Source organism: Scleropages formosus, chromosome 14, assembly GCF_900964775.1.
Source record: "Scleropages formosus chromosome 14, fSclFor1.1, whole genome shotgun sequence".
NCBI classification, from domain to species: Eukaryota; Metazoa; Chordata; class Actinopteri; order Osteoglossiformes; family Osteoglossidae; genus Scleropages; species Scleropages formosus.
Window position 1 is genome coordinate 17,994,775 of NC_041819.1, and position 219,314 is coordinate 18,214,088.

A 219,314-nucleotide genomic window follows, 5' to 3' on the forward strand; every position below is an offset into this window, starting at 1 on the left:
CAGCTTTAATGCAACAATTTTTAGGGGTTACCTCTGATGAGCGCATAAGTATTTCTAAGTGCAATATTTTGTTGTTGTTGTTGGTTAATGTGTTGTATCTTATCGAGAGTTAGAGAGCAAGAATTAGCCCAGAGGTTTTGACAATGAGCATTAGTAATATTCATAAGACTCTATGCGGCTTATCTGAAACCCTGACTTACTCCTACTGAATCTCAGGAGAATGAAATACTCACTCATTTACTACACTCCCTTTCAAGTTTTTCATTCATTAGTCCCTTACAGGTATTCATGCAGTTTTTCTTTTTTCTTTTCATTATTTTCCTTTACAGTATACAAAGAAAATTAATAGTAATTAAAGAAAAAATAAGAAGAAAGAATGTAAGTGCTCCCCAAAAAACCTGGAGTTCCATATTAAATCTTTAAGCTTTTCTTCAGCTGTGAAAAAGGAAATGAAAATACTAATTTCTTAAAATTGTGTGAATTTTCTGTTTTTCAACAGAACGACAGATTAACCATTACTATTTGATTGCTTCCATTGCATTGTCAGTTGAAATTCATATCTATATATATATATATATATATATATATATGAAAAAGAAAAATACACATGATGAATATGTGGGCTGTTAAATAAGGATTTAGAAGTTGCTGCGGAATGGACAGGGGCCTGACGTTTCTTTAGCTTCTTAATACAAAATGTTTTCCAAGCACAGATTTTTTAACGATTTATTTTATTTTATTATCAGATCATTTTTATGGTAAATTCATATAGGTAAGTGAAACCTTGAAGGCACGGTATTCAACATTAGAAGTACAATAACACTGAGCCTTTCTCCTCTGAGTGCCATTCATGGATTAAGGAGACAGAGCTTATTCCACTGGGATAAAGGAAGAATTAAGCCAAGATGAAAGGTGTCCTAACCTATGAAATATTTTAATTGAATATTCTACCCTCAAGGTAATGAAAATCCATTAGTTTTAGGTGAACAATGTTATACTGTGACATAATTGTTTTAATTTATTGATGATAGCAAGAATTTGGCTAATTTGATTTTTTTTTCCCCCTCCACATAATTGCATAATTGCAATCTTTAAGCAAGTTTTAGCAAAGATAACTTTATGCAGATACAGGTGTGTTTTCTTCCATAACTTAGACAAAGTCTTTATTGTTCAAGGACACACCATTTCATTCCACACAGGAAAAAAGAAACAGGCTTAAAGATAAAATATAATTTAGGGAATCAATCCTTTCATCAGTGACAATGCACAGGTAATAGAGAATTTTGCTGAATATACTAGGTCCTTAATTTTGCTCCATTGTCAAGAGGGACCATACAGTTACCTTACTCCATTTTTGCAAGATCTCACTTTTACATGCAACCCAAATTTACAGTTGAAATTTGACCTATAGGCCACTTAACCCACATGTATAAAATGTCTTTATCTGCTATATTCCATGTTACAAGACTCACAAACTATGCAAACTAACATAGCTTGTTTATTGAAAGTATTGAATTACGCTTTCACCTTTTTCACATTGTGTAAAAATTTTTAAATATTTTCATAAAGGTTTATGAGTGTTTAGGGGTTATGTTTGCATTATAATATTCCCAGTTTAAATGAATTGCTGCCCTGGTTTTGATTTATGAGCAACTCTCAGGAGCTCATTATGCATTTAAACCAGGGAAAGGGGGGAATTATATTTTAATGATTATTATAGAACTACCATTATATGTAAGTATGTTAATAATTTACACCTTGAATTGCTGAGAAGCTGTAAATGCTTCATATTTTGAGAAGGCATTTTTCTAATCAGTCTGAATGTTTGATGCACTAAACTATCCAAAAGTTGGACAGCTTAGAGCCAGAAATAAAGAGATAAAGATAAATAGATAGCAGTTGTGTCACTGTGCCTTGGTGGTACAAGAGGGCGTGAGTTCGATCCCCGTTCACTCCGTGTGGAATTAGCATTTTCTCCCTGTGTCTGTGTGGGTTTCCTCTGTGTGCTCAGGTTTCCTCCCATGCTGTTGAGGCAGATTGGTGACTCTAAGTCAGCCACAATGTGTGAGTGACAGAGAGTTAGTTTCACTTGTGTATGGTTGACAGACCCATTAGTCTCTAAGTCACCGTGGTGAATAACGTGTGGGCTGATGCCACTACATAGCATTCAGTGGAAGTTGCTTTGGAGAAAAGTGTCTGTTAATTAAATAACAAAGTAACATAGATTGAATAAATAAATAAAAAATTAAAAAGACATACTTGGGAGTGACAAATAATACACAAGAATTTTCTTTTACTGGTTTCACAAAAGGCCATCAATGGGCGATGCTGGACTGTGAGAGTGACCAACATCTTGATTATCCAGGAGGGTTACTGACTCATGCTGGCCTTCAGGAGGGGATTATGGATGCAGGGGCATGCCTTTGATCACACTGAAGTAAATAAGGAATTAGTTGTGGGTTATTAGCTATTAACTAATTAGTTGCACAAAATTTCACAGTCTCTGAGAGATTAAAGTACGGCAGAATGCAAAAATGGCATGTGGGTATGAAGATAAACTGAGTAAAGACCTTTCTGCAGAGTTTGAGCTCTAAGTAGAGGAAAAGCCTGCTGATCATGGATAGACAAAAACACCCTTGTATGTTCAATGTCTGTCATTTGCAAAGCATCTCTCCCAGCATGCACTATCTAGGTAGAAATCACACACACTGTCTGAAACCACCGGTCCCAAGTGGGTTCGCGGCAAACCGGACCCTAACCTGGCAACACAGGGCGTGAGGGGGAGGGGACACACCCAGGATGGGGTGCCAGTCCGTCGTAGGGCACCCCAAGCAGGACTCGAACCCCAGACCCACCAGAGAGCAGGACCCGGCCAAATCCACCACGCTACCGTACCCCCCGGCAGTGTAAATAGCTCTCCATTAAAAAACACCTGTCCAAAAAAGGTTTTGTTTGAACATTTTTTTTTGTTCTTATGCATTATTTTGTTCTTTTCAGTTATCTAGCTTTTATGAGTGCAATCTTGGGAAATTGTAGGGAAAGAGATTTTGCAAATAAGAGGGTGCTGTCCTTTAAGGCCTCGCATGTTAGGAGTGGTAATTTGTAATCAGCCTAGCGCTTAACAGGTGGGTAGATGTGGTATAATCACACATGTTTCATTTCAAACCCATAGAGAACCATTTTGCTACAGTTGCAGACCTTTCTCGTTGACCCAAATGCAATTTTTTTGTCAAAAAAACTGGTATGACTTAACTTCTGCGTGATAAGATTTGAAAACATAATGCAATTGAGCAGGACTTTGCTGTAGAATTAATAATTTTTTACATTTTTTTTCTGGATTTCCACACGTATTGCATTGTGACCAAGAACAGCAACACTCAGTGTTTTATGTCTTCTAATATGATTTTAGCCTGTAAATGTGATTGTAGTCTTGACGTTAGAGGATCTTCCAGCTGGTTTTAAAGGTAAACGGTCTGGTGAAATAAAGAATGCAAGTGAACTGTTTGTTCTTGAAGTAAACCGTGTGGTAAGTACATCTTCATAGTTAAGTATGCACTTTGCAGTGAAAAAAATGTACGCCTTGAGACAGTGTGGATGGACAGCATACTTGACTGCAGATAAGAAAGAAGTGCCATTAATTATTCCTGCGAACGAATGTTTATCAGATGAGTGTCATTCAAATCAGAGCCAAACACTTCCTTTTAGGCTGAAAGTGCCAAAGAGTCTGTTTAAAAAGGACCTGATGATCTTTAGCAGCTCTCAGTTCAAGGGGCACTTGTGCAGGGAGAACTGCTGACATTCCGCTGACAGCCTAAAAATGTGCCGACACCTCTTACCGTGAATACACAGGTAGCGCGCAGCAGGTAGGAAGTGGCAACGTGGTTAAGAAGCTAGACGTGTCTCTGAAAACTTTGGCGGCAAAATCCCTACTGGCACTTAACTTCAATCGCTTTAGTAAAATATTCCAAGAAAAAATTAATTAAATGTCAGAATGGATCTATATTTGGTTTTTTGGAAATAAATACAGCTGCAAAGGGTTCTTATTTGATTTCCTCTGAGAGGTTTATGAAGATGAATGGTTTCATTTTATAGCCCCATAAACTTTTTTTGTCTTTAATTTGATATACCAACTCCACTGGGTGTTTCATAAATGTAAAAATGCAAAACATGCACAGTTTTTGCTGACATCGATTGTTTGTCCTCTTTTTTAATTATATATTTATAAATATTGGATAAGGTGTTTATTTTCAGATTTTAGAAGTCACCCACCTAGCCCATCTGATTAATCATTGGGGCACTGTCTTGTGTTATTCCTGTTTACTAATTTATTTTATTTCCAGCAGTGTGCTTTAGAAAGGCCAAAAGATTTTATTTAGCAGTTGTATAAATGTAGAGAGATGAGTAAAAAAAAAAAGAAAACCCTACTTTATTTTATAGCTAATTAACTTTTAAAACGTTTAAACACTTATTTCGAACATGTATTAGTTATCTGCACGTACATACTAAGTTGTAATAAAAACTAAAACCAATGACTGTTGGGAACAGGCATGACCTGGGAACTGAACTGAGTTAATTTCATGGCTGAAATGCTTGGTTAATAGAAAACAGAAAATTGAAGATTATTTAATTCTGAACAATGACACACAGTTATCAGCAAAACTGTATTTGCTGCAAAGTAGTAGCTCACAACAATATAATGCACAAGAATTTCAATTGCTACCGCAATCTTCATACATCAGCAAAGCTATCCAGAAGTGCTAAACCCTTCATTCTTTGGCTTCTGAACTGAGTTTTTCTCGTTAATAAGGTAGGAATCCAGTGCTTGTATCAGTGTTTTCTGCCAAGGCCAAAAATGCAGTAAGATAGTTAAATCTGTACCAGCAGGTAACATATTAGCCAGAGCCTTCACCTTGGAATCGGAGGACCCACGGTTTGAATCCTACCACTTTGCTGTGACATTAGATGACTTTAATCCTGAAGGAAATTGCATGAGGCTGCAGACCAATACTTACAACACAGTGCCAAAGAGACTGAATCACATCAGAAGCAAAAAAATAATCACATTTACATTTATTTATTAGCAGACGCTTTTCTCCAAAGCAGGGGGCGTGGTGGTGCAGCAGTTTTGGCTGGGGCCCACTGCATTGTGGGTCTGGGGTTCGAGTCCTGCTTGGGGTGCCTTGGGGTTGCCTGGTATCCCATCTCAGGTATGTCCTCTCCCCCCTCAGCCTTGCATCCTGTGTTGCTGGGTAGGCTCTGGTTTGCACAACCCTACTTGGAACTTATGTGTGTTCCAAAGTGATTTTTAATAAACACTATGTAGTGATATTAGCCCACACACCTTATTCACCAAGGTGACTTACACTGCTTGGCAGTATGTAAGTACAAAGAAACAAATTCATGTGTGCGTCTGTGTCAAAACACATTCAGGCACTAATAAGCAATACAAACTCAAGAGTTTACTTAAACAAAACTTTTTGGAATGTGGGGGAAATGGGGACACCTGGAGGAAACTGAATCTTTGTCTACTGTACTGTCATGGTCGCGTCTGAGGGAAGCGGCGGACCCAAGTGCAGAGCGGTAATCGTGGTGTCTTCGGGGAAATCCAAGAGAGGAGGTCAGAGGACGGGCAAAGGGTCTTCGAGGTGCGAACGTCGTAACAGGGAGGATCCAAAAGTCGAGGTCAGTACACAGGCAAGAGGTCGATGATCAGAAAGAGGCAGTAGATCGGGGGAAGAAGGGACGGGTTCGGGGAAGGCGTTCGGGAACAGGAAATGGCTGGAGAAGGTCGCTAACGAGGAGGCAGATCAAGGTTCCTCATCAGCTGGTTGTCTGACGCAGCCTTTTATGCTGCAGTCTGCGTTGCGTCCCAGGTGTTCCATGTTGGCCCGGAGGTGTGGGCGTGGCATGGACGGTGTGCCATAGCTATAAAAGAGATGAAAAAGCACAGGTAGATAGTAATAAAGTTAAAAAAAAGGAATTAACGAAGGGCAAGGGGTGCAGTGGGTTGGACCACAGTCCTGCTCTCCGGTGGGTCTGGGGTTCGAGTCCCGCTTGGGGTGCCTTGCGGCGAACTGGCATCCCGTCCTGGGTGTGTCCCCTCCCCCTCTGGCCTTACGCCCTGTGTTACCGGATAGGCTCCGGTTCCCCGCGACCCCATATGGGACAAGCGGTTCTGAAAATGTGTGTGTGTGTGAATTAACGAAAGGAAACTGCCTTGTTATGGTATGATAACAAATTTTAACTACTGAAGTAACCGTGTCCATTTTAATGGCATTTTGTGATATTATACCACACATGGGTGTAACTTTTAGCTTAGAAAATGAAAAAATTATTTCTGTGAAAACTGCGACAATAATGTCTTGAAGTTATGGGAATTTCTTTTTCCCTTACGCAATACAGTACATGCAGTACTATCTGCAGAATCTTCATAATGAAGCTCAACCTAATATTGCTGAATTGTTTTATGATTTTTAATATCATTTTAGCGTTTCTTCGGTTATTTTATTGTATTTTTATTGACTTCTTGTATAAGTGTCCATGAGCAGGACAGGATTCTATGGGGTTATTTGTATAAGAATGTAAGCAATGCAAATCTGTGTTTTTTATGCCAGTAAATGGTTAAGGATGTCTATGACACAAAATTAGGTGAAAGTGGAGAGAATCAGTGAGGAGGGTCTACTTTTATGCTCTGGAATCAATATAGCTGCAAAAATACAGAATGATGTCTGGTTAAGTTTTACGGGGGTTCTATGTTGAAACATGGCAGTCAACCCCCCCCCCCCCCCCCACCTCCCCAGTCTCACCCCACTGTTGTCCAGTCAACACTGAAATTGTATTTGGTATCAGTGTTTTGGATCATGGTTTTTGATTATATGGATTGCTTTCTCTAACTTAATACATCTTTTTTTTTCTTTTTTTTTTTTCTGCAATCACCATACAAGACAGAATATTAGAGCTGCAGCAAAGCTTAACCCTCTTCCACAATATAACATTCTGGAAAGATTTTCTGTCATGCTTAAATCTTATGTGCAGTAAACATGTACATGTATGACTGTTCATTATTGGATTATGGTAGATACTACAGTGATTTCATTGCATAAGAACAGATGATTTCTCCATGTGGAATTTGTTCCACAACTGCATATGTAATTTGTTAAAAGATTACTACTACTACTACTACTACTAATAATAATAATAAGAAGAAGAAGAATAATAAAAAGAATAATAATAATAATAATAATAAAGAATTCATGTTTTTTTTTACTGTGAAAATGAAAGCCACTGACTTTCTGAATTTTGAAGTGAGCAGCTCAGACAGATATTGCAAACTGAAAGGAAGGGAGCTAGTTTGTACAAGCAGAGCAAGCACAAAATTCAATATATTTTCACAGCTTCCTGGGTACTCAGTTTTATGAGCCAGCCTTTACAGAGTGCCTTGTGCTCACCCGAGTATGTGTATGATTCATAATCAAAACTCATAGAAACTCAAAGAACTCATACAAAGCAACTGAATCATTCATCTCCCCTCCATTCATCCAGAGTGCTAGGAAGATTGAAAGTGTGTACTGTTTTAATGGCGGGGGATACGACTCTCCGTTTTCATCCTACACAAAATAGGCCATTATTTAGAGAGTGGACATAGTACTTTATGATACATCTAAATGGATGATTGGTACAACAATGTATTCTGCCGTGTCCATGTAAGAGCATGTCCCAATGTTCTACCCAAGTACATTAAACAGAGTATCCATGGGACTCCGTGCACATAGATTGACTCATAAGGTCATATTCTTGCAAAGCTATACATGGTTTTTATTCAGCTTTAGTCCAGATCAGTATGTGTAGCTTCCTTGCATCTAATGAAAATGTCATGTCTCTCTCGACCATCCATTAAGTGAGGGCTCATTATGGCTTGCAAATATCTAGACTAACTGACGTATGACATTGCCGACACGTTCAAAGGATGAGCATCAACGTCACTGATTGTCCATCACCAGCCCGTCAAAATAAGATGCACATGACAGTGTAATCTGCTGGACGTGAATATTATACACGCCCTGTGACCTTGTACTGTGTTTACAACACAAGAAAAAAACCACGTTGTTCAAAACCAGCTTGTCAGCAGAACTGAAAATTTTCCTACAGCTGCCTTCACTGTAATTTCCCATGTCTCTGTTATTTAAGAGGACACTTTGCCTCTTTGTGTCAGATGTGACATAAAATAAACGTGAGGCAGTTCACCAGCGACAATCTCAACAAAGACTGTGATGTGGCATAGCACATAAAGTCATGAGATCCTAGTTATCATTGCTGAAAATCATGGTGCGCTCAGGATACCTGAACACAAGGAATATCACACCTCAGACCTTTGCAGGTCGAGCGCAGCACATTACTTGAGCATCCTTTTGTATAAGCAACGCTGCAGTCACAGTCACTTTGGCTTCAGCATTAATCACAACATTACCGGGCAAGTGATCCACAAAATATTCTGGCAGCAGCTAAAAATTTCCAAAAAAGAACATTGGAGACGAGGCAGGAATCCCTTGGTGGATTACTTCATGTGCTCTTATTCTGAGAGTTTCTAAGGTTTTGGGTACATGCCTAATGCCTTCTGCACTGGCAATGCAATCCTGTGCTGAATTACTGTTCTGCACGTATTATACTGATCTTCAGATTTTTAAAGGTGCTGTAAAATGCAGAAATAATTATTTTAGTGTTAAAACAGTTACAGGGTATTACTAGTCATGAAAATTCCATCTCTGGGTATTAACGTGTATAATGAATTATTTTATAACGAATATTTTACTATCCGTCAAGATTATGTTACGTCCCTGTACAGGCTTTCGGTGTGTTTTGTTATTCCTTTATGTTGTCGTGTATTTTTGCTCCCTGTACTGTCTGTTGTCTGTCGGTGGTTGCCCTTTCTATCCAGCATCATCAGGCCTGTTGTCAGTTCCTCTGTTTGACCAGTAACCTCCAGGCTTGCAATCTTAAAAAACCCACCCTTTCTCAAGACTTTTGTTGGTTACTAGGTTAGTTTGGGCATCATAGATGCTGAAGATGTTTTTATTTTGTCCAGTTTCATAGCTAGTGTAGTCTTCCAGATTGAGTTTATTGTGGTTTTCCTAAGTTCTTTGGCACCACCTTCGTTCCTTTCCCCTGAACAGTGTAACCACTTGTACCAAGCAGGGTCACGGCAAACCAGAGCCTAACCCAGCAACACAGGGCACAAGGTTGGAGTGGGAGGGGACACACCCAGGGCAGGACGCCAGTCCATCACAAGGCACTCCCACCCTAGGACTCAAACCCCAGACGCACCAGAGAGCGGGACCTGGCCAATCCCACTGCGTCATCGCACCCCCACGTTGTAAATTGTCACCTGGATACCTGCTCCTATTTGCATAGTAAAAAAGAACTTGCACTTAAGCCCTTCCTTGTTGTACGTGTTCTTATTGGCCCCTTGTTACCACTTGTCACCACTCACCTGATGTTAGTCACCCCTAGACACCTCTAGTCACCTCTAGACACCTGGGGTCGTAACAATTAACATGGGCCGCATGGAATGCATGTTAATGTCACAGATACTGGCAACATAAAAAAGTTTTGTCATTTCAGCTTTTTGGCTTATCATTGTATCATCGTACAGAGAGAGATTGCAGATTAACTGTATTTTTTACTCACATCTTGACCTTTACAGTCATAAGTAGCTGTCATCCAAAAAAAAAAAAAAGACAGGTTTGCTTTCCTTCCAAGATCAACTACAATGAGAAGGAAACAAAAGAGCATTGAGCTTTAGAAAGGTAATGTTTCCTCATTAAAAAATGTCTTTGCAAAACAGGAAAAAGAAATAAAGAAACAATTTTTTTAGAAATGGAATGAATACTTCATGTGATTGGGTTAAATAAGAAGTACCACTGACTGATAATCCGGGTTGCATGTCACCTGTGCTCCGTTGGCTCTACCTCTACTGCTCTGTGTTTTTGTCCTGGTGAATGCCCTTGTTTTTCTTCTCTCCATCCACTGTTACCCTCAACAAAATTTCACCATAGTTTAAATGGACAAGGAATTTACACACCTACGGTAATATTCATTTGTTTCGATGACCTATGTGCCTTGACTGAGTGCTATATGTGTGATTGCACTCTTATCTTAATTACAGTCATGAAACATCATATGTTTATTTAAAAATGGTATTTGTGGGAATAATATACTTTCAATACTTACAATGCATTTGCATGACCTTGTGCTCACAGTTCTTCCTGCCTTCACTACCCACAGTTTAAGAGCAGTGGTGGTGATGATGATGCATTCTTCAGAAACTGCAGGAAAATACACAGCACCTTGATTAAAATAAAGTACTTTCTAAAGTCAAATGTCTTAAAATATGTCTGTCACGCATCTCCTTTATCTTGCTCGATCAATTTCAGGTCCACCCCTGACAGAATATTGCTATGAGCTATTTAATCACTGTCTATTTCCTCGGTTCATGTTTGGTCCTCCCTAAACGCATTGCATTCTAATGTGCACTCCGCTCTAAATATGCCCTCCAGCTGACCTTTGCAACATAATAATTAATAAAGGTAACAGTGCAGTACCAGAGTGCAGCCTCAGAGAGTATGCATCCAGGTTCCATTCCCATCTGGGTTATGCTTTGTGTTGAGGTTTCTTCTTCTGCTTCTGAGATTTCTCTGAGAGCTGTTTTCCTTCTATTATGCAAAGGTATGAATATTAGGTGGACGGGTGATTGTAAATTCCTCATGGAAGGAGCAGGTGTATGTGCCTTGGATGTCTTGGGGTTTGTGCACGATGCTGCCAGGAAAGACTTCAACTGCCCATGATTCTGTTCTGCTCAAATAACTTCTGAAGATGGATGACAGAACATTTGTCTTTTACTTGACAAAAGGCTCTAATTTATGGATGATAAAAATAATTAAATTGGGATTGCTTCCCCAGGCTGTGGTCCCAGTCACAAATCACTGACATGACAAGTTTTGTCCAGTACTTAGATTTGTTATATGTAGGTACCACAACAATGATATGTTGTTAAGATACATAAAAACTGTTAAATTCTTGTAAACGTGACTTGGTTTTCTTAATTCTGGCTAACAATAATAATAAGAATAATAATAATAATAATAATAAGAAGAAGAAGAAGAAGAAGAAGAAGAAGAAGAAGAACGCAATATACAAGATAAAGTGTATCACATCGGTGCATTGCTCTTAGTGTTTTTTTTTCCAACACATTTACATAAAATTTGCTGCAGGGAACGCATTGTAATTATTTCTATGACAAGAAATGGTGTGTTTGTTTAATAATACTTCACGATGAAAAAAAACATCTCCTGCATGTGGCATCTGCTGAGAAGAATGCTTTTTTTTTCTTTTTTTTTTAATTTTACCCGCTACAATACATTTTTGATCAGTAGCGTTTGGATGTTACATGACATAAAGAGTAGGTCAGAATGTACGTATATTACTTCCGTGATGCACAAAAATTCTCAGGGTTTTAAAAATCTTTTCGCGTTGACAAACTGATCAATAAAATGCCAAACGAAGAACAAATCTGAGGTCATAACTTTACTTATAATACCAGGTTGTGTCTGGAATGTAATTAACATCATCTGATGAAGGCAAAAATGCTTTTACTGTGGAATAAAATTATGCTCGAAAGTCTCAAAATATAAAAACAAGTAGGACATTGATAATTAAAGCAGTATCAATACTGTATACTAGAATATGTATGCTTAACAGTCCATTATGAAGCTGAATTTCTTGCTTTATTCTCTGTGCAGTTTAATAAGCCTCAGAACCATTGGCATGTGAGAAATGAACGCCAGTAAAATCAGCAGAAACAGTTATACTCCTCAAATAATAATAAGCTGCCAACAAGTGTACTTTGCCAACAGAAATGCTCACCAAAATGTGCTAAGCTTCTAATTTAACAGATATTATGTCAGAACATGAACTAGACTAGAGCCCATGCCAACTATTAACTTATTAACCTTTAAAGAAAAAAAAAAAAAAAAAAAGTATTAGGATCCAATATCTGCATTCTACACTTAATTACCCAGCCTTACAAATACAAAGTGACTTACCCTACATTAATCCCCCTAGTTGTGTTTAATTTATCTCGGTAATTAAAAGAACTCTCAGGGAGCACATTAAGATGAAAAATACCTTATTTGCTGGGGGGAGAATCAACACAATGAAAATGATAATGCCGAAGGTTAATTAGCTATTTCTAATGCTTCCAGCTATTATACAACAATGGGAACAATGAGTGTTGACTTGATGACTGGTGGATATAGACAGCCGCCATTTGCCACTGTCTGGTTTGGTAACGGTAAACACGCAGTAAAGGACTCGGTGCAAGCAAGACTTTTCTTTTTTTTTCTTTCTAGGTGCAGGTAAGAAAGTGGAACACCATTGAAACAATGAGTTAGCCACTGGCAGTACTGAAAGCAGCAAACAAGGATACACTTTCCCAGGAGTTACCATACAACTAAGAGTAGACTCATTATCCTCACTGCATTCTGGTCCACACAACTAACCGCAAGCACTTAAATAGTTCTGGGAGATGAGAAGGACTACTTTCGTGCTTTTGATTTTTAGGTGTGCTGCTGTATAGCTGAGACAAAAAGAAAAAAAAGAAAGGGGGGGGAATCCAAAAGGAACAGCTCTTTTGCTTCTGCTTCATTCCATTTCCTACATAGTGGAAGGAAATTAATCTTACATTTCTTTTGCTTCAGAAAATGTAAAAATGAAGTTATAAATAAATAAAAACCAAACTAAAAATATTATGCTAAACATATCCAGGTCTCCTGTCACCACGTGAGAATGTCCAGGAGGGGACGGCAGCCAGCAGTACTTGGACAGCCACAGGTGTCACACCCCCGATGACTCCCCCTGACAGGTTCACCCACCGCACCTGCATGCAATCCGGGAAGGAGGAATAGCGGGGGAGAAGTCACCTCGGTAAGGTTGCAGAATGAGCGTCAGTCATCCTCAAGCTTGCTTTCCGAGACACTGCTCCCTAGAACACCTGGGAAATGGTCTTAGGAATCCTTTGTCTTTAATTCCTCTACCCATTTACATTTATTTATTTATTTAGCAGACTCTTTTCTCCAAAGCGACTTCCAACGAACTCTGTGTAGTGTTATCAGGCCACACACCTTATTCACCAAGGTAACTTACACTGCTAGATACACTACTTACAATGGGTCACTCGTCCATACAGCAGTGGGACACACACTCTGTCACTCACACGCTATGAGGGAACCTGAACAGCATGTCTTCGGATTGTGGGAGGAAACCTGAGCGCCCGGAGGAAACCCACGCAGACACGGGGAGAACACGCAAACTCCACACAGACTGAGAGGGGATCGAACCCACGTCTTCTCGCACCACCCAGGCGCTGTGAGACATTCCTATGTTCGTATCTGGGTTTTGATTCTGAACATCACTCGTTCGCAGTTACTAAAGCTCTGCTCCTGGATTCTTCAACCTGATCCTGGGTTCCACACGGCATATGTCTGACGTGTATCCAAAGGTACCTCTGACTGCGGTGAGTCTTTTATCTTCCACAAGGCACCTCTTTGAAGCATCTAGGTGCCTGGGACCTGGTTAGGTACATGTGCACCTGCTTCTCGGGACACATGCTCCATTTGCTGGCAGAGAGCGATCACAATTATCCCCACCCTGCGGATTTGTCAGAGACGCAGACTGCAGGCCGGCCATGCGAAGCCTCTCTCCGCACAGCTATAATAACCAGCATGAAACAGAAATTTCTGGAAATGTGTATATTACACTGCACTTTGGAAAGGTGACTCCATACAATTTGGTCTGCAAGATAGCTGTTCCCAGTCAGTGTATAGTCCACATATTGGACAGCTGCCTGGGGAGTTACTGCAGAGCTGGGCAACTGCTCAGATCTGTCATGATATTCCACCTTAAGATTTAACAGTGCACTGAATAGGAAAGGAAGTGCAAGGTACCTTTGCTTTTATGTTATGTTATGTTATGTTATGTTATGTTATGTTATGTTATGTTTCTATTCCTGCAATCAGTACAACAAAGTCTCCAAGCTTTCTGGCATCAGATTTACTCTGTCATTACTGAGTGAAATTACTCCCTGTGATTTATTCCTGCCTAGCAATTCTTGGCGAAAAATAATCGTATGCAAACATGCCCACATAGACACAAGCACACATTTGACTATGGAGATTCAGGTGTCCAATTTTTTTGTCTTGTCTACACGCTTCGGTTTTTTCGCAGATCCCTAATGCCTGATGTTCAGCACATAATAGTCCCTTTTGCATATATTTTATCTAAACATAACACATCCTTAGAATTTTTGTATTTTTTATGTATTTGAAATGAATAATTAACAGTAATATTTCAGATAGTACTTTAATCCATAATTCATATCCCTGGTTGCCGTTTTTACCTTAGCTTTCAATAACAGAACGCTGTTTTGCAGTTGTAAAATATATTATACATGAATCTTTGAACACTTATAAATACTGTAGCTACAGTGTGAAGGTTTTTTTCTTTTTTTTTCTTTTTTTTTTAACAAGCAGCAGAGTCAGTACAGAGTTGCAGAAAGCAAAATGTATTTAGGTTTTAAGGGCTCAACTGCTCTGTCAAACTGCCATCTGAAACATCCCTTTCCCAACATGTATCAGCTTCCTGAAACTGGCTCATTGATTTGGAAAACAAATTAAAAAAAAAAAAAAAAAAAAAAAATCAAGTGTCCCTGAGTCCTGATTATCCACAGCTGCCTTCCTATTTCCCAGCAGCGCCCGCAGTCCAATTACAGCGATCGGAGAGGCAGCGCCGGGGACCCAGTTGCTCGCTCTTGCCCCGGAGCAAATACTCGTGTGTAAACAGGACACTGTGCTGTAATAGGCCTCTGGGCCCATTTCTCGTTGCCTGTCGTGGTGCTCCGTGCATTTGCTATCCCACCACCCGGGGATGAACTGGCGGGGAGCCATTGCTCCAAGCCCCCCACCGGCATTCCTCCACTGAGGTAGCGGTGTGCCGCCGCAGCCCCAAACGACAAAGACATTCTTTCTGTCTGCGGGGTAGAAGGCTCACAGGTGGGGAAGCCGCATGTCGAAACTGTTCAAGGATTTTTTAGGAGGGGCGTTGCACACATGGGCCAGTAAGGCTGCAGGACACGGCTGGAGCGTGAGACGTGTGACAGATCTGGGATGAGTTTGATGAGCATGAGTCATGTTCCTTCTGCAGGGAGGAGGCTGAGGTTGAATAATTCCTCTAAAAAGGGAATTCCACTCAAAAACGAAATTAAGTTTGTTTTTCCCAGACGACGTCACGGGCATCCAAATGCAACTTCATTACCGGTGCTCCGAAGGGAGCGCGATCAGCCCGCATTTGATCTGCGAACTGCAGAGGAAACTCAGTGGAGGGTACAGTTCTTCAACTGGACACCGCTTTTCTGCATCTCTGCATCGACACCTGTTCACGGTCGTCCCTTGCCGACACATTAACTCCACATCTGCTCGTCATAATATTTACATTAAAAGAGGTCGATAAACTCCAGCGGAGGGACAAGCCAGTGTACTACAGTTTTTGAAATTCCCACAAATTTAATTAGAGGAGGTATAACCAAAATGCTGTTTCTTTGCAGACCTGAATTTGTGATCGTCAGCAATTCCCTACTAGCATTTCCTAGAGGAGATCAGAGAAGTAGCATTAATGGGCAAGGTGAGTACCAATTTTACAAGTATGACATCTAGATACATTAAGCTACATGGCTGTCTGCGATAAGGTCTGATGTCCGCATTTGTAAGGACTGGAACGGGACGTGATATGGAAATCAAGTTGAATCCCCTTCCCTCTGTGGCCTTTTCATTAATTCAGTTCTTTATCGCAGGCCTTTGTGCAGCAAGGTAAAGAAAAGCGAAAGGCTTTCAGGTAATATGCAGTCTTTAATGATTGCACAGGAATCAGGATCACACACCAATCTTCCTTTTCCACCCTCATCCATTTGGTACAAGATGGATAGATTCCTTCCATGATGACAGATTCATTATTATTATTTGGCTTGTGGCATTTCTGTGTGTACTTCTGAACAGCACATACCTTTTTTTCTACAGATCAATCACTGTAAATTGCATTGAGTGCTTTGACTGTTTGCATACTGTGCTGTGGCAAGGAGTGAAAGGAGATGGGCATGTGTTTTCTTTACATACAGTACATATATATTACATATATTACATACATATTATATATATAATACATGAGTATCATATGATCCTGTGATACACATCTTTGCAAAGATATTTTAAACAAAGATGATAGCAATGTGCAATGTAAACATTTTACAGTGGCACTGGCAATGTGCACGAATCTTTTTTTAAAGCTCGGCAGCAGGGCCGCTCAGTCCTTATCCAGAATTGTAACGCTCTTTCGTGGGTTTTTGGTTCTCTTTCTGGCTCACAGATGCACTATTTAATGAGATCTTTACTTAGTTTCCTCACCTGGTGTTTCATGAATTTAGTAAGTCCTAATTGACATCTACTCTCCAAACTATATTGAACTGTGATTCAGACTTGAGCTGCCCTTCCTAGAACACTGCACCACAGTGCCAATGTCTTTAAATCTATTCATTTAGCTGATGTTTTTCTGCGAAGCAACTTACAGCGTCAAGCCACTTAAGATGATTTTCCCATTCATACGACTGGATCATTTTTACTGCAGCGATTCCGTGTAAAGTATCTTGATCAGCAGGAGGAAGGATTCAGACCACTGGTTCACAGTATAGTGGTTTGAGATGTTTTGCAGTCAAAGGATTCAGGTTTGAATCCTTCAGTCAAGTTATTCACTCTCAACTGAAGCAGTAAAAATTACCCAGCTGTTGCTGGGTAACTCTACGTATCTTAGCATGCAAATCTAGAATTGTAAATTGCCTTGGACAAAGGTGCCAGCTAAGAAAGGGTTAATGATATATTAATAAGCTATACAATGATTTATCTATGAAAAAGACACGGCTTCTTTAAGAAGAGGATCTACATTTTTCCGTGTAAAGTTTGTAGCAGGAAGGGGCAAAGTTCAAACTGATGAAAGTAGGCGTTTGAGGATTTCTCATCTTTCTACTGGTTAAGGTATCTACTTTCTTTTGGTGCTGTCTAAAAGCCGTCGTCCGCCGTCACTTACGGGCCGCTGCCACCCCCACTCCTTGTGCATCGGCGCCCTCCATCCGCCACCTCCGTCTTCCAGAGTCATCCCACTCTCCTCCCAAAGGTTTCAGCTTTTCCTTCATTGTCATTAATTGCCAGGGAATATTTTTTCCCTCCTTCATTTTTAATTGCAAATCATATATTGCAGGAAAGTTGCTTGAGGATTTTTAATTTGTTTATTTACACTTCTAATGATGCCTAAATGACAGCTAATGAGCTATGTGCACATGGAGATTATGAATTCAGTTCCAGTTTTATTTTTTATTTATTTTTTATTCTGTGTGTTATCAAAAATCCCAGCCGGCATATTGCTGGTACAGTACTTCTTCCTTCACCACAGCAATTACAAAGGAAGATCCAGTGATATTTTTTTTATTTTATAAATAAGATGGACTATACAGCAACAAAAAAAAAAAACAAAAAAACAAATCTGATGCTATTTTATGTCTGTCAAACATCCACACACTGCTGCAATGGGATTCCCCCCCCCATGTTATAAATGGAAAAACATCTCACCTATGTTCTCCTTTATGGCCGTACCATTGCCACCCAGGTAGCTGGGGTGTCATTCAGTTATCCATTAATCTGCAGCTATATTGTGTTACTTCAGCTTCCAAGGAAAACAATATTGCAGGCCAAAAGGTAACGCAGAAATCGATCAGATTATGAGGAAATTTCAGTGACTTGAAATAAAGGTGTGCCGTTTTAATCTCAGGGTGGCCTGGAGCGCATTGCCAGGCTTTGGTTTCGGGGAGACAGGGTGTCAGTGCTCCTTAGGAATTCCACCATAGAGACATGTAACACAGCAGCACAGAAAAGCAGTATTTCAATGTGACAAACGTGTCAGCAATTTGTAAGATTTTTTTGTTTGTTTAAAATATTAGTAATGTATTCATTAAAACAAAATTTTACTTTTTTTTTTTTTGGGCCACTTATACAGCCCTCGTCGCACAATCCTGGTCATATTCATATCTAGAGGAAACAAAGCTGAACGCTAAATAAGTAAAAAAAAAAAAAAAAACTGATCACGAAGCAGCACCGACACCATGGTAACCAGCGGGTAAGCAGAGTGGAGTTCTTGTCACCAACGTGCAGTAAATCTGAGCAGCAGCCGAAAGTGCCGGCTGACACGCGCGACCACTCCAGGCTGATCGCGCGATCGGCGGCCTATCGCCGCTAACGCTCTTACTTGTTCCTCGTCACCTCCTGCCTCCCACTCCTCTCGATCCCTCCCTCGCACCTGGCCCCTGGGCTATCTGGTCGCTCGCAACGCTCTGTGATTTCCCAGGGAGGGGGTGCTTATAAACCCCACTGTAGTTTGCTACTCCCTCCGCAGCCGCTGCAAGCGCAGTAGGGTATGCTCTGCGGTGCACATATGCTGGAGGTAAATCATCTCAGACTGCATTCCTAGCCCTGCTTTGTTCTTGTAATGGGAGTTAATAACACATTATCTGGGGACGGCAGAGCGTGTAATGATTTGGAATAGCGGCGGTTACCGGAGTCCTCCTGTAGTTAATGCGATGCTGTTGTGATGGGAAATAAGTAGAAGGAAGTCCCAGAAGGTACAGGTGACACTGAGCTCTGACCCTGTAAGTTCCACACAAATATTTTCACTCTGAGTCCGTGATGTGTTTGGATATGACAAATATGTGTGGTATGCTTAGGAGATCCTCGCCTATTTATGAAATTGAAAGAGAAAATATATTGGCTCTGTTTCACGAGAGGCAGACCGGTTATATATTTCATACACATTGGTGTTTAGGTTATTTTCGTCTTTATTAGGGATAATATGAGATGCTCCTATGTGAAGGTTTGAACGTTGGCTGCGGCTGGATCGTTGCGGAGAGGAAACTAACGGAGTGGATTAGGGCCACCCTGTGGATACGCGGTGTAAGGCATATTAGCCAAGAGGACGTTTCCGGAACCAGTCTACGGGAAGAATTACATAAGAATTTTATTTGTTTGTTTGTTTGTTTGTTTGTTTGTCAGGCTGAATAAAACTCAAGTGTTGCACAGATATAAGGTAACGCTTCCTGTGTCTGCTGTTTGTGTGTAAAGTTTACATAGAAAAACTTAACTGTCAGCATATGCATGATGAAGGTAATCCACATGACCCTTTTTCATGCTCAGAACCAACGTCAAGAACCGCTTGTCCCGAGCCTTGCTTGGCAGCGCAGGGCACGGGGTCTTGGGGGCGGGGGACGCACCCAGGACGGGACACCAGTCCATCACAGGGCACTCGAAGCAGGGCTCGAGCCCCAGACCTCCACTCCACCGCGCAACCCCCAAGCTCAGAACATCATGCTCAAATATCGATGTCATTTGGAAATGAAAGGTATACCTATTTTAACCTTTGTCCTGAACATAAATAAGTGAATAGATGACACGTATGGACTCCGATCCCAGAGAGCATCCTTGATTTCTTTCTGTTTATTTTTAAACAGTAATTTTTAACAATTTAGCCTACCTGGCTGACTAAATGGAAATTACAATAAAATGTCTTCTGCCGGTCGCATCACACCTGAACACACAGTGTACCAAGATCTGTTATGGACCTTCTTCGTAGTGGGGGGGGATCCTGGAGTTTCACAGTAGGTTCTTAGAGCTTGAGAGACTGGAGTAATGCACTGTCCAGTGGAAGTGGACTTTCATAGAAGCAAATGTTGATTCATAAACAGACCTTCATAAACCTTAATGGCCATGCCATGCCATGACCTGCCATCTGAAAGCTGTTCAAACTGCTACACCACCTGTTGCCTTTTATATGACATTTTAGTCCGAAACGATACGGACGCGATCAGGTCGAATGAGACTCGTCAAGGGTTAAAAGTGGACCAGGCATAATCAGCGCTACTTGAAAGGGACAGAAGTCGTCCACACCACGTGGTACAGAGCTGCCGGAGAACCGTCTGGTGCCACCCGCCATTAGTAATAATAAGAAGTTGGCTTTGTTTGATGTTCTGCTTCTGCTCTGCTGCCATAGCATCCCTCTCAGCGAAAGTGGACCGAAACAGAGCGATGCTTGTGTAATATTGCCGTGATGAAATGACAAAAAGCCGTTGTGATCTTTCTGTAGAATTCAAAGCAGATGGAGTATGATTTATGATATTCTCTGAATAATTGCACATTGGCATCAAGCTCTATACAAATTCAAAATACAAAATAAGGTTTGTTTTACCCTGCAGCTTCAGCCTTCCATTCCACAAACTCTTCTCATACAATAGCACAGCTGACAGATGGATGAGATGGAAAAACTAGTTGAGTTACTATGGTTGATTTCAAATGTGAATATATTCCCCAGTACACATGATTTTAAAACCCTAGGTAAATACTTAAAGCTTATTACACTAATTCCTGAAAACAAACCTCTTAAAACAATACCCCTGAAATCTATCCTGGAAAACTCATGGCTTTATTCACTGTAGCAGTGGATGTTACAAAATATTGTTTCATTTTTGTTTTAAATATTGACCTTGGGACTTGCCAGACTTTTTGGATGAACATGTAGCGCCTCCTACCGGTGAAAATTTTACTTGCCTGAAAAAAATCTCTAAAGTATAGGTGAGGTTTGCAGATACAGCCTGCAGACAAACAATAGGCCATATTTGCACATAATAAAGTGTGTGTGTGTGTGTGTGTGTGTGTGTGTGTGTGTGTGTGTGTGTGTACGTGTACTAATGAACTTCAGGGCTGCAGATTCACACATCTCTCTATTGTACTGCTGTTATATTTTTATGTAATTTACTAAATCTGACATATGTATATTGTATATAACATATGATTGCATGTTTCTCATAAAATCAAGCATCTTCTAGAGATTCTGTTTATATGGAATACATACTAGGTTATAACTGTATCATTAGTGCACCAGAAACAGGTAGGCTGTTCAGTTTCTTCCCTTCTACCTTATTTAACATTCCTTGCATTGCATTTTGCGGTATTTTACTTTTTAAAAGTACTCACACAGTCATGAGCCTGGAGGATGCAGTTGCCAAAAACTTTGACAAGAAGTTGTTTGCTTCCACCTGCTTAATTATTTTAAAATAAACGGTGTCTCATTTATATGCAGATTGCAGCTACAGGGATTTTTTTGCACCCTCATCTAGGGTGGCAGGTGGTGCAGTGGTTGGAGCTGCCACCTTGCACACCAACCAGCCAGGTTCAAATCCCACCTGCTGCAGTACCCTTGACCAAGCCATTTACCCTACATTTCTCCATTGACAAAAGTGTAGCTGAATAAAAGCAGATGTTCTGGAGGGAAAGATCAGATAACACAAGTAAACTTTATTATTTTTCTTCAAGCAAAAGATGCACAAATACACTTAATATGGATAGTGTAAAAGTGCAGTGATTCGAAATTGAGTTTATTGTCTTTATGTCAAAGGCAGTCACTGTGCTTGGTGAATTCCAGGGGTTGTTAAGATTGTAATAGTGAGGTAAGCAGTTCTGCAGCACAGAAAGTGTATGCTGAAGGTTACACTCTCCCATCACACACTAACCCAGAGAGCGTGGCATACTTTGTCAAAACATCAAAGGGCTGCTGTCTGGGGCCATCGGAGTCGCTAAGACCACCAGCTGACACCAGGCCACGATCCCATCTGCCGTTTTGACAGAGATGAACTGTTCTACTGTAGCGTGGGACAGACCCACCTGCGCTGAGCTGGCCCATCTCCACCGATCACGTGATACAATCAAGCCGAGGAACCAGGTCACTACAGCCAGCTAACACTGGACGGTGTACTGATGGCCACCTGCTGATATATGGGTACTAGGAAAAGGCAAAATAGATGTATCAAATTACTCTTTAAAGCCATACAACACTACCTTTCAAAGAATACAAGAAATATGCCACTGTTATATGCCTAATAATATACATTTACAATGCAACATTTGACCTAAAGAAATGCAGAAAATTGACATTTCATCATGATATGGGTAGCACTTGATTTGTGTATTGGGAAAGGGCACAACAGATGCTGTTACACAAAAAGAACCTGATTAAAGCATATGTGGGATGTTGGCAGTAAGCGTGAGAGTGATCCAGCTGCAGTGTGGGGAAAGTTTTTATAGTCGGATGAGACCATCTTAAAGTGTTTTATCCAAAATTTAATTTGTTATGTATATCACAAACCTAACTCTACCCATGCCTTAATAAACACTATCCCTGCAGTAAAGTATGGTGGTGGCAGTGTCATTCTGTCGGGTTCTTAATGTAGGACATATTGTTAAAACAGAAAAAATAATTGATGCAGCAAAGTAGAGGAAGATACTGCAGGAGATCATGCTCACTTTGCTTAAAAAAGTTTGCAGGTTGGACGAAGTTCAAAATTCAGCGGAACAATGGTCCCAAGCACAAGGCCAAAGAAATAGCGAAAAGGCTGAAGAACAAAAAAAGTGAATGTCCTGCAGTGACCCAGCTAAAAGTCCTGATCTCACTTCATCAAGAATCTGTGGCAGAATCTTTCTTAAAATATCATTCAATATTTATCAGAATATTTCCTAACATAAGTATATATGCATATATATGGTGCCTTCTTCCAAAAAAAAACTTCAAGGAAGCAGTACATTTTCTGAAATATAAATCAGGTTTATAAAATATTAAGATGACACTTTTTTGCTAGTATGGCAATTTTCAAAGCCTTAAAGAAAGAAGATGAGAGAGAAGATGTTGGACTGGGTTATGAACTCCTCTGAAAAGTAATTATTAACATTAGTATAAGTTTATTATTCATCAAAATGGCCTAATGGTGTTAGAACAACTTGTCTGAGTAAATTATACATTGCCATTCATATCACCATGTTCCGTGTCACACTGACAATTACTCATTTATCTGATGGTTTTCTCCAGAGTGACTTACAATGATAAGCAGCCAACTATTATTTACACAGCTGGGTAGTTTTTACTGGTGCAGTTCAGGGTAAGTATCTTAGTTAAAGGTACTACAGCAGTCAGTCAGATTCAAACCATCTCTAGATCCAAAGGCTCCAGTGATTACATTATCAGTTCATCAAATAGTGGAGCACTGTTTGTTTTTAATACTGTACATTTACTGTACATATCTATACTAAATTTATCTAAAAGTATACAGTATGAGTAGCTACATCAATGCAGTATTTTTGTGTATGTAAAACATCCAAAACTGTTAGTTTTTTTAGTGTTGCTATAATTTTATTTAATCGTGTTGCATTGATAGTGGAATAAATTGCAGCAGGATGTACAGTACTGGTATTCTCAAATGGACAGTAAGAATAAGCTGCATTATTTTCCAAAGGTTATTAAGTGCCTATTTATGAACTTATCAGACTGAATGCTACTTTTGACAAAACCCATGACAGAAGGGAATTCCACTGATCCTGAAGGCTGCTCAGATGATAAAACAGAGGCAAAGGTGTTATAGCATTTCAGAGCATTCTCCCTCGTTCAAGGTTTCACACCAATTGCTTTTGTTCTTATATTTTTGGGTTAATGTAAACCTTTTAAAGAGAGCACCTGTTGTCTCTTCACTCACTGACAGCTGCAAGTGATTCTCTAGATCTACATCAGTAAAACTAAGACCTCCTGCAGTGCTTTTCTTTTATTAACGATGAAATGAACCATCTTCTCTCGCTTTGGATGGCATGGTGGCACAGCAGGTGCCACTGGTGCCTCGAAGCTCCTGGGTTCGCAGTTTTGATGATGAATGGAATCCAGCTCAACCTGCGTCGAGTTTGCATTTTCTTCCCATGTTTGCATTGCGCTGGTCTCCTTTGGGTGCCTAATATGTTTCAGGTGAATTAGAAATAGTTGTGTGTCTAAGAGTATGTGTCTGTGTGACAGAGAGGAAGACTGAATGAGCCCTAATTGCCCTGTGAGGGACTGGGATCTCATCCTGAGTTAATTATAACAAAACTTTTCTGTTCTTCCTATTATTTTCTTTCCTGCAGACACAGTTTACCTCTATATCATTAGAACTGCAAGTCTACTTCCTTCACATTTTTTCGTACTATTTAATTGCTTTGGTTTACTTTGCAGGGGGGTGTGGTGGCGCAGTGGCGCAGTGGGTTGGACCAGGTCCTGCTCTCTGGTGGGTCTGGGGTTTGAGTCCCGCTTGGGGTGCCTTGCGGCGGCCTGGCATCCCGTCCTGGGTGTGTCCCTTACGCCCTGTGTTGCCAGGTAGGCTCTGGTTCCCTGCGACCCCGTATGGGACAAGCGGTTCAAAAAGTGTGTGTGTGTGTGTGTGTGGTTTACTTTGCTTTAAGTTGATCCTAACACTGGCAAATGATCTGCATTACATTAAAGCTTAGAATTTGTTATTGTGTGATATAATTTAGGAAAATTTGGTTTGATTTTGAGCCAACAAAATTTAGCAGGAAGTGGCAAGACGAGAACTTATTTGGTGATGCTGCTTTTTTACCTGTGAAAGGGCCAAAAAAAAAAAAAAAAAATCAGATGAAGCATGGGAAACAGATGGCTTCAGAATAAAACTTTCTACCATGGGAAACGGGGAATGCAGTCAACAAGACATGAAGGTGTCTAACAGTCTCACTGCGCGCCTTGATATGCCAAAGTACCCTGATATGCTGAAGTGGAAAGCAGACACATAAATGGCAGTTCAGATGCAAAAGAAGACAGAAAAATTATGGTTATGTCAATTCCAAGTGTGACAAAATGTACAGTACTTTATTATGGTCATGTACTTTATTCCTGATTTCTGTACCACTGGGGAGCAGCCAATACCGTGGAGCCAATATGTGGGCAGCCTAATGATTAGAGCTGGACCTGGGTTCAGATCCCTATTCCGGCTTGCCTTGATCACATTTATTTGCTTAGCTGACACTTGTAACCCACTTCTAATGAGTTACAAGTGATTAAGGCCCCCGTGCTGAATTAATAAGTTTAATTTACCCTGTTGTATGAATAGGTAAGTAATAAGCAGCTTGTTGTAAAAACGTAACACTGAAGGCCACTTTGGTCAAAGGTGCCATGCTGGTGAATAATGGTTGAAAGCAATAAGAAAATTTTCACTCCGTCGTAAATCTTAAGCCTTCATTTTTAAAGCTACGCATATTGTGTATTTTAAAATGCACCTGTTCAGTAGGCAACTGTCCATCTTGCGGTCATAGAACGTGCTTGACGCAACTGTGTCGAGTTGAGTTATTGTTGCTTCTAGAATATATAACCCTCCATTACTCTGTTTGTCATACTCTCCTCCTAGATGCTCCATGAACAAAGCGGACATCTCTGCTTTGTTCACAGATCTCTTCTTTCTTCCTTTGTCTGTTTCTGCATTGATATACTCCATCTCGACGCCGAGACCAGCTCTGACGCCGAGTCGGCCGCACCAGGCGGCGCGGATTTTGTGGCTGCAGTGGTTGTGCCAGAGGGGGTGCAGCAAAAGCGTCCCCGATGCCCCCCCACTGGCAGTTTATGATAATGTGCTCGGAGACGGTGTTCGGCAGCAGGTGGGAGCCATCAAATCAGTTTCTCCCGAATCCCTTCACGCCTTTCGTCAGGAGCGAGGTGGCACCTGCCCATCCGCCTTCGGGTCTCTCAGCCGGGGGATGGCGGCGTTCTGTTCTGCTGCCAGCACGGGTGTGATGGACAGGCAGGGCACTTGAAATCCAATTAGAAATCAAAAAAAAGCAAAAAAGCCCCTTTGTCAAGAAGTGGTGTGTTGTGAGCTCTTTGTTGTTTCATCTTCAGAGCCCAAAACTGCTTTTAAAAGAATGTCTTTTGTCGTTGTTAGTTTTTCTTTTATAGGTGTAATATACACGGATAATGGCCGTGTTATAAATAGGTGTGTTTCTGCATGAAAAACAGTAATTCTTTGTTGGTAAAGAACCTTGATGAAGCTTTGTCACCATGGTGATTTGTAACTTTACTACTGTTATTTAAAAAAAAATAATTGGGAAAAAAAAAAAAAAACTGAACAACAACAAAAAGAGAACTTTTGGAATATTCCCAACAGGCTTCTGCAGCTCTAATTTTTGGGGAAGTATAGCTGGTTTCAGTTATAGCTGACCACTTTATCTGTCTTTATCTGCACAGTTAATGGAGGCTTCGATATGTGTCAGTGTTTTTGGTTAAAAAGAAACTAGAAATTCAGTTCAGTCTCACTTAACCTCCATTTATGGCTAAAAGTTCACCGGTTTCATATAATTTCTTATCAAATGTGTGGCAGAGTACAGCATAACATGGCATAGTGGCACCGCTGGACAGGAGTACATATGTGACTCAGTGTGTCTGGAGTCTCGGTGATGTTCGCAGGCTCATGTGCATGTCCTCCAGATGCTCTGGTTTCTTCCCATAGACTCCTAGCTGCTCTTAGTTGTGTATTTGTGTGTAACTGAATGAGAGTGTGTGATTGCCCTTTGATGGACAAGTGCTCCATCTAGGATGTACCCCGGCTCCTGTGGCTCCGGAATTATATTTAAATGGCATTTGTTTATTCAGATGATGATTCTTCTAAAGAGATTTACAATTTTAAGCTACTTGCGGTGATTTTCCTATTTATGCAGCTGAGTATCATTTACTGGAGCAATTTAGGGAGTATAATTTACTGGAGCAATTAAGTACCTTTTTCAGGGGTGCTACAGGAGGAGGTGGGATTCAAATCTGTTTCCTCTGAATCCAAAACTAGCAGATCTAACCATTAGACTATCTGCTGTGGAAAAGGCTTCCAACCACTATACACACACACACACACACACACACGCACACACACCTATAATAGAGAAATGTACTCATGGAAAGATCGGTCATTTCTATGCTGCATGTATCTGCTGCACTACAGTGAACTACTTTTTGTGCAACTGTTGACTCTCCTCTGTTTCTGAGCTTGTTTGTCCTTGAAGAGAAATTGGATTTATCCAAGGGCTAAAACCGCACTAGAATAGTAACAGGCATTTACTTTTTCTATTCCACTTCTAAATCAATCCTTTTTATTGCTTTTCTCATTTTTTGTCTCACGTTCCTTCCTTGGTGTGGAAGAAAGAACAAGTTGCACTCAGATACACCATCTCTGCTACTGAACCTGCGTGGGTCTCATGTAAAATTCCTTTACTAGTAAGTACTACTGATATTCAGACTTTTTTTGCTTCCCTCCCCTCCCCTGGGTGCCAGTGATTTATTATTAAAATAAAGATTGGACCCCCTTGGTTTTCACATAAGCAATTTAATATAAAAGTTTATTAAATTCATTTTGTTGACAGCATTGCCCGAGGACAGATTAGTGCCTGCTGAGAATGGATGGATAATGTCTGAAAAAAAATGACCTGGTATTGTTATGAAGAAAGGTCAAGCACATTACAAAGATTATCTATCTATCCATCTATCTATCTATCTATCTATCTATCTATCTAAAAATTTTCTCCAAACCAGCTTACAATGTTATGTTTGTATGCCAGGCTACTTAGTTGTTTATCTATTTATAATAGTAATTTGCTCTCCATCAATTTAGGGTGTGTACCATGGTCAAAGGTACTGCAGCAAGGATTTGAATGTGATTCTTCCATCCTTTGAATGTGAGTCTTCTAGACAATAGCTGAAACAACTTTTCCACCTCCTGTTCTAATTCAAGAAAGATGCACTTCTTAGGAGTATTAGGCAGTACAACATAAGGAGTTTGAGTTCTTTTCTTTGACAAATGAACATGAGCTGTGTTGCAAGATGTATTGTGTGTATCTTCTCTTCTCTTCTCTTCTCTTCTCTTCTCTTCTCAGAATGAGCTATCTATTTAATTTGTTGTTAAATATTAATTTCTTGGGTGCGGTGGCACAGTGGGTTGAATCACAGTCCTGCTCTCCGGTGGGTCTGGGGTTCGAGTCCCGCTTGGGGTACCTCGCGACGGACTGGCGTCCCGTCCTGGGCGTGTCCCCTCCCCCTCCGGCCTTACGCCCTGTGTTACCGGGTAGGCTCTGGTTCCCTGCGACCCCGTATGGGACAAGCGGTTCTGAAAATGTGTGTGTATTAATTTCTTCAGTGTGGGGCAGTGGTTGTTAAAGAGAGTGGCAAAATAGTTTCAGTATATTTAATGAAAGATGCAAATTTCGTATGATAAACTTGTTTAATCTCTTCAGTATCAAATTTGCATTGACATTTTAACCAAATTAGGTCATCCACCATTCATGTTTTTACCTGTGTTTACCCTGTTCTAGCAATAGAAGAGAAAAGACATGCCAAAAGCACTGCTGATGACCCAGCTACACTCAGACTGTGATTTAGTCTGAAACAGTAGAGGACAGCAAAGCATCACAAACTGGGAAAGCCTACTGAAATATACTATTGAAATAGAATAAAAAGAAAGGAAAATCTGATGAAGCGGAGTAGGGAAAACCCTAGAATCAGTAGAGAAGTGGAAATGATGATCAATAAAATATTGCTGTGTTGGTATTAAAAACTGGTGTGAATGACAAGAAACCAGGAAATACAGTCAGACAGGTGTGATTAAGTTGTACTATTTCCACAGGTGTCATGTATGCATGGCATTTTCGCGTCAAAAACAGCAACAACTGGTCTCAACAGGCTTCTTCAGTATTGATACAATAAGCATCAAAAGCCAACAAATGGCCTCATTTAAAGAGAGGCAGACACACATAAAAACATATTTACATTTATTTATTTAGCTGATATTCTTATCCCAAGCAACTTACATTCAGCTGCTTAAAATTGTTTCCCCATTCATACAACTGGGTAATTTTACTGGAGTAATTTAGGGTAAGTACTTACTGAGGTGGGAGGAGGGTGCGGTGTCGTGGCGTGGCGGGTTTGACCAGTACCTTGCTATTCAACACATGTGGGGTTTGAGTCATGCTCAGGGTGTGCAGTGATCCCAAATTTCTTCTTGTGTGTTAGAGTTAGGCTTAATAATATTCTATCCCAGTTTAATAACATTCCCGAGATTCCACAACATTAATTTAAATATTACATCTATACATGGACTTGGAAATACAAGTGCTTACTTTCATTATAACTATTTATTATCTATATTTAAATGTAATGGCCAAAGCATTTGTACAGTTGCAAGAATTCGGTGACTTTGATAAAGAAGTGCTGCGCTCTTGTCAACTTTGGGGTCGCAGTTAATTCTGCACTTCGCCACTGGGTGTCGCTCTTCTGCACCCCGCCTTCTCTAATATACAGTAAATGGTCCAAATAACCATAATACCGAGTCTTCAATGAACTGGTCCCCTGAAGGAAAGTAAATTTGTTTCAGTTCCAAGAATATTTTTTCTATTTATTTATGTTTGATTGTTTTCAGCTCGTGTGTGGCTGGTGTGTGGCCTGTCCTCCTCTCACGACCTCTCGATCAAACCGGAAAACTCACTCATTTCACCTAGCTCCTTTGCTAAGAGTCTGGGAGTTACGATTGGTGTGAGTCTGTCATTCTCTCAACATATTAAAGCCACAACCCGGTCCTGCAGATACATCCTGCATAATATTCATAGGATCCGTCCCTACCTCGCTACTGACTCCGTCCAACTGCTTGTCCAGGCCATGGTGACTTCCCGTCTAGACTACTGCAACTCTCTTCTGTGTGGCCTTCCTGCTAATGCCATCAAACCTCTGCAGCTTCTACAGAATGTTGCTGCACGAGTTGTGTTTGCTTTGCCAAAGCGTTCCCATGTCCTCCTCTACTCATCTCTCTGCACTGGCTTCCTATAGTTGCCCGTATCAAATTCAAAACCCTGGTTACCGTGTACAAATGCATCAATAGAACTGCCCCCGGCTATTTACAAGACTTGATCAACCGGTACACCACAGCCAGGCCCCTTCGCTCATCTATTTCTGCTCGCTTGGTGGTCCCCCGCACGAAAGGCAAGGCTGGGAGGTTCTCGGTTCTGTGTCCGTTGTGGTGGAATGACCTTCCCCTGTCACTCAGAACTGCGGAAACTCTGTGTGTTTTCAAGAAAGGTCTGAAAACCCACCTTTTCCAGATCTACTTTGCCCAAGATCTCTTCAGATCGTCTGTGGTGTAAGTGCTCATGCATCGTAACTCCAGAAGCATCCCCAGATACAACCTTTATTCAGCCATTACTCTGCTATTGTACTGCTCGTTTGTGTATCTTATAATATTTAATTTAAAAAAAAAAATGGTCGGAGGGTATCAGGATTTAAGGGGGTGCGGTGGCGCAGTGGGTTGGACCACAGTCCTACTCTCCAGTGGGTCTGGGGTTCGAATCCCGCTTGGGGTGCCTTGCGGCGGACTGGCGTCCCGTCCTGGGTGTGTCCCCTTCCCCCTCCGGCCTTACGCCCTGTGTTGCCGGGTAGGCTCCGGTTCCCCCGTGACCCTGTTTGGGACAAGCGGTTCTGAAAATGTGTGTGTGTGTGTATCAGGATTTACACCTACTTCAACGATGAACCTCGGTGCAGCAAGTGGTAGGTAACGAACTACGTTTGCTTGAGACTTTCATGTCTGCAGCTATGTCTCCGTCTCTTAATGTAATGCATAAATTGTACTTTTGCCGAGATGTAGGTCGCTTTGGACAAAAGCGCCTGCTAAATGAATAAAGTAAATGTAAATGTAAATGTGTACATACATACTATATGTGGTGTGTGTATGTTTATGTAATATATATAATGCATTGTATGCTGCTTGCACCCAAACCCAATTTCCTTGGAAGAGTAATAAAGTTTCATTCATTCATTCATTCATTCACACACACACCTTCAGAGCCGCTTGTCCCATACGGGGTCACGGGGAACCGGAGCCTACCCGGCAACACAGGGCGTAAGGCCGGAGGGGGAGGGGACACACCCAGGATGGGACGCCAGTCCGTCACAAGGTACCCCAAGCGGGACTCGAACCCCAGACCCACCGGACAGCAGGACTGTGGTCCAACCCACTGCGCCACCGCACCCCCCTTCATTCATTCATTCATTCATTCATATTTGTATTTCTGGCAGGTTTCGAGTTTTCCAGGGACCGCCCCCCATAAGGCTGAAAGGGACTGTGTCACATGTGCGCCAGTAGGGGGCAGTGTTAGAAGTCCATAGTCACTAAGGCGACATCAAATTGCGTCAGATTAGAAGCCCTGTGATGCGTTTCAATGTATATTAAACAGAGCATGTTTATAGTGATTCTTCTGGGTACCGCAGTTTACACTGGTTTCCCCACATGAAGAATAAAATACCAGAAAAAAAGAGGAAGCTCTCGTGGGGGCGTCTGGAGGACTACTTAATTTTGTCTTATTCTTGACAGCAGTGGCCACTGGATGGCACTGTTGAGCGTAAGATCAATGACTGGCTTTCCTTACTTTAAACACCTTTTCAGTGTGGGGATGTTTTACTTGTTTTAGATCAGTTTAGGAAAGGATTAAATTATTAATGTTGTCAGTCATCACAGCTGTATGTATATTATAGTAATAGCTGTAACTGGTAATTGCTATATGTATATAATATGGACAAAATTCAGATTGTCTAGTAATTTTTGTTAATATGGAAAATAATAGAAAAATTTTCCCTTCTCAGGGGATGTGGTGGCGTGGTGGAGCAGTGGGTTGGACTGGGTTCTGCTCTCCGGTCGGTCTGGGGTTCAAGTCCCGCTTGAGGTGCCTTGCGATGGACTGGTGTCCTGTCCTGGGTGTGTCCCCTCCCCCTCCAGCCATACACCCTGTGTTGCTGGATTAGGCTCCAGTTCCCCATGACCCCATATGGGACGAGCGGGTCAGAAAGTGTGTGTGTGTTCTCTTCTCCAGAGAGCTAAAGAAATTAATTTCATATTAAGCTACCTGGACACACACAAATGCTTTTTTACTGGCTTTAGTAAAGGATTGGTTCCAGTTCTGAAATAGTTACAGATGTGCCAATGTTTCAAACAGCAATTAAAATTAAAAATCATTTGATGTAGGGTTAATTCAGATTGAGGACTCATCTTCTCCTCCCAAACACACACATTTTCTGAACCGCTTGTCCCATACGGGGTCGCAGGGAACCGGAGCCAATCCAGCAACACAGGGCGTAAGGCCGGAGGGGGAGGGGACACACCCAGGACAGGACACCAGTCCATCGCAAGGCACCCCAAGCAGGACTTGAACCCCAGACCCACGAGAGAGCAGGACCTGGTCCAACCCACTGCACCCCCCCCCACTTTAAAATATCTCATATCCTTAAACAGCTGATAGTGTGTTGACTAAAATTGCAGTGCGCAGGTTCAAATCTCATTTACTGCTGTAGCACCCTTGAGAAAGATACTTCCAACCGCACCCCCCTAGTGAAAAAACAATTTAATAAAAAAAAATATATACTTTATGCTATTTTTTAATTTATACATTTTGTTTGGGAGGAAGGGGGTGCGGTGGCGCAGTGGATTGGACCGTGTCCTCCTCTCCGGGGGGTCTGGGGTTCGAGTCCCGCTTGGGGTGCCTTGTGATGGACTGGCGTCCCGTCCTGGGTGTGTCCCTTACGCCGTGGGTTACCGGGTAGGCTCCGGTTCCCCGTGACCCCGTATGGGACAAGCGGTTCTGACAGTGTGTGTGTATGGATCTGGATTTGTATATGCTGTATACAATAATGGACTTAAAGAACAGGGTAATGCATAGTAATTTACTGAAAGAGTGACAGAGAAGTTGCATTTTGTGGTCTATGTCCTGCAACACTGTGTTCTATTAATGGCAATTATTGTGCGTTAACCTTGTATTTTCCAAATTCTTTAACAGCCCATCCCTGTTGAAAGGCATAATATTTGATTTATATGTAAATGTGCAAGTCACTTATATTTTGTTGTGATTCACTGATTCAATCTCAGACACTTCATTTCCATTTGTGACTCACAGTCATCTTCATTAAATGTTTTATTGCACTGCTTCTTGCTTGTAATTCAATAGCATCTCCAATATTGTGGCCTCACATAGAGATTATGTACAATAATAGATGCCAAACAGGATATCTTATCTCAATATCCTGTTTATCATCACGGTCACATTCTTCTTTCCGTTCTATCATACTACTTAGTCTTACATCAAAATTTAATATCAAAAGATAGTTAAACAGCTGGAAGTATTATTCTGATAAATACCCCACATGTAGCCTAATTAGAAGCAGGGATTAGAGAAACCTGTGTATAAACTGTGGATCTAGATGGCAATGCAGTCTGAGTACTTTGTGCCTTTACCATGGGAATTTTACCTAATCCTCCTCCCCCATCTTCATCTCATTAAGTTATTGCCTGGCATTTGACCCAGAAGTCACCGTTAAACTCATAGCACACTTAAAAACTTTATTTTTCTTGATTTGGTCTTTCAATCAGTTATCACTTTGTTCAATCTGCATCACTTTTCCACGTTTTTATTTATTTGAATTGTCCGGCAGTTTAAACCCTTCACACACACACAGTGCTTTGACCTCCATAATGTACTATGCAGATGATGGCAATTTCTAGTTCTGAGTTTTGGTGGATTTCCTTTTGCCTTTTCTTTTTTTTTTTTTTACAAGCTAATTTTCCCTTTTTAAGGTGAGAAACAAGGACCACCCATGGATTCAAAAAAATGAGTAAATGGATACATGACTTAATCCAAAGGCACACAATAATAATTTTCTCCCCTTATGTGTCTGCCATATCCTAATAAATCTGTATTTTCTCACCAAGGTAATGACCTCCACAAATGGAATTGAGGGGTAAATGTAATGTCAGCGTGTTCTGCAGTGATTACAGCTACTGCCTTGCAACTGACAAGCCCAGCTTCAATTCCCCAATCCTAGTATAGCACTCTTCTTCAAAGTACATTACCCTGAATTGCTCTAGTAAATTATTATTAGTTAGTTAGTATGCAAGCCTATTATTGTTTGTCATTTTAGGAAAAATATGAGCTAAATTAATATGTTGTGGTACATTCATTAAATTCAAAGACTGGCCTTCTTGTGATACTGTTTTGCCACATACACCAATAACTTGCAACCACAACAACAGTCCAACATGATATGATACAATGAGCTCTCTCTGTCCCTCAGAGCTGCTGAATCCCTCCAGCATTCAAAAGTCTCAAAACACAATTCTTTCAGCCTCTCTTCTCTCCGGACCTCCTAACAAGGAAAAACAACAAAAAAATGTCAAGATTGTATTTCCTGGCTGACTCAGCTCCACAGGTAGATAGTCAAGTAATGTGTACCAGCAAACACTGTGGTAACACAAACAAACTGTGCGTCAGCATTCATGCATCCGTATCTAAAACTGTTTTCTGGCGGTGATATGCTCTTCCATTTCCCTTCAGGTGTGCGTTGCTTTGGAGAAAAAGTGTCTGTTAAATGAATAAATGAAAATGTAAACTTGAACAGAATATACGAAACTTTGCTTTTTATATTTTTATATATTCCACTCCACTTAATTTGCAAAGAATTGGCTACGCTGTAAACGGAATTCGAAGTTCCGGCCAGTGAGCGGAGCTGTTCGACGTCTGTCCCCCGTGTTCAGTTACTCAATTCGATACGCTCGGTGCAAGGTCTCCCATCCTCTTGCCCAATTTAAGATCTCTCGCTCGTAACCCGTGCATTACTTCAGCTTCGGACTGGTGGCCTAAAGTGGCAAAAGATTTGATTTGAGATTCTCTCTCTCCAAGATTTGAGATCATCTGCTCAACTTTGAAGTATTTTGAAATTTCTTTGAAGTATCCTTTTTGATTACGGGGTAAAGGGGCAGGTAGGGCGCTGCAATCTCGTGTCGAGCTTGTATGCAGAGGGTTGCTGAGGGTGCATTAGCTTTCATCGTGCAGCTGTAAACTATCACCACAAGCCTTTAGGACTTTTTCTTCTATTAGGAATGTAGTCTCGCTTCATGCCAAGCATTCGGGCCAGACTAAATGCCATCTCATGTTGGAGGTCACACCTACTGAGTGTGATCCAGATTTATTGAATATTTATTTAATATTTTGAACATGAGGAATATATGTCCAGGGTACAGCATGCAAGTACAAATGTAAAGAAAAGGATGTAATACACATTCATTCATTCATTCATTCATTCATTCATGTCAATGGCCAGTTGTCCTATACATATACTGTCTGTGTGTGTGTGTGTATATATATATATACATATATATATATATGCTGTAGAGGGCATGGTGGCTCCAGCTCTCTGGTGGGTCTGGGGTTCGAATCCCACTTGGGGTGCCCTCTAACAGACGGACGTCTCGTCCTGGGTGTGTCCCCTCCCCCCTCCAGCCTTACGCCCCGTGTTGCTGGGCTGGGCTCCGGTATGCCGCAATCCTGCTCGGGACAAGCGGTTTCAGCCAATGTGCGTGCGTATCTAGTGTACTCCACTTCATTTATATACACCTGAAAAGGGGGGTGGGAATTTATACTGGTACTGTAAGCTCAAACAAGTGAACACTTGTCATCTTTTCACCTCCTGCTTCTAGTTAATCTCCTTTTCCATGTTCCCATTCCCAGTTCAAACATTCAGCTCTTTCACTTGGTTTTTACACTAAAATACACAGGCTGTGTGTACGCATAACTACAAGTGAGGGCCAGGATAGGACAGGGTGTTTACATATGACAGTGTGTCCACAGTGACTCACATGGAGGGATTTGTATCCTAGCAACATGTTCAGGAAGCTGTTTCTTGCAAGTATTTTTAAGCAGAACACTGCAAAGAGAGCTTGCTCTCCCTGTGGACTGATAAGCAACTTTCTGTGTATGATCAACGTGTCTTAGTATCAAAAGATGCAAACAAAACCAAAATGTATTGAAGAAATAATGACAAAAGATCTACTATAGCAATTCATATTTAAAGGATCCATCAAAACCGTAAGTTTCATACAGATCCACATAATGATGCATGTGCCACTTTGATACTTTGAGCCAGTGAATCTGTGACTAATCTTTCTAATCAAATCCTGAGCATAGTCCTTCTCTGCTGTATGTAGCGCAACAATAAATTATAATACATAAAGAGACACATTTAGACAACTGTGGGCCCAATACAAATACCACTTACATTTAAATTTACATTTATTCACTTAGCAGGTGCTTTTCTCCAAAGTGACATACATCTCGTAGAAAACACAATGTGTGCATTGCATTAGCAGAAAGAGACACGTAGATGCATGATTCTAAAGTACAGTTAGTTTGTTACTTTCCACCATATGAACTAATGTACATCACACAAGTAGCTGTATAAAACTTTATTTAGGTTTATTCCTAATCACATTCGTAATAAAATATAGTCCGGGAGAGGTGAGTTTAAGATCCTTTTTTGAATTTGAATAACCAGAGTTTTGAATTTGATCTAGGCAGCTATAGGAAGCCAATGCAGAGAGAACGTAAAATTAAGAACTTTACTGCAGGTAAACAAATTGTTATGCTCTTATGGTTGATTTCCTTTATGCAATAAAGTAATAATATGCGTTAAGTATTGCTAGAATTATGGTCTATACAGCTACATATATTAATTAAGCAGATGTCTATAAGGTAACTAATAATGTGAGGTATACCACACTAAGCTACTTACAACTGTTTACCAATTTAATCATCTGGGTAATATTTTTTTTGCTGAAGCAATTTAGGGTAAGGGTCAACAGTGCAAGCAATTATTCAAACCCAATTCCTTCAGTTCCAAGGCAATGACTCTAAGCAATGTGGTACATCCTGCTCCAGACATAACATCAGCAGCAGTCACTGGTGGAAATATATGGAATGCGTTCCATGAAACTTACAAATTGCATGGAACCCATAACTCTGCTTGCTGAATACACATTATGTACGGATATAGTATATTGTTTGTTTAAAAACTCACCTACCTTTTTCCATTCAGTAGCTTTAAGCAGCACTGCATTGTCTAGCAGTTACAATTTTACATAGTTGTGCTACAGTATAATGAGGCTCATTAAGACCAAAATATGTTTGGACTGATAGCAATTCAGTCATTTTAAATCTTCTCCCAACCATCAACGGTGCTCGGCTAGTGATAGAATTTGAACATAACCTGCAGGGCTAATAAAAAGACACATGCAAATCATGTAAGTCTGCTGACGATTCAAATAAAATTTGTGAGAGTGACAGCAGTGTGCAATTTCCCTTCCTCTGCCTGGCGCTTTGTGACATTACAGTAAATGTCATAGTAAGAAAGGGTTTCTTCTGAATGTTTCAAACAGGGTCTCCCTAGTTGCCATTCTTTTGCCTGGCAGGGAATATCCTTTTATTGGATTGGTTTATTCATTCACATGTATTCACTTAGCAGATTCTTTTCTCCATTCATTTCATGGTGTTAGTAAGTGTGTTCAACAACAGGTGAAGAGCTTTGGATACAGATAGCACAGGCACAATAATGAAGGCAGACTTTTTGGTCTGATTCTACTGATTTGCCAGCACACATTAGTCAAGTTGCAGCATGTAGAAATGAGAGTCAGATAGCAAACACATAGATGACTATGACAGATATGGTACAAATTTGTGTAGCTGTTGGATCAAAAGAAAAATGTGTCTGAAACAGAGGGGTTTTCAGACTCTTTTCGAATGCAGAAAAGGAATTCACCAGTTATTTGTGAGAAGGGAACCTCGATCTTCCACATCCAAGGCAAAACTGAGAACCTAGAGACTTCTGATTTTGGACCCTTTGTGAGTGGGAAACAAGCATTCAGCAGTGAAAGAATACAGCATTCTTGTTGAGCTGTAGGGATTGATGAGATCCTCTAAATATCGTGTTGCTGATGACCATAATCAAAGTGTTGATGGGAGGCCACAGGAAGACAAAGGAGAGAGACTGAAGAGGGGAAACACATGGGGCTACTTTGGCAGGTCAAATACAGCTCAGGCCATAGCAGTATTGATTCACTGGCATAAGGTTCACCATTTGCTTGCAAATGTGTTAACGGTATATGTAACTGCTCTGCTAAAAACTATTCAATTGGTCAATTTCCTTCTACGAGTACCAGAGAAGATCGCAGTAATAGCACGCTGAGTAGGCAGGCCAAAATCTTCCTTCCCCCAGCTCCTCCTGGGGTATCCAGTGTCATTTTCAGGTCAGTTTAGAGGCATGATCTCTCCAACATGTACTGAAATCTCCACCAGTGGCCTGTGTTTCATAAAACTCCAGAAGCATGTTGACCACGATATATTCTTACGGCATGCCAGAACTACCTGAAAAGACTCCTCCCTACCTGGAAAAGCAGCAATCGTACTCCAAGGCTGTCTGACACTGCCAAATTCCTGAAGACGATTAAGATTTGTCAAGTAAAGAAAGCCCAGTACTGCCATATAGAAACCTCTTTTCAGCCTCTTTTATCAGCAATATGCTTCTTTTGGTTGCTACCTAGGGAACATGACATAGACAGAATGGTAAATCTAGAGTATCATCCGAAAGCTCAGCTTCCACTTCACCACCAAAAATTGGTATGGTTTTCATAAAGCTGCTTACTCTCCATCTTTCAATCTTCTCTTTCTCTTTCCTGGCAGTTGTGAAGAAGACCCTAGGATTTAATTTTACTTAGAAATTTGAGCTGTCAGCAATTATTTATCCATCTATACAGCTAGGCAGCTTTTAATGGAGCAATTTCAACATGAGTACCTTGCTTAAGGATACTACAGCTTGATGGGGGCTTCAAACTTTGGGTTCAAAGGGAACACCTCTAACTGCTATGATATCAGCTGTCCCATATGTGCCCATATGGAAACTCTAATTTCTCCTCTAGGGACACTTGTTCCCACCCTCACCCAGAGAGAGGAGCCTGCTCTTTTCTGGGAAAGGACCATAACCTGAAATAACTGGTAACTGTCTTTGTTGAGGCCTTTTTATCCCACTGGCACCTCATGGCCAAATCAGGATATCCCCCAAAAGCAATGCTCAGAAAGTCTTTTCAGCCTAACATCTTCCCTCTCCAGTGATATCTGCTAGTGGGTTCTATGCCCTCAAACCATAGCTTTTAGGAGCCATATCCACAACTGTCTTGAACACAGTCAAATACGACTCAATATTTCATTCCTCACTTTGGACAGCAGGAGACTTCTCATTGAGGTGGGAATTGATTTGACCTCAAAGTAAGCTATCTAGTGGTTGTTTCCATGAAAAAAAACCTTACAGAACATTCTGATCTACCAAGTCTATCTGGCTGACACCATGTACATTGAATCCATGGTGATAGCTCTGGCTCTCTTTACCTGGGTGTCCAGAACATACAAGTCAGAAGACAAAGTCATTAAATGACTTTTGCCCAAGGTGCTCTGGTATCAGGTACACTTGTGAGCCTCCTTGCGTTTGAGCATAGTGTTTGTTATGGACAATTCGTGGTTGCCTCAGAAGTTTGGTAACAGTTCACTTCTTCAGTTTACATGTGGCAAGCTGTTTCTCATAATCACACCTTTCCAGGCATCTTCATTATTCCTAATATGAGTGCTGATGTCCTGAAGCAGGAGTAGAGAGCTGGAGAATATACACAAACAAAAGTCTGTCTGTAATTGCAATGAGGGAACCATCTGATGCACTAGTGACAAGTCCAAGTGCTTTGTTTTCACCTGAGGTAAGCATCTTCACACTTCATTGGAGTCATTCAGGAGGACAAACTCCAGAGTAGGAAACAGACCTCTGCCAAATCTTGAATTCTGGTTCCAGAGCCTGTGCTATGTGTAAAGGTGAATCCAACCATTTATAGCCAGCACTTTTCCATATCCTGCACCAGCTGAGGTTTTTTTCCCAGCCGGAGAGGTGACAGTCCATATTCTGAAGGGGGGCTATTTCCAATGGCAGGATATCGTCCCTCTAGGTCCACGTTGCTCATTGGACGTGGTGAGCACAAACAATAAAGCCATACTGTTATTCTGGCCAGAGTCAGACCAAACAGATAGACGGATAGACGGATCAATAGACAGATAGATAGATAGATAGATAGATAGATAGATAGATAGATAGATAGATAGATAGATAGATAGATAGCATTCCCCTACAGCCCAGTGATTCTGGGATAGGCTTCGGGCCTCAATAACCATGACCAGGACATGTTGTTCGTGAAAATGGAAAAAAAAAAAAAAAACGTGCAGAAACTACTATCCTAAAGGTTACAATGAGAGGAAAGGCTGTGGTGAAGATACAGAAACACAGGTGCACTGTTAATTTCTTACAGTTTTATTTAAATTGAGGAAATGTGTTGTTTTCCAGGGAGGTTATATTAAACTAGGACCACCTCATACAAGTCAGTTATCTAATTTTTTTCATGTGAACTCATTAGTGAAAATAGCTTCAAAATGATTGCACTTAATGCTTTTGTTACATAAGGACAGCAGGGAAAGTAATCTTCTAAATCACTACTGGCAATATCACTAAAACAGTGGCTGAAATTAGTGCTCTTAACAATTAGCCATACTACAGCTGCCTAATGTTACTCATTGTAAAAATATGTATGAAAACTATGCTTTTAACCCTCTATTTTGGGAAAATTTGCAGCATTTCTGAATAAAATCACTAAAAATGGCACTATCATGTACAAGTCTATGTACAGAATGAGAAAGCTTACGTTTATATTTTATGGTCTTAAAACTTGTAAAACATGCCAGAGACACACCTTTTTCTTAGTATGACTTGGTGTCTTGTACTTTTGGTGTCCACAGAAACATATGGTTTACTTAATATTTTATATTTATGTTTTTATATTTTCAGGTGCATATGTAATATGTTTATGTATATGTTTATAAAATAATCATAGAGAAAAAAATGTAAATAACTAAGAGTTGTTATGCATTAGATATATTTGTAGGCTGGCCTATTTGATTTGAATTTGATTCAGAATAACAGCTTTAAAAGCCCTCAAGGAAAGAAAAGTGATTGCTTTGCACTTGTTACAGAATCATCTTTATTCAGTTGTGGTAGAATGGTACATTTTCTTCTGAAGTAAAATGATAAGGTAATCAAAGCAGCTTGGATATTTTAGTAGAAGATTGAAGTTCCACCATGGGGACCCTAATATTGACAATAAAAGGTTATTCCTCATAATAAGAGAGGATGTTTATGATTTTCCAACTGAAGATGCTGAATTATAAAGATAGCTACATATAAATTGAGAGAAGCAGTTTTGCATTGCTTTTATTCTTTCTGGCTGTTTTTGATGGTTTTGTCATGTTTAAAAATATGTTCTTTACAGTGTCTTTTCAGTTTTGCGCTTGAAGTGTTCAATATATTTAAACTGTGCTGCAATACCAGATTTTTTTTTCTTATTCTTTTTTTTCTTTGCAGTGCATTGTTTCAGACTTCAGCATCCTGACATAAAGGCACCTCTCTTTAAATTAGCTGCCATGATATGGAGACTATAAGCATTGATTTTGTATGCCCTCTCTACCCAAAAATACATTATTTAGTGTTATTATACATAATTTATTTTCTTTTATTCAACATTCAGTTCCTTATTGTTACACGGTGTAAATGTATTCAGATTTATGGGAATCTATAAGTACAATGGAAGGCATAGGATTTGATTTGGGATTTGTGTAGATGAAAGAATATATATGTTCATTTGCTTTGTATTCCAAATATGACCCAAGCATCAGCATTTGAATTATAGTCTTTTCTTACCTTATGAAGGCAATAAATTCACAAAAAAACCCTTCACAAAATGAATTCTTCTATATCAAAGACATGCAGTGCTTCAAACTAGGTGAATCCTATAGGATCATTATTCTTTTAAAAATATTAAAATACTGTGAGCATAATCGCTGAATCTTAAATCTTAAAATATACTTATAAAATGAACAAATGTTTATCATTTACACACTTAATTCTTCTAACCAGCTTTGGGTTTACTTATTTTTTCACCTCCTTTGCTTCCATTTTTCTAATACACACATGATTTCCTCTAAAGCAATATATGAAACTAGAAATTAAACTCCTATTTTGTCAGATGTGAAAGACTGCTTCTTGTTAAATAACCATTTCATGGTAGAACCAAACGACATAAGGGCTTCACATACTTTCAAGCAGCATTGTAATTTCCCTTAGTTTCCATAAAACTTATGTGCTCCTGAGTCCAAGAAGTGACATATATTTATGATAAAATACCACTAAATCCCATTAAAATGGACACAATTACTTCAGTAGTTAATATTAGTTCATCATATCTAGACATAACAGGCTTTTTTTTATATTGTCAGCTTAGGGACAGCTGGTAGCATAATGGTTAGAGCCACTGTCTTTACCCCCAAAGGCTGTAGGCTGGAACTTCACCTCCAACTGTAGTACCCTTGAGCAAGGTACTTACCGTTAAAGTGCTTCAGTTAAATTACCCAGCTGTATAAATGGGTAAATAATTATAAAATGGCTTAACATTGTCAAAATCCCTTTGGAAAAAAAGCGTCAGCTAAATGAATAAATGCACTGTGTTCATTCAGCTCTTCCATATCAACTTCTGAAATATGCACTTAAATAAGTGGGTTTCTTCTATGTGCCTTAAAATTAAAATACACCAGTATATCCAGAATAACAACACATACAAATTCCCACCCCCATGAATAAATCCTCTTGGCGTCTTCATGTGTTTCCATGAATTCCCCACACATTTTTTTTTGCCTTTCAGGTGTGCTCGTGGCTCTAAATTGCCTAAAGTGTGCATATGTATGTATGCATTCATATGTGCATGTATGTGTTACTTTGCCCTGCTGAATGGGTGAATGATTGTTGGGTGTCTAGTGTAGTATAGTTAATACTGTAAGTCACCTTGGATATAAGTGTCAAATAAATGCTGCATAGTAATTACTATATGTTAGGCTCTGGTTCGCCGCAACCGTGCTCGGGACAAGCACTTTCAGACTGTTTGTGTTGTCCAGCATGGCTGGAGGTGATTGAAAATCAAATTCAGTCATTGTAAATGCACAGAAATGCCTCATAATATAAAGATGAGGTATCGGTCAAATTCCTCGTAAAGGCAATTTTTTGCAGCTCGAATGGGCGTTTCTCGACAAATGACTGTACTTCTCTGTGAATAGTAATTAATTTACTTTAATGCCTAATAAGTAGTGAGACACGAGGATTAATTTGCAGTTAATTTTTGTTTTGTATATGTAATTACCATTTGCTTGAGGGTGAAAATTTGCATAATTTCTACTGCATCCTATATTTAGAATGTCACCGAAAAGCATGTGTTTTGCTGGAAGGAAGCCAGAATACAGAGGACATTACTAAAGTGTATTATCTATAATGTGCCACACTTCTTAATAAAGAACAGCAGTAATTCTGCTAGTTTATCTGTGAAAAAACACGTCTTTGATAACTGCCCGTGTCTACACTTGTGTAGAGCTTCAAAAGAAAAAATATAAAAGTGGACGCAAGTGATCTGCTTAAACTCTTAGGTGTTGCTGTGAAAGGAGATTTGCTTTCATTTGCGAGAAATAAGGGATGCCTTACATCAGCTAGCACTGTGTTGTTTGGAGCAGCAATATATGTGATGGGATACTCATTGACTTTTACGGGAAAAACGTTTCGGCCTTCCACCTCTCCTAACTGAAAAAGTTAAAGCTTTTGAGAGGTGCTGTGGTGTCTTTGCACTATTGAGCAGCAGTCCACTGTCCACTGCTGTCACCGCACGTGTTCTGGCCAGATGAAGTCTGGTTTGTGCACCATCACCCACTGTCAAATCAAGGACTCCCTCAGCAGGGACAGCAGTTTAGACCTTGCTCGGTTCCTTCACGCACTGAAATTACAGTTATTTAATGCTGGGAAGTAATGTTCTGTTCTGTATTTTTAGTGACGTAATGTATGACTTTGTTTCCACAGTCCTATTCTCCTGTACCAGTCTGGATAGAAGAAGATGTTTTTCAGTTAAGGTCAGGCTGGACGAGGGTTGATGTGTTCACCATCTTTGTGTCCCTGCAGTAATTGTGTGGGTTTTTTTTATTTTTTTTCCCCATGTGTTGCCAGACCATCTGAACTGCCAGAGACTTTTTTCTTTTCAAACCACATATACTGGAAGGGTACGTAAAACACAACTGAGCACTGTGCACTTCCTGAAATTGAAATCATCCATATTGATTTCAATTTCATGAGCCTATATCATTGAATTGCTGTATTTTCTAGGAGGGATTTTATATTCATAATTTGTTTGAGAGATGGTGCCCAACCAGCTATGTCCAAGTAACCAGTTTATTTCACAGAGAGTTTTATAGAGTATTACTTTATATTTGTGTAATAGCTGCCTACAGTGTGTTTGTGCTGCATGGTCTTTATTCCCTGCTGTTCCAATCTTTTGCACCACTTCTGGTCCATTTTGCTAACCTAGCCCTGCAGAAATTTCAGCAATCAATGACTTTGTGCTAAACTTATTGTATTATTTATTTATTTATCTGTTTATTTACTTTTTTCATTCATTTTCAAGCAGCTCTCCGAATCTGAAATCTCTGACCTCCTGATATCACACAGAGCCACCCCCTGCTTGCTTGATCCAATCCCATCGTCATTTCTACAGAACATCTACTCGCAACTCTCCACCTTCATCTCTAAGATCATCAACTCCTCGCTCTCCTCTGGCTGTTTCCAAGCTGCCTTCAAAACTGTTCTCATTTCACCTCTGTTAAAGAAACCCTCCCTGGATCCCAACATGGTCCGAAACTACAGACCAGCCTCCCCCCTCTCCTTCCTGTCTAAAACTGTAGAGTGGGCAGCCTGTGATCAACTATCTGAATTCCTCACCCAGAACCATCTCCTCGATGGATATCAGTCTGGTTTCTAAGCTGGTCGCTCCAAGGAGACGGTGCTTCTGTCAGTGTGTGATGTTCTCCAGTCAGCTAGAGCTGCATCCCTCTCTTCGGTCCTCATCCTCCTCAATCTGTCTGCAGCATTCGACACTATGAACCACCGGATTCTACTCTCCTCTCTTAGTCAGCTTGGGATCAAAAGAGCGACACTAAGATGGTTTGAGTCCTACCTATCTGATAGATCCCATTGAGTGGTCTGGTGGAGCTCCCATTCTTTTCCTCTGCCTCTCTCAACCAGTGTCCTGCAGGGCTCGGTACTGGTTCCTCTTCTCTTCTCTATCTACACTTCCTCCCTTGGCCCAGTCATGACCTACCATGGATTCAAATACCACTACTATGCTGATGATATCCAGATCTTTCTCTCCTTTCCACCTGGAGCATCAGATGTTTCTGCACACATTGCTGCCTGCCTGTCAGACATCTCTGCATAGATGTCTGATCACCACCTCCAACTCAACCTCTCAAAAACAGAGATTCTTCACCTCCCAGCTGGCCTGTCCTCTTGTCACGATCTATCAATCAAACTGGCCAACATTTTCCCTACCTCCTTGGCGAAGAGTCTGGGAGTGGTGATTGACTCAAGTCTATCTTTCTCTCAGCACATCGAAGCCACAACTTGGACCTGCAGATACATTTTGCATAATATCCGCAGGATCCGTCCTTTCCTCACAACTGACTCTGCCCAACTACTTGTCCAGGCCACGGTGACATCCTGTCTGTACTATATCAACTCTCTTGTGTGACCTTCCCGCTACTGCCATCAAACTTCTGCAGCTGATACAGAATGCTGCTGCCAAAACATTCCCATGTATCTCCTCTACTCATTTCTCTGCACTGGCTTCCTATAGCTGCCCATATCAAATTTAAGAACCTGGTAATTACCGAAAAATGCATCAATAGAACTGCTCCTAGCTATTTACAAGACTTGATCAGCTGCTACACCTTAACCAGACCGTTTCGCTTGTCTACTTCTGCTCGCTTGGTAGTCCCAAGCAAGAAAGCTAAAGTGCAGAGGTTTTCGGTTCTTGCTCCGTTGTAGTGGAATGACCCCCTCCCACCCCTTTTACTCAGAACTGCTGAAACTCTGTCTACATTCAAGAAGGGTCTGAAAACTTACCTTTTCTCGATTCACTTCGCCCATGATCTCTCAAGCTCATATGTGGTGTAATGTTCCTGCACCGTAACTTTATGATCTTGCCCAGATAAGCCTTTACACAGCCACTACTCCTAGGGAGGTGATGAGGATTCGTCTGTGCTGAGTTTTGTGCACCTACTTGTGCGATGAACATCGGTGCATAAAGTGGAAAGAAACAAACTAGTTTTACTTAAGAATCACAGGTCTGCAACTATGTCTCTCTTTCTCCTAATGTAATGCACAAATTGTATGCTCTCTGAGGTGTATGTCGCTTTGGAGAAAAGTGTCTGCTAAATGAATAAATGTAAATGTAAATCTATCTATCTATCTATCTATCTATCTATCTATCTATCTATCTATCTCATTTTAAATGCTTGAACCTTTCAATTTGAATGGAATGTCTACAAAGCAATGATTAATATCCACTTTTTTTACTCCTGTTTCGAATATACCCCTTTCCAGCCTATTGACACAATCAGTAAACAGAATATTCGAGAGCTTTAGCTGTGGTCATTACATGTAAATATTGACACAGTTGCACTTGACAGTTCATCCTCTGAACCAGTTTTTTTTAGTTTTCACAGTAAATTTGTTTGGAGGTTCAAATCCTTCTTCTTGTCATAGTACCCGAGAACCAGTTTTCCAGAAAGGTGTTGGTGTTTTCCAGAGGTCCATGTTCTCCAAGTTGTGAGTCGCTTGTGTTTTGAGTATCCTTTTAGGTCACATGAAATACTGTTTTGCACTTTCTCTGCTTGTGATGTTGATGCCAGGGCCATTGGCAAAATGAGAGAAGTGCTTCAGTCAGAGTGTGTTTTTGTTTGTAGGTCCCATCTTTCATTTGGGTTGCTATGCTACCTGAAAGTTTTCCCCTGGTGAAAAAACTGTTCATTTCTCCAAAGGGGTCAGTGCATGTTCTTGTTTCTTATTCATTCATTTGGTCGGTTTGTTGCTGAGCAGACCAAAAGAAAATTGTCCACAAGCTGAAGCATTTACCTGGTTATTTTCCTAGTTATTTTAGTTGGAAAGTCAGACTTGTCATTGTAGTTTTATCTCAGTACTCATTTCGTCCAAAACCTTTAACATCTACAAAAATGTAACTGCTTTGAATTTTTTTTTTTTTTTTAAAAAAAAGTAATTTCATTTTATTTGCATGGAGAGTTCAAAGAAATTTCATAGTTGGATGTATTATTAAGAATAAAATGATTCTGTTTAGGGGGTGCGGTGGCGCAGTGGGTTGGACCACAGTCCTGCTGTCCGGTGGGTCTGGGGTTCAAGTCCCGCTTGGGGTGCCTTGTGACGGACTGGCGTCCCGTCCTGGGTGTGTTCCCTCCCCCTCTGGCCTTACGCCCCTGTGTTCCCGGGTAGGCTCCGGTTCCCCGTGACCCCGTATGGGACAAGCGGTTCTGAAAATGTGTGTGTGTGTGTGTGTGTGATTCTGTTTAACCTCCTTTAACCGAGTTTTACAGACTCAAGTGGATTAATACAGCAGGTGGGTGGCTTTTCAGTGTTTTGAAAGGGATTTGGTTTCTGAGATCTGACAAAATAAGATACTGTCTAATTTTTTTGAAGTTTGTAAATCAGGAACTGAAGGACAGACAAAGCCAGGGTTGTTTTGTATTTTCCAAATTAGGTAATTAGAAATCAGGGAATGGAAAGTGGTATATGTTTAAAATCGATTTGAAAAAGAATCTTAACTAAACTGTGTTATTGCCTTCCTAAGAATATCAGGGTTTCTATTGCTTAAGACCCATATGCTCAAAACTGATAATACATAATATGCTTGTATGTTGTTTTTTTTTTTTTTTCTATTGCCATTCCATCTATCAGTTATCTTACTGTTATTTTTTCAGTTTTTAATTTATTGTTTAATTCTAAGAATGTTTGTAATGTTAATGGTTTTCAGTGTTGGTTGTGGCACACAGCGGTAAATATTTATTTGCTTTGCTTTTTAGTGTAACCCATATATCTTTATTTTTTGTAAAGTGCTTTGACAAACTTCCAAAGGTGTTATGTAAAATAAAGATTATTACAGTACTTCTACTGTGTGTACTATGTTATTGTAAGTTACTTCTGTGACAAAAATTATTGATTTTTGTCACATAAGTTTATGAAAACCTGTGGCTCTTGAGAACTGGCGTTTGCCACCCCTGAAATAGTACAGTATATTATTACATTCTGTAAAACCAACAGGTAATACTGATATTTTTCAGTCGTTTGCCTAGGAAATAAGTTGGGCTTATGCAGGTTCCATCAACTAAACTCTCACTGACTTGTCTATATTCAGTTTGTTTGCTTTTCTGCTCCTATGGATTTTATAGATGATAATCTTGGTTCATAGAGGCTTATACATTCTGTCGATATGTTCAAGTGAAGACTGACAAGTTGGCTTCAGATCGAACAGCTGAGAACCATTGAAAGAAGCAAAATTAACAAAGGGTTTCTCTGTGGACTTGTATAACTCACATAAAAGAAACTCGCTGTTAACAGGAATTCTTGTGCAACCTCTGCGCTCCTCTTTAACAGGGCCCAGAGGTGTGTATTTTCCATGGCATGTGCGATCGCCTTTCACATCTCTTTTTTATGCAGATATCATATGCTGAATGTGTACATGCAATAGCAATTTGCTCTGTCAAAATACAGTAAAAGTGTATGCCCGTAGTTTAGAATATGCAAGATTTTTAAAGTCCACTTTCACATCCATAAGTGAATGCATTTAGAAATGTCACAGAGCCGTTGAGTTGCCTGTTTCAGACAGCTGTTACTGTAGTGGTTTAAGCAACTCCCTTCAGCTCCTGAGGTTACAGGTTCAATCCACCCCTCTAGCTGTAGTACTCTTGAGAAGGGTACTTACTCTAAATTGCTCTAGTAAATCTACCCAGTTGTATGAATGAATAACTGGAAGCTGCTTTGAAGAGAAATGTCAACTAAATGTGAGATATGTTTACAAACTTAACTCCTCACTTTTTGGCTTATAAAGTCCAACATCCACAGGAAGATGTTTTTTTTTTTTTTTTTTGCATTTCCAATGCCAGGTACCCACTCTCTCTTCCCTCAAGTTTACCAGTCACCACATCTTTGTGTCTTTTACAGTTATTTATTTAGCAGAGGCTTCTTGCCAAAGCAACTTCCAATGAAGTCTATTTAGTGTTATCAGCCCACAAACCTTATTCAACAAGGCAACTTACACTGCTAGATACACTACTCAAACCCATGTCCTTTTGCACCACCCACACACTGTGATAGAGCAGCACTACTTACTGTGCTACTGTGCCACCCTTTCTTTTTTTTCCAAGTCTTCATATTACCACATCAAAGAGCCTGCATCTAGGACCTAATGCACCTTGACCTTGTAAATAAACTTTAACATATCACACACACACACACACACACACACACACAGTTTCAGAACCGCTCGTCCCATATGGGGTCGCGGGGAACCAGAGCCTACCCAGCAACACAGGGCGTAAGGCCAGAGGGGGAGGGGACACACCCAGGACGGGACGCCAGTCCGCCACAAGGCACCCCAAGCGGGACTTGAACCCCAGACCCACGGGAGAGCAGGACCTGGTCCAACCCACTGCGGCCCCCCCTACTTTAACATATCGCATATCCTTAAACAGCTGATAGTGTGTTGGCTAGAATTGCAGTGCACAGGTTGCAGGTTCAAATCTCATTTACTGCTGTAGCACCCTTGAGAAAGATACTTCACTTTAAGTGAAAATACCCAGCTGTGTAAAGGGGTGAATACTTGTGCTTTGCTTGGGATTTTGAGTTGCTTTTGGAGAAAAGCATCAGCTAAATTAATTAATGTAAATACACTCTGCACTTCAACTGAACAAAGCCCATGTCTCTGCTTTCAGACATCCTTCTTTTGTTTTGTAAAGGACTTTGGGGTGTTACTTGAAAGGTGCTATAAAAGAATTCTTCTTCTTCTTCTTCTTATTATTATTATTATTATTATTATTATTAGTAGTAGTAGTAGTAGTAGTATTATTCACCTTTACTACAGATACTGTTTACTTACCATACAGAACTGGTGACACAGCACTCCTCACTAGCTGTGTAAGGTTAATAGCACAAGTGCTTTCCTGCTTTATGCCTTTGTATTTTTTTTTGTATCCTTACTGCTCCAGCCTTTAGTCTGTGTGTCATACATGGTTTAAGCTGTACAACACTGCAGCTGCTATTTGAGCAACCTGGATTCTCCTTTGTATTTTTTGCACTATACGGTGTGAAGCGCTCTGAGGCAACCTGTTGGGGAGGGTGCGATACACAAATAAATTGAATTGAAATTGAATTGTTGTCTTCGCTCAAGTTCAAGCCGGTGATGATGAGCTCCTGCGGCATGTTTCCCTGGGGCTTTAAAAGTTTCAGAGCTCAATTCAAAGAAGAGTCCCTTGTGCGTTTTTTGGCATGCAAAGGTGAGGCTTGTTTCTGTCTTTACACCACATCTTTCTAGGTGATGTCTAAAACAGCCATTGTTATTCAGTAGCTACAGAATCCACCTTCTGGCACTGAGTAGGAAGATCTTGTTTCGGGGAAGGTTATCTGAGAAATGTGTATGTGAGAGCAGAGCAAATGACAGCAATCATCGATCTGGATGAATGGACATGCTTGAATTTCCATTTAATCATGTTTATCCTGTGGTGTTCAGACTCTTGATGTCTTGCTGACTGGGAGCTGTCACAGAACCTTGGATGAAACAACGCTAAGGCTTTTAAGAGTTCTAGAAGGTAGTCAGTCCTGCGGTGTGTTTTCTGCGGTTTGCCATCACAGGATTGGTCTGTTGCCTATCTGGACTGCTTAGCAATGCCTGGTCTCCTTGTGATTCTATTCATGTAGAGCGTAGTTCAGTTTTTCCCCTTCAGCCCTTCATAATCCCCTTTCAACATCATGTCTCCCACAACTTAACAAAAATAAACGTTTCACAAGCTTTATTCCATAGATACTGATTGTGAACTTTTCAGTAACAAATGACAATTGTGCATAATACATTTCTTGGGTACACACAACAGTCTGTTGGTTTCTATCTCAGCTAGGATGTGTATTGTACTTTCCTTTAAGCCTCTAAAGGAATTCTGTTTTGCAAGAAAATTGACAAATACAAAAACATACAGTTTAAAATGTGTTATTAGCAATCAATAAAGAGGAAATAATACACTGACATTAAAGAAAAAAAAAAACTTTGGTGGTTTCATATACGTTTGTTCTGCTGTTTATTACTTCTGCTTATATGTAAAATAAAATGGTGTCAGGTATTGTAGAACCTTGAATGTTCCTGCACAAACAGGATGCTCTTTTGTCCTGTGGGACTCATAAAAAGAAAGAACATCATCATTTAAAGTGTCATTTTGTGACAGCAGGGGAAATTTGGTGATTTTTGAAAAGGTGCCTGAATTAATCTAAGACATGACTACTATTTCTTTCTGCCTCCCTTAGAGCAGTCTGCAGCACAGACCTCTGTGATTGACACTTGTAAAAGGTACGCTGGTTTTCTCCGCAGTGGAAGGGAAGAATGCACTTTGAAAGGTAGAAGTCGTTATATTCTTCTCTCCAAAACCTATGAAAAATACATATATATGTGTGTGTGTGTGTGTGTGTGTCTGTCTGTGTATATATATATATATATATATATATGTTACAGAAAGAAATAATAAATAATTGCTCTATCTTCCATAGATGTCTTGTGAAAACACACTCTTCCCTATAACAGTCCTACATTAAATGTTCTCCATATTGCCCATGACAGCATTCCTTTTTACATAACCTTTCTTCTAAGGTTTTTTTGGATTCATGGGGGATCAAAGATTAAGTTTCAGTTTTTATCCCCGGTGAACATCATCTGCACAACACTTTTATAACAATATGTTTGTGCAAAGGCTAAACCAGGAATTATCTAACTTCTTAAAAGCTCTGAACAAGTAATCTTTCTGGTATTTACAGTCCAGTGGGAGCAATACATTGAGGAAAAGCTTGATAAAAAGATAGCCCAGTCTGAAAAACTGGTGAAGCAGTGACGTTCAAAGGAATACGGGGCAAGGTGCATGGAGGAAAATTCCTGAAAAAGACTTACAGCATGCTTGGCATCATGGGTGATCAGAAGAGGAGAGCCATCAGAATTCTTACTGAGGCGGTAGAAAATGTTTGTGATTGAGAAGATCTGAACCGAGCTGTGTGGTACCACAATGTAGATGCAGCATGGAGTCTAATCCACCACTGGTTGGGTCACCTAGATGAAAGATATTTGCAGTGAAAAGATGAGAAACACTCAATGACCCAAGGTTAAATAATTTATAACATGGCTTACAATGTGAGGTTACTTAAAATGATTTACCCATGTACACAGTTGGATAATTTTTACTGGAGCAATTTAGTCTTAGTATCTTGCTCAAGGGCATTACAGCAGTGGATTGAATTTGATCCAGCAAACTTCGGATCCTAAGACAGCGGTTCTATCTATCTATCTATATATATGTGTGTATATACAATACTTTGTCTGTTAATTTATATATGTAGTTAGTAGGACCCTATTCTTTATGCAATGAGTGGTTTAAGCATGTAAGTAACAACTCTGTTGTTGAGGTTAAGGCATGCATTGATTTCTCATTGCATTTTCTCTGTGGACACTTTTAACATGTGTCTTGGATGGTCATGGATTTGCTGTGAGTGAAATATAGTATCTCCCCAGTCATTAAATTGGCAGAGCTAATGTAGGTGAAGTGGGAAATATAGAAATTCTCTCAAGTGTGCTATTTCTGAGAAGTATACTGGGCAAGCTTCCCAGGCTTTCCATCAAGTTACAGTCAATCTGTCAAGGTCAAAGAGTTAATCTTGGTCACCAATTTCTGTTTTCTTTTTTTCATGCTTTTTTCCCAGCTTTCATAGTCTTTAAGAATATAGTTTTTCAGATTAGCACTACCCAAGAAACAATTTGACTGTAAAGGATTTCAGTAATGCACTTAATAAAAAAAAAAAAAAAAAATCAATCAAAATAGGAGGATTTCTGTACTGTATACAAAACCTACATTCAAGTGAACAAACTGAGGAGCAAATATAATGTAGTGGCTGTTCAAATTAACAAATTCAAATTAGCATAAGTAGAGAAATTGGTCTGAAAAGGCAGGGATGAAGTTTACATATTTCAGACCTTGTAATATTATTGTCCATATTGAACAGTGTCATAGCAGTGTTTAACAGGCAAAAATCTTAAAGTAAAATGTTATTTTAAGGGCGTTTTTTCTTTCCTCCTAATTTATATCCCAAAATTGTCAATGAAGAAAATTATTGAAATTTTCCTGATTTATATGATTAGCATAAATGTTGTATCCACAGTGTCCATGTTGAGAAGCACAGAAATACATATTTGAAAAATGTAATCAGATAAATGCTTTGTAAAAAAGACAAGATCAGTCACAGGATACATGCAAAGCCTTGTAATATAAGTTTGTGCATTATAAAATTATTTCTTAAATTATTCTGATACTTTTTTTATTTCCAGATCTGCACTATATATCCAAATTTACTGTGACATTCACCTAACTTGAGTGAAAAATGAGGCCTAGAATGTCCTCTGAAGCATGAACATATCCATATTTTATTTCCTGAAGTCGGTAAATATCTTTTCTTAAATTAATTTTCAACTTGTTATGATTTTAGTTTCATTCATCAGCTGATGTGTGCTCAATAAAATATTTATTTGGACAAGAGCTTATGTTCATATTTTACCATAGTGTTTCACTGCATGGGGCATTTCCCCACAGTGGGAGCGGAAGGATGGCAGGCGGACAGCTGTCCGTTCAGCTCCGTTGCCGCTGGAAACCTGCCCAGCATCTCTCAGTGCAGCAAGCCCGGCTCAGACCTAAACACCTGTGGTGTTCCCTGCGCTGTCATCCAGGCAAGTAAAGGAATACAGTAAAGGAGATGGATAAAACAACTTCAGCTCATCAATCAATAAACCAATTAAATTTTTAAAAATAGTTTTACAGTACATTTTCCAAGGGAAAACACAGAAAACCATATTTCCCAGAAAGAGGAACAAAAAATGGCCAAGTAATAAGTGCCCAAAAACAGCTTACCTTGGAGATATAATCACAAGACACTGAAAATCCTCGATGACTGCGGCTGGGAATCGGTTATTGTGCTCAGTGGATGGGAGGGATTGGCCATAAGTCTCTTGATCCCAAACAATCACAGCGGCCCATTGTTTGCTGTAAAAAGACTGAATCAGCCTTGTTTGGTCAAAGTCACATTTTGGAAGGGAGGCTGTGCCAGTGTTCTTTGGGTGAACAAGCATTAATTTTGTATAAGACCTGTGAAAGTCAGAAAAAGTTACTTCTAGAATCCACCACTTTTTCAGTTTGGACCATCTTGTACACAGGCATGTCCGGAGTAATTCCAGCATATTTTTGAGTGATATTTCCAAAGCAGAATTTTCTTCTGTTTGGAAGTAATATGGGTACTGTATTTGTAAGAGTACATTGCCTTGCAGTCAAAGGATCCAGTTTCAAATCCTGCTGTTGCTGAAATACCAGTGACCAAGGCAATTACTTAATTATTTAAATAAAAATTACCCAGCAGTTTACAAGGGTAAAAATTGAAAGTAGTTAACAATATAAACTTAACATTGTATGCTTCCCTAGAGAAAAGCATAATTTGAACAAATAAGTAATAAAATGTTCAGTAATTATTGTCTTTATGACCTTTTAACAATTTCAATGGCATTAAAATTACTGCATAGAACGTATGCCGTATGTAATATTTATACAATCTCAGAAACATGGCGGTACACTTACAGAAACCTTTCAAGTATTTCTTTTCTCTCAAAATTATTTCAATAGTTCCCTTTTTCAGTAATAATGTGCTGACATTTTCAGGTTCAGCCTCAAGTATATAGTACTTGCAATACAATTACATCAGCTGACACAGTTTTAACAAGGAACATGATGTTATTTACCTACAGATCTTTTGAAAATGATTTCTTGTCAAATGTAACAACTTGTCATCTGGTCTACATTCTGTATTTAGCACCGATGAAAAGAGGCACATTTTGGTGTGGCTTTAATCTTGTTTCATCAGGGTAGCATCTTACATCTGTTCTCAAAATATATTAAATTAATTTAAGACCCTACTGCATGAGATTAAAAGCCAGTGTGTGTATTTAATATTTCAAAAATCCAGCTAGATTTCCACTTTAGCTGTTGTTAGTCATGCTGTTTTGCTTATGTGACTATTTTATATCTTTTGTCTATTAATATATATGCTTTTCTGCTGTTAAATGCACTTTCAAATTTTTCAAATTTTTCATCTGTGATTCTTGAAATAGCCACACTTATACAATTGCATGTTACATATTCCTTTCAGTGTGTTGCTAATAAAAACAAATATGTTTTTGATTTGCTCTTGTGTCAGGTGTAAAATTATTATTTTAGTAAAAGTCGCATGCATTGTCATCAATATGTACTATACGAACAAACAAGTACCCGCACCTTTTATTGTCTTAGTACTATCTTAGTAGTGCTGAAAAGTTCGCTGTTGTTTGGATGAGATATTTTAAAGAGAAAGATATCCCAGTTGGAATATTTACCTTTGCTTAACTATTAGTAGTTCATCAGTGTTTTTTTATATGTTTGCATGTTTGGCAGTGTCTCCATGAATGGTAGCCAAGCTTGAATGAAGTATTTCACTTCTTTAACACTTTCCATGTCTGAATTGTCCATTTCTACATGGGATGAGACAAAATAAAATAAAACAAAATAAAATATGAAAAAACATGCGGTATTTATTACATTTTTTAACTATTTTCATTTGCATTTATTCATTTAGCAGACACTTTTCTCCAAAGTGGCATACATCTCAGAAAAAAATCTGAGTGCATTATATCAACAGAAGGAGAGACTTGGATGCAGACACGTGATTCTAACCTACAGCTGATTTGTTACATTCCACCATATGAGTGCCTGCAAAATTTTTTTCAACAGGTTATTCAACAATTTTTACTCACAGAATTAAAAACCTACACATTTACCTGGTTATTATTATTATTATTATTATTATTATTATTATTATTATAGAGCGCTCTTCTCACGCAGTGACACAGAGCGCTTTAACACAGGCATAACGCAAGAAAAATTGATACAAACAAAGAAGACAGTCAACTAATGGCTACCATAATGAAGAACTTATTATAGAGCTATAAATATACCTACTGGCCACCGGGGAAAGGAACAAAAACTCCCAACTGAAGGTTATCATGCACGTAATAGATCTGGGGAGAAATGAATTAGGAAGAGGTGAGTTCTGAGAACCTTCTTAGATGTAGTGAGAGATTCAGCAATTCTGAGCTAGAGAGGGAGGTCATAGCACCACGTCGAAGCCAGAACCAAAAACCTTTGTCCTCTTGATTTTGGGGCTTTTGTGCATGGGACCACCAAAACGAGTGGCGGTGGAGGAGCATAGCAGTCTTGTTGGGGTGTAGTAGATGATCGAGTCTTATAGATAGCTGGCAGCAGTTCCACTGATGCTCACGTAGGCCATAGCCAGGGTCTGAAATTTGATCGGGCATCTATAGGAAGTCAATGCAGAGAGACAAGGAGGGGTGATACATGGGAATGCTTTGGTAGGTTAAGCACAACTTGTGCAGGCTGACACTATGAGAGTTCTTGACAGGACAATGGGCCAGCTGGGAGGTGAAGGATCTCTGTTTTGGAGAGTTTGAACTGTAGGTGTTAACCAGATCAGACCAGACCATTGAGGCAGAAAGGTCCAAGAGGCAGGTGAGAATGTGTCAGGACATGTGTGTAGCTCCAGACAGAGAGGAAGATCTGGGTATTGTCAGTGTAGCAGCGGTAGGTGAAAAGATGTGAGACAATGATAAGGCGGAGGGAAGAGGGGTATGATGAGAAGATTAGGCTGCCCACTACCAACTCTTTGTAGGATGCCAGTTAAGAGAGGCTGAGGGGTAGATCGGGGGCCCTGCCAGACCAGTTAGCAGGAACTATTTTGATGTAGTTCCTTTAATGCCAACCTGTCCAAGAGGGGAGAGTATAATTCAGTGGTTCACAGTGTCAAATGCTGCAGACAGGTCAAGAAGGATGAGGATTAAGGAGAGGGAGACCACTCTAGCGGACTGGAGAGCATATGACACTGAAAGGAAAGCTGTCTCAGTGGAATGTCCAGCTTAGAATTAAGACTGATACCCATCAAGGAGATCATTCTGAGGGAGGACAGCAGATAGTTGATCACAGGTTGCCTGTTCCAGAGTTTTTGACAGAAAAGGTAGAAGAGAGTCTGCCCAGTAGTTCTGGACTGAGTCAAGATCCAGAGAGGGTTTTCTTTAACAGGAGCGAAATGAGGCCAGTTTTGAAAGCAGATGGGAAGCAGCCTGAGGAAATGGAGGAGCTGATGATCTTCAAGATGATGGAGGTAATGTGGGGAAATGTCCTGTAGGAATAGCGATAAAATCGGATCGAGGGAGCAGGTGGTGGCTCTGTGTGACAGCAGGAGGTCAAAGATTTCAGTTTCTAACAGGGGATTAAATTCAAAGAGCGTGACTTCACAGGAAGGTCCAGCATGGTTGTGGCAGGTGGATTCCGATGAGTTGTCCGTGATATGAAAAACATGGCTGAATTGTCAGCGGTCTGGGAGGTGGGGGGGCGAGACTGAGTACGGATGAAAAAAGTGGGGAACAGTCTGTGAAGTTTGTCAGTTGCAGACTGCGGATGGTTGTGGGAGAAGGTGGTTTTAGCTGAAGAGACAGCAGATTGGAAGGTTGCTAGGAGATTCTTGTATACTTCCAGGTCCATGAGAGTGTTTAATTTCCACCATCGTCACTCTACATTCTGTAGTTTGGTCCTGTTTGCACATAGTATATCGGACAGCCATGGGGTGGAACTGGGGCAGGCTAGCCTGCACATTAGTGGACAGAGAGAGTCTAGAGAGGCAGATAGGTCTGAGAGGAAAACATTAGCAGTGTTGCCTGTGGACAGTTTTGAGAATTGGACAGCAGAAGGGAGAGAGGATAGTGAGGCAGAGGAGAGGGAGGAGGGCGAGAGAGATTTTAGGAGATGAAAGATGACAGGGAGTGAAGAAACAGGAGAGGGGTTAGTAGTAGAGAGGTACGGCTGGAAGGGGATGAAGAAATGATCAGAGACATGCAGCAGAGTAACAAAATATTGCAGTTGCCTTTAAGAAAGGAGTTGGTTAAGGTACGTAACATACTCTACATCATATAGTATAATATACAGTAGACACTTGCTGAAGCTACTTGTGCCAAGCAGGGTCACAGCAAGCTGGAGCCTAACCTGGCAACACAGGTCATGAGGCTGGAGGATGAGGGGACACACACAGGACAGGAAGCCAGCTCATCACAAGGCACCCCAAGCAGGACTCAAACCCCAAACCCAGCAGAGAGCAGGACCCAGCCAAACCCAATGCACCACCACACCTCTTGTAGTATAATACAGCTCAGATTATATTTTGTAATGCAAATATACATTCTATGAAATCCCAAAACATCCCAATTGCCATCGCACCAATGAAAGATAGCTCTTGATTCGATGTTCAGCTATGATGGAACTGAGTTGGCCATCGTTCATTCACATGGCTCGAACCTAAATGATATTCAAACATCCATAAACCCAAAGCTCTAAAAATAGTTAAATCACCTTTTAGTTAAGACACCTTTCTGTTTTGAAATTCATTAACCGGAACCTGGTCTTTACTTTAAGATAATGAATAAAAATGGAAGTGTGTCCAGGAAACTTTCTATGTAATTAAATTCTTTAGCTCTCTGGAGAACAAGAGCTTATTTGTATCTTACTTGGTAGCAAAGGTAACTAAGAAACTGAATTATGTTAAAATATATTATTCTTCTTTCAAGTGCATGATACTGAAATACTGCTAAAAATAAATGACATCAAAGTAATAGAAGCACACTAAATTGCTTTCATTTTCATCAGATTTTTGTTTTATTTTTTCCTTTTTTCAAGATACCTGCAGTGGTCATTGTCAACAGCCACTTATCCCAAGCGGGGTCGCGGCAAGCCAGAGCCTTCCCGGCAACATTGAGCCTAGGAGTGGGAGAATACACCCTGGGTGGGACGCCAGTCCATTGCAAGGCACCAAGCAGGAGTCGAATCCAAGACAAACAACAAGGCATGGGATAAACCTGCTGCACCACCCACCATGATTTAAGATGCCTTTTCAGTTTAAATTGTGGTAAAAGCTTGAGGACATGTAGCAATTGCCATTTTCTTGGAGTATATTAAAAATCTCACAAAGCAAATGAAAGGATGGAAGGATGTCCATTCTTTAGCCACGTTACCAGAGGATAGATGATAAAAACAAGCTGACAATGCACACACTCATTTTACAATGGGCCTCAAGAATCCAGTAAACAGCACAGTCTCTTTATCAGAACTTGGGACCAGTGGTATGATCTTGCTATAATCTGGCTCTAAATTCTTCAGGAAAGAAAGCCCTGCAGATAATGTTAATATTTTTTCTAACGTGTGCACAGCAGGAGGTCTTCTGTGTCATACCTTCTGAGACATGAACTAGATATTACTCTAACTGGCCAAAGGACTGTGTGTCATTTCACGTCAAAGAGATGTTTTGGCTGTGCCACTGTGCCCCTGAACTTTTTTAGGTGCCTTTTAAAATAAAAAGATTTGATTACATAAAAAGAAAGCTGTTATTGTATTATACAGTATATAGTATATAAAGAGTACAAGGGGCTTTTCCTTCACATTTTAAGATTCCTGGAGTTATGATTTAAGATGCCAGCCAAATGTAACCTTTGGTATTGTGAAATGACTCCCCGCTGGGCTGTCTTGCTGCCGTGGGCCCTCCCTTGTTGCTGGGGTCCACCCGCCCACGTACAGTGCCCGCTCCTGGCAAGGCTCGTCGCCTTCCGCGCCTCTCTGAACCCAGAGCGAATCCATCTTCCCATGTGGACGCTACAGCAGTTTTTACCCCGGCCAAGGAACATTTCAGCTTTTTGTCTCCTTCCGCAAAAGTGAGACATATGTTTTTTTTCTATTTGCTGTCTGTGTTTTAATGAGGACTGATGCCTCTGCTGACAATTATTATGTTATTATAAACAGCATGTTCTAGTGTTTCCAGGAAACATGCACTGCAGTAAAATTAAAGAAAATGTTTCAAGTAGCCCTATAATATATAAAATGTTTTTATATTTATAATAGTTATAATTAAAATCTATTTTAAAAGTATTTACATCTTTTAATTTTTACATCCACTCCCCTCCTTTGGTGGAAAAAAGCAAGGTGTTTGCCTGATCTCAGAGAGGTATAGCTTATTTAGCAGAATTATCTCACTGTTCACTAGGTTAGAAAGTATTTGCAAAGCATTTTTAAATGTAAGCCAGTTTCTGCACATTACAGCACATTTTCCTTGAACAGAAACGTATCAAGATAATTGGCCGTATGTTAAGGTATAGGGAAGATTTCTATTTTTAACTTGAGAGGAAAGGAGAGGAAAAGAAAACGTTAAATTGGTAGGTAAAAACAGAATACTCAACATTTTGAATGCTAAATGTGTACATGAAAAGGAAACTGTTCTTTCAAGGCTGTAGTCAAAATGATGATGTACAGTTACAGAGCATCAGTACACTGATCTGTTCAATATTTGTTCAAACTGAGGTATGTAAATTAATATTCTGAATCATTATCATTTCTGCTCAGAAAGCCAGGGGCAGAAAAAAAAAAAAATCTGAATATACTTTTCAGCCTGACAAGGACACACAATTTTTGGCAGTTTTCAGATACGCAAAAACAAGAATTATGATTAATATACTTATGAATTCTTTTGCAAGTGAATTGTAGCTCTACATGCTGAAAAAAGAAGACTGTAAATATTTTTGGAAAGAACAAAGTTCCACTTCAAAGCCAAAGCCCTCACAAGGTCCTGAATTTCGTTCTATATGTGTTATTGTATTCAGTCTCATCTGAGATGCTGCAGATTTTTCACTGGAGTGCTCAGTTATTAACTTACATTGTGATAGTATTCGGTCTCACACACAAACAGATTGACTGAAACCACTTATCCCAAGCGGGGTTGCGGTGAGCCGGATCCTAACCCGGCAACACAAAGCGTAAGGCTGGATGGGGAGGGGACACACCCAGGATGGGACGCCAGTCCGTCGCAAGGCACTCCAAGCAGGACTCCAACCCCAGACCCACCAGAGAACAGGCACAGGCCAAACCCGCTGCGCCACCGCACTTCCATGCCCCCAGTATTCTGTCTGTGCTTAAAAATAATAAACTCATGGGAAACCATTGGGCCTGTTAATGAAGGAAAAGTAACACATCTATAGAGAACCTCTACCATATGATGTTACCTTTAATAGAATAATATATAAATAAAATTTTTCAACATTTTATTAACCACATAAGTCAGTGCACTTAACTATGAAATGTGCAAACTTGCCAGTGGCTCACATTTCCAGGGCTTTGGGTTTGGCCCTGAGTTCGAATCCTGGGTTTCGCCCTAAGTTTGACACTCGGTTTTCTGTTTTGCATGAATTGGTTTACTGTAAATTGCTTTTGGTGTGCATGTGTGCGTGTGTGCGGTGTGCGTGTCTGTGTCCGTGTGTGTGTCTGTGTGTCAGTGACTGCCCCGTAAAGGACTGGTATTCCGTGTACCAGCATGTGCCTAACATGCACCCCATAAAATTTAAGACTTTTGAACTCATACAGCTGGAAATATAACTGCAGTGATTCTTATCTCAAAGTTATAACACTACATCCCCAAGGATTCAAACCAGCCACCTTCAGGTAGTAACTGTGTGCTCTTAACCGTTCTGCTTCCTAAGGTTAATCAAGACTATCTTTGTGTGCTAATGGTATGACTAAGACACATTGTTTTTTCACTTTCACTGTGAAGGAGGTCAGTGTATTTGCTGGAGAAGCATTGTTTGAGAATGTCTAATGATTTTTCAAGAGACTGAAAAAGGGTGAAAGCAGAAGACACAGAAAATGCTGGAGACCACATTAATTGGTATATGTGCTCCAAGAGATACTCTATTAGTTTGTGCAGTGGCTCATGTCACCAAAAGGCTGTAAGAGACCGTTTAAACTTTTAACTTAAAATGGAATCCAGCACAGTTTATATTGCTACTGTTGAGGAATTGTCTTCCACTAGATTTACGTCTCATGTTTTATTGATAAAAAATAATTGTTGGAATGTATGACATTGACAGCATGCACAGAGGAATTATGGACAAACATGCAGAATGGCGTTTGAAATGCAAATTATATTTCAGTTGTAATCAACAATGGTCCAGGTGTATCTGGGAGAGCTGATGTGATTGTATACAGTGGGAGTATTTCTCCATGTTTTTCTGCAAATGGCCTGATAGGGTTGGCTGAGCTTCGTCATTTCCATTCCACTGGGACCAACAACAAAAATAGGATTACTTGACAATTCTGACCATATGAATGCAGACTGGTTCTTTTTTGTGGAGTCTATGTTAACATGGGTGCTATGGAACCATGGAAGCACTCCTTGACGGCAACGTATTCTATTGCTTCTTGCCAGATACTTCCCTGCTCTTGTTGGCATACTGCAAAAGCATAGATATGAATGGAAGAGCAAAGCATATTGTACAGCAAATGGAAAACATGTTATTTGTACTTTTCTTCTCTTTCCATGTGTTTTTTTTTTATTATTATTTTTATTCTCCCAGAGGTCTCAAAGCTGAGCTTCACTCTCCAGAGGAATCATTTCCTTCTACCAGCTGTCGCTGCAGCTGACTGTTTTGACAGCTACTTGAATGGGTAAAGAAGAAGCCATTGAGAAGCCATAAACTGCAGGGACTCTGACAGGCTACAGATCTAGATTTACATCCTCAGTTTGAAGAACACAAGCAGTATTAGGCAGCTACAATGAGAGGTTCAGAGGTTCAGTAGTAGCTACAATGGCATGACCCAAAATTCAAGGAAGTATGAAATGAAAAAGATTTAAAAATAGCCTACAAATGAAGTTAGAAAAAGCATTTATCATATTTGGGAGTATAAGAGCATGTAAATTTAAGGCAATCTAAAATCAATCAATACCTTTTATTTCATTATGTAATGTGAAGGTTATTCATTGATTTTTCCAAAGCAACTCCCTGTATAATAACAAGATTTTCTACTAAACAACTTACAATTATTCACCCATTTATACAGCTGGGTTGTTTTTACTAAAGTAATTCTGGATAAGTCACTTGGTGAAAGTGCAGGTGCAGGGAATGAAATGCTCGTCTTTCCACTGCAAGACAACAGCTGTAACAGCCCATTTCCATCCTAAATTGTGCCCAATGGGCAATGACTTAATCTATAATTATACATTGACTTGCTGCCTTATACTTTGGAAAAGCAACAGAATATATTTCACATTTCACAAAGCTCTTTCTCATAGTATCCATGAGCAGATTCTGCCCAGCACAAATGTGGATTTTCATCACAAATCTCATCACATCGACAATTCACTGTATGCAACCCAATAAATTTTTCGTTTTGGCAAGATTTTTCAAGAATCTGCAAAGAGAACCCATTATCTTAAATGTCTGATCTTGAACCATCCGTTGAGATCTTAGTGGTCCCAAGGTTTAACAAGATGAAGACTGCCCTTCATCAGACAGCCAAGTGACACAGGTGTTGTAAAAGCTGCTGACAGACAAAGCAGCAAAATAAATCACAGAACACAAAGGACAGGACAGGAGGGAGCAGTCCGTGTGGGGCAGCTCTGATGATGATGAATGAGGCAAGAAAGAAGTAAGTACAATTTGTTTAATTATTTCCTCCATTATATGTTTGACATTTTAGAGAGGAATTTAGATATCAATTCTCCCTCCAAATTATTTAAATCTCTATGATCATCTGTTTATATAGGAACGGTATAGTATGTCTACTAATAAATGTACGTTCATCTCATACATTTCATATATATTTCAAGCTTAGAGTATGGTACTTCAATTCTGCCAACAGTTCTGTAAAGTACTCTAGACCCAGTTAACAAAATATTATGTTTGCCTTTCTTCACCTCTGTTGCACATGTTCTTACATATTGTAAAGGTAACTGCTTATTGCAGGCAATGGGGCTAAGAAATTCCTCTGTACATCCAAACGATCAATAAAGGAGTATAGGGTTTTAATCAACACTACATTTTTTCCATACTTTACTGAGGATGATGATGTTCTGGTTTTTCTGAAGGTGCAATTTTTAATCTAAAATGTTTTGATACAAAACGCTACAGTGTTGGTCGAGTTTTCTCTATTGTTATCTTGAATAAATCTAAAGATGTTGCTACACTGACTTAGATCTGCTTCTTTTACTTGAGCAATATAGCTAAATAAGGCAGATTTTTATGTAGGCAAGATGCTGAGAAACTGGTTCATGCTTTTGTTTCCAGTAGGTTGGACTACTGTAATGCTCTTTTACTGGGCTGTCCATACCAGACCATCTCTAGGTTACAGTTAATAGAGAACGCTGCTGCCAAAATTGTTACAGTGGTTGTTAAATCACTGCATTGCCTTCCAGTTAAGTTTAAAATACATTATAAAATCTTACTATTGACTTGTAAGGCACTAAATGGGATTGCTCCAATATACCATAGTGAGATTATTGATACATACAAATGTTCCACAACACTGTCTTTGTTCATTGTGTATGGGTTACCTTACAGTACCTGTGGTCAATAAGACCTGAATAGGAGGACATTCCTCAAGTTACAGAGCACCTCAACTTTGGAATAGTCTGCCACTTATTGTCAGGAATACCCTATCTGTCTAACCCTTTAAATCCAGGTTTAAGATTTATTTGTTCACTCTGGTATATCCATGACTAATGGATTCCTGTTTGTGCTATTCTTTTTTTTCAGTTTAAAATTCTCAAGTCTCATTATGTCATCAGTTCCTAACCCTTTCTTTCTTGTTAAGCATTGATTCCCCATAACAAGACCTGAGAGAGCCAACCATGATACCAACACTCCATGTTAATGGAAGCTGATGACTGCATTCCATGATGAATGAGACCTACCTATGCAAACCAGGGCACAAACTTAGTGGTGTATTGGGATTTATGCTATAAATAGCTGTTCCAGTTAACTTTAAAATTTGTATCAAGAATTTCCAGGAGGTGTGGGTTTTTTTTTCTCCCTTGCCTCTACATTGAGTTTTTTTTTTTGCACCCTTCCTCTGTGGCCAGTGGGCTTACTTACAGCTTTAGAAATTAATATTACTATAATAAGAATAGTTACTGTAGTAATTTAATCTATAACCAACCTTTTTTTTCTATTGTGTCTCTGACCCTTTGCTCAGTGTTAAGTGTCACTGTGTGAGAAGAAGAATCTATAAAATTGAATTGAACTGAATAAAGATTTGGTTTTCTAGAAAAGAAAGTTTGTTCAAAATCCTCCTAAATGTATTTTAGTAGAGTTTTCCTAATTTCGATATAAATTATCCAGCTACAATAATTTTGATTTTTCACGATAAGTTAGTCATTTCACCATATTAACTAGTTCTCAAGGATGACCTTTAAGACCCACAACATATAGTTCGCATGGATCATACCACATCTTCTCCATCTACACTCTGACAAAGACTTAAAGGATTTAATGCTGCTAACCTATTTAGTGAGGCTCTCCCACCCTTCAGGACCATTCAGGGTGAACAGGGACAGCGAGATGTCTCGCTCATGTTTCCTTCTGTTCCTGGGATTGAATTAGATTACATTTAATTTAATTTAGCCCATGAAGTTACACCTCGGTCACATCGTCGAGTCGCCTCATTTTGTCTTTAATTAAATCTTTTTTAACAGTCATGGGAGGAAGGAAACCTCTGATGGCTTTGCTCTGTTTTGACATCCATTTCAACAACATGGAAGGGATTGTCTGCTCCTTAAATGCTTGACGGGGAGTTTACGACGAAAAGAAAGCTTCAGAGACCATGCTCATATCCCCAAAGGATTTGCAAACTCAGACTTAAGTGCTGGCTAATTAAAGCCATAAGATGTCAGTTGCTTTTCTAAAGTAGCCTGTAGTTCCTCGGGATTTGACAGAAAGCAAAGTTCAATACCATGTTTATTACAAATAGTAACAGAATGGCAAAAGCATTGTTTTGACATATTAACAAATGACACCATAATTATTTCCCTGCCAATTGAAATGACATACTGCCATGGAAAAATCCCCTGAAGGCTCCACTCCAGGGTTTATCCAGATTATCCAACAAATTTGCGAGACCGTGTTGTTTCCCTTGACTTTGGCAATAGCAGTCGGCTCTCTCCAGTCACCACCAGGCATTGTGAGCCCTTGTAATCCACAAGATTGTTCTATATCCAGGTCATTAAAAGGCTTATAGTGTCTGCAAGCACCCCAGGACACCACACCACCCCTGTGCCTTTATCATGACATGTACAGGTTGACATCCCACCCTTTGGTTTAGACCCTCTATCTTGTGCCAAAACCATTTCATCTAAAAGGATTCATGGGGACTGCAAAAGCATCAGAAATGTTCTTTGAAAGGCAATCCCAGATCCTGAGTTGTATGATTTGGTAAACAGAACACCATTCCTCAAGCAAAGCCATGTAGAAATGGTATGCTTTAATGTATAAGTTCACAAGGGTTAACTTTTTAATTAGATTTTTTTTTTTTTTTGGTGACAGCTGTCAGCTATCTCGATAATGTGTGCAACCAAGGTGGACCGGGAAGAGTCGTGCTTATAACCCAGGACATTGCTGGCCTGAAGACAGGTGGGCGTGCAGAGTACAGAGCAGAGATGGCACACGTTGGCATTAGTGCTGTAAAGCCTGGCCTCCTCCAAGCACAAAAAAAATCCTATGTGTCAACAAAGCATTTCCATTTCCTGCTTCAGCCCAAGAAGTTGACAGGCATTGATTTTGCACAATAATAGCGCACAATAGTTCATCCCTCAATTAAAAGTTGTGTCCTTTCCGGAAGAGTGTATAATTAACAGGCAAGGATAATTGAATGACAGCATCTTTGTTGCTACTTGGAATTTTGTGATAATCGAAAGACAAAGGGCAGATGGTGGATACTCACAGAGACAGTTCTCCAAGCAAAAAATAGTTTTGTTGGGAGTGGTATTTCTAAAAATCAGACGTTTCAACAGGCATCTCAGGTCAAGTATAAAAAATCATCAGAGAGAAGGATCCATTTTTGTCTTTGTGTTTGCAGGTACAGTACTAGTTCTATTCAGTACTATTAGAATATATCTGTGAATATAGTATAACTGTCAAGCAGGTTACTGCTTTTTATTTGCAGACAAATTTGTACATAAACAATAAGTACTATAAATAAGGGGGCACGGTGGTGTAGCGTAGTTGGCCTGGTGGGTCTGGGGTTTGGGTCCTGGTTGGGGTGTCTTGTGATGGACTGGCTTCCCGTCCTGGGTGTGTCCTCTCCCCGTCCAGTGCGCCATATTGTCAGGTGAGACTCCGGCTTGCTGCGACCCTGCTTGAGACAAGCAGCTTCAGCCAATGTGTGTGTGTGTGTGTGTGTGTGTAAATTAATTAAAAGACACTCATGGGGATAAAGTAATGCATTAATTGACAAAAAATTTAGACTGAGAACTGAAAATGAAGTTAGTCTACTCAGGCCCTAGAACTTGTGAAAAAATACATTATGGTTTTAGATCTATTATGTATTTGAGCCATTCAAGCAACACCGTTCTACATAATGCTGTATTTATTACAATACATACAGTATACATACTAGAAAAATGTGTCCCGAAGCAGTATCTCTTAACTAAGAAGAGTGGTACTTTGGATGAAAAAATCTCAAGAGCTTCTGAATCTTAGCAACCCTGGCTTAGAGTAAAGATCAGATTGGATTGCTCAGAAAAATATTGATAGGAATCTCCCTTGAGCCAGGGGGACAAATCAAAACTCTCCACCAAGGGTATTTGTATTCTGAATTCAGTGCATCCTACCTCAACTGAACACATTTAATCATTGTCAGGCCTGAAGGGTATATAAAAATGTTATGCCACGTGCATCATAATTGAGTATAAATGGAAAAAATCTGAATAAGTATTATTGCAATTCACAAGCCGTTGTTTTCTTAATTTAAGGTCAAGAAAAAAATGCTATTTGGCTTGGATTTTTTTTTTTTCCTCTCCATCTCTGACAAAAATGCTAGCTACTGACAAAAAATATGGCCGAAAACTGATTATAGTGTTAATTAATTAATTCTGGCTGTATTATTATTCTTCCAGAATGTGTCTCTGCTTTGTTCTTTAGGTTCCAATACTTCTAAATAGTGATCTTATAAAGTGGAAACAAAACATGAAAGTAGCCTCTTGTTTTTCTAAAGGTCTTTGTAGCCTGTAAGTTTCTACTTCAACCTCCAGTGACCTACTGCAGTGGTACCCTTGAGAAATGCATTTACCTCAAAATACTAGAGTAATAACTCCAACCTGTATAAATGGGTCCAATACTGCAGTTAGCTTTGGCTAGAAGTATCAACTAGGAATATATTCAATAAAATTAATAATGGAAAGGGGGGGGCAGTTACATAGAAAATATGTAATGTTTATTATTATTATTATTATTATTATTATTATTATTATTATTATTAAGTTAGGCTGGAGAAATGCTATCTTCTAGTCCCAAACAAGTTATGAAAGTATCCATTTTTCATGGGCATAAATAACCCCTAGTGCACAAGGGGCAGCTGGCAAAAATCAGTCCATGATCCCAGCACAGCAGGAGATAACCTTCACCCCAGTGCCCACTTACCAGCCTGAGGTTTGATTCACCTGTCCTGTGTCAGTCCACACCAAAAGCCATTCTCAGGGGGTCTGGCCCACTGTCAGTAAAAAGGACCTGCACTGCAAAGCAAAAGTTTTCTCTTTCTGACCAGTTTCAGAGACTGTTGCTTACTTTCCATAGCTACCATGTCAAAGCAAAACAAGACTTGTGACTTGTGGAACCAGGATCTGGCTAATTTCAGCTTTCTTGCTTTCCTCCTTGTTCCATTTGTCAAAAGTAAATCATGAGTGAGTCTAAAGATAAAATTTCAGAGTTAATAAATTGTAAGATAAGAATTAATTTAAAACATCACCAACTCCTGCAAAGAATATCCAGATGTACTGGATTGCTATAGGACAGAAATGAGAGAAATGTTCATGTTGGCTGTTACTAATTGTTTGTAGTCATCCATCTTGATAGTATATTTAAGCCAAGACATGACAGAAAGTAATGCAGATTTAGGATAGAGTATTCATACAGTGTTACAATGGAATCTGGCTTCAAAATTTTTGAAAATAAGTGATTTATATGCAAAATAATACTACAGCATTGTACCCAATATCCATTATGCAGTTTAAAGCACTTCTCCGCTCTGTATCATACAAAAGAAATCAATGTTTGATAGCAAAATCATAGAAACAGATGCATGTGTCAGTCTGTTGAGGACATGAAAACTATCAATATTATGGCTCAGCTGCTAGTATCAGATATTTTAAAAAAGTGTTGTATAATTGTCTGTTTATAACAGAGTTGTCCAAGAGCACAAATGCAGCCAACGACCATAAGTTCAATGTTCGTAACACATAGCTTAAGTTCGCTGATGTTTGAAAGGAACACACATTTGCTGAAGTCACTTGTCCCAAGCAGGGTCAAGTAAGCCAGAGCCTAACCCAGCAACACAGGGCATAGGGCTGGAAGAGGGGAGGACACTCCCAGGAGGGGACACCAGTCCATCACAAGGAACCCCAAGCAGGACTTGAACCTCAGACCCACCAGAGAGCAGAACCCAACCTAGCCTATGCCACCACTCCTCCCTTTTGGAAACAACAGAATTTTTTCAAACATTCGTTCATCTAGCTGACACTTTTCTCCAAAACAATTTACAATGTTAACTCACCTACACTTATTTACCCCTTTACACAGCTGGGCAATTTCATGAGGGCAATTTAGGATAAGTGCCTCAATCAAGGGAACTACAGCTGGAGGTAATATTTAAACCTGTGACTTTTGGGTCCAAAGGTAGCAGCACCAAGCACTACACCACCAGCTGTCCTCCCTACTTTGTTAATGCTTTTGTCCAAGACTACTTACAATGAAGTGTTGTATATAATTCAATATACTTTATAATTTTCTCATTTATACAGCTGGCTAGTTTGTATTGGAGCAATTTGTGGTAAGTACTTTGCTTAAGGGTACTACAGTAGCAGTGGAAATTCAAACCCATGTCCTCAGGTTCTTATGTGATGACTTTAACCACAACACTACATGATTTGGTAAAATATCTTAGATCAACCACAAGTAGAAAGTATAAAAAAAAAAAATCAGCATCAAATAATTGCACAGCTCCACCTTATGTCATCATGCTTTTGATGCTTTTGACACCTGAAGGAGAAAGAGAGAAAGCTGAGCCCATTTCATCATGCTGGAGCCAAAACCGAACCTAGGAACTTTAGCTTTTGGATGTGTTGTGTTTGAGAGCAGTAAAAAGGCCAAAGGTAATGGCCTTGTTGGAGTGCGGGGAGTGATCAGGTCCTGTAGATATCTGGGTGCAGATCCTTCAACTGCTTTTGTAGTACCTAACCTTTTGAAATCAGTTTTTCACATTGCTTTTCATAACAATACCTTGTTGATTATCAGACTGGGAAATGTTTAGCTAACTCATGACCAATTTTCACAAAGCTTAAAGTAAATGCTGTTGTTACTATAACTATTTAAGAGGTGTGAGGAGTAGGATGAGAAGTTCCTGCAGCATAATGTAGAACCATTTGAAACACATCTCCAAGGATGAAGTACATCTGGAGAAAGCGAGTGACAATGTGACCGACATGTAATTCTGTATATGGTATTGCTCAATCGCAATGATAACTTGTATCAAAGATTAAACAAATTCCACAGTTACCCTCTTAATTAAATGACATCAGTAGAAGTTTTTTAACTAGCAAGGCCCTATTTTTCCAGAAGGAACAGCGAAAGCAGTTTTGTCCACATTCTGGTTTTTCTGTGAGTTCACATTGCTGCCTTTTGAATTCCACATGCTGCCTTTGAAAGCTTTATTTGAAACTTTAATTTAGCAAACTGCACATTTAGATGCTAAACAAGCCATCCTTGCATTTGAGCTTGACGTCATTCTTTATAATTCACAGGGAGAATGCACTGCGGAAGGCTGGAGGTACGTCGATAGCAGGTACATTAACAGTTCATAACATCAACCTTCTAACCTGGAGGTTGAGAGTTCAATTACTTCCTCCTGCCTTGGCACTTTTGAACAAGGAGGCTAAACCAAATGGCTTCCGAAAAATTATCCAGCTACATGAATGGGTGAAATTGTAAGTAGCATTATATGACAGCATTGGCTAAGCTATAAAATAATAATTGTAAAGGTTATGATGGCGCATCTTGGGTAAAGCATTGCTAGTACTGATGTAAAATCCCAGAACTCTGAAGTCAATCCAAAATCTACCCCATTCTGTGAACAAAGTAACACACAAACGCGGGTAAAATTTCTTGGACTAACAAGCTGTTACTATTGATTTATTCCCCTCTATACCACAATAGCTTTGCCACTTAGGGAGTTATTGCTGTACTCTGACCCTTTTTTTAGGCAAACTCTTTGTAGTCTGCAATAGGACTTGGTGTGAGAAATTGCATAGCACTTCCTATTGCAATTTGTCACAAATAATAACAAGATCTACATTTAATATTAATGCTATGAGGACTTATGTCTGGCCTTTAACACACCAGTTAAAATGCAATTATGGGCCTTTACCTTTATTTTTATGACTCTTCCTTATTAAATAGGTATTAAACTGAATTTTTTTATTGTGTCCAAGAAATAAAGGTGGCTTAATCGCTCAGGAAATCCTAATTACATTTTCCATTTGAGTTCTTGTTATGATATAGATGGAAATACACTTGGACTAGCTATAGGGGGAAAATAGACTTTAGTTCTGTATTAAATGTCATAGCAATGCTGTTATGGCACTGTCAGTTAATCTTTGTTTTCCTGTGGGTATAAATAGCTTCCTTATTGGAAGACATCACATAGCTGTAGGAGCAGTAGTTCAGCCTGCAATATCTTTTTCTTCTTTCTTATCTGTATCTGTGTTTGGACTGAAAGGTAATTATGGAGTTTATTGGCATGACTGTGGTGATTAAACAAGTTAAATAAGATTTCTTCACCTTCTCCATGGGAATATATAAGTCTCTGACAGCTCGTTTGTAAGAAATGTCCCTAAAATATGGATGAAATTTGTTCTTGCCAGAAGGGACAGATTCATTTTCCAAACACTGCATCTCACCTCTCTGAACTTATTAATTTACTTGACATCTCTGCCCATCACTTGAATTGTGTTTTTTGCCAGTAGCCGTCACAGTCATAAAAGCATAATGCAATCCTTTATGTCAGATGATAAGACAAATTGTTTTACTTCAGGGATTGCACTGAGGCAGGTCAAACCTAGCAAATGAGTTCAAAACAGCATCTTTGACAATGTTTTTACTTTAAACATGCATTTTGGTGGTCTTTAAGTTAAAATAATGTGACGCATACGGGTAGAACATAATATTTGTCCCTAAAGATTTCAGCTACAGGTGATAAGACATTAAAACATATTAAACCAAAAAATCACTATGCCTAATACAGTGAATCTTCATATGAGATTGAAAAACTTGTTTGTGTCTTTTGTTTTATTTGTATTTAATGTTATTTTCTTCACTTGTTTGTCTTCAAAATTTGTCGTCTGCCTTTCCACATCTAATTAACAATAAAATAGTGAAGGCATTCAAAGAAAACAGAAGTTTGGCGCCAAATTAATTCAAACTGCTTCCAAAATGTTTACAGTTCATGTCTCATCTTACTAGTGTAAGCAATCAGTGACAAGATGACATATATGGGATAAAAAGTCAACAGTATAAAATATGAATTTGTGAGACAACATTTTTATTTTCAAGCTTTATGAATGATTTTTCTGAAATGTATATCAAAATTAATAGTTTCTGAAAGTCTTCAGATTTTTTTTTAATGTCACCTGTATTTGAAACTTTTACAGAAGCTTCACAACACACAAATCAAATAACTTCTCAATTATTATACTCCACAACACCTTCTCCAGTGTTATAAATCAAGGAATGTCTGTATTAAGGTTTTATTGACTGAACCATAGCTGTTGGATTTACACACATTTACAAAAATAAAACAAAATTTAAAAAATCAGAATAGAAACAAATTTACAGGTCCTGATGTGTGAATAATTTGAGGAATCAGTGTTTTTAATTTTCTTATTGTTACCATAATCACTGATACTTTCTGCTTGCTAATTCTACTCATCAGTGAGAATCGCTGGTCAAAGCTTTGAGCAAATGAAAAAGCAGTGAATCTGAGGCAGCGAGTAAGTGCTTTTTATGGGTATAACTTAATGCATCCATGATCATGGTAATACAACCGCAAGTAATATAAATATACTGGGTCCTAAATTTCTGGTTTATTTTTCATTTGAAGACTGGCGTTTTGGTATAAATGAAGCCGTAAAGCAGATATTGCCCTCTGGTCAGCACAGTCTCATGTACCATAAAGGTCCGAGAGTAGTGAGCTGGGAATGAAAGAATATTTTCCAAGTCATTGGTGCCTGTGGGGCCAACATCTCAGGGTCTGACAAATATTTTGCCTAATTGTAGTACAGTATAATCCTTTTTCTTTGCAAAAATTTGTGCAGATTTTTAAAAATTAAATGGCCTCAAAACATCCACGCCGCCATCATATTCCTTGCTATCTCTTTCAAGTGAACTTTTTTAACAAACAAGCTATCTTTATCACATTGCTAACAGATGCAGAATGGGAATTGCACGCCACATTCTATCGGATTAGAGCAATTTTGTAGAGGTCCTTTCAAGGGAAGCAAGTTTTGGAACACTGTGTAAAGCATTTTGTGAGCAAAAATCCCATTATCCCTGCAATCTGATTTCATCACGTCCCTCAAGTCCCAATGAGCTTGGGGTTAGGTGGCATGGGTTTTGCTGCAGTAGATGGTAATAAATGGAAATCGTGTGGCACTTTTATTTGGTATCTTTCTTGTAAAACTGTGTTCTTCTATGCAAGGTGCCCCTTGCACTCAAAGGTAATTGCTTTTGTTTTTTTCTAACGTCTATATAACTGTGGTGTAAGTCACTGAGTCTGATCATTTGTCTCATTTTCACACACCAGTCATGGAAATCGGTTAAGAGAAAGAATAGGTATGTATATATTTATGTGTGTGTGCGTGTGTGGTTCCTAAAATCCATTAGACCCCTGAAAACTGGAGAGCAAAGTAGATATTTATATGTTTGTTGCTTTGTAGTTTTCTCAAAGGGCAATAATAGAAACAAATCATTGACAGTTCTGCAAAGTTTTAAACCAGTAAAATTAAAGTATTTTTCTAATTTTGCCCTTTATTTCCTGTTCTAGTTTGGTTTTCTGCATGTTGTGGATATGGCTCCACTTTAACGAAGGCAGGAACTCACACACAGTCTGAACCGATTGTCCCATATGGGGTCACGGGGAGCCGGAGCCTAACCCAGAAATACGGGGCATAAGGCTGAAGGGGGAGGGGACACACCCAGGACAAGACGCCAGTCCACCGCAAGGCACCCGAAGCGGGACCCAAACCCCAGACCCACCGGAGAGCAAGACCCAGTCTAACCCACTGCGTCACCGCACTGCGCTAAAGCAGGAGTTTCAAAGCTTAAAAAGACATTTCAAGTGTTTGCTATAAGAAATTGATATAAGCACTTTTGATTAGGATAAATTTACTCTTGCAATTATGTTGACGGAATTACCATAAATTACTTACAGTATCTCAAAATGGACTTTTGCAGAGATAAATTTTATGTGATTTCATTATATCTGAATACTAAGTGTAATATATGCAGGTGTTACCTCTTGGAGGGGAAAAATCCCATTTACACAATGATAATTGTAAGAAATATCGGTAATACTACATTGTGTATGATATTGCATATAACATTTTTTTTTTATTTTATAGAGATCAAATTCCAAATATAAACTGCCTCCTGCAAATGAGACACACTGAATCCACAGAAGTAGTCTACAGAAACTATGCAGCAGAAGGTGCAATGATTAATGCTGAGTTCAAATTCCTGCTCCTTCTGTGATACCCTTGAGCAATGTACTTTACCCAGCTTCAACGGGTGAATAATTGTGAGCAACTTAGTCTCAAAACCTCATGTTGCAAGCTGCTCTGGTTACAAGCATACACTAAAAGACTTATTGTAGATGTCCAGTGTGTTTATGAAGATGTATGCAGAGTGTATTCTGACTGTTAACATACACAGTTGTTAACATGCAAAGTAATTTTCTGTTAAAAATATAGGTGACATGCAAAAGTAATAACTGAATGATATAGGACTTTTTAAGTCATTTCCAAAGTAGCAGCTCCCTGAAGAAGTTTCCAACAGGGGAAGCTAAATATTGGAACCGGTGTCCTACACGACACTCTCTAATCCAGAAGAGTTTAATCCCCAGTCAGTTGACACTAGCCACGGAAGCCTGCAGGTTTTGATATTTCAATAGTATATCTTGCACTTCTGAATGGACCTGTATTCAAATGTGGCTCAGTCCTTTTGAAGTTTACATGTTCTCACCATCTTTGCATGATACAGAAGTGTATTGAGATCCAGCCACTGCATTGTTTAAGTTTACAAAGTTTATGTGAGGAAGATCTTTTACAAAGAGCTCTTGCAGTGAGACGAGGTGTTTGTCAGTGGCAGATGGCCGTGGCTGTATGATGAGTCTGCTTATTGCCTTTGTCTTAGCAGAATTCTTTTTGTTCGCATGGAGTGGTGCGTGAAAGGACAACAGACGCATGCTATGAAATATTCATAACCACTTAATTGAACCTCTCCATTTTTTGCCAGTGATAGTAAGCATATAGCAAAATTGCTTGAAATAAATGAGGCTGTATGATAAAGGAGTGTCTTGTTCTGATGGGGGATATCATGACATTGGTGACTATGGTAACTAACAGCCTTGGGCATACAATGACACCAGTGCTCTTTTTAGCCTTGCCTCAGATAATGTGCAGAGAACAAGAACAAACTAGTCATCAGCCTCACTTCCCTGTAATAAGTTCAGACCGAAGACATGAAAGTCCTTTATTTTGCTATCCATGTGGCTATTTTTCATCAGTGTTTTCCTATTGCTCCACTCTGTTCTTCTAAGACCAATTTCACTTTTGTTCCTGAGGTATTAAGGTTATGTCTTTCTACTGGGTGAGTAACCCCCATCTCAAAGAAAAGTGCAGAATGGCTATGTTGGATTTTGAGTAGCTGGGTGGTTAAAGCCGTAGCTATAAACATAGCCCGTGGCAGTGTACTAGCTCTGCTCAATGTGCAAAAAAGCCTGGGACCAAACCTGGATTGCTTGATTTGTTATCTGTTGCAAAGGGCATCCTCCTTGCCTTGCTGAGATGACCCCCTCCACTTGAAGGGCACGTACTGATCTGATATTTGAGTTGTCTGTATTATGTCTGGATTTAATCTTCTAGGATGCTAAATTGAGACATTTTCACGAATTACATGTTGTCATTTTGGTGGTTTTCAAAATGAAGAAATGGCCGTCGGGCAGAATATTGTGAATCACAGCTTCATATTTCTTTAATGTATTCAAAATGTTCAAATGATGGTGTTACAAAGCATTACCATAACCTAGAAGTTATACATTGCTTCCATATATTCTGGGTTTCTCAACATGACAAGTGATGTTAAACACTGAGTTTGAATAGCCTAGGTTACTCAGAGGCCAAGCTGTCCGTTTGCTGTGACAAACTTGTTTACTGCCTCTTGGAAACTGTTGGCTAAACTCTGCTGACAGCGAGTCAGGACTGATGCTTACAGGCTGTCTAAACTAGAGGCTATGGATTAAAACTCAACTAGGCCCCAGTGTGATAATTCATTCGATTATTCATCAAAAACACCTCTAATAAAATAAGCATGAGTCTAGCACATATGACAAATAGCATATTGGTTATATATCTTGGTGCAGGACATTTGATTATTTGTTCCCCTCAAACTCTTGGTTATTCAGTTAGTCAAGAGAATTCACATTTAAATCCATACACCAATATAATTGTGCAGTTCCTTTGAGTTTGTCAGTTTCCATCCATCCATCCATTCAAATTTGTGGCAGAACAGGTAGTACTGGTACCTGATGGTTCCTGGGCTTGTGGGTTAGGGTGTAGGACTGAAATCACTTAGGTCTGTGCTGAATTTAAATGTTATCCCTGTGTTGACATGGGTTTCGTATGAGTGCTCAAGCTTCCTCCAACAGTCCAAACATGCATTTCACATAAAACCGGTGACTTTATTGCCTTATGTCTGAGCATGCATTACCAATTGCCTTTTGATGTGTCTTTTTTATCCTGTCTCATGTCCTATGCCTCTACAAGAGAGACATAGGACATGAGATTGGGTAAGCGAGACACATCACATCAATGTGACCCTGCATGAGACAAGCAGTTATTGATAACGGGTGGGAAATCACTGTATATAGATGAAATTCCAACAGTATGTGGACTTTCATCAACTTGTGAAGGTTTTTCCAAGTCACAGCAAAACCTTCAGCTCTGATTGAAACCATAATGCTACTAAACCAGTATCCTGCTATGCTTGGTTTCCATTAATCTCCAGCCTTTACATATAGTGTGCATATAGGAGCTAAAGTAGTAGCTCCGATGACCTGTACTGGGATGCTGTGGGACATAGTGTGTCTCACGTGTTCGAGGTTCGCATGTCCCACTGTCACAGCTAGCAGGAGGGGTTGTCCCTTTGAAATGGTCTGTGCCTTGAAATGTGTTGCCATTCAAGTTGAGATCTGTTGCCCATTAATCTCAAAATCTGTTACCATGTTAACTATAACAACCTGCAATATTACATACAAAATACCACCCAAACTCTTACAAAAAAACAGGAATGTGCAATGATTGGCATCTAATGAATGCACCTTTTACCCTGGTTGATATTTTAGGCTTGCATGAGTGCATTCATTTTTGTGTGTTTTCCCATGATTACCACAGTTCAATTACATGTTACTTCAGACTTTGTTTTGCTTCTATTTAACTATCTGCACACAGCAGTAGTGTCATCCCTAGCAATTCAGCTTTGCCTTGAATTGTGGAGGCAGGAAGAATTTTCGTCTCATTAGCAGAATTGACTTATATGTGGACATAAAGACATCAAAACCCCCCCCAGTGGATAATGTCTGTTATTTTTATGGCTGTTATATGGACAAAATAATATTGTTTTTTTTCACTTTGCACCAATGTTATTGGGAAAATTCTAGTCCAAGATGGGAGATTGTACACCTTCTGGATATAATTTGGTTTTACTTTAACAGCGGTACGCTGACTTTTTTCTTATACCAATACAATTTTTCAATCATTGCAGTATGTAAGCAAACTAAATAAATAAGCTACCGACAAAGAAAGTGTTCCTCTACAAAGCACTGAAAGAAACAATGGTCTCATTTTAAAATCTAACAAAATAAAATTTATCATTTTAAGCACATGCTTTGTTGAATTGCAACAATGTAATGTAACATTGTGAAAATATATGATGCTTTAAATCATAACTTTGACAGGGACGGATGGCTTGGCATTAGATATGTGAAAAACCATCTGTGTGCCCCTTCGGGTAAAAATAAAACAGGATTACAAGGAAGCAATTTCAGGTAACTGGCAAGAAGTGATATGAGTAACCTGGTGACTGAATAAATGATATCCATGAATGTTAGGTTAAAAAAAAAACAAAAAAAATCATTTTGAAAGTTGCGTATGTATTATAACCAGGTGTTCAAAGTTCATGTTTTCTTCCCAGTCTATCTTTAAAATGTTACTTGGGTATGATTATATGCTATAGTGTGTTTATGCTAAGCTCAAGGTTTAAAAAGGGACAAAGCCATTAGTTTTAACCACAGCTAGACTGTGTGGTCTAATACTGTACCAAATCCAGTACCTTAAATACCAAAAGCATTATCCATTCTGAAAAAGACCCAACTTGAATGAGGTCTTGATTTATCTATAGTGTTTTCAACTTGACATTCTGGGAATTTTATTGATCTATACTGTTTGCCTCTTGTGTTTGACTTGAAACATTCTAAATTGCTTGTTTGCTTTTTCTTTGATATTGACTCAATATACATTTGCTTTATGTATGGGTTGTGTAATAACTATCTCATCAGCAACCTTTCATCCATGCATCCATCTATCTATCACTCAATTTTCAGTAACTGCTTATCCAGTTTAGGGTTATGGTGAGGTAGAGAACACCCTGAATGCCAAATAAGGACATCACTGGGAAGTCTTTCTCATACATACAAAGATGTTTCATGAGCAGTAGAATATAAACAGAAGACAATTAACTATTCCACTGTCATTTTGGCTCAGTCATCTGACAGTGTTGTTGGTCTGATGGATATTTTCATGTAATTTGAGATCTGATCTTCCTCCTGCCTTCTCTGAACTGTTTTAAGGCTGAATAACTCCTGTAGTACTGCTTCAAATATTGGTAATTTTTGTTTTTCTAGTTTCACCAAATCATTATGGCTCTTCTTTCCACAGTTTTTTTTTCAGCTGTACGTTTGCAGCACCCAGTAAAATAATTTGAGCAGTGGAGTATGCAATACTGTGAAATATTCAATACTAGTGGAAAGTATATTTTTTCATAGAAAGTACATTTACGCATCTCTCACCCATGTGTAGTTATTTTTTAAAACCTGTTCAGTGTAATATTCCTTTAGAATGATTAATTACAATGGAGGTTATAAACAGGGCAAATTACATACGGTACACATAGAAGTGTTCTCAGTACACCTGTTTGCACCATTTAGTGTTACACATGAGTGAGCAGTAATGAACCCTTCAGCTGCTTTATAACTAAGCAATTTTGTTTTTATTTTTTTTATTTATTTTTTAACAGGCTGTTTCCCATGACCTTTCAAGCTGATCCCTGTGCTGTATTTTGTTGAGCTGGTGACTTTACTAATTAAACCCAGAAGTCCATTGCTGTCACTCCTTAGAAGTGTCTTTGGCTCTGTATTTTACAAGCCTAGGAATAACATGACAGGAAAAATGTGGAAATGTTTGCTGTAGTCTTGTGGGAGTACATTGTATTCATGAGTATTAGGGTCATGTGCACACAGTTTTGTTTGAGTGACACGAGAGATGACCGGATAAAAACTCATAAGATTACAGAGACTCTGTTTCAATTTGTTGGTTGGAAGAGAAATATAAACCTCATTTTCAATATGAAAGTTTACATATGACACCATCAACTGCTAACTCCTTCCCCCAGACACTATTTTAAAATTGTTTCAGGGCCCCTGGTCACACATGTCCAGTCTCTATGGCTTTCAACCTTATATCCAGTCTAAACAGAAACCCTTGTTTGTCAATTGATCTTTCAGGAAGAAAAGATTCAAACTTTCTAAAGTGGCCACTATCTGGCAAAAAATGAAAAGCCTGGCTTCATTTATCGATCAAGTCTTCTTTATGCCTTTTGCACCATTAAGAAGACACTAATGTAAGTGAGACTGAGTACGTTGTCTAGTTCTACAGCCGGATGGGAGTGGGGTCAGAAAATCAGTCAGGAGGCGAATAAAAAAAAAAAAAAAAAAAAATCCCCTCAAGTGTGATGAATTGTTTTCGAGTTTTGATTTGACATTTTAAGTGCTGTGAAACCTGATATTTTCAGTGGATTTATATACAGTCAAGCTTTCTAAATAGATGACTATCTCTCCCAGTATATTTTAGCTAAGGGTTATTCAGGCAATTTCCACGTTTGTAACAGATCTTGAGCGTGTAGGGAATGGGAATGATATCATGGGGGTGCTCGATGAACATAGACTTTCTGGAGTCTACTCAAATAGCTAGGTTAATAGGATGTGACTGTGGCCAAGAGACCATTATACTGCTCATCATTACCTCACCTGGGAGTCTTCACTCCTTTTTAATACAATAATTAATACTGTAATTTAATGCAGGACTTTTACATATTATAGTTTTTCTGATTCTTTTGCAAAGTTGCTGTAAATTGAAAGATTTTCTTATTTTTCCCAGAGCAGCAGAAGACCTCAGCCATAAACAATGTTTCTGTGTTGGACAGCACAGACCTAGTTCAGAGAATGTCTCAGATTTATTTTTAAGGCATTCAGGCAGTTGTATATTTAAGACATGCGTGCGCCCCGGAACTGTGTACAGAATTTATGAGTGGGGACGGGCTGGGTGATGAGCAGGGCCTTTCTTTTGGTGCTGTGATTAAAAAAGAGAAGGCGCTGCTTTTCTCTAGCCTGCTGCTTGGAGGCGGCATCAGAGCCAAGCTGGCTGGGGCCCATGATGCACGAGGACTACAGATCAGGCAGAGCTGGAGGTGAGGGCCACAAGGGAGAAGCAGGTTCTTGGACCCCGCTGGCTGCCTTCCACTACATGCTGTTGCTGCAGGCAGAGTATCCTTTTGGGCTCTGTGCCTGCTAAGGAAATCTTCATTTTACATTTTTATTATTATTCTGTTATGCAAGGTTATAATATTTATTTATTTAACTTGTTGCTAAGCAGGCACAATTTGCCCTAAGTGAGTTCTAAAATTACCACCGATAAGTCAACAAAGTTGCTCTAAGGTCAGAAGTTCAGGCTGACAAAAGTACAAACAATGAAAATTGGGAATAATGTTCCTGTTGCTTGCATGCAAAAATGTGTCAGAGTTATTTGCTTGGGCATTCCCTGTTCACCTGTTCAGCTACACAATCAACTGCCATTTCTCTTATAGTTAGCTGGTATGAAGTTGACATTCTTACTTTAAACTCACGTTCAGGACTGAGGGTCGTATCACAATTATTGTCACTTTTTTTTTTCCTCTCCCTTCCTATAATGTTTTCCTTTCTTGGTGACAGATGTAGCCTTCTCTTCTCTCTTCTCAGGTGGTAATTATACTTCTCATTCATTATTCATTATGTCAGAGCTCTTCATCTTGTAGCGTTCAGTGTACCCACACCACCGTAGAGCATTCAGTCTGCAGCCTTTCATTTAAAGGGAAGACACAAGACTAATGAACTTAAACGTTTCAGTCTCACAAACTTGGGCTTTCTGTGAAAAAGAAAGCACACTTCCATGGGACAGCTAGAAACATATAATGTCACTGAATAAAACATGAGGCTAAAAATAAATACATGCCAATATAGCTGTGTGCATCTATAATACATAATGCTAAGAGATTGCTGAGGCAGCCTACAAAATATTTATTCTTATTTATTTTTATTACAAAATGGTATTTTAAATTTGTTTTCAGCCATCTGTTACAATAATTTTCTTTTTCTGGTTGTGAACACTGTTAGTAAAATAAAATTTAAAAACAAAAAAATATAATAATAATCCACAGCAGAGATTGCCAGACCAAGCATATGTTCCATGAGCTTGTTTATGAACTGGAGCTCTGTGGAAGTTCAAGGGTATTGCAGTGATAATAAGTTTAATATACAACTGTACTTGTAGTATGACCTGTTGGAGTGACAGTTACTAGTAATAACTTGTTCAACTATTAGAAACACCATGGGATATTCTTGGCAGATAACCAGGCTGTACATAGCCATAAAAATACCAACATTCATAAAAATTCTACCTTTTTCCATAAAAAAAAAAGTAATATTTCAGAAAATTATGTGTAGTTATTTCACATTTTCGTGGCATTTTGTTCCTGCTGAAAAATTTAAAATCTTCTTAAAAATTTATGCAACTCTGCTTACTTTCTTTAATACTATTTCACAAAACCAATTTGTGTGCTACTTTTTTATTTATACAACCTTTATTTCCAAAGTTTTTGAGTTCTTGATTGTTCATTCTATTAGAATAACAAATTACTAAAGTGTTGGCAGTTAAATATCCTGCATTCTGCAGTAGTTTCTTTAATATTAATGCTTCCTTACAGAAGTTGGAACATGTTGTTAGTATTCTTGCCAGCATCTAGCATTTTATGCGCCACCTGAAACCTTTTCCAAAGCTGTATTATCCGTAGTGTTGTACGACGAAGCGAAATGCATAAGGTCTTGATTTCTGAGATTAGGGGGATTGCAGGTGGAAAGGTTATGGCACGGGAAGAAAGTAAATGAGTGGAGGAATCAATGGGGTCAAGTTCTGTGTCCCCAAACAAACAAGCCTTGGAAGACGGTTGCCTCCCAGTCTTTGATCCAGCCAAGGTCAGGTTGGTTTGGCAGAGAGTGGTAATGAATTTGCAGTCAGGGGTCTGTTCTCCTGGCCCTGACCTCATCATGGGTTGGTGCTTCTCCATCCACATTGGCTGGGACCACTCGCTCCAGCCAGCCAGCTCTCCCCGAGTGAGATATCTCCCTGTCTGGTAATTGCTCATCCTAGAACTAAGGTTTGCACTTGTCATGAATGACTGTTGTTCTGAAAGTTGAAAGATAACTTTCTTATACGGTAACCTGTCTGAGGGTGCAATTATTTCCCTGTGGCCCCAAAGGGTTTGGATTTGATCTGCTGCTGGGCAACTTTAGTTGAACTTCTGCTACAAATAAAGTTTGTAAACTTAGTTTAACCAGGGCTGCACTGATGTGCTTACATGTAACATATAAATAGGACTTTCAGCATATTAGAGCTTTAGCTAAAGAATACAGTTAAAATATCACACAAAAAAACATGAAATATCCTTATTTTTTGAAAAATCTACAGTCATTACAGGGTCAGTCAAACAGGATTTTAATGGGTTACGTGTCTGACTAGGAGAAGGTCTGATTAGATTGGTTACTTCCCTTTCAAAGGACCGGGGTTCGAATCCCTGCTTCCTTTGTGATTGATTTGAGAAAAATGACTGTCCTGAAGAACTCCTGCAATCAGTTACCTAGATGTATAAATGAGTAAACAATAGGGATTTTATTGTAAGGCGCTTTGAAAAAAATCTTTTCAAACTAAGTGCTGAAAGTGGCTGACGATATATAAAATCATAGCTGTTTATAAGGAAACTAAATTATAACACTTTTTGCCCATTTGAAATTGTTTTTCCCCATTCTGTTTCCCTATTCTTATTTTATTTTCCTTTCCTGGTGTACAGAGACTAGTTGCTGTCAGCCTACAGTACATAAAAAATGTGACTGTGAGTTTGTACTTATTAAAGGCCGCATATTGCAGCTATTATATGTAAATCACTGGCTAAAAATTTTGCATTGCTTTGTGGCTGCTGTGCAACATGTGTATACTTTGTTAATGGCTTCCACAATTCTGAGAGTTCAACTAATATAGAAGTTTCAGAAAATGGCTAAAGGTTTTTTTTTAAACTTCTGTAATTTCATTTTTCTGCAAACTAAATCAAGGGGATTTTTCTCCCAAAAGGTAACCAAAGCCTTTAATCATGAATATCAAGCGGACACCTGGAGTGTGAAATATGCAATACGGTATCGTGCTACACCTTGTGTACCTTCATGTACCTGAATGACAACATCTGTCAGAAGATCTATTCTGATGTTGTTCTACTTGTCACTTATAAATGCTAATCCTTCTGTGTTGATGTAGCACAGTACATCTTTACATGAAAATTTTTTTGTGGTCTATCAGTGCATTCTGAAGTTGACCTTCAGCCTACTTCATTCAACCAAGGTTAGGGTGCGTTAGAATGCTTGGCATCCTTTGTAGAAAAAGGTTGTGCTGTACTTTGTTTTCAATGGCATAAGAAATGCACCTGACTTTGTCTCAGAAGATTTCAGCCAGAGTTTAAGTGCAAATGGCTTAACAGAGGATGGTAGACATTAAATATTCATTCTTTGGTGAAAACTCAGCAGAGACCAAAGTACTCTTGCATGTTCAGTGTTTTGGTCCTTTTCATTTTTTTTTTTTTTTTCATTTTGGCCATTTCTTTGCCTTCTAAACCTGAACAGATGTGTTATTCAGTGGGTCTGTCAGTGACAATAGTCAGAAAAAGCATATTAACACAGTGCCAGTACAGTCCTGTACAGTATTAAGATTGTCCTATGACTATTACTGCTGTTTTATTTTTCATAATTAGCTTTTCTTTTCAGGTAGGTAGCCTTTCAGACAGTAAGATCTCTGGCAAAGAAAAAAATATAAAAATCTGTTATAACTTATAATTTATTTTCCTATTATTTCCATTGTTTTAATTTTCTACAGCTGTACATTTGTTTTCTTTCTACTCCTGAAAAGATGCCAAAAGTTCTGCATCAGTGATTTTAAAGCATTGATGATAAAGTGCATGAGGTCACCCATGTCTCCCTGGTTGATGCTTATCTGTTAGCACTGAGAACACAACTTATTCCCATCCACTGGGTCGATGACATTTTGGTTGGAGGCATTCATCCTGACAGAACATGATAAACCTGTGGGCTTGATTACTTTTTTTCCTGGTCCAAGATGAAGTCACATTTCCTGTTGGTTTGAGGGGGTAAAGATTAGTCTAAATACCAATGGAGTCTTTAAATAGCTGGGCAGGTTTTTTGAGAATGAAGATCCTTTTGAATTACTTGGTAAATATTTAATAGGACATTGAGACTGGCTGGAAAACAGACATTTGAAAGACTTGCATTTGCAACACACTCAGACATCTGCAAGTTGTGATGTCATTTTGACAGGAAATTAATTTTGTTGCCCACAATTTGCCATGGAAATTTTTGTGACAAAATGATCATGTAATCATTCAGGAATGGATTTTTCATGGTTGTTTTTTTGTTTGTTGTTTTTTTTTTTTTTTTTAAATGATTATCAGGTTAAAAGGGACTGCCAATTAAATATTTTAAATTCATTGGAGGAAGAGTAGTTTTCAGTGAACTTTGCTATTTGGCTTCCTTTCGTACTTTTTTACCCTTTGGTCTTGATGTTAATTTTTTTGTGAATAAGTACTTAAATTTACCATCATACATTTTTCCAAAACAGCTTACATCCATCCATCCATTGTTAACAACCGCTTGCATTTCGCAACACAGGGCTTCTGATGCAAACCCCTATTTAATAAAGTACTGCTTGTTTTTTTGTACCACTGTTTTGTCAGCACACATTACTCAAATAGCTACCTATGGAAATGACGCAGGAGTAGCAAATGCAGCAAAGTACTTAACACTTAACACACTGAGGTATTGTCATATTTTATCATTTAGACCAGATTTGTTTGCTTGTTCTACTGCATTAGCTTCCTTAATAATAATAATAGTTCCATATCCCTTGAGACCTAGCAAAAGGATGTGTTTCTAGGATTTATAAGATGGTGCCTGGCCACACTTCCAGTCATATAATCTATTAGGTACATTAACACTCTACATTTTTACATTTACAGTTTGAGAAATGCAGCTAAAACATGTCCTCTTGAGTGGATGAAAAAGAAAGGGTTGGTCTCAGGAAGATGAACTTGAAACTAGACAGCCTACAGTTATTATAACACATGTACTCTATCCTTGGAGCCTGCAGGTACATACTGGTGCAGATAAGCACTAATCAATATTTTCACTAATTACATGAAGTGGACAATCTGGATATTGGTCACTTATTTACCAGTATGCTGTTGTGATTGACTCCCTGGATCCACTGCACTATATTTCAGACCAACAAGGTTTACAGCAGTAGAATGCCTGCATTTAAATTCAACTTCCTTCACCGATCACAAGTTCAAGGAGCACTTATGGATGTCAAGCAAATAAAACAGAAGTCAAGCACTTAAGGTCAAGGGCCACAGAGCGTGAGGTGATCGATGTCAGGTTTACCATGCAGGGTGTTCTCCTATACCGGCTCTAATTTAACCGCTTTCTATAATTTCTACTGAAGTCTGAGAGCTGCAGCTGGTTCAGGAATATTGATCTTGGAGGGTACCTTTAACAATGAACTGATTCTTCATCATACAAACTACATGCTGGATCATCCAACTCGCTCACAAGATTCTGTTCTGGATTTGGTTCAAATTTTCCAAGTACTGAGTTCTGAGTACTGAAGAGAGTATGTGGCAGACAGTTCATGTACAGGGCACCTAAACTGTGTAACACTCACCCTGTTTCTGTGTGAGATGCTCCGCTGTTATTGTTTTCAGCTCTAAATTGAACTCCATTCCCCACACACACACACACATTTTTTTTTTTTCTTTTTTTAACTCTAGCTTTCCAGTAGAAGTCCATTATTGTGTCCAGTTGTTGTTCTCTTCCTATCTCTACTGGAGTGACATGCCGCCCTTGGGAACACCATCTGGGACACTAGTCAAACCGGTGTACCATTGCTTTTGAGGTGTCACTGGAAGCCAGGAAGAGGCCACCACTCACTACCCTTACTATTATCAGCCACATGGACCTAGGCCATGACTTCTGCCTTGAGAGATTGTAGCTCTCTAGTTCTGTGCCAGTACTGGTGTTGGTCTTTTAGCCATAGATGTGCCTACAATAGGTACACTAACCACAGTAGCAATGGGCTACTATTGGCACTTAGAGCCCAAGAATTTTATTTTTCCCTTTTTTGTCATGGATAGGAGTTTTTTTTTTTTTTCTTTTTTTTTTCCCCTCTCCTCAGCTGCCAGTTGACTTACTTGACCAACTCAACAATATGTTATCACGGTTCTGTACCTGCCTTGTTTCATTCATTGCTAGGTACTTCTGAAAAGAGCACTTTATAAGAGTAATATGAATTAAATTGAAATGCTCGCTTCATCATAGGAGCAGATGATAACAGAGTGGTTGGATCTGTTGCCTTGGGACCCAAAGGTCATAAGTTTGAATATCATCCTCAGCTGTAGTACCCTTAAGCAAGGTATTTACCCTAAATTGCTCCAGTAAAATTATCCAGCTATATAAATGGGTCAGTAATTGTAAGTACCTTGACATTGTAAGTTGCTTTGGAGAAAAGTGACAGCTAAATGAATAAATCTAATATAAATTTTATCTATCTGAATGTGAACTGTCTACAGCAACAACAATTTTTTTAACAGAATCAGGGATATAGAGTATGTAATGATGTTGAAGGTCAGCTATGCTTAAACTGTTGTAAGGGGTTCAAATAAACACTTAATTTCTCAAGGTTGGTTGATTGAATAGCTTTTATGTTAACAGTTAGGAGATCATTTTCCGCACCTATACACAAAATTTAATTATTCAGAAGCAAGGCTGAGAAAGTTTCCCCCCCCCCCACTTTAGCAAGATGAATAAACTCGAGGTGCGGTGGCACAGCAAGCTTGGCCGGGTCCTGCTTTGTGGTGGGTCTGGGGTTGTAGTCCTGCTTGGGGTGCCTTGTGGCGGACTGGTGTCTTGTCCACGATGTGTCCCCTTTGGCCTTGCACCCTGTGTTGCCAGGTTAGGCTCTGGTTCGATTTGACCCCGCTTGGGACTTGGGGTTTCTGACAATGCAATTAACACATCACATAAATGCATTGCTTCTCAAAATTAACTCACTTTTTTAAGACGTTGTATGCTCATAGTAGTTTGAGGTGCATTAAAACTACATTTTATAGTAAAATAACACAATGCGCATGAAAGCTCGGTATGTATAAGAATACATTTTTTAGAATTTCATCTGACATGAGGAAATGAGCCTTTGGTTCAAACTAGATTCTCCATAAATTGTTGATACAGATGTGATGTGCATGCTTTGCATATTCATTAAGCACAGTCAATGTTATTTACTAGAGCACAGGGCACTGAGCAACGGGTGCGGTGGAGCAGTGGGTTTGACTGGGTCCTGCTCTTTGGCGGGTCTGAGGTTTGAGCCCTACTTGGGATGCTTTGGGACACACTGGCTTCCTGTCTTGGGTGTGTCCCCTCTCCCTCCAGCCTTGTGCCCTCTGTTGTCGGGTTAGGCTCCGGTTTGCCGCGACCCTGCTCAGAACATGCTGTTTTGGACAGTGTGTGTGTAGTTTGCAGACACACCTATCTACTTACAAAATGCAACAAAATCATCCTTAAAGGGTAAACACAAAAAAAGAAGCAAAGTTTACATTTGAAATTACTAATGTTTTATAAAACACAATTTTAATGAAGTTTTTCATCCTGGCACGTGTAGCTGTTATGTTATAATGCCTCTTGTCAATAACATACATACAATATCAGTCAACCGTTTTAAGTACGCTTTCTGGGAACAACTTTTTTCTTTTCCTCTACAAGGCAGTTCAATAAGTTTCATCAGGAAATTAGATGTTTGTTCTGCACAAGCATAGCACAGATTGCCCGGGTGTAGTCAAACTTTTGATTTGTAGTATATATTATTAAGGCTAATAGACAGAGACAGGGAAGGCTCCATGACGCGGTGGGTCGTGGACTTTGGGTTTGGACATGGGTTTGATTCTGACTCAGACTGTGTGTGGTCTACATGTTCTTCAGTCTGTTCTGATTGAGTTTGCTCATATTTTCTCCAGGTGCTCTGGTTTCCTCTCACAGTCTAAAAACATGTGTTTTTAGTGAAGTAGTGACTCAGAATTACCTGTACTGTGTGTGTGAGAGAAATTGTCCTGTGGACTGATATACCATCCATGATACATCCTGCCTCATGCATTGTGCTTCTAGGACAGACTCTAAATCACCATAACCGTCCACTGGATAAGTGGTTATTGACTGATGGCAATGAATACTGAGTGTATATTTGTGGACAGCCAAGTTTAAAAACTGCATTTTCACAGTTCTATTTAGAGCTTAATGGCAAATAAATACTCCATGAAATCATTATTTTATTGAAGGAATATGAAGATCTGGAAAACCAAAGATTTCACCCATTAGCCTTCATTTCAGTTTAAAGCCTTTTGTCACTCTTTTAGTCTCTTTGCTCCTTTCCAAGTTTTCGACATGTGCCCTGCCTCCGTAAGTGATTCAGCTCACTAGGAAGCAGCCACTAAGCACATGATTCCCCAAAACAGAATTCTGCAATTTTACATGGAGGATTCAACCAGTATCTCTGCTTCAGCAAGACTTTCATCTTCCTGGGTTGCACGGAATCAGAGGAAGAAGTACAGATTACACAGTCTGATTCAGTCTGGCTGAAGGGGTGGATGGAGAAATGACTCGGATAGACGGATGAAAGGCTGGATGAGTCCATCTATGGACACACGTCAATGGGTGGACATTTGGGCGGAGGGATGGATGGATGGATGGATGGATGGATGGATGGATGGGTGTATGTACTACCATGTAGATCTAAGCACCCTGTTGAAGGGAAATGACAGTGACAAACACCAGGGCTCATAGCTGAACCTTGTCCGGGATATAGCCCGTGTGTGTGCGCGCGCGCGCGCGCCCGCATGTGTTTGAATACACTTAAAGTGAGCAGCGCCGGCATTGGCTGGAAGGATCCTCCTCCGCCGCATGTCTTCCAGTGGGGAGGAGGGCAGGGAGCCCAGCGGACCGGACGGCAGCAGAGCCTCGCGCCTTCCTCGCGCAAGCGAACACCTTAGCGCGCCTCCCTCACATTTCTCTCGCGAACCGGGGACACGGGAGGAGAGGACTTTATTATTCTTCAGCACACGCTCACCGGACAATGTTTCTCGTCCAGTACACAGGTACGATCCCTTTCATATTTCATATATATAGTCCTTTTTTTATTCCGGTTATGACCGCTTTCCTCGTCTTCTGTCTTTATCACTGTAAAATACTGATTTGTGTGTTTATTCTCTGGACCGTAGACGGATGCTCCTAACCTACCCGTACATGATCTATCAATGAAAGCACTTGCGTACCACACAGCGATGCTGATCATTCATATCCATAAACTCGAACTGCATCATTATTAACAGTGCGCTGTAGTATTAAAGCAAATCATCTGCGCCAAGCGGAAACAATTTGGGAGCATTTATTGATCCGAGCGCTGTGTTTTGATGACTCCTATATCTGTAATGGATTTTCGTATTTACATCTCCTCAGTCTCAGTTTTACCTCTCTTTAAATACGCGGTTTGGCATAAAGATGTTGGTTCAGTGCGTTTGATTACGTTCCCCCAAGTGTGAAGGCAAATTCCTCGCATAGTTACTAAGTTTATGTGAGTGAGAGCAATGTGATTTTTTTTTTTTTCTAATTCCTGTTTTTAATTTTTTTTAACCATGCGTTATTTCCCAAGGAGAAAAAAAAACATTCTCAGTACAAAGCCATCGACAACTCCAGCTGAAAGTTATTGATCATATTTTAGGTTCCCTTGAGACCTGTACTCATACAACATGCTTCCTCTACATAATTTATACCTTTAAATGCAGCATTGTATAGATTTGGTATAGTTATGCTCAGCATCTTTTCTGTGTCAGCCATCATCATCATCATCATCATCATCATCATCATCATCATTATTATTATTATTATTATTATTGTTGTTGTTGTTGATACAATATCCTAAATGACAACAATAATAATAATAATAATAATAATAATAATAATAATAATAATAATAATAATAATAATGTTTTTGTTTTTAGTATTTTTCTCAAGTATCACTGACCTTGATGAAGTTAGAGCTACTGGTGGCTTCACCTGACTAGCCATCTCTGTTGTCTGGAGATGCTTGCCCACGCTTCACTGTTTCCTTCCATCTGATTGTATCATCAGACATTGGTACTTTATCTTCTGTGTTGCCAAGCTAGAGTGTAACTGCCATTGAAGGACCTATTACTCACCAGTGCTCCATTTATGTTTGGTTGAGTCACCCATCCCAGTAGGATAATATAGTTTTGCTTGTTTTGGTGCTATAGGTTTATCTCTTTCTGATATGATTTGTAAATTGGAGACATGTGTGTCTTGCATATGGCAATAAAGTAATTGTGTTGACATCTGACAGTAAAGTGCAAAAAAACATATGTACTATTAGTTACTGGAACTCATGAAAAATCTCTGTATTGCCTTAGTCTGATACTTTACCATGACTTCTGCTGAAATTCTTTTAATTTATAGTTGCTGTCAAATATATCTTGATTGATATTAAGCTCAAACTGATTAAATACCACAATAATATAATTTAATTCTCAGTAACAGTGACCTAATTTATTCTTCTTCCTTTCATTAATCCATGTTAGGTGTTGGTTCAGCTGAGAGTATATTACCATATAATTATTTCTAAAAATGTTATTTTTAAGCACTATATCTGTTTCAAACAAATGTTTCAAAAATGTATCCAGTGCTAACATTATGCTGTATTCAATCTCTATCTGTTTTTCTGGAATTCAAGTACAATTTCAGATGAAATACTGACTTAAGTTTTATTTTGCTTTCTTGGGAGAAATTTGGCGGAAATCTCCCAGTCACAAACTCTTTGCAGCGACAGGCAGTGACAGTGAACAGTGATTCACATATCTGTCTACAGGGGCAATGCTTCTCAGGGTGAGTGAATAAATCACATCCGGTTCCTCTGTGCCAGAATGTGAATGGTGGGGAAATGTGACGTCCGTTCACTTTCACCCAGGCTTTTACTCAATTGACAGGAATGACTCCTTCCATGCTGAATATTAACCTTCTGCCAAAATATGATTGAGCAACTAAGGATGACAGATCGGGGGGGGGGGGGCATTCTCTGAGCCAAAGATCAGCTGTAGCTTTAGGGTGGACTGTAATGTACCTTTACATTTTTGCCTAGTTAAAAATACTTTACGAAAATGCATAATTTACCTGGGTTTTACAATAAAAATCTTGCGAAGTATAAAGCATAGGCAGTTGTCTTTTAAAAGTAATTATAGCAGATAAAATGTGACAGGATTATGTAATGAGTAAAGGTCATTGCTATGCATGAAAGTAATTCTGATTGACAAAATGACCGTGAGCTCATTTCATACTGTTTTTATCTGTATTATGTATGTTTTTCACAGTGGTTGATGTACCTACTCTTTTTTACGATGCTTCACAATGACATTGGAATGGCAATGGACAGATAAAATGGCAAGTTAAACTTCAGATTTATGCTTAGCGTCATGGAGATGGTGGTCCGTAAATTAGTTGACAGTAATGTTACTGTCTGCAAATAGTAGCATATGGAAGCATATAAGGATTTAATGCTAGATGTCAACTACATCACAGTGTGATGATTAATACTTTTTACTTTTTTCCTTTTTCCGAAATTAGGATTTAGCTCTATGCTTCTGTCATAAACCATTTTTAGTTTTGATACACAGCATAAGTAAAATTAGAAAAGTTTTTTACAAACTACTGTGGCAATTCGAAAAATGTATACAGTTGCAGAAAAAAAAAAGCGGGACTTTTAGGGAATTAAATTATTATTTGTTTTTTTTTTTTTTTTTTTTAGGAAAGTTCTCAGTGAAACTGAAGGGACTGTGACCTAGTCCACAGTCCTTAGTGCCTATATAAAAAATCATTAATTCTTGGAATTTTTGAAATATCCAATACAAATGGTGTACAGTATTCTGACAAAAGCCTAATTAAAATACACTATGAAAACACTGTAAAAGATTCATTTATCCACAAAGCATTCTAACACCATGATCAAAGATATCCAGAATTGCCTTTCAAAGCTTTCAAGTGACTGTCTGAACAAATTTAATTGCACTTTATGAATATGAAATATTCTAATCTGGAAACAAAATATCACATTTAATTTACCCCCAACGTGGTGATGTATAAATTAGGAACCACCTTGTCATTTCATCATATTACATTGCAGTTTTCATGAATATCGAGGTCATCTGCACTCTTTGTGCCTGTGATCATGCTCAATAACTAGTAGCTACTTTGTCAAACTCACTTCTTTCACATCATTTAGTCTCCTTTGCACAACCTTAGGGTTAGGATGTGTGTGTGTGTGTGTGTCTTTGTGTGTGTGTGGGGCAGGTTCCCCTGTCCTCTGACTAATGTCATTAGAATTCACCTAATAATTTTAAAGGCTTAACGGTGCATTTACAGTCACTGAGAAAATGAACATTTTTTGACTTTTTCTGCTATAAATTATTTTTACAATGGCCGCATTGATTTGTGCGTACTGTAATTGAATGAAAAGTAATGGTATCCGAAGCTGAGAAACAGCATGACTAATTGGAATTGCAATAACTGGTAAGATGTCATAGTTAATGAGGAGCCCTATTGCTTTATGTCCAGCTGTGAAAGTGTTTGAACAGTTATTTTCTTTCTGTGTCATACTTTTGAAAATAACATTTCAGCAGTGCAATATAGCCATAGCTGAAATTCTTTTCATCAGCGCTATGCTCCAAATGGAAATTTTATTTAAGATTCATGCTCATGTTCTTTGATGTAAGTCTCCTCGAGACCTTGACCTGATATCAGTGCTCTAAAGATAGGTCCTTGATATTCTCCTGAGATTCTGCACATTTTAACTTCAATTTTTGCATCAAACAGTTGTTTCATCTTACACATTGGTGTTTGTATTTGCAAAAACAATGTCCTTATTTATTATTTGACACATATCTGTATAATTATGAAAAAATATACAGTATATAGCAGTATATAAATTAGTTCCTATCCCAAAAGCATAGTATGTTAGATGGGGTGTACGCTTCTCCTAACACCAGCCTATCACAAGGCCATCATACACCATATAACTCAGGCATAAACACACATGGGCAATTTACTCATCAGTTTACCTGAAGCACACGTCTGACAAGTGAATATGGAATAAGTAGGATTCAAACCCACATCCAACCTCACAGCTCAGGGCACTACCCTGCAGCAGCTCCTTTGACTGTAGTTCTGGCTACATTTCACCTTTTTCAAGTGCGGCATCCTGTCCTACTCTGTATTTTAGAAAAGTAGTATATTGTTTCTTAATTACACAGCACGTTATTCCATCGAAAAAGAATTGCAGTGGATGAAACTCCTGCTCTGTGAGTGTAGATCCTCAGCATTGACTCTCCTCACATGAATCTATACCAAAGCCAAAAGTCAAGCCTCGCAGAACCCAAGCATTCCTAGGTAATGTTTGTTGAGCTGAGCGTGACTAAGGACCGCCGCAATAAATGCACCTAAAACTAGAGGTGAAAACAAAGCTTAAGTCAGCAATGCCAGCAGAACTATAAGTGTATTTCCAAGTGTAACAATGGGAACAATTAGAGTTATAAGGTTATCATTTGAGTGCTGCTCAAGTGGGTGCCCAAAGAAGCAGACATTTTTGCTGGGTTTGTTAACAATTGCTCCACTGGGTGTGATAAAACATTGTGGTTAAGTTGTCCCATTATAGCTGCTGTCTGAGTGGTTTGAGTTTCCAGGTTTTCATGTTTGAGTGTTGTACGACCTCTGAACCTGCTCTAAGTTCAACATGAGCACATAAAGGAGAGTGCATGGTGAGCGATTCCATGTACTGTGCTATTTAACCACAGCTTGTTCTCTTTTGCAATCACTGTTGTAACACAAAATAACACCTTCCATCTTTAGCACTACTGCGCTTTGTGACGTTACGTGAACTGACGGCAACTTGATGATGTAATACCGTAAACCTTGTGTCCACAGATGACCCGCAGGATATAAAGTGAACATCCCTTTGTTTTTTCAAACACTACCAAGAAAAACCATTAGAGTGGTAATTAGTTGGATGGTGATGGATGAGCTTGGGGGCTCAGTATGCTGGCCTCCAGATGCACCTCCATCTATTGCTCTACCCTGCCTCCAAAAAATCATAGTAAGTAAGAAACAGAACACCATAACTAATTTCTCAGATAATATAAAAATGTCTTTCTAATTCCCTACAGAGAGATTGTCAGCAGGAGTCCATAAGAATATTCCCTTTGCCATTCCAGATAAAACAGAAGTGCCAACCATGTAAGACCCCTCAGGCTGATCAAGTTCCCCGCCTTTTTGCAATTATTTCCTAATTTACTGCATAGTGATTTGCATGTTGAATATCTTTTGCTAGTTGGCCTTCTAATGTATGTTATATTGATCTAACGATATTTTATATCTATTTTATACTGAATTTTACATATTTTTTTCTGAACTGATACAGTGTACCTTGAAGCATTTGAAACATTATAACTTAACAGAATTGTTCTGTTCCTAATTAGTTGGAGGATTTGTACAAGTACTCAAACTTTGTATTGTAAATGCAGCATAATATAAGTGCTTCTTTGTACAAGTGTGATCTTTATTTTTTCACACCATCAGCAGCACTACCCCCACGCATCTTGATGTTTTCAGAATTAGCGATTGGTAGTGTGTCGTTCTGCCGCTGAGGCTAGAATCATAAATAGGAACTAATCAATGAGTTTGATATGAAGTACCAGGAGTCTGATGAGGTTCGAGCACCTGACTGGAATCACCGTGATGGAATCTGGCTTCTCTGCTCACTGGGGAGTGAAAGTGAAAGCACAGACTGTTGAACACCTTGCCATCAGGCAGTCTCATTCACAATGAGACCAAAATTTCAGTTTCCCTTTTTCTTTCTTTCTTTTTTTTTTTTAGTCAGGCAAAGCATGTTTGAGTCAAGCAACTGTAACAATCAGCTTTCCTCAGAATGTGCCCTCGAGTGCACTGAAAATAGTTTGTTCTCTTCCACGTTCGGGGGGGACAGCAGTTATCTTTTTTTAATCTCATTTTATGTTATAAGGCATATGATATATTGTGGCTTTGCAATTTTTTGTTTTCAGAAGGCTGCCGTCCTCCCTGATTTTTGCTTAGAGCACTTTAAAGTATGTGAAGTAAGAGCTGATGTCAGGCAGTCCATCAAGCCTGGGCAGTAATTTTGCATCATTATGGAGAGTTGAAGGGCTCTGAAGAATCTTGTGAGTTACTCTTTTCTGACTGACCAAAGCACGCACATGTTTAGGTCCTCGAATCAAGAAACTCCAACAGTCAGACATTCTATAAAGGGCTTCTGGTAAATTTCCATTACCTCTTCAAGGTGAAGTTGTGTATTTATGCGCCAGTTTTGGTTTTTTGTGCTCTTGAACAAACAGCTAGTGTACTGCTGTCATTTTTGAATCCCTACCGAAATGTATAAAGATGAAAAACAAACGTAAATGCAGCTGCTGTTCCCTAGTAGGAATAAACATTGTGGCGTGTGTTTAGGAGGGAGCAGACATCAAAAGCGAGCCTTGTACCTGCGTGTTTAGTGTTTGCTGTGCCTCACTGGATGGCATCAACCTCAGGCTCCAGTGGTTTTAAAAGCCAGCAGATCGGCGAGGTGGTTTAGAGCGGGGCTTTTTTCTGACAAAAATAGGCCTGTGTGTGTTTTCCCACTTCTCTTCAGATGTTGCAGCTCAGCAGTTACAAGGAAGCCACTGAGACTAGCATGAAACTTTCAAAAGAAGATCCAGCTTTTGCAATGACATTTAATGCTACAATGTCTGTTTTTAACTGTTAATGGTGCATTACTTCTGGCTAGTACCTCTCAGTTTTACTCATGATACAGATATCAAATCTTTATTAAATCAGAATGCCTGCTGAAATAAGTTTTGACTGTGGAATCAAGCTATTTTTGCCATTTTAAAGAAATTAAAATGGAAGACCTACTTTTGCAATGTTCCATGTGATAAAAGGTAAATAGACATGTATAACTAGCTACTCTGACACAGTAATAGAGCTAATTAATCCCATGTCAACCTGAATAGATTATAAAATGCTTTCATTTTATCAGTCCTTATATTCAGAACAAAATGTTCGACAAGAAAAAACTAATCCATATTATTACACTCTAACTGAGGTGTTATGGGAAGTTTTCTTATTGATGAAGCAATCCAAATAAAAATGGAATTTAAGGGTCATGTAGCTGTAGCCAAATTTTCCACAACTGTAGCTATTGGGGCTTCAACTTCCCATAGCTTTCTCCACAGCCACACACTGCCAGGTTGTGGAGGGCTTAGTGCTTTCCATTCCTTTCCACTTGACGGACCCACGTTTGAAACCCTGCTCCTGCTGTAACACCCTTGAGCAAGGTACTTAGCTTGCTCCAGTAGAAATTACCCAACTGTGTAAAAGGGTAAACAATTCTAAGTAGCTAAGTATAAAAACATAAGCTTGCTGGTTGCCTTGGGCGAAGATGTCAGTTTAATAGTGGTTAATAACTCAGCAGTGACTATTAAAAAAAAAAATAATTTGCTGTTGTGCTCATTGTAACCATCCCACAACACATACACAAAGCATAGTTGTCGCATCGTTAAAGTTCCAATGTTCTAGTTTGTTCATTTGTTTGGTTCCATTGTTCCAGTTTGCACATGCTTCTAGTTGAAATTCGGTTTTCGTGGCTGCAAATTACTTTTGTAGCTCTACAGATGTGCTGTATATACTATTCTCTTTTCTACTTTGTAAAATTCTTAACAGCCCTGTGTGGAGCATATAATTGTCAACAAATGTTTGTGGGTTGAATTGTAGGTTGAATAAATGATGACCATTTTGTTGCAGTGCACTACACCATAGCACCCCATTTGCCTCAGTTCTAGGAAAATTATCATTCAATATCATTTGGTATCAAAATTCCTTATTATCAGTTGAAAAGATTCCGAAGTATCAGTTTAAAAGACAGCCCATGTAATTTTGCATGAAGGTTATTACTTTGCCTCTACACATATTGTTTCATAATAATGTTGGTTAGAGGTTCCACAACCTGCAAACCTAAGGAGTGTACTGGTCTTGTGTTAAAATTAACAGTTTACTGTTCTTTTATCAAAAACTAATTTTATGTCAGTGTGTTTTCGCTTGATGACTTACGTTCAATAGTGTCACCTGAAAACAGGAGCACTGTTAGTTTAGCAGTTAAGTTCACAAGTCATTCTGTTTACCTGATATTTAGGAAATACTCCCTTGTCAATACCGATAAATTATTCAGATTGCTGTACATTTCTGTTTGCTGGAAGCAAGCTGCCAAAAATTTATTATGCTCTTTTGCTCTGAACCTTTTTTTCCAGAAATCCACAACATGCTTCTGTGTTTTTCTTTTTTTTTTTTTTTTGGATAAACATGCATTTGAACTAAGTGACAATCATGGTCACAGATTGCATAGATTTCTCTGTTCTTTTTTCTCTATTTAAATTCTCTTTGTTGAAAAGAGACACTTTGCGTTAGTGTGAGGAACAGCTTGGTGCCCACTAGAATACAAATGGGGTCCTACGATAATCAAGAAAGGGCTCATCTATGGTCTCATGACACATTTAGTGGGCCCTAAGCCTGGGGTTATAGGTTTGTCCTACTGTGAGCCCAGCAAAGGCCCTATTTCATAGCACTGGACAGGTAACTACCCCTTGCCACCTACAGGGATGGGCATTGTGGACTCTGGAAATAGCATGCCTGTCAGCAGGCTGTCACACCGTTTCCCTGTGCCTCTCCTACCCTTATCTACATGCTGACAGGGGGGATCAGACTCACTTGTAGCCCCTGTCATTTGCTGATTGCATCATGCCACAATGGTCAACTCAATCCACAGGTGGAAACAGGGCTCACGAAGTCCGGCATAAAATTTTTGTCCTTTAAATCTTCACACTTTCCTTACCCTCCCTTCCAGGTCCAAAACATAACCAAACGTGACTCCCTGACCCTCATGTTCTCAACACATTCAGACAAAATGATTCCATGTTCTTCCTTTACTTTTCAGTCAACTTCTGTGAGAAGAGCACTAGTACAACACTGTACCTATTGTCATACCATTGTTGCTACTCCCTTTGTAGTGAGTTTTATTCGACTTGGCAATCCTACAGCTTCTGAGCATTGAGTGGACTTCATCGTTGTGTTTCGATGCAGAGCGTATCGATTCTTTGCTGTCATGGGCTTGGCACTTGCATGGTTTAACCTACAATAGGCTCCGACAGCTGCTGACTTTACATCATTGCTCTGAACATGGCCATTACAGAAGGAAAATAATTGGATCCACAAATCAGCCAGTGACTTCAGGTTTATAGTCCAATATTTCAGAACTTCACAGTTAGGTGGTCAGACTGCAGGTCACCCAGTTAGGGAGCCATAGTGAAACTTACTGATATGACTGCTCACAAAATTTGTGTGTATTAGGGGAAAGACCTAATTAAGACAAAAATGCAGCTAAAGTTGTGATGTAGTGTCCTGTAATGTCTTTTCATGCATTTTTAAATGTAGCAAGTATTTTGCAATGCAGAATGATTAAAATAGGATTTTAAGAATTACTCATTTTCTCACAGTGGATTTTGATTCAAATTGTGAACATAGCCTTGAGTACATTGTTAAACTTTGCTCCCAATCAACTGAATGCTTTTTTCCATTAAAGCATTTCAAAAACATTCTACTTATTAGCCTAAACTGGTCGTTTTTGTCCGTGAAACACACAGTCAAGGTGATGTACTCCACATTTCTAAAATATCACTTTTTGAAAAATTTTTCGTTTTGATTTTTCGCTTGACCCTCATTTTTACCTTATTTCAAGAGAACTCACTTGACCATCGGTCCTAAACCTTTGTTGCATCTAAAGAGTATGAATCCCTGAGATTCACAGAAAGGTCATGGCAACACAGAACACTTCTGGCCTATGTGAAGTGGGGGAGAAGGGAGACGGAGAAGTCACCTTCCATCACCTGCATGTCTTCACACTAAGCTGTGCATTTTGATAGTGAGGAAAAAGGAATTTTCATATGCCATGTGTAAAATTTCTCCTTCCCCCAAACTTGTGAAATGGACTGTGATCCCAGCCAGCATCAGCATCAGGTATGGTTACATTTAGCTGTAAAGGTGCAGAAGAATTGGAATGGTGTCATTTGTAGATGAATCAACTACTTTCCAATAGCCCTGTATTAGTATGGAATCAGAGGGTGGCTGGTGGTGTCATGGATGGCGCAGCTGCCTTTGGCTCTGATGGTTGTCAGTTCAATCCCTGTCTCCAGCTGTAGTGCCCTTGAGCAAGGTGCTTACCCTGCAATTGCTCCAGTACCTTTGTCCCGCTGTGTTCCATGGTAACTAGTTGTGGTCCTGCAATGGACTGGTGTCCCATCCAGAGTGCAGTTATTGAAATTGGTTGGTTAGTTTGGAATCCCACCTGTCAAAAGAGAACAGACCTGAGTGCAATTAAATTTTTCATTTCATTGTATTAGTCACTGTTGAGAAACAGTGCTTCTATGAAAGTAACATGTTGGATTAATGAACATTCACTATTTATGTAATGCAGTCATGTGGATTATATTTCAGTCATAATCACAGGAGGTCAGTAGAATTCGTGGTGGCTTAAATTTGAAGAAAACCAAATTTATGTGCTCTGGTCCACATAATAACTAGTTTAAAGGAAAGCTTAAATAAAGGAGTCTTAATTGTTTCAATGTGAGACTGAACATTTAGTGGAGATTTTCGGATTCATATTTTGGTTTTACTCGACTTAAACTGGCTCTTCTGAAGCTTAAGAATGTTGCGGACAACACTGGGACACGTCAGGTTGCACTGGTACCTGAAAGATTTTTTTTTTTCCCTCTCCACCCCAAAAGTAAGTTTATGGAATGTAAACCTGAATATAGGAAAGTGATGGGTTTGACTATGGTTATTACAGGGCTGACTAAATCCTTGGTGGTCTGTGAATATACTGGTTTTCATTCCAGTTAATTTCCTTATTTTAATTTGTCTAATCAGCAGTTTATCCTCTCATCTTTTTTTAACAAGCCTTGAGAAAACATTTGCTTATGCCATGAGTTTACTGAGAAATTTGCACTAAAGGTACCATACAAACCAATTTCAACTTTTTCATTAAAATGATGAAACCAGTGAAGTAATTCAAGGTGTGGGTTGAAAAAATACCCACATTCACACAATTTTACAGGAGTTTCTAACCCAGTGGTTAAGGTAAACCAAGCAAGACTATAGAAGTACATTAAAAATAAACAAGAAAATTACTGTTCTTGTTGCTGCTGTTGTTAATAATAATGTAGCCATTGTAGTTTATACAGGAAATCCCTCTGCTAAGGCACTGAGTCCTATTCACACTGTCAAAATATTTGTGTTGACAGTTTGTCAATAACTAGCAGTGCTCCGTTTTGTTCAAAGACCATGTTTAATAAGAGTGGACTTAGAAGAGGGAATTGAGCAATGCCATTTTTATTTTTAATGTGTTTTCAAGCTCATCGTCACCACCTATGACCGGTAACTGTGACATACCAGTTTTATTTTTTGTTTTCCACATAAATACTTGATGTTTTATTCAATGTAAATTTCCTGGAAGAGTCTGGTTCTTCTATTAGGTAGGAATTCTCTGCACTGGTTTTATAGCCTTAACTTATTACAGTTTGGTTCTGGAATAAATTTTAGAAAACAATATGACTCCTGTTTTTGTCTTTGTTTTCCTGATTAAAGGATAATTGCTACCCAATGCTGGCACCTGTATCATGCACCTCTGCGGGCATGTTTGTGTTGGCGGTAGGGGTTTTTCTGTAGGGGGTGGCGTCTGCAAGACTTTTTACCACAGACACAATGGCAGTCAGACATCCTGTCAGCTAATCAAGGCTTTGCTTAATCTCACTTGGAGGAATTGAATTTAATGTAATCTCCCACAGTGGCCGAGATGTGTGGAGGAAGCTCCCCTGATGGAAGCTCTTTTCCCCACCCAGCCGGGTCACTGTGGGGAACCGACTTTACAACACCTTTGTAATACCCAACATACCACTGAGCAGTGGGGTTTACCAGGACAACTCCTTAGTGATCATTTGTTGTCTATGGCTGAGACTCCTTCCCTGCAGGTTGAATTTTCTTTCTTTTCAGAACTTCCCATTGTGCCTTTGTTTTTATTCATCTCCATTCTAATTTCCAGTTTAAAAATGTAAGTCAAATCACAGCATGGCCATTGTCAGGATGAGTGTCCAGATTTACCTGAACTTGGAAGTAAAGTGAATCTTGGTTCAGATTTCAGTTGCAAATTGGGTCTCACCCCAAAAGAGCAAATTTTAGAAATTATTGGACTTATTTGTTTCATATTTCCACCATATAGGACACTATATAATTTCATAGAGATACATGTATGAAAGTTGAACATTCTTCCATTACCACACAGTGTTTAGGCTAGAAGGTAAATATGTAACTTGGATGTTGCTGGTTCAGTTCCCACTCCGTGTTATTGCTATTGCACCCTTGAACAAAGTACTTACTCTGACCTACTCTGGTAAAATAGACAGCTGTACACACGCATAAAAATTACAAGATGCTTTCAATAAAACTGTCAGCTACATAAAATTTACATTTACTTAGTAGATGCTTTTCTCCAAAACAACTTCCAATGAAATGCACATAGTGTTATCAGCCCACACACCTTATGCACCAAAGTGACTTACACTGCTAGATACACTACTTACACTGGGTCACTCATTCATACATCAGTGGAACACACTCTCTCTGTGTCACTCACATACTATGGGGGAACCTGAACAGCATGTCTTTGGACTGTGGGAGGAAACCCAAGCAGACACAGGGACTCCACACAGAATGAGGAGGGATCAAACCCATCTCCTATCACATCACCCAGGTGATGTGAGACAGCAGCGCTATTTGCTGTGCCACCACACCACCACTGTAATATGAATAATAACTCTCGCTTTAAAGAAGCAAAGTGAGGTTGTTTGCTTTTCTGTACTGGAGTAACATTTATAAGCACTGCATTAAGATATGCCTAAATCTTATGTCTCGAAGTTCTCAAGTATAACAAGACTTGGTGTTTGTATATTTGTTTTATGAACCGTCAGTATGGAGAGACCTGACTGTACAGTAGTAACAAAGAAGTATTTTGTAGTTCCAGTCTGAGCCCCAAGAGCTCCCATGCTAAATACACAGCTATGACAGAAACGAAAGCAACTCCTGGGCCGGACGACCAAGAAGTGATACCTTTTGGCCAAGTAAAAACTTGTCAATAATTGCTTACAGCTATGGTAAAAACTTCAGGTAACAATTTTGGATTTGCCTTAAATGTCATGACAATGCTGCCACAACTTTTAATAAGAACCCCATTAGAGGTAATTATGCAGTCCTTCTTCACCACCAAGCTACTTTTAGAAGTAAATGAAGAAAACCCAGCAAGGGTTTGTTTATGCTGCAACCTAATTAACCAGCTATCTCACTTTTGTGTTTGTTTATGCCACATTATAAATAGATTAGAGCATTTCTCACATGCTTAAAACTGCCACATTAAAACACCAATAGACTTGTTTTCTAAAGCTCAGCCTATTTGCATAACTTATGGAATAATGCTAAGGAATAAAAAGTGTCTTGAGTGTTTTTTTCCCTCCATGTTGGGTGGGTGTTTCAACATTGTGGAGTCTTCAATCTCTATGAGCCAGAGGAAAGAACACATGAAGCAAGCAAACATTTAATTCATTTTCATTTATTCTGCAACTGTTGTCTAATTTTTGCATGTGTGCCTTCTATAAACAATTTGTGAGCTTCCTTCAGTTGTTGTTTCTTTGACATCATAAGTTATTGCAATATTAAATAGTCAGGTTGCATTGAAAAGAAAGACATATTTTGTCAACCTGTTCCATTATTAGTGGAACTCGTCCTACTGAAGACAGTTTCATAAAGCTACATTTTATATGTGATTTGATAGAAGAAAAAAATGTTTAGTTGCCGAATTCCCAGAAAACTAGATAATATATATGTGGGAGGAAGTGTCTGGAGTCTGGAGGAGGTGAGAAGGGGTGGTGTAGCACTGAGGAAGAAGTTTATATCAGCTTGTGGTTGAAAGCTGCAACACAGACGCTGTGCTGAGCAGAAACCAAAGGACAGTACAGTGTTTTGGCTGTCAGTGGCTCATCACGAGCAGCAGGGGAACGAGGGCTATATTTGGTTTGCCTTTGGAAAGCAACTCGTATGCTCTCACTCCTCACCTCTGTCTGTAGGTCTCTTTGGCATATGTCCCCTCTGCTGTATGTGTTCCTGCGGCCTTCTTTCAGACTGCCCCTGACATAAGGTGAGTACACTCATCATTTTGAGATACAATCTAGAACAAGGGCTATTTAGCCCAATACCTGGAAAGTTAAGCTCCAATGCCAGCCTTCATTTCTCTTCATTATCCCAGTTTTACCATTTTCACTCCACAATACTAATATACAGTGTTTCACTGAATACAGGGCAGAAAAGCTGTCATCTTCCTTACATCTTGTCATCAGATCTATATTTTTATTTTTTTCATTCCTTGAGGAGATTAGGCTAATTGGTCTTGTAAAGGAAAACGTTTGGAGCAGAAACCTGTATACTTATGATGCCGGAGAACTGAGTTTCAATAGCTTAGTGTAACAAGATTAAAGAGCCTCCTAAAGTGATGTGTGGGTTTTATCCCATCAAGTTCCCTGGATTAATTAGTCTAATTGCACAGTATTGTTTATATTTTTATAGTCGTGTGAAAGTCCATTGTAAAGAAGATTTCTTAAAATAGACACCGGTCCATCCGTAGCTGTACACTTTCATTCGTATTCTTGGTGAACTGGGAAATCAAGATATACAGCAACAGTGCTATTATTAGTTGTAAACTGACTTGGAAGTTTTGTTTAATCTGGAATGCCCAGGAGGCGTGGGAAGCCGCTGGCACTTGGACCCCTGGAGGTTTTTTTTCCTCCCTTGACTATCAGTTGGGAATACTTTGTTCCTCTCCTCTGTGGCCAGTAGGCATACTTATGACTTTAATAAATGCATTGATAATGTATTACGCTAGTCTGTAGTCAACTGTCCTCTTTGTTTCTTTGCCTGATGTATTTGTTTTTTTTTTTTTTTGCTTTATGCCTTTTTTCAAACATTCTGTGTCACTGTGTGAGAAGAGCAAGATATAAAATTGAATTGAAGTTTATTTTTAAAGTAATTAATTATTTTTTTTTAGAAGTTAGATGGACCAAAAAACTGTACTTTGGACCTGCAGTCCAGTACTGTAAAGCTGTTAAAAATCCAATTAACCTGGATAATAGGATCACTGAGACCTTGGAAAGACAGGTGGAAGCCAGGTGTTCCAGGGCATTTCACTGTCAGTCCAACAGTCAGAAACATGAATGGAGCAATCAGTTCCCTATTCATTTCTTGCATCCTGTTAGTAGTGTAACCTAGGCAACAGGCCAACAGTTTTTCCATTGTGGATCTCCCTGAGACATACTGACTTTAGTGCCATGAAAGACAAGCAAAAATGAGATTTTATCTCTCAAGGTGTATACAGGTTCAATAGTCTTTGGTGACTCTGTATCTGCATTTGTCAGTAACACACTAATCACTCATCCCCTCTTGACGTTGTTGGGTACTGAGAAAGGCAGCATGGTTCCAGTTGCTCTGATTACTGTCTGTCACTGTATTGGCCTAAAGAAAAACTGGAAGATCTTTGTCTTCAGAATTTCTCAACCATAATCAGAAAATTTTTGGCTACTTAGCAGCAGATCCTAATCTCATGAGCTGTATTCACATTCTGATATCTTCCAGTATACAGCAGCATTACACAATGGATGTACGTCGCTTTGGAGGAAACCATCTGCTAAATGAATAAATGTAAATGTAATGTAAATGGATGCTTGAAAAGTTTTTCCACAAGATCAGTTTTTTGTTGTAACCAGTTACACTTTGTAATGAGTGATCCTTTTTAAGTAGTTTGGGAAAACAAATGCTGTCCATAAGAATTGAGGATGTAATGGTGCACATGGAAGTAACATTCACATTTATTCATTTACCAGACACTTTTCTTCAAAGTGATCATCTCTGAGAATGCAAAATGTATTTTCCATCAACAGAAGGGGAGATTTGAATGCAGTCACATGATTCTTGAGTCCAGTTAATATACAGTCGATGTCATTTAGCAGACGATTTTCTCCAAAGCGATGTACATCCACTGTGTAATGCTGGTGTATACTGGAAGAAATGTATAAGTGCTGCAAAAAGGGACATTTTTATATTATCAGTTCAAAGTATCCCATCCTGCAGGTCAGTGTTACCAAAGTGTGTGTGTGTCTGTGTGTGTGTGTATTTGGGTTTTGTTTGGGTTCATTGTTAATTTCTGCACTGGCTGAGGTCTTCCTTCTTCTGCCTGTATTTCAGGAGCTTCAGCTATCCTATCATCACACCCAGAGAAGGACCCACTAGAAGCCAGCATGTAATGATATTGCCTTGTCTTGGCAGCCTTTAGCTTCTTCAGCTTTTCTGTCAATTTCATTCTGTTGGAACTGGTGATAGCTCTCCTAACAGAGTGCTTCCCTTGCTGCCATGGCCTCTGAAGTAACTTTGCTGCTGTTTGGATTCCCAAGGGCCGATTCACAGCCAGAAGCAGGACACTTTTTTCGTGTGCCCATTTGTGAAGGTAGCTTTCAAAACACCCAGAAATGGATGGATAGTTAAACCATACACCATCTTGTACTGCCATGCAGACTTGAACAAAAATAGACTGATCCAATTTTCTACAGGGCCTAGGCTTTTCTGTATGACTTGGGACACGTGTGAAACATTTCCTCAATGTGTCCTTAAAGAGTATGGAACACAAGGGCTGTGCGCCTTTGGAGGCTGGTGCCAAATTTCGACTGCTTCATGTTCTCCGTAGCCAGGGATGTTGCTTAACGAAAACGAAGCCATTCATCTGTGATGAGTTGCCAGTTAATCTTTATGTGAGTGTGGCTGCGTCTTGTAAGGCCAGGGAGAATCTGCATTTTTATGTCCCCTCCCATCAAGCTGGAGGACAGCTTTACTGAGGGCTGTTCCTGTGTTAATCAGGTTTGGCATTTGCATGGTGGACTGCTTAGTTTGGCAGGGCTGTCTGTGACAGAAACAGATTGTACCCTTCTCACTCAGAATAGCTGTTCCAGTTGCAGTCCACCTCTTGGACCCTCTTCAGCAAAACTCCTATACCAGTCTAATGTTTGAGAACATTTGTTGGAAAGCATTTTTTTCACAACTAACAATATTTTATATTCATGCCATTTGATTTGTCATTCAATTTACTTCTTCTCCCAGTGGTTCTTGTGCACGGTTTAGTTGTGTTTTGGTCCATTATCTTCTTGAAGAACAAAGGAATGTCTGACTAGATGTAACCTTAAAGGAATGGCCTCCCTCTGAAGTATGGCACCATAGCTTTGCTGGTTGACATTGCCATGGACTTGGTAAAGATCACCAACTCTGTGATCAGCAAAGCCACTTCACACCATTACTGCCTTCTCATTATTGAACAGTGAAAACCACAGTCAAAACTTATGAATACATACTGTGCAGTTGGACTCAAATGTGTCATACTTTTGACTTTCAGTCCTTGAGACTGACTTCCACTCCTCAAATGTCCAGTTTTAGTGTTTTTTTTTGACTAAGAGAAGACTGGGTTCAAGCAGGTGAACTCAAACTGGTGCTGTATATGTCGGTAATATTAGCATTCAAGCCAAGAGGTCCATGTTTCTGAATGCACCATTCTTTGCTCTCATCAACCTGCTACACCTGAATCACTGTAGCTCATTTTACTTGCTGTTAATAATTTTAGTTGTCATTACTTCTGTAGTATGAACTGTGAGTGTTTCTATAAGATGTATGGTATGACAATTAAATGAAGATGCAGAGTGTATTGCTGTGTCAAAAATGGTTTGGTAGATTATCAATGGTTTAGGAAGATCCATTTGGCATTTAAGAAGGTTTGCCATTTCCCTTCATCACAGCAAATACTAAAGCTTTAGTGAGCTGTAAAGGTTTGGTGTCTTGCATTCAAATCTTCATTTCATGAAGGGAATCGATACTAGATGTTAACAAGATGGAATCTAAAGCTATTTTGGAAGTTAATGGTCCAGTTGGTACATATAACCCACCCTAGATCAGGCCGTTATGTTAAAATGTAGACGTGAAATGTGCACTCTGTCTGTGGGAGGGTGTATTTTCCACCTCAGTGAATTAAACCAAGTCACCAGTGCAGCTGAGGAATGTTTTTACAGTGCATGGTATTCAAAATGCCAGGTTGGATTTCTGTGTCGTTTGGCACTAACCTGACATGTTTAGTACAAGTTCATTGAAAAAAAAAACAGTGTACATGGTCACACCTGAAGGACATAGAATGTATGGTTGTGTTCCAAAATATATTAGTAATTCAGCTTTTACAAACCATTTCCATGAGCCCATCTTTTTGAATATGTTATACTTTGTTTTTTGAATATAATTAATTAAATAAATAAAAATACCTTTCCAAATGTCATAAAAGAGTAAAAGAACATTACAGTGTTATCAATTAAATGAAGGTTTCTTTCTACCGAAAAGCCAAAGAGTTTTATAATATTTTGTTTCAGCTCTGCTTCTTGTTAGCCATTTTATTTCTGCCAGTCTTGCGGTTCCTACTCATTCAAATGTAACAGTAGGCAGTGTACTGGTTGAGAACATGAAATGGTGATCTGAGTCTTGGTGGATCAACCCAGCTGCCTCCTTCTGCTGTAGTACCCTTAAGCAATGTGCTTAACCTAAATTGTGTCAGTGAAATACCTAACTATATAAATGTTTTTTTTTTTTTAAACTTTTAAGAAGTCATTGTAAACAAAAAAATTATTAGTATATTAATAAAATACCGAATATGCAGTGGTTAGTAGGTCCAAAGGGCTTGCATGTGAAAGCCATTTCCCGAGTCTGCAAATTTGCCATTTGTTATGTAATCATTTTTAAGAATATGCTGACTGAAGGCTACAAACTCCCTTTTTATGTGACGTTACAAGCTTTTCCTTAATGATTTGCATCCAGTGCTTGACTGATATGCTTCTATGTTTGGATCTAGCTGTATCGTTCACTTACTTTCATTTTTATGTAAAGTGAATTCAATTTGTATTACCATGGGGGGGCTTCATAGCAGTTTGTTTTCTTTCTGAGAGCTGGGATGAATGGAAATGGTGGTGTAATGATGAATGGATTGTGTCAACCATTGTGTCAAGAATCTGAGTCTCAAAAATCGTGTTTTGCTGCTGGCTGGATAAATAACCACTGTTAACAAGACCCTCCAAATCATGTTACAGCAACAGCACAGAATAAAAAAAATATGCACAGTTGCACAAATCCAATATCCTTTGTATGTCTTATTATAACCTTGTTGCTGGCAATTTGTTTTTTCAGTATCTGCAGCCTACGCTCAGGGTGTACATTGCCATGAAGTTGTCTCTCACACAGCATCTGCGGAAACTGTTTTTATTTCCAGACCTTCCCTCCCCACCACTTACTCTGGAAGTAAGCAGTGGTTCAACCCCCATTCTATGGGTTCAGCCAAGAGACTTTGCAGAATCCATAACATTCCTGTTTGTCTAACTGCATTATTTTGTGTTTGTTTTCTTTTGTTTACTTAAGTAATCCATTTGGGGCTACATGGGGGTCCTATTATATCGTTATGCAGTAGCCTTAGGGAAAATAAATTTGACCTGAGAATAAATAAATGTTTAATCTCCTGTTTGTACGTCCCACTTTTACCCTTTGAATCCTCTTATATTGTGTAAAATCAATCAACAACTTCTTACTAATCCCGACAGAATGCAGGAAGGGTGAGATATACGGTATCAGTAACTCCCATATTTACTATATTCAGATGACAGTCAGTCACAGCAGAGAATCAGGAAAGAAAACACCTTGCAATCTGGGCCTTTTTTATTTTACTGTAACAAAACAGTGGATTTTCACACCTGTTGGTGAGGTGTGACAAAGTAAACAATGTAATTTGCATATGGAAAATGTGCTGCCACAGGAAGTTGTTTTTCATCTGTAATCAGTTAGCCTTTGGCTGGACTGGGTTTACTGGCTTTTCTTTTCTTTTGGGCACTTTTAATTTAGTCCACTGGTTGCTATCTGCCCTTTATTTCCTAAATTGTCTCTTTGACCTGGCTATTTTTTCTCTTCATCCTGTGACCTTTTTAGAGGATTTGACTGGGTCTGTAGAAACATATGCTGGTAAAACAACTGATAACAAGGAGGGAATCATTTGTTTTTCTTGCCTTTTGCCTTTTAGTGTTTCTCAAAGCAAACTCAGAAAATGCTCTGCAATAAAAACCTGGGAATCCATAACTTAATTGTTTAACGAATAATGATCTTAACTGCCAGAGCTTAAGCAACACATGTGGTTACCATATATCAATATACTCATTAACAATGCTTTTTCTCTCCAAAGTCTAAATAATGGCAACATGGACATCATTCCCAACTCGTTTTATTTAATTCAGAAGCGCTTTTGTTCACTTCCAAACTGCAAGAATCAAGGATATACATATGAAAAATGTGTAGGTCTAATGATTTTCACTATTCACACGTGACAGAGACCGTTTCCTTTCTGTCAATGTAACAGACATCCCAGAAGCTTCACTTAGCAGAACTCCGCCTGCTGCCAGTATGGTCAAGATCTCTAATTTGAAAGATTAAAGTTTCATTGCAACACTCCTGTCCCCTTCAGAATGATAATTTTAAATTGTATAAAACTGCTCATAGTTTTTATATTGCATTAGAATAATGAAGCCATTGAGTACTATGCAAATTATAGGTATCCCATGTTGCAGGGATCTAATTTATTCCTGAAAATGCTCTGTATGCCAAATGTCTGTAAATCAGGAGGTGTTTTCTGATTGATTGTTTTAAATGGGGAAAAAGATGCATGCCTTGACTTTACGCACATTCCCAATTATTTCCACAAACACCCTCCAAACAATTAAAAACAGTCTCAGGAAATAGTAATTCAAACTTTACGATGATAAAGAATTAAAAACAAGGAAATTAAGAAAGACTAAACTGAGACATTTTATTATTTACTATGCTACTATACAGTTAGTACACATAAACATATGAAAGATACGGTAAATTTACTTTTACATTTATTCATTTAGCAGATGTTTTTCTCCAAAGCAACATTCATCTCGGAATAATACAAAAAATGCAGAAAGAGAGATTTGGATGCGGACATGTCATTTTGTCACATACCACCATATAAACTAGTACATGTGACACAAGTAGCTGCATATAAGCTTTTCCGTTGTTAAACAACTTGTTAAAAATTCTTAAAAATAACAAACCTATACATGTTTATCAACTATTTACAAGATTAGGGGAGAAGTGAGTCAGAAAGAGTTGAGTTCTGAGACCCTCTTCAATGTAGAGAGGTACTTAAAAAAAAAAAAAAAAAAAAAAAACATTAAAAAGGGGAAGCATTTTTGAAAACCATAATGAAGCAACTTCAAAAACAATGCCAAATTAAGCAGTTATCATAAATTGTTGACAAGTCTGTGACTGATTGGCTCATGACTTCTACATTATTCTGTCTCAAACACCCTAAAAAGTCTATAATACCAGGAGCAGTTCCGTCCACATATCAAACACAGGTACAACTTTTCTAGGGCCGTTAAACAAAAGTCTGTAAACCGGAAGTCTGTATATCAGAGTATACCAGTACTGTTATTGCTTGAACAGTTTTTCCAGATTTTGTTTTGGTGAGAACATAAAGTTATGTTATGTATCATATTGCTCAGTAATGATGACAAATCAGCTATTAAATATTTCATGTTGTTTTACTGGACCTCAGGGCCCAGGCAATGAAGAAAAACATTAGTGCAGCATTCTTTCTGTAGCATGTAAATTTGTAGACATGTACCCTATAATTAGGGTCAGAGCTACAGGCCTCAGTGGGGTCAGTGGCCTGTTGCCATGACAGCAGTTGACAGAGCTCCATCCAAGAAGACTTTCTGACCACTTCTGCTGTGTATGCCGTGCTAATCTCAGCCTGCTCTCTCACATGATTCCTAGCTGTGATTTTTTTTTTTTTTTCCTGTAGACATTACATTTTATCTCTGCCTATTGAACTTTGAGTTGTTTCTTATTTCTTCATCTTGTTTGTTAGTTTTATTTCTTGGTTTTTGTTCGATCATTTCCATTTATGTTGTGGAAGTTTTTTCATAGTACAGTTTAGGCGTTGCACTGTAGCCTATATATTCTACTGTATATATTTTAATAATGTACAGACATGCCTCTACTTATGTAAATTTGACTTACTTAATTCCAGATTTACATGAAAAATTCCCAGCATACACATTATTCACAGAAAGCGCTTTTATTTCATGCAAAAATTTGAAATACGTTAAGTACAAGTCAGCGTAGCTAGAGAAGGCAGGAAGCTGAATCTTCCCAGTTCTCACGTTTTGAGCCGTGAACGCATCTCCTCTTGTAAATGTAGTGCTTTTTTTGCATATTTTCTGCCCTTTTCATTATTCACAATGCCTGGTGGTAAACGTCCACTTGAAATAAAACAAGAACCATCTCACAAGCGTACAGCAATCGATTTGGAGATTAAATTGAAAATAATAATGAAGTATGAAGGTGGAAAAAAATTATCATCTATAGCACAGGAACCAGATTTAGCTGTATCAACTATAAATACAATAGTGAAGCATGCTGCACGTGTAAAGGAGCACGCGATGATGTTGAATGGCAGGGAAGGTGGTGGAATCTGACATATGTAACTTTTGACTTGCGTAAGGGGTTAAAGAACGGTCTTTTTGCGTGTGTCTGTATATCATTATATATTAATATATGTGTTAATATTAAAATAATATTAATTGAATGTATACTAAGGGTGGTGCAGTGGCACAGTGGGTCTTGGGTTCAAGTCCCACTTGGGGTGCCTTGCGACGGACTGGCGTCCTGTCCTGGTTGTGTCCTCTCCCCCTCCAGCCTTACGCGCTGTGTTGCTGGGTTAGGCTCTGGTTCGCTGTCACTCTGTATGGGACAATCAGTTCAGTCAGTGTGTGTGTGTGTGTGTGTGTGTGTGTGTGTGTGTGTGTGTGTGTGAGAGAATGCATACTAGTCATCTTAATTAATGTTATTATTGATTATATTGTTCTGTGCTGCAAAAAAGTATTTGAAGTGAAAAGCCAGCATCAGTATTGTTTTTATGTAATTTCTGTGTAGAAGAGAGAGGAAAAAATTAATTTTGCGTTAGTTTCTGCAATGTTTTGCGTTAGTCTGAAGTTGAGGGGCATGTCAGGCAATCAGTGTGGATGCACTTGGCTGTTCTCTGAACCAGTAAGTGATTCTCAGAGCCCCCTGTGATGAGCTCATGCTCAGCTCTGGAGAAATGAGTGCCTGGTGAATCAATAGCCCCCAATGTCGATCGGTTCTGTCCATCTAATACAAAGCTAGGCCGGAGCAACTCCCGATGCAATGGGCTTCTTGTGTCTACGCAACGAGGACGCCGACTGAAATGGAGGAACCGCAGCTAATTTTAGAAAGGAAGGGCAGGAAGCTGGCCTGATCTCAGCAAGGGCATATTTGGTGGAGCCTGAAATAGCATCGATGTAGTCAAATTTTTATTCTGTTGCAGTCTGGACAAAGAGTCATAAGCTTGTGCCTTACCTCACGTGGCCAGCTGAAGTCAGGGATTTATTCAGTTATGCTGGCATGCTAGACTTGTTTAAAACAAAATACATAGGTGGCTGAGCCAGCCAAATGCTGTGGTTTGCTTCGAAACAGATTGGATGATGACAGGTAGCAAAGCTAGTGCTCGAGTCTGTCTCAGGGGAGCAGTCATTTCCCTGCTGTGATTTAACATGCCGGACTGCCCTTTGGATGCTCGCTGGAATTCTGCGACGTTAAAAATATGATCATCATATAGCTGCATGCTGGCACCATGATTAATTGCAGTTATAAACCAGCCGGGCAAAAGACACAGATTTGTGCAGCTTTTTTAGTTCTGAGGCTCTACAGTATCTTGAGCTTTCTTCTGTGGACGTGACATCTGTGTTGTCTGGGCCTCAATATGCAATCAACTTTGCGGCAGATTTCAGATCCACCCTGTACAGTGCATTGTTGTCCTGGAAATGAAACTTCCTCGGCTGTCTCTCCGATTTGTCAAGTCACAGTTTTTATGCGTACCGTGGAATGGATTTAACTCTTTCCTCCAAAAGTCTAGTTTCCGCTTATCAAGCTAAGACTGGTAAACCTCCACATGGGAAAGACAGAAGGTAATCCTTGCTTTGTATGAATTTATTTTATTTGCTACTTTTATTTGTTTATTTATTTACTACACCTCTGTTGGCATTTCTGTCTGGGTCATATATAGGATCACACCTTCGTTTCTTTTCTCTTTTCTAGAAAAAAAAAAACACACCTGTTGCAAGAACCTAGTAACTCCACAGTGGAGAAAGTCAAAAGGGGTTACAGCTGCATAGATCAAGTCTAAATCTATTTTTAAGGGTTGAAAAAGAAGATGTAGCATAAATGTGTTTTGAATGAAATCAGTTGGATAAGGATGATTATATTTTTTTAAAGGAAAAGGCACTTTTTGAAATGTATTTCAAAGCCAGTTTAAAAGAGAAAAATGCATCCACCATTTACAAGATAAATCCGTCTGAGGAGACGAATGTGAGAGGAAATGGAGACAGCTTAACTTCATTGTTCTGGTTTTGAAGAGCGCCTTCTGAGGGAATTGGTTACAGAAAAAAGTTTTCACTGCCAGATAGACATTAACAAGCCAGATATGAACTCAATATTTCATTATGACAGACCCTTTAAAATACACACAATCTCATAAACAGAGATATTGTTATACAGGAATAGTGCTTTTAATATTATGTCTCAAACATTATCTGAAGCACGTTTTTTAAAATAGTCTAACATTTTTCATTTTCAGCTTGTCATTTTGTTAAACTATTTCCTTAGCAGGCTAACAGAGGTGCAATACTTTACTTTCAGTAGTTACGGTTGTCCATTTACTTCTTTCTGTTATAATTGACCTATGTGGTATGTAATTAAGCCACAAGTCTTTGTAAAATACAAGTCTATTCTATCGATAACATTCTTGATAACTCTTTCAGATTGCATGAGATGGAAAAATTTAATTTAATTTAATATTACATTTACACCTCTTCAGTTCTGTCGCTTTGCTCTAAAGGTATTTGGAATATTTACATTTATTCATCTAGCAGACACTTTTCTTCAAAGCGACGTACATCTCTGAGAAAAATACAAAGGTTGCATTACATCAACAGGAGCATGAGAGAGACAGTGAGTGCATTCAGCTACTGGAAAAAAACCCTCAAATAAAGGCACGCTAAAGTGCATAAGCGTCTCTTCCATTGGTAGTTTTTACTTCTGTAATTTCTAAAACATGGAATTACATTCGCAAGAGGAAGTTTTTGGTGTTAGCAAGATATTTGGGCAGCAGTGTATTCCAAACAGTTTGGACTCTAGGCCCTTCTGATGACCGTGAAGGATACCTTGTTCTGTTATACTGGGCCAGTGCTGAAAATAGGTATACTTTGGATTTTGTTTGGAGTACTAAGAGTCCGATGACCTGAGGTGGTTAAACTTTCTGATCTTGATACTGTATCTTATAGCTGGATCTTATAGCTGGAGTTTTGAACTTGACACAAACATCCAAGGGAATCCAATTAAGCAAGATGAAAAAAGGAGCGAGATCAGTACACTAAATATTATTCAGTGATATGTTATATAGGTTAAAATCTTTTTTTTTTTCTTTTTTTTACATAACAGAGTACTACATAATTAAGGTAAATCATACTGGATGCCAATTATATTTGCTTTCTTATTCTGTAATTAAATATCCCCTGCCTCTTGTGTATTCAGGAGCAATATGCCACACTTTCATGTACTGCAGCGTTTTTGAATAAATTAAAAAGTTATGCATAAATATGCATAGATACTTTTGGGTTGTTTATATGTATTTCATAACAAAAAATCTCTCCACCATTCATTCTTGAACTGCTTTGTTTTCAAAAGGATTTAACAAAAAAGGTTTCCATTTTATTTGCAACTCTTCTTCTTGATGTGATAGCGATGTTCCTGGATTTTTTTTACTTCTCAAACCATTTATGATCCTTCCTGGTTCAGTTCAACGTAGATCACTATGTACTCTAGGTAGGGGAGTAGCTAAGAATTCTAACCCCCCTGAAAAAATATTACTGAAATCAAATACATTATGTCCTGTAATTTCATGTAAGCTGTCTCCAGGTCTGGACAGCTGACAAAACTGTGACTGTGACATCCCACAAAGAGCATTACATACCCATTGGTACTGATATCATGTAGTTGCCTAGCACTTTCATGCAAACCTGGAACATAGTAAACATAGTTTAGAGGTTTGTACAGCTGAATATTTTTATTGCAGCTGTTCAGGTTATATAGCCGGATCAAGGACACAACAACGCTCCTACCCTCATGAATCTGTTACGTATGGTTTTTCATACAGAAGGACGCCGAATTAAATGAATTTAACCCAAGCTCTTAATCACAATTTAGACAGCCTTTATATAAACTTAACAAAACAAACCCTACATTTTAGCTGCTGTTGGCTTATACTCAGTGACAAACACTCTTTTCCATGAACTTTTAGGTTTTTTTTTTAAAAAGAAAATGCATGAACCCAAAAAGCGAACCAAAGGATCCTGCTGTTTTCACTCTTACATTTAAACTGAAGATCATTTAGCCTAAGTGCAGCAGATGCACAGCCCTAGCTGCTGAAGTTGAGAATATGCGGCTGCATTTCTGAAACTACAGGTACTCAATGAATGGAAAGACTGCGCTGATGCATGCTCAGGAAGCAGATATTGTCAGGGACTGTCCAACGATAGAGAATACAAGGATTTGTTTCTTCTGCATTGTGATTCACGCCTCCAGCTGTCTGTGCTCATAAAAGGCTTGAGTACTCATGTAAAACATATAAAACTCACATTTGCACATCACCACAATGAGTAAGACGGATATGCAGTGCATCATGACAATCAGTGTGGCTTTTGATATTGGGCTCAGTATCCTATATCCTGCGTGGTTGAAGCAGAAACTAAAGGGATGGGAAAGGCCAGGCTGAAGGAATGAATCCTCCAGTGAATGGCACAAGCCCTATCACTGACCTCTTCTTCTAACACAACACATGTTCTGCTCCGGGAGAGATCTGGGGACTTTGAGGCCAATGTAAGCTGATTAGGCTGCAGACCAAAGATTCATTAACTGTGTTCAGTGGCATTGAAATGAGTGACTGAGAGATTAAACTAATTCAGCCCTCCATGAATCCCCTAGAGGGGCATCAGAATGACAGAGGTGAATTTCCTCTTTGTCACCAAGATAATGAATGCTGATTTAATTTTATTTTGCGTCGAAGATGATAATTTAACAGAAGTCGTAAGCCTGTGGATATTTTTGTTAATGCTTCAACTGATGTTTGCAGCGTCTTTCATTCTGGAAGGCTGGGTCTGAAATCAAACAACATTTTCAAGAACATATGGCTGCATTAGTGTTTGTTTGTTTATTGGTGTGTATATTCGTAGATGTTTGTCTTTGGCAGTATTGCAAGCCATTTCTGCCCATTCTTGTATGTACAGTATGGTTATGCAATTAAATTGTCAGCACCTACAGTAAGTTAAGAACTGGCTGTACAGTCTCTTTGAGGCTTCTTCAATAAATTTGTATTCATAGCTGCTACTGTTTTCCAATCATCCTGCTTTTGCTTTTAATGGCTTTTCATTTCGATGTATTTATTCACGGGTATTTGTCAACAAGTGTCAAAGGCTGGATGCTCGAGGCCTCTTCAGCTATTTGAGCAGTTGAGCACATTTTAGCTTTTTGAGGCTGCAAGATTAACTTCTGAAGTTTGAATTTTGAGAATGTGCCAGTTGTTTTTTTTTTTTTTTTTTTTTTTTCCCCAGCTAAATCCCCTGTAATTACGCACCAAAATAATATGGTCGGAAAAATCTCTGGGTAGGCTCCCACTCCAGTCCTACATATCAGGGTCTCAACAGGGAGGAGTGATGCAGAGCTACCATGCTCCCTATAAACTTAAGCTGTCATCTCATTGTTTGAAATATATTCCCGACAGGCAGAGCTGACAAAAACAAAACAAAGCTCTGCTTTGCTCAGAGCAAATGGCCCATTGTGGGTGGTTTTCATAGATCATGTCTAATTGCAAATTCTGCTTTTGGAAATGTGCCAGTGGTGGAGCAAGTGGTCATTTTTCTACCCAACCTATGGATTAATGACTGTGATCTAAATAGTAAAATCGTCTAAACGTATTGGTTTAGTTCTTAAATAAGGGTTCTCTGCATGAGGGACAATTTTGCTTTTTATTTTTGACTTTGCATAGTTTTCTCCGAGCAGGCTGAGTAGCTGTTTCTATTTGGAACTATTCAAGAAGTCAATAGTGTGAAGATGATATGAGCTTGAGTGAGTTAATAAGAAGCTGGGAGGTATAAAATATACAATGACTTAGTTTTTCTCCAATTGTAGAAAGCCACCAAAGGATTTTTCATTAGAGATCAGGAATTAGTTGATGTTTTGCTTATATAACTCTAATCTAAGCATTATTCTCTTTCAGAATAAAAGACAAACCAAGGTTCTTCCATGTTGAAAAGTCTGTCCGTGCTTTTGTACACTTTGGTTTTTCCTTCACTGCATTTGGAGGATATTTTACTATAAGCATCCAATTAACTTTATTAACATTCCAGTCCCTTTATCACTCAGCCGATATGCTTTCTATTGCCTCACAAGTGTCCGCTTTGTTTACCATTGCTGTTTCAGATCTTGGAATTGTGACCTGTAATGCCGACGGCCTTTTCGTTTTCCAGATGAATTTGTTTCGGCATCGCACATTCATAGTCATCAGCTTTATTTACCCAAAGTTCTGTTCAGCAGCTCTCTGGTGCTCTCTCACACACAGGCACACTCACAGATTGCACATTTTCCTTGAAAATAATTGACTTGAAAGCAGTCTTATTTCAGTATTGGATACAGTTAATGCGGTGTTGCATTTACTGGGTCTATTGACAAGTATTTGCTTTTAGATGCAACACTCACTGACATGTTAATTTGTGCACCTGGTCCATAAATAGTTTGATTTACTAATTAAAGCTGCCATGAATGTTCTCTCAGAGCTCATTTAGTCCATTAATGTAAACAGTCCTGTTGAATTTTGTTTTTATTTAGGCATCTCTTTATTTCTGTTGTCTGTTAAGAGTTTCTAATAAACTCTCAGGAGTTCTTTTCACACATTTGATCTGAGTAAAAAGCTAAGTCTGTGAGTTACAGCGATTCCAAATATGATTGTCACACTTCTGCTGACAGGATAATTATGAAAAGTAAAACAACTCATTTAGCCACAAGTTTGAGCCTTCTCTATAGAATAAGTGGAGGAAAGAGCAGAGACTTCTTGCTTAGCAGTTCTCTTCTCTAGTGTGATTTTCCTCATCCAACAGTGCTCCACACACAGGGAGTTTATGATGAAACCTGGAGGCACAGTTTTTTTTCCTCTATCTTTTTCTTTTTTTTCTTTTTTCCCTCTATTGCTGCAGGGTTTCAGTGTCTCAGCTGTTTGAGAAATGCTGCAAATGTACTCTTGACCTTTAGAAAAGTGGATAATGTGCAGGGCTCCAGTCATTACAAATTATAAAAGTAACCAGGACTATTATAAAAGACTTGCCACCAAAACAGATTCAGTTCAAGTCCCAGGAGGGGACCTTCTGCTGTGTCCTTGAGCAAGAGACATGACATGGTAAATACATGATTCTTCAAAATGTGAGATGTAAATGAAACTTCTCAAGTGAGTTTTTAAATGTCTGCTTAGCAAATTCCTAATTCTCTTTTTTCTTCATCGTGACATGTTTTTTAGCTTTACATTACAATGATCTAGTGCACTATACGTTATTTGAAACAGTGGGTCTGTGCCATGCACTAAACCATATGAAGAAATCCCAAGGTTTGTGTAACAGCATGTTTTCAGCATGGAGAATTGTTAGCCTCACTAATCATATCTCATAATAAGACAGAATTAGGATTTTACAACCTTATTGTCTCATTAGATCAATGATCAGTTTTTTTCTGCTTTAATTCTGTAGAGTAGAAAGTACTAGAAAAATGTCTTGTGATACATCTCATGGTCTTTAACAGTCTAATATGAATGTTTGCCAAATATAATTTTGCTCTGATAATTTGTGAACAGGAAACATGCATATTAACATGTATTTATTCATGTGATATTTCACAATCAGTCAGAGTGGGATTTGTTTAAATAATTCTATGGTATTATGTGATATTTACATTTCCACCTATTGCATAAATACATAAAACGAAAACGTATAGTCACTCAAACCTTGGTGTTGGTGTGCTGATTTTTAATGCTTTGCATAAATGTGTGGTTAAATGTTTGGCAAAGGTAAAAGAGTTACAAACATTTGATATCCTTGGTAAAAGCTCTCATATGTTAAATGATTTTTTCATAATAATTAAATGGAAAGAAAGGTAATTAAAAGTTAATTAAATAGCTGTGACAGATAGCAACTCTTTTTTTTTTTTTTTTTTTTCTTTTTTTTTTTGCACTGTGAGGGAAAGATTCCATTTTTGTGTCAGTGTTAAGCTGTTTATTATCTAGTCAGATGATTAATGGCCTCCATTTGGGCCAATCGGAGGCGCGCTGTTTCACGTTGGTGAGCGGATGTGTTTGGCACCATGTTTCCCACCACCTGCTGCAGGCCTGAGGAGACCTGCACTGGGAATCTTCCCTGTGGTTCTTTCCTCCTTTGTCCCAGCAGGACTTTCCACAGACACAGTGGGCAAGAACTCCTTTGACACAGTCTCCTTGCTGTATACTCTACTTTCGGCACCCCTTCAGTGCAATGCTGCACATGTTTGACTCTGCTACCATAATACATCCATAATTCTCTTGGTAAAGCAAAGATAAATATTTGCCCTTGTAGGTCATGTGTTGTTGATCTTCCCATTTATACCACAAGGGCAGACTTTACTTGTATTATTTTAGAACTTTAGCTAACTAAAAATTGTTCTGGCTAGTGCTGTGTGTTCCATCTGTGGCAGTACTGCTGTTAAAAATGTTTTCGTAACACATTTTATGGATGTTCAAAGCATACGGCTTTGGCCACTCTACGGTGCAATCATTCAGTGGACTGTTGGTAGTGTGGCTGAGAACCTTGTGTTCCATCCCTAGCAGCATTCTGTACAATTTTATGTTCACCCTTTTGGCAGATACACTGCCTTGCATCTTTGGATTACCCATATTGAATAGAAATATGTTTACAAATTTCAAAATGGCTTTTATTTTTTCTATCTGTTTACATTTTCCCATGTGTTATTAATTTGTATGTAATAAATGCCACTGTGTCAATGTTAATGGCATATATTGCCTCCTGAATCTTCTGCCCTCCACTTGAATCCTTAGGCTTGACAGGAATGTGTCCGTTATCAGTCACAGTGATTGAGTTCATCCATTTGATTAATAATATAGGGCATAGTTATCCCCGCCACAAAAAAAAAAAAAAACTGACAGTCACACCTGGAAAAATTGTGCATTAGCAAGTAATGGGTAGCTATTGCGGGAATTACCCATGTGTGGAAAAATCTGGAGATTCTTGTCAGAGGATAGACAGAAAGTGGAGAAAGCTGTTGGTTTATGCATAGAGATTATTTTATAAAAGTTTAATTGTAACTTGTGCTGAATGTTTAGAGGTGCAGTCCTAATTTATAGTGTTGGACATTGCTTTATTTCTTATGCTGTTGTAGTTCTTTTTTCAGATAGCTGGAAATCCATTTTAGTTAATTAGCTGCTTTACTAAGAGTTGTGTTTGTGCTTGATTTTTCACCATGATAGAAAAATAAAAATGCATGCAAATCCATCCATCCCATTTGTCTGCCTGATCACTGGTAGATCCCTACATGCCACAACATATTATATATTTATTCTTTATAATAACATAAATAGGTGATTCCCTAATATGTCTTTTTTATATGGCTGATAAATCCTGTTTTTACTTTAATCTTAATTTTTCTTTAAGCAGAATTTTGTGTTCTTTAAGCAGAATATTAATTTGTCCATGTAGACACTTTGATAAATATTGAGGTAAATACTGAAGAGTAATAGTTACCTCAGTTGTCTGATTACAGTGCACCTTTCTTTGTTGTTGCCATCAGCTGAATCATGGTTTTTCCAAGTTGGTTTTTAAATGTATTCTTCCCATAGATTTACGGGCTTTCATTTAGCTGACACGTTTCTCCAGAGCGACTTACAATGTGAAGCTACTTGCAATTATTTTCTCATTTGTACAGCTGGATAATTTCACTGGAGCAATTTTGGTTAAGTTCTTTGCTCAAGGGTATTACAGCTAGTGGTGGGGTTCAAACCTGCAATTTTTGGGTCCAAAGGAAGCAGCCAAGGGCAGTGGGCTTGGGAGAAAACAACAGGTGCAAATATCAAAAGGGATATGGTATTTGGTTTGTTGAGGCCCGTTCTTATGAAACATGTAAATCATTGTTTGCAGTAAGCAAGCCCTCCACTGTTTTTTACAAGCCGTACTTGAATTAATCCCAGTAATATTTCAGGCTTTGTAAACAGGCGGTAGTGAGGGAACGGGAGCAAAAGGAAAGTTTCATAAGGGAGCAAAACTTAAATTTCATAGCGAAACTCAGCAGGTGAAACTTTCCTTACGCTTCAGTTCCATTTTGTTTGTAATTTAGACTTCTTTACTTATTCTGTATGCGAAAGTGGCACTGAAAGATATACTTTGCGACGTGCAGTGTCGTGGAAATGCTAACATAACCACTTGCAGGCTTTTCTGAGGAAAATGCCACAGGGAAATCTTTCCGCCCGGTTTGTACTTTCTCTTATGTATTACATTATTTATTTCACTTATTTGATTAACAGATGTTCCGTCATTCCTTCTTTTTTGTCTGGGTTCTTTTAAATGGCAGGAAACACTAATTAAATATGTATAAAACCAGGGCTGAATGGCAGGAAGGGAATGTATTATTTCTTTTAGCTAAAAACCACAGCATTAAATCGTAATGGCTGTATGTGTTATGAGATAAAAAGTACAAGGGCAGGCAATGAGATGGGAAGTTACACAAAAGAAAAGGCTGGAATATGTGGATATGAAAAGGCTGAAAGAAAGCAGCCTACCTACGATGACCTATCTGCTGTTTGAACCCACAGGACTAAGGATGGCAGCCTGAAGGGTAGGGTCTATGTAACACTTTGCATCACTTTTGTTAATACAGATCATTATCACATGTATTTATAAACACAGGCATAAGATTGTTACCCTCAAATCAGAGTCGTCACGTGTCTTCACATCTGGAGCACTTTTGTAATCGCAATATTTGTGCTATGTACATAATAACCCTTTTACAGGACTTATTGCATATTTCCGTTCACATCTTTATCTTTCAGAATGACTTACACCGTATGGCCTTCTGAAAATCTTTGCTTATTTTAATACCTTGAGAACACTACAATTTCCTTATGAAGCTGGCACCCCATTAATTATGTCTTTCATTAAATACCAGTCATTCTACATTTATGCTGCCTTTTAACAATCTGTGCCATGAATTTCTATGTAAGTATCAGTGATAAAATAGAACATCATAATCATACTTAATCATTGTTAATGGAAAATATTAAACTTATGAACCCAAGATCCGTACGCAAACACTAATTGGACTGGAAGTGCCCCTAGATGTATTGCATGTGTCTTCTGATTTGTGAAAAAAAATGCTGCAGCTTATTAAGTTCAGGACTGGCCAATGAAGTGTTGCGTGAGTCCGGATTTCCAAATCCCTTCTGTCCATAATCCCGTAATTTAATCATTAGGCTTATTTGGCTGTTTGTCCACATTTTATTCAAGTGAATCCCATATCACCAATTAAGGGAACAAGGAACTGCAGTGTACCCATATACAAACATCCAAAAGCTAGATGACGGCTGGAAATATTCCCGCTGCATCTGGGCTTTCAGTTACTGAATCATCATAGCAGAGCAGCCTTCATTATCTCATTTACTCAAGTTTGTCTGCCAAAAACTTATTAACACTCAAATAGCTATGAAATTTGCTCCATTGTTTCGACTTTGCTGGCACTTTCCAGAACACTCCGTTACACATCACAGTAATTTGTGCATTCATTACGATTGGTGGTGAAACTGTGCTCTGATTTAAGCTTAATAACTGTGAGTTTTGGAGGCTGAGCAGTCAGGGTGCATTATGAGCATGCCTGCTGGGCACAATCTCAGTCCATGCCTGGTGAATATCACTGCCAGAAGATTATACCATTACTGGGATGTCTCAGCTGTGGACTCCCTTTCTGTCTCCGAAAGGAAGAGAGCTGGACAGTGCAGGTTCATTATTGTTTTTCCTCGAGAAAAGCAAACTAGCAGAAACCAAATAAATTATGCTCTTGTCTTTTGAGTTCTTGAGTGGCATTCATGGATTTTCTGCAGACCCACCCCCGTATTCAGATCTGCCTTTAACTGCGTGATAATTAATTGTTTAAGTGCCTTTGATCAAAACAAATGTGGAAGCTAAGTTGGTGAAGGATAAGAGTCTGAGAACGGTTTTCAGAATGTCATACACTCTTTGGGTCCCGACTGTCCAATCCTTTACAGAGGATTGTGTTTTATTGTGGCCTGTATGGCTACTGTTTATATGCATGTAAGGTGCCAAGTCGGAGCCGACCCATAGTGACCACTCGCATGGTTTCCAAGTAAAGTCAAGGGAGGAACAGAGGTGGGATGCCAGGTCCTCCCTCTGCATGACGGGGGAGGCAAACACAGGGAGAAAAACAGGGCCACTGCAAAGCCCAAGTAGGACTAGAACCCCATACCCCTCACATAGCAAGGCACCAGTCAAACCTGCCACGCCACTGCACTCCCCCCGCTCTTTATATACATTTCTGTAAAACATTGTGTGGGTGGCACAGCAGTGCAGAGTGTAGTGCTGGTGCCTCACAACTCATGGGCTGTGGATTTTGCTGTGGGTTCAAATCGAACTCAGTGTATGGACTTTGTTTTCCCCTTGTTCTTGTCTTCCAATATTCGAAAGACGTATCATAGCTGAATTGGTGATAATTTATGATCCTATGATGGTGATTCAGCAGGTTTGGCTGGGGCCTGCTCTCTGGTGGGTCTGGGGTTCGAGTCCTGCTTGGGGTGTGTTGTTCCCCCCCGGGCCTTGTGCCCTGTGTTGCTGGGCTAGGCTCTGGTTTGCTGCAACCCAGCTTGGGACAAGCAGTTTCAGACAGTGTGTGTGTGTGTGTGTGTGTGTGTGTGTGTGTGTGTGTGTGTGTGTGCTATTCAAGGTGTACCCTGCCTTCTGTCCTGTGTTTCCAGGATATGCTCCAGACCATCACAACTCTGTATTGGACCAGAAGTTATTGAAAACGAATGAATGACCATACTGTGTAAAGGTAGCAAATGTATCATTGAGCACAATCCTTTATGCTTTGTCTTTTTTCAGGACTAAATCCACTCACTTTTGACCCAGCCTCAAACAACGAGCCCCTGCAATTTGGAAACGCCAATGGTCCACTGATGACAGATTGCCCACTGGAGACCAGTGCCGAGAACAGCAAGAAGAGAAAAAGACCAAACCTTCCCACAGGTAAGACTGCTGGAGCCTTTAATGGTTTCCAATAAAACTCTGGGTCCAAAGGTCTCATTTTCTCTCAAGGGGCATTTCAGGTTTTTGTCATAATAAGCGTTACATAAATTCGATCATCTGATAAGCACTACATGAGGTATTCATAATACCTCCATCATAATGCATCATACTTTCTAAGGCACCAAATTACCTTTCTTGTGTCCTAAAGCTGTGGTGGTCTTAATACAAGCATGATTAAACAGTGTTTACTTAGAGGCCCTAAAATGAATTAAAGTCACTAGATTTTGGCTTGTGTTGAATCTTTTTTAGAATGACGCCAGAGTCTTCTTTGTCATGACACTAAATGATTTTGTGTGGGTTATTATTGCATTTTTCAACAATTGCTCAGTAGGCACTGTAATTGTCCTTATTAACAGTATAAAAGGTTTTCAACTCATTTGCCGTAGATGACCTGCTGATGGGACTAATTGGCCATGTATGAATTTCCCTCTGCCTAATTGTCACAAGTTGTTTCGCCCGAATTAGGCTTCACATGGATAATTGTAATTAAAGGCATGGCCTGTAATGTAATTACAGACTTGAATAACGGTGCACCGAATGAAGAATTGATGTTTTACAGGATTATTTCTAAAAAATCAGTAATAAATCATGAATGAATGGTAACAATTTTCTAAGGTCACGAAAAAGTTTTTCAGTTTGTCGCTGTTTTTTTCTGGGCTGTGTGTTTAATGCTAAGTGATTACAGCAAATGCTACAAATGTATTGGAATACAATTTGGGTAAATGAGGGTTATCACATGTGTTAAAAGCTATGGCTTCAACATAGGGTGCTCAGAAAGCTGGGTCAATTTTTAAAATCCTGAGGTATAATTTTCACGACGTGTTGCGTCAGTTCCTTGCCACCACAAGTAGTGTCTTTCAGTATTACAGCGCATCCACATATGTGGTGACCCAGGTGGTTTTAAGAGGCTGACATTGTTCTAATACACTTGAAAAGGCCCTCCCAGTCATGAGATTTGAACCCACTCGAGCGTTTATGGAACATTCAAAGGTGACACTCAAGACACCGTTTCCTACTCTGCTAGCCAAACACAGGTCAAGTGGCTGTCTTGCAAGGAGTGACATTTCATGTCACCCACAGAATTATCTACATTTTTATACTATATACCACAAAAGCTCCACTGGGGTCCTGCAGGGACTCAATACCCCGTTAAGCCCCTTTACGTTATTGCTCACTTTCTTTGTCCACTACTTGTACTTTCACATACTGTATTTTAATTTATTCAGAAATACATATGGACTTAATGTTTATACTGAAATAATATTGCTTTAAAAATTTGACATCATATGATTTTATTCACATTCAATTCAAGAAAGAGATTAAGAACACCGCAGTGCAGTGGGATCGCATTTTAAATATACAAATGTGAAATAGATTCATGATTGATTTTGATTGAGAGTGTGACCTGAAAAATTGATTTGAGTGACAGCATGACTTGCTGCACTCGCACAGCTCTCCGTTTCTTCAGGGTGTACCGCTCCATCATTTGAAAGGAAGGTCTCAGCAAATGAATTTTTAACTACACAAGGATTTTGTAAAATTTATTTATTACCATCTTTGCTGCCACAACACTTTCCAGCAAATGTGTGAGACTCCTCTAGAGTATCTGAGTCCCTCTCAGCTGCTCTGAAGCGATGATTTGTATGCTATTTCGTTTTGCATTCCGAACCTTGTGTCTGAATGTGCATCGAGGCTGACACGGCTTATAGTCAGACTTTGCTACCAGGTTTGTTCAGAGTCATACTGCAACGTCAGGGATACTGTTGGCGGTTATGGTTCAGGTTGCGATCTCAAGAGGGTCCCAACAGCGACGGCCTTTGTTGCGCTCGATTGGTTTGGTCCCGGTCGCATATTGCGTCAAGCAGATGGAGCATTTTCAAATTGCGGGTGGTTATTTATAGGCAATCACTTTAGATCCAGCACAGCCTGCTTGTTTGTTTATGAAGAGGTCTGCCAGGTTCAGTAATTTCATCCAACAGGGCTCATCCCAGCCGGGCTTAATTCAAAATATGTCACACCTCCTAATCAAATTAACAATGTGTTTTATTACCTTTCAGGAAGAATTAAGGCTCTGTAAAGAAGACACTTTTATTAGCTTTGGGTTTGTTGTTTTTCATTAGACAGAAGATTAGAGTTTTTGCCCCTTGTGTTTTACAGACACGGATGTTGTAAATTGGAAACTGATGATGGTAGGGTAATGTATGCTTGTAGGCTAATGTATGCTTTCATATAAATTGCAGGCGAAGCCATTTAATGGGATATTTTGAGTCTTACGGGGATAATGTTACACAGCAAAGTGTGCAGATGAAAGCCAGCCTTAGATGCCTATTCAAATTGAACTTAATAGTGCAAATCATGTGTGTCCATTTTAAGAGAGCTGGTTCTTATTTACTCGCTATAAGAGCAAAAGAGGGGTTGCTTCCAAGTAAGCTGCCATTCATCTGTACTAAATGAGTCACCATGAACTGTGAAATTACACGTCTTTTTCTTCTCCTTCTTTCCCCCGTCAAAAATTGACCATTTTCAAACACTCAGCTGCGTACTTATTAATGATGAAGGCTTTCGGCTATTCAAAGACTTATTTAAGTTTTAATGTTGCTGTGGTTCAATTTAGTTTCTCGGAAGAGACATATGTACATACAAAGCATTAAGTTGGATTGCTGCAGCGATATGCCTTGAAAACATTCCTTTTACTAGTCATCTGCTCCATTAGTGTATTTTTGTTGCAAGCTTGTCATAGTTCCTGTCCCTTGTTACTTTGGTGCAGTGTAGCTCCGCTAATGCAAAAATGTCAAAATGCCAGCACTTTTCAGTGTCTATCTAATGCACTTATGTAAGACTAATGACGTGCTCACATTTTCTGAGGGAACAGATAATTCATTGCCACGAACTTAATTACCAGCAAGGCAAAATTTCCTTAGACCAATACATGTACTTAGTATATTTGTTTTAACTAAAATCTATTTAACATGTAATATGACTTCACTGCTCCCTTTCCATTACCTAGAGAAAGGAAAAATGCTCTTTGGTTGGATAATCATGCTGAGTGTGTTGCAGAAAAGAGGTTTATACTCTGTTTATTCATATTTGATGATCAGTGATTTGGTACACCTGTGGGATGCTTCATGGGATTCAAGCCATTTGAACCCAATAGACTCACTGGTGCCCCTGACAGACTCCATCTGGAATTAAAAATAAATAAATAAATAAATAAATAAATAAAAAGCATTCATTTTTATTACTAGTTTAGGCCAATTTTTCATTTTGTCAGTGTAAAGTCACTGAAAGCTCTTAAATTCATGGGATAGTCCTACATTTTAAATTCCAGTGGGGGGGAATTTTTACGCTTCTGACATTCTGGCAACAGAGGTTTAGCAAGACCCATTTAAAATTGGGGAAAAACATGGGAAATAAATGCAATCTCTTTCAACTGCCCTCTGGGTTGTAAAAGTAGGCCAGTGAATATATATCATTTCCTGATTTTATTTTTAAAGTATTTATTTCCTGTATGGAAAGCATAGTGACAGATAATACACAGTATATGGCCATCTCATACTATTTAATAATACTTGGGTCTGTATGGTAATCTAATTTAATCAGTACTTTAAGGCCCTGTGCGTGGGACATCGGTACTCCTTTGTTGTCTGCTTCAAACAGTGGAATGAAGGGCCTTCAGACCATTGAGTTAACCATAGCTTTTAGAGGCAGGATGTGAAGAGGAGCGGTTGTTAAATCATTCATTAATTCATAATAGTAGTCACGCAATCTGAGAGGAGATAAAGTAATTTCAGAAGTCCCCCTTGAATCACTGTCGCATCTCTAAGACTGTAATTGGGGTAACTAAATGTGCTTGTTTGCTAAGAAATGCTGCTTGATTTAAAAAAAAAACGGTTTAATCTTCATTAGTTCTGCCATCACAAGGTCATCCTGTCATTTATGAATGAGATATAGAGATGAATTTTGCAACTGATTTGATTTTTGTTTTTGTGAAATGAAATTTGCTGTAATTACCAGTCAGCAAATCAAAGAGCAAAAAATATGTAGCTTTAGTCAAAACACATTATATTTAATCTATTGTGAGTGAAAAGTGCAGTCTATGAAAAGCAAGGTTGAGTTCATCCATGCTTAAATGGAATGAATATAAACATACACACAACCTATTGATCAAGATGCCACAGGATTTTCACTACCCTTCTGCTGGAGTGTAGCTTTGCAGTAATGATGTGCTTTCATAAAGCATCAAACACACTCTGAAATTCCACCTATCAGCAATAAATGTGAAGACAACATTTCTTCTGTGTAGCTAAGGCAACCTAGAATGATTTGGGATGTGACTGACAGCCAAGCTCAAAGAAAACCTTCCACTGGTGGTGATGAATTGCGGCGACTTAGTGTTACCCGTAGATCCTCTCTCAAATCTTTGACAGGTGGAGATCAGGATCGGTGTTGATCCATGGCTGATACACGAGCAACAAACGCTTAAATGAAGCTGGCAGGTTTTGTCACTTGTTCTTCAGGTTCCGACTGCAGCGGTCAGATACATGCCGTTCGTGGCCAACAGTATTTCAGACTCTTCAGGAGCTCTGACAGTTTGGCCCCAGGGCCACAAGTGCGAAGTTCCCCGTGCAGCTTATTTATATCTGTTGTTCTGAACTGAGCCAATGTGTAGCACCGGCAGTGTGCCTCGCTGGCATGAAATCTAGCTTTGCCATGACAAAGGCATGAAGCGTATCGCGCTGCAACAGTGGCTGAATGCAATGTTGTTATTTCTTTGAGGCAGAGCTGAATGACTGATTTCAAACCCACGAGTGGCAAGGAGGCTGAGCTTGGTTTGCTGTGCTTGCTGTGTGTCCATATAAGATCCCTGCAAGTCATGATATAAGAGTTTAAATGACTTTTTGAGGATCTCAGATCACATCTCTTTTGGACTCACTTTCCCCCAATGGCATATGTGTTAGATAAATATGTAATATATTATCTTATTTAATCAAAAACCCTTATATGCAGCTATTTGTGTAAATGTATAGTGGGTTATACAGGGGGCACAGTGGTGCCGTGGGTTGGACCGGGTCCTGCTCTCCGGTTGGTCTGGGGTTCGAATCCCGCTTGGGGTGCCTTGCGACGGACTGGTGTCCCGTCCTGGGTGTGTCCCTTCTCCTTCCAGCCTTGCGCCCTGTGTTGCCGGGTTAGGCTCTGGTTCCCTGTATGGGACAAGTGTGTGGGTGTGGTTTAAGACAAATTGACTGTACTCAAAAAAATAACATGTCTATATCTTTTGGTTTAACATGCTTTTACATTGTTTTCTGAGATGTATGGGGAAAAAAAAATAAAATCTGCTAAATGAATAATTGTTAGTTTAAAGTAGCATTTTCTTTCCAAGTATGTGTTCTATTTCAGTCTCCAGTGAAACTCAGGTATGAACTTTTTCTGCGGATCCTCATGACAGTTTCAGTAAGCTGTGTCAGAGAAGGGGTGCCAGCAGACAAGGTTCTGCTATAATCCCTGGCAAACATCTCCCTTACACTCCCATCCCATAAAGAATAGGGCATAAGGTGAGTCCATCACAGGGGTCAGTGCAGGACCATTTATCTCAACACAAGCAGACACTAAACCCACGCATTGTCACACACTAAGGGCAATTTAGAGCGATCCGCTTGCACAGCATGTCTTTCAAGTGCAGCATGAAACAAGGTACAAAGACTAAGCCCATGCTCCAACCAGCAACCAGTGAAGTGACAGCAACCTGTGACATTTGTTTCCAACCTTAAAATACCTGAAAATTCCCTTTAATCTCTGTCCAAGCTGAGCTCTGTGCTGGTCGCATACTCCTCACACCAGTAATCCTGACATTTTCGATACTTGTTGAAAGACACTTGTTTCATTTTTTTCTCTCTCCTATGTAGACTGTTTTGTTAATCCCATTCTCCTCCCTATGCTTAAGCTTTTTCATGGCTTGTGGCACCACTACACACAACATCTTGAGTACTGCGTGTTCCTGGCTTCAACTTCTAAAAATCCTAACAAGAAACACCACTTTGCTTTTCTTTTAACAGTCTGGCCAATTATGTTCTTTGTGCTACTGATTTAGATTCTAAAGGACATCAGATTTTCCAGAAATACCTATGAAAAATCAAGAGTATTGTAATGAATCCCATTTTTTGTCCCTGAAAAAGTAAAGGGCAATGAAACACTGATGTAAAAAACACACACTGGCTGAAGCCGCTTGCCCCGGCAAGCCGGAGCCTAACCCGGCAACAGAGGGTGTAAGGTTGGAGGGGGAGGGGACACACCCAGGACAAGACACCAGTCCGTCACAAGGCACCCCAAGCAGGACTCAAACCCCAGACCCACCAGAGAGCAGAACTCAGCCAAACCTGCTGCACCATTGCACCTTCAGTAGTTAATTAGTTTGGAGTAAAGTATGTTCAGGTGTAAAGTTTATTACAGTATCTTCAAGAAAATGTCCTGTGAAGGTTGTGAAATTGCATTTTTTTTCCATCTTGAGCTTTGCCAGCCTTGACATCTCTCAGACTGGTCTCCGTCATCACCTGTGCTAAAGCTAGTCTCTAACCAATCTCTGTGAAATGTGCCACCTCATAATTAGAACAAAATTCCGTTCCGCAGCATCGGATAGTAAAAGAAAATGACCTTTTACAAGACCAGACATTTCATTTCTTCGTCTCAGAAAAAAAATGAAACACATTGTGGGCATGAGGAAAAAATGTGTAATGTCATAATATAACACATAAACCCTGAAGCAGCACTCTGCCTGTTAATTCACAGATACAGTACCAGTCAGAAGTGTGAGTTCACCTGGATGATCTGGGCAGTACTTGTATGAAGTGGACAGAAGAGTGAAAGCAAAGCAGCCTACAAGTGTCCTACATCTCTGGGAATTTACTGCTAGACAGGGGAAAGACATGTCTGTGGTAAAGTAAGACAGGTGGTGTTGTGGTTAGAGCTGCTACTGTGTACTGGAAGAACCAAATCTCACCTCCTCCTGTACTTTATCAAAGCGCTTATTCTATATTCTAGTTAATTAAAAAAAAAAAAATCGAGCTGTATAAACGGCCAAATCACTATAGATAATTTTGGAGATAAGCATCAGTTGAATTAATAAATGTCAATGCAGTATCATCTTTTTTTCCCTCACCCCCTGAAGCAAGTTAAATGAATGCCTCATGAAAATCAGGAATGCATGGTGAAGCAGGAAATGTAGTGGTTACCATCTTCCAATTCAAGAATCCAGGGCTGAATCCTACCTCCTCTAGTAACCATGATCAAGTCAGCTACCCTAAATTGCTCTAATAAAAATGACCTACCTGTAGAAATCAGTAAATTATTGTTGACAAGTATCAGCCAAATATATTTCTTTAAAAAAATGTACTGAAACTCTAATCCTTTCACAAGTGTACTCAAACTTCCAACTGGTGCTCCTCAGGATTTGCTCTGTATGGGTTGTTGGAACATGTTGCTGCATATACAGTATGGTGTGTGTACCTGTACAGAGTGTGAATGCTATAGCCATCTGTTCAAGAGCATCTTATATGTGGCTGTGAAACTGGCTAGAGTTTCTGTTTGTGTGTTAGCTGTGTAAATTACCCAGCTGAGCCAAAATAGCTCCAATCATGGTTTTACAGAACTGTGCAATTATTAATTCCCTTCTGCTTATACATTTAATTTTCAGTTTCTGGAGTTTCTAAATATTAAGATTTTTTAAAATGCTATAAACAAAGGTGTAGCATGTGGTCTGGGGGAAAAGTGGGATGCAGTTTGTACTGACAAAGACATCATGTAGTTAAGGGAGTGTTCCTTGGGAATGAAGAAAACCCACCATTCAGTGGCAAATTACAAGATTTCTCCCAGCTATATGTGTCAACTCCTATCTTTTATCCCCTTTCTTTATTTCTGGTGCAGGGAAGTTCTGAAATCCTGGCAGCATAACATACCAAACTGAAGTGAAAGGCAAAGCATCATTTCAGAGGAATATGTAGTTTGTGATGATGCATCCTGTTTTCTTGGGCAGGATTTACTCTGGAGCTACTGATGGACCAGTGGACAGGCCACAGGAGTCCACTTCCTCAGCAGACATGAAAGCCCTACCCCCCAAGCGTGTCCTTGGGGTTTGCAGATTCTCTCAGACTTGAGCTGTAATTGGCATTGGCTTGGGAGCTGAATCTTAGCCGTGGCCCCTAAGAACAAGTGCTGGTCTTCAGCCAATGAAGGACAAACTCACCAACCGCTTTTCTTTTTGACCTTGGCATACTCTGTTCTCTACTCAGCAGGGCTACGTAAATATATTCATTTACATTTATTCATTTAGCAGATTCTTACCTCCAAAGTGGCGTACAACATAGAGTATACAGACGTGCATTGCAGAACAGATAGTTTTAGATGCAAGCATACAGTTGTCCACTGCTTGTCAGCACCCATCGAAGAATTTGTTTAGGAAATGTGAAGATGACCATGACAATTGATGTGATGCAAGTTTATGAAGCAGTTAGGAGACTACAGAAGTCAGTCTCAAAGAATTTTTCTAGTTCTGAAGAAGTGCAGTTCATTCCATCACGATGTAGCCGAAAAGGAGAACCTACAGACTTTTGATTTTGACCTGTCATATGTAGAACTACAAAGCATTCCTTACTTAACATGGTTTCGACTGAAGACTAGGATTTTGAATTATTTCACAGCCAGGTGGGGAGTGTCTCATGAATTATATCCCCCCACCCCCCTCCACCGTGCAGTAAGCCATGTTCATATTGATGCGCGTAACCTGAGCGAGCTCATTAGCTTTCGCGTTGTGGTCTCTGCAGCTGTTCAGTCTCGGTAACTGCAGGTCTTCCAGTCTGTCACTGACTGATTAGACTCTGTGCCTCCCGGGGCAAACAGCCACCTCCCGGGACCAGGGCACAGTCACAGTGCAGATGTACAAACGGGGCAGCCGGATCCCAACCAGACCACATGAAAGATACCAGGGGAAAGGATGCAAAGTTTCACAAGTGTTTTTCACCTCTTAATTTCTCCAACGTCACATCTGCCTTCCAGAAAGAGAGAAAGTGTTTTGAACACGTAGAATATGTGCCTGGATTTCCTGGAGTCCTATGATGATTTATAGTTACGCAAACGAAAATCTACCGCCCACACAGGTGGCAATAATAGTTTATTAAAATTTGATGGGTTGGCCTACCTGTTCTGGAGAACCTGATGTTAAAGTAAACTTTACTGTAATGATAGTTTGAATTGTCTGAGATAAACTTTCGGAACTGGGGTAAAGATCTTGAGAAAATACATGCCATCACCTCTCATTTCTCTTGTCACAGGTCCTTAACATTGAACTGCTGTGCTTTTTGATGTACTCTGCTGTTTGCCTAAAGATAGCTGTGAAATGCAGTGGTTGACATTGGTGATTTTATTGCTTTTTACTTTTCCTGGAACAAAGAGGAAGATTCATAATAGTACTTTTGATGTCACACAGTGTCAACGTCAATTTAGTTTGAATCATCACATTTCTTTTTTTATGTTTTTATAACACAGTTGTTAGATTTGTTGGAAATGCCAAGTGAGGATAACTATAATTTGAGATCCAAGCTCAATGTACATTCTTTTTAGATTTTCAAATCATATAGGTTCATCAGGCTGGCTCACTATGATGTCCCCTGCTTCAGAGATGCTGTCTTTTGCGCAAATTACTTTTCTTCATGCTCTATGATGAATAATGATCTTAGTATCTATAAATCAATGCGAGGTACTTATGCTTTGAAATTCCCTCTCTGTTGGTATGTTTGGACTTGTGATCAATGCAAGGTCATTCAAACAGATGGAACATGCAGCAGTCAATTTTACTGCCAAATAACTGTCACGAAGTCCACTTTTTTGTAATAAAAACAATTTTATTAATACTCTGGAAGGATTTCAGAGCAAACTGGGACCACAAACAGCTGTATCTATATTGGAATTTAGATGTACCGTGTACAAATATGTATGTACACTGTATTGCATTGCCTCTTGCTAAGAATTGCACGTCTGCAGGTATTTTATAATTTGCAACACTTGAAAAGTTACTGAACACATACTGGAAATACTTGTTTTTTCCCCCTAACAAGGGGTTATCGAATATAAAAGTCACTTCTGAACTTTGATTTCTCTGCTCTGTGGTGATATTGGGTACTGACATGATTTCAGCTGCCGCTTTTCTCCAGAGCAAGGTACAGTGTTAGGCTACCTATAATTACTGACCCATTTATACATCTGAGTAATTTTTACTTGAGCTATTTAGGGTAAGTACCTTGCTCAAGGGTAATACAGCTGGAGGTGGGACTCACGTGCAGCCTTTAGATTCAAAGGCAGTAGCTCTTACCTCTACGCTTTCTTCTTTTTCTACTACCACTTCGTCGTCTACTTCTTCTACTACGACTTTTGCTTCTTCTGCCTTTTTGTTTTGACTTAAAGTGTGTTTACCCGCTCCCCAAGATCAGAAGAAAATTACTCTGAGATACATGGTTTGGGTGTGCTTTTGTTTTTAGATCATTTTGAATAAAAAAAAAAAAAAAAAAAAAAAAGATGTCTGATCATAGCTATTCAGGGAAATGCCAAATATGGATTTTTGTTTGTGCCTGTTTTTGCCGAGTCCTATCAAAGAGATGATATAAATATTGCATTTGTGTTGAAAAGGCTGATATATTTATCATTTAAAAGTCATGCACAGTTTTCTGTTTTCTTTTTTTTTCCCCCCACCCCTTTAGACCAACTATTAGAAGTCTAAAAATAACACCTGCAGGTAGCATTCTTCAGAAGATGCCACTTTTGAGTTATTTCTCCTTCCAGACAGTGGTAGCTCAAAGCGTGCCCTGCGACTTGTGAACTTGGCCTAAAAAAACTGCCTGGTCTGGCAAGTGAAAGACAGCAAAGAAATAAAATCAAATGTCATTCAGTCGGCTTAGAGCTCCACACATTGCATGCTTCTGGAAAGCCGACATATGTCCTCGGAAAACCATGTGGCTAATTACCACTATATCGCATGTCATATTATTCTGAATGAAAACAATGAAATGTGAAATTTACAGGTATTTATGCTATAATGAACCAGAAACAAATTAATATTAATAAAATAAATGCACGTTCATTTATTTTGTTTAAGAGTAGGTTCTGGGATCGCATGGTTAGCAGTAGTGTCTCAGCTCCTGGGCTGTGGGTTTAAAGCTGGTTTGAATCCATTTCTCTGAGTAGTTTGCATGTTCTCTCCATATTCACGGATTTGTTATGGGTGATCTGGTTTCCTCTCATATTTCAAAGACATTTGTTTCAGCTGAATTGGTGACTAAATTTCCTGTGTGCGAGAAAGAGCCCTGTGATGAATGAGGAATCCAAGGGTTGCCTTTGAGCCGTGATATGGATGGGTTCTTGATGTAGGAAATGTACAGAAATTAGTCTGTTACTACACACTGTTTCAAGACAGCGGTGGACAGGATAGGCCAGATCTCTAGAATTTATTATTCAAGACCCTTTGAGCCTCAAACGACGTGCGTATACTTGGCCCTTTAGTACCTCACCGTCTGTCTCCGCTTTCACTCTACCATATTTCTAACTGTTTTATTGAAGTTTTTAAAACAAAACGGGCTTCACACCTGTTAAAAAGACATATGGACTGCTGCTCTGTTATATATCACTTGCTCTTATTGTAAGTCTTGAAAGGCCTAAAATTGTGTTTTGTCTTCTGAGTATTGCAGGTAACCAGAATGTTTTGAGATTCTCAGAGATGTTAATACATGCAAGCAGGGACCTTACATGTAACCTCTACTTGAGATTAAAGGTTTATACATGTTTTCAGTTGACCTCAGATATGGATGTGCTGATTTATTTCTATTTTCATTGCGTAGTTGAGTGTTTTTTTGTTTGTTTTTTTTTTTTTTTTTTCCCCCCCACACAAGTAGAGTTACATACTGCAAGCTCACTGACACACTGTGTTTTGACTGACAGCTGACATGAGTGGGATTTTTATGTTTCCGGTACACATGATGTCAAGGGAAATAAGCAGGGTGGATAGTGATGTCTGTGTTCTCACTCCTGTATATAATCTGTGAAGCCTCCATTGCTGAGGCGTATTCCCCAAATACTGGTCCCATTGGCAATGGTGCCAGTTAATACACTCATAATACCTTCTTGACTTCAAGCGCCATGAAGGCAGTCAGAATACTTTCAGCCATTGCGTTCCTGTAATGAATAAGAGATGAGCCCTCTCCATGTATGGGATCTGTTACTAGTGGTGCGAGTGATGGGGTGATTTTTTTAAGCCACAATACTTCACAGCCTCACCCTCTCACCCTTGATTCCTCATGATCTGCAGTGGTGACAGAACTGAAAAGATCACGGCACAAGATTTCCAAGCTGCCAACATTTCCTTAACATGACATCCCCTACCCTTTATGTAATTTGCTGCTGCTGATAAGATCCTGGCAGCGGCCCCATGATTGCTTAAACAATGCCAGCCCTCAGACCTCCAGTGAATAGATCAAGAATGATTAAGCTCCTTTCTTCATCCCACTGTCAACACTAGGAGTCTGTTTGTTTATTATACAGTTAAGAGAGACCAAGCGTGCTTTTCAGCCTCTGAATATTCAGTATCATTAGAACTTTGGGTTGCTGTGTTTTAACATACAGTACTTCAGCACTGAAGTGGGAGGTATCTTCTCATCATAGACAGGTTGATAGATCAGAACTTTGCTAATTAGAAAGGGAATTACACAGCTTGCAACACTATGCGCTCTTGTATTCATTTTAAGAACTGTCACATGTTTTCATTTAATTGTATTTATTTATTTAGTTTTACTTATTTATTTAGCTTTTTGTAACATTACTGTTGCACTGCTCAGATGAGTAATTTTTTACATCTGCAATATTTTGTTACCCAGCTTAAATGTCTGTACTGACAGTCTGTAGTACACTCCGGTGTTTCTGTCTGTCTGTTTGAAGGTGCTATTCAGTTAGCCTTAGAACTCAGTACTCTTTGTTGATAGTTTATAGCATACTGGAAATGGTTGTGGTTTGACGCCAATAACGAAACGCTACATAACAGTATACAAGATGTTGAAAAAGAAGAAATTAAGTAGTGGAAATAAAATACAATAATGCAATTGACAGTAGCGTGGAAATAACAGTAGTGTGCAAAGAACAGTACAGTTAAGAGAGATCTAGTGCAGATATAGACTAGGTCTATATGCTCAATATGGACATGAGCAGAAGTGGTTGAAAGGTGAACCCAAATAATTTTATTGAGGAGATGTATAGCTTTTGGAAAGCAGATATGATGTGAAATGATGTGAGGCCCAAGTGGTAATGGACTTGTGCTACCTCTGAGATGGCTGTTTGGTGAAGAAGTGACTGCTGGGATGGGTGAGATCCTTAGCAAAACTTGCCTAAATACTGTACAGAGTAAAGGGCTGCCACACACAAATTTTGCCTCACTTGACTAATGTCACAATACTGCCTTCATGTCAGAGGTCTTCTGAACAGCACTAGATTGAATTTAAGGTATTGTGGGTGATATGTGGGTGGATGTCACCTCACAATACCAATGTTCCTTTCATTTTGTGTTTTGTGTACACAAGGTACTGTATGATGGAAAATAAACTAATGCTAAAAAAAAAACTTTAAAGTACTATGTCATTTATCTAACATCTGTTCCTGAATAAGCATGCTCTCAATAACACTCACTCCAGAACAGATTGTCATATTGTTCTTAAACTTCTTATGGAGATAAACTGCCAACCGGGCATCTCATTGCTGTCAAACATGAGATGTGTTCCAGCTTAAGAAGGAGTGTGTTCTTTATATTTATGTGTCAAAGTCATCCCATTTCAATGACTATAGAGCATGTTTGGGTAGAATATTTGTTGAACATTAAATGATTGTTTTAATTGCTGAAAGATCTCCCAATGTAGTACTGAGTGGTCTAGCAGTCGGAGAGGAACTTTTGAGAATATCTGTCCATTCTGATAATGGAAGCATTCGATTACATTTGAGAATGGTCACTTGTGCCTTGAGGTTTCTACTTTTTAATCTCTTCCAGGCAGCACACGTCAGATGATGGGAATGGTCAGACAGTGGCTTTGTTTTCCCCTCTCATCTGTTGATTTTGCTGCTCATGGGATTTGGTGGTTTGAGGCTTTCAAAACACAAGACCAGCATGTTGTGTTCTTTCAACCTTCTCATTTTTTTATTGTGCTGAACACCAGGGATCATCAGTTTTGTGTTTTGCTCTAGTTGCCATATACCTTCCCAATGGTAGTAATTCAAAAAAGTTATCAAGTTTCAAGGAACTTTTTTCAGCAATACAGAGGTTCGGTTTGCAAACATGGAACTTTTGTTGATAGAGGTCTTGTGAATCTGCAGATGCTTTGATATAACTATTTGATGTGAACTTGTTGAATCATTTTGATGTTCATGGTTTAATAACATCTACATGGAAAGAAATACTTGTGAAGTGACAGGAAACACCTTCAGATAATTGCGACGAAAATTCTTCAAAGAGCCGAGGTTTGCATTGAAGTTAGCATGGCGACACTGTGAAAAATCTGCAGTTGGCCTCAAAGTTCTGATCGCTGCACAGGGATTAGAGGGAGAGTCCACGGTGCAAATTGGGAAACAGCTTGGGATCGTGAATGCATGACATACATTGCACAATTAACCCGAAAAGAACCTGTTGTGCTGTGATGAGATGTATTCTGTACAATGAAAGTAGACTACAGAAACCTCTGAAAGGATGCCACAGCGCTTTACATGACATTATGGACTATTGCAGAACTGATTTTGATCAAGGCTACGTGTCAGTCTTCAGTACAGATTCCATGTTTAAGTTCCTTCTGTTTCCATACTCTCTGATCTGAACTTACACTGAAGGCAATCAATGATCTGGTAGTATCTTTAAAGGAAAAAAACACAAAAATTTCCAAAATAGAAAGTCACAAAAAATGCCATGACCATAAAAAGAATAAAGTAAATGACATAGTTGAATATAATCTTTTTTTATTTATTTATTTGTTGTGTTCAGCACTTACAAGAAATCATTATTCATTAGATTAAGTACACTGAAGTCCATCAACTTCATATATGTTCTTAATGCCATCGAGTCAAAACCTGACCTATAGAGACCACCTGTATGGTTTTCATGGCAAGGGAAGAACAGAAAGGGGTTGTCAGTGCCATCTTTTGTATGTTGAGGGAGACATACGTAGGGAGAAGCACGGAGCTGCCATGTACCCCGAGCAGGACTCAAACCCCATATCCTCCAAACAACGAGGGACCAGTCAAACCCACCGCACCACCACATGCCCCCTAACTTCATAAATATATATGTATATTTTATATATATATACACACACACATACATACATACAGGAGACAATGGCTCCTTTATATATAAATTTCAAATATGTCCACATACATAGTACAAGGTCCCTAGGTCAGAAGTTTACAGTATATGACAAATATGATCAAATAGCACTTCCTAAGAACTTATAGAAGGGTTGCCAGACATCCCAGAATTCTTTAAAATTGTCATTTAAATCTAATGTAATTTTTTCCATTGGGGAAAAATTGAAACACTCAGTCAACAGCATCGCCTTTGTAAATCCTAACCCATGACACAGGCTCATATATCCTTTAAGAATAAAATTGCACATAATTGTTTCCATGTTGGAGGGGGTGTGGTGGTGCAGTGGCGCAGTGGGTTGGACTGGATCCTGCTCTCCGGTGTGTCTGGGGTTCGAGTCCCGCTTGGGGTGCCTTGCAGCGGACTGGTGTCCTGTCCTGGGTGTGTCCCCTCCCCCTCCAGCCTTATGCCCTCAGTTGCCAGATTAGGCTCCGGTTCCCCATGACCCCGTATGGGCCAAGTGGTTCAGAAAGTGTGTGTTTCCATGTTCACACCATTGTACTATATATGCTATTACTGTCACATCCACACCCTAATGTCAACCAGCAGCTCATGGCTCTGATTAAGCACCTGATGATAATCAGAGCACTTGACTTAAAAGACTCTTCTCAGTTGTGGAATTTCATTGAGACAACTGCCCCTTCTGTGCCTGTATTACTCACCGTATTCCATGTCCTGTTCCTCTTTGTCCTCGGCTCCTGTTCTTCATTCCCTGGCTTCTGACCATTCCTCTGACTTCGACTACGAATCTTCACTCTCACTCTGACCACCAATCAACTGACTCTTCGTCCGTCCCTGACAACGAGAACATGTCTGATCCCTTAGTTCTAAATAAACGATCCTGTACTTGGGTCCAGCCTTCCCCGCGTCCTCTGTTCACTGTGACAGTTAGCTTTTCAGAAGGAAGGCAAATACAGGATGCCTGCACGTCTGAAGCGGCCTTCCATGCATGAGCCCCCCGTCGTTTTGAAGCCAGAAATGTATTGCTAAAAGCAGAATCAATATTTTAGGAAGGCGAGAGATCTCTGGGGTTCTCCTGACAACATGGACATCTATACTGGAAAAAAAGCACCAGACTCTCCATGCAGGACACGGAGGACAACTGTCCCGCACAAGCACATTTATTCTGGTGCGTGAGGCTGAAAGGCCTGCATTTAAACAGATGTCGCCCATGAAGCGTGAGACTGGCAACTACTGCAGTCTTGCAACACTGTCAGGGTTCCAGGTCTGTCCAAAGCCCAAAGCAAGGCTGGGACTCCTATAGAGGCCCATGGGGCTTTTGGCTTTTCTGTCAGTTGCAGCTCCTAATTGCTTTATTGAATGTGTTATTTCTCAGCTCGCCCATAGTTTCAGGTGTAAATCAGGAGCTAATTAAACATTATTCTGAAGTCATCTGGATTCCAGCCCCCCAGGGTAAAGGGCTGGTGTGTTCTTGCAGCTGCGCATCCACACTAATGCTTCTGTCAGATATCGACTGAAGACCAGCCCAGAGAAAGGGGCTATTTAATGTGTGTGGGTGTGTTTGTGCATGCATATATGTCACCATCCTATCCCTAGACAGCCTGGCCTCCATACCACCTAGCCTGGCTTTCTGTCCGTTTATAAAAGCAGCATGACGGGGTCCAACTGAGTCTTTACCTAAGTTTCTTCATTTTGTCTCCCAATGTAGTACACTTACGTTTACATTTACATTTGTTCATTTAGCAGATGCATTTCTCCAAAGTGACGTACATCTCATAGAAAATACAATGTGTGCATTACATTAGCAGAAAGAGAGACTTAGATGCAGATGTGATTTTTAAGCACCGTTAGTTTGTTTTCTCCACCATATGATCCAATGTTCATCCAACGAGTAGTTGTATAAAACTTTATCGGAATATCCATGATTCCTGATTGCCTTCCTAGTAATATGTGTTTTGAGATACATATACACATTTACGTTACATTACAGGAGTGGCTCTGTAAAAGACTGATCCAAGCATAATCACGAACATGTACACCTTACGGGCATGAAAATTTACACTTTACATGAACTTACGAGATCCTGGGCAAAGTGAGTCTGGAAGAGGTGAGTTTTAAGGCCCTTTTTAAACATGGACAGAGATTCAGCAGTACTGAGTGAGAGATGGAGGTTGTTCCACCACAACGGAGCCAGAACCGAGAACCACTGTGCTTTACCTTTTGTGCGTGGGACCACAAAGTGGGCAGATGTGGAAGAGCGTAGCAGTCTGGTTGGGGTGTAGCGGATGATCAAGACTTGTAGATGCACTTAAGCAAGAAAAATGAACTTATAATGTACAAAGTTTAGTATACACATGTAAAATTCTGTAGTGTGAAAGATTATTATTATTGTTATTATTATTATTACAACTTTGCCCCACCCACCATTCCAGTTTTTTTCCTGCTGTGTAAAGATCTTCAGAATCATATCAGAAGTTCAGATTTGTGTTGTTACAGTTCATTCGTCCTTGTGTCCATTTTAAATGATGGTTTGTCCAGTAAGGCAACATAAGAGCAACGGAAAGGATACACCCTGAACAGGATGCCAGAGCGTTACAGGTTAAACCCCGAAAAAGTCCACATTCCATTAGACACTGTTGCTTTCAAGGAATTAAATACCTGATTTATAGATTGATTGGTATGCAAATGCCCTTTAATAAAGTCTGTTCTCTAATGACAAGCACATTCTGTTTCATGAAACCTCCATTGACCTTGACATGAATGGAGTGTATATTCACTTGTTGGATCACTGATTTATTCATTTATCTCAAAGCCAAGTTTTGACACTTTACATTATGTATAAGACATCTGAATTCAAATGGTATAATTAGATGGAATTATAATTAATCTATTCCCAGCTTGATTTCACTAAATTCCATGTACTTTTAAATCCTTACTGATAACTTCTCTGACCTAGTTAGAGATTAGAGATAAAAGCAACATTAGAAAGTTTTTTTTCTTTCTTCATGAAAAAATGTGCGCCAAGTTCCTCTATGACTCTCTAAGGCCTCTCCTCTGGAATATTTCATTCTCATTTTAATATGCAGCTGAAATATGTTCATACATTTCCTTTTTCGACATTTTTATGTCTGTGTTAATAATTAGAGAGCCAGGCACTGAAAATAGAGGCACTTTGTTTCATTCCAAAGGATTATAGCAACAACGGCACAACAATATTCCCACTGGGCAAAAAACATGTTGAATCAACATTGTTTTCTCGTCACTGTCAAAACAGATCAACATTCAACACCCCTGTTTACTAAGATAGTAACTGCTTAGGCTATGAATGACACAGATGTTTAGATGATGCTGGGTACAAACTATTTTCGACACAAATTAAATACTAAAACCTTGCTTGGTGCATTTAATTTGTTTCTTACATATTTGATGAAATGTGAAACAAGTGAATTGGACAAGTACCAGAAAAGTATGTTACCACAGTGAATGTAAAAACTTCTTCAGTAGTACTGTGTGAGCAATACTTTCTGTATGCTTATATATGACAGAGTATCTGGAGGAAATCAATGCAAACACTGAGGGAGCATGCAAGTTCTACACAAATTAAGCTAGAGTAGAAGAGCCGAAAAAGCACAGTCCAGATGCTGTGATGGACCAATGCTACCCTCTATGCCACTGTGCTGCCCATGTATAAAACATAAATAACAAATAGTTTGTCTTAATGAATGTTTGATAATAGCAACAGTTTTTGCCCTGTAATCCCGTAATTGAAACAGTTTTGCACTGAACAATAATAAACAAATTATGGGATGAGTCATGGATAACGGTAAAATCTGAGCTACCTCATATATACTCATGCTATTTATGTGCTTCACTAAGACTGTGAAGTGGGGGGAAAAGAGAACTTGGCCACACGAATGAGCCGAGCGTGGATGACAACACATTAACATAGTGTCTTTTATCGGTTCCATGTTCCTAGATATCTTGGGGTTTGGCCCCCCGTCAGTTGGCTTTTGCAAAAGTGCAGCATCTCAAGGGATGACATGTCTCCCCACTATCTTTTGAATCTGAGGGACAGCAGCACTGAAGAGCAGGAGAAATCCGCAATGCGTATTCGTCTAGTCAAGAAGAATAAGTATATTGTACCAACAAAGGTTTTTTTTTTTATTAACATTTATTCATCTTATTTTACTTATTTTACTTTATTGTCTGCTAAAATATGCTGCTATTTAGAATTAATGTAGCATTTGCAAGAATAAATAAAATGGTGTATGCATTTTATTACGACACTGACCTGTGGGAGTACCTTTTGTCTTGATTTTTTTTTTTCTGCTTCGAGTTTAGCAACAGGCATTTTATTTTCATTGAATGAATCCTTGTAAATGTCACAGAAAATGGACTTAGCATAAGAATTAATTTACTAAACTGATTAAACCAGACTCCATTTTTCCTGAGACCCTGTCATTGAATTTAAATTTTTGAATCTATGATTCAAATGTGTATCAACTTAACAAATTTCACATCTGTTCCGAGAAACACCTACAGCTTAGGGTTTCTGTTATTTAGAGAAGTTTTTTCCTCAGACAAAATTAATATTTGTTAGAATATTAAGATTAAATATAAGCTAAATTAAAGGGGTATGGTGGCACAGTAGGTTTGGCTGGTCCCAGCTGTGTGGCAGGTCCAGGGTTTGAACCCTGATTGGGGTGCCTTGCTATGGACTGGCGTCCTGTCCAGGGTGTGTCCCGTTCAGCCTTGTGCCCTTTATTTCCGGGAGAGGCTCCGGCTTGCCGTGACCCTGCTCGGGACAAGTGGTTGTTAACGTTGGACAAACTAATTATTATAATATTTACATTGTGTATTATATATTAGGGTGGCGCAGTGGCTTGGACCGGGTCCTGCTCTCTGCTGGGTTTGGGGTTCAAATCCTGTTTGGGGTGCCTTGTGACGGACTGGCGTCCTGTCCTGGGTGTGTCCCCTCCCCCCTCCAGCCTTACGCCCTGAGTTGCTGGGTTAGCCTCCCGTTCACCGCGACCTCATATGGGACAAGTGGTTCAGAAAATGTGTGTGTGTGTGTGTATTATATATTATAATATCTATATGTTGTGTTTCCATACAGTATATATATAATTATTAAAAATAAGTAATTTTTAATGAATTCTTAAATTAATAAGTTTAACTGATATCAAAATTTAAATTAATACAACATTGAAATTAATAGAAATACCGCTCAAGAGAAAACAAGGTGCCGCCTCCTAGGACTGAAACCACTGACCACATCGTTTGTTGAATTTTTTTAAACCACTGCACCACACCTGCACCATCAGAGGTTCAGACAGGTGCAGACAGAATGACTGTCATGAGGCAGACAGATTAGGTGGGAGTTCTACAGTGTGTTAAAGAAGTGGTGTTTCAGCCTCTTGGGAAGGCTCTCCTCACCCAAAAGCCCAACCCTAGGAATGTCTAGCTAACCTACTACAGCGTGCTCACATCCAGAGGAATCACATCACAGCACTGCTGCCTTTGTCAGCAATTCTAAAAACCAATGGGGTGTTCCTCCTGAAGCTGGGGGGTTGGGAGGGCAGAGGAAGGTTAGAAACCCCCAGCTCTTTACCTATGGTAATTAATAATTAATAATATAACCATGAAAATAACACTGCTTTCACACACCCTGTCTGCTGCGAGGCAACGTTTTTTTTTTTTTTTTTTGTGTTTGCATCAGAGATTCCATCTATTATGCTAAGACAAATAACTGGTAAAATGTGCAGCTAGTCCCATGTGCATTCGGGGAGCATAACAGTGAAAAATTAAAACTCAGTTCAATGTGCATATACACAGATGTTACAGTGCATTCAAACAGAATGTGGAAAACACTGTGAGAACTTCATAAGTGAAAAGGAGAAATGACTTCATAGCCAAAATGTATGAATTATGCTACAGTAAGACAATTCAGCTCACTAATTATTAAAATTGTTTTTCTCATGCAATACATACAGGTTTGTATACTTACCTACCTGACTGACATTTTAGTCAAAATTACAGGAGTAGTGTGCTCATAGTAATTACGGAAAAAAAATATTACTACGGGGGGGGGGGGGGCGTGGTAGTGCAGTGGGTTGGACAGGGTCCTGCTCTCTGGTGAGTCTGGGGTTCGTATCCTGCTTCGGGTGCCTTGCGACGGACTGGCATCCCGTCCTGGGTGTGTCCCCTCCCCCTCTGGCCTTACGCCCTTAGTTGCCGGGTTAGGCTCCGGCTCCCCGCAACCCCGTATGGGACAAGTGGTTCAGACAGTGTGTGTGTGTGTGTGTGTGTGTGTGTGTGTGTGTGTGCGTGTGTGTAAATATTACTACTAAAATGGATACTGGATCCTCTGACATAAATATGAAATAAAATATACAGAGGACAGGACCCACAGTTGTGATGGCATTTATTACAGTATGAAATTTAAACATGAATGTGTTTCAGCCTCAGGCTCTCTTCAGCATGGAGAAAGCCTGAGGCCGAAACGTGTTCGTATTTAAATATCACGTATGAATTTCATACTGTGATAAACACCACGACAACCTCCAGTGCTGTCATATTTATACTTTACTCCCTTGTTTTATTTATAGTATTTAAAACAGTTTAAAGCCTTTCACTAGTGTGTACAGTGGAGAGTGTCTTTTTTCCTCCCTTTTCCTGTAAAGGTGAATCATAGCATAATTTATGAAATTTTGCGAGTTCTCTAAGTTACGACTGTGGAATGTATCTTTGTCCTCCCTGTTCCTACAGAGCATTATCATGGCTAAGCTGGAGCACTGTGTCAGATTTATGAATTAACAATTTCGGCTGTGAAAATGTGTTGTTTACACAGTGTTTCTCTTTTCTTGGAATAATGTTGACCAGAGCTGCAATATTCTCTAGCTTTTAGGTAGTTTTCTGGTCTCCAGCCACAGACCAACCTTGGAACTTTTCCAAACTACTTCTGCAAAATGCTGTAACAGTGCCATAAGCTGTTATGCCCTTGGACATAATAGAATTAATTTTCCTACACCTTCCCATGCATGACCATATACTCACAGTGTGTGCAGATTCCCTATGTTCTATTTATAGATTGATTAATTTAGTTTTCTTTAAGTTTTTAATTGTCATTTTTATTTTGTATTAAGATGTTAAATCTTTTGTGCTCAGACTTCTGTGACAGCAGGCACAATAAAAATTTCACGCAAATGGGGTAGCCCTGTGTTAATGAATTGGAGATGACATTTGATGTTGCAAGAACTGCTGACGGTTCGATACCGATCAATTTGTGCTTCTGCTTTCTCTCGGGAGTTCACCTGGGAAGGCCCAGATATCTTCTTCTGTGTCGTTTGCACCACCGATCATTATGGCAACTCCTACTATCTGTCTACCTGACTCACTCCTGTCAAAATCTGTAGAACTACCTAAAGTGGAGAACTCTAAACTATCATGTGGTAACAACAAAAGTGTAGTAGCTGATTTTTTTTTTATTCTGAAGACATGCTCTGTAGTGCCCTGTGAATTGCTCTGGTAAAAGTCACCACGCTGTATAAATGGGTACATAATTGGATGTAGCTTAATAGGTAAACCGAACATCGTATGTCCCTGGAGAAAAGAGTCAGCGAAATAAGTAATAACACACTCTATTCAGTTTAAATGTTTATCAAGCTTAATATACAAAGCTCAGTTTTTTAGAATTGGTTTGGTTTTAAAACCTTGAAGTCCAGAACAGCATCAACACCTAATAGATGATGACTGGGGAGGTGGGGGGTGAGTGGGTACAGCCCCGAGTTCCAAAACACATCCTAGATCACCTCTTCCAAAGCTACTACTGCAGAATGAGTTGTCTGCCTCTGTCTGCTTTTCAAACAAACCATTTCCATCTTGTCGGACTGGCTGAGTAGAGGAGCTCTGTGGAGGAACGCTCAGAGACCAAGGCCTCAAGGTCATGTCGGAGGCATTACAAAATGAGTAAGTAGACTGTAAAGTTCCACATGGGCCTCCAATCATTTCTGGGCATTTGTCCAGAATTGCTAATCTAAAACCTAACCCCCATGATGCCCCAGGGCACAATAGTGAATGAAGTGAAATTTGGTGCATAGCAGGCTTAAACACAAAGGCATTAATGAGAGTGTCTCTAAGGAAGAAAAAAGCTCAGCTCTGCCTGGATATTCTTCACATGGGCACACTTTCTTTTGTGGAGGTCTAAGAGGTTCTTCAAAATTGGGTAATTCATTCCTTCTGGCTCAGCTCAAGACAAATTTCAACTTTGATATTTGTAATGGTAAATTATACATTTCTCTTGAAAATGAAAGCCCGACGCAAATGGTGGAAATGCGAACTGACGAATTTGCAAGAAACTGCCATTAATATTAAAAAATAAAGCCCAAAGACACAACTCTTCTGCGTGCTAGACTTTACTTAAAGGCACTTTCCAGAAACCACACAGATAGCTAAACAAATGTATGACTTTTTTAACCTATCAAGTATAACCCTCCTTCCCGCCTCTGCCAGCATGCAGGTGTCCATTCTCCATATAAAATTAATTGTCTTTAAGTGTGAATTTGGCTAACAAGCTAATTTTCCCTCAGTGAACAAATTTTCGCCCAAAAAGAACATTTACATGGCGGAAAAAAACAAATCCTCAGGCTGTGTCATGGCAACACAAAAAGAGAAATATAATTAGTACGGTAGGCAGGCAAAGGTAACAGCATTTGCCTTTCATTATGAGAGCCAGGCAGCTGTGCCAGAGGCTTCTGCAACTCTTTGGGATGGTAGAAGCTGTGTCAGCAAACAGCATTGACACCAGTCCTTTCAGCTTTCGTTGTGTTGTTGTGGGAGGCTGTATTAGCAGAACAATTCAGCCAGAGCTTATGCAAAGAAAAGCAATGACCAAAACTGTAATGTGAATGAACCATGATAGAATGTAAATGCTAAAATATATCCAATATTGTAATGCCAGCATCCTCTGAGTTGTATGGACAATGATGTCATACACAAAGCAAGATTCCCACCAAAGTGATCTACAGGTCATATTACTTATAACTCAGAATTCCTTAACCCTATCTAGATCTTGGTCCACCTTGAATCTGAGGAATACTAAGGACCCCTCTCCCAGGAAAAGTGTCCATAATAAACTCAAGAGAAAATGTTGCATTTAACTTATTGCTCTGAAAATGGGTTACCTGCACATAGTTATGTTTTAATGTTCAGACAGAAACACACACACACACACACACACAGTTTGAAAAATATATTCACATTAAAAAAATATTAGTATATGGAACTCAGCAACACGTTACTGGACACATTCCACAGATTTCTGGGTTCATACTACCCTGACAGCTTCACACAGTTTCTACAGAATTTTTGTTGGCATATTCATTCTGCGAACATTGCATTCCACCTTATTCCAAAGATGCTCAATTGGCTTGAAAGATGGGGACTGTGCAGGCCACTTGCTACTGAAAAACTGATCTGTGCTAACAAAGCATTCTCCACACCATTACTTAACCACTACCAGTCTGTACTGTTGACACCAGGCAGGGTTGGTCCATGGTTTCAATCTTTTTAGCCAGTTTGTCACCCATCAACATCGTGCAAAGGAAACTGGGATTTGACAGGCCAGGCAGTGGTTTTCCACACTTCATTGTCCATTGTTTGTGTGACTTCATGTCTACTGACACCTTACTTTCTTGTTTTGAACTCTGTCTTCTGCTGCTGTAGGCAGTCTGTTGCTTCAATTTTTGAATATTACTGAGATGCTTTATGTGCGGGGGTGCGGTGGCGCAGTGGGTTGGCCCACAGTCCTCCTCTCCGGTGGGTCTGGGGTTCGAGTCCCGCTTGGGGTGCCTTGCGACGGACTGGCGTCCCGTCTTGGGTGTGTCCCCTCCCCCTTCAGCCTTACGCCCTGTGTTACCGGGTTAGGCTCCGGTTCCCCGTGACCCCGTAAGGGACAAGCGGTTCTGAAAATGTGTGTGTGTGTGTGTGTGTGTGTGCTTTATGTGCAACCATTATTGCATTGAGCTATTGCAATATTTTGCCCATGTGACCTTCCAATTAGCTTTAACAAGATTAGCTATTCGCCACTGATCTCTCTCGTGGGTGTTTTCTTATGGGTGTGAACAGGGAGTTTTCACCAACAGAAGTGTCACTGGGTGGAGATTCATAGTGATACTGTAGTATGCAACAATCCCAAGAGGAATGCAATTTCTCCGATGCTGGAACTACTGCAGCTCACACAAAGTAGCATGTGACATTCAAGTTACTTAAATCACAATTCTTGTCCATTTTAATGTTCATTCAGACAATAGCTAGATTATGTGACACTGTCTGCATGCTTTATTTAGAGGCACAACCATGCAATTCACTAACTGTGGAGGATAAGCTGTATGTGTAAATGTCCAGGTGCACCCAATAAAGTGGTCGGTGAGCATATTTTCAGATTCTTGTGGGAATAAAATGTATTCATTTAGACAATCACTATTTTAACTCCTTTTCAGTTGGAAAAGGGTGCAGTGCTTTCGATGCTTTAAATCTTTCCACACTCCTGTCAAATCAAGTTCAGCTGGCAATGGTGGACAGTTGGCAAAATAAGTATTCGCATCACAATGATTATACCCACTATCCCACCTCTGAAGCTCTCTTCCTTTAGGCTAAGGCTGTGTTTTTTGTTTCATTACATCACTTTTTACCTCTGTGTCTTGAAGTTGCTTTTTGGACTTTTGTTTAAAACATTTTCTCAGGCCCAACAAGAAATTTGTTTTTGTGTGTCGTCTTTCTCCGTTGAAAAGCCAGTATTTACTTTTTTTTTTAAAACTTTTTAGTTTTGTAAGACATATTTTACAGTGTTTTAAAGGATTAGCTTTCAAAGAGCTGATTTGCAGAGCTTTTTGTTTTTTTTTTTTTTGTTTTGATAGCTGGATAATTCAACTATATAACTGGTTTACAGCCAGTAGGCTTAGGTTTAGTATTAAATATTTTATGAATTTTTTGTAAGCGCAAGTTGATTGCAGCCAATCCAATAAGATTTCTGTGGTGACAAAGTTAGAAAATGTTTTGGCTTTTCACAGTGGTATATCAGCAGAAGAGCAATATAACACATACAGAAATGCACACTTTAGAGTCACAAATCAACGTAAAACACATCTTTTGACTGTGGGATGAAATCAGGACACTAAGTGTATGGCGCATAACAGCTACAAAAGAAATGAACAAACATATGTAGACAGCCGAAGGCCATATCACATCTCAGCTGTAATTTCCCAAAAGCATTTGTGGGACTCAGTAATTTGGAGGAAGAGTTTATAAACTTTTAGGACTCAGTGCTGAACACTATGTTCTGTGTAAGCTTAACACATCACACCACACTGAGAACACAACCCTTTAGTGAAGCATGGTGATGGCAGCATCATGAGTTGCAGATGCTTCTTTGTTGGTGGGGACTGGAAAACTTTGAAGGAAAAGTGAATGGAGCTAAGTACTGAAAAGTCCTGGAGGAAACATGCTGCAGTCTATGAGAGCTCTAGGACTTGCCCCCAGACACACAACAAAAGACACACTCGAGTGATTTTAAACAAAATATAATATCCTGATGTGACCCAGTGAAAGCTCAAAACTTAATCCAACTAAGCATTTGTGCAATAACTTAAAATTGCTGTTCACAAATGGTCCTCATCCATCATCATTGAGCTTCAGCAATTTTGCAAAGAAGAATGGGCCAAAATTTACCCCAGCTTACCCATAATTGCCGCCAAAGGTGGCCCTACTAAATATTAACTCTCAGCGGAAGCCACGGGGCTCAAGGTGATACTTATGCATTCAATTATTTCCTGTTTAAAAAAAAATTCTGGATGTTAACATCATACAGTACTTTGTGTTGTGCAATAATTCTCAATTAAATATTTCATGGTTGCATGTTGTACTACAATAAAAGGTGAACAAGTCCAATGAGGGTGAATACTTATTTTAGGCACTGCATATAACGGAAACTTTGTAAGCATGACTGTCATTCAGATTTCGAGCACACTTACCCAGTAGGTTACTATTGGTAAATTATGTGCAAGTTTCTGAAAAAAAAATGTTACATTAGAATTGTAGCCATCTTACTGATGTTGCCTGTGATTTGCCCCTTTCTGTGCAGATGGAATTCGCAGCATGAACATGGATTCTGGTCAGATGGGCATGCCTATGTCAGACCCTGGAGCCTGGGCCACTGCCATGAACAACCTTGGGATGGCACCCATGAGTATGACTGGGCAGCCACTCATGTCAGGTACTGTTTGCCTCCTCTCTGGGAGCATATTTTCATATTTTCTTCTCCATGCTTGGTGGTAATAATAAGAATAATAATAATAATAATAATAATAATAATAATAATAATAATAACAACTTCCATTGGCCAGCAAAACACACTTAGCCTTAACCCTGCCTGTATATCATCATAACCACATTGTGAAACTGTGTGAAGGTATGGGGGGCCCATGTCGAAGCTGAGGGGAAAAAAAAAAATGAGGTTACCCTCAGTTGGGTGGCCCATTTGTAAACTATACGCAGAGAACAAGAACATGTTGGTTTGGAGACTTCCAAAAAGTAATTTAAACCAAAGCAGCACTTTGAGTGTCAGCAGACATTTTATTAATACCTCTAAATAACTGCATTATTCAACAGCAGAACATTTGAAATTCCTTTTGATACTTGTGAATGTCTGACAATAGGATGCTACAGTAGTATATCACAGACAAATGAGTTTGGTTTTATTGTCATAATCTCTGTTTATGTACTTTGGTACCCACCCTCAAGTCCTTTCTCTAACACAGCTGTAAACTCCTTTACCATGTTAATAATTGTTTTTTCATAGTATACATTTTTACAAGCAAATTCTTCCAAAGCACATTACAACACACTATCCAGAGGGAATTAAAAGCAGAAAAATGGTAGTTTTCCATTAAGGGGAAAATTAAACATTCCCCTATTCTCTGATCCCTATAAAGAGATATTTAGTGAAAAAATAACATCATAATAACACCTTAGTTTATACAGTGTGTAACTCTTTGTTCCAGAAGATTACAACTGGCCATTGCCTAATGTGATCCAGTTGCTATATCAGGAGAGAATGGTCATGAGTTGTGTGACCCTGGGTTAATGCAGCTACCTTTTGCCTATTGTAATCTGAGTGGATCAGACAAGGATTGGCTTCTTTCTTGGCTTGGCTGCTCTGTATATCACCTTGAGTTCAGCTTCTGGGTTTCAGAGGTCAGCTGTAAGCTTAAGAACAGAAGAAGCGGTGCGGCTGTTTTTGGGTTTGATCTCTCTACAGAGTGAAAAAATTTTGATCCTTTTTAGAAAAATGAGGTGAGATTGGTACTGAGATGATCCTTATGTCTATTTAGATAGCTAAACCCATAGGTGTCACAGGACAGTTGGTTGATCACTGTTCTCTTTTCTGTAACTTCCTGTTCCATGATGCTTCATGAGAATGACTGGTGATTTGGAGTCTTCTCAGTAATATCCATTCAGTACAACACTGAACACTGATTTGCTTCAGTAAAATTTGCCCAGCTGTATAAATGGGTAAATAACTCTATGTATCTGTACATTACACATTTAACCAAGGGAGCAGCTAAATAAGAGAAAGTAATGACACTGCTGCAATGTTCATGTATCCTCTTTGTATTCTTGTATTCCTACAATTATAAGCCACTTTGCTGAAAAATCCTGGGGACATATAATTTCAAGGAAAAGACTTGAATATTACTCTAGATTCCTTTAGCCAATATAAAAAGGGATCTTATATTTTTTTTACTTGTCCTATATGGTGGAGACTGCATTTTACTTCTTTGTTTCAGCTCTCATTTATTGTAGAATCTTCACCTTTCCCACAGTGAACCAGGTTGCAAAGTGACGAGTTGTTGCCTTGCAGTCCAGGAAGCCAAATTCAAATTTCTGCTCCCACTTGAGTAAGGTACTTACCCTAGTTTATTCCAGGAAAAAAAATGACCTGGTACCACTGTATTAATGGGTTGTTATAAATTGTAAGTAGCTTAATATACCTCGGGGGGGGTGGTGCAGTGGGTTGGACCGGGTCCTGCTCTCTGGTGAGTCTGGGGTTCGAGTCCCGCTTGGGGTGCCTTGTGGTGGACTGGCATCCCGTCCTGGGTGTGTCCCCTCCCCCTCCGGCCTTACGCCCTGTGTTACTGGGTTAGGCTCCGGTTCCCCACGACCCTGTATGGGACAAGCGGCTTGGAAAGTGTGTGTGTGTGTGTGTGTGTGTGTTAATATGCCTTTCCCTTGTATAGCGGGATCTAGTACAAAGAAAAACTGTAACAGCTTATGAAAATATATAGTGTGTGTGTATATATATATATACACACACACATTTTCTGAACCACTTGTCGCATATGGGGTCGCAGGGAACCGGAGCCTACCCGGTAACACAGGGCGTAAGGCCGGAGCGGGAGGGGACACACCCAGGACGGGACGCCAGTCCGCCGCAAGGCACCCCAAGCGGGACTCGAACCCCAGACCCACCGGAGAGCAGGACTGTGGGCCAACCCACTGCACCACCGCACCCCTTTTTATATATATATATATATATATATATATATATATATATATATATATATATATATATATATATATATATATATCCTATTAACCACTTCCTGTCACATTAACAGTACCAACCAATCACACTGATACTCTCATGTTTGTATACTCTGTAAATATATTCATTCATTCATTCATTCATTCTGTAATTCTATGTCAGCTGTTTTTTGTTTGTAAATACTGTAGGCATCTAGAACCACAGCAAATTCCTTGTGTGCGTTAGCACATAGGACAATAAAACTCATTCTGATTCTGATTCGGATTAAGGTAAACCAAACCAAAATACTACCTTTAAATCACAGCTTTTGCAACATCAGTATTCAAATATTATCATAAAGTTTTTTTATTGTGAGTGGAAAAAGGCATGGCCTTTTTCCACTCACAGATATGTAACATAGTATTATTTCTCTCAATAAATATATGACCAAGTATAATGTTTTTATCTCATTTGTTTAAGTGCGTTCTCTTTGTCTAGTTTTAGGAGTTGCATGAAAATCGGATCATATTTTAGGTCATATTAATCTAGAAATACAGAAAATCGTAAAGGGTTCACAAACTTTTAAGCACCACAGTATATGTGCTCTGTGGTTGACATAACTCCTATTTTAGTTTGTTCCCAGTCTTACCCGCACTAATTTCGACATTAATTTCTGTTACAAACTTTTGCACATGAGGAGACACTACTTGATGATAAGAGGCTAGGAAGAGGTGACTTTGCATCAGCAGTGGTGTCTCCTGGGTTTGGTCTAGTGACAGCAATATCTGCAGCTTGTCACGTCTGCCATTAGCAGCCACTTTTCCTCCGATAATGAAGCGGACGGCAGCAGTTTAGTCTGGGGAATGAAAGTGCGACACTTCACTGAGTGCAGCACAGGACAGGGAATGGAATGTGTGGCACCTTCACTAAATTTGATTTGGGTTTGGACGCAACTTGAAAACACTTAGAGAATGTGTGAAATTGGGCATGCTCGTCCGTGGCGACAGGCAAACCCACCATCCTGCCAATATTCGGGGGTTCGATTCAGTAGAAGGAAATGATGTGTATGAGTGAACTTTGGCGACAGGGGAGACATCCTGAGGCTTGAGAGAGCAGCTGCTTTGGTTGAAGCAGACCATTAACTGCTAAGACAAACCAATAAAAAAGAAAATTGATTAAGAGAACTCAAGTCCTTGTTTGCATTGAAACAACCTTGGGAATCGAATGCCCTAGGCATGGCCTTAAGTGTGGCATTGCCATAAAATGTTGGTTAATGGTTTGAAACTGTTGAAGGAAATAAGAGAAGCACATTTTTTGCATAGTATGGTTTCTGTCATCATGTTTTCAAGGTCATTAAACAAATGTGAACACTTCATTTTAAAATTTTAATGTAAGATTAATTTATAGGAAGGGAATATATTCTTTAAAATTGACATACTGAAATTTTTGTTGCAGTCTACATACTTACCAAGTGTATTATGTACTATTATATTCGTTTGCAATTTTAGTTTATGTGCAGTGATCAGATATGGTAATAAATTAGCATAGCAAGTTGAAATGCACAGATGAAAAAGCTTATTTTTTATTCTTTTTAAATAGCAATATTCATGCTGCAGCTTGTTTTATAAGCAATTTATGGAATATGAAATGGCATTTTTAAATCTTATTCAAAAACACATTTTTATTAGACAAATTAAATTCAGTTGAATGTTTTTGATTTATTGGTTTTTTTCAATAGATATGAAATGTCTTTAACACGGAATATAAAGGAACACTTTGTACTGAAATAGCTGTCATAGCAATTAGCTGCATGACAGTGATTTTATTGTGACACATTTCTCTGTAAAGAAGCCTGTTTTCATTGCGTCAGTATCTGGTAATTAAGTACAAATATTATTAAGGGTAGGTTCAATAACAATTTAAAAGATCTGCCCTATACATTAAAAATCTCTTTACTTAACATTGAAATGTTCTCTAAAGGAGCACTTCAATTAACATATACACACACACACATTTTCAGAACCGCTTGTCCCATACGGGGTCACGGGGAACCGGAGCCTACCCGGCAACACAGGGCGCAAGGCCAGAGGGGGAGGGGACACACCCAGGACGGGACGCCAGTCCGTCGCAAGGCACCCCAAGCGGGACTCGAACCCCAGACCCACCGGAAAGCAGGACTGTGGTCCAACCCACTGCGCCACCGCACCCCCCAATTAACATATATCATTTGATATTTGATTTTTTTTTCGTTTATGAAAAATTCATAGACGTTTAGACTGGTTCTAGATTCATTAGTTCCACTTCAAAGTCTATCCCGTACGTACCTGAAATGTAGATGAATAGCTTTTTAATGCTAGAAAAATCTTTGAGAATATCCACATATCCCCACAAATTCAATTTTAGTTTATTTGGACTACGTCATGTAAAAAACAAACTAATGAATCACCAGCTAAAATTATAATTGCACTCAAAAATGCTGTTTCTTTGTGATGCTGAATATAATTTTAATGACATTAAAAAGCTAAATTATTTGTTAAATTCAGGTCTTTAGTTTATATTAATTTTAGTGGTCTAATCAGGTTTACCAAAGTATGACTCTGTATCTTTGTCTTTGAGAGTGATTTTGTCCATCCATGTTTAGGCCCTATTTGCTTCCAAAAGAGATATTCTTGGAATCTTATTAAACATCTATTTACATCAAACTGTATGATGAAATTTGCCAGATACATTTTGCTTGACATTCACCATGCTTAGGTATCGTAGATCTGAAACAATAATGTGCAATTAATCCAAAGCATGAAGTTTGCTTTCCTTCATCGCAGCAGGGATTGAAGAGATGACTTAAATGTCCTTCAAAGCACATGCCTCATTGCGTGCCGCTTCCTGCCCAAGCTTTAAATAAAGTTTCAACCGCGTTGCTTGTCCCATTTATTCTCCGTGCCAACATCACTGGCAGCATGTGTATTGCAGTAGCATAAAAGGAGCGGTCTAGAAAAACCTTGGGAACGCCTCACCTCTTCATGTGGAGAGCATGGTGTGTCCTCCTCATTACAGACTTCCTAACACTTTGGCGAGGCCGCCGTTTTAGTCACAACTCTCACCACGTCGCCACTCCAGCATATGGAGGGGAAGATATTGCTCTACTGCACAGTTTTCATTTTTCAAAGTAGTGGCCAGATGCTTTTCTCATTTAAGTGTGACATTTAAATAAATAAATAAACAAACCTTCTTTGCTCAAGATCAGTTGCCAAACCTACTTTCTGGCATAATATATTTGTTGTGTGGATTATGCTTGACTATATTGCAATGTGCCGGACCTAATCAGCAATTTATGTGTCCATCTCTATGTACTGGGTCACATATTTTTGTCTTTGCACTTCAGATTGCATCAATTTGTCTTTATATCTGTTTACATTCATTACATAGCTGGGCATACTTGGAATATCCATGACTTTTTCTGCGTCTCTCATCACTAGCCTTTTACTCCATTATAATGTATTCCATTACCCCGCTATGCAGTACACTGACAGCTGGCTTATGTTTTGCAATATCTTTCAGGGAGCCCAAAGGAAAAAGATTCTGGAAACAACAACAGAACAGAGTGTGCTGAGTGATAGAAAAAAATATGCCCTTTGACATTTTTTTACTGTCTTGTGGGAGGTTCCTGCTTGCATGTCAACCTTTCTCCCTGGAAAAATGAATGTCTCTATTTGTGGATGGTAAAGCTGAAGAAAGACCACAGTGAATCTGGTTTGCTTCAAGTCTTCACTTCCATTCCCTGTATGCCTGTCAAATTCAGCTTTTGGAATAAAAAAATTAAATGATAATCCAGGGTGCACTTACCATATCCACTTTGCCCTTTAGCTTTAAAAGTAAAATTGAAATTGAAATTGAGAAATCAATTTAACATTTCAGTTCACATGTCAAAAAATTGCGTCGGATAAGTGTTAATCGGGAGCTCATATCTTAATTGGATCTTTGAAAGGCATTTTGTATATCTCTAGAAGTAAATCATTTCTGTGTCCTGTGAAAATGCAAGGGTGACACATCGTCTCAGCAGGTTGTGTTATTGCCTCACGGCTGCAGGAATGCAGAATTTAATTGATCTCCTTGTGTTAGAAAGGGCTTACTGAACTTTCAGGTTTCCAGTCCAAAGCTAAAGTGATCATATGATGACTCTGTATTTCTCTTTTTTGAGCATCCTTAGCATGGTGGTAAGTGCCACTGCCTTGCAATCAAAGTACATTGGTTGAAATCCCTGCTCCCTCAGCAATATCCCTAAGTAAGGTACTTATCATGAGTTGTTCCAGGAAAAGACATATATACACACACACACACACACATACTCACGATGCTGGCTCATTTTATACAGAAGTATATATATATATATATATATATATATACACACACACACACACACACACACACACACACACAGATGCATACTGCTGTATAAAATAAGTCAGCATCATGAGTTAAGCACACACATAATTCTTCTAAGATGACCAATTATCATGCAGCTCAATCGTTCCAAGAACAAGGCTCTCCATCTCATAGCAGATCCTTCTACCTTTCAGGAACTCACTATGAATGCTGACAATTAGTTAATTTTTTTCCCACTTTGCTAGTCAAGAACCTGAGAGTAACAAATGAGTGAGGTCTTTGGATCTTCTAGCAAACTGAAGCCATAACTTGATCCTGCAGGTACCTCCAGTGTAACATTTTCAGGATCGGTCCAGATCATCATGCAGGCAGCTCCTTGTGTAATATGTTTAAGCAACAAACGTAGTGCCACAAAAACAAACTGTGCTTTGGTGATGGTGTGCCTTTGTATAAAGCTCTTTTCTTTGTAAAATGTTTACCTTCGCTTGTATGTTGCTTTGGAGAAAAGTGATCATAGCTCCTTAATCTGGAGTCCATAAATTACAAGGAGTCTGTGAACTGGAATGGTAAAAAAGTTACATGTTTATCTTAGCAATAAAGATGAATAATACATATGGGTAATAAAGATGAACTCAGTGATCTTAGGACAAAAAAACTTACTATAACAGGAGTCAAACTGAAAAATTCTTGGAGAATTATGATGTTCCTTAAGAGAAGCTTATCCTCACCTTGTAAAGCAAGCTGTAGAACCTTTAAATCTTTCCTGTATTTTAAATGTGTAGTCTTGCTGTGTAATGCGTTACGAAGCTCATACATTACTATATCACTCTATCACTGCTGCATCACTATCACATTAGTATATATATATATATAAAACTATTTCAGTTTAATTGGTTTCCTTTGTAATCCTATGTACTGGCATTCATATATTATTCTCAGGAGTTCATAGGCTTCACCAGATTGCTAAAGGGGTCAAAGACATAAAAACGATTAAGAATCCCAGCTCTAGATAGAGAGCAGACTTGAAGGACCCAGGTTTGGATCTCATTCTTGTTGCAGTACCCCTGAGCAAGGTATTTACCCATTTGTATAAACTAAAATAAACAACTACAAACAAAAACTAAATATATAACACACATTTCCGAACAGATGGTTTGTTGCTTGAAACCTAACAAAAAAAAAAAAAAACTAATTGGAATTTAAATCTGACTGCAGGGAAGGTCTCAGTCACTGAGACTTAACAAACTATCTATTTGGAATTTCAGCATGAAGAGGGAAGGCCTTTATTTCTTGGACCCAACAAACAATCTGTTAGGAAATTCAGCATGAGAGCAAGTTCAATAATCCACCGTTGCTGTGCCTACCACTAGGGTGATGTAGCACAGAGAGAGCTGATGGTTACCCCCCTCCTCATACCCCCCCGAAGCTGTCAGCCTCAGCCTTTTGATTTCACAGCTGCCAGAGAGATATGGCTCTCCGTGGCTTCTCTACTGCCCACGTGTGCCCCCACAGGGACTTAATCTTCTACTTATAGATCATTATGGGAAGTGCAAAATTGCAGTGTAGGCAATGGCAGGCCATGTGATGAGTAGTCCTTCCGAACCAAATAAAAAAAAAAAAAAAACAAAGACATTGTTAATATAGAGTTACAAAAATAGAATTTTTGGTGATTGTATACTCGGTTTTGTACAGGTACTTATGCATGAAAACACACATACACGCACATACAGATGAACCTCTGTTATAAATGGAGTCATTCTCCCCTGACACAAGTCTCATTCTGACAGGGTTTATTGGGATAACATCAGCACATATGTCAATAAAAACTCTCCTGGTACCATATTGGCATTCATAACAGTCATAATTAATGAATACGATACCTCCATATCTGATTCCACATCAGACAATGTCTGTTCCATGTGTGTTTTCTCCTTAATGGGCTGTTCTGCGAGCAGCTCTTGCTTGAACGCATATGGATTTGCAATGCTTCTCTTCTGTCAAAGCCACTGGTACTTTGCACATCCCAGCTAAGCTGTCCGTCTGCACAACTGATGCTGCTGGTCAACCATCTCATTGCGCTATGGTCAGTGCTGGGTCAGCTCTGCCCGTGAGTGCTGCCTGGCCTTGCCTAGGAGCCCTCCAGCTTGTTTGCTTTTCAAACTTCACATGCGTCCCATGGGACGGATGTTTCTGGAATGTTCTGCTTTGTGGCGGAGCTGCACGGCTGCAGAGGCATGGCAGCTGCGCCTCTATCTGCAAGCCAGGATGACCCCAGACTATTCACACACCATACTCCAAACACACACACACGAACATGTGCGCACACAGCCTGCTCCTGAAACCACTTTACTGCTCTTTTTCTTAATTTAAGGGAGAGAAAAAGTCCAGTGCATTTGGTTCCCAACTAACTGGGCTTTCAAGCATAAAGACTATGGTACTGTGAATTTGACAGAGAAAATGACACACCGTTATACATCCTGTCTGTCCCTCCAGTAACAGCTCCCTTCAATTCAGTCTCTTTATCACTCATTACGGTTCTCCACGAACAATAAATCTCACTGGGTCCGAAGTGTCTCCTGCCTGCACTTAGAAAAAGTACTATTCAAAGAAATATGAGTGAGAAACAGACCCTGAAACACACACACACACACACATTTTCAGAACCGCTTGTCCCTTACGGGGTCACGGGGAACCGGAGCCTACCCGGCAACACAGGGCGTAAGGCCGGAGGGGGAAGGGGACACACCCAGGACGGGACGCCAGTCCGCCGCAAGGCACCCCAAGCGGGACTTGAACCCCAGACCCACCGGAGAGCAGGACTGCGGTCCAACCCACTGCGCCACCGCACCCCCTGACCCTGAAACATTTTATTTTTATTTTTTACATTTTATGCCAGCATTTATTTTATATACAGCTGTGTAGATGACAGACCTCTATGTGTGCTGTCACCATGGACTTTTGACACCTTTATTTATTTTTTTTTTTGCTCACCAGTATTTCTTCTTTATCCTTTTTTCATCACTTTAGAGTAACTTCTTTCTTTCAGTTGTAGGTGAGGAAAAATGCAGGATTTCAGAGAGGTGCGTGCTTTGACAAAGGCAGATTGGCTTTCATACAGCAGCTCAACACAGGTGCACATTACTCTTGGGAGAGAGAGAGAGAGAGAGAGAGAGCGAGCAAGCAAGCGACTGGGCGAATTTCCATTTGAAAACCATCTGTAGGCACGGAATCAAAAGTCAGTTAAATCGATACCAGCAAATAAAATTGTGTTTGCATTGTCAGTACACTCTCCATGTTTCCAATTTTTTTAATTCTCAGGGAAAAGCCATGTAAAGCAGTTCACAATTAAGGTTGTTTTTAATACGTTCTTAGATTGTCGAAAATAGCATTTGCTATGGGGAAGAATCAAATATAATAATGCTAAAATAACTGACCTGTAATACTTGTCTTCTGATACATAGAATCTTAAACAAACATAATTAAATGAAGGCATAATTAAATTCACCATTCATGTCAATGACTATAATGGCATGGTAATTCACTGAAAGGTCACATTCATTATTGCAATTTAATGTGGAAAGTGCAGCTAAAATCGTTTTCAGTTATTACAATTTCAAATCGTGAATGAGCAAACGTTTGAATAGAATATATACAAGTCGCACCGTTCAGACATTTAAAAATAAACACTTAAGATGCATACAGTATATGTTTCCATACAAATTATAACATACTATAATATCTGGATGGCACAGTGGCACAGAGGGTAGGCCATCTCACAACATCTGGGTGTTTGGGTATAGGTTTGAATTTGGTAGAGTCAATGCGGAGTTTGCATGTTCTACCATGTGTCTTGTCGGTTTCCCCAGGGTGCTTTAGTTTCTTCCCACAGTCCCAATCACATGCAGTCCAGGTGAACTGGCGATGCTAAACTGTTGCATTGTATGTGAATGGCTGGACCGAGGAGTACCCCCAGGCCCTGCGCCCACTGATTCTAGGATAGGCTCCACGACTGCAACCAGGAGAAGCAGTACGTGAAAATAAATGAACCAATATATTATACCCAGTTTTTTTCTGTATCTTATAATACAATTTATGTTTTCATTGCACACATCTGTGTTCTGTAAACATGTCCCAGTATTGAAAATGTCAGCATGCAAGCTATATATTTTGTGTCTTTAGAAGGATTTATTTTTTTTATTGATTTTTTTTTTTTTTTGATTTTTTAACCCATTCCAAGTTCCTGTAGGTCCTTTAAAAAGCATCAGTGCATAAAATACAGTATAAACATCGATATATGTAATGTGCAGTCATACTGACTTGATTAGAGAGAGTTTTCAGAGTGTTATCAGTGATCTGTCGCTGGTGTTTGTAGGGTTTGTTATATTTAGGCTGGCAGAGGTGAGTAATGGAGGATTATAATGATGCTTGAGCTGTCGTGGAAGGAGCTATGTTGTCCACTGGTGTTTGGAGAAGACGGCCAGTTTGCTTTGACCATGTGAATCTATGGTTTGTTAGTCTTCCTGGATACTGACAGATGAACTTGCTGATGTGCAGGAAATTATACCAGCATGAGTAAAGGGAGTCGAGAGGAAAAGTGCTGGTTACAATATGGTTGGGAGAGACTTGTATATGAAAAAGGCAACTGGGTACCACCTGAGCATGCTTCAGCTGGCAAAAAATGAGAATGGCAAGCAGCAGACAGTCACACAACCATTTACGTACCATCTGACTAAATTGGGAAATTGGTTCACGTATCTACACTGTTATGGGCTTTCAGAATTCAGTAACTGCAAGGGAAATTTAGTATGGGTTGAATGTATTGAAAGTGCTGCATTTCAAGACGCAATAAAAAGGCAGACATCATCATTCATTTGCAAGAGACAATGTGATGGAACAATACAATATTATAATTATGACTATAGTATGATTGTTACTGTGTCTGCCGTATGAAAATTTTTTTTTGACACACTGGTAATGCCACCATATGCAGTAGCAAAAACAACTAAGTAAACAGTTCTCAGTTCCCTCTCTCTAGTGTGCCACTCAGGTCAGTGAAACCCCCAGACAATATAATATTCAGTAATGCACATGAGTAGTCCATACAAATGAAGAGCATGAGAAATTTACATAAAGATTATGTTGTGTGAATAAATTCAGCACATAGTGTAACCCTAGTTTTTGCAGTGTTTATTTGAGGGGTATATTGTTATTTTGTAGACACTTTTGTGGACTTGCTAGAATTCCATGTAAAACCATGGAAATTTTTGCCTCTAGGAACAAAAAGCCTAAATAAGTCAGAAATTATTTTAATTTCTAGTTTAATACTGGAAATGGAATTCAAGGTATCTGAAGCTGTTTCCACTGTGACCTGCTCATATCTCTAATACTATCATATACATTGCATATGCAAGTTCCATTGTTAATAAATAATATATCCAGGTATAGCAGGTATGAAAAAAGACTGAAGGAACAACTAAAAGCTTTGTGGTAAACCACTGACCACTTCCAGTAAGATGAGTTCTCGTGCAGAAGTGCAGTAATAGCTTTAATAACCACAACATAAACCAGGAAAGTGTGCATCAAGTAAGGCCAAGCTGGTATTCATAACTTTTTGGTAGAACATGGTGGTCAATTTGTTGTAAGGTCAGAAAATACAAGTGCAGAATTTTGATTTCCATCAAAGGAAAGAAGTACTTCTTTGTAGACTTTAACAAGGGTTGTCTTAGTGCTTTGCCAAGATCTGAAGACTGACAAATATTTTATATGAATCATCTGAGTTTGAGATGGAAAGCTATTCAGCTACAACCTTTTCAAGTATTTTGTGCAATAAGGAAGGATTACGGTCGCTTAAGGTGTAAAAGGTTGTTTCGATCCAAATTTCTTTTTTATAGAATTGCTCTTTTTAAGCCTTGCACAATCAACAGCTGACAAGTTGATGTGCACAATTTATATGTACAACCTCATCAAAGAATTGAAGGACTTCATCTGAAACGAGATTTGCCACTGAAACTATTAAACAGGTGATGGGCTAATCTTTTTTAAGTGCACAAAGAAATTAAACTGGGTATTGTTTCAATATTCCTCATGTGACTTTTTGTCCTCAGATTTTGACCCAAGCCTTGGCATGATGACAGGCATTGCTCCAATGAATCCCATGATGCCCGGTCTTGGTATCGTTCCCCCGCCAATCTCCCAGGACATGCCCGTTGTAAAGGAGATAATACATTGCAAGAGTTGCACCCTGTTCCCTCCCAACCCAAGTAAGTAACAATACGTTTTGAAGCTGGATATCACAAGACTGGCTGTTAGACCACTTGAGTATTCTCTACCTTTGACTGTATATTGCAATACTCTCAGCCCTACTTTTGAGTTTAGTACATTGATAAGTATCATATTCCCAAACTGCATTATTGACTGTGACAGTCTATCCTAAGATCACTAAGGGCATTCAAAATGCATCTGCATTTCTCAAATTTTTACCACCAGACCTTTTGAAAACCAGAAGAAAATACTGATGTGACATTTGTATTCTGCCTTGATTTCTGACCCAACCTTCGACTGAAAAATTGACCTCTGTGGAGACGAATGGCTGCGAGCACTTTTGTGAGAAAATTCTCCACTTATGAAGAACCTTCCTTGCTCTGTGCTGAAAGCAAGAAAATGAGTTATTCCCCCTTGCAGCTGGAAGTGATGTGTGGAGTCAATAGAATTCTTACACAGCAATCCTCACCAAGCAGTTTTTGAATTTTCCTGCATGGTGTCTGTGCACAGAAATTGGACAGACAGGATTCTACGTGGTTTTTAATTTCATCTCCAACATATGAAGTGTCAAATGAGATCATAATCTGTCCAAAACTGGCCATGCTTATAGATGATCACTAGAACCTGATAAATGGTAATTATAATTTGATTATTGACTCCGCAGCTTCCTCAGTTAGATGGTCTTCACTTTTCAGAAAAAAAGTCACTTGAATGGTGCATTTTTTTGGAAAACACAGAGGCAGAACATTTGAAACATTCTCATATTTGCAATTTTAGGATGAACCAGTCTTTAGGAAATCTTATAGTACCAGTCCAATTAGTTTATACTGTATACAGATGACTTGGTGCTGCCAGACAAGATGTGAATTCACAGCACTGCTCATAACAGACATAAGGCATAAAGATTTGTGCAGTCAATTGTGGTACAATTTTGACAACAGAGTTGCTCAGCTATTCATATACAGTAAACAGCCTAGTGTGGTTACCTGCGCTTCCCATCTGTGTTGTGTTTCCTTCTGAGGGTCTGAGGTAGGAAATAAATACTCTTTACATGTCTTTCCACACCAGACTAGATAACACTAACTGGGGAAACTTCAAGGTTACTTGATATTGCTGTCGATGTGCAGCAGGCTGTGATGTGTGTTACAGATTTCAACTAGCACAGAGATTCCCAGATGCCATGATAAGTGCTTAAAAAGCCACAACTCATTCCACTGGGTCTTAAGCCATGCTTCCTTTTGAGTTCTCAAAAGCTTGGTCACTGCTGTGTATATCTGAAGTTCCTCCACATCTATAACCGTTTGCACTTTTGTTCTTGGCCTCTCCTCTTCGTTTGTCTTTTATATGGAGATGTCACTTGTCCATTTTTGTGTAATAACCTAAAGGGAAGCCGTTTTTAAAACGGACATTTCCTTATTTATTTCCGTGATAAAACCTGTCACCCCACCCTTTCAAATGGCACTCAATTACACAACCGGGAAGATTGCACAGATTGCTGGCTGCCTCGTTCTAATGGTTTTTAATCTAGTGTGACCATTGAGGAAATTAGCGTCAACTCCAGTTAATTTAACCCTGTAGGACTTGAGGCACTGGAAGGATGAGTCACCAGGGAGATGGATGATGAGGTAGACTCATGAGACCTTAGTGTGTTTTCATTTTTCCTTTCTATAGGTCTCAAGATGCTGATTTGCAGAAACTTTAAGGAACTTCTGAAGCTCTTAGTTCTTAGTTTTCAGATTCTATTTTTTGCATTTGATGTTGTTCATGCATTGGATTCCACTTGATTTGTCCTTGATCTGTCTTGTACTGTATGTAAGATTGAATTGGTCCTTCATTTTTTCTTTTTTTTTGCAAAAACAGAAACTGCAGAGTATGTAAAGGTGGCCCTCAGTATCATACATCTTACCAAGTTTATTGATTCTCGGTTTGAGGCCATTAGGACCGTTCAAGAGCATGTCTCCATTTTAAGACCTGCTCACAGCATACCTTGTTGGACTGCATCCCTCTGATTAGCCGTCTTTACAGATTGTCTTCTTTTTGTTTCCTAAAAGCTAAGTATCGACTGCTGTCATGACAATTTGAAGAAGGCCTGAAGGGTGTGCTGCAAAATGGTTTGACTGCACTTTCTTTCCCCTGCTGAAGCATACGGTTCTAGTGATATTTGACATCTGAAGGACCCCCAAGGGCCCCTCTTGCAGGTGTCCTTGTCACCACCCACATGGGAGGCATATGGTGACCATCACTTAGCTCTAGACAATCTACTCCCCCTTCCACCACTGGTGCTCAGTATGACCCTATACATCAACAGCATTCCACCCTCCAGCAGACACGAAGGGGCCTGTCACAGTGCATTTCCATCGAGATTTCTCCATGTAGAATTGTCTAGCTTTCTTCTTCCATATGCTCACTGATAGAAAAATAGGATTTGTTCTGTCCTATCTCCCCCTTATTGTCTCTTTCTCCTTTTATCAATTGCATCCATAAGCAAAGCTATACTGTAGCTCAAACAAGAAGAGGCCTGGAAGAGTTAGAGATACCTGATACTTCCACACCTAATAATTCTATATATAATGCCCCTATATCCTCCGCCACTTCTCCCGCTCCTCACCTAAGCCCACTTTGAGAATTGTGACTGCTCATCTCACACCTCCTTTCCTTTTCTCAAGATTCAAGAAACAGACCATCTCTCAATTGCCTGCAGAAACACACTTCCCAAAGGGTAGCTGTACAGAGACCATTCAGATTCCATGAAACCTGAAGGACTGTGCAAGGCCTGGATGCTTATGATAGCAATAAGCTTTGGAGACCCAGGTGGTAAAATGTAGGAAAGCCAACTATCCACTGCTTTCTTTTCCGGGGAATTGTGGGTACGTGTTAAGCATTAAAAGTTCTGGGTTTGGACTGCAGTGCTTACTTGTTATTCCAGCAGTGGAGCCCCACAGGAGACATGACTTTTTTTAGAGAGTAAGGCAGATTGGACATGGAGGGCCAGTTGTCCAATACAGCCTCTGTTCCTCAACCATGGAAGACTTCTTGACACCATACAGGGTTACCTAAAGAAATAGTCTACCAAAACCAATCCTTTCTCTCATTTGACCAAAGATCTTTCTTTTATTATTTTTCAACAGCAGTTAGTAGCTTTTTAACTAGTGGTATCCACATTTTCTGTTTTACACACACTGTCGGAAACCGCTTGTCCCAGGTGGGGTCGCAGTGAGCCGGAACCTAACCCGGCAGCACAGGGCGCAAGGCTGGAGGGGGAGGGGACACACCCAGAACGGGAAGTCAGACTGTTGCAAGGCACCCCAAGCAGGACTCGAACCCCAGACACACCAGAGAGCAAGCCCTTCGTTCTTTTAGTTAAGACTATTTCCTTCTTTGAAATTAATTAGTATTTTTTACATATTGTTCAACATACATGTTATGTAATTCTTCTCACAACAGTTCGCTATATGAGAAACAAATTGGTTGAATTGCCTCCACATTCTGTGCATGTGACCAGGGCCTTTCACCCACAAAATATTGTTTCTGTTCAAGTTATTTCTATCTTTCAGATAATGGACTGTTGGCAGGGGCACCCCATACTCCATTATGTTCAGGTCAAGGACCTACTGGGAGTCCTCGCCTACATATTGTTCCTCTGAGCTGATTTCCAAGGGACTTGCTGTTGCTCATCTTTATTCTCCACTGCCTGTGGGGCTGGAGGACAAGGGAGACCATGCAGATGGCTTTGGGAGTTACTGAGAAGAAACAAATATGTGCTGGCATTTCATAAGGTCTTGTCATTATATATAGTATGGTGTTGACTTTCTAGTACAGGGGACATGATAGCCTTGCGAGAACTGATTTATTAGTTGTTATTCTGCCCTTTTGTCAAGCACCACTTGTTGCTGCTTTTAACAGTTGATGCAACTGAAGCAAAAGTGAAGCATGGTCTGTGATTTGCCTTTTTTCTTTTTTAAGGAGAATGTAAATGATGGGGTACACAAGAAGCATGACTTTTTAGAAAAAGATTTGACTGAATCATTCATTCATTATCAGTACCCACTTGTCCAACACAAGGTAGCAGTTACCTGGAGCGTATATAGGAAGCAGAAGGCATGAAGCAGCGATACCCTGGCCAACACACCAGTCCATCACAGGGGAATAATGCACAGGCACACACACACACACACATACACACACACACACACACACACACACACACACACACACACACACACACTTGCTCAAACATACAAATACTACATAGAATTTGGAGTTATCATATTTCACCTAAAAAGCATGTCTTTGGACTGTGGAGAGAAACCAGAACATTCAGAGGAAACCCACATGAACACGTATAGAACATTCAAACTCCACACAAACTGAACCAGACTTGAATTTACATCCAATAATGAGGCAGTAATGAAAAAGAATTAAGCTGATCTGGATGAATGATGGATAGTATTTGTTAACTGGCCAGCGGGAAGCAATTGCTAGAATTGCTAGAGGAACCCTCTTTTTACATCTCTTAGCACCCAGGCTAATGTTATTGTTGGACTTTCCCCCCTGGGTTCTTGTGTTGCCCACTGTTCTTTCTAAGAAGGGTCAGACAGGATTAAGGTGAGCCAGTAAGACACAAAGCAAGGCTTTGGAGGGAATGCAGTCCCCTCCTGGGGTGTTTAGCTGTGCTCGGCCATAGCATGGCTGGCACAAAGCTATTGTTTGAGGCAGAGGCGATGATAGCAGCTATGTTTAGAACTGTGGGCAGTGTGCTATAGCAAAAAATGCCTTACTTTTATACAAATACAAGCCACGAATGTGTACTGTACTCGTGAACGACTCATTAAATCTTTTCCTACATAAAATATATACATTCTGAAGCATAGAAATAAGGAAAGTTTACCTGTCAGTTATCATCAGCCATTGCTGTACACACATCACGAGTGTGTGTACAGCAATGAACCACTGCCGCTAGAGATTTGCTGTATCTGCCCCACTCATACTCCACCCCCACACCCTCCAAGATGGTTCGGTTGAAACCGTGCAGTGCGTTTTCAGTAAGTGTGGGTAAGTGTGAAGAAGTGCCTTTGGAATCTTGTGCTAAAATCCATTCTGTTTTGATTTGGAAGGTTTTGAAAAGCCTTTAGGCAATGCATAGAGAAGGAAAGGATTTCTCTCTGTACTTTATATATTTAGACACAGTCTGACTAACATTCTAAGAACATTTCACGTTTGTCAAGTTTGTTCTTCGCAATTATTTATTTATTTTCATTCTTCAAAATGTCTGCAGTCATTAGGGGTGCTAAATGCCCTTAGACACATTTCAAGCAGTGTGTAGAAAAATCACAGGTAGGGGATTTTGGATGAAAATCCTTTTTAATGTAATGAAACATCCAGATTTTGCTGCTGCTTCGTACATACCTCAGTTCAGTTGGAGATAAACACATATTGAAGATGAATGTGGTAACTGAATGCTGTTGGCTTTCTTCCAAAGATAGTGAGGGCACAGACTATTGTTTCTTTTCCTGAGGAAAATCACTTCTGCTTAGCAGTTTGCAGTTTGCCCATTTATACAGTTAGACATTAAACAACAGCATTCAGGTTAAATGCTCTGCACAACAATTTCTATAACATATTTGGTGCTGTTATTATTTAGCTGTCTCCTTTGTCCAAGGCTTCTAACAATGGTAGGTGTGCTATGTTAAACTATGACAATTTTTCCTCATTTATTAAAATGTGCACTTTGTGCTGGAGAAATTTAGGGTAAATTTTTTTATTAAGGGTATTATAGCAGGAGCACAAATTCAAGTCCTTAGATTGAAAGGCAGTGACTCTCACCACCCATCCACCATTGTTATAAATTAATAACATTTCTTCCATGAAAATTGTACTTTCATGTTAAATCCTGTTATTATTGATTTGTTTATCCAAAGCAACATTATTTGACTCAAAGCCGGGCATTTTTGCTGATGCAACTCAGGGAAAGTACCTTGTTCAAGGGTAGTAGCAGTAGCAGCAGCAAAGAATGAGACTTGAAACTTCAGGTTACAAGTCAATGACCTTGAAGGCTACAGTCCTTGCTGCCTTTTAAAAGCAGAATACATGAAGCTGATGGCATGTGATGCAACACACATTACAAAATGAGACATGTACAGCATATAGTAACATAAATCAGTTTAAAGAAAATATATTCTTCTTTGTAACAGCATGAAGGAGCGGCTAAGGAGTGAGCATTAAAATATCCACATTTGTCCACAAAACCAAATTTACTTGTCATAGCCTATGTATTCAAGGAAGACCAAACATAACCACTGAATACATGTGTATATATTATTTATGCTGTAATAGGTTTGCTGGAAAAGACTGAGAGTGAGTCAGTTCAGGCTTTTCCAGGCAAGACAATGACTTCTGACTGTGAGGGCTGTTTACACACCTCTTATTCATCCTGAGATTGTTTTTTTAGCAACTAAACATGGAGCTCTACAGATCAGCCTTACAGTGTGGGAAGGCTATTGGGTTGGGTTTTGGGTGAACTACAAACCCAGTCAAAGTACAAGCATTTTGCTGTGGTTACCATTGTGACATATGAAATAGTACCATAATGGTTTTGCCACAGAATCTTCAAAACTTTGTTTATGTCATGATACCTTTTGTACTACGATCAATGAGCTTAGTCTGCATTTACCTTTATTCATTTACATTTATTAATTTAGCAGACACTTGTCTGCAAAGGGTTGCACAAATCAAGGTACATGGGTGGAAGTTTGTTCACTAACAGATCAAGAACTTCATATATAGGCATTTGATTATCAGACACAACTTGTTTTTCCTCATGCCATTGTTTTGACACTCTTTATACAAGTAACTGTCTATTGAATTCAAAGTCTATGTGAAACACATAGATGATCGTACCAGATGGTTTGATCTAAATTTATTTAGCTGAACAGAGAAGACATGGAGGAGGTTAACATGTAGTGATGAGCCAGGGGAAATCAGAATAAACTATAGCATTGTTTTCATCCCAATTTCCTGTCATTTGTCTAAAGGACCTTGGGGAGAGGCGATGGTTAAAAAATGATAGCCCAGTACATAAAATGGAAAGATTCCCTGCTTCCTTTCAGACCTGCCGCCTCCAGCTACCAGAGAGCGTCCTCCCGGGTGCAAAACAGTGTTCGTGGGAGGTCTGCCAGAGAACGCCACAGAACAGCTCATCGTGGAGGTGTTTGAGCAGTGTGGTGAGATTGTGGCTATCCGGAAGAGCAAGAAGAATTTCTGCCACATCCGCTTCGCCGAGGAGTGCACTGTAGACAAGGCCCTCTTCCTCTCCGGTACATATTGCATCCACTGAATTGGCTAAAATTTTCATTCACAATAATATATCTAAACATGTTTGTTTAGCTGACACCTTTCTCTGTCTAACAACATTAGACATGTATATTAAGAAGCTTGCAATGATTTATTCATTTGCACAGGTAAAAATGTGTTTACTGGGGCAATGGAAAGTACACACCTTCACACAAAGGTGCTACAATAGAATTGAGAGTTTGAACCCAGGACCTTCGAGCTGAAAGGCAATTGCTCTAACTACTGCACCACCTGCCCCCCTGTCAACACATTTGATGATGTATCTCTTTTACAACTCTTTTTGCCTCTTGAAATAATTTTGTAAGCCTCCTTTAGTTTTTCTGTCAGTAGTTTCTGATCAAAATGCCATCGGTTCAACAGCACCATAATACTGTATACAGACATAATTGTGAACATTTTACTAGAATACACAGTAATGGCTGCTTAATGAGGAAAAGGAGCCATAAACCAGACAGAAGAGAAGAAACCTCTCGTTCCCATCAATGAGGACCATTTCTCTCCAGCATGTCCCCCAGCATCTGTCCATTCTATAACTTTATTCTTCCAAAAGATCCTGTCCTTGTGCCCCCAGGGAGGTGAAACCCCAAGTCGGTCATGATTTAACAAACCAAGCAGACAACATTTTGGCAGACACTTGTAATTTCTGAGGATATGGCACACTTTGCATAAATTGCTACTTCATCAGGATTCAGTCATAATTGAATTCAGTCATAGTGAATTTCAAATACAGGCGTAATTGGTTTTACATGTAAGTGCGTGAAAAGAAGACCGAATTAAAAGAATGAGATAAAAAGCAGGAAATACTGTTTTGTACAGAATCATTTTGAGAGAACTGCTTTGGCCTTTGATTTTCACTGCTGAGAATCTATCCCTAGAACACATGCTAAATTATTGCAACAGGCTTCTGCCATTTTCTGCGATTCTTGAAGTACTTGCGTTGTAATGTTGATCTGACAGCAGCTCAAGCAGATTAAAATAAATATTGTAAGATATGCACAACAGTAATTGAGAGATGCCACGATGAAGAGATTGTTTTCCCACACAAGTGAATTTCAAAGGTCTGTGATGAAAATTGATGCACAGCCTTTAAAAGGACTTATGATAAAAACTTCTTCTATGTTCCATTCTTGTCTTTCTGAAAGCTTTATATTTTAAGTGTGGCTCTGAGATTTTCAAGCGATATTGTTCTCTGTAGTTTTAAAACACATTCAAGTTCATGTGGATCCAGTGCTGCTCTATTCCTGCTACTAATATGCATTTTTTTAGTAGGGCAAGAATGGATGTATAGGGCAATGCATGTATGTATGTACAACTGAAATGCATGGCTATGCAGGAGTGAATCCCTCATTATCACATACTGTACTGAGCATAGTTTAGCCATGCTAACATGAGACATAACAAGACATATACAGGGAAAAACAACATGCCTAACCTTTTGCTCGATTTTACGTACTAACTGTTTTGAGTATTTGTTTATGAAGCAAGCTACCAATTTTTCATCTTCCTTTTGGTATATTTAGTATTTAAATTTTTATTTATCCATTGACACAACTGATTATTTTAACTGGTTCCATTTAGCTTAATTTTGCTTCCAGTTTTGCAGCTGCCTTCCCAGGCATGAACTAATAACAGTTTGTGTAAAAGTCTGACCATTCCTCCAGCTCATTTCAGTTCACCTTCTACTCCATTCAGGGTATCGGATCCGGTTGGGCTCCAGCACAGACAAGAAGGATACAGGCCGGCTACACGTGGACTTTGCCCAGGCCCGAGATGACCTGTATGAGTGGGAATGTCGGCAGCGCATGCTGGCCCGAGAGGAACGCCATCGCCGACGCATTGAAGAGGACCTCCTCCGGCCTCCTTCTCCACCACCCATCGTGCACTACTCCGAGCATGAGTGCAGCCAGCTTGGGGAGAAGCTCAAAGGTGGGAAGCCCTTCTGTATGCCCAACCCCATCCTCCTTATAACCATTTATTCTGTCCCAACTCCATTTGGCTGTCAGCTGCCCATGACTCAGCTGTCCTGAACTCAAATTAATATGAGAGGCTTCATAAATTATAGTTTTTCATTTACCAGGAAATATATATTGTATTTGGGGGTGCGGGGGCGTGGTGGCGCAGTGGGTTGGACTGGGTCCTGCTCTCCAGTGGGTCTGGGGTTCAAGTCCCGCTTGGGGTGCCTTGCGGCGGACTGGCGTCCTGTCCTGGGTGTGTCCCCTCCCTCTCTGGCCTTACGCCCTGTGTTGCCGGGTAGGCTCTGGTTCCCTGCAGCCATGTATGGGACAAGCGGTTCCGAAAGTGTGTGTGTGTGTATATTGTATTTGTCTCTTGCTCATGCTTTTGTCCAAAGACACATAGCAGAATGTTCATGCAGAGCATTTTGTCCAGCTGTGTTTTCCATTTTGCTTGGGGATACAATTGCATGACCTCTCACTTAACAGCAGGACCTTGATCCTAGAATGTGTATCAAAAATCTGTTTTCTTAACCACAATGCTGCTTGCAGACCAACTTCTTTTTTTGTTTGTCTGTTAAAAGTTAAGCCTTGAGGTGGTAACCCCACTGCCCATTCTATCCACACCCTGCTGAGGTAAAGAACTGTAGAAACTTGTAAAGTGAAATGATGGTCATGATCATGCTGGGCCCTTAAGTGATGCCTAAGGTTATCACTCGTGTTATAGTGGTGCAGCTGAAATTCTGCCCTTACTGATGTTCTTCAAAAGCATCTGTTAGGACTCAGTTCCACGAAAGGCTGTTGATGTTACAGCTCAGGTGACATGACTTTAAAGTTTCTTGATTTTGTTTTGTTGCTTTACCTCTGGCTAAAGGTGGGTGTGCTGCTGTATCTAATACGTTGTATACATATGTCCTGTTCCCTCACCCATGTTATGTCAACTTATACAAATACATCAGCCACCCTCCACAAGTTTCTCTGTATCTACCATAGAAGGTTAATCATGCAGTGGAGGAGCTTGATAACAAGCATCATCCTGTTGCTGTTTCTGGTTGTCCTGCTAGTAATAAGGGTCTTGTCATTTTACTGAAATTGCATGGTGGCACAGCAGGTGGGGCTGGTGCCTGACAGCTCTCAGGACTGGTTTCAGATCTGCGGTTTGGATTTGGCCCTGCATGTGCAAGGTTTTGGATGTCCTTCCTGTGTTCATGTGGTTCTCCTCCCACATCTCAAAGACACGTGCTGAAAATGTCCGTTGCAGCCCACTTCTGGGCCTTCACTTATCAAAACCACGAGTGTACTCACATTGCGTCAGCTTTCGCTTGAAGGCAGTTAACCAACCTGCCATTCACATCTCATTAATTTAAAGAATTTCACATCCAGCACTTGCTGATACCACTGCTTTTCTTCTAATGTTTTTTTGTTTGTATTAGTGCAGTCATGCCAATGCATTAAAGGGTGGAGAAACCAAGGCTGGAGCTCAGTTTTTAATTTGGAAATTTCATTGTCAGTGGTACCAGGCGATGCTCAGCAGAGAGAGCAATAAACACAGGGCTTAAAAGTGTTATTACACACATCACAGTAGAAATCAGAATGAGGTCCCCAAAGCATCAGAGACAAATTAGCTACTATATTGTTGTACCTAGCTCTCCCACTGCCAGTAAGGCTAAATAGGCTTTCCAGTGGATCTCTTACACTGTCTGATTGATTGATTTTAATTACACTTTCCCATTAGCGAAGCAAGACTTACTCTATGGACAGCGTGTTATTCTATATCAAAAACCATGAAAAGAAATTACAAACATATACCTTTGCCCTACGATTCATGAGTAGGAATGAGAGAAAGAAGGAAAGGCCAGCAAGAATGTTGTGTGAATGTAGAGTGCAAATATTCATTGCAAATATTCTTCTTCTGCATAATTTATGACTATTTGTAGAAATGTTCATTTAATTTTGAAAAATTAGATTATATTTACATTTGCATTTATTCACTATACTGATGCTTTTCTCCAAAGTGACAATGAAAAGGTACTTAGAGTTATTTACACATTTATACTACTGGAAAATTTTTACTGGAGCAATTTAGGGTACGTTCTATCATTTAAGGTATTAACTAACAGCAGTACTGGGGTTCCCTGGGTATTGGATTTAAAAGAAAATATGTATGTATAAATATGTTAGAAATATTTCATTCTTCAGAACCGCTTGTCCCAGACGGGGTCGCGGGGAACCAGAGCCTACCCGGCAACACAGGGCGTAAGGCCAGAGGGGGAGGGAACACACCCAGGACGGGACGCCAGTCCATTGCAAGGCACCCCAAGCGGGATTCAAACCCCAGACCCACCGGAGAGCAGGACTGCGGTCCAACCCACTGCGCCACCGCACCCCCTTATTAGAAATATACACACACACACACTTTCAGAACCGCTTGTCCCATACGGGGTCACAGGGGACCGGAGCCTACCCGGCAACACAGGGCGTAAGGCCAGAGGGGGAGGGGACACACCCAGGACGGGACGCCAGTCCACCACAAGGCACCCCAAGTGGGACTCAAACCCCAGACCCACCGGACAGCAGGACTGCGGTCCAACCCACTGCGCCACCGCGCCCCCCGTTATTAGAAATATATTTAAGCCAAAATATTTAAGAATATATGTGTTTTTATTCTGTTGTAAGAATAATCTGTAACAGATTTATTTCTGTTTATATTTCATAATTCACGTGCTTCTCCTTTAGTCACTGGAGGAGGTTAAAGTCATACAGATGAACTGGCTGGGGAATATTCCCATGTAATTCTGCTCTCTCTGCGGGAAGCCTGACATGAAGGCCTTTGAGGAAAGCTGAAGCATATGATGTCACCTTGTGGTGACATTGAATAAACAGAGCTGTTTCTCACACCAGCTGCAAGCCAGGCCATTATGGTAGTCATTAAGGGTGCAGGGACCAGCTTTTTCCCCCGCTGTTTGTGAAACATCGGGTTGCTTTTCATCTCACCCAACTCACAGTCTACCTGAGGTTCGTGCAGCATGCGCCATTATGGAAAACAATGGCAGTACGTCATGCAGGGAGTTTCCAGGCTATAGTGGTATTAGATTGTGACCCCATGAACCTGAACTCTACACATGCTAGAGTTGGTTATGCTTTACCTGAAGACAGAGAAAATTGGATATGAGGAGATGACTGAAAATTAGTCTATTAATTTATTTGTGTATTGATAGCAATGGGTAGTAGGGGTTTGAAATAAACTCTCCAGAAATGTGGTGGAGCTCAAACTTATTTACTCTTTCAAGAGACAGCTAAGTGAGGTATAAGAAACACTAAGTCACTGGGTGACAACTGAGGTAGACAAGCTGACTAAGTCACCTCTTATGCTTGATTATTTGTAATATTTGTGTGTCATTCTGCTGGACACCATTCAGTGTTAGTACTATAACCAAGTGTACATTGTGCTCTACTGGGTGTCATCTCGTTGACCACCTACACAGATGACTCCCTGTTCCCGGACGCGATCCGAGTCCTGCTGACTTGGGTGGAGCGTGGGGAGGTGAACCGTCGCAATGCCAACAATTTCTACTCCATGATCCAGTCCTCGAATAGTCACATCCGCCGGCTGATGAATGAGAAGGCCACCCATGAGAAAGAGATGGAGGAGGCTAAGGAGAAGTTCAAGAATGCACTGGCTGGCATCCTGGTCCAATGTGAGTACTGCGGCTTTACACTCAGTTCTGCTTCAGCCAATCGCTACCCATTCCTGGTGCAGGTCAGTGGGCAACCAAATGAATATTCTGACTACAAACCTTATGGTTGTGCTGCAACTATATTCTAAGAAATTAATTAATTTAAAGTGAAACAGAGCAATAAAATACAAAATGGGCAGCAGGTTAATCTACATTCATTCCTTTGGCAGAGGCTTTTCTCCAAAACAATATAGAACCCTGAGTTAACAAAGTGTTCTTTACCAATGGCTTCAGATGCAGACACACGATTCTCAGAGCACCATAATTTTACCTATATTACCTATTATTTTAGATAGGAGGTCAATAGAGAAGTGGGCCCAAAGGAGATACATTGTGGGATCTTTCATTAATTTTGAAATGGTTCAGCAGTTATGAGAAAGAGTGGGAGTTCATTACACTACATTGGACAACCTTGGGACATTTTTGTTTTGGTCCTCTTTTGCATGGGATCACCAAACAGGAAGGTGCAGGAGTGTAGCAATCTGGCAGCATAATGGTTGGACCATTGCCTTCCAATCAAAGGACTGAGCTTTGAATTTGGATATAGCACACTTGAGCAAGGTAATTACCCTGAACTGCACAGTAAAAAATGACCCAGCTGTAAAAATGGGTAAATAATTGTAAATAGCTTTGTGTACAAACTATTTGAAGTCACTTTGGAGGAAAGCAGCTAATAAATAATAAAACATAAACAGTTCAAATACCCTGCACCCTCTGTAGACTGGCTCTTTGCATGCTTTTGTCAGTGAGTGCACTCATTAATCCTTGAGGGATTTGCGGTTTCACAGAATTCATGAATTGATGTTCCATTCATGAGTGCCCATAATCTTATGAGAAGGGTAATAAAGCATTTGCCCACACAAATGCCTTCATATGCTCAGTTACTAACTATCATGAATGTGCACAGATCCTCCACCCCGAAAGCAAGATTTAGGGCAGCAAGAGAAGACAAGACGCTTAATATCACTTTAACTAAGACTTTGGAGAAAGCTGGTCATCATTGTGATGGCAGAGGCCATCAGTGTTTCCAGTGATGTATAATTTACAGACTTGTATTGGCTTTCACTGTAAAAGTGTGCTGCTGTGAATGGTGGTGGTAGATGAATTAAGGTCAGCTGTCAAAATTTTGAAGAAGGGGCTATAAAGGGCAAAGTGAAAGCGCTTCGGTGTGAGGAATGGCCTTGAGGTGTTTTCCAGGCTCCAGTAAAAATGAACAAACTGTATAAATAGGTAATAAGTGGCATAATACACAAACCTACAATTGTAAGTCATTTTGGAGAAAAGCATCAGCTAAATGAATTGGCAATAATTACAGTGTTTTACTTATCTTATTTTTTCATGCAGTCAGTGGTGTTTGCATCTTGCTCCAGAGTACTATAGTAACAGCAGGGCAGGGGTTTGAACTAACAACCTTTAGGTTGTAAGTCTATTTCTGTTACCACTAAACTGCCTGTTGCTGAAGGGCAAACACCACCAGTGCAACCAATCAACAGTTTGCTCAGTCATCACAGTGACTGGACTTTGGAGCACATAAGTTTGTGAGACTCCTAGCTTCCTTTTTCAGCCTTTTATCTTTTAGTTAGGACCGAGATATAGGGAATCTGTGAAGAACTGAGCTCGGGTCTGCAAAGGGACCAAGCCTCAGTTGGACAGTTTTGACAAGTTAGTCAAGCGCTGACTCTAGTAACAGAGATTAAATTGGCAGTCGCCTGCGATGTGGCGAACATCTGCTTCCTCCATTTAACAAAATTAGTAAAATTCCCAGATCTCTAATTTTATGTCGCCATCACAATGCATTCTATGTACATTATCCCCAATGTAGTTAGCAGATGTTAAACACAAGTGACTGGTGTGAACAGTGGGAGAGTTCCTCACAGACTTCCTTCAGCATGGTGCTTTGCCTGAATGCTCTTCATACATTTGCATAATAGTTATGGTAATAGTTAACGACAGAATTTAATGAAAATAGATGGTTCGGGGTAATTGAAGGTAAGTTCCTCAAACTTTGACAGTACCGGTCTGACATGTGTAACTCAAAACACACACATTCACTGAAACGGCTTGTCCTGAGAAGGGTCACGGTGAGCTGGAGCCTAACCCGACAACACGGGGCGTAAGGCTGGAGGGGGGAGGGACACACCCAGTCCATCACAAGGTACCCCAAGCAGGACTCAAACCCTAGACCCAACAGAGAGCAGGACCTGGCCACACCCACTGTGCCACTGCACCACTGTGCCCCCTCACTCACAACACAGGAGGAGTATATTTCCAGTACGTTGGTGATGGGCATATGATTCTGATTGCATAAACATCTGTTATGTTGTAACAGAAACTTACTTAAACCTTGTGAACAACAAAATATGATAAGATGACTTTCCAAAATTGTGCTGCACCATGTACTTTTTTCCCGGATATGAATAAAATCTTTCCCGATTTAAAGGAAATCTGTTTTTCCACAGATCTGTAAATCTCAACAAATAAAAACATTTTAAAAAAAATCTAGTTTGTGCCAAATTAACCTTAAAAACTGAAAGGTTTATACGTTTTTAAGTTTGATTCAGTATAAAAATGTTTACATTTACATTTATTCATTTGGCAGACGCTTTTCTCTAAAGCCACGTACATCTCGTAGAAAATATAATGTGTGCATTACATTAGCAGAAAGAGAAACTTAGATGCAGACGTGTGATTCTAAAGCAGTTAATTTGTTACCTACCACTATATGTTTACCAAAAATAAAGATTTGATTTATCTTAAATATCATTTTGGAAAATAAATATTTAAGTTAAACTGCAGTGCAAAGTTTGTAAATCAGAAAAATATGCTAATCAAGTCCACCTACTTTCTGTTGATAAATAGGTGCTGATATACAGGCCTCCTTACACCTGTAGTCTAGGCCTGTTTTATGCAGCTTATCTTGAACATATTAATATACCCACTTGTAATTATTCATTCACCCATCTGAAACATGAAATAGTAATACAGTAGACTTTAATTTATTCATGAAGTAACAAAATGGAACAGTGTTAATTAGCTGAGGGGTTCTTTATTTACAATAGTTAAACACCTTGGTTGTGTCATGAGTAGGATACACAGTGTGTACGTGTTTTTGGAATATTTACTCAAATGTTTTGCCCAGAATTAGTATGAAAACACATATTAAAATTTCAGCCAGCACTGATTAAATTTCCAACTCATGTAAGAGAGCTTGTTTACATGCTGGGGTTTTTGCCATTAGAACAACATGCCACCCACCCCAGTAAAACAAAATGTATACATAGAGTAGACAGAAAGTGCCTGACTGCTGCTTACAACTCATTTGTCTACACACACGCATATAGTTTTTTTCTTTTTTTTTTCTTCCCCTCTCCCCACCATTTCTCTCTATCACTTTCTCTAACCATCTATTCATAAACAGCAAGTGGGTGGACTTGATTACCATATCTTTCCTCATACTTATGAGTATCACCATGTTAAAAGTCAACACTGAGATTGAAGTCTAATATTATTTTGGTCAGAATGAAGATTAAATTTTATTTTTTATTGTAACATTTTAACTTAAATATGAACAATAAATCTAAATTAAAGTTTGCATCCTGTATTATATATTGGGGCACGTGGCACCGTGGGCTTGGATGGGGCAAAGAAGAACACACAGGCAGCATTCATGATGAACATTTTATTGCAACACCAGCACACAGGGAAATAATGTGCTCTGTCTGAGGACCACATTTTCTCAAGGACCTGCACTTCAAGCCAGTTTTCCCAGCCTGCTTAGCACTCCCAGGCTTTCTCCTCCTCCTCCCCATTGGCAAACATGGACACCCCTTTATTATCCCCTTAAGCCCCCCCCAATGGTTGAACAGTTTATTCACATCTTTCCCATAGTGCAACTATTCCCCGCTGGAACTCGCAGTAATGCGGGTCATACACACACACACACACACACTTTCAGGACTGTGTGTCCCATATGGGGGTCACAGGGAACCAGAGCCTACCCAGTAACACAGGGCATAAGGACGGAGGGGGAGGGGACACACCCAGGACGGGACGCCAGTCTGCCGCAAGGCACCCCAAGCAGGACTCGAACCCCAGACCCACCCCAGAGCAGGACCCGGTCCAACCCACTGCACCACCATGCCCCCCTAACACAGGTCATTACAATATAATATTATTATATATACAAGTGGGATTTTTTTTCTACTGGAGCAATTCTGGGTTAGAACCTTGATCAAGAATATGAAAACAAGAGGTGGGATTCAAACCTGTGTGTTTTAATTACAAGTCAGTGACTCTAAACCAGTGAACCACCAGCTTAAATATGGAACTGCTTTCTGTAAGTCTAGGCAAAATGCTGTTGAAATTCTAAGCTTTACAAATGACACCAAATGAAACAGGAAACTGCTGAGGGATTTTTGCATTAAAAATGTGTAATTAAAACACAAAGCTGCTCACTCTGAGGAGAATAGCTGGCAGTGAACCAAAAGTAAACAAAACTTCCAGAAATTAATGGTACACTGAAATAACAGAAAGAATTACATCCTGAAGTCACTAGGATTTCAAAGAAATAAAACATAATTCCAAAGGAATTTTACTTAACTTAGGATACTGCTGAGTGAACTGCTTCTATAATGTTCTAGGTACATAAATAGAGCAATATTTCATATTTCATACAAAGCTCAAGATCCAGTCAGAAGAACAGAAAAATTGGCATCAAGTGTCTAGCAACAGTGCTACATCTGGCAATCATAGACAAGGAGGTACAGTGGACTTAAACTTAATGAAACACTGTGCTGTGGGTACTGCGGGGGTTGAATATTGCTAGAAAAAAAAAATCAAATGAAAAATGTTCTTGCAATGACCTTGAATGTGATCAGAGGTGACGGAAAGGTTCTCAGTACAGTTTGTTAACCAAGTTGTGTGTCTCTGGCTATGTATTTAGCATCAGTGCAGGTGGAATGAGTCCACTGAAGGCCCCGTCATTAGGTAGCCTTGGCTGTTAGCTCTTTCCTGTAACAGAAGTCTGCCATTAGCACCTGCACGCTCATTCCACCTGTCATCCTCATCGATCACATCCATCAAGTTAACAGATGCTGAAGGAAGTATCGACCCTGACATGGCTTCTCGCCGTTCCGTCCCGCATGGCAGGGAAAGCCAACCTTAACGGCTCCACAAGCTTTATTAAGCAAGAGCTCTCTTCCACTTGCCAGCACTAGGAGAAATGACCAGGGAAGGATACAGCTCCCTTGAAACAGGAGTTCAGGATCACTCCCTCACTAGGATATGATCAAGTAACATTCATGGTGTGACCAGTCCAGTAAGACTTTCATGTCTCAAGTTTCCATCAAGTCAAAGTGTCTGTTTTTTTTCTCTCTCTCTCTCCTTACAGATGACACTGCGTTGTAGAGCTGTGGGCATCAGATAGCATAGTGGAAGTGGTCAGTTCAAGTTCCTGGATAGGTCTTTGTGTAGTACCATTACATAAAGTAGCCTACTTGATATGAAGTGCTCTAGTAAAAATAAAAATACCCTGCTGTAAATGAATTAAATGTGCTGACTAACCAGCAGCATACCACCCCACTTAAAAATGTGCTGCCTGTGTTCAGTTGTTAAACCAAAGGGCTGCTAGCTTATGCTGAAAGCTAACTGCATTCTCTGCTTGACACCCAACCAAAAGGCTTTTTTTTTTCTCTTATACATTGTCTTTGCTATGATCTACTATTCTGGGATTTGCATGCTTCTCTGAGACCTTTTTCTTCTTTTCAGATCAGAATGGATTGGGTATATTTATAGTACTAGTCAAAAATTTAAGCACCCACTTGTGTTTCAGGTCATTATAACAAAGAGCTGACCAACTAGCCCATCACCCTGATCAAATGGCATGCTTAAAGTATGCTATGATGCCCATGTTGGTTGAGATTTCCATGGACTTGGTAAAGACCACAAACTCTGACCAGGGAAGCCACCCCACACTATGACACTGCCCCCTCCATGTTGGGCGGTTAGAACTATACAGGCACAACTCATGCACTCACCCTCTCTGTGTTCTACAAGTACTTGCCACTGAACCCAGATATTTAAACTCTTAACTCATTAGTCGATATGATCAACTTTTTTTCCTCAAAAATCCAGTACAGTACAAATGTACTGATTATTTTGACTGATACCACATCTGTGTTTGCTCTTCCTGTCCGAACATGGTTTCCTGCAAACTGTCATGGATGTGCATCAGCGAAGGTATGCTCAATGTTATCACTGTAGCACTTCAGCTGCTTGTTCAGGTGTTATACATCTCATCGAGCTGGTTACCAAGCACTGAAGCTGAAGCTGACAAAAAACCTGTAGATAAATTGTGTTTTCATGGAAGTTATGGAGCTATCAGCATGTTCAAAGCTTGGAGCTAGACATTGATAGGAAAATGACTGAACTTGCACATTGGAGTAGAATGTTATCACTAGAAGGGTGCTTGTGTTTACCTGTTCAGATAAAAATAAAATGAACACATTCCATACCCTAGTACAACACTAAGGAACTCTTCAAAAAAAGGGCAAGAATAATGTGAATACTTAGATAAATCATTAAGGGTAGAAAGGCACAGCCATACAAGTTCTATGATCATTCACAATCATACTGACATGAGTATTTTTATCTGCAAATAAATCTTATGTAAAAATAGTTCCAAAAAGGATCATGTGTTGTAAATAGGGCCAGTTCAAGACAAATATTGCTTTGTTTTGTACTCAATATAAAGCTGTACTTTTTGTGAACCTTTTAAAATTTTCTCTGTTTCTGCATAAATATAACCTAAAAGATTATCAATTTTTATGCAAGTCCTAAAACTTGATAGAGAGCCCAATTAAACAAATGAGACAAAAACATAACAATTGCTCATTTGTTTGAGTAAAATGATCCAATGTTACATATCAGTGTGTGGCAAAAGTATGTGAGCCTATAGGATTACCAGTTCATTTTAAGGGGAAATTAGAGTTAGCTGTTTCAATCAATGCAATGGTATGAGTGGCAGAGGCCCTGCCTTAATTAAAGAATAGAAATCTTGGGCTTCACTATCAAAGTCTCCTCTTCACAACAGAAGTTTGTGGAAGTGTGTCATGCTCGAACAAAAGAGATTTCTGAGGACCTCAGAAAAAATATTTCTTGAAGCTCATCAGGCTGGAAAAGATTTCAAAACCATTTGTAAATAATTTGGACTCCACCAATCCACTGTCAGGCAGATTGTGTATAAATGGAGGAAATTCAAAACCATTGTTATCCTCCACAGGAGTGATCGACCAACAAAGATCACACCAAGAATAAGATGTGTAATAGTTTGGGAGGTCACAAAGAAACCCCAGCGTAACACTTCAGGAACTAAAGGCCTCTCTTGCATTGGCTAATGTAAGGATTCAGGAGTCCATCATCATGAGAACACTGAACAACAATGACATGCATGGCAGGGTTGCAAGGAGAAAGCCACTACTCACCAAAAAGAACATTGCTGCCCATCTAAACTTTGCTAAAGACCTTATAGATAAGCCAGAAGGCTATTGGAAGAATGTTCTGTGAACGGATGAGAATGAAATAAAACTTTTTGGCTTGCATGAGAAGCATTATGTTTGGCCAAAGGCAAACATTGCATTCCACCATAAGAACCTTATCCCATCTGCGAAACATGGTGGTGGCAGTATCATGGTTTGGATTTGCTTTACTGCCTCTGGCCCAGGACAGCTTGCCATCATTGATGGAACTATGAATTCTGAGTTGTACCACTAAATTCTACAGGGAAATGTCAAGGAATCCGTCTGTGAACTGAAGAGAAAGTGAGTCATGCAGCAAGACAATGATCCTAAACACACAAGTCATTCTGCTGAAGAATAGTTAAAGAAGAAGAAAGTTAATGTTTTGGAATGGCTGAGTCAAAGTCCTGACCTTAATCCTATAGAAATGTTAAAGAAGGACCTGAATCGAGCAGTTCATGCAAGGAAGCCCACCAACATTCCTGAGTTGAAGTTGTTCTTTGAGGAGTAATCGGATGAAAATCCTCAAAGCTGATGTCCAGGCCTGATTAACAGTTACCGGAAATCTTTAGTTGCAGTTATTGCTGCACAAGGGGGTCAAACCAATTACTGAAAGCAATGGTTCATATACTTTTGTCATACACAGAAATGGAACATTGGATCATTTTCCTTAAAAAATAAATGAACAAGTATAATGTTTTTGTCTTTCTTCCCCATCATTTGTTTAATTTGGTTCTCTGTATCTAGTTTTAGGACTTGCATGAAAATCTGAACACATTTTAGGTCACATTTATGCAGAAATACAGAAAATTCTAAAAGGTTCACAAACTTTTAAGCATGACTGTATATTTCTGGTAGGGGGTGTGGTGGCGCAGTGGGTTGGACCACGGTCCTGCTTTCCGGTGGGTCTGCGGTTCGAGTCCCGCTTGGGGTGCCTTGCAAAGGACTGACGTCCCATCCTGGGTGTGTTCCTTCCCCTTACGCCCTGTGTTACCGGGTAGGCTCCGGTTCCCCATGACCCCGTATGGGACAAGCGGTTCTGAAAATGTGTGTGCGTGTATATTCCTGCTAAGTATTGGCAGCAGGTAGCAACATGATAAGTGCTGCCACCTTTGGCTTGGACAGAACCAGGTTTGAATCCTATTTTTGTTATAGTACCAATGAGCAGGGTGCTTACTCTAAATTGTTCCAGTAAAAATTACCCAGCTGTATAAACAGGTAAATAATTACTGGTATTTTAATATTGTAAAAAAAAAAGTGTATGTTTATATGTTTGTATATTGCATTTAATGTAAATGGTAAGTATAGTTGATAGATCATTATGTGAGTCATCTGGAAAACCCTTGGCAGTGACTGGACATATACCTACCAGGTCAGTTTATGTGACGTTGCTGAACCATGTCTTTGGTCCAAACTGATGATGATTCTGAATTGCCTGGCAGAATTGAATTTCTTAGTTTTGAATACACCCTACATCTATACCTGAGTATAATAAATTAAAATACCTTCGAGGAGTGGGCAACAAATAATACCTGCAGATTATTATTTTTCTCCCCTTTGACCTGGGAATTTTTTGTTTTTTCTTTCCTCAGCTGGTGGATGGCTTACTTTAGAATAGCATGTCTTCTTTCTTTATTTTGTCTTTTCTTTCCTTTATCACCATTTCTATGTGGACTCTACGTAGTAATCTATCATTCAGTCACACCACTGAAAAGAGCATTTTATTAGAGAAACTGAAATTAGTACACTTTAAAAAGTCAGAAAAGGGATTTTTTTTTAATCACAAAGCAAGTATGACAAGCATACAAGTGAACTGATTGATGAGAGACTTAGTGATGGTATGTCCAGCACTCTGCTGTTTTCTGATACTGTGGCACTCTAGGCTTTCAGAGGTATTTTTCTGCCTTTGAGGAGTGCTTTGCTCCAGTCCTTAAATATATCATGTCCTCTTATAGCATGTGGTAGCAAAGGTTGGCTAAAAGAAGGAATTAATTTTTTATTATATTTATTGCAAACTCAAAGAACTCAAGAACATCTATCTTCTCCTCCAAGAGAGGGTGATGATGGTAATAAGCATACTCAGGATAGCTGAAAATTAACTTTTGTGTTTAGTAGAGTAATGTTAAGTGGCACAGTGGGTAAAGCTGATCTCTCCCAGTGCCTAGGCTGAAATTCAGCTTTGGTTGTGTGGGGTTTACATGTTCGCCTGTGTGTGTGTGTGTGTGTGTGTGTGTGTGTGTGTGTGTGTTTTTTTTTTCTTTTTTTATGGGCCAGGTTAAACCACTCCCATACTGTCCTTTACCAGGAAAGCCACATGGGTGGTTGTTGTGTTTCAAATTTTACTCAGCACTTATTTAGAGTAATAATCCATCTAAAATCTGGAGAATTCAGCAAGTTTGCATGTCATTCATATCTCCTAAAATAACATCCATGTGTTTAGTGGGTTTCAAACCCCATACCAACAGTTAAAGGTCTAAGGTGTTAGAGAAATGGCAGGATGCTGACTTGGTGTTTTCAGATACAGTGAGTTGAAATGTACTGCTTTCCTTATAAATCTCCCAGATCCCCCTAGAACAAACCTCATACTCCCTGTGTACTACAGATTTCTTGAGAGAATTTTGTTATTTCCCCGGAAAATAATAGATGGCACAAAAAAAATGTGCTCTGAAATATCTGGTCTATTACTGTGTGCACGGTGGTGGGAGGGAAATTATTCACACATAGATTTAAGTTTGACATGCAGTTCCAGCTGATGCAGTGGGGCAACAATCAGCTTGAGGTAGGCTGCACATCCTCTACCTTCCCGTCTCCCCAAATCATTACCCAGACCTTGTATTGAGAAGCAGCCATGTGCTGTGGAGGAGAGAAACCATTGCAAGTGCATTCCTTCCTGATTCCACCTTTTTTTTAAAAAAAATACTCCTTTACTCCGTCCCACTCGCCATGTCTCTCTTTCTCTCTTTCTCCCCCCGGACGGTACAAACTGGCCCCCCTGTGCCCCCCCACACAGTCGAGCAGATTGTGTCAGTATTCCGCGCTGCATCCAAACAAAAGGCTTGGGACCATTTCTCCAAAGCCCAACGCAAGAACCTGGATATGTGGAGGAAGCAAGCCGAGGTAGGTCTCGTTCTTTTCCTCTCCACTTACGTTCCTTTGATGTCTTCAAAGATCTCCCACTGAAGAGCGTTTTGGGATTTATTTCTGTTGTCATTCACCATTACCCACCATTTCTCCACCTCTCACACCTCCAACTACTTCAGCGTACCCCCACCCTCTTCCAGTATCCACTTTGTATTTCGAGGAAATAACTCCCCCCTGGTCAGCACTCCACAGAATAATGATCTGGAGTTTAATAGGGAACTAATGATGACCTTGGCACTCTGCTGCAATCACAAACTCATTCGGTATGCAGGTTGTGATCAGCTAGATGAGTTTTCCTACTTATTGGGGTTTTGAAGGTTCTTTTGGAAATGGTAATTCTGTGGAAGGTAAATACGCTTTTATCCTTCAGCATCACGGAAGACTATTGCTGTTCCCTATAATCATACTCTGTTGAGAAGTAAGGCATTACTTTGTCTGGGATACTTTTGAAGATATGAGATGTTCTTTTTTAATGCTGTGCAAAACAAATTTATTTCTCTATTACTATGATCCCTTTTGTATATTAAAGCTTTATGTATTACCAGCAATTACATTTTAAATATATCTTCTATAGATGTCTTTTAAAAACCATGCCGTATGTTTGGCTTCAGCAAGGTTGTGCTAGACAATACTTTTTTAATTAAATATTTATGCTGAGTTCTGTAATATATGGGTGGCAGGAGCAAAGAAAAAGTCTGAATCAGTTTTCAAACTACAGAAATCGAGTACTTTTTTGTTTATTTATTTGTTGTTATATGGCTACGTGAAAGAGAGCTGGGCTTTGATAAAACAGGAAAACAAGAAGCACTTTCTGTTGCTGCTTAGAATTATTACATTATAGGGGTATTTGCCTTCAGGCTGTCTTTCATATGGAATTTTACATAGTAGAGGCACCATGTATTCTCTGGGGCAATTAAAGATGGTAGGCCTTTCGAATGGGTGTGTAAACCCAGAACTCCCAGACAAATTTCCAGTCTGTCATTTACAGACTGGACTGATATGTCTTCAGCGTAGGTCATCAATTAAATTCCTTCCCAGTCCAGTACCACTCTATGAAGAAGCTAATGCTAAACGAGTGCTGTTAGCCATGTTGATTTATTTTAATCCTAAAATATTACTTTTGGGAACTTTAATTTGTTGAGGCGATCAGTCCCCACCCCCCCATTAGATAAACCTGAACATGGTAGAACCCTCAAGGCGTACTGTTGCTTCCTCCTATCCTCTCATGTCATAGCTTGATTTCATAAGTTTGACTGCTGAATAATAAAAAGCTTGCATTTGAGACCATGCAATATAGATATAGTAAGTGAGCCATTAAGCAAATTTGAGAGCATGTGATAAAATTGCATGGTCAGACCATTGCAGGTGGAACAGCATCCCTAGCAGTTGATCCGTGCAGCTACAGCTCAAGGTGTCATTTACCAACCCTTTTGGCACTCAGAGCTGTCCCCGTACTGAGATCCAAAAGACATGATGCTACTATCAGTCTGTCTAGCATGGATGCTTGCTAGCGTTCAGTCACAGACATGCTTTTGGTGCACCAGCTGCCAACGCATCACTGGCATACAGAAGGTAAGGTGCAGTTTTCAGACAAAAGAGAAGCAGAAAAAAATAAAGTGGGGTGACTGTAACAAGAACGAAGTCTTGGCGGTGAACAAATGGCCATACACTAGGTAAGTCAGCTAGGGTACTTCAACCTCCTTCTAGGCTTTGGTAAGTAAAAGCTGGAAGACAAAGATCTCCCATAGTCCTGCTGTTGTCACTCTAAGCACATTAGGGTGGAAGAAACCACTGATGCAGTGAGGGCAGAAACAGAATTTTTGCCTTAAGGATTGTTACCTTTTCCTTCAGATTCAGGGTAATTTTAGACCTTCATCTCATGATGCCAGACAGCTAACAGATTCTTATGCTAAAATGCAGCACCTGTCTGACGCAGGGAATTTTTCACTGATTTATTTTTCGGTTTTAGTGGACAATTACCTCTGTTTGGTAACTGCTTAACCCCTGTAATGTTTTTTTTCAAGAGTACCACACAGATGGCCATGTTTATGCAAAGCTGTTTGTTTGGGGTTGTGGCAGAGGGGTTGGGTTTCCTGTCTGGCCAGAGTAGGCAGTGCCTCACTGGAGTGCATTTCACTTCTATTGTCTTTTCTGCAGCATTGTCAAAATGGGTGCTGGGTTGCACCATAGTCACCACTGCATCCAAACATTACACCAGCGACAATCAGGAGTGCAGGGTTGACAACACTAGCCTTCTTTTGGCCTGCATATGCTTTTCTGTCATTACAAAAAATAGCATACATTGTTTTCCTTCTGCTGTTTCATCAGCGTTTGATTCATATTTATAATCGTAAGTGTTTGAATCACTTCTTTTAGGTAAAAGTAGGACCTGTAGTCAACAGCAGAATACCTAGTTTTCCTTAAACCACCATCAACCATTTCCTCCCTTATCTACAGGAGATACGCAACATCCACAACGAGGAGCTGATGGGCATCCGACGGGAGGAGGAGATGGAGATGTCCGATGATGACATGGAAGACGCTTCAGAAAGCAAGGACTCAGATGACTCAGGTATGACCCTGTGCCCACCGGACAGACGCTCGTGCAGTCAGCAAGATCATTGTTAAGGCCATCCGTCACCATGCTGTGAACAGCCCTCTTCAAAAAGTCATTCTCGAGAACATTTGGAAACTTTGGTTGAGAAGAAGGCATGAAACAGATGCTTTTGCAATTAGGAGGATTTATGGCATTAAACAGATAAGATTGTAATTAGGTGGATTTATGAAGTCTGACTTTATTCTGATGGTACGATGCCATAAGATAAGGGACGTGAGGGGCTCAGTCACTCTATTGCCTAAACAGTCTAAATAACTTTTAGCTGCAAGTACCGGGAGTGACAGTTTAATTTCCTTTCAGTTTACTGCCAGAGTGCATGAACTTCCTGTGCCGGAGCACTTCATTAGGGGAACGCAGGCAGCACCACATCTAACATAACGCTATTCTATCTCACATAGCACATGATGGGGCCATTTGAGAACGATCGGCATGGGGACTAAAGTGGCCTCCCATAAGGTGTTATCACAGCCTCCTCCTCCGAAGCTTCACATTCAGTCGTTCAACAGATTCAGCTGTTTTCCCACGCAATGGCCATCTTTCAGGTGTTGATGGGCAGCTTGGATGGGAATACCTGCGATACTCTGTGCTCAGAATCTGTAGTAAATGCACTGGAATCATACAAATCGATGTTTTTCCTAGGTGCTGCTGGAGAATCTATAGTGTGTGTTTGTTTACAGAGTAGACTGTGTAAGCTTTAACCTTCACAGCTCGGTGCCATATGTTTACCCTCTGTCCTGGCTTGCCAGATGTGCTAGTCCATATCACCTGGAGAACAATGTCTGCTAACAAAATCCCCATAAAACAAAAGACTCCTCATCAGAATAACATTTATAGTGATTGTTTTCCCAGCATGTCTGCTTTTGACCATTCACAGAGGAGACACTGAATTCCATGTTTTCAAATACAAATCCAACCATCAGTCCTTCCTTTTTCAATAACTCCTAATCCTATGTAAGTTCTTATGTTAGCAAGCATGGAGCTTGAGAAAGTATACACTCTGGACAGGGTGGAAGTCCATCACAAGGTAGTCACACACACTTGCGTTCAACTACACATACACCGTTCAGTGAATTTAGAGCCACCTTTTCACCTGAAACACATCGTTGGACTGTGGGAGGAAACTGGAGCACCCAGAAGAAATACACCGGAACATGGAAAGAATATGTAAACATCATGCAGACTGAGTCAAATTCAAGCCAACAACTGAATCCACAGATCTGGAGCTGTGAGGAACCAGTGATACACTCTGCACCACTGTGCCACCCCACAAGGTCCAGATCAAGAACACAAATTCAGCAGTTGTCCCATATTATCAGCAATTTAAACACAGCCAGTTTGTTGAGGCAGACCAACATCGATGGCTGCTTCCCAGGGGATTCTTTGCTCAATGCAACGAGTTCAGTTTTGTTTACAAGTTCAGCATTTTCAATCTATTAATATGACATTATCTGTAACTGATATGCAAATGTATGCAGATATTCTCAGTAGCTTACCTTTTGTATTTTTCCTTCACTCATTTTCTGTGCACATATGACCTCTGGTATTTAAAAAATATATTCATTATTAAAATAAAATGAGAATAAGGACTTTCACATTTGTCAACAATAAATAAGGAATACAGTCATCCCTAAAATATGACCATTATGAGACTATGAGGAGTTTAATACCCCTACTTCATCCTACAATGCATTTTTCTGAGTTTACAAAGGCTGAATTTGGATTTTGCACACATCCCAACAATTGAGTGACACAAGACATTTATATTTACATTTATTCATTAAGCAGAAGCTGTTCTCCAACGTGCCTTACAATGATTATTAGCTAGTGTTTAGTCAATACCTCTCTGCAGGGTAACTTAGACTACACTGAACTCCCTATAATCATTCACCCATCTATACAGCAGAACAGTTAACACACACACACACACACACACACACACACACACACACACACACACACACACACACACACACGCATAGAAAGAGACAGAGAAACACTGGAGGATATTTTGAGTCACCATTTTACCTGAGGCATATGCCTTTGGTTGGTGGGAAGAAACCTGTGCGAAACACAAGGACATGAGGAGGGGAGAGTGGGTATTTATATGTATACTTGTTCTGTGCATATTGTGTTTTATATATGTTTTTATACAATTACAATATATTTCTGTAAACATTTGAGTGTTATATGTTTTATCCATTTTTGTGTTAGCACAAGTTTATTGTAGCATACCTCATAAGGTTTATATGGTGACACACACATTGTCTGAAACTGCTCATCACAAGCAGGGTCACAGAGCCTAGCTTGGCAGCACTGGATGCAAGGCTGGTGGGGGGGGGTTACACCCAGGACGGGATGCCAGCCTGTCGCAGGGCACCCCAAGAGTCACCAGAGAGCAGGACCCAGTCCAACCCACTGTGCCACCGCACCCCCCTCATTAAAAGACAAGAAAAAAATATAAAATATGTTGGTCATGCATAAAAAATACCTTTTATTCTGATATTTTTTAAAGAAAAATGACTTGACAATTTTTGTGGCACGATTTTTCTGCGCCATAAGAAATCTGACCCCATCACAACAGGGATTTGCCAGACAGGGTGATTGCACAGGACAAATTTCCCTTATGTCAGAAATGGGTGTAAAAGGGTAACATCTTTGACAAAAAGTTAAACTTCACATTCACTGACAGCGTTATCTCCCCACTTCTTTCGGCTCACTGTCTGAAAGTACTTTAATCGATGTAACAGCCTGTCGTGTCACCGTAGCCAAATTGCAGGGTTACGACAAGCAGACACCCAGCAGGTCTTTTTAGTCACCAGTTGGAATGCACAGCCAGATAAAGGAAGTGACCAGAGGACTCTTTTCACATTCATAATCATATTTAAGCACCTGACGAAAGTTTTAAAGCATTTATCAGAAGGAATGCATTTAACATTATAGCACTACTGTAGTGTCTTTATTTCAGATAACCGTAAGAATATACAAAAATTCCATTCACATGATTAAAGTGTTCAGCTCTTATCTCGCTAGCTCAGTCATTTAAATTCTCTTAGAAAAAGGTTTTTATATCAGCCCTTCGGACGTGGTATCTCAATAGTCCCTTTTACAGATGTGGGACAGAAAAGAGTCCATGCAGTCATTGAAAATTACACCACACTAGTGTAAGTGGCTGAATATTTCATGTTGCTGAATAGAACAGGTTGACATATTCTTTTCTTGCTCATTTCTTCAGACAGCAATCTTATCTCAGCATCCCAAAATTACAGCAATAGACTATGACCTACACACTGGAAGACCTTGTGGATCTCGTGGATATCGTTTTAAGTATATTTTACATGATCATTCATGTTTTTCTTGATTGCAGGTGAAAGTAAAAATGGGCAGTAATACTTATTCCTTCAGTTATGAAATTGACATCTAGAGTGCTTGAGACAAAGAATTTATTCTTTATTTACAGCAATGTGAAAAGGTCACCTCAGCCATGCTAGGTGGGAATCAAACACCACCCTTGGTCATCACAATGTCAGACCACATATAAAAAAAATTGTTCTCAGGAATGTTAAGGTTTGGTGCTGCTTCGGTACTTTGGGGCTTTGGCAATTTGCTATTATTGAGACAACAACAGTGTGAGGATGCGAGGATATCTGTCAGAAAACTGAAACTGAAGCGTGAACGAGTCTGTCAGTGCTACAGTAGTCCAGAACATTTCAGTAAATTCATAACTTTAACTGGACACTGTTGGCTTGGTCAAGTCAAAGTCTGAATTGAAATCAAATTAAAATTTTCTTGGGGGAACTAAGGCATGCTGTTCATGCAGGAAACTCCTCAAACATGACTTAGTTGAAGCAGTTCTCTGTGGTATAGTGGGCCAAATTTCCTCTTGGTCAACATAAGAAATTGGTTTAAAAAAAAAAAAAAAAAAAATTGTTCAAAAATAGAAATGTGATATTTCTGCCAAAACGGGCCATACACCATTCTGAAGCCCAAGGTGTACCGCAAAATTGCTTTTCTGTTGAGTTTTGCTTTAAAAATAAAGTAAAAATATCCAGGTGTTATTTGTTGTATATGGTCACTGTCATCTTAACTATCTCATAGCCTTGAAGGGCCAGGAGGCAATATAGTGGTTAGAACTGTTACTTTCCTCTTGAAGGACTTATGTTTGAATCCCACCTGCTGCTTGATCAAGGAACATGACCTTAAAATGTTCAAGCAAAATTTACCTAGCTCTATAAATGGGTAAGCCACCCTGGAGAAAAACATAAGCTGCATAAATGTAAAAAAGGATCAGACATCCACATATCGTTGTGTATGTGAGCAAAATTTTCCAGCGAATATATTTTCTTTTCCACATCACTGTACTTTGCTTATCCTAAGCAGTCCTGCGCATTTTACGTTGCTTTCACTTCTGCTTCCAGGCCCGGCAGCACAGGTGGAAGCCTTGAAGGAGGAAAACGACAGCCTGCGCTGCCAGTTGGATGCTTACCGGAACGAGGTGGAGCTCCTGAAGCAGGAGCAGGGAAAGGTGGCATCGGTGCCCCCGCAGCACAGCGAAGAGGAGGCCACACGCCGACAACAGCTCAGTTTCCTGCAGCAGGCATTGCAGGGGATGCAAAAGGTACCAATGCATGGGGTTGGTCGGTGTCTCTCATGACTTCTCATCCAAACCATAACACGTATTAGAGAGCATTCGGTCTGGGACATCTGCTAGTGTAGTTGTGACAGATGCTGCTTTTTGACACAAAGATTGCAGGTTCAAATTTGACCTCTAACTGTATTTACCCTTTAGTGCTCCAGTAAAGATGCCCAGCTGTATAAACTGGCAAACAATTATAAGCTGCTTAGAGAAAAGTGTCAGCAAAATTAGTAAATGTAGAGCTGCTGCCTTTGAAACCAAAGGTTACTGGTTTGAATGCCCCCTAGGACTGTAGTACCCTTAAATGAAGAACTAACCCTAAATTGCTCTTTTAAAATTATCCAGCTGTATAAAATAGGTAAATAGTTATAAATAAACTAACAATGTAAGTTGCTTTGGAGAAAAAAGTCAGCTAAAAAACTAAATGTGTCCATAACAAGGTCTTCCTATAATACCTTTGAATCACATATGTAGAATATTCATCTTCATAGATTAGCAAAAATTTTCACCTTTATATACAAGAAACAATAATAATATTCCCTCCATAGCGTGAGTTATGTTTGAGAGATAAATTTTTAAAATGTAGACATTATGGATCAGTTTTGCCGATTCTCCATTTGCAACCTTTGCCCCCCCCAATGCTCCTTATTACTCCACCTTTTGTTTCCTTTGTCTCCCTCTTTCTCCCCCATCGCTCACTTGTATTTCTCTCCCTCGGTCTCTTAATTCGACCACAGCAACTCCTGAAGATTCGCGACGAGCTGAAGCAACGGGAGGCAGAGCTGGAGAGAAGCGCAGAGGAGAAGCAGCGGCTGGAGAGCCAGGTGCAGAGCCTGCAGGAGAGGGGGCGGAGCTTCCCTCTGGCCCATACGCCCCAGGTCCGCATACCGCGTTTGCGTTTACCTGACACTCTCACCTACTGCGATGCAAGCATCCAAAGTGATGAAAATGAATTCTATTCAGCTCATCAACAAAGGCGCACTCTTCCCCCAACACCTTGGTGCTCTGTGACTCATTGATTTGCGGGGGTTTGCGCTGCGAGCAGCGGCACGATTGCTTTCCCATCAGTGCATGATTGACAGCACATGGCAGCGTTAAGTGCAACAAGCAGACTCACTTGTCCATCATTGTTATTAACCCCATTGAACACTCTACCCTGGAAAGCCCAGGCTGCATTAGCACAGTACTTACCCACAAAGACAGCACTTGTACTCCCATAGTATTCATGGTCTGGTGCAGCACAATCTGCCAGAGGTTGTCATTTATATTTTCATATTTACGGGCCTCAGTAAACAGCAGTAATGCTCATTACACTTATACTGTGAATCCATATCTACAGAGAGATGATTTTGCTGTTGGAATTCAGATTATATTTATTACACAGAGGCAGTGCATACACTGTACACCCTGGTACTTGAATCAATATCATGTTGATGACAAGTCAAGGTCATTAATAAGAATGTGATCTGCTGTTCAGTTTTCTGCCATAGCAATAAAACTGCATTTTGCTATAAGTGGCATGTATCATCCGTGCATTCATTTGCTAATCCCTTTATCTAGTTAGGGGTCATGGCAGACTGGTGCCATGTCAGGTAAATTGAGTTGCAAATGTCTTTAATCGTATTTAGAGGTGATTAAAATGTAATATGTAATTACTGGGTGGAAAGAGTAACATGCCATATTTTTAGTTTAGGTCTAGTTAACAACAGATGTATGAAAAACACTGATTAATTCTCTTATTAATGGGGCAACTAATAGCATAGGGAGTAGCGCTTCTGTCTTCGGCAGCAAAGGTTCCCAGCTCACGTCTTGGTTAGTGCTCTTGTACTCTTAAACAAGATATTAACCCTACAGTTGCCCAGATGTGTAAATAAATAGTATACATACTACAAATATCTGAAAATAAATTAGGCTGTAACCAGGCATTGTAAGGGCAACATCTTGTTTTTTTCAGTGATGTCAAATAACTCAAGAACAAAAGTTACAAATTATGTATTTGAAAAACCTAGGTCATATATTACTATTATTATTACATATTATTGTTGGTATTATTGTATTTCTTCTACTATAAAAAATTTATCAACTTTTAGTAGTGCATTAAACCAAACCTTAATTGTTTGCGTGTTTATTTCTGAATATGATTTCAAATGATTTAAATTCTCCAGTCCTCATCCAGAACTTCTGTTTGTAGGGAATATGTCTTGTGTTTATCTGTAACCTTTCTAATTCCATGCTGTATGCTTGGATGATAGTTATTAATTCAAAGCAGCGGGGTAATAAATTACCATTTCCTGCTGTAGTGATGATAGACTTTGATTAAACTGTCAATTTGAAATGAACTCTTGCTAAGAAAAACTATTTTGACATATACTTGGGATGGCAGATGTTTTTTTGTGTGTATCTGCTGTTCATACTTTAATCTTTCAACCTTAATCCCCTTCACCACCTAAATCTGCCCTCTATTGTTTTTCTGATGTTGACACACAGGTTGAGGTGTATCTGTGATGCTGATGTCCTTTTTTTTTTCAACCGACTCCAGATGGAGACGGTCGAGCGAGATGACGGAATAAGCGATGAGTCCACTAATCAGTCCAACGTAAGTCAAAAGAGTTTTTTTTTCCTGTCTTCCTGCTGTTCTTCTTGTGCCACAGCCCTCCACTCCGCACTCACCCGACTCCCAGGCGGCCTCCCGTTGTGGACCGTCACCGGGGAAATGAACCACCCTGGATTAATCACAGAGACAGAACTGGGCTAGAGCATCACACTTTGTGTCAAGTGACTTGTTAAGGGGAGTGGAGGGTTTGTGGTACTAAGGGGTACTTGAAGGTAGAACTAGGAGTTGGCAGCATGGAGTTGTTTCATGAAAAAAATCAATCCCACAGTCCTTCACCAGTCATCACTTAGGTCTCCATTTGACCATGGACAACCATGTAATCTTGTGTCTGCAGTGAAAACTGGATTTCCCCAAATTGTCCCTCCTAAAAGTACCCCATGGCAACCGATCACAGAAACAGGACGCCATTCTCTCCCAGCTGCTGCAGAGGGGCTCAGGATGATCATTTATGACTGATAAAAGCAAGATGCTACTCAGCGGGAACCCTAACAACCTCCCGACACCTTGTCACTTAACAGCTTGATTGTTTTAGCTGTCGGTGTTCAGAATGTGTCAGGATCCTATATTCTTCTCTTATTTTGTGAAGTAGCCAACCCCCCTTTCTGCCTCCCCCCGTAGTTGCTCCTCTCACGTTGCCTCATTGTTGTTCAGTCGCATCTCATTCACCTTGTTCTCCCCTAGTCAGCAGTTTCTCAAGATATTGAATTGGGACCTCTTGCTTCCCGTTGACTTCTTACTGGCGGTAAATGCATGGGAAGACAGAAAATAGCATCTTCCCCCAGGTGACAGTTATATGAGGCATACTTTTTTCCGAAGAAGCATCCTGTCTGAATATGACCTTTGATTTATGAATATGTTAATACTGTTGTTCTTTCTGCTGCCTAAAGTTGCTTGTGTGCAGCTTTAATGCAGTGCTGAAAGACAGCATTCGCTGTGAAAATGCTTACACAGGCAGTCTGTGGCCCAGAGAAGCTTTAACCTGGTTTCTTCATATATGCATCTTGGTGAGACGGTCCCGGGTTCTTTCCTATAGGAGTCGGCAGCACCAGCAGTGCTTTCCTGTCCTCAGGAGAAAGAGGCCCCCCTAGAAAAGCTACCACCTAGCCCTGTCAAATCAGAAAGGGAGGCCCTGCTTGTAGGTAGGTGGTAGGAGAGTTCTATCTATCTATCTATCTATCTATCTATCTATCTATCTATCTATCCAATGACATTGGTGTTTAATGTGGTGTTTGTTTTTCCAACAAATCTGTATTCATGCAGAGAAAACTGAGGGACACAGAACTCTGACATTTGTTCAGAAAAAAAAACTCTTGAAAATGTTATTATTATTATCTTTCAGCCTCTTAGGGATTCTGGGAAAAAACATTGCTAAAAGACTAGCTGGTTTTTTCACAAGGGGAAGAGGTCAATGGTTAAGGGAAGAGGCCAAAAGTTATGAATACAGGGAAGTGAAAGACATCAGGGGTTAACTGAGAATGCCTTGTATGACCATCTGCCAAGTTTATGGATGGTGCAAGGTGTTTATGCTGAGTCTTAAGCTTGTAGTCTTGTATTTGTGCTTTATTCTTCTAGTTTGACAACCCTGGGTTGTTCTGTTCATACATACTGTCTTCTACTGCTTAAGTTTTCAGCCAAGTAAGCAGTGGGCTACTTACAAATGCAGTGTGAGGAGTTCTTTGGTGTGAAACAATTGCATTCCAGAGCAGAACCCATGATTCGCCGAGGGACGGTTAGGCAGCTAATGATCCGCTTTTTCAAAGGACGTCAGCTCTCATTGTTCAAAGTTAAGGAGATGGAAGTTTGGTTTTGCAAACCCTTTTTGTTCAGACTTTCTGAAGTTGGCATATTATTTAAAACAAATATAAGAATCGACAGATTAAAGACAGCAGAGTTCCCAACGTATGAGTTTACAATGAATGTGCATCCATTGGATGAGCAACACAGTCATTTTATTTTGCAAACTAACTGTTTCAATCTATTGATGAACTTCATCAAGGAATGAAGTTGCAGGGCAACAATTTGGATTTCCAAGACTTTTACAAGCTTTTTTTTTTGGTTTTAAGTACTTTCTAAATGACAGCTGCAAGCTTAAAGCCACAGGAGATGTAGGATGGAAGTGCATTACTTTCTCAAGTTATTTTGACAGCATTCAAAGACTTTAAGAAAGAACTGTTGTAATTGTGGGTAATAGTGCCAGGAAATTAAATTAAAGGGTTAATTTAAAGGTTTACCTTGAGTTATAAAACAAGGACAATTGATGTTTTGAAAAAGCCAATAAGGGAGAACATTAAAGGCCAAAGAACGTTATATGGCCTTTATCTTTATGTGCTCAAGTGTCTATATAGTGCAGCAGGAAAGCACCAGAACTCATGGGTCTAAATGTTTATCCATTGAGTCCTGGGTTTAAATTCAAGGGCTTAAATTCTGTAGTGGAAATCCGGCTGCTCAAAAAGCCCCAGTGACTGCTCTAATCTCTTGATAAATGTGGGTGTGTGAATGCAGTGAAGTAGTGCTGGCTCTTCCTTTGTGGTTAGCGTTGGGCCATGTGCAGGGAGGGTTGTCTGGGAGTTACTCAGATGTGGTTCACCATTGCTGGGCTGAGAGTAGCAAACAACGATTTTGCACTCCTATCAAGATGTATTCCATTGGGAGTCTTGCTTTACAGTAAACAGCAACCATGGCTTCAGGAAAGAAATTTAAATCATTTAAAACTTTTTTTTTTTGGTGAGCACCGAAATGAATTTATGAAAAATCATTGCTCTTTCATTAAAATATGCTGCATCTGTTGAGCATTTAATATGATTTAATGTGTTTGAACACGTAGCTGGGGGGTAGCATAGTGCTTAGTTTGGACACCTTTTAATCAAAACACTTGGGTTCAAATTCCCACTCCTGCAACAGTACCCCTACTGTTGATCAAGGTATTTAACCCAGAGTTGCTCTAGGAATAAATATTTTAAATAAATGCCTTACTGTATATATATGCAAATAATTTTAAGTAGCTTGGTATATGATTCTTACAATCTAAATTGCTTTGGAGAAAGGTGCTGGCTAAACGCATGAATAATAATATTTCATTACACTGACACAAAAAAAAAAAAAAAAAGAATTCCTGTTTTCTTACATTGGATAATGGAAAGGAATTTTTGTTTAGCCTTATGAATGCGCTGTATTATAAAAAGATGACTTGTGTATTAACATGCTTGAATGGATGCACATTTTGCTATTTTTTTTCTGTCCTCAGGAATAATTTCCACCTTCCTCCACGTCCACCCGTTTGGAGCCAGCATCGAGTACATCTGCTCATATCTACAGCGGCTGGACACCAAGGTACAGCACAGTTGGCCTGTCATTAGTTTTGGCCCATCTCCCACACCTTATACACACATCGAACCGCTGCAGGGCAAACATTTTCACAAGCTCAGCATATGAACACCCCCATATACCCTAGGGTTTCAGGGTGGAGCGTGTGATTAGAGCAACTTGCCTTGCCAAAGTCTGGCACCAAGTTTAACTCCAATTTGCACCTCTCGTCCTCTGTAATCTGGACTCTCCTGACACTCAGTCTTAGAAGCAGAACAGCAAAGTGGCGCGGTAGACTGAGTTCAAGTCCCTGGAGGAGGTCAGCTCTTGTATCCATAAGAAAGCAACTCAGTTTGAATTGCTTCAGCAAAATATCCAAGTGTAAAAATGGAAATTTCTCCATGGGCTGAATAAAAGCATCTGCTTAGCAACGGAATAAATAAATATAACGCACAGAGGTGTATATTTAATCCCCTTAGACACGGCTTTTCATTACTTTGGTGATTGCTGGAGTGCCAACGAGGGATTCCTTGTGTCAAATCCACACAAGTTAAATGTTGAGTTCTTACAGTACCTGCTGGAATACAGAACCAGTTTCTGCAAATATTTTTGCATTCACTAATGACCAGAATCTCAATCCTGAAGCAGGAATTTAGGTTTTTTTCAATAAGTAAATGATGTAAATGGGAATATTGATGACCCAGGACTCAGCCTCTCCGCAGGAGCCAATGAAGTGAACTGAAATTATGTCATACTAGGATACCACATCACTGAACATCTGGTACTATGGTTTGTAAGTAAATTATGGAATGTTTTCTGGCTGCAAACATTGGACTGTTGCATCTTCTCTATCTCCAGATAAGCACCTCCGAGGTGGAGGCCCTGTTGGCACGGCTGCCCTGCACATTCACACAGCAACTCACGGGCGTGGGTGCCAGCCTTGAGAAGAGGTGGAAGTTTTGTGGCTTCGAGGGCATCAAGACAACATAAGTCTTGGAGACGGGCATGTTGGACTGTCGAGGAAGCACACTTTTTCTGTTGGTCTCACACGAGCGGAGGAACCGGGCCGAGGAGCAGAAGCCAAAGATGGCGCTCCAGTGCCAGCAGATTGTCACGCTTCAGGGTTTACAGCTGAACTCATGGCGGTTCCGTCTGACCCGCTGCAACACGTACTCCAGAACAGCCACCCGAGGAGGCAATCAGGGTTTGTTGTGTATCTCCCTACTTTCCAAAACTTTCTTCTGCATCGGACTCCTCTAATTTTTTATATATGAAAACAATCATGAATTCATGTCTTCGCTCAGCAGGGTTGAGTAGCATACAAATGTGTAGCCAAACTGAGACAAAAGCAACAGGCGAAATCTTGAAAACGCAGCAAGCCTTCTGCAAATCATAGTCATCTGGATATATTGCGTTCATTGGCAGGAACCTGAACAGCTAACACGTCAAAACACTGGATTCACTCTTTTTTGTACATGTGGACCAGCTGCCCAGGCTGCAGAGGAGCTCCTTCTCATCTTGGGATCTTAAGCCTGCTCAGCTCCTGCTCAGACATCCTTGCCAGCAACTTAAGACTTGGAGATACATCACACCCTGCCTTCCTCTCAACTCCGCATTCGCTTATCTCACTTTCAGTCCTCCTGGAGTCGGGAGATGATCTATGAACTCAGCCCACACTTTGCTGGAAGAGAACCTCGAGACTGCAAGTTTTCTTCTGTCTAGGAGAAGGGTTCTGAGGAACAATCACAATTAACTGTTAAAGGCAGAGTGGGGAAGGGAAAAAATTGTCACGCTTCATTTGAGAACGATTATTTATGCCACCCTACAGGTTTCCATCTCATGTAGTTATTTTTCCTTATTCCCCAGTTTTTTTCTTTTCATTTGGTTTTGCATCGTTTGAATCTGTCTCAGTCTGTATAGAGTCTGCAAGTTTTCTCCATGTTGCCCTCTAACATTCCAAAGACGCACTTTCAGTTCGAATTGGAGACTCTAAATTTCCCAAGTATGAATGAGTCAATTGGTGCGTGTATGTGTGATTGCTCAGTGATGAACTGGTGCCCTGTCTAGGGTGTCCCCTGTCTCACCCACTATGTCTGCTGTGTAGGTTCCTGACCACTCCAGTCATGGATGAGATATGGAGTCAATAAAAACAGATGGATGAATGGACATAGCTCCTCTCTGTTTCCAGGCTGTGTTTGTACCACAGCTGAAGCGCCCAACACCACCTTCAGGATGGGCCTCCCAGTGGGAAGAGCTGGGTAAAGGGAGTGGGAATACCTTATTAGCAGCTATTTATTTTTTTCATCCAGGAGCCCAGAGCGTACCCACAAACTGCTGTATAAACACATCTAGTGCAGGAGCTGAGGGTTATACAGAACCTCTGCTTTTGGTAGTTCCAGAAAGGCTGTTTTTTGTTTTTTTTTTTTTTTCTTTAAAACACTCACATGTATCCAACTCAGTGCTGATCACAGGCTTGGTGTGTTCTTTCAGATTTAAAATGTTCTGTAAGGACAATTCCCCCTCTAGGCCTACAAGCATTCCTCATCTACAGTTCCCAGAAAAGAAAGACCAGAGAAAACAGAAAAAATATATATATAATAAGCTTTTTTAGAAATGCATTTCCCTTCAAGCATATTGACACATTCTACAGAGTTAGCAAAATTAGGATGCAAATGTTTAATTGCATTTTATTGGAGCACCTTTGTTTCCTTATTGTTTACTGGGGTAAACGTTCATGGAAAGGAGCAAGGTTTTCATCACAAAAATGCTTTCCTTAAGTTGTCTGAGGGAATAACATACCCTTGGGAGTGTGTGCTGTATTCGGGTGTTTCCATCAAAATATTCAAACCAAATATGAGAACAATCACGGTCACCTCTTTGAGGGAACCCAAGAACATATGGAAGTTGTCTAAATACTTTTTGTTAATTTTTTTCAGTATTATAAGTTAAATTATAAGACTTTCTAAGATTTGCTTTGATCATTTTGTTCGCACTCTATTTGTTTTTGTCTGTGTATATGAAGGTAAACTGAACTCCAGAAAGGTGGTCGTCTAAGGTTCTAATGAGTACATTGATTTACATAGCATTTTCTACAGGCAAAAGTAACTGCTTCATGCTCTACAAATTAATTTTTGGAATTCAAATGCAAAAGCAGGCTGAGAATTAAGTTTATTTTTAACCTTTCATATTTTATATACAGTTGTAGCAAACTTCCTATATGATAAAGAACACTGGAGCAATTGAGACAAATATTTATAATGGATAATAAATGTAATTTGTACAATTTTCTATGTCAGAGCTGATTTTGAGTTTATTTTGAGTTTCATGTTGATATGTAAAGCACACTAATTAAATTTCACTGGTATTATTGTAAAACCTGTTTTCTTTTTTTTATTTTCTCGTTGCTTTTATCTGTTGACGTTCGCTAATGTGGAATCTAATTTAATTCAAAATAGATAGGAGTAAAAAGAGCAAACGTATAGTGGAACTGCAAGGTTATGATTTACTTTTTCAAATTAGTTACAGACATCAGTGATTTGTCTGTTGAATAATTTGTATATTATTTCATCATAACATTTCCAGTGGTCCCAGTTACAAAATCCAGTTGCAGTGGTGAAATTTAAAACCTAATATTTCAATGAAAATTCTGGTATTGATTTGAGGGGGCAATGTATAAAGAGCACAAATAGCATTTTTTTCTTAGACACAAAAATACATACTACAGTATTGGAAATAATTATCTGGTTTTCCTTTTGTGTAACATTTTGATCTTTGTGACTGTAGCAAATGCATATGTAAATCTGCATTTTCAGCCAGTTAAGACTGGACATCTACACTACCTGAAAGGCCAGAACAATCACTGCTGCCTCATTTATGTAAGTGGATATGAAATAATAAAAATGGTTGAACAGAAACATTATGGCATAGGTAATATATGCTCATTATAAACCTTTGACTGTCATGAAATAATTTAATTTCCCATTAACAGCAGGTAACAGACTGTTTGATCATTGCCTTGGAATCTGTAGGTTCCCAGGTCAAGTCCTACTCCTGCTCTAGTACCCTTGATCAAGGTACTTACCCCAAACTGATACAGTAAGATACAGTATGCCCAACTTTACAAATGTGCAAATAACTCTAAAGATAACCGTAAGGTTGATTATCTATCTTTTCTGTCTACCTTTGACAAAGACTTTAGTTAAATAAAGGTTATTAATAACATGGCTGAAAAAAGTCCATTTGGGGGAAGTTAGTTAATTATACATGCCCATTCTGCTTAAGCAGTAGCTGGGGATGTGCCCATTTCCCACTGTGACTATTAAAACCTAAGCTCTTCGTACAGCCTTCAGACTGGAGAGAATCAAGCTTTAAGAAAAAATGTTAATTGCCCCATCCTTTCAGTGAGCAGGAAGCCCATGATGAGTAATATCCATCTCTATGTGGCACTGAGTAAAAGTTGTGGTTTCCTCTGTTTAAAAAAGGTAATGCATGAAAGTATGTATATAAAGACAAAATGAAAGTGAAAGGATTTCACTTGCTGGTGCAATAACGCCATCTTTAGGCAAAGGTCTTGATGCATTGGAAAAATCTAAAATGCTCAGGGTTTGCTATCTGAGGCCTATTATATTAAATAATAACAGATTTATGTCCAGACTACAACAAAATGACCAATGAGTGAAATATTTGCAAGGGTATTAAAAAGTAATTGCATGGTTTTATGCAGAATTAAAGGAGAGGTTAGAAACGAGGCGCGCTTTTGAAAAAGCAACATGTTGAACTGGGAAGGCAAGCTTTTGTGTTGGAATGTGCATTTGAATTTAAAATGCGAGGGCTGGGATATTTTAATGGTAGAGAATTTAAGGCTTTGGTTTTGATCGTTGTTATTATGCCTCATTGTCCCTCCATTGCAGACATTCCGCGCTATTATTTATTTCACCATGTTGTGTTGCTCCGGAGCTGAGCCAGCTGTGGTGGGAAAAAATGACTGCACCACATGTGTCTGTTTGTGGGAATTCAAGCAACAAAGAACCTTTGTACATTTTCTGACTATTTAGAAGAAAAAAATTCTGTATATGAACTTACAGTATATACTTGCAAATTGTATTTTTCAGAAATAAAGTTGATTTTTCCATAAATTACACAACATTTATGTTTTTTTAAGCGTAATGCATTCCAGCTCAAAATTAAGATTCTTGTCATTTCGATACATTTAAAGTTACAATACAAGTTCAATACACAATACTTACAATGTAGTACTGGGATATTTCCAGAAAAAGGGAAATTATAGGATGATGGATAAATATTTAGCAGCAACCAAAAGTGTGAGTACACCTAGGAAATAGTTGTATGACATGAATTAGAATGAAGAGTGAAAGTAAAGTGAGCTCTGAGAAGTGTTGCAGTACGGCTGGTTTTGAACTCAAATCTAATAATGGTATAAATAAAAATATATATATATTTATTATGCGGTGGTGCAGCGGGTTTGGCTGGGGCCTGCTCTCTGGTGGGTCTGGGGTTCGAGTCCTGCTTGGGGTGCCTCGCAACAGACTGCCGTCCCATCCTGGGTGCGTCCCCTCCCCCTCTAGCCTTGAGCCCTGTGTTGCAGGGTTAGGCTCCGGTTCATCGCGACCCCGGTTGGGATAAGCAGTTTCAATCAATATGTGTGTGTGCGTGATAAAAAAAAAAATATTTAGACAAACTTCCAGCAACCATTCTCACACTTTTCATTGGTACTGTACTTCAGTGCTTGGAACTTGTCATCATAATAGGTGTATGTAAAATGTAAGGAAGGCAGGTGGGAACATGGCTGGTGATGAGTGGAAAAGAAATAGATGATGTGGAACATTTGAATGATGTGGAACACTTCAAAATGACAGATAAAATGAAAAATTATCGCAAAATAGATTTATGACAATAAAAAATCAAAAAATAATAGTTCAGCGTGATCGCTGCTGGCAACATTTATCAGCCACTTGTTTAGTAACCATCTCCTCTTTCGATCTTAGGATGTATATTGATTAATAATCAGCATGTGATCAATTAATTTGTTTGGATATGATCTCTTGCCTTCATGACAACTCAGACAGCATGTGCAATATATGATTTGCAAAACAAAACAATTTCAATAACCATGAACATTAAAAACACCAAAAACATAACATGTTATTTAGTATTGCATAAATAATCAAATGTATCGAATTTTTTAAAATATCAAAAATTAAATCATATCTCAGGAGATGCTTATAACTCCTTGCATAAAAATATTGATGCTGAATGCACGCTTTGTGTTTCCGTTAGGGGTAATGACTGTCAGTTTTGAAATATACATTGTTTCACCCACTCATAAGAGAATTCTTTGAAAATCAGGATTATTTAAAACACACTAAAGGTGTATAGTGTTGTGATTCATCCCCTTAAATGTATCACTTTTTTTAAAAGTTTTTCTAACCTACCTGATGAGGGATTGCACACACACACACACACACACACTTACTTTCAGAACCGCTTGTCCCATACTGGGTCGTGGGGAACTGGAGCCTATCCGGTAACACAGGGTGTAAGGGACACACCCAGGACAGGACACCAGTCCACCGCAAGCGGGACTCGAACCCCAAACCCACCGGAAAGCAGGACTGTGGTCCAACCCACTGTGCCACTACACCCCCCACAGATTTCATGTGAGGGAAAATTTTATGTTTATGTTTTTTTTTTTTCCTATTGAGCTCTTTATTTGCTTTCAGAATCATGCTCAAGGCATTTTACATCCACTACACCCGGCTTTCATCTCCTGGGGGTCTACTTTCCCTTCAAGCTCTGTACAAATAAAGCAAAATCATAATAATATAACATGAAATATTATTCACTTTTCCCTGATCTTTTTTTCTCACAACTCAGGTATAGCCTTCAGCCATGTTATCAGTCCAGCTCCATCTTAAAATGAAGAACAATTAAAGTGTAATTTAAAATTAATTGAGGTCTTAGTTAATAAGTTTTAATTTTCAGATCTTCCTGAAGCTCAAATCCACAACTTGCCACGCAGGGAAGTCTCAGAATCCCCGAAGAAATCCAATTCATATTATTAAGATTAAACTGATATTGGGATTAGCCTATCTGTAAATTCCAGAAGCTTGAAATTCAGCACTGTGACCCGATATGCTTAGGGGATCACAGAACTAGATTTGCCAGCAGTAGCAGGTCCAGCCATGTGAAAAAGCTCTATTTAGTGATGCCCAGCTTGCACAGCTAAACTGATGGACTTTGAGAGATAAACTGTCCAGCTGGCCAATGGTGGAGGAAAGAGGAGCAGCAGAAGAATGGATCCACAGTCAGGTTATCTGCCCTAGAGATTGTTCACTATGGCATCAAATCAGTTCTTCAGCACAGAATTTTACATTGCTAAAGGGCCTATGCTCATTTCGTCACAATTTATTTGCTTAAATTGTTCTCTCTCCATACCCTGAATGTATGGTCTTGTCTGAATTCCCACACCTGTCCAACACCTTGCTACAGCACACAAGATTGAAGTTTAACTTAAAGCATACAGACCTACTTGTGGTTTATCGTCTGACTGTCGTTAGGCACATCACAACTCTGCATAAACCGGCTATTCGGGTGATGCATCCAATTTAAACACCAAGTGTTTGTTGGTAACAGTTTGTTGGGGGAGGGGGGGTGCAGTGGCAGAGTGGCGCAGTGGGTTGGATGGGGTCCTGCTCTCTGGTGAGTCTTGGATTCAAGTCCCACTTGGGGTTCCTTGTGATGGACTGGCATCCCATCCTGGGTGTGTCCCCTCCCCCTCCAGCCTTACACCCTGTGTTGCTGGGTTAGGCTCCAGCTCCCCCGCAACCCCATATGGGACTATGGGACAAGCGCTTTCAGACAATGTGTGTATTTGTTAGTAAATTGAAAATCTCTTCTCTCAATAAGTCACAGGCAACAAAAACTTAGCACAGATTTATTTGCAGGTTAGATTCTGCAAAAATCATTGCTTTAGTTATACTAAAAAAAAAAAACATTTCACAAGATGGTGGCACAGTGGTGCAGCAGGTAGTACTGCTGCCTCACAGTGTCTGGGCTTTTTCACCATAGGTTTGAATCTGGTTCAGTCTTTGTGGCATTAAACAGAGTTCTCTTTGTGTTCATGCAGGTTTCTTCCAGGTGCTCTGGTTTCCTCCCACAGTCCAAATACATGCAGTTCACATGAGTCAGATTCAAGTAAAAACCCAGAGGCAGCCAGTAGCATAGTGGTTAGTGTTGCTCCTTTGGACCCAAAAGTAGCAGGTTCAAGTTTGCTCTCCAACAGTAATACTCTGGAGTAGGATCTTTATCCTAAAATTGCTCCAGTAAAGTCTTCCTGCTGTATGAATAGGCAAATAACTAAAAAAGTTCAGTGTTGTAAGTCACTTTGCAGGGGAATCAGCTAAATGAAGTAATGTAACCAGAACAAAGGCAACATCCTGCAGTACTGGTAAATTTAAAAAAAAAAAAAATTAAAAAGTGACTTCCTTTCATAGGACAGCTGGAATAGAGTGGAGCTCTGAATATAATTAAAACAATATTACATGAAAAGCAGTGCCTTTATGCAATACATACTGACCCATCCCAGCATTACTAAAACCTGGTATCTTAAAAAGCCACACCTCAGGAGGAGAAGCATGGGTTGCCTCTCAGATGTGGTATATAAAGTTTTCCAAAACCCTAGATGGCCTTTTTCTTGTGATCACATCAGCCATGAATTGGGTTCGCAATAGTCAGTGTCCATCTGGTTTAAATAATTAACTCACCTTTTAAACTAAGGTTGTTAGTTAATTACTTAAATAAGATTGTGTTGGTCGTGGCTGACCAGGGGGATCTTCATTACATGTGTTCCCAATGCCTGTGAATGAGGTTTGCTGACAAAGGAGGTCGAAGTCTGTAATACATGGTCCGTGTTCTTTTATGGTTACAGATTACGGTGCTGCCGGACAAAATAGGGCATACCCATTTGTCTTTGGTGCTGTGTTATACACATTGTTAGGTGTGCGTACACATTTTTTTTTTTTTAATCTTTGTTTTTCTACAGGTTTGTCATTTCACTTTTAATAAAAAAGTAAAATGTCAGCCAGGGGTTGCAGGTTCCGATTATTACCCGTTGGTGTATCTGGTCTCCATCCCTTGTGGTTGTACTGACAGCTTTGGCTGCAGCAGTTCTTTATCCTTACTCCCAAATCACTGAAGAATTCATTAAGCGTGGCTGGGCATCAGAGGGGTGCGAGTAGGCTGCCGGGAGTGCGGTGAGTGAAGCCGAAATAGTTTGCTGTTTTTGTCATGATAATGACACTGACCAGCTCTGTGTGTGTGTGTGTGTGTGTGTGTGTGTGTGTATGCGTGTGTGTGTTCTCTTGGATTGGTTACCTTTGTGGGATGCATGTTTACTTCTGTTTGCTGAATTTCATTCAAAATTGTATTTTTCTACCATATCTGGTTTCTGGCTTGGTGATTTATGGGGCTTGACTAGTATATCCCAGTGACCTTTTCCATGTAAGTTAAATATTTAAGTCAGATAAATATATCACTGTTATACATTCATATTTTATAGAACAGATCTCTGCCTGTGTCTTAGATGGTGTATTATTTCACACCAAAAAAAGATGCAATTTAACAGCATTTACCTGTCTTTGTTCTGAGTTCTTAATGTTTTTTTTTTTTAAATACATTATATATATATATATCTCATTTAGTGCTCTCATTAACTTGCTTGTAAAATGCTGCAGTTTCATTTTCACTGTAATTCAGATTCTCTGTGAAGGCATTTGTTTAAAGTTATTTGACAGAACTTATCTAAATGCAAACTAATTTCAAAAATTGCCTGAATGAATCAGGGATAGGGGAATATGTGTATGATATTATTGAAACATGGCATATAACATCATATGAAACTCAAAGGTATTGCTGGTTTGGGTCAGACACAGCTTATTGTTTAAAGTTGAGTTTGCATTTTTACAATACTGTAAGCAATGCATGAAGCAATGAACTTTCTGAATGTTTACATTTAGTTATTCCTCTAGCAGGTGCTTTTCTCCAATGTGACTTCAATTAACACCAATAGTAACTGTAATATATTACAGAACAGTACAGTATTTATATGAAAGCAAGTGAGGAAATTCTGAGTAAGTGGGAAGTCACTAAAATTGTTCTTGGGCCGACCCCCACACTCCATGCCAACAAGCATCGTTGGCAGGGAGTGTGGAAGACCAGATCAAGAACAATTTTAGTTATAGTTATTGTGATTACAACTTATTTATAGCATTCACTATAGCTATTGGGAAGGGACGCATATAAAGTAATAGGAAATTGGTGTAGAATGTATGGTTTTGCAAACGTGTTCCACACTGATCCTATATTTATTGTATAATTAAATAATTCCACTTTATATATAAATAGTATTTCCCAGAATAAAAATTCTTCAGAAAAGTATAAAATCACAAGTCATCGGACCGTAACTTACATTTTAATCCAGAAGTTAAGACCATCTGTAAAATTGTGTTCATACTGAAATAATTTTAAAAAGTTTGCTAACAACAAAAATAAATTTCCCATTTTAAAATTCCTCAAAACACTGTTTGCACTACTTTGGGGGGGGAAAAAGATAAAAAGCATTAAAAAAAAAAAAGTTACCAAAAGAAAGAGACATTTATGAAATGAAGGTCTGCAGTGTCACAACAATTTAGTTAACCATAAACGCTCCAAAAAATGTAGAATCCTCTTGCAAGCGCACTGACTTGAGGTCAAGGACCTGGAGGGACAGCATATCCCCCTGCTGTAGCTGAAAGAGTGCCCCTTGGTGGCTAGAGAAGAGCTGGAAGTCCAATTCGGCATTCCAGCACTTGGTCACAGCAGCTTTGGTCAGCAAAAGGGGCTCTGGGTACGAGGCGGTTTTCCTATATATATACTGCAGGAATTGTTGGGAATGCTTTCCGTGGGCCGAGGGCAGCAGCTGAAAATAAACTTGGGAATACACGAAATAGAGTCCTGCACGGGGAACCACAACCTCTCCATCTGTGGTGTAGCCCATTAGGCCTTGCTGTATGGCTGCTCCGTTAATGTTGTCCCATCGGAGAATGTCCGCTCTTCCTAGTCCGTTTTCCTCCGCGCCTATTTCGTAAGAAAACCCGACCAAGAATACAATCATATCGGACAAATAAGCAAAGCAGCATAACAGATGAGAACGTAAGCATCAATGCATATTTCAACGTGCGGCTTTGCTTGCCTTTCTTTATAAGATCGGGGAATTGCCTCAGTTCCTGCTCAGGCCCCATGTGAATGACAGGTTTGTTGGAATGAGACAAAGTTATGTTGTTGGCTGTAAGGGCAAAGGAAAAACTATATCTTCAGCAGTTATTGGGGGAAAAAATTATATCAGATATGTTAATCATATAAATTACATAAAGCAACTGGCTACAGTGAAAATGGCATTTGATAAAATATCAGTACAATACTATAAAGATTGAACAAAAATTACCTGCTAATTCCTGGTAAAAGGTATTTCTTATGTCAGAGGTAAGTTGCTGAAATGTACATATAAAAAAAAAAGCGTATCACTATATTATAGACAGTCAATGGGGGAAAACAGGATCTATAGGTAAAGGGACAATCCTATCAGAAAAACACATTATTGTTGCTAATAAAGAACTTTTGACAAACCTCCCTATGACATTGTCATATAACCAATTTGGTGTACAGTGACTCATCTTAAGAGCACAGTAGGGATGCGGAGGCTGTATTCTTTGTAACTTCAAAGTCACATTTACCCATTAAGTTAAAGAAATTAAATAATACAGATTTTATACGAGAAACATTGAGTATAGCTGTAAAAATCTGAGAGGGCGACCAGGGGGATGAAGATGCATAACTCCACCGTTTGTAACTTAAGGAACCATCATATATCATCTGACAGTCTCCACACACACACACACACACACTCTTTGTCCTGCTACCTTGTGTGCGGTGTTCTTCAGTTCTTCGATCCACAAGTCACAACTTGCCAGACCTTCAGAGCTGAGCGTTGCATTTTCCTGATAGTCTGGATCCACCAGCTGCTGCAGACAGTGCAAGGGATATTTCCCAAGTCTGGCAGCCTCTTCCGTCTTGAGGAACAAAAGCAAACATCGCACACATTGAAACGCACAAAATCCACAATGATTCTTAATATTTCTGAGCCATTATGATTACATTTCAGTTTCAGCGGTTTCCATTTGCTGAATTTCATTCAAATCTGTATTTTTTTTTTCCTGTATCTTTTTGAAAACGTTCAGTCTTAAAGAGGAAGTTGCCACCTAATAATCATCTCTTGCTCTCTAGCGCTAACAAATCACCTCTCACTGCATACTTGAAAATACGTGCAGAATAATTCAATACACAAGAGAGTAATTAGCAGAAAGCTGAAAGGAAGATATGACACTATAATAAAAATACATAAGAGTAAAACATTTAAAAGCTACTTAAGGGACATATATATAATAATAGTGCAGCAGTTTCACATCTGATCTGTTCCTATAATAATAATAATAATACTAGGTTTACCTTATTAATCTCTGCTGACATGTGGTAAACAAGAAAAGCAGTTACTATGACTTCCGCCCCAAGGATGAGACTCAAGACGAACAGAAACACGGTCCACTTTCCAGACCCCCCGTCGCTCTGGGGACTCCTCTTGTCCCCCAGCGGACTGTACGTGTGATGCTCATTGTCCGAAGTCATCCTTCCTCTTTACACCAGGAGCATTTTCAACGCGAGCGGAGCGGGCTTCGTGCTGTAATCCAGTTCCTGCTCTTTTCGCGCAGCTTTCCGAGCCCGGGACGCTCCCTGGAAAACCCCGACCCGCGCGTTACGCGTAACCGCCTCTCGGGCGACTCGCGCACTTTCACTTTCACACCAGAGTCAGTAACGCAGCGCTTACAGCAGCGTGACCAGCCTGCCTGGTGGTAGTACAAAGTCCAAATGGCAGAATCATGTTGTAAGAAGTACAAGTCTGTCTTATAATACTTCACAGGTAAGATGATCGACTTGTTAACCTACCAATAAAGATGATGAGAGACGAAATACTGCAAGTAAAATGTAGCGCGCGGATTGAGAAAAGATGGACGTCGCGTACACACAGCGAGAAGTATCAGCGAAAACAGAAGAAAACAATACTCTCAGATTAAAATCATTATTATTTTTTTATTTATTTTTTATTTTTTTAAAATGAGGATCCACACCCCAAGCCAGCCTGCTGAGGCACCGCTCAGGATTTTATCCCTCCTTCATTGGCCAACACACTCAGCCCCTTAGAGTCCCTATGAGTTCCCACAGCGGTTGAACACAATTCCACTTTACCCACAATTCAACTATTTACAATAAACCCATTTTCCCGCTCAAACTCCAAGTAACGCGGCTTGTTATAATAACAAATCTTCCGCTTGCGAGCTCCGCACTTGTCTACGTTTATGTTGTTTATATTTTCAATATAGACAGTCAACACATACCGGGCTTCTGCTTTTTGAATGGAATATGCTTTAAACATAAAATAAAGACAGAAAGAAAGCTATGTATTTATATAACTTTAAATGAATAAATTGAATTATTAATTAAATAACTTTGATTGATTTAATGTTGGGGGTGCGGTGGCGCAGTGGGTTGGACTGCAGTCCTGCTCTCCGGTGGGTCTGGGGTTTGAGTCCCGCTTGGGGTGCCTTGCGGCGGACTGGCGTCCCGTCCTGGGTGTGTCCCCTTCACCCTCCGGCCTTATGCCCTGTGTTGCCGGGTAGGCTCCGTGACCCCGTAAGGGATGAGCAATTTTGAAAATGTGTGTGTGTGTGATTTAATGTTATATAAATAATCTTTCTTTCTTTCTTCATGTGTCAGGGGAGGTGCGGTGGCGCAGCTGGTTTGGCCAGCTCCTGCTTTCTGGCTGGTCTGCGGTTTGAGTCCTACTTGGGGTGCCTTGTAATGGACTGACATCCTGTCCTGGGGGTGTCCCCCCCAGCCCTGTCACCTGTGTTGCCAGGCTAAGCTCCGGCTTGCCATGACCCTGCTCAGGACAAGTGGCTTCAGCCTGTATGTGTGTTGTTTGTTTGGGAACAGCTGGTAGCTAGTGGTTAGTGCTGCTGTCCTTAGATCTAAAGGTTGTGGGTTTAATCTGCACCTCTGGCTGTAATATGCTTGAGCAAGGTATTTACCCTAAATTGCTTGAGTAAGAATTACCCAGCTGTATAAACAGCTAAATAATTATAACTACAAATAAATGGGTAAATAACTGTAAGTACCTTAACATTATAAGCTGCTTTGGAGAAACATGCCTGGTAAATGTTTGTTGCAGTTTTGTGACTCGATCAGTGAGTAAAGCTGGTTTCTCGCCTCTGCTGAGTTATCTGGGTGGCTGTGGGTTCAAATCCAGCTCTGGGTGGGTCAGTGGGGTTTGTATATTCTCCGAGTGTGTGTGTGTGTGTGTGGGAGAAGATCCGTTGCCTCCCTTACCTAGGAAACCATGTCGGTGGTCACTATTCATGGATTTAGCATGTCAGGTAACAAATGTACCTTCTGGCTTATTGGAAAATCTATTTATTGCTAATTGAGTGTTTGCACTAAGGTCTGTTGAAAGTGATAAACTACATCTTCTGACTTTACGCCTTATAGCATGCGGGTGACGCAAAATAAATTTCTCTTTAATGGTAAAAGAAGTACCCTGCTATGGACTGGCCTCCCCTCTACCTTGCAACCAGTGCTTCCTGAATAGACTCCGGACCACCGTGACTCTGCTCAGATGAATTTATTATTTAAAGTGGATGGATGGGTAATAAAAAAAGTGCTCTTTTTTAATAGTTATAATCTGTGTAATGTGCTCTTAAGTACATTTAATGGCATTATCTCACCACTTTGCTCTTTCTCTTTTGTCCGGAATATAACGATTTCAGTATTTTTGTCTACATTCAAAGTATTTCTGGGAACAAATTACTATGTGAGGCCCTCACAATGACATCTGACCCCACTCACCCATCCCACAGCACTATTCTCGACAGCATGAACCCCCCCAGGCCATCTGCATGCTGAATATATATATGCTCTAACCACTACACTACCAGCTGTCCCTTTTATTATATACATATATATATTTTTTTATATATATAATATATATATATATATATATATATATATATATATATAGGAGACAGCTGGTAGTGTAGTGGTCTTGAGCAAGGTACTTACCCTAAATTGCTCCTGTAAAATTACCCAGCTATATAAAGGGGTAAATAATTGTAATGTTACCATTGTAAGTTGCTTTGGATAAAAGTGTCAGCTAAATAAATACACATAAAAGAAAAGCCTGCACAGGTCACTTGAACATGGCACTTTGTGCAAAGTACATCTCACCGTGAAGCAAAATAACACATTGCCCAATAACTGAATCCTCCACATGGAAGTTGACCATTACCCTGGAAAAAAATATACTTGAACTGTTAAATCCTTAGCACACACATTGTCCCCCTATGTATTTATTGTGCACCTACAGCTCATGCCACTGTCTCTAATTCTGTCTTTATTGTCTAATGTTTTACTTTCTCTGCTACAGTGTAAATTATCAGCCCTATATAGTTTTCTTTTTAGTGTAT

The 219,314-nt window shown here is 39.6% G+C and overlaps 2 protein-coding genes across 3 annotated transcripts; one reads left to right on the forward strand and one right to left on the reverse strand.

The window, feature by feature from the left end:
• The first annotated feature begins 90,356 nt into the window (after window positions 1–90,356).
• LOC108931021 (ecto-NOX disulfide-thiol exchanger 2-like) lies at window positions 90,357–205,664 on the forward strand. Its single transcript, XM_018746572.2, has 15 exons — window positions 90,357–90,478; window positions 126,008–126,151; window positions 153,739–153,870; window positions 166,668–166,823; window positions 173,931–174,137; window positions 175,867–176,100; window positions 179,612–179,824; window positions 190,388–190,494; window positions 192,976–193,090; window positions 197,551–197,750; window positions 198,506–198,646; window positions 200,308–200,364; window positions 201,416–201,521; window positions 203,627–203,712; window positions 204,544–205,664. Exons 1-15 carry the CDS (start codon window positions 90,457–90,459, stop codon window positions 204,673–204,675), a joined length of 2,052 nt encoding a protein of 683 aa, XP_018602088.2. The 5' UTR covers window positions 90,357–90,456; the 3' UTR covers window positions 204,676–205,664.
• An 8,614-nt stretch (window positions 205,665–214,278) lies between these two features.
• On the reverse strand, window positions 214,279–216,973 carry tnfsf10l4 (tumor necrosis factor (ligand) superfamily, member 10 like 4). Of its 2 annotated transcripts, XM_018746584.2 has the most exons (6): window positions 216,742–216,973; window positions 216,247–216,528; window positions 215,661–215,810; window positions 215,186–215,231; window positions 214,934–215,026; window positions 214,279–214,818 (listed from the first exon to the last, which is right to left on the reverse strand). In XM_018746584.2, exons 2-6 carry the CDS (start codon window positions 216,421–216,423, stop codon window positions 214,391–214,393), a joined length of 894 nt encoding a protein of 297 aa, XP_018602100.1. In that variant the 5' UTR covers window positions 216,424–216,528; window positions 216,742–216,973; the 3' UTR covers window positions 214,279–214,390. The 2 variants fall into 2 exon arrangements, with proteins under 2 accessions (XP_018602100.1, XP_018602099.1); XM_018746583.2 differs by lacking the exon at window positions 216,742–216,973 and having other exon boundaries at window positions 216,247–216,711.
• Between the last annotated feature and the right edge of the window lie 2,341 nt (window positions 216,974–219,314).

Bases quoted from the DNA above. Each gene is read 5' to 3' on its own strand.
- LOC108931021 (XM_018746572.2), top strand. From the start codon at position 90,457: ATGTTTCTCGTCCAGTACACAG. The intron at 166,824-173,930 runs GTAAGTAACAAT...GCTTCCTTTCAG, and splicing joins CCTGTTCCCTCCCAACCCAA to ACCTGCCGCCTCCAGCTACC. The intron at 200,365-201,415 runs GTAAGTCAAAAG...TCTTTCCTATAG, and splicing joins AGTCCACTAATCAGTCCAAC to GAGTCGGCAGCACCAGCAGT.
- tnfsf10l4 (XM_018746584.2), bottom strand. From the start codon at position 216,423: ATGACTTCGGACAATGAGCATCACACGTACAGTCCGCTGGGGGACAAG. The intron at 215,811-216,246 runs GTAAACCTAGTA...TTGTTCCTCAAG, and splicing joins TGTCAGCAGAGATTAATAAG to ACGGAAGAGGCTGCCAGACT. The intron at 215,232-215,660 runs GTAGCAGGACAA...TGTACATTTCAG, and splicing joins TGAAGAACACCGCACACAAG to CAACTTACCTCTGACATAAG.